Source organism: Protomyctophum bolini, assembly GCF_963924005.1.
Source record: "Protomyctophum bolini genome assembly, chromosome: 24".
NCBI lineage: Eukaryota > Metazoa > Chordata > Actinopteri > Myctophiformes > Myctophidae > Protomyctophum > Protomyctophum bolini.
Genome location: NC_137885.1, coordinates 19,550,806 through 19,794,980, shown reverse-complemented (window position 1 = coordinate 19,794,980; position 244,175 = coordinate 19,550,806). Strand labels below are relative to the sequence as shown.

Genomic DNA, 244,175 nt, shown 5'->3' with positions numbered 1-244,175 from the left:
ATGTACTTGAGTACCAAAAGTTTAAAAAAAAATAGTTTTGAAATCTATAAAAGAATCTTTTGGAAATACACGATCTACAAGCTCACAATGTGTCGCTCTAATAACAAACAAAAATTTTTTATCTAGTGGAGTAAAAGTACAACATTTGGGTCAGAGATGTAGTGGAACTAGAAGTAAATCTATTGGAATTTAGAAAGAGAGTGTACATTTACTGACTACTGACCTTTTCTGTGATGGCGAACAAAATTACATTTAGCAGAATAGGGATGTGTAAATGTGTCCAAAATGAAAATCGATTTGTATAAATAAATATTAACGATTAATCGTTTGTTTTGTTTTTTTAATAAACCCTACAAATAAAAAGTTCTTCCCCCCAAGGGGTACCTAAGCCAAAAAGGTTTGGGAACCCCTGATGTAGATGGTTAACAATAATTTTAACTCTCGAGAGTTAATGAGGGTCCATTTGGTTACTAACTCCATCTTTTGGATGAGGACCACCTGGAACCCCCTAAAGGACCACTGGTTGTCCCTGGACCTGTGTTGAGACAATTGATCACCATAGCAACCCCGGCCTGATTAGGTGAATTCCTCCAAACCTGTATCTTGATTGGAGTCACACACTCAGTCACTCACACTCCTCTGTCATGCAGCTACACAGACACATCCCAGGCACACTTTGGTAGGACTATAGCCCTGTCCTGTTTGGATGACAATATTGCCTTTCCAACAGATTTTCATTAAAAAGAAGGAAAAAAAACGATAATCGATTATTCATTTTAATAATCGATTTCGGGTCCTATTAACGATTATCGATTAATCGGACCCATCCCTAAAACAAAGTGGATTCTTCTCCCAAATCAATAATCAGCACACATTTTCTTTGTACAGTATATTGGCACAGTCTGCTTTGTTTGTATGACGTTGAAAGTGAATTGAATCACTATACCTGTCCTGCAGTTACTCGATCTTATCTGTCGCACAGCAGCAGCAACAGATTAAGGATGACGTAATAATGCTATGTATGCCCAGGTAGTGATACAAACCCACAGTTCTACCAAAGTTCAACATGGCTTTGAGTGGGCGGTGGTCCAATCCCCCTTGGTATTTTATCTAGCACAGTGCAGAGGGAAAGCTGATAGGTGGGTCCCGCACACAGTGCGTGCAGGGGAAAGTTTCTGCTATAGGATCTGATCCATGGCCAGGGGCAGGGCCAAATTAGCCAGTGGGGCTGTGGCCCAGGGGCCCTTGGCTCTCAGGGGCCCTTCGGGGAAATTGGACCGTGCGGTACTGGGTTTCATTGGCCGTTGATTTAGTTAAATTTAGGATAAAAGATAATGTTTTGGGTCACGGGCTGAATGGTTTGGGAACCACTGGTGTAGGGGGTACCTGGGCCAAAAAAAGGTTTGGGAACCCCTGCTCTACAACAGCATCAACATGTCGTGACGTCCCCCATAGAGGCCCCGGTCTGTTATTCTGCAGCGGAGCACGGCAGAGAGAACGATGAGGGGGACGGACAGCTGTGTGGAAACACTGACCTCATACGAGCAGAGCTCGGCCTCCACTCACTCTGCGTTATTAACCTGCAGCTCAGATCTCACGGCCAAGTCACTGCACTTAATGTCCAGCGCAACACAGAACCTTGGCGAGGCTTGTTATATTAATTGCCGCTTTCCTGTTGTCCAATCAGCGTACTTTTAATCTTGAGGTCGGGCAGCTAATAGCAATTGGTCTTAGCTCCTCTGTAATGCAGTCAGGTGCGTGGGCTGCTCGCAGCGTTTGCACAAAACACGCATGCCTAAAAAAAACACAGTTTTGGTGCATGCTGCATGTGACTGTATGTGTCGTGTACCCACAATGCATCATGCTCACGCACAACCAAACATACTCAGGAACAAATCGGCGCTCTGCCATTCAAGCCATGCGAGATAAAATATCCAAAAGCATTCCAAATTATGTATTACTCGGAAAAAAACTGAAAATGTGGTACAATCATACAAAGTGGGTAACACACACACACACACACACACACACACACACACACACACACACACACACCAGTTGCTTCTGGACCTTGTCCAACTTGTGTTAACTTGACGACTTGACGTTAATTTTCCTAACAACTTGAGGGAACCCAGAGTGACCATGATGACAGGCTGCGCAGGCATCCAAAATGCAGTACTGTAAATCCAATCATTGTAAATGTAATCAAATTATATGGCGGAGAGAGAGACAACGTTGCCAAGTGCCCCCCGCCCCCCCCCCCCCCTCGACACAAAAAAGAATGCTACAAAACTCATAAAACCACCATATTAAAGAGAAATGGGGCCTGAAGTGAAAACACATCCTCCAGAAAACAAAACTATACGAATCCAGTGAAAACAAAGCAACAGACGCCAAAGCAACGAATGGTTGGTCGAATCAACAGTATTGGAAAATGTACCCAATTTTACTTAAGTAAACGTATGAATACTGTGATGTATATAAAATACTCTGTTACAAACGAGTTAAAGTCCAGAATTCAAAATCTAATATTGGCATGGAAATGTACTTAAAGTACCAAAAGTAATAGTATACTCATTATGCAAAATGTCCCATTTCAAGCATTCAAATGTAACACTTGAAAATAGCCTTGTGAGCTTGTAGATCGTCTATTTTCAAATGCATATAGGGCCGACGTTAAATGGTAAATGGTGCATTTATATAGCGCCATTTATCCAAGGCGCTTTACATTCACCCATTCACACACATTCACACACCGATGGCAGCGGAAACCGTGCACATCGGGAGCAATTAGGGGTTCAGAGTCTTGCTCAAGGACACTTCGACACTAACTCTGGGGGAGCCTTGCTTCGAACTGGGAACCTTGCGGTTCCAATCCGGCCACTCTATCCCTGAGCCACTTCCACCCATGTGTTCCCCGTTTCCCGTTGGAAGAAAGGCGATGCTCCAGAGTTTATACTGTATATTGGTCCAAACTGGGGGCCTGTGGGCCAAATTTGATTTCCCACAAATGTATTTTGGCCAAAAAATGGGGGTTAAATGGCCATGCGAGGAGTGAGTGTGGAGGGATTTATTATTTACTTGTTACGTACTGTACATACGAGGCACGACCTCTGAACAGCGGTGGAACATTATATTTATAAAAACAACGTCAATGACAGTATTTGTCGGCACCGGGAAACCTTTACCACCCACGTCACACGTCAGGTCCAAAACCAACTGTGAGTTTTAGCAAAACCTCCATGCCCTATAGGACCAGCAGCACTGAGAGATCTATGTCCTATAGGACCAGCAGCACTGAGAGATCTAAACCTCCATGCCCTATAGGACCAGCAGCACTGAGAGATCTATGTCCTATAGGACCAGCAGCACTGAGAGATCTAAACCTCCATGCCCTATAGGACCAGCAGCACTGAGAGATCTATGTCCGTGGAATTCAACTATAGGGTTGCCTACATTACATAGTGAGCTGTCATACAGTATCTCATTCAGGTATACTTTTGTCTTTTTGGACTTGAAACCTGACATGGACCAGAGTGATTTATATAACCCGTACACTGGCACCCCAAGGCTGCAGGGGCTATACAGAACCCTGCATGGCACCCTTGGGGTTTCCATTCTATCTGAGCGATACATGCACAGTATATATACGGCTGCATGCTGTTAAGAACATTAAAAGTTTCCAGTTACTCATGTTGTAGCCATAAGAGAGATTAATGAAAGAAAGGAAGGACAGAAGGAAGGAAAGAAGGAAGGACGAATGGAGGGAAGTCAAACAAAGTTAAATATGGGCTCTCTGTCACAGCAGGCGTACTGTATAATAAAGCACCTTTAGCCTTCTGTTCATATCAAGCACCTATTTCCATGCAGCGGAATCTCAGTTGTTGGTTTTGGCTGCCGAGGGACGCCTGCGTGTTCGCCCAGGGCCGGTCAGAGCATTTCATAAAGTCACAGTCGAGTCACATGACTCCCTCCCTCTGAAAAATGCAGATGGTCCCCTTATTCCAGAGCTCAGTTAGTCGAACGACCGCGGTCGCCGATCCTGCCAATTTTGTGACCGAGTTTGAAAGTAAAAGCCTCATGTTTTATAGGCCCTCAGGGCTCGCTCTTGGTTAGACTTCTCAAATGTTGCACGGTAGCTTGAAAACTGCAATGTGCGCCCGACGCTCTCCACCTTTGAGTAGTGTTCTAACTGATATTCTATTCAAGGATTATACTTCAGGATCACAAAAAATAGAATCTGCCGCAGTGAATCCGCCGCGGTGCAACTTATGCTGCATGGATTCAGCGACGGCTCCAGAAAATTGTGACTGGGGGACTATGGGGGGCTGGCAATTTAGAGGGGGGCTAATGGTTTTTGATTTACATAGAAGCCAGTCAATAGAGTGCAGTCATTCAATCATGACGACACCAGGCCCAGGAAATAATTCCCAATGCATTTTCCCCATAGACATTTCAAAAAGTATTTATTTAAAGACCTTTTAAGCGTCGGACAAGTCAACTCGAGTCGTGACAAATCATGACAACAAACACAATATTTTGGACCAAACAAATAATTACAAAGAATAAAAAACAACAAAAAGTGTTGTAACCTGCCGTTTCTTTTCTTCTAATTATTTGTTCGGCCCAAAACATTGTGTTTATTGTCATGATTTGTCACGACAAGAGTTGGCTTTGTCCGCGGCGTAAACGTCTTTAAATAAATACTTTTTGAAAAGTCTATGAGGAAAATGAACAGGGAATTATTTTCCGGGTCTCTGGAGGGGGCGGGACTGCGACCCTCTATTGGGTTTGTGGTCAGGGGGGGCTTAGGGGAGGAGGGCTAAGCCTCCACCAGAGGCCCCCCTGCATGGATGTTACGTAAATCTTCATTTCACGGGACAAATCTCAGCAGAAAAGAAGAAAACAAAACCAGCACCAGCACACAAACAGGCTAACAGCACAATGAAGGTCGACATCAACAATGAGAAGTTCATTATATTAGTCCAACAGTACCCAAAATGGCGAATAAGCCCTTTCCTTTTGCATGCATGTTTTCATTTTACCGTCCTGCCGTCATTTCTTTCTTTCTACATGCCGTCAAGCAGGTGGTGCCGTTTGAGCCTAAGCCCATGTGAATGCAGCATTAGCCCGTGTTCTGGGGATGGAGGTGATATTACTCCTACAGGCTGAGCCAGCATGTTGGGCAGGAGGAGTAGGACGGAGGCGATATACATCCTGCCGGTGGGGGCTCCTCACTGGCAGGTGAGCCAGTGGGATACAACAGCAGTGACAACACACAGAAAAGTCAGTGTGTGGGAAGGAATGAGCCGGCATGACAGGTAAATTGGGGGGGAAAGGAGGTAAAAGCTAAAAACAACATACACAAGCCCATTCATTACATTGCTTAGTCATCTTATATTGAAAAAATTTACGATAGTTCAGATCGGCAAGTCATAGACCGTGACGTTCCACACTGTGCTTTCTGGTCCTCATACGTCACTGGTTTACCCTTTGCATTGATCCAGTTCAACATACAAGGTGGAAGCTTTGTATGTCCCATATTGGCATCACTACTATAAGACTGGTGTGCATATAGCATCCTCGTGCACAGCATCCATTTACACACAAAACAGTTCAAAAAGTTGAAATATAATGTAGAGATACCGTACATGCTTTTAAGTCTGACATGCTTTGTTTTGTAAGTATACCTGTTAGTCCGCAGCACTGAATACAACAAATCTTTATCGCTGGCAAACGTCAAGGGACATTTTTTTTTTTTTTAAAGGGACATTTTTATTTATTAACCTGGCAGAGGCCGTCACAAACTGAACAGTGATGACAGATCTATTCCTCTGTGTCCACCCATTAGTCAAAAAGGCCCTCTATTAATCATAAGCACATTTTTGGACTTATGGAGAGATTTGTGAACTCTTGACTTCCTGCTGCCCTGTCGTTGATTCTTTGAACAAAATGTGAAAGCGCGATTCCCAACCTGTGGGCAAGTTGGACCCCAATAATTGGCGCGCTTGTGACTAAACAATAACTTAATTTGATCCATTGGAACAAATGGTTCCCTGTTTTCCATTTCCTGAAAACTAACGGTTTTGGACGTACAAGGTTTCCACCCAACAGCGACAATATACATGCATACACACAAATAGGTTGGATATGCATTCATGCATGTGGGCTTGTAGATCGGTGTGTCTATGGCCTCGTTTCAACTTCCCACTGATCTGCAAAAGGTTCACAGAGTTTCTAGTTTCTCCCCCCGGTCTGGTTCACTTAAGCTCGTGCTATGTGGAAAATATTTCAGGATAATTTTGGTTGAAAATAATAATTCAATCATGAGTGGATGTGGGTCTTGACTGTAATTACATGATGTCATTTACATCAAATGATGTGGGCAAAAGTACCGCTTACAGCCGCAGAGTGAGGGGGCCATTACTCAAAGCGCAGCAAGGCAAAACTGTGTACACAATCAGTGTAACTCAATCGGTAACGGCTATTCACACTATGTAGCGGGTGTAATGCCCCTCCAATCTGTGAAACGGTAAAATAAATGACAATGCTGACAGTCCGTCTTTGAGGCGCTTTGTTATTTGGATCCACACTTCTGGCCGCGAGTTAGAATAGGCTGTCTGACGGACAGACAGCTTTGGGAACCTTGGCAGAGGAGGGGACATCGGGTGCAAAGAAAGCAGACAGGACAGCTGTGCGTGCGTGCGACCCGTGCGTGCGTTGTTCCAGCGCTGGAACCAATCACTTTTATGTGGAATTAGGGATCATTTTATAAGTATACCCTAACCCTGCAAAAAAGATTTGGGCAACCCTAAAGTCAAGGGATCAAGGAAAAGTCCAAAGTCAAAAGACAATAGGTCTTTACTATCAATGGGTGGTCCTTAACCTGTCGCAGGGGTTCAGAAACTCTTCATCAGCTCAGGTGAATAATATAATCTCAGGTAAATAAATACTGTGAGGCTCAAGGCCCAAGGGATTAGGAAACAACAGTTCTCCTTTACACAGCTATCAATTGAAAAATCACAAAAAATGGACTGGATATCAACAAAGCCACAGGCTATTCATTTCAATGGAAGTTGCTCATGTGGCGTTTTAAGCAACCGGAAGTCTCCCGTAGTACCACTGTTAGCTATTGTTGGCTTGAGCGGCGTTCGAGCACGGTCTCAACTTTGAGGTCATACTTTTTAAGCACTTTTGCGTCAGGACGTCACTGAACGTCCGTCCGTCCATCCAACTCTGTTAACGACCCGGGACATCCTGCAGTTCCAGCTTTAGCCATTAGGGTATTCGCGGCTTCAAAGTTGGCCAGCCCAGAGCCATAGAGTATAAACAGAGTTGCGACATTGAGGGGGCAGAAAACAGCCCAGTCACGTGGTTCATGTACTCGAGCCCATAGACTCCAATGCATTCCGTAAACTTCCGGTTGTCCCTTTTCAATAGAAGTCTATGTAGAAGAGCCTTGTCGTAACTCTGTCTTACTCTATGGCTCTGGGCCAGCCGCTCTGGGGGTCTGTATACGACCGACTGATCAAAAACGGAGTTGACAGAGTCAAGCACTACAGAATGACCATGACCACTATATGTTTGCACTATATAGTAGTAGGGGTGCAAGTAGAAAATAGTTGACGTATACAAGCTCACATCGCGTTGTGCCGTGATCAAGTGGTTAATCCGAATCAAAATTATCAACAAAGATTTGCTTCTCGATTATTTGTTTAATAGACAAAGTAATTAATAGAATAATCACCAAGAAGATAGTGGACAGTTGCATCCCTACTAGTAGCTATGGAATGGCAGAATGGCTACCACGTGCTTACCCATGCAGCGGAAAAATCATACCAGAGCTCCATTCAAAACCACTAGCACAGCCTTTTGAAGATGAGAATGTGTGACTCAGGGCTTTCAGAGAGGCCTGCTCTTCTTAAGATCACTGGGTGTGGAAAATTAATATTTGGACTTCACATCTCGCCCCTGTAATGGACTCAAAATATAAGTTATAACCCTCAAAGGCTACAGTAAATTACTTGAAGGTCACATTGGGCCATTCATTATCAAACAGGATGTATTGTACTAGCAAAGTATAAACAGCTCGTAGTGTACATGCTGTACTGCAGTAAGTACTTTGTTCGTGACCATCACCTGGAGTTTTACAACAAAATACACTTTGTCACCACAAGTTTTCCTTGGGTGAAGTCGGGATAATTGCGGCGCAAACGTAAACACAGCAGTTCCGTGTGAGGTCACAGGAAACCAACTATTACCCCTTCTCTTGACATTTCCTGTGGCCAGTGGGTCTGTGGTTAAGACAGGGGTTCTGGGAACGCTGAACAAACGGCCCCTTTGCCACTTCTACACGTTGTGATATGGATTGGATATGGACGGAAACAGCCACGCAGTCTTGTACTTTCCTGCTCCTATAGAGTGTCGCAGTCCCGCCCCCTCAAGAGACCCGGAAAATAATTCCCTGTTCATTTTCCTCATAGACTTTTCAAAAAGTATTTATTTAAAGAGCCGCGGACAAAAAAAGGCAGGATACAACACTATTTGTTTTGTTTTTCTTCTTACAAATTATTTGATCTGCCCAAAGCATTGTGTTTATTGTCATGATTTGTCACAACTCGAGTTGGCTTTGTCCGCTGCGTAAACGTCTTTAAATAAATACTTTTTGAAAAGCCTATGAGGAAAATTATTTTCCTGGTCTCTCGTCGTCATGAAAGGGGGCGGGACTGCGACGCTCTATGTCTTGCTGAATGTAGTAACATCTAGATTTAAGCAATATTATACGAGAGGGAGTTGTTTAAAGTCATTAATGCACGCCTGCGATGCTGCAGGAACTCCAGTTCCGAAAGGCAGCGCAGAAGTGCATTAATGACGTTATAGCACCCCCCCCCCCGAGTGTAATATAGCAATTTTAACAGTTACCCATAAAACTATAAAAAATGATATTCGCTAAAAACTTTTTTTTAATGACAGATGTAGCCACTACGACTGGGTGGGGCATGCATTTCCAACTTGCATCGTTCCAAGTAGGCCAGTGCCCGACGGGCACCACTGTAGAGGCCCCACGGGCGAGGGGGGGTACCGCTCTAATCTATAATAAAGTACAGAAATAATTGATCACCACCTATGTGGTAATAAGAGCCTGTTTACCATACCAGTGGCCTGCCATGTTTAATCCATTAGTTTGACTACAGTATATGACTCATGACATACTTGAAATTACTGCCATCCTTTTCCAAAGAAAACCTGCGGTTTATTTGATTGCAGAGGAAGCCATTGGATTCCATTCATTTCTGTACTTATGTAAATCAATACAGTACAGCAGGTAATCCAAGACACTTCAATGTGCACTTTCATCATGCAGTTATTTGTTTTGGTCAAAGTTATCTATTGTTGTGTTTTAAGTATTTTTTTTAATCACGGACTGATTAGAAAAGTCTAGCCGAAAATAGTCCATAATAAAAAAGCTGGATTTAATTTCTAACGTTAATGACTTGTTGCCACATAATGTTTAAGCAACATTGACCCAATTACTCTGGTAAGTTCAACATATTTTTAATGATTTGAAAATCTAAAAATAAAGCCATTTCCAGGAAAATAGCTTATCATTATGTGTGATACACAAGTTGTGAGGAGACGATGACATACAGCATACTGACATAATATAATCCTTTAATGCTGTGTGGGCAGTCTTGACTTGAACCCTTTTGCTCTTTGGGGAGCATAGTAGCCATAGGTCATTAAACTTCTTCCAGCTGGTTCGGTGTTGGGCTATCTTCTATGCTTCCTTCCAAGATGTTCCCCCCCTGCCCGCCCCAAGTTCCACCACGACAGATCTTTTCCATCTGTTTCTGGGTCGTCCTGGTTTTCTTTTCCCCTGGTGGTTCCAAGTTAAGGCCTGTCTGGTAATGTGTTGGAGGGTGATTTCCGCAAGGTGTGCCCAATTTCCTGCGTTTAATTTGGGTTTCAACTTGTTCTTATGTTGTGTGGTTTGCCAGAGCTCTTCATGTGTGTTTCCCAGTAAATTCCCAGGATGTGCACTAACATTTTGATAGAGTCGAAGTGTCCCTGAGCAAGATGCTGAACCCCTAATTGCTCCCGATGAGCAGGTTGGTTGGTACAGTACCTTGCATGGTTTCCCCTGCCATCAGTGTATGAATGTGTGTGCAAGGGTGAAAGTAATGCACAATCTATGTAAGGCGCTTTGGATTAAGGCGCTATATAAATGTACCATTTATTTAATGAATGTTTGTACTTTGTTTGATGTTGCTGTTGTGTTTGTCCACGTTTCCACCCAGTATAGTAAAACTGACTTAACATTGGAGTTGAAAATGCAGAGTAAAATCTTTGTGGAGACCGTGTTTTGAGTTCCATACTTGCCTTAGTATTAAACATGCTGTTCTGGCCTTCCCTATTGCTTGTTCTTTGTTGCTTGTAGGCTTCCCAGGTATGTGTGGGCACTGTGAAAGCCAAAGCCATAAATTAAATGATAGCTAGGTACATAGAGTTAAGCTGCTTGCACAAAGTACTACCACCAAACACCAAGCACATGCATAAAGTGAGTGGCAAATCGAGGGACGAAGTGGGTGGCAAAGTGAGTTTAACGTTGTTTAATGCAGTCAGATAGGACGTTTCTATTTGGATGGGCTGTCACACGTATACCCAGTCTATATGTACTAAGAACAATAGTGGACATCTGTCTTTAAATCAATAATACAAAAGGAAACTGTGAACTAGGAGAAAATACTGTACAATGTGGTGTGATTGTATACATTCTGGGCAGAACATGAACTGCTAACAATCTGCTCTATACAGTATATTCTTGCTTGATCACTGCTATGTGCTTTTAGCTAGTGCGATAAAACATTTTTTTTTAAATTGAATTACACTTGTCTGGATAATCTGTGCCAGCATAGAATGACATTGGTATTTTTATTTTTCTTTTCTTTTTTATTGTCAACATTTGTTTTGAGGGACAATTGAGCATACTGTAGGCTGTAGGGACTCAGAGCACTGATTGTGCCAACGGGGTGCATATGTTGGTTAGACATAAGTCCGATAGCCATTAGTCCGACAACATCCCTCACTATTCTCATAGTATGAGTGAATACTACAGCATTAAGTGACACCCTCTCCAATGTTTTATTTATTTGTCTGCAACCCTGAGCCAAAAGGGCCTGGGTTTGCGTTCCATTCTGCCGCCATGTCCTTGGAGCAGCAGAGCCAGATATTTGGACTGGAAAGCCCCCAGCGTGTTCGGCGGTGGGAAGCAAAGTTTATCGATTTAGTTGGATCCAAAAAGGAGCCCGCTGACAGCATGTAAAAAGGCACTGAGTCACTGTCTGCTCATTTGTCTGGCCAACGTCTGGGCCCACGGAGTTTGGGGCAAATGTTTGCGATTGCTCTGAGACGGGAGCTCAAAGCGCACAGCGCCATGGATACACGTGGTACAGGCTAGCTGTGCACCCCCTCACCTCTCTCCTCCTTAGCTGTGCACCCCCTCACCTCTCTGGTACAGGCTAGCTGTGCACCCCCTCACCTCTCTCCTCCTGTTTTTCTTTCCTTTTGGACGGTGCGCCATTTCCACGGCAACAACTTGGATATGTCAGTGAGCCCGAACGTAATTTAAAACCTTCAGAGAGAGTGGAACAACTTAGTTACTTGGCGTTTTCAGATGAACGCATGAATGTCTCACAAGCAAATTTAAACTTTCTTTTTTAAATGTCCATAACGGTAATAGTAACGCAGCATCCTCCCCTCGACTTAGAGGGCAGTCTGTGACGGTGAAAGGGTTCATTCTGAGCATAATACAGAAGGTTCAACAACCATGTTCTCGTACACAGTATAGGAGTGCGTGGCGGATGTGTTTTAAAAAATGAGCCATCTATCTTTTCTCTATCTCGGTGACCTTTGGGGGGGGGTTGATATTCGGGCGGTGCTCGGGCTTCTGCAGTGGGCTTTTCGGGTGGAGATGTTGAGGCCCCATGTCAAGTTCATCGTGGTGCTGCTGGTGTTTGAACAAGGCCAAGTGCACCGCTGAATCTCCCCCGGCCTCCTCCCCGTGTGTGCACCATGATCTCCTCCATTGTACACAGCACGTGCACAAGTCTAGTGCATGTCTCACGTTTGCTGGATGAAGACGGCCAAGGCCTCACTCACACCTTCGCAACAGACTGATGTATGCTTGTTGTATACAAAGGGTGTGATACATCTTGCCCCAATGCATTTCCAATGCGGGAGTCACATGGTTTGACACAACATTTGTGTTGTATGAGGGGGAGGGGGGCAGTCGAAACACAGTCGAAAGCCATACAACAGCTTGTAGTCCAAAATGTTGTATTAATTATTAAACCATGTGACTTCCATTGGAAATGCATTGGGGCGGCCATGACACTTACATCTTGCTTACATCTAGCATGCATCAATGTTTTATGCTAGATTGAAAGGTGTGAGTGAGGCCCAAGACAGAGGGGAGGCAAATGCCAGTGCAACCAGGGTTCGTGTGTGTGTGTGTGTGTATGTATATATATATTATATAACTACAAATACATTGCATGGATGCACCTGAGACGTATCCTCAGTGATGTATCCTCAGTGATGTATCCTGAGGTCAACAGGGTTTCGGGTCTACCAACATCATACCCCTCACTCAGGCGAGTTTTACGTCGGGATTTACATCAGGGAATGAGCAAGGCCACAGAATCTGTTCTGCTCCGGAAGTACTCTGCCGGGACTGGGAGAACCAGATTCTGGCATGTGGAAGGACTAGGCTCTGTGGGTTGAATCCTGTCTGGGCTCCTCCTACGTCTCACCAGGTATACACAGTACCGGTATATAATCAGATTCAGATTGGGACGGGTGGGGCGGTCATTTCCTTAAGCACTTAAGCCCTGTATATATCTTCGTATAGAATAGTAGATCCACAAGCTCATAGACTGTATCTATTTCTTCTGCAGAGCTTTTTCTAATTTATTTAGAAAAATAAATAAATATTTTAAGTAGAAAGAGACATTTGAAAAATGTCTAAGTTTTTGCTTCAAAAAGGGACACCGTAGTTAATGTGGCTAACAACATGTCAAGAGATGTACTCAAAACCTAGGAGGAGGGAAATCCATACCGTAGTTCCATCAATACAGCTCAGGATAAATAAAGTCTAGTCTAATAAACATTGTTACTATTCTGCATGTTATCAGTGGATGGTCGACGAAGAACTGATGTCCTTCAAGAGCAAGGTACTTTGGTAGGCCTACGTTTGGTATTAAAATCCAACCATACCAAGCACAATGTGGAGAGTTGATTTAACTCTGAAAGTAAACAGAAGCATCAGGATCTGTTGCTATACTGGGATGATTAATTAACAGGATGTGAAATTTGCACTGATGTCCAAGCACAACCTTCTCTTCTCATGGAGCGTAACTTATTTATTTTTATAGCATGGCGCCGAATGGGCCTAGCCGTCTGTAGAACAAGGGTTGTCTCTATCTCTGTCTGGCTATAGAAGTATCTCATCTGCACCAACAGTTAGGGGTGGAAAAAGTACTCAACTTAAAGGGTAAAACCACTTTGTAGAGGTTTGAGTTGTGTAGTTACCTTGCCATGATGTAACTCCAAATGTGGGCACAAAGAAAAAAAATATCCATACAGAGCGCATAACCCAAAAGTCTATCTGTAGTATGGCTGCGCACATCGCCAGGTATGGACTAGTACTGTACATTATCCAGTCCAGTCCTAACTCCACGAATGAGAAGAAAACATTTTATACACAAAGAATGGCTATAGCCTCTCTTTAACCTGGATGTCAGGTGGTTGTAACTGGGCAGTGGGGCGAGTGAGAACTCACAGGTCTACGCTGTTTGGCAGTACAATTCGAATGCCCAAGACAACCACACCACAGCTATTTCGAGACCATGCTGTGAATTGTGAAACAGCTTATGGTATACCTCTCCGAAGACATAATGTATGTTTTTGCTGAAATGTAAGTGAAAATGAGCGTGATGTTGAACAGAAGCATCTTTTTTTGTGTGCGAGACCCCGGCCCAAAAGCTGAATTCCTGAGTGCCTGTGTGTCAGAGGAACCCACAGAGCCCCTGTTTGATTTCCACCCCAGGTTAAAATATTGGCATTAAAATCTTCGAGGTGGAATTAATTTGACCATTCAGGGTGCTTGCCCTTCAGCAACTTTCAAAGAAGACATTGAAAGTTCAGAAATGTCTTTGCGGTACGCCGCGCCTACAAGGGCGTTTTCACACACAGAGACACATGCGTGTTCACAAACCACACGTATTGTGTTCCCACACAGACGCCCGACCACCTCCGATACACACCATTTTTAGACAAACACAAAATGGGGCTCTCACGCCACAAATGCTATGCCCTTAATTTACAACACATAAAACACAAATTCATAAATTGAGTATGTGTGTGTGTGTGTGTGTGTGTGTGTGTGTGTGTGTGTGTGTGTGTGTGTGTGTGTGTGTGTGCTTGCGTGTGTAGTCAGAAGCCGTAGTTGTGCAAACAATTCCCAGCATACCAGTGTGGACCAGAGTAAACTGACCCCAAGAATTCTGTTGCTATACACAGTCCGAGTCCCACACCTTAGTCTGAGTGTTTGGGGCTGTTGAATGTCTGCCACGTATAAGAAGCACTATCCACAGGTATGAGCAGACACGCAGGGACATCCACGGTGTATAATTAATTTAATTCTGACACTGCACGGTAGTAATTGATATATAGGGGCGCAACAGATATTGGGGGTATGCCTATAAAAACATTGAATACCACAAGCTCACAACACATCGCAACGCTAAACTTTGTGAGCATGCATTACAATTCACCCTTTGTCAAGTCCCGCCTGTGGTTCTGCCCCTCTTCGCACCCATTGGTTGCCGTTTCGTGGGTGGTATTGATAATCTGTGCATTCAATTCTTATTTTAAACTTTGTGTCAGTAAAAAGGAACAATCACAGGTGCAGCATGGTGAGTGGTGACTGGGCATATCATGTTTGTTTTTAGTTTTTTCCAAAAAGGATGTTTTAGCAAATTCAACATAAACTAGGTGGAACCAGGGAGGAACAAGGCAGAAGAGCCTATGGGGACCAATCAGAACAAAGGGTGAATTCTAATCATTATAATATGAGGTGTTTTTTTCTTCTTCCGTCTTTATAATTGACTATACGTGACTACACCATTAGTTGTAGACTAAGAGCCGGCTTGCTCAGGGACACTTGGACACATAAATAATGGATAGCTGTGAGCTCTCTTCCATGGGATTCTGCCTCACGTCTAGTATAGCAGCGGATACAGATACAGCCAAGTCAGCCATTCACCGTCTCTAGGTTATCAGCTCCCACAGCTTGTTCTTAAAGATCCACTCCCCACCAAGTCATGATTTTTGGTATGTCTATGAAGCTGACCTGTGCAAATACTGTCAGTTTCTTGAGCACTGCCTATCTCCAAAGCGTTATAAAAATGTGGTCTTCAGACTAGCATTCACTGAAAACAGGTTTGACGCAGGTCGTGTATACTGTAGCTCTGACAAGGTGCGACATCATTATGCAGGCATATGGAGTGAATGAAAACAAGCTCTTCCCCACAACCAGACACCACCATGCATTATGGAAATGAAGAAATCACTGGCTGGTTCGTGCTGCATTGCATTTGGTGTGCATACTCTTGGATTACACAAATTGTAATTGGAGGATCAAATAAACGCATGCATAATTCACAGGATATGGGATACAACATGAAGGCAAAGATAGAGCAAAGAAAATGGTAATAAAAGCCGCTTAGGGACATTTTGGTCAGGGACATTACGCCTGTAACACTCGATGCTGGCGTTTTCGGATCGTTGCGACGAAATTATTTGAGTCTGGCGGAGCCGGCTGGGTCAGATCGAGCTAGTCAAAGCATAATGTGAGATCTAAAAGTGATGCCTCTTGTTTTGAAACCAGGTGAGACAGAGAGGGAGCAATGAAACAATAAATAGAGCGATTAGAATCGAGTAACAGAATCAAAGAGGCCAAAGAGGTGCAGGCCGAGGCCTCACGGCAACAAAAAAAACTGTGGATTTTGCTGTTCGGGAGCACAAAAATACTTGGCCTTCTTAGTAGGTCTTTACCTCCCTGCTCTCAATCCCCTCAGCAGAACCAAAGAACTGTGGACTCTTGTTTGTCCAGCTTTGATGGACTGTGTGGACTCCACTCTCCCCCTCTCTCTCTCTGCCAGGAGAGCAGGTTTTTATTGGCGCACATGCAGCGGCCTGACCCGATCTCACGCAGCAGGCCACGCCGGCGGGATTACGCGCAGACAGAGCCGTGTTGAGTGGGCGACGATTCTCCGGCAGACGATAACACACGACACGAACAACGCCGTAATGCGAACACCACGGGCCCCGCCGCCCGGGTCTGTCTGTGTACCACCGTGACGTTTCAGGACAGAGTTGACATCGATGACGTGCGAGGCTGCAGGACGCAGCTGTACTTCTGCAGACAGCCGCTAATGACGGACAATTACCACAAAGCAGGTTCTTTAGAAAGTCATGAGTCTGAAGTAGACTATATGACACCCCCCCCCCCACCACAAACCTATTTTTATGGCAAGATTAATTAGGCTTCTCGTCACACACACACACACACACACATGCGAGGACATCGACATTTTAGGATTGCAATTGTGTCCTAAAGGCTGAGTTATGCTAGGTCATGCGCCAGGCATGTACCTAAAGTAGGTGATGTGCAAGCTCACAACAAAATAACAAATCACGCCGCGACACATTATGAGCTTACAGAACTGCTATTTCCGGCACGCGATATACTAAATACCGCTGTCCAATTCAGCATACATGTGGCATAAAACCTCTGAATGCCAAAATCTAATCCTAGCCCAACACTAGTCCTCACGTCTGTTTCGCAAATTCTACCATATTTGTAAGGAACATTTGGCCCTCGATAGTATAGTAATAATATACTGTAGCTCACACACACACACACACACACACACACACACACACACACACACACACCGAGTTATGATGAACACTCTTATTGTGAACTGTAAGTGTTCGCAGTGGGACTAATTGAGTACAGGTGTGTGGAGGGCAGGCTGCTTCCTGTCTGGCTACTGGCATTTTGCAGCTTTCCGACATACATAGTCCTCTAATGAAATGCTTTCAGGTGCAATGTCTCTCTCTCTCTCTCTCTCTCTCTCTCTCTTTCTCTCTCTCTCTCCCCCCCCCCTCCCTCCCCGCTCAAATGTTTGCACAATGGCTGTTTTTTTTAGGTAAAAAAAACAGGCACCACATTTCAGACAGTGCGAGCTGAGCTCCCCATATAGCTGTCAAAAAGTTGTTTTTGAAAGAATTAGGACAGATAGGTTTAGTGGATGGCTGCTATAGCTGGCACTGTGCTGATGCCAGAGTTATGTTATGTACTCTAACTCTACTGTATGTGTAGCAGTGTTCTCACAGTAGGGCTCCATGGACCACAGTAAAACAAGGAATAGTTTTACCAGATTGATTATTTTATGTTTGTGTCACAACTCTGCCACACAACTGGTATATATAATATGGGAGATTGTGTACTGTGAATGTTTTCAAGTTAATTGATATGTTAGCAGGGGTAGGGCCCGACAAGCATTCTGCTTCTCCCTGACCCCTTTTCAGGGACTTGGACTAGTATGATATTGTATATATTCTTTTTATTTTATGTTTATTATTATTATTGCCAGTTGTTAATTAATTCTAGCTTCTGTTGTCCTTAGAGCACCGAAGTCTGACGTCACTTTCAGTAGAGGGCGCCAGTCCACAGGTTCATGTATTGTTTTATTTGCATTGAAATCCCCATAGGAGGATTTTATGTCACAACTGTGTTCACCGATCATCCCGGCCTTTCTATCAGGGGGGTGGCTGTGCGTCGTTAATGATGTCCATTCATATTTGATACAGCCAGTTTCTGAAGGAAATGGAATTAATGTGGCCACCAAAGTATTGAAACTACAAGTGTATAAAAGCAATGTCGTTGCTAATATACGTCATGCCCAGCTGTCAACACATTGCGTTCCTGAGATTCCTCGTTGACGTAAGCTCAGCTGGCAGTGACTCGACTCGTAGTAACCACGAAACCTTAAATATATTTCAGTTTCTGTTGTGAGACGATTAGCTGCAGCCACCCCGCCTACGCGGAAATGTAGTCTCTGGGTTGTTTGACTCGTTTCTAGCGCTTATTGTGTTACTCTTTGGGTATATTTGTAAATTTCCACCTTCAGTCGATGCTTCATAGCCATATGAGTGAAAAGGCTGGGATGATCGGTTTATTTTTCCAACACAGTTCTTATATGAAGAGATCTAAAATCCCCCTATGGGGAGTTCAATGCAAATAAAAAGTACACAAGCCTGTTGACTGGCGCCCTCTAGTGACAGTGACGTCAGGACTTCGGCGCTCTATTGACTGAAAATAAAACCGAAGTGAACTCTGCCACCGTTGACTCCCCCACATGAAACGCATTGTGAGCTTGCCCTGTAGAAGTATTGTAGAAGTATAGGGCATTAAATGATTAAGTATTAAACATAAAAATGTTGTTGACATTTGGAGATACAAGGTGACTTCCAGTGGAGTGTTGAGCACTGAGCACCAGAACCACCAGAATGCACGGAGCCTTTTATTTTGAAGGCCCCCATGATTCTCCCATGGCAAACAGGAAGTAAACGGTGCTAAAGATCGCGCTTGAAATTGCAGTGAACGGAGGGGAAACATTTAATTGGCTGGCCACAGCGAAAGTGAGCGTTTCCTGGCGTCGGGGAAGCCATCAGCGATATCAGCTATCAGTTATCAGCGATATCTTTCTGAATCAATAATAATCAATAAGTCTCGTCACCTCGTCATTGGTACAGATGGGTAAAGTACCTAAATGCAAGAAATCGCGTCAGTGGTAGTGGTTACGTAAGTCTGTCACAATTATTAGTTCACAATTAGTTTTGATAATGTAATTGTCATAATCGTTTCCATGTTGAAAATATGGAAGCCTGCATGTAAACTGACGTGAACTGATGTTCACAACCACCCATGAATTAGCGCCCTGGGAGTGTGAGGGAGTTTATTTGCAAATGTGTGTTTTTTTTTCTTCGTGGGAGCTTTAAGCACATTCCTTGACCTATAAACCCAATGTGATGGATTTATAGTCATATGGGCTTAGAGGAGAAGATCACTGCTGACACACACACACACACACACACACACACACACACACACACACACACACACACACACACACACACACACACACACACACACACACACACACACACACACACACACACACACACACACACACACACACACACACACACACACACACACACACACACACACAGCAAGCCCTGATTATTTACTTACTGTTAAATAACTCCGACCTTCATTTGTTAATATGAAATAATTAACGTGGTACACTGCAGACCTTACTGATCTCTCTCTCTCCCTCCCTCTCCCTCCCCCTCTTCTCTCCCTCTCCCTTCCATCCATCCCTCGTTCCCTCACCTGGGAGATGAGGAGCTGACATGAGGAGAGCTCCCTGCCGGTCTCCTCCATCTTGCGGTGACACTCCATCTGCAGGTTCTCCAGGTAGCGGCAGCGCTTCACCATGGACTTCACCTCCGACTTGATCTTACTGATGTAGAGACGGGCCACCGTGAACTCCTCCTCGATCGCCCCACTGATCTCCTTGGGCTGGGCAAGGAAAGGAAGGAAGGGATGGATAAATACATATAGATAAATACATTCCATTCCATTCATGTTTTTAAGACTCATCTCTTCTCCCTGGCTTTCAATCCTTCTTGAGTCCATTTTAGGTTTTTCTTCATCTTAGCTCTTTTTTGTTTTGCTTATTTTAACCTTTCATGCTTATATTTTTGTCATTTCTGATTGTGTTTCTCGTTTACATTCTGTGTTCTCTTGCCTGTTCTCTGTTTTGCCACTGATGTACAGCACTTTGGTCAACCTTAAAACGTGCATGCTTTATAAATAAAGTTTGATTTGATTTGATTTGAAATAAATAGATGAATAGGATGGATGGATGGATGGATGGATGGATGGAGTAGGGTTGATCCGATCATGTGATCGGAAATCGGGGCCGATCACATCATTTTCAAATGATCGGAATCGGATCGGGAGAAAAAAAAAAAACGGGACATCCATAGCATCAATGTTGTATCCATATCATGATATTAGACTGGATATTGTCTGTGATTTTGGATACTGTTGTGATATGTGATCGGGACATCCCTAATAGATAGATAGATAGAAGTTTACATTGAAGGATGATTTCAATACTAGGTGTGGAAGGAAAGAAATATCTGAAAGCCTTGTGGCGCTTTGTAAAAACATCCATTATGTTAACGGCATCGTTTAACAGATGCGTCACTGAAATGATCTGTGGAGGACGGGCACATCAGTACCAATTTAAATGCAAAAGCTCAGACATGCCAGCAGATCGACCCTATATATTAAAATGTACCGTTCCTGCTCTCAACGGGGCCACCGCCGGGATTTACAACATCAACATATAGGGCAGGCACACACACACACACACACACACACACACACACACACACACACACACACACACACACACACACACACACACACACACACACACACACACACACACACACACACACACACACACACACACACACACACACACACACACACACACACACACACACACACACACACACACACACACACACACACACACACACACACACCTCATCTATACAATTACAATATTCTTACTTAAAATACAATATAAATGTAATCATAGGGAAACTTATGTTGGTATATACTGAGGTGCAAAACAGTTTGGCGACCCACGGGTTGAGAACTCCTGCTCTACATCTTCAAAGTAGCCCACCCTGCAGTAGATAATCTCAATATATCAAGAACCATGATACAGGGGCTTGAACTAGGGATGGTACTGTACGATAATCATTATCGTTTATCGTGCTAAAAACACGTAGGCCTACAATAATTGGCATAGATTATTAGATATTTTATCGTGAAATTGTCCTCTGTCATACACTAGGATGATTTACCTTCTGTTGAGCTGTAAATTCAGTACCGTCTTGAACCCTCTACACCCTCTACACAAATTTTTGATTTTTGAGCAGAGCAACAACAGTGACTGTGCGCGCGTGTGTGTGTGTGTGTGTGTGTGTGTGTGTGTGTGTGTGTGTGTGTGTGTGTGTGTGTGTGTGTGTGTCTGTCTGAGCATGACCTAGTATTGACCCCCAGTGAGTATAAGGAGGGGTCTTTACAACCCTCCTGCTTAAGTCAACAACTGTGCTCCTGACTGACACACACACACACACACACACACACACACGATTCTCAACTTTAAGATCGATAACAAAAATGGTGGCATTAAATATCACGATAATTGAGCGTATCAATTCCCCCCCACCACTAGTATTAACAGGCTTAACATTTCATTGGCATTAACAACCACCAGACACTTTGACAGAAATACAGTTTAAAAAGCCACAGGAGTTTTCCCAGACTCTCATAATAAATGGTTACTGTATATTGCTATACTTACATGAAGAAGTGCTGGCTTCCTCTATTGTAACTGTGCCATAGAGAGATGTCCAATTTTCTCTGCATAATGCACATGGATCTGCATTGTGCAAGCAGAGGTGAAATACTGCTAAACTGGTAGACAGTACATTTATAAAGATGTCGGACGGACCCGCGGTTGTCCAGAGCCGCCACAAAAGGCCTGTGCCCCGGCTCTAGACAGGGCCCCTGCCCAGGGTCCATATATGGAGCTGGGACATCACTATGATGTTCTGACATCTGCATATAAACTCCATATTGTGGGCATAAAAGGGCATAATAACTGTGTCAAAACAGGTCAACTCCGTATATGGAGATCTAAGGGTTTGAGGTTCAAACCAAGGTGATGTCACAACAAGACGTGACCATATGGAGGCGTGACACACAATAAGGACAATAAATCTGGTTGGTCCTTACTGATCTGGCCCAATGGATACCATGCGACGAAGTAAATTGCACTCTCATGCAGACGGTGTGCAAATGTTTAGTCTATCATGTCTTATTTTTGCACAGTTGTGGCGCATCCTTGCCAGTATGGAGCAGCAGAGCTGCTGCACACTGCTTGTTTTAGCCTGTTGTATAGGGTGACCTTCCCTCCCAGCTTCTCTTTTCCTTGGGCATTCCACGTCTAGTAGCAAAACAGATTACTTCAGCGCGGTTTTGCTCTTTGCACAGACAGAGAACAATCCACACTTTGCCAGCTCCTCAAACAGGGTCTCATCTCTACACCACTGGTTCACATTTTTAAGGGGCCCTTTATTTGTTTTAGTTTTCTACATGCTTTTTTCTGTACAGTTTAATTTCAAAACATTTACAAAAAACTAAATTCAATTAGTTATTTTCAGCAATTTAAGCAATCTAAGAAATGTTTAGTTTTCGACATATGAATGTGCTTAATTGACTCTCCAGTGTGTGAATTGGACATGTAACAGTTAAATCCCCCAACCCCCCCCCCCCCCCCCCCGACTTAAATGAACACCAAATTAACACTCAAAGCGGTACATGTGTCTCCCAGTCACCTCATTTTGTGTAACTAAAGGCTAGACGGGATACAATTTATGAGGTGATTTCAATTTACTTTCCAACAGCCCAGGGAGAGGTTCTTCTGATGTCATCGTCATTATTGCTTCCCCTGACTGAACGGTAAACCAGACCATAATGTTAGGTCGGTTTACCCTTTGCGGACCTCCAAAATCAGCATTTCAGCAGTGGTATACTGCTAGAGCCAGGTAACGGCATAATTACAGGAAACCCACCAAAAACAATTGGACCGACCCAGGTACAGCTCCAGAATGTACAGTTAAGTTCTCTGTTGGCTTTTCGTCGAAGCTATTGAGAATTAAGGCTAGCAAAATTGGCCCGGCCTCAATTTAGGATGTAAAGAAAAATGTAAAGTAAAAAATAAATAAAAGGGGCAGATAAAAAGATAAGCATTCTAGCCTGGGAAAATGTGAATGTTATAGCATTTTTTGGTCACTGCAGTGATTGAACGAATCAATTCTGGTTATCCATAATCCATGACAATGTTTTCGAAGTGCTGTAAACATAAAAGGGGAGTCTTCGATTGTACAACATAATACTCGCAGCTGGGGAGAGTGTAAGTTGTGAGTTGTGAGTTGCTGGCGCAGATAGAACCTGAGTGGCGAGGTGGTTTCACACGTTGGTCCCACGCTGGGATTTGGATATGTTTTCAGTGAGCACACACAGCTTTCCCCTGCCTCGTTAGACTTGGCAACGCCACTGATATATATATATATGTGTGTCACAGGCCTCCTCGCACACTCGAGACCGGCTCATACATACGCTCCCCAATATACTTTTATGGGGTTTTACTTGGCACAAGACAGAGGACGGTCTTGCCTCCCCTCTCCAAGTTAAACAGAGCAGCATTGCAGGGGAGGTTATGGATGGCCCGGCCCCGACAGACGCTGGGCAATGAGTTGGAAACTAAATAATGTTGTCACACCGAAACGAAGGCCTGCTCCCGCTGAACGACCCCAACTAACCCTTGACAGTAAGTCTATTCGGTCCATTGGTTTAACAGATGGGAGCTGTACGCAGCACCGCTCTCTAGTGATGGAATAGGTTAACTACTACAGCCCAAAGACAGGGGACGTCAGATAGGAATTCCATTTACAATGTTTCAATATAGTCACTGCAGCTCAACATAGACGATGCACTAGCTTTAATCATTAATTTCCACATTGCATTCAATCGTATAGCTTAAATAAACGTTCTATCTTAAAGCAGCCTGTGAAGGCGGGAATAGATTCTCTGCAAAGCTTAGGAATAATAATAAGATAGACATACTGATCATAATAGCCGTACTGTATATTTTGTTGTTGGGGAAAGATATCTTTTACAGAGAGGTCATTTAATAGCATTTAAAAGGAGATGGAAGTTCACCCGGCCACAAGGCAAAAGACATGAGCAATTTGTGCATAATCCACGGCCCACAATTCCTCGGGCCAGGATTCCAAATGTCTTCTTGTAAACAAGATCTGATTTCTGAAATTGATGTATTTGAGGTAACGTTCTCATGCCTGGATTTGTTCTGAATAGCAGTTGAGCACTCCAGCTTTGGCAAACACGGGAAGAGAAACAGTCCAGCGAAGGCTACAAAAAAAAGTCAAAAGTAAAACAATCATTTAAATATGAAATTATGTAGAAATAACAAAAAGAGTGCCAAGCAATTTACAGATTTCCCCGCACGACTCAAGATAGGTCACCTGCAAAGGTAATCTCTCTTTATATGTTATATTAGACCATCACATTTAATGGAGGGATATGAGCTCACGATCTACTGCAATAAAACATGTCTTTGGCCTCTGGCATGGCAGAGATGCCCTTAACTATATCCTCCCCAACATCCCTGGTCCCCCACCCTCTTCCTCAGTATATATAATATAATATGCATTGGTTCAACAAAGGAGGAAAACTTAATTCTGGCATTTGCAGATGCTCCGAATGAAAGAAACCTTGCAGAGTGCATTAAACTATACTGTAAGAAAGCGCTAAATCTAAATTGTGCATATCCGAGGCGCTTTACAATTATTGTGCATTACAATTACATTCACCCATTCACACACAGTCACACACATTCGTTCATACACCGATGGCGGAGGAAACCATGCGAGGAACCAACCTGCTCATTGGGAGAAATTTGATGGGTTCAGCGTCCTGCTCAAGGACACTTCGACACCCACTCTGGAGGAGCCCGGGTTCAAACTGGGAACCTTCCGCTACCTGAGCTGCACTGCAGCCCCAAGTATGTCAGGAAGTAGCCTGGGAACGTGCGTACATGGGCCAGGAGCCTATGTCTTACAGTATCTCCTTAGCCTGAGGAAACTGGGACATGACGCCATAGTACTATAAGCCACAGGGACACATTGGGAACCATTTTTGAGTGGTGCAGCCACTCAAAAGTGGTGCAGCAATGTGTGTCCCTGCAATGTGTGACCCTGACCCCCAGCATCTCAGGGCGGGCACTCAAACCACAAGGTCACTGAGCGTAGAGGGCAGGATAGCAGAATCACCCTCTTGCATATTAAAATGGTCGTCGATCTATGACGACATATCCAAAAGTGGGACGCCAGGTATTCACAGAAATAGTTCGCCTGTATCTGCCACCGATTTCACTTCAGCCTTTCTAAGAACAGCTCCCCGTGAAACGGGGCCTGGAAAATGAAAAAGACCTTTTTTGCTTCAAACTAAACTTATAGCACTAGCGCGGCTTCACCAAAGCATTCCCGGTGTCAATGCAATTTTCTTCACTCTTTCCCCTTGAATCTGGGCTTGTTATTTCTTCACAGACCAATTGATTGGGAGTTAATGTCGGCCCGACAACGTAACACCCAGATCCCGTTTCAGCTGGCCAAGAATTACTGGACGGGAATCACAGTGATTCAGCAGCACTGTTCATACCCCATTTCCATGTGAGAGAGAGAGAGAGAGAGAGAGAGAGAGAGCACAAAGAACTGCTGGCTCCCAATGATTACACTGCTGAGGTTAACCAAACATCGTGTAACGAGCAATCATAATCTTGCACTAAGAAAACAAGCAAAATAATCTTTGCCTTTTAAACGGCGCTCATCTATAACTGCTGATCTATCATATTAGGTTGTTTAATTTTGACACGTCATCCAAATTTGGATCGACCACAGCTGAACCATTTTGTATCAGTCAAACATACCATAACATAGTACAAGTGCCCCTTTGATTTCAGCATTCAAGAATTCAACTTAAAATTATGTATAGGCCTATAATGTATATTGTACACTGTACAGGTATATTGTTTCTCAGCGAACGTTTTTAACTCAAATCTTTGCTTCTGGGGGGTCCCTGGAACAACATATTTTGAGATGGGGTCGGCGGCCAATTACATATAATTTTTGGGGTCCTTACTTTGACATGAAACAGTTTGAGAACCACTGATATAGAAACATAGGTTTTTCAGAAAACTGAAATGATTTAGAAGACATTTGTAGAATCTGGTCTCAGGTCTGAATAGATTAATCCTGGTTGTACCATTATGCTTAAAAAAAACAAGCTCACACTGAAACATATTTAACACAATATTACATATACGCAGACAATGGTAGGCAATCAAAAAAAAGTGGTTGCAATCAAGATGTAATAATAACCACGCTAACAGATGACTGCAATCAAACAGCAATCAGTAAGAAATGTAACACTAAGAGCATTGTACAATATTTGTAGGAAACAAGGCAGCTTCATAGGGACAATTTGACTTACTAACCTTACCTCTTAATCAATGCCAGCAAATATCCAGTTGTGGAAAAAGTACTGACATTTTTTGTTACTTATAAGTAAAAGTATCAATACTGCAATATAGAAATACACTGGTACGAGTAAAAATCCGGTATTAAAATTTTACTTAAGTAATAGTACAAAAGTATTGGGATCATCGCAACGCATTGTGAGCTTGTAGATCAGCTAATTTTCAAATCTATATGAAAATCTATAATGTTTTAAAATAAATGGTACAATATTTGGATCCGAGCTGTAGTGGAGTAGAAGTGAAAGTATTGGAAATTGGAATTACTCAAGTACAAATACCTAAAAATTGTACTACAGTACTTAAGTAAACATACTTAATTACTTTCCACCACTGCACACAAGACTACTTCTGCAGTGCACACATTCTGCCACCAGGTGGCAGTCTGTAACTGTGTAGGTCAGGATGTCAGTCAAGCCTTACATTTGGACACAATTGTTTCATACAGTGAAGAGATAATATAAAATAATAATAATACCATAGCTAAAAATTAAACTGCCATTATGCCTTGAAGAAAAAGTGATGTAATTTTGCGTTTTCTTGATGAAATAGGTATATCTATTCTTAACATGTTGCTGTTATGACATTTTCAACAATGCATGCGTGCGCGCGCGCGCGCGCGCACACGCGCACACACACACACACACACACACACACACACACACACACACACACACACACACACACACACACACACACACACACACACACACACACACACACACACACACACACACACACACACACACACACACACACACACACACACACACACACACACACACACACACACACACACACACACACACTTCGTCAGTGGACAAATTAGGCTATTACCCTTTTCTTCCATATCCTAGTTCGGATTCAGTGTCGAAAAGTATTTACACCTAGTTCATAAGAAGCTATTCCCACCTTTGGTCAGCAGATGGCGACAAACTTCCACCATTTAGTAGAGAACTTAAGTGGCAGCCAGGCACCAAAGGAAAATTACTGCTGTAAACTGTTAGGTATCAAACTATAATTCAGTCATCATCATCATACTATAATTCAGTTAATGTCTGAATGTCTGTCTGTCACTGTCACTGCCGTAGCTCCTCACCGCCTGCACCAATCACTCCCACTTTTCACACAGGCATTGACCATAATAATAATATGGAGGACGTAATGAAGCCCTTTTTTCGATTTAACACATTAATGATTAATAATTTATTTATTATTGAATTAAAAATGCGAAAATGCAACCATGGTGCAGTACCCCCCACGGCCACAAGGAGGGGGGGTCAATATCTCACAACGGGTAAGGGCTAGTTTTATTTAATTTACTATTTATGTGAATTGCTCAGATGGTGCTACAGAACAATGAAGTGCATCAACAATACTTTGAATGTTAGTTGGCTCATCTGAGTGCTGTGTATCATTTAGCCTTGCTTCAGTTATACCGTTAATTGTGTCATAAAATAGATAATCCCAGCACCAGGAGCCTGTTGCAACACCTCACACTAAGTTCAAACGTAGCCTAGTTATAGCTTACTGTATGCATTGCTGTATGCATAGCCATTTAAGCTATAACTAGGTTATAAGTTTGAAGTCAGCAGACACAAGAACATCATATGATTGTGATTCCGGTAATCAAAATACAATGTTTGTATGTGCTGCACCTTTCATAACCAAGTTTGAAAGTACTGTAAAACTACTCCAGTGACAATATTATTGATGGCCCGTTAAATAAAATAAAGGGATAATACAGTATAGTATTGATTGGACCTGTATACTTATGATCAACTACCCCCAAGTAAAATAACAAACTTAACAAAAAAGCAGTCAACAGTGAGTGAGTGATGGGGCCAATGCAGTGTAGTTTCTATAGGGCACCCACAGGAACGAGCTATCTTTAAACTGGGCGCAGAGTGTCACACTGTCAGTCAGTGTGACACCAAATGTTTAGTGGAGCTCAAGAGGGAGTGTACGTCTGCCGAGTTGTAAATTGCTCTGTTTTTAAACTGTCCTCTGGTCCCAGATCAGCTGCGGAAGCAAAGTCAGAAGGAAGAGGAAGTGGGGCAGGAGAGCCATAAATCAGCTGCTTTTACAACACCGACTTGGCATATATTAATTGCCCTAGTGGAAGCGATTTGCATCGTTTTACATTGCACCCAACAAATCTCGCGCTCCATAAAGATCACCCTGATATCCCTTTCAACATATTAGTGATTCCTTTAGGACCTGGGGGGGGGGGGGGGGGGGGGGGGGCTGTCAAACAAGCACTTCTGTTTATGCGCATCAAATGCATGGGGGAAATGTTTTCCTGAAAGGGAAAAGTATTTCACATATATTTGAACTTTGAAATGTATTGAAGTGAGGGGCGCTCTTATCATCATACATCATTCATTCATTGACAATGGGAATTTAATGTTTGTGTAGGACAGAAATAGCCAATTTGCTCATCTACATAACATGTAGATGAAGACCAGAAGAATGGAGAATTTACGTCATATATTATATGACGTAAATTCTCCATTCTTCTGGTCCGTGGCCCAAATGCTGAATAAATAATGGACCTTGATGTGAAAACCAATGAGCTAGCTGAATAAAAATATAGGGTTAAATTGGTTAAATTGATTTAGATGGTATTACAGTATTTAATTTGGCTGTGGGTCATTTGGGATAATCCTCCGTCAGTCTTGCCTTTAGTGCAATGGTTTTCAACCCTATTCATATCAACCCTACTCGACATATCATGTAATATCAATTAGGCATGCCTAATTGTGCTTGTAATGACAGGTAAGGTTTGACTTGACACCCGAGTGTGCACACAAACACACACGCTACGGCTACGGCTCCAAAACCTCTCAGACACTAATTTAGACAAACAAATATTCAATCACTCCAACAACGATTCCCCCCCCCCCCCCAACCCCCCCGCATGCACGCAGACTGAGTGAACCTTCTTCTGTAAAAGCTCCCTGAAGTTGAGAACAGCATCCCCAAATGGCCATTCTTCTGCCAGCTGTCCCACTATGGAGTGTATAGAGCAGGGTGGGCAGAGAGACAGGTGGTGAGGAGGCTGATAAAACAGCACGCCAGAGGCTTTGTGTGTGTGTGTGTGTGTGTGTGTGTGTGGGTGGGTGTGTGTGTGTGTGTGTGTGTGTGTGTGTGTGGCAACTACTGTAGGTGCAATTCCCATTGAAAGCCCATTCATCCAAGCAAAAAAGTCCTATCTGATTGTATTAAACAACGTCAAACTCACCAACATTGCAGCTGTACGAAAAGCTTGAATTATCCTCTGTCTGCAAAGTGTTTGTTTAATAAAAATCCACTGTAGACTTGTTATGAGCTACTTCCTATCAAGAAATTCCTTGCAGGTGATAATGTTTCTGTGTTGGCGTTTGGAAGTGCTCGTCCAAGTCACTGAACGGCCCTGCGTACCACCTGTTTTGAATTTGCACATAATGCAGGGCATTGCTTTAGTGATAACGAGTGCTTCCAAACTCTGACCCTTAGAAAAATAATCATCTGCAAGGAATTTCTTGATAGAAACTACCTCATAACATGTTTACAGTGGATTTTCATGAAACTAAACGATTTTAGTACAGCTGCAATGTTGGTGAGTTTGACATAGTTACAATCAGGTAGGACTTTTTTTTCATAATGTTTATCTCACAATTTTGCAACCCATTTAGCGGTAGCGGACTGACCTCATGCTTCCTTCTATGCATGATTCTGTTTGGATGTCAATGAGAAATTGCATCTAGTTTCCACCTTGCTGGCAAGATGGATGCGGTCTGCATAATAGTCAATTATGATTTCAAGGTGGAATAGATTTTTATTTTCTTACCCACAACAAACAAAATCAGCGCAACTCCACCAGGAAGGAAACAATATCAATCAATACAATTAATAATTCAGCTGACGCAATCCCCTGATAATAATAAAGTTGTGGTATACTGTATGTGTGTCAGTGTGTGTATCTTTTAGTCTCCCTGGTTTGTGCATTGTACAGGATGTGTCGCCAATGTTACAGAAGAATGCCAAGTGAAGGGGAACAAGGACACTCACTGCTGGGCATGTATTGAGGTCACAGCATTGTAAGCAAGTTGCAACAGATAAAAATATCATAAATAGGCTCATACACTTTCTTGTCTCTCAAGAGAGGCTTCATGGTCTTCAACCAGCCAAAATTCTCACATGTCCGCTCCCTCTATTGGCTCCCGGAAGTACAAAACTCTGATGCTGGCCTTCAAAGCAACCAGAGGTATGGCACCCACTTATATTCAAAGTCTGTTCAGACCCTACAAACCCTCCTGCACGCTCAGATGAGCCAAAGGAGGGAAGCTGGAAGAACATTCACTAAAAATGGCAGGACAACGCTCCACACGTCCTAAACTGTTCTCCCTTCTGGCTCCAAAACGATGGAGCGCACTTCCCATTGCAATCAGAACTACAGATTCACTCCCAATCTTCTGCCGTAGTCTGAAAACCCACCTCTTCAGACTCCATCTTAGCGCTTGCCGTAGCACTTCGCGGTAGCTAGCCTCGACCTTACAGGCATATGCAAAGGCTCAACTTATGTAATTTTAGATAGCATTTTATGTAGACATGGCACTAGTGTATACGCAATTACACATACTTTCATTATATAGATATTCCACTGTTAGACTGATGTTCTTGATTCTTGATGACTATTTCTTTTTGTAATTGAGTACCATGTGTTGTTCTTGCTTAGAGTAAATTGCTCTGGATTAAGAGCATCTGCTAAATGCCTAAATTGTAATTGTAAGACAGACTTGTTAGTTCACACAATTTTCAAATGCTTCCACTTAACAGTCTGCACATCGAAGCGCTGACAAATTTCCACAGAAAATAAACTGACTGTCCCGCTTCAGCTTACCCACACACTGCAGTCGTGTAAATATGTCCTACTGTGAATCAAACTTGCCAAAGCCTATGTAGCTTGCTGATCAGCAAAAATAAATAAATACAGTAAATATAAAGTGAAAGTTTCAATGAAATGAAAGTAAATGACAACATCCAGTGCAGAACCAGACTCTCTTCGAAGACGGTGTAATAGTAGGCTTGAGAGACTCTATACACTCTCTAACAAGAAGCTATGACTCAAATGCAAAGACGTTCATCAATCATACAGTTGTAGACGAGGCAGAGACACAGTACTAGCTTATACACGTCATTGTCATACGGGAGAGATGGTAACTAAAAACGTCTGTTCCGGAAATTCCCTTCACTCCAGCTTTCAAGTCATAAATAGAAATACTACTAGTGAACTTTTTTGCTAACTCTTATTTCTCCCACTGGACATCACCTACAGTAAGTGGAAACAATCAATCGGCATATTACATTTACAATAAGCAGATAAGCTATTAACATGAGAAATTAGCTGTAATATAAGGCTAAATTACTATCAAGCAGGATAGGAATTTCATGGAGCCCATGATGAAGGCCTTGGCTGCCATGGCCCCTCGGTGTGGCCTTCTGGTAGGCGTGGGGGCCACAGTGACCTCATATCAATGCCTCACTACTCATTTATCTCTTTTATCCTCTGCCTCTTTTCTGTCAATATAGTTTTGAAACAACCTACGTCTTTTGTTCGGATTCTGAACTCTGAATTCTATTATTATTAATACCAATACATTATTTTCTTTAAAAAAAAAGTAATTTACTTATGATTTAACTGATAGTTAACTTATACTAGATTCAAATTCAATTACCGGTACATTAATTTATGTGGTCTTAAAATGATTGTTTTATTTTATGGCTTTCCTGCCCTGGCATTTGGCCTTTGCTGCCTTTGTGCCCTCAAACAATTTATAACACCAAAGGTCAAGTGGCTTTGCCTCTCATGAAATTCCAGGCCTGCTATCATGTGACGTAGCTTACATAATATGTACACAACTTCCATCTCTAGGTTGTGGACAGTTCTGAAACATGCTTAACAGTACATCATCGATGGGGATTCCAAGCTAATAAACACTAGACTATACAACCTTTATTTTCCTGGAAAGTTACCAGTGGTGGAAAAAGTACTCGCAAGCTTGTAGATCAGCTTTTTCCACAATATTTATCTGTGGAACCGAGTCAAACTAAATTGAATGTCTCAACTTGTACAATTCCATGTGCTTGTCAGGGAGGTGGGTCCCCAGTTCAAATATGATTCTTTTTGGGGGTCCCCAGTTCAAATATGATTATTTTTTGGGGGGGTCACAACCTGAAAAGGTTGAGAATCAGCTGCTCTATGATGACACAATGAAATATTTCAGACAAACCTCAATTTTGGTTAAACCACAGATTTCACAATTTCAACAAATATAATGAGAGGTAGACAAGGATTCCTATAGGTGGAAACATTCTAGCCTTGTGCTTTACGATGCATTGCGTCACTGGACCTGGTCCTGTCAGTGAGGTTAAATATTTGAGGCTTGTGTGATTATATTGGTCAGGGTACAGTTACACCGTGGGACCCTGCAGCTTCTGACAATAATATAATATGTCAGGGGAGAGGGGACTGGACAATGATGCTGTGAATGTGACGTGTTCTCAAGCAATCCTTGGGTTTAAAGGTTTACTTTGATATTGTGATATTGTCTATGAATTGATTGCATATAGGGCCTACAGGAAATGGAAACAAGACCGCAAGGCCTGTTTTTTGGTGTTTGACTGTACTCTGTTGCTGTTTTTACATTTCTGTCTAATAAACGAATCAATCAATCAATACATAATACATTTTATACATTTTTATTCTAAAACGATTACTTTTCAGGAAAAGGAAAATCGAACGTGTCAAGTAGAAATAATTGACTTCTGTGCTCACATGGAATGCTGAAACTGATTCACATTTCATTTTGTGGAATATTTCAAAGGGTTTTCGTTTCAAAGTGTGCTTTGCGTGGAAGCTACAGAGTCAAGACACAGGCAGTTCTAGTGGGTATTCTAGTGAAGCTACAGACAGAGATACGGGCAGTTCTAGTGGTGTTTTCTATTGAAGCTACAGAGACACAGGCAGTTCTAGTGGTGTTTTCTAGTGAAGCAACAGAGACACAGCCAAAACATTTCTGGGGGTTCCCAGCCAAAAAACGTTGAGAACCCCTGCACTACTTGACCTCATTGGTACTAGTTGACTAGTTTTTTTCCCTCCTATTTTTGTAGGCCTCAAGATCAGCTAGATTATAATTATAGTAGTCACCAATGTACACAGTTTTTATTTATTTATTATTATTGCAAAATAAACAACTAGTCGGCTAGTAAACTAGACAACTAGTCAACTAGTAAAAATCACTAGACGTAAGCCCTACTACAGACAGACAGAGGCAGTTCTAGTGGGTATTCTAGTGAAGCTACAGACACATACAGTACGGGCAGTTCTAGTGCAGTGGTTCCCAAACTTTTTCATGTCAAGGACCCCCAAATTGACATTTATTAGCCAGCGAACCCCCATTTGAAGAGACATGCCAGGGACCCCCATAAGAGAAGATTTTTACGGCTAGCAGTGATTCTCAACCTGTCATACATTAGTGTACGGATCCCCATTTCATGGCATTTCTATCTCTGGGACCCCAATTTATATTGTAAAGTCAATGTTAATTTAACTCTGAGAGTGTACAAAATGCATGCAAATACATTTGTACACTCACAGAGTTACAGACCCACAAGGGTCCATTAGGTTCCAAACTATCATTTAGCTGGATCAAGACCCCACTTTGGGAACCACTGTTCTAGTGGTGTATTCTAGTGAAGCTACAGACAGAGACACAGGCAGTTCTGTGGTGTATTCTAGTGAAGCTACAGACAGATACAGGGCAGTTCTAGTGGGTATTCCTGTGACTCAGCTTGCAAAGTGTTAATTTGTCAGTCACCTCTGACGGAGCAGAAACCCAATCTGCTGACGGCGAGATCCGTGGCCCGTGCTTGTTGTGACAGGAAGGTTGCTGGTACCACTCCCTGGATGTGCTGCTGTGAAAACCCCACACCAGTGCTGGACAAAGTACTCAATTTGTTTTACTTAAGTAAAAGTATCAATACTGCAATGCAGAACTACTCCGTTACAAGTAAAAGTCCGGAGTTCAAGTAAAAGTACAAAAGTATCGCCATCAAAATGTACTTAAAGCACCAAAAGTAAGAGTATTCATTATGCAATGATACTCCAATGTGTCACGTCGCGACACATTGGGAGCTTTATCGGCTATTTTCAAACGGCCGAAATGTATACAGGGCTGAAGTAGTTAATGTATGTTTTGTAATAATAATCAAAATCTACAAAGTAACTAGTGTTTTTATATAAATGTAATGGAGTAAAAGTACAATATTTGGACCTGAAATGTAGTGGAGTAGAAGTAAAAGTACTGGATATTGGAAATACTCAAGTAAAGTACAGTTGTTAAGAAAATGTACTTTAGTTACTTTCCACCACTGTACCAGGCTTGTTCTCATATTTCATGGGATATCATAGCTGTGGTCCATTGACTATGAACTGTAACATGCTCAACATTACAGCCGACCATTTTCCAAAACATGCCGTAGTGTGTCGTTTGTTTTATATTCGAGGAAGCCATTGGATTATATTGCTTGCAGAAACTTGACACCTTGACATAACCAAGACACAATGTAAAAATAAATGTTTTATGATTGCATTCTACATTTTTAATGCAATTTAAAATGGAGTGATTTGAAAAGTGTAGCCGAAAAAATATTGATTTATGAAAAAACTCAAATGTCCGTGACTTATCAACCGTGCAGTGGTGATTAGCTAACATTGCCAAAATTATTTACACACACACACACACACACACACACACACACACACACACACACACACACACACACACACACACACACACACACACACACACACACACACACACACACACACACACACACACACACACACACACACACACACACACACACACACACACACACACACACACACAATGAAGATCCTCCCAGTGTGATTGAAGATGCAGACCTTGAATGGACAGCTAGTCTCACACGTCTCTCTCACACACAAAATAAATAACTGTATTCAACACAGCTCAGCATGCCATATAAAACTCATGCAAGGCCATTAATAGCTGCATTATGGCTTCTGACCTCTGTCAAACAGATCCGCACAGTACATGCGCACAGACACACACACACACACACACACACACACACACACACACGCTCGCTCTGACCATGTGCCAGAGGAACTGCAGATTGTGCCATTTCGGTGTACATTATTCACCAACAACTAAAACAAAGCTATTTCTCTGCAACATGTACGTATATACCCGTTTCTCCCTGACCCCACCTTGCACCCCACACCCCCTCCAGGGAGAGCTGCTGCAGTCTCCCATATACTGTAGGCTCAGGCCCCTGATAAGTGCCATATGGCACAGTGTGTGCGTGTGTGTGTGTGTGTGTGTGCGTGTTTGAGAGGGACAGAGAGAGAGAGGGAGGGGAGGGACCTATGGCTAAAGGTGTCAGAGGCAGGCTGGTTTAAATTTAGCGGCGACAGGGGTGTTATCCGCATGGCAGGTCCTGTCTCCCTCCCCCCTCTCTAGCCCGTCTCTCTCTCTCTCTGTCTGTCTCTCTCTCTCTCTGTCTCACTGGGCTGCAGGAGACGGCCTTACACTTCACTTCATTTCTCTCCCCTCTCTGCTCTGTTCTCTTCCTATTGCACACATCTACCGGTCCACCTGGATTGTAAGCGGAGGTCAGCCGAGGACGCACGACACAGAGACAGAGAGAGAGAGAGAGAGAGAAGGGAGGGGGACTCTTGCCGGAGGCAGCAGGAGGGATAGAGGAAGAGAGAAGGCAGTAGAAGACTGTGGATTCACTGGTTCAGGATAACGCGTGGTGTTTGTCAGTGGTGTCGCAGAGGAACAGGCGACAGCAAGGCAGCAGCTCAGGAGAGGAAGCGGCTTCAAGCTGCGAGAGGTGAGACCCTACAGCTCTGCAGTTAGAGATGTCTATGTATATGTAATTATGTACTACGTGTGTGTGTGTATGTGTGTGCGTGCGTGCGTGTGCACGCGTGCATGCTACAGTATTTGCGGGTGTATAAAATGGACTGATAATGAAATACTGTTAATACACGAGTAACAATTGCATCCACACATTTTAACCTTTCACAGATTGATTCAGTACTTAACTGTAGTTTGGTTTGTATGAATTGGATTGGTTGAAAGAGAAGGCTCACTGTGCTCAGGTTGTGCAGTATAATGTCCATAGCGTATAGTGTATGCTGCTGCTGCTGCTGCTACGCAGAGAAAACAAGGTACAATGCAGGTTTTGGAAATCATGCAACTTGTCAATAATCTATCTAATCTATTGTTGATTGTCTTCATGATGCTGGATCGGTTGAGATGCACGGCGGCCCAATGGAGGCAATAGTAAACAGTAATCAGTTCAAGTGCACATGGATACTTGTGAGATTTAACTCTGCAGGAGTACGTCTAGGCCGGCTTTGTGGCAGCACTGCACCTGGGTTTTAAACGAAACGCAGGGACTCACGGGATATCTGCTAATCTCAATCTAATTTCACCTGACTTGATTTAATTTAAATCAAATCAAGTTCCAGTGCGTGAGCGGACAATAAAGTATGACATCATAACATAGTCTTTTGCATGCATCTTATGCAACAGCCCAATGCATTTATTTTTATTGTATTTATTGTTTAAGTACAGTACGCATTTCATTGTTTTGTTTGTGCTATAACCGTAGATTAGATGCAAGAGAAAGTGAGGTCCTCATGGTTGACAACATAACAGCCACCTTGGTCCTGCAGAGAGCCACTATACTAACCTCGCGTCGCGATACTAATATCACTGCATGGATATTAGTCTCGTTCCTCTCAGTGTTAAGATTTTTTTTCCCCGCAATGTCCCGACCGATATTTGAATACTGGGCCCCTGGTTGGTTACAGCCTCGTTCCAGAACAAATCTGGTTGGCCGTCACCATTTCAGCCGTGAAGTCACACTTGAGAGAGGAGCCAGACTTTAATCTGCCTGGGGCAATATTGCAGAGGCAGATGAAGGCTGGCCACGCGAGGCTGCCACTATACTGCACACTGTGGCAACCAAAATAAAAACCAGCCGACAGCGTTGTTCAATCGAATTCGCTGACAGGGGCATAACCCGATATTGTCCCCATGGGCGGCGGTGGCCATGCGCCACGCAGGACCCCGCTTTTTTCTCCTGCACATCAAAGCCACGGGCCAATAATTCACCCTGTTATATTCTGGACAGCGATATCCTCTTGTGGACATGGGGGGGGGGGGGGGGGGCGTTCCGTGACAGGACTGTGTCCCGCTGTCAGCCAGGGTATTTCCAAAGGGCAGTGGTGGAAAGTAACTAAAGTACATTTACTTAAGTACTGTACTTTTTTTTAAGTACAATTTTGAGTTGTTTACTTTAGTTACTTTAATTTTCTGCACTTCTACTACAGGTATACTCCACTGCATTTCAGAGGCAAATATTGTACTTTTACTCTTTTATTTGAAAACTTTAGTTACTAGTTACTTTACACTAATTGAGTGTTTATTACAAAACATACTGTACATTACCCACTTCAGCCCTATATAATAGCCGATCTACAAGCTCACAATGTTGCTTTGCGACGCATTGTGAGCTTGTAGATCTGCTAATTTCAAAAGAAATGTATACATTTTAAAGACATTCTGCCTAGTGAGTACTCTCTACTTTTGTACCAATGCTTTTGCAATGCCAATGCTTTTGCACTTTTACTCAAGTAAAATGTTTTAATTCCCGGGCTTTTACTTGTAATGTGAGTATTACTATATTGCAGTATTGATACTTTTACTTAAGTAGAACATGTGAGTACTTTTTTTTACACCACTGCCAAAGGGCAGCGCGGCCATCAGAGACCCCTCACAGCACTGAGGACTCACTGGGGACAGAGAGAGAGAGAGAGAGAGAGAGAGAGAGAGAGAGAGAGAGAGAGAGAGAGAGGAGGCTGTGGACGGAATAGGGACAGAGAGAGAGAGAGAGAGATAGAGAGAGAGGAGGCTGTCATGGACGGAATAGGGACAGAGGGGGGAGGTCAAGTTACTGACTGGGCCTTCGTCCACATCTCAGTTTGGAAACGTCATGTGAAGAGGTGTGGAAGACACAGGGACAGAAGGGGGGGGGGGGGTGGGAATCCCATGTTTTGCCAGTAAAACCCCCATAAAATGAGCTGAGAAGGACAAATGTTTTGACAGTAAAGTAAATGAAGTAAATTGAGACGGACAGACGGACAGACAGAGAGAGAGAGAGAGGGAGAGAGGGGGGGGGAGAGGGAGAGAGAGAGAGAGAGAGAGATTATTTTTCTACTGCAGGAAGCAGATCTGTTTAGGATGTTTGACAATCAGAGCACATTCAGACGCAGCCTGTGGCAAACGGCCAACTTCTCAAATATGTGTATATTGTATACCACAAATGCAAAGCACTTCATTTCTAGAAGGGCCACTTCACCCCTTTTGCAACCAGCTCTTATTTTAATGATGTTTGGGGGACAAGAAACACTTCCCTGTGGGTTTTATGTGGGTAATATGTGTTTTTAGATATTTCAAAGTGTCTGTGATCAGTGTGATGTCATGGACACTGATCTCGCTTCCTTCCTACATGTCGTCCCTATTCAGTATTTTAGCCGTGACGTGAGCGCCCCCTCCAGAGATACTTCCGGGTCCCACTTTTGTGTCGCTTTTGTGTCCCCATAGAGTTATACTGTGTCCCTCTGTTGGACTAAATCTGAGACGAAAACAACCACGAAAGTCTCATTTTACCGCTTTCATGCAACAACAAAGCTACTGGTCTCCCAAATCTGGCTGTGACAGACCGTCTGCCCCACACTGAATATCGCCATTTTATTTCATTGTGTCAACTAAATCCTCATTATTGCAAACTAGATTCAACATACTCAACCCTGCAGACATTCTAAATATGCCCCCGAAATATTGTACTGAGCAAATGGACTGTTACCTCCTTCAATAATAATGATAATAATAGTCTTTATTGTCTCCACATCATATATTTTCTTTGTCATGGACACTTGTACAGAACATTAATAATTCTACTCAAGTTGGAAGCATTAAGACGCATTTTAACCCTCAATGGCTTCCTTTCTGAAAAATAACATCATTGTGAAAAGATTCACGCGTTTAGATATTCTATTTACAATGAGATGCGGACGGGAGCTGGTGAGACCAGCAGTGAGACCAGTTACTTAAGTTACTAGACTTACATAACTTTACACCACTGACAACAACATGCATGAAATGCACCAATGCATTTGGTGGACTAGTAATCTGCTGCTGGTGCAATAATCTGCCGTAGGCCAAGGAGGGTTGGCTAGACAGGGCAGATGGCATGGTTATGGTGCGTGCAGTGTGTGTGTGTGTGTGTGTGTGTGTGTGTGTGTGTGTGTGTGTGTGTGTGTGTTAGACAGACAGACTGAGAGACTGAACTTTCTTGATCCCGTGGGGAAATGCAGGTGTCAGCTAGAGATAGATAACAATAATTAACACAGTACAAGTGTAAGTAAGTGTAAGTGTAAGTGTAAGTGTGTGTGTGTGTGTGTGTGTGTGTGTGTGTGTGTGTGTGTGTGTGTGTGCGTGTGTCTATATATTACACAGACACACACATACATTTAATTAATTCAAACCACATGCTGATTATTCTGCCAAATTAGTTTCCAGTATTACCCTGTCGGTTTCTGGTAAAAATCATTTTTTCTTCCGCCGACTGGTCGGGTGCTTCTTGTATTCTTTTTTACTGAGAATAAGGTTAGAAATAATGACCATGGGACGAAGATGTGACTGATACATCGAACCCTGATAATAAAATAAGGGCTTAAACTGATACATGTTTGGGCGCTTTTCAACTATAAAGGGTGACCCAGTACCTTCCGTAGCCTGAAACATTCCAATCGACTCAAAAAAAAAGAAAAAAGAACCAGGTATTTTAGTGAGTCCAGACTCACTAAAATACCTGGTTCTTTTTTGGTGTCACCTCCATCAGTGTTCCAAGCGAGCGAGCTGAGGCAACATCAAGCGGTTCCAAGCGAGGGATCTGAGGCAACACCAAGCGGTGATGTGCAACGTGTAAACACTGCAGACTTGATCAGAGAAGACCAGACGTCCCTATACTGCATGGAAGCTCCTGTTAACAGACATTAACCGCATGAACTGTAGCATCCCCATTCTGGGGGCGAACAATCCGTATCATGTTATGAATCTTGGTGCCTTGTGAGCTTATAGATCTTGTAGAGCCTTTAGATCAGCCATTTTCAGCAACGAGAGTTTTGTGTAGAGGGGGAAAAGGGATTGGACCACGTACAGAGCCCTGGGGGACCCCGCGGTCAAGTCCTATTTCTTGCCTAAATGTGTTGCGCTGTACAGGACAAATGTAGCATTGTTTATCACTCACATTTTTACTTTTGTCGAGGTCGAGGTCCTATCTGCAGTGGAAAGCGAAGCTAGTCGAGTCTAGTTGGTTCTATGCAATGGAAAAGCCCCATTAAATTCCTGTCGACACATCGCAATGGGGTACAAAGAATTCGCAATGGCAGCCCTGACATGCGCCACAGATAAAATCGGATAGAATCGCAACATGACACAAAGCTGTGAGTGAAGCCCATTTTATCACTTCTACTTCACATCAGTATGCGTGGCCTGCTATAAAGCTCCACTACACAGTAAAATTCGGAGTGTTTATTGAACTCTGACAGTGTAAAAATAGTACAGTACGGTTCCTACGTATGTAGCCCAAGGCCTTTGCCAGCATCCACAGCACAGAGTTGTTGCAGCCATACGATGGAGACAATATAGTTGAGGTATAGCTTGAACAAAGTGGGCGAGTGCAGTGGTTAATGCTTCAGAACTGTCAAAAATGATGTTGGGCTCAATCATAGCCCGTAGCACTTGCCCTAGCCTCGACGACCTTGCAGGCGTATACAAAGGCTCAACTTATGTAACATAGATAGACAATAGCACTCTATAGTATATACCGTACGCATATAGTTTCATTATTTAGATATTGCATAGAGCGCCGAAGTCCTGACGTCACTCGCTCATCCCCTCGATTCCCCATGTTCACGGAAGTAATTCTCTATGGAGAATAACATGGGGTGATCTTAATATCGTCTACTATAAGCATTGTGGTCCAAAAATAAACATGCTGTCTCTCCGTTATTGTCAGATATTAGTCTCTGTATCGTTTGCGACAGTCAACTGTATCATATATGATACAGTCTGTTTCTAGCAAAAAAAAGTTTCAGCAGCAGTAACATTAGCGTTTTCTCTTAGTCAGTTGATTCTTCATATCCATATGAGTGAAACGGCCTGGATGATTTGTTTATTTTTCACATATTTTTCTCATATGAGGCAATCTAAAATCCTCCTATGGGGATTACAATGCAAATAAGTATATGAACCCGTGGATTTGCGCCCATTGAGATATTGACGTCAGACTTCGGTGCTCTATTGTTAGGTTCTTAGCGTACGTATGGTTCTTGATGACAATTTCTTTATGCATCTATACCAATGGTAATACATGGTTTACCATGCTTTGTTCTTGCTTACTGTAAATCGCTTTGGATTGAGAGAGTCTGTCAAATGCCTAAATTGTAAGTGGACATGTTAATTTATAATCTGTGTGTACTTGACTTCTGCAATTCTGATTTTGTATTCTCCAATCCATTTTTCATGTTTCAGCTGAATCACAAACCACATGCTGCATCATTTGAATTTCAATTTTGAATTACTTTCGCATGAGAGGTGGGCTCGCTGGGTGGGATTAAAGATTGTGTTTGCACGATTTACCGTATCATGGGCCATTTTTTATGAACACACAGGATTGCACTGTGCATTATACAAGGTAATGCATAATTCCTGGCTCCATCGACTGAAGTCCCGTGACAGTCGAGGCAATAGCAGACAAGGCATCCTCCATGCAGCACCGTGCTGTTATCAGTAACATTGTACACAGTATGGAGAATGAACCACAGGGCGTTCCCCTGTCGTCTCAAAGCAATGAAGTGTTGGGCTCACTTCTAGTTGCCGGGATCCTGTTTCCCTCATAGAATGCCAACCAGCAAGAGCTCTGGGAAAAGAGCACTATATATATCAAGAGAGAAATGCTAATGTTGTCCACTGCTGCTCTGCTGCGCTTGCTCTCGCTCTCTCTCTCTCTCTCTCTCTCACTGCCCTGCAGAGTCCTGCTGCCAAGTCAAGTCAAGTCACGTCAAATCTATTTGTATAGCGTGGCATACAACCAAAGGTCGATTGCAAGGTGCCGTCCTTCGCAGATAGCCCTGTCCCATAGCCACATACGAAAGCTTTTGGAACAAGTGGCTATAGCGAGGAAGGGTTCCACGTGTGTGTGTGTGTGTGTGGCTGTGCACGTGCAATTTACTTGTTCTCCTATGTGAAAAGAGTAAAGTCACTACTTTACTTTATCTGCATACTTTTAACAAAGCACATCATTCAGAGAGCAGCGACAAGCCTGTGAATGGACAACCCGTCTCTCTTAAATGCCGACACCTTACTCTACTGTATACTTCCACTCGCCGTGGGACAAGTCCCGTCCCAGGTTGCTAATGGTACACAAAGTCGTGTCCGGGGGCCTGGCAAGTGAACAAGCCTGCTTGGTGCCGCAGCTGCATCAGCTCTGGTTGTCACAGCACAATGTGCACGCACACGCACGCACACGCACACACGCACACACACACACACACACACACACACACACGCACACACACACACACACACACACACACACACACACACACACACACACACACACACACACACACACACACACACACACACACACACACTCTTGCTCATCTCCCCCGCAAGTGTAAAAGTGAGTAATGGGTCTGCAGTTGCGCTGCAGCGATGCACCAACGGTCTAGTCAGTGATGGATAGCCGTCTGCACTGCATTATAAACACTCAGCGGTGAATGACGATGATGGCTCAGTTTTTATTTCTGAAAGTTCATTTGTCCCACCGGAATCCAGGAGAGAAGAGCTTGTCCTGTAGACAGTATATAGAGGACGGTATATATACAGCAGTTTAGAGACACCCTGGAGCAGATATGCTGCTGACTCAGGAGAATCTCATAAAGACATTGTTTGAGATATATATATATATATATATATATATATATACTCCCAGAATCTTTGATAAAACTGTCTACACACAAGGTTTTATGAGCCAAGGAAAATTGCAGTTTTATGAAAATTATTCTTCTACCCCTAATAGAGCGCCGCAGTCCCAGCCCCTTTCAGAACGATGAGGGCACCAGGAAATAATTCCCCATTCATTTTTCCCATAGGCGTGTTGACAAATCATGACAACATTTTTTTGGGCTGAACAAATAATTAGAAAGAAGAAAAAAAGGGCAGTGTACAAAATCTTAATGACCTCCCTCCCTTTCACTGTACCGTGAAACACTGAACATTGTTGAGTGCTGTCCTTCACCATTCTGCACAGTAAATCAACGGGAGGGAGGGAACAATTCATTAATGTACGACCGTCGCTGGCTGCACAGAGGTGGGTCCGTTTGCGAGTGAAGCACGATTGAAAGTCAAAGGATGAACAGCCCCGTTTCCCAGCTCGTCGAAGTGTCCTTGAGCAAGACGCTGAACCCCTAATTGCTCCCAGATGTGCAGGTTGACAGTTTCCTCCGCCATCAGTGAATGTGTGTGTGAATGTATTGCACAATCTATGTAAAGCGCTTTGGATAAAAGTGCTATAAACCGTTAAATGCACCATTTACATAATATGGACAAATGAGACATTTTACATGAGGCAGTCAAAGTCAGTACAATACTGCGCCTAAGACTGTGCAGCCATATTCATTAGCTAGTCTGACCTCAGGTGAAACTGATTTGAAGACCAGAATTCTTATAGTAGGGAAGAATGATACATAACCACTTAAGCCTATTATATACTTTAAATGCATGCATTAAATGCAATGCATTGAAAGCTTGTAGATCTGCTATTTTTGCCATTATTGAAAATTGTATTATTATTATTATTATTATTATCATCTTACCATTTTCCCCTGCAGTTACTGTATTATAGTGGTTAAGTTGATATTACATGTCATAGATAGAGCGTACCACTGTACCCTTCACATAGCGCTACAAACCAACGTGTCAGCTTCTGCTGAATCATGTGCTGATCAAACGCTGCATGAGTGGAGAACAGTTCCGCACTGCAGCCATGAAACAGCAGTTTTTTCGAGGTCATATCGTTAGCCTTACATTGTACTTGTGCGCATTATGTAAATGAAACCTTTACAAGATTCGTGTTGCCATATCCTCGACCGTGACCCATGAAGCTTCCTGCTGTATTCTCAGCCGGGACGGGAGCCGACCGGTTTGCTCGCCAAAATCATCACCATGGGACGCGATGGGACGAGGCTACACAGGTGTAGCAAATGTTTTACTTAAGTAAAAGTATCAATAGTGCAATATAGAACAGAGCCTCCGTTATAAGTATATATAAGTCCGGAATTCTTGAGTAAAAGTACAAAAGTATGGGGGTCAAAATGTAGTTGAAGTACCAAAAGCAAAAGTACTCATTATGCAGAAATGTCCCATTTCAAGTTTTCAAATGTAGAAAAATCTTTTGAAAATAGCAGATCTACAAACTCACAATGCGTTGCATTGTGAACTTGTAGATCGGCTATTTTCAAATGGCCGAAATGTAGGGCTGTTTAATGTATGTTTTGTAATAATAACCAGAAGTTTTCAAATAATTGTAGTGGAGTAAAAATTCAATATTTGCCTCTGAAATGTAGTGGAGTAGAAGTCAAATTAATTAATTAATTAAGTACCTCAAGTAAATGCACTTAGTTACTTTCCAGCACTGATGCTAAATGGGCTCGGTACAAAGAGGGCACTGCCGAGCGTACCGGGGAAACAATGTTCCAGATTCTCGCCGGGCGCCTTGAGCTCAAAACATTCATTGTCACTTCTCTCGCTGTGCATGCGGCGTGTTGCTATAGCGATCGGCCCTACAACCAAGATGACAAGGGGGCTTAGTGGTGGCTTTGGGACTACGCACGCCATGGCTCTGGCATTCGTCGAATCACAGGGACAATTACGAGGCTATTTTCTGCTGACCCATTAACATGTCCCCTTCTCTCTCTTACTCGAGGCATGTACAGCATGTCCACTGCACAAGAGAGCAGCGAAAGGCCACTGAGGTGAATGTCGGCGAAGCATGTATGGCGGCCGGTGTGACCGTTTTCTTAACAAGGTCCATTATTTATTTGGCATTTGAGCCACGGACCACCATTTGATGACATTTAGCCTCTCAGGCCCAAAACTAACAATATTTTGTTATCGTTGGATAAGATTTTGTCCACAATTCCATGTCATATGTGTCTGAGCAAATCGACATGTTACGTCACCGGTGCCCGGCTGTAGAGCACCGGTAACGATGGAAGTTGGAGGAGATCCATGCTCAACCCGGCTATGCATTACCCGTACATCCATCAGTCTGTGTCCCTTTTATGGCCGTAGATTTCAGGTATCTGTCTCTCTGTGTCAGAACATCATTATGATGTCAGAACAGGCCAGCTCCATATATGGAGATATAGGGGTGATCAGGTCCAGAGCTGGAGTTACGTGGATTACAGATGTACGTACACATGTACCGTACACACAGACTTGCCATTTATAGTTACTAGAGACGTGCCCGCGTGGGCCCTCTACTGCGGTGCCAACGTGCACTGGCCTACTTGGAATGATGCAAGTTGGAAATGCATGCCCCACCCAGATTATGTCTGTGTCTCTTTTATGCCATTAGAACGTCAGATGTCAGATGTCTTTCTCTGTGTCCCTTTATTCCTATATATGGAGTTCAGTGTCAGCCATGCCCAATTATGGAGTGTTGGGATGTCAAAACAGGCTAGCTTATGGAGTTCTGTGTCAGGCATGCCCAAATATGGAGTGTTGTGAGGTCAGAACAGGCCAGCTCCATATATGGACCCTGGTCAAGGGCCTTTCTGGGGCGGTTCTGGACAACCGTGGGTCTGACCGACTCGACAACAAGCACAGCACCTCCCTGTGGTGGTGTGGAACGCGTGTGTCCAATTTGAAGTCGATGGGGCTAACGGTTCTCGAGTTATGTGGATTACAGACGTTCACACAGAGACTTGGTGCATTTATAGTTAGTATATAGTTATAGTGAGATAGATAAATAGATGGAATTGGCCCAACAGAGACGATATGGTCTGCACTAACAAACTGGCTGAGCCAACAGGCACCACAGGCAAATGGGATGACCTTTTTCGCAGAGCCTGGGAGTCGCTGAGGGGGCGCTTGTTTTACAGGTTAGGGTTAGGTTTAGGCATAGTTTTTGTGAGGTCACATAACACCGCCCGTCCACCCTACTAGTAGCCGGAGATGTAAAACAAGTGTCCCATCAGAGCCCATCGAAACCGAGGCTCTGCCTAAAAGGTAGTCCCACTGGCAACTATGCGCACTACTGTGCATGACATCATGACCCCATCCTTTTGTTCTGTTCCTTGGCACAGTGACAGACTGTGGCGTTTTGGCAGCTCACAGTGTGTCGGGATGGGTAGGAGTGGTCCAGTAGCGTCAGCATGGAATGAGGCCCATAGCTATAGGCCCAACTTCCAGTGATGGAGAAAGTACTCAAATATTTTACTAAAAGTAAAAGTATCAACACTGCATTGTAGAAATACTCTGTTAAAAGTAAAAGTCCGGAATTCAAAATGCACTTGAGTAAAAGTACAAAAGTACTGATCATGCAGAATGTCCCATTTAAAGTTTTCAAATGTTTAAAAGATCTTTTCAAAATTGCAGATCTAGACCTTGTAGATGTATATAGGACTGAAGTAGTTGATGCATGTTTTGTAATAGTAATTCAAATCTATAAAGTAACTAAAGTTTTCAAATAAATGTAGTGGAGTAAACGTACAATATTTCCCTCTGAAATGTAGTGACAAATACCTCAACAAGTACAGTACTTAGTTACTTTACACCACTGCCAACTGTACTCTGCATTAAGGGCATTAAGAGGCGGATGTATTACACCCCCATCTGCCAAGATGACTCATAGGCATGCACACTGCAACACACTCTCAGAGTTCAATCAACACCCGGGATTTTGCAGTGCAGTGCGGAAAGGCCCCCAGCGTCAGTGCCGGAGTTGTGTACACTGCACTGTACTTGAATTAAAGGTGGCATGTGGTAGTCTGCGACAGAAATATAATTCATTTCAAAGCACATTGTGTCAAAACACAAATGTATTGACCATAGAGCGCCGAAGTCTGACGTCACTTTCAGTAGAGGGCGCCAGTACACAGGTTCATGTATTTTTGAGTGGTGCAACCACTCCAAGGAACAGCAATGTCCGTGTTCACCTACTGTACCTATGTGTTGGTTCACCTATGTGTCCGTGTGACGTTAATGAGCACCAGTATGACTATTAGTACCAGTAGGGGCTGTTGTGCCAGAAACAGAGAGAGAGAGAGAGTGCTGCACTGTTGCCTGCTAATGAGAGAGAGAGGGGGAGGGGAGTTGCACCACTCAGTTCACACAATTTGCCATTGACAGCCCATACATCCAGACAGAAAATCCCCCCCCCCCCACCTCTCTCTCTCTCTCTCTCTCTCTCATTAGCAGGCAACAGTGCAGCACTATCCCTCTCTCTGTTTCTGGCACAACAGCACCCCTACTGGTACTCATAGTCATATACTGTTGCTCATTAACGTCACATAGGTGGGTGAACAACACATAGGCGCATGGGTGAACACGGACATTGCTGTTCCTTGGAGTGGTTGCACCACTCAAAAACCCACTGTAGACATGTTATGAGCTACTTTCTGTGAAGAAATTCCACTGCCGGCACGATGTTGCTTTACTGAAAACGATTGCTTCCAAACTCCAATGGCAAGATGGCCGTGGTCTGCATAGTCAATTGTACGCAGCTGAGAATTGCTGAAGATCTGAAACTAGTATCGGCATATCATAGTTTGTGACTCTCCTGTAAGCGTGAATACTGTAGGCACTCATTTTCTTGTACAATATCTCACGTGTCCAATCCATGTATGAACATTCATAGCTTCTCAGGGATAATTAGTTTGTATAATTTGTCCACAGACAAAGTGCATTTTCTGAAGAGTGAATCAATGTGTGTAAATCACACATATTAATGTATCGCCTGATCCTTAATACAGATGGGAGAACACTGACATTCATTAACACGTCGACACAACAAATCAATGTTCTAATTATTTGATTATCGCAGGCTGCAGTGCATTCTGCTTGTAAACTACCTCAGGTGTATAATTCATCGGTCAGTGTATTGAAAAAGATTGCCTCGGTAACTGTAACATAAAAATCATTATTTAAGTACCATGTGACGTGTCAAACTAGGAGGTTTTCATGATTCTGAATCCATTGCAAGCATTCGTTTTGCACGAAAAACACTCCTTGGGCTAAAAAAGGCCATAGCCGTCATGACATGATGAGGTCATCACATTTTCGGCACATTTGGGCAAGTAGCTATGGACGAAATTAGCCCAGTTCTCCAGTTAGTTCTCCAGACTGTATGATGTGACGGAAGCCATTGAAAATTGCGAGAGTCAACAGTCTGGCAACTTCAACCGTCTAATTTATCGTTTGTAACAAAATGATCAATTATGTTCAATCGCTTTGATTTAAAAAATAAAATTAAATGTAATATTAAAATTGCCCCCTCGTCGCATCGGCACTTAAGTGCTCCCGACATGCGTGGCAGGTTAAAACTAACCGGTGGCAGGTTAAAACTAACCTGTGGCTTCCTGTGAGGTTAGGTTTAGGGTTTGGGTAGGCTGTTGGACTTATGACTGTTAGTACATGGGACCAAACGCATGCCCCCGTCTGCTGTTCCTCTGGGTTAGGTTTAGGGTTTGGGTAGGCTGTTGGACTTATGACTGTTAGTACATGGGACCAAACGCATGCCCCCGTCTGCTGTTCCTCTGAGGGGGAAACAGCACAGTTACAGTACAGTACAGTACAAGGCCGCTGGCCTGGCGTGAGCCCAAGTGCGGTCAGGTGGGCTATCTGTTCGCTCTCGCCTTCTCCCCGCCTTTTCCCCCGGGGCGGAGGGATTGAATGACCACCCCTAATTTTAGCCGCAGGGCCGACGGCCGCTGGGTGGCGTGGATTACAGGGCGATCATCCGAGCCCCAAGCCCAGGCACATAAACACAGCATTGGAATCCGGGGGGTGTGGGGGGTGTGGGAGAGAGAGAATTAAAGAGAGAGAGAGAGAGAGAGAGAGAGTGGTTGGGTGGGGTTGGTAAGCATGCTGACACTTAATAAGGGCAACTCCGTGGAGAGCAAACACAGTACCACAACGCTCGCTGAAAACACACACACACACACACACACACACACACACACAGTCTGTTTTGACGGATTTACAAACGTCTGGTTTATTACAAGCGTTATCAACGCGGCTATGATTCAGGATGCTTACACTACAGTATCTGCTTAATATAATTTTTTATGAAAGTCCATTTTAATTATGCAATGTCATTTGATGGTTATAACAATAACCAAGCCGTTTTGAAAATAGATTGAAAATTGAGCAAGTTAGGGTTATTACAAAGTACATGCCACATAGACAATGTTATGAGTGGGCGAGCTACGTGTAGCAAGATAGCCGCCATGTGGCAACGTCACTCTCCATTGACCAGCAGCACGGGCGAACCATCTAGCCTTTCTTATAGCCTTTCAGCCATTTGATATATATATATATAGAATAGAATGCGTAGCATGAGCAACTAACCATGATATTAACGTAAAAGGTGGAGTGCTTACTTTATTAGCCTATAGGGTCATGAGGTTCTCCTCTGTGCAGTAACAGATTACATGGAATGGGATTAAAGTCAAGAACAAGAATCGGTCATCTACTGAGAAAATAATGAATACTTTTTGAGAATATAGGATCACAATTAAGTGTTGCACGCTGCAAAATTGATAACAAAATCACACGACATGCTGATCACTGAATTCAGACAATATTCACATTATTTACGTTCACGTTCAATGATTTTTTTTTTTTCCATAAAAGCAATCAGATAACCTCAATGACTCGAAGCAACCCAGCAGATTAAACCACTGATCACACAGTTTAAGGGGATGGGGATGATAATCAGTCTTCTGTAACAGATTGCACTTTGAAAGTAACCTTGTTAGCCACCACTAACCCGTAGTAGGGACTAGTATAATGACATTATCACTAATGGCCCATCTGCCTTTGACGGGTCAGTAGTCTAGCTCACATATGGGCAACTGGCGGCCCGGGGGCCACACGCGGCCCCCAACATCACATAATGAGGCCCGCAGGTTAATATCAGAATACTGATATAGCCTATTATTGATTTACAAATCCAAACATGCAAACATGACCCGCTTTAATTACTTCAGTCTAAATTAGTAGCTTAATGAGTGGTATTAAAATGTTATTGCCTTTTTTTTTATGTCCAATGTATTTGTATTTAGTTCATAAAGTTAACATCCTGTAACCAGGGCTGGACACAGTGGACAGGGACAAAAATTCGTCCTGGTCATTTTCGCGTGAATTTGGCCCAGACCGGCCCACCACAACCAGCGCACAGATAGCAGAAACTCTACGGCCCGCTCCGTCGATGCACACACACAAACAAGCCCTAATACCACCACTTTACAGAACAACATAAATGATACAAACCGACAGACAACTACACAACCCTTTGTAGAGGGTTTATTTGTCACTCACTGATACAGGTACAGTGAAATTATCATGATGGCACTGGCAGAATGGCAGCACGCCCGGACCTTTCCTGGTGTTTTTTTCCTTTTTTAATCCTACAGTCGCGGCCCACCGGGAATATGCCCGGTACGTCCTGTGGCCAGTCCAGCCCTGAACATAATATAACCCTAATCCCTCTGGAGTGAGGGTGGAAATATAGTGGCCCTCTCCATCGTCAAAGTTGCCCACCCCTGAATTATATATGTAGACAATGTAGCCTATGGGTGGCAGTGGCTCAGGGGTACAGTGTGGCCTATGGGGGTCAGTGGCTCAGGGGTACAGTGTGGCCTCTGGGTGGCAGTGGCTCAGGGGTACAGTGTGGCCTCTGGGTGGCAGTGGCTCAGGGGTACAGTGTGGCCTCTGGGGGTCAGTGGCTCAGGGGTACAGTGTGGCCTATGGGGGTCAGTGGCTCAGGGGTACAGTGTGGCCTCTGGGTGGCAGTGGCTCAGGGGTACAGTGTGGCCTCTGGGTGGCAGTGGCTCAGGGGTACAGTGTGGCCTATGGGGGTCAGTGGCTCATGGGTACAGTGTGGCCTCTGGGTGGCAGTGGCACCAGGGGTACAGTGTGGCCTATGGGTGGCAGTGGCTCAGGGGTACAGTGTGGCCTCTGGGTGGCAGTGGCTCAGGGGTACAGTGTGGCCTCTGGGTGGCAGTGGCACCAGGGGTACAGTGTGGCCTATGGGTGGCAGTGGCTCAGGGGTACAGTGTGGCCTCTGGGTGGCAGTGGCTCAGGGGTACAGTGTGGCCTCTGGGTGGCAGTGGCTCCCCCAGCGTTAGTGTCCTTGAGCAAGACCCCTAATTGCTCCCGATGTACAGGCGGTGCCTTGTGCATGCATGGTTTCCTCTGCCATTGGCGTGTGAACGAGTGAATGTAATGTACAATCTATGTAAAGCGCCTTGGATAAAGGCGCTATATAAATGCAAAATAGACTATATAATGGATAGTTAAAGAAAGAGGGTTGATCTGAGCACTATGAAAAAGTACAAAAAAACTAAAGGAGGAGAGGGCGGACGTACAATCTTTCGACTCTTCATCAGGGCATGCATGTTCCTATACCCGTTGATCCTTGAAGCACCAACGGTATACCTTCTTAACTTTTGTACCTCCACTGTAGCCTGGCTAATAAGCCAGACCGAAACAGCCGATGGCAAAAATAAATTGCCTGCCCGCGACAGTGTTGTGTGATATTAGTCTGGCTTATTAGCCAGACTACCTCCACTGAGCACCTGGTTGATTTCCTTTTTTCCTATATATGGCTAGTTGATTGATATATACAGTGCATGACAACTCTAAACTTTCCCTTTCCTGTTGTATGTACATGAAATGGTGAAAAATGAGGACAAGCTCACGCAGCTCTCATGACCCTGTAGTGTAGTGTAAGCCAGTGGTTCCCAAAGTGGGGGGAAGCTAAATGATAGTTTGGAACCAAATGGACCCTTATGGGTCTGTAACTCTGAGAGTGTACACACTTTATTTGTACACTCTCAAGAGTTAAATTAATTATTTTCCCTATACTATTCTAATTTATGGAATTAATTTGATTTTCAGTGATTGTCTTTCTTTTTTTATTATAATTTTTATCCCACGATTTTGCATCCCATTTTTTCACCCAGTGTCAATTATCTAATGTAATCCTGGGCACTACACTCCCTCTGCCAACCTGGACTGACCTCATGCTTCTTTCTATGCATGAGGGGTCTAAGCTGCTTCTTTTCACCTGACAGAGGGGAGTTTCCCCGGCCAAACAAAGCGCGTGGAAGGAACACGTTATTCCTTTCCCCTCCATCAGGTGCCCCAGCTGGCCAGGGTCTAGCAGTGATTTTGCCCCAGCTGGCCAGGGTCTAGCAGTGATTTTCAAGCGCTTTCATTTCAAGGACCCCCATTGTGACATGCATTAGGCTACATTAGGACGGACACCCATTTAACGGCATTTCTATCTCTGGGTCCCCAATTTATATTGAGAAACCCCATGTTAAATTAACTAATGGAACCAAATGGACCCAGTCCATTTGTACACTCTCAGAGTTACAGTCCCATGCATGAGGGTCCATTTGGTTCCTAACTATCATTTTGCTGCAGGGAACCCCCTGGAACTCCCTAAATTGCCCCTGGGGGTCCCCGGACACCACTTTGAGAACCACTGCTTTACATGCAGTGTTTATTTTTTCCCTCCATCTCAATTTCTCAATTAGTTTTTCATCTTTATTTCTCTGTTACATGTAATCGGATATACTTCAGTGGTAGTAGCGAATGACCCTGTATGCTGCTCATAAACTTAAGAGTGTCGTAAACACCGGGCCCTGAATGGCCGCAAGGTCAAGCTGACCGCTACACCAACCAACCTATAGCAAGAAAACATGCAACCACTTTTGGGTGGTGACATATGTTTTTGAAAGTAAGCTCACATTTTGTCAAATTACAATAGTTACACCATGCAAGTGCACAGCAATGCTTGCTTGCAACAATGTGGGCCATAACACAATTATAATTATATTAATAATTAGGGGCCGAGCCCGAGGGGGGGCCTATTGTTTTTCTACAGTTTTTTGTTCTTCCGCAACATTTTCCAGGTAGTTATGGCAGTTCTGTGCCACAAAAATGTGGCAATATGGTAGAGGGTCATGGGAAACGGTAAAGAACTGAAGCTCAGTGATTCGTCAAAGGGCCTCTGACCTTTAAATCTCCCAATTATATGATTGTATGAATTATTATATGATCCACTCTATCCACTCCTGACGAATGACGTTGGAGATAAACACTCCCCCTTGAAATCACATTTCCATTCATTCGTGCGGAAGAGTCTAGAGACCCTGCTAATGTGGGAGTAGAGCGTTGACAGACAACCCCCTCAGCGTAACTTAAAAAAAAGTGACGTCATCTCCAGTCTCCAACACTATGGCTTGGCCACGTCTTATCGCTGCTTGCAGCTATATTTATAATTGATTTATTTTTTATTGTAAAAAATAAACTCTAATAATGCAACCCTAGGACAATGCATTTGTTTTAGAAAACATATACATTAACAACTTCAGCCCTATTATACATTTCGGCCATTTGAAAATAGCGAATCTACAAGCTAACAACTGTGTCGCATCTATTTTGAAAAGATTTGTATACATTTGAAAACTTTAAATGGGATATTCTGCATAGTGAAGTGAGTATACTTTTACTATTTATTTTACTTTAAGTACATTTTGATGCCAATACATTAGTACTTTTACTGAAGTGCATTTTGAATTCCGAATTTTTACTTGTAAAGGAGTAGTTCTACATTGCAGTATTGATACTTTTACATATAAAGTAGAATTATTGAGTACTTTTTTTCCCCCACCACTGCGGCGGCTGCTTTGCGTGCCTGTTCCTATAAATCAGCACCAGGCTCCTCAGCTCCGTCTCCATTCTACCAACCCAAAACCTGACCTGCTTCTCTGTGAACCTGGGACTATTTGTGTGTGAGGAACAAGGTTTCCGCAGTGCGCTATAAGCTGACATTGAGGTATAGCTCATGCATAAAACTCTGCAGTCTTCTTCTCCTAGCTGTCTTTATCGCTCTCTTGCGACAGTCTTTGCAACTTAACTGGAAATCGGCCAGGATAGAATGAACTGACAATAACTGGATAGTTTAATGCTATAAAGTCTGTACTATCTGGCTAGGTTAAGAGATAATATAATTATGTCCACATTGAAAGATAACTGCTGCCATCTGCTGGCTAAGTAGGAGCAGTTTCTGGCCAAAAAACAACAACTATGATGCTGCTCAAAATAATATGTAAAAACAAATATATATAATAAAAAAGGGTGGGGAAAATACATTTTTGGCACACAACAACGTGTGTAGAATACATTTGGGGGAATCTATTTCCAGGGTCTAAAATAGATTTTCAATGAGATACTTTTGATATTTTTTTTCCTCTTTTTACAGTATCATAATTATGTAGGCTCAAGCAAGAACATGGGTGTTGTTGTTGTTGTGATTGAGCCACACTCAGTAACGCCATATAAGCGTTGTAGGAGCCGAGGTGGATGGACGGATGGATGGTCAGCCTGCACTTATTTCTACTGGTTCAATAACATAAAGAAGCTGACGGGCAGTGGGGTGGGAAAAGTACTAGTCACAGTAAGTAAAAGCAACAACACTGCAGTGTAGAACTCTTCCGTTACAAAGTAAAAGTCCGGAATTCAAAATGTACTCATGCAGAATGAAAGAATTTCAAGCTTTCCAAATGTATAACAATATTTTCAAATGGCCGAAATGCATATAGAGCTTAAGCGGTAAACTTACTGTATTTTTTTTAACAATAAAATATATAAAAAATCAAAATCTACAAAGTAACTATAGTAACTAATAATTTCAAATAATTGTAGTAGAGTAAAAGTACAATATTTGCCTCCGAGATGAATTGGAGTAGAAGTCAAAGTAATGGAAATTGGAAATACCCAAGCAAAGTACAAATGCCTCAAAATTGTACTTAAATGCACTTAGTTGCTTTACACCACTACAGATGTGTCAGTGTCGGACCAGGCCATTCTAACGGTCTGGTCTGAACTGGTCCTTCTGTACTGTGCTGTGCTGCTGTGCCTAGATGACCTGGCTAGCGGTCATGGATGCCTTATAATTGGCACCCAGCCTGTCTTTAAGTGACACGTACAACATCAGAACAACTGATTTATGATCCATGAGAGTTGTGCAAGCGTCCAAGGAATGGAGCCAAAGCAGATAACATGACGGATAAAATGCAGACACACTCGTGTCAGATTGAATGTTGTGTCTTGCCGCAGCATACTTGCCCTAGCCTCGACGACCATACGGGCTCGACTTATGTAACTTAGATAGCATTTTATACTAGACATAGCACTCTATACGCATAGTTTCATTATATAGAGATTCCACTGTTAGGCTCTTAGCTTAAGTATGAGTCATGACTACTACTTTTATGTATAATGTATTTTTTGTTCTTGCTCACTATAAATCACTCTGGATTAAGAGCGTCTGTTATAACATATTAAATGCCTAAATTGTAAATTGAAATTGTGCGCATGCTTAGCCGATCGCAGAGAGGACAGGGAAGGATGAGGGAACGTTGTATCACGCACTGGTGGAAAAAGTATTTTTTTAAGTTTAAAAAGTAGTTTTTTTAAGTAAATCAATACTGCAATGTAGTAGAAGTCCAGATTTCAAAATGTAGGCCTACTTAAAGTACCAAAAGTAAAAGTACTCATTATGCAGAATGTCCCATTTCAAGTTATCAAATATATAAAAATCTTGTTGTGAGCTTGTAGATCGGCTATAAGTAACTAAAGTTTTCAAATAAATGTAGTGGAGTAAAAGTACAATATTTGCCACTGAGATGTAGTGGAGTAGAAGTAAAAGTATTGGAAATTGGAAATATGCAAGTAAATTACAAATACCTCAAGATTGTACTGGAGTACAGCATTTAAGTAAATGTACTTACAGTACGTTACTTTACACCACTGGTATCACATCGGGAGCCGGAGTCACAGTGATTTGTTTCCGCCGCTTGTGACGGTGACAGCCCCGGTCCGAAATATTCACACCTCCACATATCTGATCTGTCTGGAGCTGTTGCATGCATGGGTCATGCTCCATGAGCATGGGGGGGGGGGTTCTTTTATTCACACAGTGAGGAACAGATGGATCATATTTTCACATTTTGTTGTTGTGAAAGAGATTTGACCTTTGACCGTGGCATTTCCAAACGGGGAAGCACGTACATCTTTCACCATCCGGTCCACACAGTTAAAGTACCAAAAGCAGACAGTACTCATTATGCAGAATTTTACGTTTTCAAATGTATAAAAAAGCAGATCTACGACCTCACAATGCTTGTACATCTACGACCTCACAATGCTTGTACATCTACGACCTCACAATGCTTGTACATCTACGACCTCACAATGCTTGTATACATCTACGACCTCACAATGCTTGTACATCTACGACCTCACAATGCTTGTACATCTACGACCTCACAATGCTTGTACATCTACGACCTCACAATGCTTGTATACATCTACGACCTCACAATGCTTGTACATCTACGACCTCACAATGCTTGTACATCTACGACCTCACAATGCTTGTACATCTACGACCTCACAATGCTTGTACATCTACGACCTCACAATGCTTGTATACATCTACGACCTCACAATGCTTGTACATCTACGACCTCACAATGCTTGTACATCTACGACCTCACAATGCTTGTACATCTACGACCTCACAATGCTTGTACATCTACGACCTCACAATGCTTGTATACATCTACGACCTCACAATGCTTGTACATCTACGACCTCACAATGCTTGTACATCTACGACCTCACAATGCTTGTACATCTACGACCTCACAATGCTTGTACATCTACGACCTCACAGTGCTTGTACATCTACGACCTCACAATGCTTGTACATCTACGACCTCACAATGCTTGTACATCTACGACCTCACAATGCTTGTACATCTACGACCTCACAATGCTTGTACATCGGCAATTTTCTTTCATGCAACAGCTCCAGACAGATCAGATAAGTGGGAGGTGTGAATATTTCGGACCGGGGCTGTCAATTTTCAAATGGCCGAAATGTATATATATATATATATATAGCTGAAGTGGTTCATGTGTGTTTTGAAATAATAATCAAAAACTAGAAGTAACTATAGTAACTAAAGTTTTCAAATAAATGTAGTGGAGTAAAAGTACAATATTTGTCTCTGAAATGTAGTGGAGTAAAAGTACATACAATGTGACATATTCAAGCAAAGTATAAATACCTCAGTTAAGTAAATGTACTTCATTCATTCATTCATTCTTCCCACCACTGATACTGTGTGGCAATAATACTAGTCCAAATGTTGTCCATTATCTGTATCTGTTTGTTTAAGCATAATATAAGGTGTACATTTGTCATGTCTTCTCTAACCCAGATCCTGGTTCCACCTGTTGAACTCCAATAACTCCAGGAATTCTAGCGCACATGACTTGAACCCACAATGCTGCTCTTTTATTGTAACCTTTAACCAGGAAAAAATAACCCCATTGAGACATTGAAAGTGTGAACTGTGAACTGGCCAAGAGGCAGATAAATATCAGTTATTCTCATGTCAAGGACCCCAGATTCTGTTACGGGGACCTCTATAAAAGAAGACTTGTCAACATTTTGTCAAGAGTCTCATGTCTCATCTATGCATTGGACGATCGAGCCTCTTCAGGAATACAGTGAACTTTATGACCCCCCCCCCCCCCCCCCCCCACCCAGTCATATTTGTCCGTTATGAAATGCAGAAATGACAGATTCTGTATGAAGTGACTCACCCCAGACCCTGGCACAGTCGAACCCTCAGCCAGGCCTCAAGGTTTTCTTTCTTCCTCTCATAATCACCTGCTGCCTGCAAGGGAGACCAGGTTACAAGCTGATGACATGGAGCGTGAGTGCACCTGCCAAGGCAGGAAAGTGGAGAGTTGGTATTAAATGTAATATCGGGCATGTCCGGGGCATGTTCCGAGACTGACATGATGAGAGCACACAAGGCAGGTTTAAAGATAGAAGTCTGGTCTGTGACATGTGAATGCACATGGCATACCCCGATGCCCATACAACAAATACGTTTCACATATGTTTCATATCATATTCTAAAAAAAAACACAAAAAACCACTATATACAGTACTTAGTTGACCAGATTCCCATGGGCTATTTCTGCCGTGTGTGTGCTCGTGCATCTTTTTAAAACTGTTGAAAATACATATTGTATGGACCTTTTTGTATGCATTTCAACAAGCTTAATGAGTTGTTGCGGTTTAAAATAGGGTGAAGTGGCAGATCATGCGGTCTAGACTTCAGTTCGTTAAGTGCTACCGTTTGAGTGCGTGGCTGCATGCTTCCATTTAGAAATGAACTGTGCAAAAGGTTCAGCGATGAATGAACTCCCGAACGAGTCGGTGTCATGGCAACACTCGTTGTTTTGTCATTCTGGTGACAGTGTTCAATATGAATGTCCTCAGCACAGAGTAGAGACAACTCACTCACACAGTCTGTGTTATTACAGTCAGTCAACACATTTCTCTTTTGGATATTTTATACGCAATGGCAGTGGTTGGAAAAGTACTCAAATTTTTCACTTAATAAGTAAAAGCATCAGTACTGCACTGTAGAAATACTCCGTTACGTAAAAGTCCAGAATTCAAAATGTACTAATTTATGCATGTTTTCAAATGTATAAAACGCATTGTGAGCTTGTAGATCGGCTATTTTCAAATGGCCGAAATGTACAGGGCTTGAAGTGGTTAGTTTGTAAATACATCAAAGAAGCGATTATAATCCATCTATAATAAAGCCTTGGCCTGGAAGAGAGGTCATCAGGTGGTCTCCAACCTTCTTAGAGTGTTTCGACACTTAACCACAACACTCTCCAGTTGGCGGGCCAGCAGTGATTGGCCAAATCACTGCCCCTCTCATCCAGGCTTCCAGCTATTGTTGTTTCTCTATGCCAGAGCCAACCGGAGGCTCCACCTGCCTTGTGTGTTCTTGGGGGATTGCAGGCACTGAGAGGTCTCTCGGACCTCTAAGTGCCTAGGGTCCTCCTACGTACGGTCTCACCAGACTATAAGTCTGTGCGGTGTGCATACATCCATCCTTGTCCACACTTGGCCTTACTCTGGTGTTTTTGAGTCAAGGTGGGTTGTTTGAGCCTTCTCTGCATCTGTGTCACTGTCGTTGTATCTGTCCTAGCGAGTCTCTCGGGAGACTCTGGGGGTATTGCTCAAATAAATGTAGTGGAGTAAAAGTACAATATTTGCCTCTGAGATGTATAGCTGAGTAGAAGTAAAAGTATTGGAAATTGGAAATACTCAAATGAAATACAAATACCTCAAAATGTAGCTATTATGACACTTTTGACACTTATGACATTTTTTTTCCTTCTATAGTATAATCAGTATTAAAAGTGTTAAAGGCCATTTCAGGATGTTTTGAAAATAGCAGATCTACAAGCTATGTGAACTCGTAGTTATGCTACTATTCTCCAATAATATTAGACGGAACACACACACACACACACACACACACACACACACACACACACACACAGCAGCAATCGGAGCCAGCGGTGAGGTCATGAGATAGACGATTCCATGGCAACAGTCCTTCACAACATAAGCACACAGGGTCAGAGATCTTGACAAACAACCCGATGCGCGTGCGTGTGTGTCTGTGCATTCGTTCGTGTGTGTGTGTGTCTACTCAGGGCATGAGTGAGTGTGTCATGCACTCATATGCAAGTGCGTGTGTGTGTTTACTGAGTCAGTGTTTAAGTCCATCGTACGTGTGCACGTAGACAAATCTCTCAACCGGCTTACATCGTCGTCCCACTGCTTGGATGAGCTGTGAGATTGTAAACAGATTCATAATGTTTGTCTTGGCTGTGTTTGTGAGGGGGGGCTTTGTGTCTAATTTGGGCCTGTGGATTCTCTCTGTCCTGCCCGTCCGTCCGTCCATCTGTCTGCCTGCCTGTGTGTCTGTAGTTACTTTGGAGATTTTAATTTTGATTAGAAAACATACATTAACCTCAAAAATCTTTTGAAAATAGCAGATCAAGCTCACAATGCGTCACATAGTGACACATGGTGAGCTTGTAGATTTTCTATTTTCAAAAGATTTTTATACATTCGAAAACTTGAAATGGGACATTCTGCACAATGAGTACTTTTACTTTGTACATTTTCAATTCCAGACGTTTACTTGTAACGGAGTATAGTTCTACATTGCAGTATTGATACCCAAGTACAAAATGTGAGTATACTTTTTCCACCACAGCCTAGCTGTTGGCGCTGTGTGAATAGCAACTGATTCTCTCTCTCTCTCTCTCTCTCTCTCTCTCTGACTCTCCACCCCCCCTCTCCCCCTCGCTCTCTCAAAAAGGACATATGGAAGATTTTAAATAACATGCTAAACACTAATACTACTCGAGGTTTTCTAATACAGAGACTATTCTCTTGCATTAATCCCTTCCTTCCTCCAGCTGTTGTTGTTAATCACGTTGCATGTAATCTGCTGTAAAATTATAAAACAGCTGCTCCTACATTAAGTATATTCACTTCAGCCCCCGCTCTTTTATAATGACCGCCGTTTTTGGTTGTAGTCTCTCTTTCTTTACAGTCACTGTTCTAATGCTTAATAATGTTCAACAGACAAATAATAAGGCCTTGCATTATGTTGTTATTATTGCATGTGTTGACAACACATTAACTAATCCAACCGACTGTTTGGTTTGGGTTGTCATTATATCGGCAAATTGTCAGAATCATTTTTTATAATTTAGTCAAAACTATTTTCAAACTACACTCACAACGCATCGCGACCCGAGCTTCTAGACCAGCTATTTTGTCTATTGATTGTATGATTATAAGTAAATAGGTGGTTGAGCATGGCCGTCATTGACCGAGGACGGAGAGCCAGGGTATGGCTGCGTGTGGAAAGGCCAAATCACTAGCTGTGATTCAACGTGACCCCCGCCGTGTCAAAGAGGCCGGCGTGTAAATCCGGTTCTGGCAGCGGAAGTTTCTCCGGCATTATTAAATGTCCATTCGTCAGTGTCGTTACAGTATGTGTCGAGTTGCCCAGTGTTGACTCTACAGCACGTGTTTGTTGACTCAAAGAGCCGATCTGGCTCCGAGACGGACGGACATTCCTCGAGCAATACTGGTTATCAAAAAGTGTCGAATTAACACCAATGCTGTCGGATCGTATAAACACAGGCATGATAACAGTGGTGGAAAGTAATTAAGTAGATTGACGTACCGTAAGTACTGTACTTAAGGACAATTTTGAGGTATTTATATTTTACTTGAGACTTTCCAATACCGTTACTTCTACTCCACTACATCTCAGAGGCAAATACTGTATTTTTATTATTGTAATTTGGCTATTTTCAAAATATTTGTATACATTTTAAACGTTAAATGAGACATTGTGCATAGTGAGCAATTTAACTTTTGGTACTTGAAGTACATGCTTTTGTACTTTTACTTCATTTACATTTTGAATTCCAGACTTTTACTTGTAACTGAGTACAATGTACTACATTGCAGACACTATTGATACTTTTACTTAAGTAAAACATTCAAGTACTTTTTTCCCACCACTGATAAACACAGGTGTAATAATGTGCCATCCATCTTTCTCTTTTTACACTCGCTGAGTGCAGCGCGGTCATGGATATTTAAAAGACTCTCATGGATAGCTAGCGTGGTCTTGGAGAGCCGTGGAAGGAGGTGTTGATATACAAATGCTCTGTGAGAGACAAGACATTTTAACAGCTAACATGTAGAGGAGCCTGTGGCGTCCGTGTCATCACCACATATCTTAAAGCTTTTAACAGCCGCATGCTCCGCAGCACATCTGTACGGAAAAACATCTCCCCACATTGCTTCCTCCAACCTGGCGTGGTTTGGAGCATTCCACCACCCCGCCAGGTTCGCTTTTCAAAGGAGTTATACGGCCCGCGGCCATCCCGCCAGTTGCAGACCTTTCTCCGACGCAAAACGTCTTCTCCCCTTTGCGTCACAGTTCAAACCGGAGCTGCGATGTCATAGTGGCACACTGTAGCAGGAAACTCCTCGGCCAGAGTTTATGGCCCTTTGGTCCGATGAGGTTACAGCTCCCTCATTGCCATGACAACCTAAGCACTGCTTGTAAACATTTCACTGGGGGGGGGGGGTTATTAAAATAAACCTGCGGCTCAATCGTGACACCCGCTCACTCCTACAGTGTTCGTGACGAAGTAGGAACCGTCCTGTGTTATATAGGTATTTGGGGAATTTATAGTGGAAAGAACAGCATATCCTCCGGCACTCGCAGCACTTTGTAGTGAAATTGTCCATAAGTGGAACTATTTTCGACTTTGCGCTCCCTGTGCGCCACACGTTTATGGCCACTTAGCAAAGTATGCAAAAAAAGTTTAGAATTCCCGTTTGGGAATTTGCAGTGGGAGTATTTTCTTTCTCCAAACAGACCAGGAAGTTTAAATTGCACATTTTGAATAATAATTTTCTAAATTGATTTGATTATTACAAATGCCTTTTAAATCAGTCAAGATTTTACAAAAAATATATGTTCAAAAATAGCAGATGTATACAAGCTTGCGGTACGGCACAAAGTGAAGGGCTGCCTCCTGTGTGAGTGTGTGCGTGCATGAATGTATCCATAACTTAAAAGTATGACACACACTTCTGTCCGTGCTCACATTTATCCCTGTAACCTTGGTGTGAAAAATGAGCGACATCTGATCTCACTTTACACGGCCTAGCTCCACTGTGTTCTCACACGCCCACGCTGAACTGAACTGCCACATGCACTCCAGTTGCAGCCCACGTACACTAACCCCCTCCAGGATCCTCCATGGCCTCCCAATACCCAGAAAGATGCAAAAGTTGCAAATTTATATCCATTTCCTGTATTGTACTGGACATTGAGGCCCAATGTTGTCCATTTCCCCTTTAATGCTAATCATTTAAAATAAATGTTGTACATCTGTGTAGTATATACAGTATATATATATAGCATATGCTTGTCTGTGTGTGTGTGTGTGTGTGTGTGTGTGTGTGTGAATACAATCATAGAAGGCCTGAGGTCACTCAGTCACAACTAAGGCTATGGTCAAAACTGGCCATATCTAACCACCGACTCTTGTTTCACATCATAACGGAGAGATGTGCAACAAGAGTTCTTGTGGACAGACAGGGTTTCAACCCCAGGTGGTGTTTGTTTAAATTACAGTTTGCCTATGTGTAAACATGCTACTTAATGCCACTAAACCTCTTGGATAGAAATGAAATTGGAAGATTTAAGCAATGTTACCACTTTTGACTCAAAATAGCTCTCATAACATTCCCTGTACCTGGAAGCATGCAAACACTCAAGACGATTTACAGTACGTCATCAAGCATGCAGAGATCTTTCCTTTCGGAAAACTCAGGCCAAACACAGAGCTCAAAGATGGCACTGTTGCTGTTCTAAAGTGGTTATCCTTGACCAAGTAAAACAGTCCACAGTCTTGTATGTAAGTCTGCTGTGTTGTCCTTGTGTCCTTGTGTCTATGTAAAGAAAACCCTCAAAATAAATAATATATAAAATAAAAAAACAGTCCACTGGCAAAGGAAAACAGACTCTATCCTCAAAGGGCTTTATGGCTACTTCCAGAATATGACACATTAGGTCAGAAGTGGTAATTGAGAGCAAGCAAAGTGAGCTATACGTAGCAGGTATTCCCAAACTTTTCCCCCAAATAGCCGTGGCCTCAGGCGGTGGCACCCGCTTCGAATGCCATCAACCCATAATCACCAGTAGGATACTAATCCATACCATGCAATGTAGATTAGGAATCACGAAAGTGAAATTACTGCCGCCGAAGCAAAAACATAGTTAGTGATAGTTAGTTAGATTTAGGGTTAGTAATAGTCGGACAATGCGACCAACGCCGCGTCGGACAATGACTGATGACAACAACTGGCTCCATTAAATGGGCTTGATAAGTTACCTACTCTAGTACTGGTTGATAACGTTCAAATCAGCTAGCTGTGGCACCTCTAATGCGAAATGGCTTAATAAAGAAAAAAATTATAATCGTCAATAGCTTATAGATTGGATGTAATATAATTGTGAGCTTGTAGATCAGCAATTTTAGCTCTTTTTGAAACTTTGACAATAATGACATGCCCAAAATATGAACATTAGGTTGAAAATGGTTATTATTTGCCCAATAATATTATGAATTGTATAGCCTACTTCTCCTTTCCAATTGGCCCAATGGCACCCCCTAGCGCATCACCATTTATGACCGTTGTCAGTAAGACGGTGAGGTGACGATGTCCATACACTGCATGCTTCTGCTACAGTATATACAGTACACTGCAGCTCCGTTGAAAAAGGCTTAGTAATTACACTTAGGGTTATTTTGTATACACTAAACAGCTTATGGAGGCTGCACCTGCCTATTAGCACATTATCTTGAAAGGCCCTTTTTGCTTAGCCTGTAAAGCATATGCTATTACTCTCCTCATCTGCACGTTGCCGCGTCTTTTCTTTCCCCCACGCGCTCTCTTTTGATCTGCTTTAGTCCTCCTCTCAATCATACCGACAGACACAGGCCGCTGATGTAAGGCCTCAAGAATTTGAGCTGTAATTTAGCAGTAGCTCCGACGCTGCGTCTGTGTGTATATGCATGCGTGTGTGTGTGTGTGCGCGCTTTTCCTTTTTTTGTGTGCATCTGTGCCTTTTTGTATAAGTGGGTGCATGTGTTTTCATGCGTGTACTGTATGAATGTGCACTTGCTGTTCGTGTTTATATTGCATGTGCATGTGCAGGGTTGTATGTGCTTGTTTGTGTGCACTGTGTGTGTGTGTGTGTGCGTGTGTGTGTGTGTGTGTGGTAGAACAAGAGGAAGAGGCGTGCTTCGGCAGCACACCTGCATCCTCACCTTTTGACCCGTACACTTTAACGACCTCCCCTCCCCTGTCCTTATACAGCATGCATCATGCAAGAGAGTGAAGTCATCCACAAAACCTTCGCTCTGGCCTTTTGAGACGCCAAATACCTTTAGCACAAGACAAGATTATCTAACACTGAGCTCACCATAGAAAACATCTATCTATCTACCTCTGCTGCTAAATATCTCTTGCTTGCGCAAGAGACTGATATCCTGCCTCATTTTCAACCTTGAACCATGTCTTATGTGTACTTAAAAACAAAAGCTTAAAAACAAAAGCTTGTACGGAGAATAATTCCACCCACTCTTGTGAACTTGTGACATGACAATGAACGCAAGTTGAAGTTGAAGAAGTTGACATGGCCACAATGAAAAAGACGTGTAGTGTGCGAGCGAGTCACTGATTGACTCGACGACTGAATAGTTTAGCCTGTTTCATTTAGGAGGAATGCCTTCCCTGAATGAATGAATGAGCCTTTGAATGATCCCAAATCGTTGGGTCAGACGAGCCTTGGTGGTCCTGGCTAGACATGTCCAAACTGCCAACATCTCTCAAACTTGCCAAGTGTTTCCAGTAACAGCATTGCTGCTGGGTGCTGGCTGGCTTCAGGCAGGTCCTTGCTGCTTAATAATGAGCGCAGGAGGTAGAGGAGAGAGAGAGAGAGAGAGAAAGTAACAAAGACAGAACAAGTCCTTGTTGCCTAATGAGGCCATGAGGTGTATAGAGGAAGGAGAGAGAAAAGGAGACATAAAGAACAAGTTCTCAATACTTAATGAGGCCACGAGGTAGCAGAAGGAGAGAGAGAGAGAGAGTAAGTAAGTACATTTTATTTATATAGCACTTCTCACAGAGAAACCTCACAAAGTGCTTTACATGCAGAAAATAAAAACAAAGACAAGCTAAATACAATAGAATAGTAGTAAAACAATTGAGAGACAGAGACAGACAGACAGACAGACAGACAGACAGACAGACAGACAGACAGACAGACAGACAGACAGACAGACAGACAGACAGACAGACAGACAGACAGACAGACAGACAGACAGACAGACAAAACAGTGAGGCACCAGTGCAAAGGTCAAGAATCTTTGACAAATTTTGGTTGGGTTGGCCATTCTTGGAAGCCGATCATGTCTCCAAGACAGGAGGCATGCTGGACAATGCCAAATATGTATGTCATTTTTATTTACTGTATAATATACAGTAATTAAAAATGACATACAGTAGTAACAGTAACAGCAAACTCATTTGTAAAAGTAACACAATATTTTACTTCAGTCATCATGGAAGTTACAATACATTGTGTTGCTTATATGTGCTGCCCCCAACGCATGCACCCACATGTGTGTATGTGTGTGTGTGTGTGTGTGGGTGTAGGTGTGTGGGTGTGTGGGTGTGTGGGTGCGTGTGTGTGGTCACACATGCCAATGTGCCGAAGCTCATGCATACCTAAGATGAAACATCAGTGCACCATCAATTCTCCCTTCACGTATAAACATGCGATAGCTTGAATAAATGTTTGCAAGGTGCCACGTTCTCTCCCTGCCAAAATCTGCGCCTAAATCCCTCGCGAAGAATTGGAGGCACCTGTTAATCATAACCTCACCTTCTGGCACGGCTCCACGCTCACAGCACGAAACACAAAGAAGAGGGTTGGCCTGAGCCGGTTTGATTAGAAACGTTGGCTTGACACATGGCTTTCGAGAGGAATTAGCAAGAAGACATGGCGATTAAGTCATCCTCTGTGCAGTTTTGCACATGTGTCACACATTCATTCACAGTGTTGTTGAATGCGTGTGTGTGTGTATGTACTGTACGTGTACTTTGGAAACAAGCAGTTGCAGGCAGCTCTGTGATTTCATTATTACTTCATCATTACAAGCACAGGTACAAACAGGACTTTAATTAGACTCTCCTACACCTACAAAACCATGACGTGTTTGCCGGGGCTATGCTTTCTGAGAGAGAAGGGTGCATCATTTCCAGAAAGTTGTACTTTCTTTGATAGGAGGATGATATGAGTGTGTATTGCTCACTGTGTGCTCAGACGTGTATATTGGGGAGGATGTACTGTATGTTGGAACAACAGCCCTGAAACTAGCCCATATTAGTGCAGTGCGGGGTTATCCGAGGCTGGTTATTACCTCATACGGTTTGCCAATAAACTTCTGGTGTTTTGGCAAATTCCTCATCTCGACACCTTTTGCCAAGCTGACAGCACAATGTGCTCACAGAAGAACTATGTGCGTACATTGCGTACACACACAAGCATTTTTTTGAGTCAATGTGTTTGTTAGTCCTCTGTGCTAAGGATGGTGCCAAGAGCAATTTTCAAACATCTTTCACGTTGTGCTTTCACTCAGCGTCCACGAAGACAAATTGTCCCTTTCTGTTTGTGCTATGTTCTGCCTTAAAAATGCAACTCAGATGTATTGCACTCAATAGGGAGTTACTGTGCTCTTAAGAGCACACAAAGTGTGTGCTCTTGTGAATTGTTATCATCCTTTGGACCTTTGGCCAGGTGAAGAGCATGGCTATCAGGGAGGCTACCGCAGACCACACATAAGTTGAGTGCCTCTGTGGCGTTTAAGGCGAGAGAAGCTTTAGTTTAGGTTCTCTATACGTTTGACAGTAAGACCAAACACACATCAATTATCCAGTGGTGGATAAAGTACTCACATTTCTTACTTAAGTAAAAGTACCAATGCTGCACAATAGAAATACTCTTTTGAAAATAGCAGATCTACGCCTTGTGAGCTTGTAGATCGGCTTTTTTTCAAATGGTCGAAAATATATATAGGGCTGATGTGGTTAATGTATGTTTTGTAATAATAATCAAACAAAAACATCTACAAATAACTAGTAACTAAAGTTTTCAAATAATTGGAGGTGTAAAAGTACAATAATTGCCTCCGAGATATAGTGGTAGTGGTTTACTGAAGTAAAGTACAGTACTTAAAGGGATATTTCACTTAAAAAAATCAGTCAACAGAAAAAAGGTTGGGTGTTTTCGATGAATCGATCATGGTTAAAATGGAATTTGACATTATAATGGGCTTGTATAGGAAGGGGACGGGGCAGCTAAAATTAATATCAAATATAAAATGACTGAATCAAGCAACTTAAAAACTGTCTGGGGTGTTCACATAAGCCCGAGTAGACGATAAAATTATCAAACGTTTTTTTTAAAGTGAAATATCCCTTTAAGTAAATGTCCTTAGTTACTTTACACCACTGCCGTAGACCAAACATAACTTGAGTGGCTCTGCGTTAAGGCGAGAACCTTCTTAGTTCTAGACGTTCTACAGCAATGGCAAATGACAGACATGACCAAACACACATCATCGATGATAGTTGGGTACCTAATAATTACACTCAACATATCTGTAGTGCTTTGCCTTGCAGTGTGACGGGAATAGACTCTATGCATACACAAGTACACGCCATTTTGGAAAGAACTTGGGCCCCTTCCATACTTCCTTCACAGGTGTTACCGCTGATACTAATGAAGGCTCTGTTGCATTCTGGTCAAACAGAGACATGCTATTGTGCATGTTGGCTCACTGGAAAGACTGGAAACACTCTGCTACACCAGTTGGTCTCAAAGTGTCCTTGAGTGGGTTCCAAATGGCCCGTACAGGTGCGTAACTCTGAGAGTGTACATATGGAACCTATATGGACCTGTAAGGGTCCATTTGGTTCCATTTTACTCTCTCAGAGTTATGGGGGTCCTTGAAATTGAACTGCACACTGCATGGAACAGAGCCTTAATTATTATCATCGGTAAGGATGATAATGAAGGAAGTAGGGAAGCGGCCCGGAAGCGTGATTATGAATCCCAAAGTAGGAATAGTTATTCTGTGTGCATAGAGCCCATTCAGGGGACCGATCTGGGAATACACGCCAGATGCCTTGATAAGTGCCCCCCTCCTTCATCAAGGCCCTCTGTACGTGTTTTAAAGCCAGACATATTTCTGGTCCATCGTGGATATCTTGCAGATAATGTAGTATAATGTGAATCTCTGCTGTGCTGTCTGTGTACAGTCTACAGTGCGGCTGACCCAGATCAAACTCAAACTTCAAATCTGTTGCACAATCTTCCAGATCTTTTGTGTAATATGCCTGTGTGTGTGTGTGTGTGTGTGTGTGTGTGTGTGTGTGCGTGTGCGTGTGATGTTGTAGCTCGAATCAGTGTACATCGAAGAGGATTTCCTAACTCGAGGCACTAAATCTCGACAGGGCAGAGACTATAGTTGTGCTAGTGTGACTAATAGCTGCATTTCTTCGGCGTTCAGGGGCAGATTGCGTCAACGGCGGAGTTACGACGTGTCAGCACAGCGGAGTGACATGCCGATGATGACGGAACGCTTACGATTGCCAGCTGTTCTCCAGAGGCTGTCACAATTATTATGCATGGACGAACATGCACTCGCACAAAATGTAACACTCTCAAGAGCTAATTATTGTTAAACATCTGCGTTACTTAATTTAAAATAAGTCTACACATTTTGATCAACATTTACCCGTTATCTCTCCTACGGTACCAACATCAATACAGCATGGAATTGTGGAAAACCTTTATCCAAACGATAACAAAATATCCTTTAGTTTTGGGTCTGCTAGGCTAAATATCATCAAATGGTGGTCCGTGGCTCAAATACCAAATAAATAATGGGCCTTGATATGAAACAGGTTGAAAACCACTGGTCTAGATACAGTACATACTCTCACACACAAACTAAGGCGTGCAATGAAACCACTTAAACAATAAATACTTCATTGACTGGGGTTCTGTCCCCCCCTTTTTCCCCTCTAGTCTACACCAAATCTCTTCACCGAAAATAGCAGACCTACGTTTGCCTATTATGACATGGCCAGAATATGAATGCTAGGCTAGGGTTCATGTGGTTACATAAATAACTCTAACTAAAAAAGGTTTAGCTGGAGACCCAAAAGATACATTTGATGTCTCCCGTGACCCAAACTAGTGAAAATAGACGATCTACAAGCTCAGTTGCGAGCTTGTAGATCTGCTAATTTCAATAGGCAGGTTAATTTTGTCCCCTCTAATTCATAAGATACGTGAAAATACTTTAGAAAAACGGGGTGCATACTTAGTTTAGAGTAGTCATTGGTTAGACATGGGTAAGGTTAGGTTTAGGTGTGCTGCCCCGTGGGAGGTTAGGTTTAGGGTGAGGGTTTGAGATAGGTTGTAGTTGTATAGGACTAATGTCTGGTCTAACCAATGACTAGTCTAAACCAAAAACTGTCTAAACTAAGTACTGCACCCGTAGAAAAACTCAAATAACGGGCTATTCACTCACGACCCATAAAAATGTATCCGCACGACCCACTATATAGGTCCTGAGCCACTGTTTGGGAAACAGTGGCGTAGTGGCCTGCAGCCCAGATCTCAGACTTAGTAAATGTGTGCTGCTCATGCCGTCAGCCTTCTGCTCCGGAGAATGACATCAGCTCTGAATCATGTGGCGCCTTGCCTGCAGCGTACATAATGCAATCAATCAGCCATCCCTCTTACTCATAAAGTGTCACAAGACCTCATTGATGCAAAACACACACTACAGGATTGTAGAGCAGAAACTAAAAAGAAAAAAACCTTCCCTTTCCCCCCTCCTGGGCTAACAGTCTAATTATATGTTAAAGTGGTGAGTGAAAATTAGATCACTTTCACAGTAAGTGAAAACTATCGTTGATAATACAGGCAAAATTGCAGCACGTTGCAGGTCAAAAACATGGGCTTGGATAAAGTCCATGTAGAGTAATTAAAACGTACTTTTAGTGAACAGAAACTGCCATGAGCATGCAGTGGTAGTTTGGCTGCAAAGGACGACAACAACGAACAACAAATACAAGATGCAAAACTACGTCCTATTTCACATCTGCGTTCAGAGTGTCATGCTAACAATGCGTGTCATTTATCGCACACTCAAGCGGTCGATTAAAAGCAGATCTTGAGGCGTCCCACTAGAAAGATTTAACCGCAGACGATAGACAATAAAACGCTGCAGGAAGAAATAAAAGGAGATAATCAAAAGGCAAAAAATAAATAAAGTCGTGCCCTTGTCTGGTCAGGACAGCAGTGTTTGTGCATGTTACTTTAATCCATGAAGACCTGCAAAGCATCTGTGTCACCTTATACTGTAGCTTTTAACCATTTTAACCATTATTAGCTGTTGAAAGAAAAGCAGATCTACAAGCTCGTAGCACGGCAATAATCGTATTCTTTCACAGCAAATGTTTTTAACTGATATCTTTGCTCCTGGAACAACATATTTTTCAGATGGGGGGGGGGTGGTCGGCGGCCAATTAAATAATTTTGGGAGTCTTTGACATGAAAAATGTTGAGAACCACTGACATATAGAAACATACATTTTTCTGAAAACTGTCAGGACTTATATTCCTATTTGTAGAATCTGTCTCAGGTCTCAACGGGTTATGCTGTAAATCTCGCTGTGAGACCGTGCACGCCGACACAACGTGCATGATGTAATTCCCTGCGGTCGATGATTACTCTTCCCGGGGATCAAACAAACGGCACACAGATTTGTCTCTGCAAGCTCTCTCTTTTTTGACCGCCTTTTTTGGTGTTTTGGATATTTCTGCTTCGCTTGAATGCCGAAAAAGAAGAGATAAATCACACAAGAGGACGGGCGGTCTATACCGGCCTACAAGCATTATGGTCGCGATGACTCGTCCGCTGACATGTTGTAAGCGATCAGAGTACTGTGTAGACAGACGGACAGAAACACAGGCACATGTAGCAACTACCAGAATGAGTGCATACATACTGTACTGTACTGTACTGTACTGTACATACCACCACACTGATTAGACTTGATTTTGACAGCAAAGTTCAACCATGCATAAAATGAGATCTACTGGATCTCTCCTCCACCAGTCCCTCCATAACATTTTAGTCTAGTTTATATCCGTTGATGAAATTGTCAAGTCTTTAGGCTTTGTTTTTATTTAATTTAAGGTATGAATTTAAGGTAATGACTCATTATGCAGAATTTCTAATTTCAAGTTTTCAAGTGCATTACAAATCTTTTGAAAATAAACAATGTGAACACACATGCACACACGTCGCAACATACACAGATGTTATCTTGTCCTCTTCAATCACCTAAATCCTGGCATCACGATTCATATAGAATTTATTTTGTGGTTCAGTGGTGGTGCCGTGAGATCATCAGGTATTGATTATACTACGAGAATGTATTTTTTTTTAAGTGTACAGAAAGTGTTAAAAGGATGTTTTTATGTGGCCACACCCACCAGTTAATTAAGTATACCTTGTTTTCAGGTGGGTGGTGTCCAAACTGAACTGAAGCCGCACCCACAGCTGTTGTTCTATGTTAAAAGAGAGGGGTTAGGGGAGGGGATGATATTGTGATGACACTAACGTGGTGGTATTTCGACCACCACGCATTTGGTATTTGGTGTTTGGTGGTTTTTCATTGGCCTTTTGACTCAATGGCTTCCAGGTTTCAGGAACCGAAAATACACAGATATACATACATACATACATACAATATATATTTGAATATTCTAACCACTGGGGGTCTATTAGAGTAACGTTAACTCCATAGACACATACAAAACAGAAAAAGTAAAAAAATCACAGAGTGATTAAAGTCATCTTCCCTTTATTGTCACTATCTGACAGGTGGTGAAACATGCGTTCTCGGAGCAACAGCCTGGAAGACACGGCCAAGGCCAAGCTGGCTCAACACCAACAACTACAACCATCACCACCACCACAACAAGAACACCAACCGCGGGCGGAGACACGGCGCATGAGGCGGCCTGGCGGCGAGAGAGAAGAGCTGTCGGGGATAAGGGCGAGGGGGCGCAGTAGGTACCGGGAACCCCCGGACGACACAGGTACACCCCAGTGGTGGAAAGCAACTAAGTACATTTACTTAAGTGCTGTGCTTAAGTACAATTTTGAGGTGTTTGTACCTTACTGGAGTATTTCCAATTTCCAATAGGTTTACTTCTACTCCACTACATCTCAGAGGCAAATATTGTATTTTACTCCACTGCATTTATTTGAAAACATTAGTTACTAGTTACGTTGATTATTATTACAAAACATACATTAACCTGCACTTCAGCCCTATATACACATTTCTGCAAGCTCACAATGCGCTGCAATGCAACGCATTGTGAGCTTGTTCAAAATATTTGTATACATTAGAAAACTTGAAATGGGTCATTGTGCATAGTGAGTAGCCTACTTTCTACGTTTGGTACTTAAAGTACATTTTGATGCCGATGCTTTTGTACTTTGTACTCAAGTGCATTTTGAATTCCGGACTTTTATACTTGTGACAGAGTAATTCTGTATCACAGTTTTGCTACTTTTACTTCAGTAAAAAGTAGAGTAGTAGAGTATGCCTCTCGAGCATCTCCCTAGGGAGGTCCTCGAGGCACGTCCCACTGGGAGGAGCCCCCGGGGCAGACAAGATGGAGGGATTACATCGCCACACTGGCCTTGGAACGCCTCGGGATCCCCCAGGAGGAAGGTACTAATGTTGCTCTGGAGAGGGAACTCTGGAGCTCTCTGGTGGAGCTGTTGCCCCGCGACCCGACTACGGATAAGCGGTTGAAGATGGATGGATGTAAATTGTGAGTACTGTTTTTCCACCACTGCAGGTACCATTCAGCGGAACCACAAGGCGTCGGGGGGCAGGAACAGCGGTGGTAGCGGGGGGAGCGGCAGCGGCAGTTCCAGCAGCGGAGGCAGCACCAGGTGCAGTCAACGAGGAGAGAGGGGCAGGGACCTCTCCAGGGACGACCTGGTGTTCCTCCTCAGCATGCTGGAGGGAGAGCTGCAGGTGAGAGAGCACGCCCCCTTTCTCTTCTCAGGTTTTAACCTTCACTTCCATATTCACTCCTAGCTCGGGTCCATAGCGGTAAGGACTTCTCCTTAACGCCAAGCTACAAAAGCTGCTGGCTCGTGCATATCAATGGCCAAAATTGCCCATTGATATGTACGAGTACTGCTAAGTACAAAGAAATTACAAATAAATCTGAATTATTATCGGACCTCACTTTGGGAACCGTGGTTTTAGACTGGTCCACACACTGCCTGCTAGGCCAAAGTGATAAGTGAACCTGAACAAAGTGGACTTCTCAAACAGTTGGAAGGTTTGACCATGACAGCATGACACAGGCCTGCGAGGCGAACGTGGCATCACCCCAACTGGGTCATACATAGTCAGACACACAGGGACTGATTAGCCGACACACACTCAAGACACACAGAGAGCCATAGAGAACTGAGACCAGATTCTACAAATGTCTTCTAAATTCTAAATCTTTCTGAAAATCCTGTTTCTATAGCAGTGGTTCTCAAACGTTTGCATGTCAAGGACCCCAAAAGCAAAGATATGAGTTAAAAATATTTGCCTGTCTAAGAATATACTGTATATATTCAAAGATTTGCACCACATTTTCACTGCGCTATGAGCTTGTAGATCTGTTATTTTTCAACAGCTAAAGTTTAAAATAATGGTTAAAGTGGTTAAAAGCTAACGTGACACAATACATGTGTTCCCAGTCTCAATGGCTTAATGGACGGCGAACAGCTGAAGCCGTTTTCCGCCCCTACCCTCGCACTTACAGCAGGGAAAAACCCCGGTGTCACAACTCGAGTTGGCTTTGTCCACGGCGTAAACGTCTTTAAATAAATACTTTTTGAAAAGTCTATGAGGGGAATTATTTTCCGGGTTTCTCGTCGTCATGAAAGGGTGTGTGACTGCGACGCTCTATGAGCTTGGTGTTGCTATTTTTGAAAAATCGTGAACATTTTTGCAAATCTGTAATATTTATATTTTTAAAGCTAACTCTAACTTTGCTTCACATACAGTATAGAGTATAATCAAATAATTATTAAATGGAAATTATAGAAATATCGAAAATGGAGAGAGAGAAAGTGAGAGAGAGAGAGGGCATCACAGTACATCTCATTCAAATGCACTCTCCCATGGACAACATCCCAGAGAGTATTGTGCTTTCCCGTCTTTTCCATTCCAAACACCTAGGAACACAGTACAACACATCTGCATGCATCTACTGCAGCCGTATACACTCACTTTGGCACGAGTCAAGCATCCTGACTTCCAACTTTTGAGAAAAGAGGGGGTAATCCATTTAGCAGACTGTGGAAGCCTAGCTGGTGATCCTGGCTAGAAAGAGAAGTGCAGCAACAACTGCCATGTTCCCATGGTCTTATTGAGATGGAAGGCCCTTAAAGACGGCCACACTTCATTTGCTTAAAAAACGTAATTTAACCACAAAAAGCTGACTAAAACGCCACGCTGTTATTTACAGCCTGAGGGACTCCCTCCGATATACCAACTACCCACGATTCTTTCACGGTAGTCGCTAGTGCCAAATAAATAAAACTGACTTATGTGGCTGGTTGAGACAGTTAGATTTAGGGTTAGTATCAGTCGGACAAAGGCTGACAACAACAACAACCTCTCCGCTCCAGTAGAGCCTGCCCTACAGTATACTGGCTCCATTGAACGGCCTTGATAAGTCACCCATACTGGGTTGATAACGCCAAACCTCGTCTACCCACTAACACCCTCGTCGGCCCCATGCAGGCCAGAGACGAGGTCATCACGGTGCTGAAGGCAGAGAAGATCGACCTCGCGCTGCTGGAGGCCAAGTACGGCTTCGTGACGCCGCAGAAGGTCCTGCAGGCCCTGCAGAGAGACGCCATCCAGGGCAAGACGGACGACTTCCAGGAAGACATCTACGAGAAGCCCATGGCTGAGGTATGGGGGGGGGGAAGTGCTCAGACGTTTTACTTAAGTAAAAGTATCAATACTGTAGTGTATATACAGTAGTAAGTAGTTGAGTAGTAAGTAGTTTGTAATAAGTCATTTGTATAAGTCCGGAATTCAACATATACTTGGGTCAAAGTACAAAAGTATTGGTATCGAAATGTCAATAAATTACCAAAAGTAAAAGTACTCATCCTGCAAAATTTCAAATGTATACAAATATTTTGTAACTAAAGTAACTAAAGTTTTCAAATAGTGTAGTAAAAGTACAACATTTGCTCTGAAAGACGTACCAAAAACTCGACAGACTCAAGTAAAGTACAAATACCTCTACAAATATCGTCTTCCCAACCAATGAAAGTACGTGACATTTTATGAAGGCGTCGTCTATATGACCATTAATTCAGACCTTCCACTTTCGTTGTGTGATGAGTCGTGTGCAAGGCGCACACTAATGTTGCCTTTTGTTGCACATTTAATTTGTGCCCGTCAATGGCATAATGGTCCGCAGAAGCTCCTGTAACCGCGCCTGCTTGTTATCTAATCTCCCTATCCCCCCATATGCTGCCGGTCTTCCCTTCTATAAACATATCCCCCCAGAGTGTGAAATAAACACTTGCCAAAAATGATTGGCCATTTTTGTCTGGGGCCCAGTCGGCCACTTTGCCAGCATACCGTCGAATCACTATGATGAGGCGTGTTGTATTTTTGAGCCCCTCCTTATGTTTAGTTCACTGTTTTAAAAACGCCATTGACAATGAAGGGAAAATTTACGTCATCTTGTCACACACACACACACACACACACACAAACACACACACACACACACACGGCCAATAAGAGCTTTTGCATTATTATAGGCTTCGCCTAAAACGTAAAAGTCAACATGCGTGTGTGTGTGTGTGTGTGTGTTTGTTTGTTTGTTTCCCGGCCGCCACATGCAGCTGGACAAGCTGGTGGAGAAGCAGAGAGAAACGCACAGGCGCATGCTGGAGCAGCTGCTGCTGGCCGAGCAGTCGCACAAGCAGGTAAGATCATTAATGGAGGCAAACAATTGCAACTTCAGGACATGTGACTCTTTTTCATACAGAGACAGTCACAGGAGCAAGACTAACTAAATAAATGCTTAGACATGTAGCTAGGTGTAATGTTAAGAGTCCACAGAAGTGAACATTTCAAGACCCTTTTCTCAACTCGCTGTTTTCCAAAGCTGGTGGATCAAACCAAACAACCAATATGTCAATTTGAAGCTATGATTCCCTGCTTTCATATGACATGACAAGAGGAAGAATTCCACGATTTAGCCTCAGTCAAAAACGTAAATACAACCTTTCCATAACCAAAAAAGGCAATTCAGATTTACAATGATTCTACCCACCCTCTTCGCCCCGGAATTTGAACTGTCACCATCAGGCAGCAGGCTTGAAAAAGGGTTATAAGACCTCGTTTGTGCCAACCGCTGTGGACATTTTAAATAAGAATATGTTTAAATAGTTCCACCACCTAATCCCCACAGCCCCCATGATCACTGTTCCTACGTTATGGTAATGCATTTTATATAGTATTATAATGCATTGTGTATGTACTGTAATGTTGTTTTTTAGTGTTGCAAACTGACTTGCCATGCAGAGTGCCAAAGACAACATTTCCATTTCATGTCAAACTTAATGGACAATAAAGTGTTCTTTCTCTGTATCTTTAGGCCCTGTACAAGCTGGATGACGAGAAGAGGAACCACGGGGAGTTCATGAAGAAGAGCGACGAGTTCACCAACCTGCTGGAGCAGGACAGAGAGAGGTCAGTCCTCCGCTGTTGATTTTGTTGACTAATACTATATGACGAAAGATTCAGTGGTGAAAACTGAATAAAAACTAAGCTATGATGACTAAAACTAAGACAACAAATACAAACTAGACTAAAATGTTAGGAAGGGACTAGTTTACAAGAGATCCAGTAGAATTACAAAACACAAGTCATTTTACACATGGTTGCATGCAGACAATAGCAGATCAGCTATGTCTGCCAGTCACAATGTGGGACAGGGTCTCAATTTGTGGGACGCCTGAAAAGTCTTAGAAATGAGACTGTCCCACGCAAAGGGGGACATCTGGTCACCCTCTTGCGTGACAAGACTGTTGCCTCCTGCAATTTTCAAATCATTCCGTCATACAGTCTTCTGGAGCATGGAAGCTCTGATCATATTGAGTAAGCGATATTAAAGCGGAAGTGAAGCCTCCTCCACACTTCCGTTTTGTCTTTACAGTCGCGCAAATGTATCCTAATATAAATAGAAATCATCTAAGCATATAGCTTGCTGCTATATGCAGCATATATAAAAAAGTGAAATGTAAAGATTTCCGTTAAGGGAAATGCTTCCTTGCTCAGATTTCGGCAAGTGTAGTTCCAGACTAGCATTCGGAGATTGTGGAATAGCTACAGTACGCGAGACTAAGTTTTGCTATACCAAATTGTATGACAAAGGCGCGTTGTTACCTTGTATATCTGCTATTTTCGCTATAAAGCGCTTCCAAAGTTGAGCTGTAAGGTTTATCGTAGTGGTGTCAATGGGGTGAAAACTACAGTACAAGGGTTACTTCTTGATCTTTCTTGGCCATGACATTGTCCATGCTGGCTGTATTTGTACAGCAACATCTTGAGATGTGTACGGGCCAGTGGGCGTGCCTGACCGATGTTTGCCCGCGAAATGCATTGTGGGATGATTTGTAGGAACACTTTCAGAGTTACAGACCCGTCATGGCCCATTCTGACCCCTTGGTGGTCGCTGGACCGGACGTGGAGAAACAGCGGTTTAGGAGGATGACGTGGAGGGTTAAGATGGGATAAAACCTTATTTCTCCCCAAAGGGGGATTCAGTAGAGTTGGTATTATGTTGTTACCCAGGCTCACTGCAAGCCCCCTCCACCTCTGGCAACAAACTGTGTGCACGGGGATTACGTGTTAGTTTAACAAAACAAGTTTTTACAAAACAAGTAATAAAGTTCCGTGGTGGAAGAAGTGAAAGTAGTATACTCTGTTCCAGTAAAGGCCCGTGTTTAAAATGTAACTTGAGCAAAATACTTAAGTATTGGCATGAAAATATAATGATAGTACAAAAGTAAAAGCACACACATTAAAAATGTTGCATATCTACATGCTCACAACGCGTCGCAATACTCGCAACGTGAGGCATTGTGCCCTTGTAGATCGGCTATTTTAGAATGTGTGTATGTGTACTTATGTGTGTGCCATAGTGGAGCACAATATATTTGCCCCCGAGATGTTGTGTAGTATAGTACTAGTAGAAAAGGTATAATAAAATACCTCAAGTGTTTTACTTAAGTACAGTACTTGGTAAATGTACTTAAAAGTGTTTTTTATGGACTTAAAGGTGTTAGATTATAGCCCACAATGCAACAGGGACGTAGTGCACGCATAAAGTTTGATTTAAACTTGGTTGCCCACCAGTGTCTAAACAGCTGATCAGCAAGCCCACAACGCAGCGCAGTGCAACACCTTGTGAACTTGTAGATCGGCTATGGTCGGAGCACGAAACCGGTGCACAATTAAGTATAATTCAGGCTTAATACACACATTCCGTCACGCAGCAACAGTTTTAATTTAGCACAAGAGAGTAAAACAATTACCCAAATTGACATAAAATTAACACCAAGGATTTTGGTGTGCAGATATGTGAAAATTATATAAACAGCATGTATACTGTAACTTCACATTGTACTTATGAAGGCAATGGACAGTAAGTGAGAGGAGTCAAATTACCATTTTAGATCAATCCGATAGACACTATTGATAAAACGTTTCATGAGGTACCTAGGAACCACCAGATATTATAATTCCCCAGTGATTATTAAAACACCACATTCACACGAAAACCCCCATTAAAATGGGGGAAAAACACCACAATAAAACAAATTCTTCTTTAATACATGGGAAGACTGAAGTCTACCAATGCCTTAACAGTGGAACAGAAATAGCACTTAATTAGGTAACATTAATGTAATAATACCAATTTGCATAAAAATAATGACACTGTAAACTTCAAAGTCCACACTTAACAGATGGATGGCCGTGACGACACACACAGATAAATAAATTACAGCCAAAAGGACAGATGATAGGCCTACTGCTGGCTTGTAAAGGCTAGCTTGTTTTAGCGTTCTAATAAACAGTACACACTCCATTCCCTGTAGCCTGGACCCGTGTATGAATGTCTTTATAAGGCAACGTCATTTCGAGCTCAGAATTTGCTCAGAATTTCTACCCTAAAACAAAATCCACACACTGTTAGTCCTTCCTGTGAGTTTGGACGGTTCGATTGCTTTGAATGAACATAAATATCTCTCCCAAAAAACGCATGGGATTCATACTTGGCAGACACGACACTCGAGTGCTTTCACCTCCCAAAAATGAGCGTTATGTTATCATTGCGCTGTGAACATCACTGGACAAGACAGTGAAACCATATCCCGTGAAAATCATTCCGGGAGGATATCACCCATGTCTGCATGGTCAGTCTCTGTTTTCACCGAGTATGTAACCGTTCCGAAATGTGCCTCTTGACAACATTACAGATGAGATTCTTTTTCCTCTTTGGGGGGGGGGGGGGGTCAGAAATAATATGGCCTAAGAAGCTGTCCAAAAATAGTAACTTTCTAAATTTAACCACTTAAATCCTATACAGTATACAGTACCTCTTAACCGGGGTCCCCCAGGGGTCTATACTAGGCAGCCCCCTTCTTTTTTCGCTCCACACAAAATGTCTTCGTGCCCAGTATAGGGATGCTAGAGTTCAAGTGGTTAATTTAATTCTCTAATTATCTACTCACATCCGTTGAAACACAGGGGTTAGTTCCTTTGTCCACATAAATGTAGCAGAGTGACTCAGAGCCTCAGCCTGCTGGCCTGAGTGGCCTCAAAAGTGTAATATCTCCCCCGGTCCATATGGATATCCTTTGGTGTAGTCACTACGCTGTAGTGCTTAAGATATTGGACTTTCACACAGGAGACCCGAGTTCGAATCCCGGGCGTTACATAAACACACAGGGGGGTTGCTAGCATAACTTTATAGCGTAACGTTCTGAAGCAAAACGAACATGCTACATTAGGAACAGAATAGAGTAGACCTATACTTAACACGGAAGAGGGGGAGAGTTGTGTTCTAGTATAGATAAATGGTGTAATCATAGGTCATTTCCACTCTCTATGCAGTCATTTGGCTTCATAAACCCATGGGATTATGCTGCACAAGCTGCATGAAGAAGTCACCGTTTGTTCTTTTAGGAACCGTCACCATTGACAGTTGTCTGTTGTTTTGGAGAAAGCTGCAACAAAGTCATGCACATAACTAAAGATGTCCCGATCACGTTTTCAGTTTTTTTTGCTCCCGATCCAATTCCGATCATTTGATCTGTATTTATCTGCCAATACAGATTTTTCTCCATCCGATATTTATATTTTTATAGAACACATATCACAATATCTAAAATCACAGACTCCCGATCCGATTCCAATCATTTGAGCCCTGATTTCCGATCACGTGACCGGATCGGGACAACCCTTCTTGCCGCCTCAGTGTGCGTAATGTCGACAAAGAAACATTCTCTGTATCTCATCTCAACTGGCATGAGGATGAGTTGATAACGACAGAACTATGACGTTTGCACGGGCTGAAAATAATAACCAAAACATTTAATAGAAGCAGTTCCTTTACAGCATTCTAGTCAATGTCATATTCTGTAGGCTACTTTCTTTTGGAAAGGTTTACCTGTCACTGTATTAACACAACCAGCCAAGCTGAGACTGCCGGAGGCCTGGTGGAAACATGCTTGAGTGATGTTTTCTATAAAGCCCCATAATAGTGCATTCACTGTGCCGTGCTAACTTTGCCTCGCTTCCTCAGCGATATCAAATGTTGCACGCCCGCACGCACGCATGCAATCATCATACACACGTGAAGACACGCACTTCAGTACTTGATTTCGCGAAAAGGGAAACACATCTGGACATCAGCCCGTGACCTAATTGGGACAACCACATCACTGCACTTTTAGGTCTATCATCAGGCTGTTTGACTTGGATCGAAGGATCGACGTTGACGACGCAAGGCCTGCGCTTCGTCACCGAGCGTGTCAGGAAGAGCCCCGATGCCATGAAAAATATCAAACCCCCCTCACCACCGACATCCTCTCCTCCATCCCCGTCCAGGGTCCCGTTAATTATGGCGTGAGAAAAGGAGAAGGATTTATACGACCGAGACGGGGATCCAAAAAAATAAAAATAAAAAGAGAGACAGAGAAAGAGAGAGCACAATAGCTCGGAAGGAGCATCAATCACAGTGCATGCTCAAGGAGATGCCAGGTTGCCATGGAAATGCTAGGGAAGTTTATTTATTCATTCATTCATTCTGGTCTCCATTTCAGTAGCAGACATCCAGACACTCGTGTCCGAGTGGAGTAGTAATGCATGGGATTTTCGACATCTGCCAACAGCATCTGTCTTTAGCTTCGGGACAGCGCTCTGTTTAGCTGGCCAGCCGAGTAGTTACAGTTGTTAGGGCAAAGCATCAATGTAGATTAATTGTGTGTGTGTGTGTGTGTGTGTGTGTGTGTGTGTGTGTGTGGGTGGGTGTATGTGTTGTGGAGGTATAACGTGTTCCATCCTTAGATATCCATTGTATGTTGAATATTCATCACAAAATACGTAGGGTATTTGGCACAAACAGGGGGGTGCTGGGAGATAAAAGATGAACAACACCTTCTGGTTCTCTCGTATCAATATTTCCTCACTCTTTAAACACATGAGGGGGTGGAGAAGAGGAAGCAGAAAATGGGCGAGCGGCCTGCATGGGTAAACCATCCTGCCGGCAGCAAAGAAGCCTCTGCGTTTGGCGGCTTCCGTTCTGCGCCATGATCTCTCCAAAAACATCACCGCAGCAGAACATGCCATGCGGTAACAAGGCTCGGCTTCGGCTTCGGCTTCATCAGGCAGACAGCAGACTTATCACTCACCCCGAGGCGAGGACGGCCATGCTCACTCGGCAGCACGCGTACATCCATGCGGGGCCGCAGCTCGCCTCTTTGAGGGGGAGGCGCTGTGCCGCTGCATGCAGCAGGTTTTAATTTCACGCTCGTTAATCCGTTGTATGATGCATTTTAGCTGGATGTAATCATTTCCTTTTTCTGGGGGCGCTGCTGGCAGCAAGCGGCGACTTGTGATTAGGCCTAGATCCCTGCAGGGCTACGTATGTGCAGCAAGGGTCTGGGAATGGACCCCGGGTTTGCTTTCTTTCTTTCTTTCTCCTTCTCTCATTCTCTCCGTCTCTCTCTCCATTTGTCTGTCTCTCACACTGCATAACGCCGTCCATTTATAAACTCGCTCTCCCCTGTCAACTTTTTGTTCTGAATTAGTTTCATAGCAGGAAGCTATGTGACTGCGGTGTGACCCCCACCACCACCACCCCTCACTGGAAGCCCTTAAAAGCATGTAAATCTGGGCAGGGGGTTTGGGATCAACCGGTCCCCCCCGCCACCCCTCTGATTAATTGACGTTTGAGCAGCCGTACGCGAGTGATGACCTCATCGTGCGCCGGGTACTGCAGAAGCAGCAGGGGTGTGAGAGAGCGAGATCAGGACCCTAACTATCAACAGATGTTACTTAAAACATGACTTCAGTACACACACTGCATACAGCAGGCCAGGCAAGCTTTCCTTGCCTGCACGGATCTGCTTTGTTCTTTTTGCAGGGATCATGGGCGGCGTGGAGTGAATTTTATGACCTTCTATATTCTTTGGTTCCATGAACCGCATCGCTGATTAGGACACTTGACTCCATGTTTATATTTGGAACATTCAGAATGATTTTAATGTGTGCATGGGATTTAACCAAACTAGGTCTTACATTAAACAATGCAGTACTGTATGACAGCAGGAAGCTATTCAAACTTCAAACTTCCACTAAGTCAAACTTCCACTGTGTGGTCCGGTTTAAGGTTAAGGTTACAAATAATAGGGTTTTGGGGGGATTTTATTTTAGAGAGATACGCATGCGTTTTTGGTACAGACAGAACCCAACAAGGCTACGTAATAGGTTGTCATGCGGGTGAAAAGCTCAGTTGTGGTCAAGCCAAAGTGCCAAACACTTGTGATGTTAAGCGGAGCACATCCACAGTCATACCAAGAAGAACCCTGCAGTACGTAATGGCCTGCGGATAACATGAAACACATGGGATGAGACAATCTGAAGTGAAATGCACTTTTTGGCCAAGTATGGGATGCATATGAGAAATTTACTTTGATAACTGGTGAAATTACAGCAAAAGTAAAAATTATTATGGACCTAATGGCAACACAGTTGCCTTCCTTGATGAGTGCCCCAACGACCATCAGCATGGTCACACACAGCTCCCCTCTGCACTTGCTCCACTGAAAGAGTCTCATTTCTCTGAGGATTACACCATAATACACTATACACATAATACACCTTGTTGTTGAAACAAAAGCAAATCTTTTCAGGGCAGCTAGCGTACTGATCACTCCCACCAGGTTTCATGAACGTCGTCCACCTACCACTGCATCTGTTCTCAAGTTATTTTGAGTAGACAGACACACAGAGACAGAGCTCATCACCATATCCTACCACACATGCATGAGGGCAGGGCAATACATTAATATACTGTATACCCTCCCGCGTGCTCAGATGAGCCAATTAAGTACATTCACTAAAAACGCCAGAACAACACTCCACACGTCCCAAACTCTTCTCCCTTCTGGCTCCAAAACTATGGAATGCACTTCCCATTGCAATCAGAACTACATACTGTCTGAAAACCCACCTCTTCAGATTCAGTCTTAGCCCGTAGCACTTGCCCCAGCCTTGATGACCTTATAGATGTATGCAATTGGGCTCAACTTATGTATTTAGATAGCATTTCATGTAGACATAGCATAGTGTGTGTGTGTGTGTGTGTGTGTGTGTGTGTGTGTGTGTGTGTGTGTGTGTGTGTATAAACTCAGTTGCCCTTAATTTGATAACAAAACTTTTCTTTCCCTGTCATCACTTTGAAGGACACACATTGTACACTATCTTCATGCCATCTGGTTGATTTAACAGCAGCGGCGGTCGGTGACATCATCCATGTGTGTGTGTGTGTGTGTGTGTGTGTGTGTGTGTGTGTGTGTGTGTGTGTGTGTGTGTGTGTGTGTGTAGGATTTCTAGAACATTCCTTGGCGATGCTATCACATCGGCCCGGGGTGCTTATTATCCCATCCTGCCCTGTCGTCTTTTGAATCCGAGCACAGCGTTTTGATTTTTACGACCTGGAACGTCTCGTTATGAACGATCGGCATTGGTTCCTGACGAGGGTTCACCTCGGAGGCAGAGTGTGAACGTAGTATAGGCCTCAACCTAAAGATCACATGGCCACAAACGCCTCTTTTTTTTGGGGGGGGGGGGGGTGTCAGACAGCCGCTACAGGCATGAGTATAGGCCCCCCGTCTTCACTGTGGATGCTATAGAGGAATCCGCCTCATTCATCAACTGTTGCTGACAAAATGACTCCTGAGCTCTCAGCAAAAGCTGCTTGGTCTTTCATGACCCCCCGGAGGAAGAGCACACACCTGTATTCCTCCCCCAAAATGGTTTCAACCCGGCGACCCCTACACATACATACTGTACATTCCAGGAGGCTGCTCTTGATAAGAGAGGTGAGAGGAAATGATACAAGATCAATGACATCCATAAAACGTCATGTCAGGTAACACAGACCTATAGGTGGTTCAGTATTAAATCAAATAACCTACTTTTGCAAACATACTTGCCAACTGACAACTGATCACATGTATTTGCTGCACTGAATGGGTGGTTCACATTACAGATAAGTACCCACAATCTTTAAGTTGAAGTTGAAGAGGAGAATTCTCTGAGCTGGCCAATATGACGTTATTCATATCTTTGGCAGTTGTGTGCTTGACACCTTGCAACCGGTGTTGGAAGTTAAGAATCACACAAATGTGCCACATTCAAAGACATCCACTAAGCACACACATGACATGTGGCTGTCTTCTACAGCTCGTTCAAAACAAAAACCTGGCTCATCTCCACATGAGTCAGAGAATTCAAGGAGCTGCAGTTCTGGGAAAAACGAACAGTTTTGTTTACTTCGAGGGGTTACATTTTTATGTGATGGCCCTGGGCATTTGGGCCTCTCTCTCTCTCTCTCATTACTGGTGTCAGTATTTATAGATCACAACCTTATGTTAATGTCTACTTGTGTCATGTTAAATCGATATTAGCTCTCTACAGTGCCTAGAATTCAAATTATTGTCATGTCTATCATGGTAAGAGGGAAAGCGATGCATTCCTGTCTTTATGAAAGATGCAAATGCCAATTCTTCCATGCTTGCTGTACTTGCTGACATAGTGTCAATCCACCTCTCAAGGGACATGCGTTTTGGAATCCTGAAATGTTAATGCGGGGCAGATGGGTTGAGGAACGGTGATCATGAATAAACGACTGCGAGACAAGTCGAGTTCAATTCACTTATTTTATTACTGAACTTAATGCTAGTGGTGGGAGGTTTAATGTTTACGGCATTTGTTCAGTTTTTCCCTGGTCTGATCTTTCACACGCCTAATAAATGGACTAGTTTCTCCTCGTAGCCCCGCCTGCTCTTGTGTCTCAGTCGATACACAGACTCCACCATGACACTCACGAGTCACACAGGAGGGGATGTTAAGAGTGTCATAGGAAAAAGTGACCACTATCCTGATTGTGACCTAATTCAGCCCAGATAAATACAGTAAGTAAGTGGAGTGGTACAGTATGTAAGTCAATGGTTCTCAAACCTTTTTTTGGCAGGGAACCACTGTAAATAGCACCTTATATCTATGTCATATTACAGTAGACATGACAATATTTCCCTATAAGATACAGTATGTCAAGAAGAAAACTTGACAGAAGAAAACCCCAGCATCCCTATTCTGGGATTCAATTTTAACGCATTCAGTTTTTCATGTGTGTACTGTCACCTCATAAACACATGAAAGACTGGGAAAATAATCACTGAATTCCAGCTTTAAACTGATATCGAAGAATTCCAAATATTAAAGTATTGGGCGGCAGCCACTTTGAGAACCCCTGCTGTAAGTAAAAGGTCCTCAGCAGACGGTTGTGTTTTCATGGTGGAAGGTAACCAAGTACTGTACAGTACACATCTTTAAAGGGTTATAGTTCCGTTCATTGTATCCAGTATCACTACGCCAGCAGCAGCGCAAAACCTGGTGGTAGAATTAGGTCAATACAAATGACGCTAGTTTTGTAGATTCATGCAACCATGCAAGGCACCAACTAGCACATCGGGAGCAATTAGGGATTCAGTGTCTTGCTCAAGGACACTTCGACAGTAACTCTGGGGGAGCCCGGGTTTGAACTGGCAACCTTGCGGTTACCATCCAGACACTCTACCCCTGAGCCACCGCCGCCCCAGTGCCCCCCACAAAATGACCGGAACTACTTAATATTTCACCAAAACCAGAGCAGAACTCCCACCACAGGACTCGGGCAATCAATTAATACAGTTGCAACCATTTCATACAGCTTACGTGTAAAAAAAAATCTGAACTATCCCTTTAAGTCCCTTCAAACTGTGTGTGAGACTTTAACAAAAGAAAAAGGAAAAAAAGAAAGAAAAGAAATGCTGCGGTGCCTCCGTAAAGCGGTAGAGCGGTAATTAGGCCCAGTGAGCCGTCGCTGCATGGCGTAATGTGATTACGTCTCGCTGACAGCAATGTGCCGATTAGACCTCGCCGACCGCAGAACATGAGACCCCAACGGCTTTTTCCTTTAGCCTTTTGGAACTTTCTTTAATCCGTTAAAACTGGGAAAGCGCCTGTGTCGTTTTAGATTTTGAGCTTTTAAAACACATTAGTTGTATTACTTTGGCTGTTCAAAAATAGCAGATCTACAAGCTCACATCACTTCACAAAATTGTGGGATAAAAATGTAATAGAAAAAAAAGATGACTTTTCGGGTCCTTAGGTCTTATAGTGTTAAAGCAGTGGGGGACGACGACCTTAACACAGAAATCCGGACCGTTGCTGTGGTGCTGTCCCTGAAATCTTCAGCAATTCAGTCAGTATAATTTGTGAGGATGAACAACTGTCTTTTCCCCCGGAGCCAACATACGAGACCCATGATCCTAATTTGTGAAGTCATCAGACCGGTGTGGTGCTGCCTATAATCAACAGCGAATAGTAGCATGAGTTAGCAAGATACTCTTACCCCCCCCCCCCCCCGGGATTTTATTGGGACATGAGTGGATAGTCTGTCTTAGAACAATCAGTCCAGTAATACATCAAACCTCCTTTGTGTGGAGGGTAATGGATAAGGAATATTTTTATTGCCAATTCCGTCCTCAAATTTGGCGCCATACATTGTCATTTTCCGTCCTCATATTTTGAAGATATTACTAAATTATACATTTCTAAAGTTATTAGTTAGATTAGTGTGACCTAGTGTGACTCACCCGTAGTAAAACTAACCTGTGGCAGGTTAAACTAGCCAGTGGCTTCCTGTGAGGTTAGGTGTAGGGTTTGGGTTTTGGGTAGGGTGAACTGTTAGTACGTTGGACCGAACGCATGCACCCCAGCTAGTTGTAACATTTCTTAGTTCGCCAATCAACCATGCACTGCCTCTGCTTGCGCTGTGAGACGGCAACCGATGGCGAGACTCAAATTACAAAAATGGCAGCAAAGATCCAGAGGACGACATGCACATTGTAGCCACATACACGCTGACCCTCCGGCGAAGCTAAGGTCTCTGATTTACTTTCTTCTCACATTTGTTCTCTTGAGTCACGGCTTGGCAAAACATGGTAAAGGGAAGCGGAGAGCCATTCTTTTTTTATTTTATTTCCTTCCGTGTTGTCAGGCTGGAAGGAAGCGGCGGCAAGAACTTGGACATTACGTCCTTGTACCTGGCAGCTGCCGCGTCTGAACAATGAGCCAACAGGGTGTCAAAGATAGTGAATGATATATAGTCGGGGAGGGAGAGCCTGTCAGGGGGCCTGCCAAATGAAATCACTTATCTTGGGCCTGCCGGATGTTGTCGCAATGCAATGTGTGGACAGGGAAAGTGAGTGAAAGTGGCACCATCTCCATTCTCCATATACTTTGTTTGTACATGCGGCAGGGTTAGTTTATCATTTCATGCTGTTCATGTGAATTATTAATCTGCATCTTCAATCTAAGAGGTGGTCAATTTGCAATCGGTTAACGGAATGTTTGAAACACATCTATCGTTTGGACTAAAGATTTTAGCTTGGTCAATGTTTATACCAATGTCAGAGGAAAATGTGAACTTGTGTTAAAGACTAGTTGGCAACAGTCAACATGTCAGCGCAAATTATGACCTCATATTCTGTTTCAGTAAATGGGGGATATAGAGTCTGTACAGGGCCTGTACAGTACTGTATGTATCTTCACCTGAGCAGTGCACATATTACACTTTATTTATATTTGGGAGATAAGAGTCATTGGGTCTGCCAAAACAATCATGACCCAGACTGAAGATTTATAGAAATACTAGTAGTAATAATAATAATAAAATAAACAGATTTATTGACTTGCTAAATATAAATGCAAGATAAATGCCCCAGCATCTACTGTATTTTGCAAATTATTTGAGCAATTATTTGTATACTTAGTATATTGACTGGTGAAACTGCCTCCCCCTGGCCAATCTACAAGCTCACAACACTTTGCAAATGTGATGCATTGTGACCTTGTAGATCTGCAATTTTCGCCGAATGTTTGCCTCAGCATAGGGATGCTAGGGTTCCTGTGGTAAAGCTATCCTATCAACAGGAAAGCAATGTGGTTGCAGCCCCAAACAAGTCACTGCTACAGTTTTACTGTTTGCATGAGATTGAAAACAGCACTTGTATAGCACTCACAGGGTGTCAGAAAGCAACACCATTACGAGACCAGTGTTAATGTTAATTACCACAGTTTATGGGAGACAAGCTTTCAATTTATTTTTCCTCGATGGATTCGAGGCAAGAAGAGTCCAGTCAAGACCAAAACACCACTGCCTTTAGTTGCAAATGCGGAGAAATGCAGCTCTTCTGTCAGGGGGGAGCAGTTTTCTTGTAGGCCAGTATGGCCAGTACCTACTGTACTGTATCCACCTCCATCCACGTTCAGGGACTTTGTTAACACATTGTCTGCGATTGACGTATATATACACCTGTTGCGTGTTTTAATAGTCATCTGTTGTTGACGTACTGTATATACCGTAGCCTACGTTTTATATCGCTTTATATGGATCTGAAATGGCACCGCTAAAAAACTACTTTTCTCCCTGAGCCGGTTGCTAGGCAACGCCTTACTCTCCCCTGCACGCACGGAACATGCTCACGCATGCAAAGCCTACTGTTATAATTAGGATTGAAAACTACGCCGCTGTCCGTTGTGCTGATCAGACTTCCGAGGTTTGGATCCGATTTTCATCGCATCGCTAAATGAAGGCATGCGAGCCTCCTCCGAGCGGGGAAAACGGAAGCACTTGAATAGTAATCTCCCCAATTCCGGCCCCACACAAGCTATTACCACTTGTGGCCACCAGGCCACAGTCAAAGTGATAATGCAACTTGTGAATTCCTCAGCAACACAATGGAGGGCGACTGATGCACTGGTGCGATTGTGGTTACAAGGTGAGTGAAAGAATCCAGCAGTGTATCCTGTACAGTATACAGTAGGTGGGGGTTGGACCTGTCGAGATGGAGGTGGTCGGGTGTCAGGCCACGATATGGAAACCCCAACATTTTTTAAACTACGGAGAGATTGACTCCTTGGCAGCAAACAACAGCGAGCTGTCAGAGGGACCACCCTGTCCCACTGCAATGCATCCTGGGCTTTTTGACGAGACGTTAAAAAAACAGGAAATAGGAGCCGTAGCTGGGTGTTACATTTCTTCCTCTCGTCGTCCTCTAGCCTGGCTCGACGCAAGGTGTTGGACATGATTGATGAGGACGCTTTCCTGTAATACTGCATGGGACCTTACGCAGTCGAATCCTTGGTGTTTATTTAACTCCAGAGTGTGCAAATGGAACCACCGAGGGCTCATTTGGTTCCATTTGTACAGTTAAATTAACACTGATTTAACTGTGTAGTCTCACTAGGCTGTGTTTAGTATTATATTTTTTTACGCCTTGTTAGAGTATTGAGAGGGAATGGTGTCTTGCTGGTGGCATGCTGTAGTCATTCTTCGAAGACACGTATGATGGGAACAAAAACGATTCTATGAATTAACAAATCAATTATTGTAAGCAGTGTACGCAACCAAAAGTGAATTTTCTAAGTGAGAATGTTGGACGCAGTGTAAAAGGTTTTCCAACTTTTACAAGCCCACTAAATCCTCTGCAAAAACATTGTGTAAACGTAATTGTAAACCCACAATAATCCACATCGTTTAACAATGTGCGACGGCCAAATCCTATCCCGTACGTCCTTTTTAACGACAGGAACGAGAGAGAGAGAGAGACACCAGACTGGTGGTCATTAATACAGTTATACTCCACACGCTGCACTGTTGATTTTCACAAGGCACTAAACATTTGTGGAACGACGGCATCATAATAGCAATAAGCAGTGCATGCAGCGTTCTCGGCTCCCTCAGAGCAGATAGCTCCGGCCCACCACAGCTCTTTACCCAGGACGGGAGAGGTCGTCTCAAGGGCAAACTTCTTTTTTATTCCCTCCTCAAACCTCAATTACACTGTGTTTTGTGTGTGTGTGTGTGTGTGTGTGTGTGTGTGTGTGTGTGAAGTAGGCTGACACACAGATACTGCTTCAAGGGAGAGTAGAGCTGTATTTAGCGTCACCTGCTGACTTCACTAGTTCACTGTAATGATTAGCCTGATAAAATCCAACAATGATGTCACAACACCTCCCCACTCCCCTTTATTCTCCCCTTTATGACTTTTATCAATTAAGGTCCAGGAGCCACTGAATCAGGAAGAAATGATGCAGTTTAACCACTTAAACTCTATTCAAACAATTTCAAAAATAGGCATATACTGTAAGCGCAAAAAGCTTATATACTGTATCAGCTTTTTTTTCTAACTATAATGACATGCCCAAAACCGTGTTGAAAGTGCTATAAGACAAGCTCATTTCCCCCCTGTGACAAAGAGAGAGGTGCTATATCATACTGGATGATATTTCTTGACTAAAGATCTGACATACATGGTGGCTTTTTAAATATTCAGTTATTTCCAAAATAAGATGGTGGAAAGAAGTTTGTTGAATGTTTCTATTGAGACAAAAGGCTTTGGGGTCACTATGCTCTTATAATTGGGAACACGTGCAGAGAACAAGAAAATGTGGAGATACCATGCTTTACGTTCTATACTCCGTTTGAGTGATCTGGCTATTTATTCATATAGATTAGATTACAACTTTATTATCCAACCACCACAGCTGGAGATTTATTTTTGGCCTCACCCCAGGCACCATGAGAGAGAACATGTACTGTACAAATAAGCAATACAAAACAACTTACATAAGACAATACAAGTGTGCTCGCCTCCTTGCTCCCGCAGAAAGAGCATAAAACGTCACGTTTCACTGTCATTCACTGTATTTATCATCATAAAGACATCACGTTTCACTGTGATTCACTGTATTTATCATCATAAAGGCATCACGTTTCACTGTGATTCACTGTATTTATCATCATAAAGACATCACGTTTCACTGTGATTCACTGTATTTATCATCATAAAGACATCACGTTTCACTCTGATTCACTGCATTTATCAGTGGTGGAAAAAGTACTCGCATGTTTTACTTGCAAAGTAAAAGTACCAATACTGCAATGTAGAAATACTACATTCAAAATGTACTTGAGTGAAATTACAAAAGTATTGGCATCAAAATGTACATACTTAAAGTACCAAAAGTAGAAAGTATACTCACTGTGCAGAATGTGCCATTTCAAGTTTTCAAAATAGATCTACAAGCTCACAAGGAGTCGCATCGCAACGAAGTGTTGCGATGCTGAAGTGTTTAATGTATGTTTTGTAAAAAATAATCAAAGTAACCAGTAGCTGAAATTTTCAAATAAATGTAGTGGAGTAACAGTGCAATATTTGCCTCCGAGATGTAGTGGAGTACAAGTAAAAGTATTGGGAATTGGAAATACTAAAGTACAAATACCTCAAAATTGTACTTGTAAAAGTACAGTTACTTTCCACCACTGGTATTTATCGTCATAAAGACATCATGTTTCAGTGATTCATTGCATTTCTCATTACATGATGTTTTCTTGACAACGGATCAGATCAGGAAACTAGCTTTTCTATTTTACAATCCCATCATGTCAGCAGTGTTCCAGGGCTTTTGCCATACCTCTGGGGCAGAGTATGAGGAGACCACTTCTTATTGGGCCGGATTTATACTCCGTTGCATGCTGGTGTCGCGCACCAAAACTAGTCCATCTACAAGCTCATGGCACACCACTCTTTCGATGCACTTTGAGCTTGTAGATCTGCTATTTTCGGTGCGCGAAACTGGTGACCGACTAAGTATAACGGGGGCTCTAACATTCCTCGTAATCTGCATGACACCACACGACCATTTAAGCCAATTCCCCATAAAGTTTAATCATGCCGGGGCATCCGCGGTTTGGGACAAGCGAGTGCATGGAGAATGAAAACGGCGAATAAATACCATGCCTAGATCTCTCTCTAATTTAATGTAAGTATAGCATGACCTCATTCCTAAAGTACACGTTTTGTTTTTGTTTTCGTTTTTTCAAACAAAGAACATTATGATCTCACATTTCAAGAAGCCATATATTACTGGCAGTTTTATGCTCAACCCAAAATAACATGAAAAATCTCAACTAGCTTTTCTTTTGGCTCCTGCAAGGCATTGGCTTGGTTCTATCTGGCACTGCACAATATCAAAACTGGAATATTGGATCATGAATTAAGTTATGATAGGCTGCACTAAAGGGCAAGATTCACATGGGAACATGCACTCTAAATGCACTTTAAATCATTTTTAAGCCAGTTACACAATGGCTATAGAGCTGCATTCTTTAAAGTCCTTGTCCATATGTTATGTCCCCTGCTGGTGTGGTTTAAAACCTCAGGGGAAAAAAAAAAAGTCCCTAGGAGCACCTTTAAATGTTTCGCTATATCTTTGTCCTCGTTTAGTCATTTAGTATTACAATATCCATGAATACAATATATGAATGTACTGTATGTTAATTGTATTTCCAGAATTTGGGTAACACCCAAACAAAAACACCAAATGCACCTGACTTCCACTGAGTGAACTGCTTCTTTAAAACACAATCCATGCCATTCTTGAGACATCTTGTGGAAAGCTATTTAAACCCTAGGCTCCTACAACATTCACGAGAACACGATATTTGATAAAAGAGCCGTAATCCAGAATAAAATAATGCTCTGTGGTAGAAACAGCTGAAAACCAAATCCTCTGTGTGCGTGCACACGCAGGTTTTAGGGCTCAGAATGGGATAAAGTATACAATGTTGGGAGCTTAATAAAATATTAATTCGAGGGCCGAGTTACCATATCAATGGTTCTATGGCTAGAACACAGCCGTGACACTGGCACGAAAATGGCCGATTATTACTTATGGGTCATGGTTTACGGCATACGGGTCTTCTTCTCTGGATTTTTCGTATTATGCTGGCACTGGCCACAGATCGCCGCCTATGGTAACAGGAGAGGACGAGTTAAGAAGCTTCAGTCTGATAATCAGGTATGCATTTACTGAGGCTATGATTGGCCTCACGTTACGTCACACCCTGTCTGCGTTGCTCTCTGTCAAGCCATGGATCCAGTGCTATGTCTGAACTCTGAAGACCAGCATTAAGTTGTAAAGCACTATATGAATGCTTAGGATTTGAAATATGCAGAGTGCAAGAATCTACCAGGATTATCATGGGTAAAAATTAACAAAACAAATCAAAAGAAAAAAGTGGGGAGTGGGTCTTTAAGTGATAATACCGTTTAAATTGCCCAAAATCAAGGCGCAATTTTTACACTCAAGGAAATCACAGCACTCAATCTATAAAAACGGATCCAAGCCTATTAGGACTGACCCTTGACCTGCGATATCCAAAAAAGATATCTGGATCAAGACTGTATTAGCCTTAGCACCGCATCAAGTTGATTTACCTTATCAGTACGTCCCAAGGAGAACCATTTACAAAACAACTATGAATCAAGCCTGCATGTGACTGGCCTGGGCGGTATTGTTCTGCACTCTTGGACCCTGCCTCTAGTAGTGCAAAATGATGGTCATGTTAAATGCAGGAATGAGGAATATTCCCTCAAACATGGAGGAACCACAGAATATAAACACAAACGAGGGCCAGCCGACTCGGATTTGTGTAACAACTGTAAATCCCTGGTGGTGCCGCCATTTTGTTTGTGGTGTAATGTGGTGGTCTGCCCCAGCACAGCAGTGAGAAAAAGGTTTAAAGTGGTTGATATTGTCAAGAAAACGGTTAAAGAATGATTGAATGTTGATGTTTTGTACTCATACCAAGGATTTGGTGCAAGCTTGCCAGGTTATGAAGTATGATGATGCATTTTTTTTTTCTAAGTTTGTATCCCACGGTTTTGTAACCCATTTCTTCACCCAGTGTCAATTATCTAATGTAATCCTGGGCGCTACACTTCCTCTGCCAACCTGAAGGGGGGGGCAGCGGACTGACCTCATGCTTCCTTCTGTGCATGAGGAGCCCAAGCTGCTTCTTTTCACCTGACAGGGGAGAGTTTCCCCGGCCTGACGTAGCGCGTGGAAGGAACACGTTATTCAGACCAGTTCCTTTCCCCTCCATCAGGCGTTTAAGTGTGTTTAAGTGGTTATAACGTATGACCATTCCACATTACACACATCCAATATGGCCCTGGCCTGCGTCTGAGTTATACACAGACTTCTCTTATAATAATTGCTGCATCCTTGTGTGCCGACAATAGAACAGAATGAACAGGGGTGTCATTTGTATCATTCTAGACATGTTTGTTTAGAAAACGGTCTGTCTGTCTGTCTGTCTGTCTATGTCCGTCTATACTGTATGTGTGTATGACTACTGTATCTGCAAGCCTGCGGCTAATTTTGCAAACCACACCGCCAATAGGCTAAGCCCGCTAACGGAAAAGAATCCCAGAATATTTTTCATGTAGTGGATTTCATGAATATTTATCACATTTTGAGAGTTAAATAATCTCAGATCCACTATTCCCTGCCCCTTCAAATATGGGCAAGATTGATGTCGTCAATCGATATGACATGAAAACAACATTTACCAGTCTGCAGATCTTATTATCACATTTGAATGTTTTGTTGAATTAATTAAGACCGGTCCTACATCAGCACCTAATCATAAATCTTTGATTGATTGAAATATTTATTAACAGTTTGCAGAAGTAGGCCTACAGTACATTTCAAGCACAACTCAATACAAAGACTGTTAACTGTGAGTGGACGACCCAATAAAGTATTACACTTGTTTACAAGAGGGTCCACCTTGTTCAATTCATCAACACATTTAGAGTACAAATGTATGTACAAATAAACACTTCTTTTTTTTTTTATAACTTTATTTATAAGATTTTCAATTTTTGTAGACAAACAACCCCACATATACCCCACCCTCCCCGGTTCCATCACAAAGCAAGACAACAACAACACACAAAAAAACAAACAAAAAAAAAACATCATAATAAAATAAACAGGTATTAAAGGATATAAATAATAAATTAAGTAAATACAGTAAAATAATTTTTTTGCCTTTTACTAGATTAAGGGGCTACACAGTGAACCAAATTACATGTAGGAAAAATACTTAGGACACATCATCAAAGGACAGTGAGTCGGAGGACAGTGAAAGGGTGAATTCAAGGAAAGGGGACCAAGCCTTTACAAATTTCTGGCGAGATTTGAACCTGTTGTATCTGAGCTTCTCCAATGGAATAAAGGATAGAACATCCTTGACCCAACTTGTAAATGTTGGAGGTTTATCAGATTTCCAATTGCGGAGAATAAGTCTCCTCGCTATGAGTGAAGCAAAAGCTATGAAATTGGCTTGGGAAGAAGCAATTGGTGCATCGTCGTTGGGAACTCCAAATATAGCAGTTATCGGGTTGGGCGCAATTGGCATATGACAGATGGTTGAGAAAGCATCAAAAATACTATTCCAAAATGGGTTCAAGGAAGTGCATCCCCAGAACATATGTCCAACAGAGGCTGGCTCCAGATGACATCTTATACAAGTAGAGTCAATGTCAGGATAAATTTTAGATAGTTTTTCTCTCGAGAAATGCAAACGATGTACTATTTTGAATTGAATTAGGCAATGTCTAAGACATAAAGAGGTTGTATGAATACGCCTCAAAGAGAGTTCCCACAACTCTTCCTCCAGCTCTAAATTCAGGTCCTGTTCCCAGGCTGATTTTGTTTTATCCAAGAGAGGAGGGCCAATCTCCTGTAAAGCCTTATATATATTAGATATGCTACCTTTGGTGTATGGGTCCCAGTCTAGTATGGTGTCTACTATACTCTTATCTGGCATAGCTGGAAATGGAAAGTGTTCCTTAGCAAAACTTCGAACTTGGAGGTATCTGAAAAAGTGAGAATTTGGTAGCTCATGGTCATCTTGGAGGTTTTTAAAGGATGCAAATGTGCCATCTATGAATAAGTCGCTAAAGAAAATCAAGCCATTGACGTGCCATGTTTTAAAAGCTGAGTCCTCTCGCGAGGGAGGAAAAAGATGATTGTTGGTCACGGGCATATGGCCACACGTATTATTAAAATCAAAGTGTTTTCTGAATTGGCGCCAGATTCTGAGAGAGCTATTTATTACTGGATTGCTAGAGCGTATGGAATTACCATTTGGCAGTGAGGAGCACAACATGGCCACTAGAGAGATCCCGGGATCAGTTAGAGTTTCCATACTGGCCCAAATTGGACCATGTTTGTATTCATGGACCGCAACCCAATAACTCACCTTTTTAATATTTGCCGACCAGTAATAAAACATAAAATTAGGCAATCCCAGGCCTCCTGATGGTCTTGGTAATTCCAAAAGAGCTTTTTTGGCACGCGGACGGGCTTTATTCCAAATAAAAGTAGAAATACAACTATTAAGGTCCCGGAAGAAGGTTTTAGTTAAGAACAAAGGAATCATTTGGAATAGATACAGAAAACGGGGCAAGACAGTCATTTTAATTGTGTTAACTCTGCCTGCTAACGAAACGGGCAACGAAGCCCATCTCACGAGATCCAATTTTGTGCGGTCTAGAAGCTTTTTAAAGTTGTGTTCATACAGATCCTTATAGGAACGAGTAACGGAGATTCCCAAGTAGGTAAAGGAATGAAGTTCCAGCTTGAATGGGAGGTTGGTATAGTCAAGATCTAAGGCCAGGTGGTTAATTGGGAAAAAAAGACTTTTAGAAAAATTCAATTTATAGCCTGAAAGCCTGCCAAAGTGATTGAGTATGTCTATGAGCGGAGGGATGGATTCGAGTGGATTTGAAATATATATGAGCAGGTCGTCCGCGTAAAGCGAGGCCTTGTGTACGGAGCCCCCCCTCTCAATGCCAGCTATTCTGTCATCTTCTCTAAGAGCTATAGCTAAGGGTTCAATAGCGATATCGAATAAATATGGTGAAAGACTACAACCTTGGCGGACCGAACGCTGGAGCTGAAAGTAATCTGAGCATATAGAATTTGTCAGTACTGCAGCTTTAGGAGCTGTATAAAGAAGTGTGATCCACTTGATAAATGATGGGCCAAATCCAAACCTCTCTAAGACCGTTAGTAGGTACCTCCACTCAATTCGGTCAAAAGCCTTCTCCGCATCGAGCGACAGTACCGCCTCCGGCCACTGGGTCGACTGAGAGGAGTAGAGTATGTTGAACAGTCGACGCATATTATAAAAAGACTGTCTACCAGGCACAAAACCCGTTTGACATGGTGCGATAACCTTGGGAATTACTGCATCGAGCCGATGGGAGAGGATCTTGGTGAGGATTTTATAATCACAACAAAGAATACTTATAGGCCGATATGCACCACAGTCTAGAGGATCTCTACCCTTTTTAAGTAAAACTGCAATAGTTGCTTGTGTCATTGTCTCCGGCAACTTCTTGGCTATAAATGCTTCTTTGTATACTGAACCTAGGATGGGGGTCAATTTTGCGGAGAAGGCTTTGTAAAATTCTATAGGAAAACCATCAGGCCCCGCTGCCTTGCCGCTGTGCATAGAAGTAATAGCTTGAGCGATTTCCTCCAATGATATGGCAGCCCCAGTACTAGCCTGGGCTGCTGGGCCAATTGGAATGTTAATTTCGTCAAGAAAAGCATTAATTTCTGAAGTATCAACATTGGACTCTGATGTATAAAGATTACTATAAAACTGTCTGAACTGATCATTAATGATTTTAGGATTTGTGGAGGTCTCACCCGGTGCTACACGTATCTCTGGAATAGCTCTGCCCGCCGCTGCCTGCTTAATTTGGTGGGCTAGGAGTTTACCCGATTTATCACCATGCTCGTAAAACATTTGCCTAGATTTAAATAGAAGCTGTTCAGTATGTTTTATCGATAAGTTATCAAATTCCACTTGCAGCAGTAGACGTTCTTTATATAATTCAGGATCAGGGTCAACAGAGTATTTTTTGTCTAATTCAGCTATTAGAGTGGACAGTTCTGTAATACGTTGGGTACGTATCTTCTTATCAAAAGCTGAATAAGAAATAATTTGTCCTCTTAGGTAGGCTTTAAGGGATTCCCAAATAACAGTAGAAGACATTCCTGGGGTAGAATTAGTAGTTAGATAAGTATCAATATGGCCATTCATTAATTTTATGAATTTATCACTGGTTAGTAATAGAGGGTTTAGACGCCAGGTTCGCTGAGGCGCTACACTGTTGGGGAAACACATATCCAGTTGGACTGGGCTATGATCAGATATTACTATACTGTGATATTGGCAATTTGTAACAAATGGGAGAGAGCCACTATCGAGGAGAAAGAAGTCGATTCTGCTGAACGAGTGGTGAACGGGGGAAAAAAATGAGTATTGTTTAGCTGTTGGATTAGCCCTCCTCCAAGGATCTGAAAGTTTATAGGAGTCCATAAATGATAAAACAACCTTACCGGATTTGGAAATTGTACTGCCGGGCCTAGGTCTGGATCTATCTAAGTCTGGATGTTGAACAAGGTTCCAGTCCCCAGCTTGGATCAGATAATGTGTGTGGAGATCTGGTAGCTTTGCTATAAAACGAGAGAAAAACTGTGGATTGTCCCAATTAGGTCCGTAAACATTAGCCAACACCACCTGTGAGCCAAAAAGACTTCCAGAAACTATTACGTATCTGCCATTGTTGTCAGAAATCACTGAAGTGGGGACAAAAGGGACCCCCTTCTTAATCAGTATGGCTGCACCTCTAGATCTATCATCAAATTTAGAACAAAAAATCTGTCCGATCCAACCTCTTTCAAGTTTAGATGCATCACTTGTACGGAGATGGGTCTCTTGTAAAAACATGATTTCTGCACCCATAGATTTCAAATGCGTAAAAACACGAGTACGTTTAATTGGATGGTGGATCCCCTTAATATTCCAACTAATAAATCGAATTGAGCCTAAGTTACCGACATTGGGACACATCATGATAAATTAGTGAAAATATTGAAAGAAAATATCAGGTACAACAGGTCCAGCAGGTCCAGATACGACGTAACCCTCAAGCATAATCGTTCAAAAGTGAAAAGGCACACATTATAATAATGAAAACCATATTTAACAAAAAACAAATGGGGAAGGGGGAAAAAAAGAAAAAGGAAGGAACCTATACCCCTGTGCTGATCAACTAACCCGAAAGAGATCGCACGTTCCTCCTCTAAGCTAGAGAAGGAAAAGCACATAGTGAGTGCTCAAAACGCTGGGAAACCGCAAAGCAAAAACGGAGAAACCACACTTTAAGAGTGTAGTTAACGAAGAGCCCTGAACCTAACAGACGGGGCTCCGCCAAAATCCAAATTGGAAATAAAAATATAATAATGAACACATTATTACACATTATACATAGCCTAACTCAAATATTCAACGCCAAATATATCCCTATTATTGATTTTCTTTTAAAGAACAGAAAGAGTATAGATGTGAAACATTCGGTTAGCTTAAAGACACCCATACTCGTATCAATAACAAATCTTTGATTGAATATATATACTGTATAAGTGTGTATACCGAACATAAAGCATACAGTATGTGGGAGGTTTTGATGATCTAAAAGTAAATGTGCACACACACACACACACACACACACACACACACACACACACACACACACACACACACACACACACACACACACACACACACACACACACACACACACACACACACACACACACACACACACACACACACACACACACACACACACACATCCATATCCATACCCACACCCGCACGCACACACACCCACACACACCCACACAAACTTGTGACTTGACCAGGGTCTCCACTAGAGTGGGAAACATCAAACTCTCACGCACGCACGCACGTACGCACGCACGCACGCACGCACGCACCAACCTTAAACCAAATTTCCTTCTGAAAAATAATGATAATAATAATAATAATAACAAAAAATAGGGAATATATCCGAGTTTGTTGTGCTGTTCAACAAACAGCATGTTAGATATCTGAAATATAACCATCCTGTCATATAAGCTACAACACAGCGATAGAAAAAAAAAAATGATATATACAATACACGGCTCACAAGGAACAGAAAAGAGTGGACACGAACATTAGGCAGCAGACAGTGTCTGTAAGCATAAACAGTGTCCGTAGAAGCCAAGCAGGTCTAACTAATAAAATAATACAATGAGAACAAACGCAAGGGGCAACGACACAGCCTCTCACACACAGAAAGAATTGTTAATTGTAATTGTAATAAAATAAAATGCACTGCACTGGTAGTATTTATCATGATATGAAGTTCAAATACACAATTATGAAAAGAAAAGAGCAACAGTAGTCATAAATATAGTTTCAGATTAGTCAGCCAACAGCAGAAGTATAAATGTGGACGTGAAAAATAGTTGGCAAACTCGGCATACATAATAAAATAAAATAAAGTTGTCCATTATATCAGCTTCTTTGTGTTGCCAATCAAACTAGAATTAGATGGGATCATGGGCCATATTTAGAACGATGTGTGCAGTCACACTGACAATGCACATTATTTACTCACCCGAGGGAGATTACCAGGCAGGCAGGAGTCATTTCTGAGTGAGAGGGTTCGAGTCATTTGTGTTACAGTCTAGACAATCAAGAGTCACGGCATCAGTGCGTCTGTCACTGTCATTATGGAACGGAAGGCGCAGGGGCGTCTTTGCTGACTTGCGATGATGGTGCCGCTTGCCGAAAGATGTGCTTCGCGTATGTCATGGCTTCGTCGGCATTCTGAAACTGCCTCTCAGTTCCATTATGCTTTATGAAGAAGCGCGATGGGTAGATGAGACCATACTCCTTGATCCCACGGTCACGGATGAAACGTTTCACTTCTCTATACTTCAGCCTAGCCTTGGCCACAGCCTGGGGGAAATCTTCGTTTATGTAAATGTTGCTTCCGTTGTAGTGGAGGGGGCCTGCTTCTCTGGCACGTCTCATGACATCAACACGGTCTTGATGGTAGTGCAATTTTGCCACGATAACGCGAGGGTTACCCCCCACTCCTCTTGTTTGCAAACCTCTGTGCGACCTGTCAATCACAATGTCCCGGTCCAATCCCAAAACCTCTTTTAATAGCTTGGAAACTGCTGTTGGTGAGCTTGAACCTGCCGTTTCAGCTACGTTTGCAATTCTTAAGTTGTCTCGTCTCATTCTTCCCTCTAAATCCAATGATTTCTCCTGTAAACTTGCCACTTCTGACTCTAGTTTACTTATTTTCGTCTGCGCCACAGTCATATCGTCCGAGCACGCCGACAGGCCTCTTTCCATATCCGCCACAGTAGTTTTCATCTTCTCCACATCAGAGCATATTGTTGCTGTATTCTTTGCCACTTCTGTCTTAAGTGAGTTTAACTCGGACCTGACACTGTCAAATTCCTTAGCCATCACAGCAGTTAATTCAGACCTGATCAAGGCGGCGATGTCATTTTTCAGTGAAGAGAGGATTTCAGCTTTCATGTCTGCTGGGTCGGACATTGCGTCAGGAGTCCGGGAGGAGTGGCTTTCCTCCTGGGTAGTAGAGGCACTCGAGACCGCGGCTGCAGGCTTCGGTGCGGGTGTTGATTTGGTGGCCGTGGCGAAACTAAACTTCCGTAGATTATATTCCATAAAGCAGGCAGGCCGGGATACAACTAATGTATCTTGAAGATAACAGGTTTGGCGATACTTTACGATATTTTTTAAGGTTGAGTTGTGTTCAGAAATAACTTTTTTAATAGATTTTGGCGGAGCTCGTCAAACACACAACCTACTCCATTTCTTGCTCGTTAGCGCCCCCCAACAAATAAACACTTCTATATAGTCAAAGAACAGAACTCAAAGAACAGAATTAATCATAAAGGAGGTAAAAAGGGAAAGAAACATATACAGTGAGGGGGAAAAGGGGTGAGTTTGTGGGGGGGGATTCAGATTTTACGGGGGCCAGTATCGTAGGCTTTGAGAGCGGTTTTGAAGGAGTCAAGGGATTTGCATGTCTTAATGACTGTTGGTAGGGCGTTGCACATTTTGGTGGCATAAGAGCGAAAATAATTTAGTCCCTTGTTTGTGCCGAATCTGAGTTGCACATGGTTTGTTGCACTCCTTCTGGTGTTGTGGGTGTGGACTTAACATTAAGGAAGTATTTAGACAAGTACATGGGTATCTTGGTGGTGTATCAAATCTTGTGGATCAGACCCATTGCAAGATGCTGTACTCTGTCGTCGACCCTAAGCCATTCCAGCCTGTCAAAGTGGGCAGGGGTGAGGTGGGTTCGGGGTGTGAGGCCAAGTAGAAGCCTGACCAGTTTGTTTTGGGAAGTCTGGAGCCTTGTTTTAAGGGCCTTTGAGGTGCTGCGGTACCAAGAGGTGCAAGCATAGTTGAAGAAACCTTGTACGAGGGCTCCTGTTAGGGTCTTCAATGTGTTTTTGTGACTAATGCACTGGTTCCCAAACACTGGGTCGGGACCCATTTGTGAGTCGGACACATTTTTACACGTCCCTTTCCTACATTTCCTACATTGTTTTTAAAACGCCATTGACAATGAAGAGAAAATTTACATAATTTGTCCCTCAGTACGTCATATTGTCTCTTTATTGTTAATGGCATTTAATGTTTGTGTTGGCACCATTTGTTTTACATCACCATTACATCACCTAATCAACATGAGTTATACTTTAATATATTAGCGCCACTCACTTCACACGGGTGTGATTGTTAATTACCATTTCAAAACATTACCGACATTCCGACTACATGACGTGAGCCGGCAGAGGCCCTACATGTTTTGGTTTCACTGTGGTGGTGTGGGAGGCCGTTTGACATTGCCAAAGAAATGTGAGAAATAATGAAAATGTGTATAGACGGAGCAGGAAGTAAGAAGACAATAGAAACCAATCCATCCAGGATCCACACCCGACTAGACGCCCCGGCCAGTCTCATCCCTTCTGAGCGTGCTCAGAGGAGAGTGATGTCAGCACACACACACACACACACACACACAACTTTGTGTGTCTTAGCGTTCAACAGGAATGTAAATGATAGTGACTGGGGATGTAGGGCGTGACACTGGATTTTGAGACAGAGACATGGTGTGTGTGTGTGTGTGTGTGTGTGTGTGTGTATTTGGATCTTTGCACATCTGTGCATCTATGCATGTCAGTGTCTGTGTGCGCGTGCATGTGCGTGCATGTTGTGAGGGAGCAAGCAAGCAGTTGGCCGGCCCTGGTGGAAACACTGAGAGAGCAACATCAGCGTTGATGATAAGGCGGTCGTAAAATGTAACTGTAACTTGTAAAGGATTACTGTTTCTTTGTCTCTGTCCATTTCAGGACTGAAATTCCCTGGTATGTAATCCATTACATCCAGGGAACAATGTGTTATTTGAGGGGCTGCTTGGCGTTCTCTGGAACGGAGTATGGAGTGCAGCCAACGCAGGCCAAAATCCTCAATGTTAATTTAACCCGGAGAGTGTTAAAGACGGACCCACATGGACCCATCGGGGACCTGTAAGGGTCCATTTGTGGATTTTACTGTGAACATGGCGTTTATGAGAGGGTTCAACGAAACGATGACTTATGACATCTGGTGAAGGTTTGTTTTATTAGAGAGACAGAGAGCGAGAGAGCGAGAGCGAGAGCATGGTAGGGCTGCGCACGATTATGGCTAAAATGATAATGCAGATTATTGTGCTTCATACTGTAATTGCAATTATCAATATACCATTGTCACATCATGGTCACATGTATTTCCTACAGCTTTAAGTCTAAAAATCTGAACTAACCCTATAAGACCTCAGGATCTGATTCTACAAATGTCTTCTACATTGAGTGCATGCGTTTGGTCCGATGGAGCGTTGGTCCGATCGACAACCTACCTCAAACCCTCACCCTAACCCTAACCTCCCCCGGGGCAGCACACCTAAACCTAACCCCAACCCTCTCCCGACCCCCAGCGCACCTCGGAGCAATGCTCCTTCGGAGCAATGATCCATACACATTTCTGAAAAGCCTATGTTTCTATGTGGTGCTCAAACCTTTTCATGTCAAGACCCCCTATAATTATATGTTTTTGGCTGCCGACCTCCATCTCAAAAAGTTTTGTTCCAGGGACTCCCCAGAACCGAAGATTGTGTTAAAAACGGTTGCTGTGAAAGAATAATATATTCATGATTTTTCAAAAATAGCAGATCTACTAGCTAATAGCTCACAGCTAAAATGTTAAATAACGGTTAAAGTGGTTAAAAGCCAAGGTGACGCAGATGCGTTCCAGGTCTTAATGTGAGGCGGTGATGCAGACGAAAGGTTGTCTTCAAACAAGGATGGTATAAAGGACGAAGGGAGGGAGCTTGTACAAAGTCGGTGTGAGAGATGTATAGGCTGAAAGGAAATGCTATGATGCTATAATGAAAGAAAAAACTAAATGTGATTTTCTTTTGGCATCGAAAGATGCCAAAAGATGAGATAAAGACAGAGATATGAAACCACTTCGAATTAAACAAGCCAAATGAATGACATCATGAGCAGGAATTCCGACGCTACTTGTCGTAACAGCCGCTGTGAATCGGACTGGTGATCATGTAACATATTTAGTTCTCTCGGTCATGTACTTAGATTATCTATTTATAGATAAGTTTGTGCTACAGACGAAGATCTTGCCGTTTTAACAGCCTGAGCCTAGCTTGTACCACCTAGCACAGTGGTTTTCAACCCTCTCCATATCAAGGCCCATTATCTGTTCAGTGTTTGAGGCACATTTAGCCTCTCAGACCCAAAACTAAAGTTTTTGTAGGTTGTCGTTGCCGTTGGATAAGACTTTGTCTGCAATAATTCCATCCTGTATTGATGTTGGTACCATTATAGGAGAGGCAAACATTGAATAGCTCAAATATTTAATTCTGGAGGGTCCCTGGGACAAAATATTTTGAGATGGGGGTCTGTGGCAAAATACATATCATTTGAGGGGGGTCCACTGATATAGAAAGAAAGGTTTTTCAGAAAAATTTCATGATGGCCTGGGCCATGGTTCAGTGGTCCAGGGCCATGGTTCAGTGGTCCAGGCCTGGGCCATGGTTCAGTGGTCCAGGCACATTGGCTGGTAATCCAGTCTGGCAGTGTGCCGCAGGCTCGACTCGCAACTCGCAATCCCGACGGCCTTTACTGCATGTCTTCCCCCCCCCCCATTTCCTGTCAGCCTACTGTCTGTCCCTCCATAAAAAATATAAAATAAAAGGCGAAAGACATGTTGTGGAATAGGTCTCATGCAGGTCTTAATGGGTTATGATGGACCATCATCCAATATACAGAAAATATACAGTAGGCCTACATAAAACACAACATAAAAAAGCTTTCCCAGTCCTATAGCCACTCCCAAACTACGTACACATGCACCTATACATTACAGATACATTATCTCCATATCTCAGCTTAGCTATAAATTATAGAAGCGAGGGCAGGTTGTTTGAAGATATGCAAAAAGAGATCCCTTAAAGACATGAAAGGAGGTAATGGATCTAAATTAGGTTGTTTCAGTCAGATGGAGGTTTGAATTACATTTTAATTTAAAGGCATATATAATATTCAAATTTTCTTTTGAATATACTGTGTATAGGAATGAAGAAAAAAGGATACTCAGTATGCTAGGATCTGACCACAAAATTCCACCACTTTCTCGAGTGGTGTCCCATCTAAGAAATGATTTGACCAATTACTGAATTGAATTGCAAAGAATTATAGGTATAGTAGTCCAAAAGAACACAATATAAGACTTCTTTGTATCTGTACGTTAAGACAAAAACGTGTACGGTGTAATGAATTACAGAATTTACTGATTTTGTTGGATGTTATCAGCCATCTCAGATGATTCACAGTCTTGTCTGCATATAATTGAGTAGGACAATTAGAACAGATCTGTGGCAGGTCATTAGTGAAAATGGAGAACAGCAACGGTTAGCAATACCACTGTGTTGAAAGTCATATATTACGTAATGCGTCACTTATGTAACATGTTACACACTTGATTGACTCAAATTATGATTTGTGTATCATAGCCATGACATCGTCCCCTTGGTCTGAGAAGTGTTGAAATAGCGATGTGATGACACTGCATCACTGGGAGCAGCCTCTCCCCCCGCCCCTCTCACACACAGGCCTTCAGCACTTGGGAGTTTTTCCGCTAATGCAATCGTGAAGGAATGAGGAGATTAGGAAGGCCATTTCCTTTGTATAAAGATGCTGGACAGTGTTTGGAGATAACTCGCAGAATGGATGAATGAGGCCCCAGTACTCTGTCTCGATCTCTGGCAGGCAACAGGCGCTTGGTGTTAGTGTGATTTCTGCCATAGTAGCCACAGAGTAGCAGGCTGAGACTTAGAGCTGTGGTGTCCGAATTAAGTGGGTAAACTTATGAAGTGTTGTAGTCGAGTCCACCTAAAGCGAGTCCAACTCAAGACTAAGTCCCCCCCCCCCCCCCCCCCGAGTCCAAATCTAGACCGACGGGAGGCGAGACCAGATTCAGATTTATTTTTTCTAATTTTATAGGTACAGAAAACCTCATGCTTCCTTCTAAGCATGAGGAGTCCAAGCTGCTTCTCTTCACCTGACAGGGGGGAGTTTCCCCGGCCGGACGTAGCGTGTGGAAGGAACACGTTATTCTGACCAGATCCTTTCCCCTCCATCAGGCAGGTAGTTTAGAGACCAGGATTACTGCATGTTTTTTGTGAGGGTACCTACGCTAGTGGACACGAGGAAAACATGCAAACTCCACACAGAAGGGCCCTTTCACCAACCCCGCTTTGGGTATGGGCACTGATGACGCGGAGGAGAGAACACTCCCCCAGTGCCCACAGTGTCCCCAGCGGGAATCAAACCCAGGACCTTCTATCTGTGAGGCGACAGCACTACCGACTGTGCCAATGGTCACAGTCACAAGGTTGAATCTTGTGACTTTACTTAGGTTATCCCACATACAGTAGCATAATGGCAGCAGGTGAGTAGGCAGACAGACAGACCTGATATTTATAGGTACGGTATGAAACCTTTTTTTAGGTCTGTAATTTAAAACATCTCTTCTTCTTGAAAGATGATTATAGATCCTAGCTCATAGCCTCATACGCCTGCATGAGCCTCATGAAATCCCTGAGATTAACTGTAATCCATCAGGAAACCATCAAAGAAGAGTCTCTTTAAGACTACGAACATCCACCCTGTTCACCTGACAGCTGGACAGCGTCGTCCGGGTGCTTGTTTGTTAGTGTGGGCGTTTGTATGTTAATGTGTGTGTGCGCACGTGTGCGTGTGTGTGTATCTTCCTTTCGTCCTGTGAGCCTTGCTGAAAATGTCTAAGTTATGTGTTGTTTTTATGTTTATGGAGAGTTTTGTGAGGGAGATGCAGGCCTAAAACTCTAGCCGGGTGCATGTGTTTGGTCCGACATACTAACAGTCCTACAATCAAACCTACAGTTTAACCTGCCACGCATGTCGGGAGCCACAGGTTCGTTTTAACCTGCCACGGGTTTGTTTTATCCCACAGCGCATGTCCGAAGCGACACCGTTGTCCAACTAATGCCTGTCGGACTGTTAGTATGACTCTAGCCATCGTGTGGTGGTTTGTGTGTGGCACTTGGCTCTGAGATGTGCCACATCTGGGAATGCAGCTCTTAAGAACATCCCATTTTAAGTGTTTGCTACATCAAAGTCCAAAACACTTGCCTAGAGTAATGATTATCACCTGTTATCTGCTGATGGCAGCCGACACATGTGTCTGCCCTGTCGATTTTGTATGCATTGTGCACACACACACACACACACACACACACACACACACACACACACACACACACACACACACACACACACACACACACACACACACACACACACACACACACACACACACACACACACACACACACACACACACACACACACACACACACACACACACACACCTTGTTCATTCTTTTATGCTTTTTAATGGACTCAACAGCTGTTATAAGTCTCTTAAATCATAGCCTGCACACCTGGCCCAACCCTTCTATTTGGAAGTCACACATAATGTGTCACTGTGACGTCATCACTTCACTGGTGCCAGCCAGCACATGCCCATGCCGCTATGCCCGGGCTAAACTGGGCACTGCATGCATCCGTTCCATTCGCAGAGTGGCTTCGACACGACTGAGCGAAAAAACCTATGTTTCGATATCTGTGGTTCTCAAACATTTTCATGTCAAGGACCCCAAGAATTAAATGCATTTGGCCGCTGACCCCCATCTGATATGTTGTTTCAGGGACTGCCAGAAGCAAAGATATCAGCTAAAAATGTTTGATGTGAAAGAATATATTCAAGATTTGCACACATTTTCACGTTTAAAAAAAAATTAGCAGATATACAAGCTCATAGCGCAGCACTCAGTGCTACTTTTCAACAGCTAAATAATGGTTAAAAGCTAAAGTGACACAGTCACCTCCGTCAATCCTAAAATGACACGTTCGGCACGACAATCCTAAAGTTACTCATAAACTCATAAAATAAACTATAAAGGGCACCCATACCAGTGTTTCCACATAAGAAAGCTATATCTCACAGCACTAAACCTGGGATTGGTCAACACCTTAATCACGTGATTACGTGACCCATCAAGTCTACATTAACATTAACTACATTAACGTATAGTGTGTGAATGTAGTTATCATAAAAGGAGCTTGAGTGGGTGCCAGGCACCCAACAATATAGACAATTACAGAACAATAACATACACGTTGAACTAATGATAATGAACAACAAAGGTGTTGCCATCGCTGGTGGAAGAAATACTCACATTTTTGGAGCGGTGCCCAACTGGCAACCGCTCCAATGACTGGCCATGTGTGTATGAAGCCTATGTATGTATCTCTGTCTGTTTGGGGTACGACCCATTGACCCCTGCAGCTGATTGGGGTCGCATTCGGGGTACACATGCACTGTGAGCAGCCTTAAAGGGCCATTCACACTGAGCAGTACAACTATAACTGCAGCCAGCCAGCGGTGTTGATGAGCAGCCTGCATCGCTCAGTTCACACAGGTGTGATTTTTACTTAATTTAAACATTCTCGGTTAGTCAAGTTCGGTAGTATTGTCATCAAAATAGTACTCATTATGCAGAATGTCCAATTCCAAACGTATAAAAACTTTAATCTCTAATCAAAAAAGATCGACAACGCAACTTGTAACTAAAGTTTTCAAATAATTGTAGTAGAGTAAAAGTATACTATTTGCCCCTGAGATGTAGTGAGTAGAAGTAAAAGTACAGAAAATTGGAAATAATCCAGTAAAGTAAAAAACATGTCAAATTACAGTACAGTACTTGTTTAAGTTACATCTGCTTAGAAGTGATGAGAATAAAGCACCTCCAAAAAAAGAAATGAGGAAACAGAGTGAAGAGACAGAGGTGTGAGTAGATAGGAAGACATCACGGGGGAAAGAGGGAAAAATGGGGGCAGACAGGAAAAAGTGTGTGGGGCGGGGGGGTGAAGGGTGTGGGGATGAATGGAAGGCGCCATGTGGATTTGATTACGAGCCAGTGATGTCACCTCACGTACGTATGTGTGCATTGTCAGGTAATCAGCCCCCTGGGCTCCGCCGGCATATCACACGTGTGTGTCAGGCCAGCCGCCTGCTCGACACTGACTGGCAAGACCAGGCCTCATCTGTGACAGCTGCAAAGTAAAGACTTTGTCTGATCTGCTTCGTAAATCGAGCCCCTAGGTAGTGCGCTGCCTCGCACACAGTCAAACACACACAAGCACATGTGTGTGCAATGTGTACACATACAAGCACAGGTCTGTCGAAGTGGCTTCCACTTGTTTCTTAGCACGCAACACGCACACACACACACACACACACACACACACACACACACACACACACACACACGGAGAGCGCAGGTGCTCATATGAGCCAGTGGGTCTGTGACTGCTCCAATCGTCCAACTAAACACGTTGAACCTGCCATCCCTTTTTTGAAGATGTCATTATGTCAGTAGTATAGGGGAATATTTTCAAAGATTAAAAATAAATAAATGCAAAAACAAATAGCAGCTCTAAAGCAGAGTTAGAGATGTGAGGTACGGTTGTCACACGAGAGCCTTGGTAGGGTGAAGTAAAAAATAGTGTTTTTGAGTGTCACACTAGCCTAACCACATGAACCCTATCCTGGGCGTGTCATGATAGGCTAAATATGTTGTGGGCTTGTAGATTGACTATATTTGAGCATTCGAGTAGAATACACTTTAAAAAAATCACACCCGTGTGAAGTGAGGGGCGCTCTTATCATGCTATGATTAGGTGATGTAATGATGATGTAAAAACAAACGTGTCAATTATTGTTAATGGGAGTTAATGTGTTAATGTACAAGATGACGTAAATTCTCCCTTCATTGTCAATGGCGTTTTTTTTTTAAACATTGAACTAAAACACTAAACTGTACATACTGTAGGAGGGGCCCTCAAAAAGAAGGGGACCAAGTATAGACCCTAAAGTGTTTAATGGTTTATGTGATCTTCACTAGATTGGATCTCAGAAACTGAAGGCATAAAGGGCTCCACTTTCATCCATGCTAATTGCTAAACCCCTTATCCCTAAACTTCTTTGCCTTTTTATTTTTTTTGCTATTTTGAAAAACATTTTTGAATAGTTCAACTAGCCGATCTACATTGACACGTTGTGAGCTTGTCTATTTTAACATTCAAAAAAGATTTTCAAAATAGTAAAAGAAAAGAAAAAAAAGGCAAAATAAGGGGTTTAGCATGGATGAAAATAGAGCCTGTAGTCTCTCTCTCTTATACTCGCAGAACTTTGTATGTTCGCTGCTCAACAACAAACAACGACTCAACAACACCACAGTTTGTCTCATGTAACTTGGCCCTCGATGGTTCCGTTTGATCCTCGCCAGGAATCGAGCTCTCGGGGGCAGTGTCTGTCACCAAAACATGTCGAGCTGTTGAAGCTTGATCATAGCGTTACAAAAATGTATAAAAACCACGTGGATCCAAACAGAACATGATTCGCCCATCTACTGGAACCCACATTGGTGGCGTCACCCCGCCATGCGGTTTACATTGGAAACCCAACGCTGTTGGATACATGTGCTGACTCCAGCTCAGATGTGGGCTCTTGAAAGTCAACGCAGCCCTTGTGTGACAGGTCGGAGCAACGCGGGGACATTTTGACAATTGTTTTGCAGAACCGCAACAGCAATGAACCTTCCCACTCCACAAAACTGAGGTCCGAACCTCGACATCCCTCTGTGGAGCACATTGTGCCAGAGATGTTACATAACGTTGCGTCATATACCCTCCCTCCATTTGTCATTTTGGTTGGGACTCGTCACAGCAAACATGCTGTGTGTGGCCACATATTACTCCCTGACGTTTTCATCCCTGACATCTGGATTATTTCCATGTCTGTGCACAACAGCACGCTGGTTTCCCGGACACATCCAGGGTTTGGAAATAGACAGCCTGATTTTGGATGACTGAGTTGTTTGTAGTGAGAACCTAAACTGTTTGGGTACAGAGAAAATGGAGGAATGGAGCACTAATCCAACATCGCAAGCACACCATATACATACAGTCTCTGGACTCTGGTGCCAGATTTACTGGAGATTGCAAAATACTTATGATTGTGTATGTTTTATTTTGTGTGCTGTTGACCGACATCAATTACATTTGACCGGCGTGTGCGTTCCAGTCTCCCGTGTCTCCCACGCATGTCCTGACAGCAATGCATTACAGCTCTACGTTAGAAGTCTCTGGAGTGCCCTAGGCGAAGAAAAGGCAATGAAAGACATCTCTGGACAATCAGATTACAGCGCATTCAAAAGGAAAGGAATCCCTTAACCACTTCAACCCTGGCTTGTGGCCATGGCATTATAGGCAAAAACCAGTGCTGGAAAAAAAGGCTGAAATTCAAAATGTACTAGTAAAAGTACAAAGGTATTTGCACCAAAAGTAGAAAGTGCTCACTATGCAGACTGTTCCATTTCAAATGCACAAACATCTTTTGAAAATAGCAGATCTACAAGCTCACAATGCGTCGCCTCGTGACACGTCAAGCCACCATATATGGCTATCTCCATATATAGAGATCACAACACTGACCTCAACACCATACATGGAGAAGACTGGATCACATAGATCTGCATATATGGAGCCGGCCAGCAACTCTTGTTGATCCGACCTCATCAATCCCTGTACACTCAAGACACGGTCCATATATGGCCAGTACAGAATTCATTCCATATGTTGATCTGACCCCCCCATGCCAAAGAGCCAGCGCTCGCCCAGCAGTCTGCCGTCTGCCGTCACTCAGGCAGATGCGTGCCTTACTGGTAATAATAAATAATCATAATCTACAAAGTAACTAGTAACTAAAGCTTTCAAATAAATGTAGTGGAGCAAAAGTACAATATTTGGCACATACACTTTGAAATACTAAAATATCTAAAAACACATATTACCTACAAACATCATAAAAATAAGATCTGGTTGCAAAAGGGGTGAAGTGGCCCTTTAAGTAAATGTGTTTAGTTACTTTCAACCACTGGCAAACACTAAAAATCTACCATTTACAAATGGTTTTTAATTTAACTTTCAAACTGTTTAAAAAAAAAAATATCACATAATAAATTAGGGCTTAAGTGCTAATATGAGTGAGAGAGAAAGATGTGTTCTGGGCTTTGAAATCAGCTATTTCTGAAAATAGGGCTCAACAACACGAACACTGCAGTGAACATTTGACGAATATATAAGCTCTCAACACATGTTGTCATGTTGTGACGCGTTGTGAAGCTTGTGTAGATAGGTCTATTTTCGGGTAAGACCTTTGGTGTACAGGGAGAACAGGAGAGGACCGAGTATAGACCCGCTTGCCTTTTTCTGTTCAACTGAAGTACAGTATACAGTATATATAGGGTTAATATGTGGTAAATATGAGTGAGAGAGGGTATGAGAGAGACAGAAGAGTTGGGTTACTCTGGGCAACGTGCCCAAATTGATCTCCTCTTCCCCCGGTTTGAGAATTCATTGCAGCCTCCAGACTATTATCACTGGCTTCTTCTGACACTGACTCACCAATTACCCATGATGTGACAGCACATTAAGAGGCATTCAATGGAGTCGATCATGCCTATAGCCCTGCCAAGTGCCTGGTTTTACGGAGAACATCACTGACACGTGATTTCCTTGATTTGAAATGCATCACTGAGAATGAAAGGTGAATTGTTCATTCGTAATCATGGATCTTAACATTCTCACGTCATAGTCCATACCGTTCCTTGGCGTTCTTTTATTATGTGAGTTGGGAAATCTTTATACAGTAACGATTCCATTAGAGGAACGTTGTGTTATTTGTGTTATCAGGCCCTGATAATAATAAGCTAAACACAAAATGGGTACAGAACACTGCTGCTAGACTCTTAACTAAAACCAGGAAAAGATAATACCGGTATTATTAGCTTTCCAACACTGGTTTTGTTTTAGGATTGATTTTAAGATGTTACTGATTACTTTAAAGGCCCTTTGTGGCCTAGCTCCTAATGACATTTTATAGTCATTAACTAACTACAAGCCTGTGCGCAGCCTGAGGTCCTCAGGGAGCAGTCTCTCGTGTAGCCAGACAATCAGAGATCTTCGCTTAATTATAAGTCTGGTGACATCTAAATTATATATAGGGGCTAAAACAGGGTGTAAACAATTCAGAGATTTAGGGGCTGTTGTGTGCAATGCACTGGGACGTTTAGTCCCTACTGAAATCGCCAAAGCGCTCGCTTTGGCACACTTCCAAGCGCCCAAGTTGAAAACATTTGAGCTCTCAGCAAGCAACGAAAAACAACACACGTGAACATGCGAGTGCGAAATAAATTCTCAGCGCCTAGTCATGCTGCTCGGGTTTCCAAAACGCGGTGTTCTAATTGTAAACAATTCAAAACATACACTGCGCTAAGGAGAAAACGTCTTGGTTGACACAGCCCCTTTAAACTGGAATAGCATGCCATGCTCTCTATAAAAGACTCCTAAACATGCGATTGCAGTTGGAGTACGATTTGATGTTTCGTTCATGATATATGGTGCATGCTTTTTGTAAGAAATAGGGTAATTGGAATATAAAAAAATATGTTAGACGTACCATGACTCACAAGACCATTTTTACCTGGGTGAGGTGGGTGACTGACAGCGAGTCCCTGGTACAATTCCCAGGCCCATTGGACCATTTGCTACATGTCATTCTCCTACTCTTTCTCCCAGTAGGTCCATGTCTCACGCTCTCACACAGACTACACGATCATTAAAGGTCAAAGAAATCCCCCTCCACCCATCATGAAACAAGTCTATTACTTACTTTTACTTCCTTTGTTGTATTCGTAACCACGATGTCTTAGCCTGGCTCAGATGCATACTGGACATCAAATCTGTGCTGCATCCAACTTTTTTTCATTTCACTTCTAGCATCCTCTCCATCCTGCTCCGGTGTATTTCCACTGTGAAGAAGACATTAAACATTAGCACTGTAATAATATTGTTACAATCATGACTTCATGACTTTTGTCTTCGTAATATTTCAGTATGACAGAAAACCACTAACGTAGGCCATCAAAGTGGCCAACCTCAGTAAAATGTCTGTTGTTCATGTTGGTGGGGCCGAACTTGCACTGTCTGGTAAGGCAGACGTACGTCAGTCATTGTGGGTCCGTGACCCGTTGGATTTAAAAGCGCAGGAGACAGGAAGAGTCTCACTCTTTCCGTATTACTTGAACGTGACTGATGACATAGCCATTTGGATCCATTCATGTTGCCCTTCTCACTATTTGAACAAACACGGTGTTCTTTGCTCTGGACAATAGAGGCACTGACGTGCTGAAAGGCAATTAACCCAGTAACCCTAATGAATCTCTGTCAAGTGCAATCCCAGCAGTCATAGTGACAAATGCACAGTGGAAACCATGTTAATGATGTGCCTCTGAAAGTGTACAAATGGACCGACCCGTAAGGGTAGGTGACTTTCAATGGGTGGATTTAGTGATGATATAATCTTCATTCTGTCATGAATGAGAAACGTGTATAAGGGAAACACCAGCACCAGTTGAGAAAACAATATTACTAACATGATATTCGTGGGAACCTAAAAGACCAATCTCAATGTTTGCCTTTAGACTTGAGTTAAAGTTTTTAGTGTAAAAATATAAAATGTCTTGAGTGAACAGTTGAAATTCGGCATCCAAAAGGAATAGTATGAATATTATTCTTACTAAGCGAAACTTGATACAGACAAGTTCATTCTTTCTATATATATATTTTTTTGTTTCCCATTTTATTTGACACCCCCCTTCTCTCCAATTAATGACTAACGCTGACAAGAGCCAGAAGGAAACGCGGTAACTCGAACTGCATGTCTCTCCTCACCTACTGCCCTGCCTCTGGTGGCTCTGACAGACTAGCAGATATTTCACACGGCACGCATGTCAAGAAACACCCCCCCCCCCCCACACACACACACACACACACACACACACCACCACCCTTTCCTACAACGTCTTGTTATAAAACAGCTTCTGACACACACACACACACACACACAAGCACACACCCCCTTTTTTGAGATGCATAGCTCCATATTAGGGCATGCTGATGATGTAATGCTCCATAGGCAGGGAGCGTGCAGTGAGCATATTCCTTATTGTTTGCTCGTACTGCCGGAATGTCCACATCACAGACACAGAGAGAGAGGGAGAGAGTAGCGGGACTTTGAGTGTGGGACAAGTCAGATAATGAGTTTATCGCAGTGAAGCCGCGAGGACCACAGGTAGGCAACAGCAAAAGAGGGAATAATAATAATGGAACATAACTTTTGAATTGAGGGGAAATTAACTTTTACACTAACTTATTACAAGTGTAGTAATCACTTGTGGCTTTGCTGGAGTCTTGGTTTTGCTGTTAAGTTAAGATGTTCTGAGATGTATGACTTCAATTTTATCCTGCTGCTTGGAGTTATCATTGTGTAGTTACAGACATCTTTTGAAATAACTTGCTGAGCTGTATCAAATGTTAAAAAGTGGTTGTGTTCTTCAAGCCAATGGCAGTCAAGCTTTTGGCAGTCAAGGACTTTTTGTAAGTCAAATCAGTAGCTACTGAGCGGAATGTGACTAATCTTTTGATTAAATTCGTTTGTTGGATTAATTTATTTACAGCTCAAGGCAAGGTGGTTTAGAATTGAAGCAGCACAGGCTTGTGATCATTTAAAAATATTTACATCTCTGACCAACTCAACTTACATTTAATTACGCCTGAAGAGACAGAGTAGATCATTCCTTGGGTTTTATTCATAAACTTGAGAGGGGCAGAGGTTGCGGTCAAGCAATGCAACAAATGATCTATCACAGTAAGTGATGAACTGTACTTTTAGGTAAGAGATGAACCAGTCATCACTGAGGCGTCAAACATGAACAGCAAGAACAGTTACTGTACGTACATTGTACAATTTGACACATTTGCATTTGTGATGTTGGTGTGGTGTAGTGCACTGTAACTTTATGGGGGATATTGACAAGCACGATATACAGTTACAGGATTACACATATTGTACCATCCAAAAGGATATAATGCATACAACACCACATGATGCAACATAATTTACATCCCACAGCACAATTTAACATCATGTCCAAATACTTTGGGTGTTTGACGGAGAAAATGTAATTCCGTTTGACAAAACGATCACGCGTCTTATTATTTAACATCCTGTTTCGCCGTTTCCATCGGTGATGTTATCTAGCTATGCTCCCTCTTAAGTACTTTAATGCTTTTCCAGAACTCGAGCACTTTTATGTAGTTCCTACAAATCTAGGGCTCTCATGGGCAATGCTGTGTATAAGTATACCAGCACTGGAAAGTTAATCATTTTTAGACCTCTATAGAAGCCGAGTGCCCTCTTGGGGCATCTTGACTAGCTTGTGCACACTTTGAAAGAAGTCTGCTGCTGTAAGCGATCAGCCCTCACTCTTAGTTTAAAGACTTGAAACAATGGCACAGGCTGCGTTACATTATATATATATATATATATGCAAGTGATACAGTATTGACGGTCAGTGTGTTGTGTATGGTGTAGCCTACACAAAGGGTTATATTGGTCTGTGTATACATGCCTTAATCACGCGTGGTTAGGAAATGACATAGCGGGCCCCCTGACATATGGAACGTGTAACACAGCTTTAAGAAGCGTGTGAGCCACAGTTTCCAAACTTCAGGAGTCCCGTAAAGAGAGAGGGGGAACCCTCTGTGAAACCACAGTGCCTGTTGGCGGTTGGGACTCCACTGACAGTTTGCCCGGCGACTCCCTGCACGTTTCCATTTTCCCTCCCTAATATTTCTTTGCTTCATTTGGTATTATGCAACCAGAAGAAGACAGTCAGAGACGACAACAAAGATTAGGAGTAGACATTGCACCACCGACGTCACCACCAATACTGGAAATCGTACACTCAGTGCTCAGTGTTAGATGAAAAGACCCACAGATTGTGCCTCCCCATAGATTAGAAGGTTGAAGGTCAAATGAAATAGTAAAGGCCTGCTTATGGGGTTAGTTACCATCTGTGCCAACACCCTTTTTTTCCTGCTGACAGTGCAGCATGACATGTTAATTACTTGTGGTGGAGGAGGTAGAGCATCCGTTTTGAGGTGAGCACAGCCTCTAGAATTGGCAGCCCGCCGTCAAGCGTTGTGTAACCAGTTGTGTGTCTGACGTCGTGCCATTTAGCAAAAACATGATATCACCGTACGTGACGTACGTAACTTTTAGCCGTGCTTCTTTTATCAAGGCCAATGGACTAAATACTCGACTGTAATGGCTTTCACAACATGGCATGTCATAAGCAAAAAGAAATCAACAAATTGTCAAATTTTGGATGCCCGGACAGCTTTAGTGTGCATACTGCATATATGCTCTTAACTAATGCCCGAAAGAGAGTCCCTGGTTCGATTCACGGCCGACTGTCTCTCTCTCTACACTGGTCTAACCCAACACACCCCCGTTGCTATTCGTCCTAAGTGGACTTAATGGTTAGAGCATGCAAATGAAATGAAATCATCAAGAGGAGATGTAGTCAAATGCGACGTGACTCAATGGCACGTCGATGATGAATCCAGATTCATCGATGATGCATCGACGATGCATCACGCTGGGCTACGCTGTAGTTGGTATGAACTTCCTGAACCAGTGGTGGAAAGTAATATTTACTTAAGTAATGTACTTAAGTACAACTATTTTCAATTTCCAATACTTTTACTTCTACTCCACTACATCTCAAAGGCAACTAGTGTACTTTTTTACAATTACTTGAAAAGTTGAGTTACTATAGTTACTTTGTAGATTTTGATTATTGTTACAAAACATACATTAACTGCTTGTAGATCTGCTATTTTCAAAAGTTGTGTAAACATTTGAAAACATGAAACGGGACATTCTGATTACGAGTACATTCTACTTTTGGTACTTCTAATTTTGTATACTTTTACTCAAGTATACATTTTGAATTCCTGACTTTTACTGGTAACAGAGTATTTCTAAATTGCAGTATTGATACTTTTACTTACAGTAAGTAAAAATGTGAGTACTTTTTTCCCACCACTGTCCTGAACACTCGGTCTCAGTGGAAGGTAGCTGGCTCACTAGACAGCAGCAGCACAGACTGAAAATTGTCTGAGCTCCACAGTGTCCCGATGGGGAAATGAGTAATAGTTATATAGTTTCATAATAATTGATGAATAACTGATTTAACCACTTAAACCCTGTGTTATACTTCATTGAGCGGAGTCCCCGAGGGATATAGAATAGGCCCCTTCCTTTTCCCCTCTCCACACCATCTAACTACAACTTGTAGATAGATTTCACAGAATGTTTTCCCCCCCAAGAATAGGCTGGGTGTTTGACATGAGAATGAGACATAAGACATAATGTATGAAGACATGGGGCCCTATTTTCACCTTTTTAACTATTTTGTAAAACATATTTTTTTTCAACTTGCCGATCTAGATTGACACGTTGTGAGCTTGTAGATTGGCTGACTGTATTTGAAATATTCAAAAATGTGGCCCATTGTGTACGTATGTCAATGTACAAGAATGACCCGATTTAAGCGCTGCTCTCCCTCCTCTCCCCACAAGTGTCTTGTCCTGTGGAACACAGTAAATGGCTGGTAAAAAACCCAAATTGCAGTCCTCTTTGGGGGTGGGGGCGTGAACTCTAATGTGGAGTGATTAGTGTGTGTTGGTAGGGGGTGGGTCAGGGATACATTGTATGTCGTTTCCTCTCAGAGGACCTTCCTCTGTTGATATAAAGTGCCCTTACATGAGGTGTACATGAGGGTATATATATATATATACACATCCATTAGCACTACTTGGAAGTACTTTGTGTATTTTAATTTGGGGGGAGGGGGGGGGTCTGGTCTTGCTAGTCCTCCTAATAGAGTCCAAAGTCCATTTCTTATTCTATTCTGGCTCGATGACATCACTGGAATAACATTAGGGGCTGGAGATAAGGGGCAGAGCAAACAGCGATTACACAGGAACAAGCAGGTTTGCGGAGAAAACGCCCGCCCTCCCTTTTACGGGTGTTCTTAAAACAAGTAGCAAGGAGGATAAAGTGCCAAGTATTACTCAAGTATTATTTGCAAATTGTTAGCGGGTGACATCAATAAAAACTGCCATGTTACAATGAACACGAGCTGTGCTGCAGGCGTACCCAGTTAAAGCTATGGTTGATAGAGAACGGTGTCCCTTTTTAAAAGTATTGTTGTTCAAATGTGATAGGCCTATGTGCAGTGGTGTGAATAGTACTCACATTTTGTACTTAAGTAAAAGTACTGCAGTGTAGAGATACTGTAAAAAAATCTGGAATTCAAAATGTGTAAAAGTAAAAATGTAAAAGTACGAAAGTGTTTGTATCGAAATGTACTTTAAGTACCAAAAGTAGAAAGTACGCATTATGCAGAATGTTTCATTGCAAGTTTTCAAATGTTGAAAAACATTTTGAAATTAGCAGATCTACAAGCTCACAATGCATCACAATGCATACGATGCGATGCAACATTTTCAAATGGCCGAAATGCATATAGGGCCGAAGTGGTTAATGTATGTTTTGAAACGATAATCTAAATTTACAAAGTAACTAAAGCTGTAAAATACATGTAGTGGAGTAAAAGTATAATATTCGCCTCTGAGATGTAGTAGAGTAGAATAATTGGAAATGCTCAAGTAAAGCACAAATACCTCAAAACTACTTTAAGTACAGTACTTAAGTAAATGTACATTACACCACTGGCTATATGACATGAAAAGTAACAAAGTCAGTACAGTCACTTCCATTGTCTGAAGGAAGCCAAACAATTTAACAATTATGTACCAAGATGTAACAATAAAGTACAACCTTGAGGTGCAGGTTCACGTTTCAACCCTGCACACTAACGACAATGAAACAGCAAACGTGAGCCTACAGTGCTGACTTTTATGCTTTGACAGTCACCTTTCCAAGTCAGCAGTCACAGTACGCGACTGGAACACATGGAGACATTTACATGAGTCCTCCACCCACCCTGGCTGGCACACGCACACGCGCACACACACACACACACACACACACACACACACACACACACCTGTGTGATACAGTGATCTTTGGGGTGGAGAGATAAAGAAAGAAAAGAGTGTTTTAGTGCCGTGTATATACCCTGTGGGACTGTAATTGCTGTAAAGAAACAGGGGGAATTCCTTTAATAACCTTTTTTTTAGCAGGCAGGCAGGCAGGGTAGTAAGTCATGGTGGTTTTGGTAAGGCGGGGGAAAGCGTGCGTGCGGGGGTACCCGAGAAAGCCCTTCATTAAAGGGATTGTTCCATGCCAGCAGGACATCTGTGTGGAAATGCCTGGCAGCTGCATATGCAGCAGTCATAACATCCCGCGCGCCCCCGGGCGATGCGGGCGGCACTCTGGCCCCCTGATATATACGCATGAGCCAGACACGGTGACCCTGGCTAGTGGCTATGCACGTTGCCTTATGCACTGTAATTGTAAACGGGACCATGGGTGTGTTCACGCAATAGTTAATACCGTGACGAGGTTTCACTTAAGTTTTATTCTATCTGACATTTTTGGTTGAATCTACAAGCTCACAATGTGTCACATTGCGACATGTTGTGAGCTTGTAGATCAGTTATTTTCACTGCACACCACTGGCGTACAACTTTTTTATTAAGCCTAGTCCTAGGCTATTTTTGACCAGTTTTGCCTATAAAGTAAGGATGCCGGGATTCATGTTTAAAGCACCCTTAGTTTGAATGGTTAATCTGAAGTTATTGTGAGTTAAGGGTTACTCAATTATGGTGTTTTCTGTCTAGTAGAGTCTATACAATTCATGCTAACATTTTAGTGTGCCGTCAGCTCAGCACATTGTTAGCTCATGGTAAACATATATTTACCATATTATAGCCTACATAGTATATAGTATATTTCAAAAGTGTTAGCATGCAGATAGCACGTAAATACTGGACTGGAATAGTTTTTTCCACAACCTAATTAATCAAAGGGCATACGTACAAGCCCCAATATCTGTTTATTTAAGGGATTAGTTAGTAATTTACCAATGTTGGTACTGTTTCACAGAGGATATATAGAAAATACCATGGAAACATTTTCAGCTTCACTTACTATTGGGCTTTAAACTCAAGGCTCTATATTTATAGCCATAAGTCAAGTTTCCAAACGATGTGAGAATTAACTGGCAACATGGGAAGGGAACTTAAAACAAAAAGGTGACCCCGAGCATTGCAGGCGACCAACCGTGAGTTAAAATGCAGTGATGTTTATGATGTGTTAAATTTTCCATGACATAAACTGTTGAGTCCTGTTTGAAATAAAGGGCAAATATGGGTGTTTATTGTGTGACTGTGCTTTGAGTTGTGGGGTCAGTGGGCAATGGCAGTGATGGACTGGCAGTTCTATTCTTATGCACTTTTCACCTAACGTGAGCAAAGAAGAAACTTATTTTAACACAGAAATCTCAAACTTATTCTAAAATGTTTAACAAGGTACAACTATGGTTCCAATGCTCAGCTCTGCGATGGTCTCATAGTGATAATGCAAATGACAATCATCTGTCTCCAAAAACATTTTGAACTGGAAATGACTCGTTCTCATTTGCCTTTTGTCTTCCTACTTACAGGCTGAAGGTGCTAATTGATCAGGAGAAGGCCTACCAAGAGCGAAAAGAGGAAGAGAACAACAAGAAGGTTACAGGCCTGAAGGAGGAGCTGACCAAGCTCAAGTCATTTGCGTTGACGGTCGTGGACGAGCAGCAACGCCTCACAGAGCAGCTGAGCCAGCAGAAGGCCAAAGTCCAGGAGCTGAGTGCCGGCGTGTCCAAGACCCAGGAGGAATTGAGCACCGCAAACACCCGCCTGCAGGAGGAGGAGAGCAAGGTATTTCGTCTCGAGACTGAACTCCGCGACCAGGCCAGTCGCCACCACCAGGAGCAGGAGGCCATGACGGCCAAACTGACCGGCGAGGATGCCCAGAACAGACAGCTCCGTCAGAAGCTGTCCACTCTCAGCAGGCAGCTGGACGAGCTGGGGGAAACCAACAAGACGCTGCGCAGGGCAGAAGAAGAGCTGCAGGAGTTGAGGGACAAAATCAACCGCGGCGAGTGTGGAGACTCTGGCCTCATGTCCGAGGTGGAAGAGCTGAGGAAGAGAGTGCTGGAGATGGAGGGCAAGGATGAGGAGCTGATTAGAATGGAGGACCAGTGTAGGGACCTCAACAGGAAGCTGGAGAAAGAGGCTGGCCAAGGTCAGAGCCTGAAGGCTGAGGTGGACAAACTGAACCACAGGATAATTGACCTAGAGAGACTAGAAGACGCATTCAGCAAAAGCAAGCAAGAATGTGGCTCGCTCAAGTGCAACCTGGAGAAAGAGAAGACTGTCTCCAAGGTTCTGTCCAGCGAGCTGGACGTCTTGAAAGTCAGGGTCAAGGAACTGGAAACTGCGGAGAGCCAACTGGGGAAGACTGAAATTACACTTAAGGAAGACCTCACCAAGCTCAAGACACTGACGGTGATGTTGGTGGATGAGAGAAAGGCTATGGCGGAGAAGCTGAGGCAGATGGAGAACAAGGTCCACAACAGCACGGGTAAGCTCCAGGCGGAACAGGACAAAGTCACGTCTGTCACAGAGAAGCTTATCGAAGAGAGCAAGAAGGCACTGAAATCAAAGGCGGAGCTGGAGCAGAAAATGTGCAGTGCTACTAAGGACATTGATGATCTGAGAGCCAACCTGGGGGCCGAGGAAGAAAAGAGCAAAGACCTGGAGTCTAAGGTTGGTGTGATGAAGAAGAGGCTGCAGTCGCTGGAGGCCATTGAGAGAGAATACCTGAGGATCAAGGCTAAAGAGGAGCACATCAAGACGCCCGTCAGCAACCGCTTTCAACAGGAAGACAACAAAGTCAAGGACCTGACACAGGAGGTTGAGCGGCTGAGGCGTAAACTCAAGGACATGAAGGTGGTTGAAGGCGACCTGCTGAAAACAGAGGAGTTGGAGTCACTGGAAAAGAAATTCTCAGACGAGCAGGAGAGGGCGAAGGCTTTGATGGAGGAGCTGGAGATATCCAGGAACGAGCTTGCAAAGTACCAGCTGGCCGAAAAGAAAGAGTGCAACCAAGAGCATGTCCTTTACAATCGGTTAAAGGAGGAGGAGGCAAAGTCCAGCCATTTGACCAGAGAGGTAGCAGCTCTGAAGGAGAAAGTCCACGAGTATATGGGCACTGAAGACTCCATCTGCCGCGTGAAAAACGATCACTCCACATTGCAGAGGAAACTGACCCAGCAGGAGGTCCGGAACAAAGAGCTGGCCAGAGAGATGGAAACCCTCACCCGGGAGCTTGAGAGGTACAGGCGCTTCAGCAAAAGTCTTCGTCCCGGTATGAACGGAAGGCGATTTTCAGACCTGCACGTTTCATCCAAGGAAGTCCAAACTGAACCGCCTGACCTCCTGCCTCCCAACTGCATGACCATGGCGCCACTAGAACGTGCCGTTGTGAACGGAAAACTTTACGACGAGAGCGAACCGGAGGACGATGCAAATTACAACGAGCTTCAACTGACAAAATGCAGCCCCTCGATCATCAACAACGTCAACAACTTAAACAACAACATCAGAAGGGCCCGAGTGCCACTAAAGAACAAAGAAAGCCCCCAGGTGGTCAACGGCAAAGTGCAACCTCGGCAACATGCCAACAATGTCCAGCATGGTGACGTGGTGTTGACACACAGTCCCGGGCAGCCTCTGCACATCAAAGTGACTCCTGACCACGGACACAACACCGCCATGCTAGAGATCACCAGCCCCACCACAGAGAACGTCCAGTCGTACACCAGCACCGCCGTCATACCCACGAGCGGAGGCCCACCCAAACAAAGAATTACAATCATCCAGAATGCATCCCTTTCCCCTACCACAAAATGCATTTCCCCCACAGCAAAATCAAAGGGCGCCTCCCCAGTGTCTTCTGATGGACCTTGTTCCCCCGACAGGGCCATGTCACCTTTCACAATGGCTACTTACTCCAGAACCATGACCCCAGATTCCTCCGGCTCTGTGACCCCGGACAGAGCTATATCGCCAATTCAAATTGTTTCCGTGACAACGGGCACCCCCGAGCGGACCATTTCCACAGAGCCGGTGGAGGTCGTGGGGGGTCACGCCGTCTTCCGAGTGACCCCGGAGAGGCAGAGCAACTGGCAGGTCCAGAGATCCAACAGCTCGGGGCCAAACGTCATCACCACGGAGGACAACAAAATCCACATTCACTTAGGGAACCCCTTTATTCAGACCATCAGTGGTCCGTCACAGACCCTGAGTCCATGCCACATGTCTGGACTTCACGAGCAGAGGACTCAGGTCTCGACCAATGGCAGCCCCCCTGCTGCCAAAGCCAACAGCAAAATCACAAGTAGCATCATGATAAAGCCCACCTCCACCCCAATCCAAAGGCCAGCACAAATTACAGTAAGTAATAATACCTATGACTGACCTAATATCCACTCCTCACCAAAACCCTTCATACCATCCCGTTAATTATGATCCTTGCCCATTAGATCCACAACACCCCCCCTCCATGTAACCGTTCTCTGTGTCTTGACAGAGATATTATACCCCTGATGTCTTTAAAATGATTTTCATTGATCTGTGAATAGAAAGGTAGTTGGTTTTTACTTTGATTTCATTAGTTCTGTTTGATTAGATAAAGCAATGGTTTGCTTGCATGAGAAAAAAATAACCATTTGAAAGCACTAGATGATTTTGACTCTACACTAGGTTTGAACTTGTGTGCACTTACTGTAATATACTCAATGGTAAAGTTACCATGTAGGGCAGGCTATTTACACTGATGTATGATTTCAATGCTGTTTATACTTCATATTACTCATCTTGCATTTTCTTTAAGTTGTTTTCATTTTATCACTATTAAAGTGTGCAAAAAAGAGGCATTATGTTTTAGTTTGTCATCTATGCTTGCATACTTAATTTAATTACTCACACAATCAGGCATGTTTTAAATGATTAAACATAATCAGAAGAACTTCGGATTGATTTGAATTCATAGCATGATCTCTAACATCTAAACTAAACACTGAGTTCAGTCACATTTTATTAGTACCAGGTTTTGTGCTGTTGAGTGCACAAAATATACTCACTTATTGACTGTTCAGTTTTGCATATCAAAAGACATTTAACCACCAAAACCCTATATACTTAGTTGATACGAATCCCCCGGGGGTCTATACTAGGTCTGCTAGTATTTCCCCCTCCAAAGGTAGCCGATATAGAAGCTCACAATGCATCTAAGCTCAACACATTGTGAGCTTGTATGTCTGCTAAATGTTTGGCAAAGAATTGGGACGCAAGGGTTCCTGTGGTTAAAGATAATATGCACTGCTAGATATAACAATTATACATTTCACAACTAGAGATATCAAGTGAAAAAAATAACCTGTGCTGTGCTTACTTACAGCCTTTAGGATTAACAAGAAAGGGAGAACGGGGGGGGGAAATTGAGAGGTACTGACATGTGTTTGCTTGCTTGAGTTAAAATCATAGGCTGACATCATAGTTTCTTCCCTGCATCCAGAGCTCAGAAACCCAGTGACCTAGAGTGAAAAGCAACACGGGTGAACTTTGAGTTCTTTTTAATGACATAATGGAAACTCCACTTTAGATCCTTTAAAACTATGGAGTGGTGCTCCTTGCAGAGAATCGCCCGTTGCTGTTGGGTGAAAACCACGAAAGCTATCCTGCGATTCAAGGGCTCTATGCACACAGAATAGCTCTTCCTACTTCCGGGCCCCTTCACTACTTCCTTTAATGCTCTGTGCAGTGGTTCTCAAACTTTTCATTTCAAGGACCCCCATAACTCTGAGTGCACAAATGGAACCAAATGGACCCATTTTACACTCAGAGTTATACCCGTACGGGGCCATTTGGAACTCACTCAAGGACACTTTGAGACCCACAGGTGTAGCAGAGTGTTTCCAGTCTTTCCAGTGAGCCAACATGCACAATAGCAGCACCCTGACTCTGTTTGACCAGAATGCAACAGAGCCTTCATTAGTATCAGCGGTAACACCTGTGAAGGAAGTATGGAAGGGGCCCAAGTTCTTTCCAAAAGGGCGTGCATGCATATAGCAGGGGTCGGCACTAACACCTGCCCAGGGCAGGTTTAATGGTCAGGCAGGTGAAGTTTGCTACCTGGTTGCCCGACCGGGCAGGTGCACATTTTGAGTGGGGATACAAAACAGTCTTAAAGCCCAAACCACATCAAAGGGTCGGGTTGGGACAAAACTGTTTTAAGGTAAACCACACCAATGCAATTCATTGAGTTGCATTGGTGTGGTCTACCTTAACCCATTTTGATCTGAGGACGATTCTACAAATGTCTTCTAAACCTTTCTTGAAAAACCCATGTTTCTATGTCAGTTCTCAAACATTTTCACGTCAAGGACCCCAAGAATTATCTGTAATTGGCCGCTGACCCCCATCTGAAAATATGTTGTTCCAGTGACCCGCCAGAAGCAAAGATTTGAGTTAAAAACAGCTCTGAAAGAATATATATATATATATATATATATATATATATATATATATATATATATATATATTCAAAGATTTGTGACACAATTTCACGATTTAAAAAAAATAGCAGATCTACAAGCTCGTAGCGCGCCAAAGTATAACATAATGCTTGAAACACCAACAGGGTGGTTTCGGCTTTAGTTCGCTTTTCGCTATAAACACAACACGAGATATAACTGTCTTGAATGTGGTCAGAGCGTTCTGCATCTCTCCCCATCTCTCTACCCCCCCTCCCACCACACACACCTTACACAATGAGCGTGAATTGGCTACGGCGTGCACTCTGGCAAATACAGCTAAATAAATCTACAAGCTCACATCACCAGGCTGCAGGCTCAAAATTGCGCCAATTTTGGTCTGTCCATAATTTCTGTGGTGCATGTCGAACTGGGGGTCTTTTGAAAATGTTGGGGTCCTTGCAATGAAAAGGTTTCCCTACCATGCATTTGTAAGGCTACTTTCATGTTATAGTGCTGTTTTTATTCCTTAAAAAAAGAAAAGATAGAAAACAACTAATTAAAATGAATGATAATTAACGATAATTGGGGGGCAAGTGGCCATGACCTGAGGACAAGTAGAACATGACCTGTACTTTCCCGATGGGCAAGCTACCTCTTAGACCTTAAGTGTCAACCCCTGAAAGCCCATTGTCGCCATTCACCATATTCACACGCAACCATTTTGCTCTCACTCATGTTAACCTAAAACAGACCCACCCCACTCCCCTGAGTTTAGCGCAAGACAACATTTTCCAGTGTGTGAATGGTCAATGGTAGACAATTATTAAGCATAAACTAAACCCGCACAAGTTTGTTCTCTGTAAATCAGGAATGATTCAAGCTGAATTATACTGGAATAGCACTCAAGACCTCTGTCAGATAATTTCATGCACACATGGTCAAACAGAAAAGATTTAAATGACTTGATTATCGAATTAAAATCCCCCCAGGCAATTTATGGGTAAAATACTAAAGAAGTATCCAAGAAGCTGACTCAGCACTCTTGCTTTGGTTAAATTAGGAACATGCACATCCGTGTCAGGAAACATCTACCAGGCATGTTGGACAATGTAATGTATAACATTATGTTATCCATGTCGAAATGTTTCCAATTGACACAGAACAAAAATAACTGTATGGATACAATCAACCTCATTGAGGCATTGCCCAATGCATACATTTCAGAGACCCAAATATATTCTGCGTGCATCTGGGGGGGGGGGGGTTCAACAAAAGTATTTGAATTCCCTTATGGCATTATTTGGTAGACCGACTACAGGAGTATCCTGGCTCTCTCTGTTCATTTGGTTTGTAACATAATCTCCTTTTATTTAGCTTTTTCTACCACAAATCATCTCTTTTCACATGACTCATCCATCCCAATTATGGGTGTGTTTCTCTATGCATATGCATTTGAAATGTGGTCGTACACGACCGCAGGGGGAAATGTTGGCACACAGAGATGCTTTTTATTTCTTTTTTTGTCGTGTTTAAATTGAGTTTGTATTGAAGGTCAACACAGGGGAACTGGTGGAGGAAGACATGGAATGAAGGTGGGGCAGGGTTAGAGGGGACAGCGTAGAAAGGAGATATGGGAAATCTGGACGTTGCAGTGTATTTCACTGCCAGGTAAATCACATTTCACTGATGTCACCTCGATGACTGAGCTAATAAAATGTGTTTGGAAAGACAGGGGGGAAAACCCCAGCTAAACTGGAGATTTTAATTTGACAGCAGGGCTATAATTTGGTGGCTGCAGGAATGTAATTATACGTAATGTTGTGCACAAAAAAATAAGATATGCAAGTTAATAGGAGAAGCCACTGTAAGGTTTGGATATGCAATAAATCTCATAATATGACTTCAGTTGGGACAGATACAGCCACAACGAAATATTGCAAGCAAAAACATCCATTGTGTTACTGTATATCACAGAATTTAACAACTGTTGTATTACTTGCGTCATAGCAAGCTGTGGTCAAAATGGATCAGCTCTCTCCAAACGCTATCCAATTTAAATCTAGGCCCATTTACAGGGTGATTAAGAATAGGCCAACAATTAACTATATACTTTGACTGAAGCCCCCCAGGGGTGTATACTAAGAAAGTCCCCTTCTGTTTCCAGTGTAGAAGCTCACAGCAGCGCGTTGCAATGTGCCGCGTTGTGAGCTTGTAGATCAGCTATTTTCACCAAAATAGGGATGCTGGAGTTCATGTGGTTAACTATATCCCTCCCTATAGCACACTCATTGTTACAGAACTGGCACAACATAATCTTAATATACCAGTGATGGTAGGAGCTGATTTACTAATAGCCAGTGGTGGAATGTAACTAAGTACATTTCATTAATTACTGTACTTGAGTACATTTTGAGCTATTTGTATTTTACTTGAGTATTACCAATACTTTTACTTCTACTCCACTACTCGGATCCAAATATTGTACTTTTACTCCCCTACATGTATTTGAAAACTTTAGTTACTAGTTACTTTGATTGTCATTACAAAACATAGATTAACCATTTCAGCCCCATTTACAAAAAGTCAATTTGAAATAGCAACAAGCTATTTTCAAAAGGTTTGTACTAAGTAATTACTACTTTTGGTACTTTTAAGCACATTTTGAAGCCAATACTTTTGGACTCAAGTAACTTTACTCAAGTAAATTGATGAATTCCGGACTTTTACATTGTAACAGAATTAAGTACCACTTCTAAAAGCTTATCATTACAACATTCTTGATATCGGTTTTCTGACAAAGCAAGACAACTGTGTCCATAAAATGCTGTTGCATTATCTCAAGCACAATCGCACACACATTAGTCACTGTCACTGCTGTGCACTGAGGTGACCGAATCAAGCATTGAATTGATATGAAAGGAATGCGGCCAGCTAAACCCGATCCAAATCGGTCAGGGGGTGCAGTAAAAACAACACAGGGTGCAAACAAGATGTCTACGAGACAACCGCACAGCAGCTGGGGTCGCTGTCTGTGACCTCAATTAGCAGCTGACTCAAGCTGACGTAGGTTTGGCAAGAGAGAGCCTACAGTATATACCTTCCTACACTACAGCCAAGTAGTGCATCTCCACCAACATACCATTCACGCACACCGGAGGCGAAGGCCCATTTTATTATTGAATTTACAGTTTTTAATTGTGTACTTTAGGGGGAAGATAGGAAAGGAGAATGTCTATTTACCCGCTCAACAATACCCACTTTGTGATATGTAAACATATCACACCCAAGGTTACGCATTGAATAGCGACGAGAAAGTAAAATGACCACACTGTATCCCCTGCCAAAAAGATAAGCTGTGTATCAAGTGTCTGACTGCAGGCTATAGCGGATTTCCCTGTCTTAAAGTCTACAATGATAATAATCACAAAGGAATTCCTACCACCTTGACCGTCAGGCACAATAAAACCAGGGATAGGACAAAAAATACGGAGGGGGGAGGCAAGGCCTAGGCTTACTCTAAAACAAAGGGCTTCATATTCAGTGGGAGAGAGGATGTACACTGTGTGAGAGTAGCCTCTCTCTCTCTAACCGCAACCCAAGCCCCAAAACAAACCTTGTGTTTGGTTGCCATGGGGACAATGGCGCCGGCATTGCAGTGTGTGCACGGTGGAGGAAGTTCTTACTTCAACTCCCGCTGCTCCTGCTGATATACGAGAGAACAAAGCATTACATTAAGGCTTGGTAAGGCATGTAAAGTCAACACTGCCTCCATGACGTTATAGCCTGCACCGATTTCCTGGGCCATTATGTCTGTTGCCTAATGCCTACCCCGTAGGAACTTTAGGTCACGGTTCACTGGAGGTTTTAAAATTAATTCTCCAAAAACCACAATCAACTCATGACATAACACAGCATTGCGGTTTCTTCCAGGACTGATTTTCCCAGTCTAGACTGAGTGCGGGGTTCAGCATGGGTTTAGGGAACAAAGGCAGATGTGATGAAACCAACTGCAATACATGTGACCTTGGAAGATTTCTCACAGAGCTGCATAGATCTGCAGAAGATCACTGATAACATGCTTAGATTATTTGGCTATTTTCGCACGCAACTTCACAGGAGAGGAGTACATAACCTCAGTGCATCACCCTGCAATGCAGCCGTCTCTAATCCTTGACAATAAAGGTCCCAAACTCAATCTCAGTGATCAAAGGTGTACTTATCACTCGAGTAAGCTTACAAAACCCAATGACGGTTATTAAAACGTGGTGCTTAAGAGAGATTGTAACCAGATTGTCACTACACAAGCTATAGAAGGGTAGTCGTATGTGACCTTGAAAAATCCACTCCACTCCCATCCACAAGACAGTTGCTGCAAATTGATCATAAAGTTTCATGACTGACCATCACCGGTTCCCTAATTAACAAGTTCCTGAACTATACATTGTAGGAATAAACATACCTGACCTCCAAGCATTGTGGTGGCTCGAAGACATTCCATGAATTAGAACAAATATTTAAGAAGTAGTAGTTTGGGTCCCTGTTTTGGATCACAGGTTAAAAGGTTTGGGAACCACTGGTCTAGAACATAATATAATCTGTAACCTTTGAAAGTAAGAATGCATGTTTACATGCACAACACTACTACTGATAGTAACTCCACACACCATAAGCTTTCAACTATGAGGGGTTTAACTTCCTAAATACACCAGCAAATAGAAGTTTTAGATCCACTGATTGATTGATTGATTGATTGATTGAAATTTGTATTCACAGTTAGTAGAATGGGTGCAGTTCAAACGAAGGTACATGTCACTACAAAACTGCTACGAGAATGAAACTAGAAAAAGCACTAAGACTTGTTTACATCAGGGTCCTCCATTTTGAATTTATCAGAACATTTAAAGACGTACAAATATACACTTGGAAAAATAGATACTGTACATAGTCAGGGGATATTAATAAAATCTGGGAATACATTTCTTACCAAGAATTATCTTCACCAATGTGTTTATCATATCCCACATTGGTTTCTATTCAACCACCGTAGGGGAACTTTTGACAGCTGCTGAAGGTTGGGGTACCATCAACAACCAATATAGCAAAATGTTCTAAATTTCAATATACTTTAAGTAGCATATGACGTGTCAAACGTTTTTCATGATTCTGAACCCATTCCAAGCATTAGTATTGGTTGTTGATGGTACCCCAACTTTCAGCAGCTGTCAAAGACTCCCCTAGGGTGGTTGAATAGAAACCAATATGGGATATGTTGGTAGAGATCTTTAAAAACACATTGGTGAAAATAATTCTTGGTAAGAAATGTATTCCCAGATTTGACATTATTCTGATAATATTCCCTGACTATACTGTTAAAGTAGCTATAAGTAATAATATAATTTTTTTTAATGTCATTTTCTGTTTTTTCCCTTTTTAGCATTCAGATTCACTTTCCATCAGGTTCGCCATAACCATAAGAAAATTGCTTAACTTGTTTTTTTAAATAAAATAAAGTTTAGTGTGTGTGTGTGTTGCAGTATTTTGTCTTAATGTGCATCACAGCAAATAGTATATGAAATAGGCAACAATATTAAATAAGTACCAATAAGTAATTGTGTTTGCATGGCATGATTGCAATGGCATGGCATGATGCAATGGCAAGCTCTAGTGGTCATAGATAGTACTGCATTCTATTAAGTCAAAAAAATGTAGACTGCTCAATAAACTAATTTATAACAATTTATAACCGGCTTCATAATATTATGCATGTACTCACTCGCTGCACTCTTTGTTTAAACCATTGATATTCAATGCTGGTGGTCCTCACTCCTGTCACTGTGTGGAGTGTGTGTGCTGCTGAATCTATTTTAGCCCATCTATCACTTTAGCATGGCAGTGACAGGAATGACTAGCCTTTTCTAACACACCGAGTGCACCGAAGAGGGCACACCAGTGCACCAAATGCACCCAAAGCTGTAGGAAATACTTGCCGTGAATCTATATTCATGATTCCAAAAGGTATTAATTGATTGCCTGAGCCCTGTGGTGGAAGTTCTGGTCTGGTTTTGGTGAATTAAATAGTTCCAATCCGGTCATATGGTGGGGGACTGGGGGCTCATTAGAAATAAATTAAACCACAAAACTAGTGTCATTTGTATTGTTGACCTCGGCTATTTCTACCATATAGAGTAACTTTCGTTTTAACTTTGACCCATCAGTCTGTCACATGGAACTATTTTTGTGTCCAGTATCACTACGCCAGCAGCAGCACAAAAACCTAATTCCATGACAGAGGGATCAATGTTTATAGATGAGAGTGCTGTGGCCCGGGCCAGCCTAGCCGTCCGATTCCCTCCCCGGGGTACAGAAAGTGCTAAAATTATGTTTTTATTATGTGGCCCACCCACCAGTTGATTAAGTATACCTGGTTTTCACCTTACGGCCAAGCTACACCAGACTTTTCAGCGCGCGTTTACGCTTATACGCACACATAGGTCCAGTTGAGTTCTATTGTGTGCGTATGCGGGACTCGTGTGTGCGCGTTAGCGCACGCTAAAAGCCTGGTGTAGTTCGGCCGTTAGCACCACCAACCTGAACTTAAAGTGCAAACCCAAATCCTTGCAACCAAACTGTTGTGAGTAGACGCATGTAGACGCATGTAGTTGCAAGCAACCATTGAATTGAACCCATTGAATCACTTGGGTCGACTTGCATCAACATGCGCCACCAGGTGCCGACATGCAAAAGGACATATCACACCGCTGGGACGGAAGCTAAAACCATTTTGTTGTCTTGACCCATTGGTGTGGTTTGGGCTTAAGCCTCGCCCACAGCCGTTGTATGATAATGTGGGAGTGACGTCACTAAAGTGGTGTATTTTAATTGGGCATTTTGACTCAAAGGCATTCAGCTTTCAGGAAGAAACCAAGAATACAGGGATGACATATTTGAATATTATAACCACACCAGGTTGGGGGTCTATTAGAGTATAGTGTTAACTCCATATACACATACAAAACAGAAAAAGTACAAAAAGCACGGCACTCCATCTTTAAAGAAAAGTTGCGCTATATGGTAGACTAGAAGGGCCATAATGTAGCCCGTAACAGCCTATCTGAGAGAATAAATATGACAAACCGCAGACAGCAATCCAATCCCACATTTTTGCATCAATTGTTGCTGGTCCTCCTTCCGTACTCATGTGCTCCCCGTCCTTCTTTTCTCAGATCCCCATTGAAGCATTCCGACGACCTGGACCCACTAGAATCCCCAAACCTAAAGGCTGCAGCCCCCCGAAAGTAACCAACGGGGTCCCGGCACAGCCACCCCCCCTACCCACCACCCCTCAAGCTGTAGCCAACAGTAACAACAACCTGAACCTAGTCCATCGCAGATTGTGATATTATTAAAGGAGTTCTTTGACAGTTGTATTACCGGTATTTCATTTTCGTGCACCACGACAATGTCGCTTAATGGCACAAAACATTGAGCTAACATACCTGAGCATGAAATAGTTTAAGTTAAGCATAGCCTATAGAGTATTGTCTTCACGCAATTAGACAGGATAAACTTAATTTGTCAACAATGCCACGCATAAATAACTGAGGAATTATAACTGCAAGCAAGCCATCATTTTTGTTTAACTGGTGAATGAAACTAAAAAGACTTTTGCATCTTTCAAGATGGAACATGTGCTCCAAAATGAATGAAACCTCTTCAGTGGTGCTGTGAAGACTGATTTATTTTCATGTTCATAGGCTTATTCATACTTAATAATGTAGACACTGTACTGTAGCCTATAATAGGCTACTGATTCTAAATTGCAATCCCAAACATTTTAGTTATAATTTGCTGTCTAGACTCTAGACCGAGATGTCATAGGCTCTCAGTAACTGATTTGTTTGTATAGGCAACATAATCTACAGTAGGTAAATTAATAAATAATGAAGAACACTTAGGTTAGTGATAGTTTAAAATGTATCTGTATTGTCATTTGTAATGCTGTGTGTAACTGTAAATCCACTCATTTCATCCAATGTTTTTCCTTTTTTTAAATGACAATAATGTAAATAAATGTGTAATATCTGTGTTGCAATGCAGCTTCTTTCGTGATAATCTTTCAAATTTAACATCTGTTATTTTTGGTTATCAATAAAGATTTTTTTATACCTTGCCTAGGATGGTGTTTCTCATAATTGTTATGGTAGACTCTAGGCTTGAATAAAGTTTGGTTAAAGTGATAACATTTTAACAATTAGTTGTTTTACCTAAGGAGAAACATTGACACTTGCAACCACCATATCACATACCGGTACATACTTGTATTGTGTAGGTTATTGTATACAGACATAGTTTTACACTCTCTCAGTATTTGATCATGTTGAAATATGTGAAAATGCTACAGGAATTATACCACCCAAATTCTGATCTACGGCAAAAGAACAGCCCAAGCCATCAGCCCACATGATGACCTGCTTACCACTGTCATTAATCCATTTTGGACTGAACAGATTCTACAAATGCCTTCTAAATCATGACCGTTTTCTGAAAAACCCATGTTTCTATGTCAGTGATTCTCAAACTATTTCATGTCAAGGACCCCCAAGATTATATGAAATTGGCCGCCGACCCCCATCTGAAAATATGTTGTTCCAGGGGCCACCCCAGAAGCAAAGATTTGAGTTAAAAACCTTCGCTCTGAAAGAATATATATTCAAAGATTTGCGACACATTTTCACGATAGCGGCTCATAGCGGCTGCCGCGCTATGAGCTAAAGCGTAACATAATGCTTCAAACACCAAAAGGGGTTCCCGCCCAAAATGGATTAAGTATAAACTGAGGTGGTATGGACACATCACCAGATCCTCAGGCCTTGCAAAGACCATCCTGCAAGGCATCGTACAAAGTGGCAGGAGAAGAGGGAGACCAAAGAAAAGATGGGAAGATAACATCGGAGAATTATTATGGACTCACTTGAAACTCAGTGAGGCAATGAGAGCTGCCGAGGACAGAGAGGGATGAAGAGAGCTGGTCAACAGATCGTCTGTGGTGCCCCAACGACCCTCCGGGGTTACGGGATGTGAGGTGAGGTGAGACTATGGAAAGATATACATCAATGCTCAAAAACAGGTTGATTGAACACAGTGAAAACACCAATGGTACTAAACCAATGGTAAAACTTTATATCAATAATACTGACAAAGAGTATGGTTTTGTATTTGGGAGTGGTATGATGAGTCAAATTAAAATTCTAACATGACAGCATGTGAAAGGCAGCATAACAGGAACCAATGTATACACAATTTATAGTATTTAAAGTATAGTGATACATATAACTTGTTTCTTATCGGAACCCAATTACAACCAAATAACATATTATTTACCCAATTGACTTGAGTTGCTTTGGCAATTCCTATGGTTTATTCATCAAAAACTATTCACTTTCTGAAAGAGGACAATACTGCGACCATGTGGTTTACTGAAGCAATGCATGCAGCAGATAGACTTGGAGAATGAGGCTGATTGATGAAAAGACCTGTAGGTCAGGCAGGACCTCAGGCCAGTGGTGGAAAAAGTAAAAGTATCAATACTGAAATGTATAACTACTGTTAGATAATTCTGATATGTTGTTTACATGTCATGTCAAGTTGGCTACTCCATCATATTCTGTTGGTCAGCACAGACAGAACTTTAGCCCCGACCGTGTTCCAGATAGGTCATTCATATTGTCACCTTACTCTTCAGTCTTCATATCATCATTTTACCCTTAGTCTACTGCCTGTTTACTCCGGGTTGTTCTCCTTATCATCATTAATGTCATGTCATTCATGTTTATGGCATTTATTTTGCATGTGTCCCATTTAATATCTTGTTCAGTCGCCATACTGTCTCTTCTCACTCACCAAGTTATGGTAGGCGCTGTTTTTTAATGCAACATATGCAGCTGCCGTGTTATCAGTCTAGTTTGACCTTGGCCTAGTAACTTAGCACAGTGCAGGGAAAGTTATCTACAGGTTGCCTGGCAACGCCAGCCTCTGTGCTTTCCCAGTCTATGGCCATCCATGACTGAACCAAGGAAGGTGCAAAAATGGCAGATCTGCAAGTTCAGTGTCTTGAATGAGAATGAGATGTGCTGTGAGTTTGCACATCTGCTATTTTCCAGCATAGGACCGTTGAACAGTGAAGTATAAACAAGGCTTTAGGATTTATAAGTCGTTTTTAGAATCCTCCTCCTCAGGAGCATATCCACGGATAGCCGTGCATGACTTCCCACTATAGGCTGAGGAAGAAATGCCACTTGACAGTTTTCAAATCAGCCTCATGGTGGCGCTACAACAGGCCAAGTTGCGTCTCACTCACACACAAACACACACACACACACAAACAAACAAACATGTTTAAATTACTCCTAAACATTTTGCCAAACATCACACACTCTCCTATCCTCCTGGTGGAGACCTGTGCCCAGAAGGGCACTTTTTCTTCATCTCTTAGGGCCCATTTAACCATATAATATAATGCATTTGGATGGCAAAAATGGCAGATCTGCAAGTTCGGTGTCTTGAATGAGATGTGCTGTGAGTTTGCATATCAGTAGTATAAACAAGGCTTAGGTCGACGGCCTAAACCCCAGAAGGGGTAATAGGCGTAAGTAAGTAAAGTAAACAAGGCTTTAGGATTTATAAGTCGTTTTTAGAATCCTCCTGCATGCACGTTCCACATCAAAGGCTAGTCAGCGCGCGGTGCACAACATATACATATTTGTGACGTTTTAGTAAAAGCATGGCCTTATAATTATTATTTATACAACTATTGTAATGCTCTCTTACCTTCACGTGAACGTTATGTTTTATTCAGACATATGTCCTGGAAAATAATTGAGAGTTGACTGTGTCGGTGACTATCGGAGGTTGTTGTTTATAGTTAATTCCGTCCGTTGCTTGTCCAAATAACGCACGTGAATGTAATCACTCAGACGTGTAGGAATTCGTAATCCCTCCCAGGACGTGTACGTCATAGGCTAATAAGGATATCTACACATGTTTTTGTTTACAAAATTACAACACGTGAAGAATAGATAGATACAACTGTTTTGTTTACTGTACCTGAACAGCGCTGCAAACTCTGAGTGGACGTCATTCAATGGCTCTATGTGTAAACACTGTTGGGAGTCAGAGCCATTGAAATACGAAAGAGTTACTCCGTTCACTTCATGGGGCCAGTCCAATGGCGGCTCTTCTACTCTACATGTGCTAGTTTTTAGTAATAGACTTAGACTATTACTAAAAGTACAACATAAACATTACAGAGACTATATAGTTGTCACTGTGCAATACTTTAATAAAAACAGTTGTTGTCATGTTGCACACATGCCTAAAATACCTTTCCTTTCCTTACTTAGTTAAAGTACGAAAAGTAAAAGTACTCAATGGTGCAGATCTGCAGAATGTAATTTCAAATCTATACATTTATTTTTGAAAATAGCCGAAATGTATATAATGTAGCGACACCCCAGGAATAAAGACAATATGGCTGAAGTCCAGAGGACAGCTTATACATGACTGCAGGCATTCTTTTTTATCCTTTTTTATTAAGCTCAAGATTACCACCTTGTGGCCGAAAAAAGTGTTGCACCACCAGATTTAATAGACTTTTGCCCATGATAAATGTCTGCATACAATAAAATATTGACACTCACATTCATAAGATGAATCCATATGGGCCCAATGCATTGTTATCATCAATTGATCAGGTATTCAATTACATTTTTTATGTTTTTTTTATTCGCTTTTCTTTGCTCCAAGATGTTTTACTATAGCCTACCATATTCTTCACATAAATGTATTTAATTTATAGATCACTTTTGTTTGGATTATTATCTCGCATGCATGAGTCACTCATTTCTGATCATTTATTGTCAATAGGGCCAGCATAAGACCCCGTCTGAAATTTCATTTAGTTTAGCAAATTACTTTTTGAAGTGAAACCGGTACTAAATAGTAGGCTGAAAATAGCATATTGTGTAGTACTGTATGTAGTATGTGGCTGTATTATGGTTATTGTGTAAGATCATGCCACAACAATTGATAGGGTGTTCTATTTACAATTTCACCTTTATTAAGCAAGTTTAATTATTTGGTACAACAAGGCTTTTCAGTTACACCAACTGCATTTTTGCCTTGATGCAATGGGTGTGAGACTAAACCAATTGGGTCTAGATTTCTAGGGAGACCACCTCCAAGGCTCCAACCACAGCAGATTGTAAAATGTAACATTGGTTAACTTAAAACAACGTTCTATTCATTAATATGAAGCCCCCAGATTATGTTGTACCGACTGAACACAAGAACACACTCAAGAAAGAGTCAGGAGCCAGCCATGTCACGAGAATAAAAAATATCAGTTTTTACTAGAGAAGGATACAAAAATCATCACTATATAGGAGTCATAGAACTATTTTGCCAACTTAAAAAATAAAACAATGATGAAAACACCTACGGGGTGGGGGGTTCTACAATGCCATCAAAGCACAACGGAAGTGTTCCTGTTTTGAAAAAGAGGCAGGGGTACGGGCAGGGAGAAGGGGTGGGGGGGCAAACACTGCCTACCATATTAGTTGTCAGTACAATTGACTACACATCACCTGAAAAAACTGCAAAAAGACAGTCATGTCTCCTTCATGCAAGAACGAGGAAACGACAACATAACCTGCCACGCATCGCCTTAAAGTCACATTTATACGTCGTGGAAGCGAGTGCGGAATTGCCTTCGCGTTTGTGCAAGGATGCGCTGTGATTGGCCAGTAGCCACTTTGAGTGGCAGTCGGGGCAAACGCTCTCGCCAGTCTCCACAACATGATTTGCTATTCTGTCCATATCGGGTTGCAACTCGAACGGGGCTGAGTCGGCTAAGCAAACTCAGTAACGTTAGACACAGCAACTCGCACGCTTTAGTGTGCTCGGTGGTGTCTCGTGGCTCATGTTTGCTTGAGACAGCGCCCCCTCCATCGCAGTCTAAAACTGTACTTTATCGCGTAGTACTATAGGGGGAGGCTTGAACATTTACTCAAACACGAACGTGATTCCGCACTCGTGCGAGAACCTCTCGTCTTCGGAGTGAGACGATCGTCCCATCAAAGTATGAATTAGTCCTTAATAGGACACTGAATGTGTTTGTTTTTACCTCTTAATAGTGATTCCTGGGGCGGGCTAATGCACATATATCAAACAAAAATAACACACATGGCAATATATTCCTTTTTCCATCCCCCACTTGGAATAATACACAGTTGAACACGTGGACGATATCGACATGCTCATCTCACGAGAGTTTAAAAACTATCCCTCCATGGTTGTTTCAGAGGGGTTAAGCTAACCAGCCGATGACTGATATACGTTATAGTTTTTGAATATTAAATGATATCTAATTATAAAATCAACGTATGAAAATTCCTGACTTGTTTTTTTTTATTATTTATATTAGTGTAAACATCCAAAACAGTCTCTGTGGCTCATGTGATAGGCATAATAATAATAAAAAGAAAAGAAAAACGTGACATCATCAACATTGGAGTCACTCATTTGGCTGGCCGTCGTAAAAGAAGCACAAACAATTTCCATAAAAGTTATTTCTTACAGAATCACAAGAGGAAAAAAAATACCCAGCTGCCTAAAACCAAAATGTTTAAAAATCAATTTCCTTCACATTTTAAAATGTATACATCACAAGCACCTCAATTCTATCATTGTCATACCTTAGTGGTTGAATGCTAAACACATATCCCAAACGGTACATTTACATATCTGTGGAGAATAATAAAGAGAATTACCCCCATGTGGAGAGGTGTTCGAGATCCTCATAGGTCTGGTTCAGATATTTACAAGTGAACCCAATTTACAAAAAGGGTGTGGCTGTATAAAGTGATAGAATGAGTAATCCTCGGGTCCGTTTTATTCCACAAACTGATTGATCAACGGTTCACTGTTGATGGTGCGGTTAGGCTTGGTCGCATATCGCAATATTTTCTACCATATTATGCAATATTTTTCACAGTATCACAGACCCCCCCCAACCCCCACACAAAAAAGACATGATCATAATATTGCGATACTTTGGTGGGACAGCATTGCGATATATATAAAATCTGGGGTGTCACCCAAGTCCAAAAGGGAGCCACAAGCTAAGGGTACAGACAGACAGAGTTTGTACTGAGATAACAGGCTGTGAGGTTTATCCCTTCAGTGGCACAGATCTGATCTTCCCATAGGCTTCCTGAACAGTGAATAAATGGGTTCAGAAACCGACTGGAATACCTTGAGAGGGTCAGGTCTGTGTCACGAGGAGTTAATAGTCACATTTTCAGTTCCTGTGTAAATGCGTCTTCCGGGTACGGTCGCACAACATGCACAAATGCAGTGGAGTGGCCGACGCCCGCCGAGGCGGAATTCTTGTCAAAGTTCAACAAAGTTGAATTTTGACGAGATGCAAGTGAACGTGAACTTGCTCCATCACCTTTGCTCACACGGAATGGAAATGAACTGAGCCATGCATGTGTGGCTGAATGTACCCTTAAGGCCTAACTGTGGGTCAGTACCGAGTGAGGTAATGATTCAGTTTTAAGCCTGCGATGAGTAACCAGATATAATGCACCAAAGAAAACGGATCTGTGATCCTGAGCAGGTGTTTACAGAGCTGCTGGAGAGGTTTTTGAAGAAAAAAACAACTCTCTGTGACATGCACTACTACAACTCTGGCATCAAATGCGACCGTTTACGTGTTTTCAGATTCGGAAAAATACGGATCACACACTGTGTGATCATCTCCAAGTTGGTACTCAATCGGAGTTCCCGTCTTTAGTTACTCGTATGAGAGGGGGGTGGGGGGTCCTTGAGTGCTTTGTAAGGGATGAGGGCTTTTTTTTCTCCCACGGAACTTCCTTTTTTTTGTAAATAGTGCAACAACATATCAAGCATCACCAATAAAAAAGTACCAGTCAAAAGAATATGAAGAGAAAAAGTTCTAGGAAAAAGTATGAAGGGAATAAAGAAAACCAGAGAAGATCATAAGAATAAGAATAATAGTTACCTGGCATACTTTTTAAAGTGTATTAAAAAAAAAAAAAAAAAAAAACATTCATACACATTCTCACAATATATTCATATTCATATATATACGTATATAAAACACCAAACTAAAGCAGAGGAAGTTAGTTGCTGCCTGAAAGGTTGAGGTGGAAGCAGGCAGTGACAGAGTGGTTTCTAGGCTGTTTAGGACACTGGTTCCCAAACACTGGGTCGGGACCCATTTGTGGGTCGTGGACAGATTCTTTTGGGTCCCTTTATTTATTTGTTTCCTTCATTTTGTTTTTAATTATTATTATTTCAAAACATTTTCAAAAACATTCCTAAAAAAGCAAACATTAGAAAACAAAATTCTAAGACTCTTTTCTTTCAGTAATTTCATGAAGAAAGAAATTCCATAAATTAGAACACAATATTCGCGCCGCGTTGTGAGCTTGTAGATCTGCTATTTTAACGAGTGTATAGCAAACGTTGAATCTCTCTTTTGAGTCTCGACCTGAAAAGTTTGGGAACCACTGGTTCTGTCTGAACGGCCGTCACAGCCTATGGGGTCACGTTCACTAGCCGCGGCCCGAGAGAAGCTAGTCGACGCGATCTACTACTCACCGATCAAAACACCGAGCTCAACCCGACGCCGACAGGGAACTCTGACGGTTCTGAAGCGTCTCGCAATTTTTTGGGGGGGGCCCGCTGAAGCACCCCCGATGTCGTCCGTCCCCCCCCACACACACACACAACACCCCACCCCCAACCAACACTCAAACCGGATCCACCCTGTTTACTATTTTTGACGATTTTACCCACCAACTGTTTTATTGAATAGATATTTGAACCTTCTAAACAATGGCAGATTATACCAACCAAAGGGGCTGTATGTCCGGTAGATGAACATAACCAGCCACGCACTGAACTCATCATGGACCACTAATCAACCCACAGTGGAGAACGGGCCGGAGGGACAAAGAATCGGCTTGCGTGACTATTATCAAACATGACCGAGTTGGTTTTGTTTAATTCAGAGACGGGGGTTGCCAGTTGCTGGTGGGGAGAAGCGGAGAGGTGGGTGGTAGGTATCATGGACAGGGAGGAGGTGGGGGCGAGAAATGGAGGGAGAGACAGAGGGGTGTGTGAATAGGACATAGCTGTGGCAGTGGCTTTCTGGTTCCACTGCGAAATGGGCCATTCATTTTTCCCATAGAGATGATATAGAGATCATAGAGAAATATTTACATAAATTCATTTAAGCCTAGAATAAAGCCATCCAGGATCCTGGTAAATCATGACCATAACACCTTTGACTCTGTGAAACCCATATTATTTGAATAGTTAATATATGATATACTACATTTACTAAATACACTTTGTTTAGTGTTTTTGTTTTTTTTATTCACCGAATCAAAGGTTTAATGGTGATGATTTCACCAGAATCCTGGATGGCTTGATTCTTGGCTTAAAATAATTGATATAAATATTTGTGTATGGGAAGAAATTAATGGCCGACTCTCGCAGTGGAACCAGAAAAAACCCGCCCACTGCTATGCCCTATGGGGGGCGGGGTGGAGATGGGAGGAGGGGTTAGCGAACATAAGGACCGCCCCCGTCCTTATGAGTAAGAGGAGGAGTTCTGGCCGTCCTTGGAGCGAGCCTCGGCCTCCAGGTCCTGGTCGTCTTTGGTCTTGATGTCCTGGTACTCGTGCGTGCCCACGGCGCTCTTCAGGTAGCCCCAGTTGGCCCCCAGGATCATCAGGTAGTGGATCTGGACAATGCGACAAATATAAAGACATCAGAGAATCATTCTTCCCTAAATTTAAAGAAAAATATACAGAATTTGAATCCACCATTAATAACTCATCACTCCAATATGTTCCGGGAGAACAGTCCAAATGCACAGTTTTGGCAGCAAAATATGTGTGGAGTTGTCATCAACTGAGGGACAGCCAGTGGACAGAAGAGACAGGTATATTTGTCTGAACAGGGTCATTAAGTTGCTGTTATGTTTAGGTTTGTTAATTTATTTTCATTGTTACTGTATTGCTTGTTGTTCATTATTGTTGGGACGTTTGTTGACTTTTGTTTTGTTGTATGTACGCTTTGGCAATGTAAAACATATTTATCATGCCAATAAAGCCTTTTGAAATTGAAATTGAATTGAGAGAGAGAGAGAGCGAGAGAGAGACTAAGATTTTGATATTTAGTCGACTAAGACTAAACAATTTCAGGTGACTGAAGTAGAACTAAAAATAAATGGTTATTCAAAATACTAAGACTAAATCAGAGTTTGCTGTCAAATTAACGAGTCATCACACTGTGTCCTACTAAAAAGCCAGCGTACAAAATAATGTTGACACGGTGCTAAGTGCCATCATGATGTGTGTCAGCCTGTATATCCTTGTGTGTGTGTGTGTGTGTGTGTGTGTGTGTGTGTGTGTGTGTGTGCACTGTATACGCTGCAGGCTATATAGGGCACATTTGCATCCCTCTGGGTGGGAGAGATGCACACACAACTGTGAGAGGCGGCAGGGTTGCTATGGCGACCGATACGTGCGCCATGGCAACGTGCATATTTGGGAGTCATTATGGGGAGCTTGTCATGGCGAGGAGCCTACTCACCAACGCAATGACGGTGGCTCCGGCACCGGCGAACGCAACGATGTACAGGTGATAGGACAAGTAGAACTGCAAAGGACCATGGGAGATTTTCAGTTAGCAAGGAGCACCACGTAAAGTGCTCTGATGTCGTGTTCGAAAACGACACAAGTTTGACTGATGTTTGTGTTTGGAGGAGAGGAGAGGAGAGGAGAGGAGAGGAGAGGAGAGGAGAGGAGGGGAGGGGAGGGGAGGGGAGGGGGAAGGGGAGGGAGGAGAGGAGAGGAGAGGAGAGGAGAGGAGAGGAGAGGAGAGGAGAGGAGAGGAGAGGAGAGGAGAGGAGAGGAGAAGAATAGACAGGTAAGCAGAGCCATAACAGAGATGAATAGAGCATTGTTGTACTATGGGTGACTCACCTCGCTGGTGTTACAGATGTCTGTCAGTGTGTTACCACAGGCCATTCCTGGTGAGGCGTTCCACGGAATCACACCTGAACGACAAAAAGAGGCAATAATATTAGAAGCACAACCAAAGAAAGACACCCGCTTCGATGTTATCAACCCATAGTCACCAGTAACCTCAATGGTCTACTGTAGCCATACAGGCTGCTAGGAAAGTGAAATTACTGCCGCCGCCAAAGCGAAAACATCGTGAAACTGTGCTATACAACAACATTTCTTTATGTTTATTTACGTGGCCGGTTAAGACTGAGGGTAGGGTTAGAGTTAGTATAATATAGGGTTAGTAGTCGGACAACGCGACCAACGCCACGTCAACAACACAACGTCTCCGCTCCAGTAGAGCATACTGGCTCCATTGCATGAGCTTGATAAGTTACCTACTGGTTGATATGGGTTGATAACACTTGAATCCGTTACCATAGATCAGGGAATTTACAGTAGCTTTCGAGTAGTTTCAATGCTGGTTTCAATGCGATAATTGGGGTTAATAATTTATGCAGTGCTGCGTAGTGCGAACGCCAACAACAACATATGCAATGTGCATTCTATGAACAGGCCAGCTGTCCCCCCTGAATGAATGTGGGTCATGCTACAGTACAGTAGGTCACTGTACAGATCTGCACATAATATGCAATCACAGGAGAGCTATACTGTATATGAGAACTGCATACCAGATTGTCATCCTACCACAGCGTCCAATCAAGTTATTAGAAATATAGAAGTAGACCAAATGTAGGTCAGGTGGTGCTGGGTGGGATCATTGGAAAAAGAATAAAAAGATACATACACAATTACATGCACGCACGCATATATATCACTCATTCTTGAGATGAGGGACAAAAGTGGAAAAAACATGTCCCACACATAAGAGCCTTATTTTATGTAAAAAATAAATTAATTCATAAAAATAAAAGCACTTGCAAAGTTAAGTGTAATACAGTTGTGTATTATTATGCCCTTAATTTCATTATAATTGTTTTCATATTCCATCTGAATTAGTTAAAAGCAGGCCCTGTACCCAAAAAGGCCTGTATTTAGCCTGTCCCCAGCAAGTGGCCACAATTTCAAACTGCCAAAAAAGTGTCTAATACTGTCACAATCACATAAATATACATACTAAATTAAAGTAGATTGTCAACAACATAGCAAATAATATACACAGTTAATTTTAATTTATATTTTCTATTAAATATCTCATATCAAATGTTCGTCCCACGTCTCCGTCAACTCCGTCAGGTTTTTTTAAAAGTCTTAAATTAATCAGAAAATATTGTCGACAGATTTAGCCTGAAGACTCCTTTTCCAAGTCCCATTTATATTTGTTGCAACAGTGGAGTACCTGGTCTGACAAGCATTCAATTGTTTGATATTTTAAACAAACAATGTTGATAACAATGTGGTCACAGCTTTTACATGTCAACTCCGTCAGGACATTATTATGATAATGATAATGATGATAATTGTTAAGAATTCCAAAATAATGTTTATTATTTTAGTTTAGGGGTTAGGTTTAGCTAACAAAATTAAGCAAAAACAAAATGGCTACATTGTACTAAAGAGGGTTAAGATGAAAACAAATGCCATTTTGTCAACTCCGTCAGACGTCAACTCCGTCAGATTTTGTGTCTGACGGAGTTGACGTGTATCTGACGGAGTTGACAAAAGTGTTCCTAAAACAATAAAATTATTGTTTTTGAATAATGGGCAGTATTCTAATTTGGCACACAGTTAGAGCATGCCTTAAGGAACATTTTTGGCTATGGGGCCATCACAGATTTGTCTCGTGGTGACCATGGCAGCCATATTACAAAAGAGCCGCCACCTGATGTTATTTTACAATAACTCAAGTTCTACACCACCTAGGATCTTGATTCTGGTGACTAAGACCTCATTTTCAAGGATGAGGGATACAGTGGTACAATTTAGACTTTCCCTGTGACCATGGCAGCCATTTTTCAAAATGGCCGCCACCTGCTGTTATTTTACAATAACTCAAGTTCTACACCACCTAGGATCTTGATTCTGGTGACTAATCATACATTTTCAAGGATGTGGGGTACATTGGTAATATTTAGATTTGTCCTGTGACCATAGCAGCCTTTTCTTTTTTCAAAATGGCCGCCACCTGCTGTTATTTTACAATAACTCAAGTTTTAGACCACCTAGGATCTTGATTTTGGCGACTAATCATACATTTTAAAAGATGAGAAATACAGTGGTACTATTTAGATTTGTCCTGTGACCATGGCAGCCATTGTTTTTCAAAATGACCACCAACCTGCTGTTATTTTACCAATAACTCAAGTTTTAGACCACCAAGGATCTTGATTCTGGCGACTAATCATTACATTTTCAAGGATGAACTTTCTCTGGGAGAGGTAAGGGCTTATTTCAGGTGCAGGTTGAGTTTCTACTGACAGGACATTAAAAGGAGGTGGGCTTTCTGGCCTTTGACTTGCCCCTTTCAGGTACAGATGCACAGTTTGACTTCACTGGCCACTGCAGGGAACTGTGGGGGAGAAACTTTGGTCTCTTGACACCCCGATTAGGTTCAGGGTTTTTTTTGGTGGAGACTTGCCTTTCATGACATCTTTGCTGCAGCAGTTGATCTCCTTACTGCCAGTGGTGGCACACTCTGGGTCTCTGGGGCATTGTATCTTGGTGGCCTCCTGCCAGTGTTTCTCCATCCTTCTCCTGAGCTCTGTGTTCTGGGGCTCTGTTATAGTCAACTTACATTGTCTTGGCTGGAGATTGCTTTCCTGCAGGGTCCAGCCCAGTCTTGTGCAGATGGCTGCTGGCCCACCTGGAGGCCCCAACCTCACTTCTTCGGTTGGTGTGATTAGGTGGGGTGGTCTTCCCCAATCAGGATGAGGGGTTTGACCCTTTCAAACGGCAGTCTGGCCAAGTGTCTGTATTTAGTTGTGAGTTTAGATACAGGATACGATTGCTCACCCAGCCCCAGGTGACATGAGGTGAAGGCTCCTTTGATTTGGTAACATTGCTTTGGTTGACATGCTGGGGACACAGAGAAAGACACTGATGCCTTCAGTGTCTGCACATCCTGCCTGATGGTCCTGAAGCCAAATCTTCTGTCTTCAGTCTTTCCCTCACTGTTCACTGCTCACTGTTCACCTCACCGAATTTAGCCCAAGGAGTTTGACCCCTAGTTTGGCCATAGACCCCCTAGTTTGGCCATAGCCACTTGCCCAAAGGTGCCGACATGTGCTGACCTCATCACATCTGTGATGATGGCTATGGCCGTTTTTAGCCAACGTAGTGTTTTTTGTGCAAAACTAATGCTTGGAATGGATCCAGAATCATGAAAAGCCCCTAGTTTGACATGCCACATGCTACTTAAAGCATAATGAAATTTAGAACATTTAGCCTTATATTGGTTGTTGATGGTACCCAACTTTCAGCAGCTGTCAAACATGCCCCTAGGGTGGTCAAATAGAAACCAATGTGGGATATGTTAGTAGACACCTTTACAAACATTGGTGAAGAAAATTCTTGGTAAGAAATGTATTCACAGATTTTATATTATTCTGATAATATTCCCTGAGTAAATTGGTAAAATAATAGCAGGTCCACCATTTTTGAAAATGTCTACCATCCATGGTCACAGGATAAATCTAAATAGTACCAATGTATCCCACATCCTTGAAAATGTATGATTAGTCACCAGAATCAAGATCCTAGGTGGTGTAGAACTTGAGTTATTGGGAAATAACAGAAAGTTGGCGGCCATTTTGAAAAATGGCTGCCATGTTCACAGGGCAAATCTAAATAGTACCACTGTATTCCTCATCCTTGAAAATGTGGGATTAGTCACCAGAATCAAGATCCTAGGTGGTCTAGAACCTAAATCAGTTAAACTTGTCAACTCCGTCAGATGTTCGTCAACTCCGTCAGACGTTCGTCCCGTGATGTTTTTGTTAATTTCCAAAGAAATAGAAAATTAGCTGTCAAATCTTTTGTGCTTATGTATTGAAACACCAACTGAAATGATACGTAATGATGATTTTCTTTTTTTTTTACATGGTTTTCATGTTATAATATTGAAAATAAAGGTTGAAATGACGGTTTTGAGAAATTGGATATTTCATAATAGTGTGATATTGGAACAAAATAATATTAAAAGATTTGTATTACTTAACTTGATTACTGAAAGCCATTATAAGATAACTGAGGACTTTATATTATTGTTGAAATGATAAAATTCAATTAAAAGGGATTTTAGTGTGTCTGACGGAGTTGACATGAATCAGGTATTAAGTGCATAAATGTCCCATTTTAGAAAGAAATGTTATGCGAAAAACCTGTTCCTTCTCAAGATTGGTAGTTGAGACCTGTGTCTACAAATACATCTATTTGATTTGAATGTATCTTAAAAAAAAAAAAAATCCAGTTTGAAAAAGGTTTTGTCCCTTATCTCAAGAATGGGTGATATATATATATATATATATATATATATATATAAATTATTATTTTTTGCAGTAGTTTAGTAAATGTTTTCCCCTATTCTTGGGAAATAAGGGCAACGTGTATAAGCTACCTTCAGTAGCCACATGGCATCCTTTGTATTATATTGTCTATACATTATGGATGAAAAGGCAAGTGTTTTCAGCATGTTTTCTAGTTTGTTGAGCATTTTACATAGACTAGCAGTGACTTTTCAGCACCCTTTGGGCGCAGGCTCTCAAGACACACAAAACACATCGGGACGTGTTAAATTGCACCCAGTCCTTTTTACACCCGTAAACGTGTGATGTGACAATAACATTGAAGTTGAAGTTGGTATAGGAACATACCAGTTATACACACCGTCTCTATTGTGTGTGAGCAAGAAAACGTTACTGTACAATCCAAATTGTTACGTATTTTTTTTAAAGCTGATACGAAACTCACTTTAATGAAAAAAGCACATTTTATGGTAGTCGAGTATTTGTTAATACAACAGAACTAGTACATCTTCAGTGGTTGGAGGTGGCCTCGTCTCCCTTCTCTTCCACTGAGAATGGGCTCTATGCACACACGCCATTTTGGAAAGAACTTGGTGCCCCTTCCCTACTTCCTTCACAGGTGTTACCGGTGATACTAATGAAGGCTCTGTTCCATTCTGGTCAAACAGAGTCAGGGTGCTGCTATTGTGTGTGTTGACTCTCTGGAAAAACACTCCAGCTACACCAGTGGGTCTCAAAGTGTCCTTGTGGGTTCCAAATGGCCCCGTACAGGTGTGTATACAAATGGAAAAAAATTGACTAATTTGTACACTCTCAGAGTTATGGGGTGGGGGTCCTTGAAATTAAAACAATGAAAGGGGACGGAAGTTGTTTTCTGCCACCTCAATATCGCAACTGTTCTATTAGAGTCGACTAGGTGGCGAACAGGTGGCGAACATGTCGTCTACATTTTCAGGTTGGTAATTTGGTCAGGTTGTCGCCTGACCAAAAATCACACCCGTGTGAAGTGAGAGGCGCTAATATATTAAAGTCTAACTCATGTTGATTAGGTGATGTAATGGTGATGTAAAACAAACGGTGCCACAAACATTAAATTCTCTTTATTGTTAATGGCATTTAATGTTTGTGTTAGGGACAAGATGGCGTACATTTTCCCTCCATTGTCAATGGCGTTTTTAAAACAAACATTGAACTAAAAACAAACATTCCGTCTCGGTTTGAGGGGGTGGTACAGTATATGCTTCAAATCCCCGATGTCACAGTAACAGACATTAATCATACACGGTGCAGCGGGTCATTCACATACAAAGCTCCAGCTGACTGGAATAATAAATGCGCTCTTTCTCTGAGATCGATCTATCACTTCTTTTCCACCGCTTCAGGACTTCCTCATTTTCTACTCTTAAAACAACCTGCTTCGTGCTTTGAAATGAACTTGCACTCAAACCGCATGACAAAAGTGGGAGCCAACAGAAACAACTTAAGTTATTTTAACAACAGAAAAAAAGACTACACGTGATTCATCTATTCTAACAGTCGAGGGCTGGGGTTGTGGATGGGAGAGGCTGAGCAAGCCATGTATATTTGTGTATTTGCAGTGAATGTAATTATGATTTTGTTGTACTGTATTCATGTCTATAGAACGGTAGCCCCCACTCGAAAATGAGATGGTACTTTAAAGGGCTATCCTTTCACTCAGTTCTGAAATGAACACTCAGGAGACAGGATTACACATGCAGTAGGATCATTGGCAGGGGTCAGCATGTTGGCTTGTGGTGGACATTTTTGTCAAAATATATATTTTTTGTCACGGACAATAATATTACCGGAAACTCATAAAACGCTAGCCCTGAATGACCATAACAGGTCTGTAATTCTGAGAGTGTTCAAATGGAACCAAATGAACCCTTATACGTTTACGGGGTCTATTTGGTTCCATTTGTACACTCTCAGAGTTAAGAGGGTCCTTGCAAATCAAATATATTCGGGCCCAGGCAGAGACTTAAGCCAAACAGCATTGACCACGATCATAATTCTGAATACATATTCTGAAGAAAACCTGGAGACGGACATTCAGAAACTGTGTCTTATGATCGAAATACGAACATTATAATGGCGTCTAAAGAATAAAATCTAACATTTGCCACGGAGAAGGCCAAGTCTTTGCCACGGACACACTTGTCTGTGTACGCCTGTACGGACATATTTGGTGTCCCCTGATCATTGAAAATGGCTTCATGTTCTTTGGGTTACGTTATGGTGTGGACGGCTGGTATTAAAGCGCCATACTGACCGTACTGCCTGACGTCCACACAGACGGAGTCGGTGGTGGTGAGGTTGGTGGCGGCGGGGGACTTCATGGCGGCGCACGTGGTCCACATGTTGAAGAACAGGAAGACAGGGATCGCCGTGAACCCGAAGATGGCCAGGAACGCCAGGGTCAGTATGTAGGTCAGACCCATGAACTGTGAGAGAGAGAGAGAGAGAGAGAGAGAGAGATACAGATACAGAGAGATTTTATAGTTTCACAAGCAAAGTGTTAATGTAACACAGCTCTGTTTACACCTTTATTTAATTCCTATTTATATTCAACATTTATTTGTACCATACATTGTTCTATCTTGAGTGCTTTGTTCCACTTTTGCTTTGGCAATGTAAACGTATGTTTTCTCATGCCAATAAAGCTTCTTTGAATTTGATACAGAGAGAGAGAGAGAGAGAGATATAGAGAGAGAGAGATATACAGAGAGAGATACAGAGAGAGAGAGAGACAGAGAGAGAGACAGAGAGAGAGACAGAGAGAGAGAGACAGGGAGGGAGGTAGGGAATGAGGAAAGAGGAGTCCAGAGAAAGAATGTGAGCAGCAGAGGAGAGGGTTCATTTTAACAGAGGTGATTCATTCTTCTTCATCATCTGTGAATTTCATGGTCAAATTTGACACGGTCAGATACGTCCAAATTATTTCAATCAACACCCGTGAGAATTATCCAATGCCACATGCGCACGCACACACACAAAGTCACACACCCATGCACGCACGCACAGTCCATAAGTAAGCTAATGTTATTGGACATCTGTAGCAATTACAGTAATCAGGATAGAAAGGACAAACTGTGCCACAGTTACCCTCAAGGATTCTTCTGTGCATTGTGTGCGTGCGTGCGTGTATGCATGCGCACACACATTATTAAATTCTTTCTTACCTAAAGCGTCACGTTAATCTCAGACCAGTCAATCATTGCAGACTGTGGACAGTTTTTAAATAAAAAGATGTGTAGTGTGTGTAATCTTTCTTCTTAGTCATTGTTAAACCACCGTTACTTTATGTTACACCAGTTGTTTATCATTATCTTCAGCTTGTAGTTTCCATCAGGCTTTGCACTGCCGAGCATAAAGTTCAACACGCTATGACAACTCTATTGTTTTAACAAATTTGAACCATTAACCAAAGCGGTAGGTTAACGTTAATATCAACAATATATAGCCTATGATATTACTTCCATCACGTCTTTTGTTGTCGTTTTGTAAATGGCGCCTACTTCCTGACTAAAGTCACGTAACCAAGGCACGCACGCTAGAGACCTGTGGATGGCCGAATTAGCCGCGGTTGCCACAGGTAACCACAGTTGCGGGTGGATTTGGGTGAATAAAATATATTATTAGTTAATATCTATCTATCTATCTAACCAGCTCAATGGCCTTGTGGTTAGAGTGTCCACCCTAAGACTGGGGGGTCAGGGTTCAATCCCCGGCCGGATCATACCAAAGACTGGGACCCAGTGCCTCCCTGCTTGACACTCAGCATCAAGGGTTGGATTGGGGGTATACCCTGCGACAATGCGACATACTAGCGACAGCGTCATGTCCAGAGGGTGTACTTGTACATCAAGCTGCCACATGCTACAGGAGATAGGCTCCTGCCCTATGGGCCTCATGGCTCGGCAAGGCTACTTACTTTATCTATCTATAGGCTTATTATAGCTTTTAAAAGGCACAAAATATCGGCGTACAGTATAGAATCCCATGTGCTTCCCTGCACTGCTCGCGGTTGGCGGATGGTGCAGTTAATATAAATAGGATGATATAATTAATGCGGTTGGATAACGGGCGGATAATGAATTTGTGGTTGCGTGTGACAAAAAACTCCATCCGCAGGTCTCTAACGCACGCCATGCAGGCTCCCATTGGCCTGAGGAGGAAAAAAGGGGGGTGATTGACAGCTGGGACAGCCAATTGCCAGGTCCACTCAGGTTGTAGTCATGTACTCATCGGACCCCTGGTATTTTCGGATCTCGGGCTTACCCGAAGACCTCTATCTTGAGCCCCTACACTCCGCCCAGTGGTGGGCACTAGGTACTTTACTACTGCAGAACCCGAGAGCATCGTTTTTTTGGCCACTGTGTCCCTATGTCCGTATGTCTGTCCGTTTGGCGTATGTACAGCTGCAATGTGAGTGCCACTTTAGGTGACCTAAAGTGGCACTGCACTGTTGAGCAGCCCAAAGGGACACTCACACTGAGCACCACAACTATCACAATAAAAGTATAACTAACAATAAAACTGTACCGTACCGTACAGTACAGAGTACAGTGCAGTAACTATCACAATAAAAGTATAGTTACACCGCTTAGTTAGTTTTTCCTTTGTAAACTCCATTTGTCACCTCAGTGTTTGTTCCATAAAGCTCTCGTCTGGACACAGCTAGGCCTGTCACTTTGATTTCATAATCGCTCAATCGCAATTATTTGAGATAATCACAATTATCGTTATCGTTTTATGTTGAAAAATAGCATGTTGATCTACAAGCTTACAACACGTCATGTGCTTGTAGATCAACTATTTAGGCTATTTTGTATTTTTGTTTTTATGTGTCAATGATTTGTATATTTGTATATTTCAGTTATTTGTCATATCTGCCCCTGTGCAATTTGTGATTGGCTAAAAGGCGAACAGAAACGCAAATTGTAACGTTCCAATGTTCCAATGCAAAAAAACACAATTGAATCCTTAATCGCAATTATCTGTGTGAGAATGAATCGTCAACTTAAATGTGCAATCGTGACAGCCGTATAGGACATGGCGGCGTTAAAACATACAAAGGCAGTGATGCAGCGTCCGCAGGCCGTGGTCTTGAAGTCGCTCTGCAGTTCCTTCTTGATGGCGCTGGTCGTGTAGAAGCCCTCCGCCAGCAGGATGATGGCGTACACGAAGAAGAAGGACGCAATGCCGTAGATGATGTACTGAAAGATCTGAATCCTGGACACACACCGCACACGCACACACACACACACACACACACACACACACACACACACACACAGACACACACACACACACACACACACACACACACACACACACACACACACACACACACACACACACACACACACACACACACACACACACACTATTTATGCCCATAAAGTGCCCATAAAAAGTTCTGGAGTTCTTTGTCAAACATTGTGATGTCAGAACATGATATTTCTGTATCTGTCTCTCTGTCTACCATTATTCCTATATATGGAGTTCTGTGTCAGGCATGCATGGGCACTGGGCAGGGGCCCGGTCCAGAGCCCGGGCAGAGGCCTTTTGGGGGCGGTTCTGGACAACCATGGGTCCGACTGACTCGACACTGGGCACTGCACACCCTGTGGTGGTGTGGAACGCGTGTCGAATTTGAAGTCTGTGGGGCGAACTGTAAAGTAATGTCAGCGGTATCCCCTTTTATGCCCATATATTGAGGTCAGCGGTATCCCCTTTTATGGAGTGAATATGGAGTCTATGCAGATGTCAGAATGATGTCAGAAGAAGTCAGTGGGACAAACCCGTATTTAGGCATGCCCAAATATATTTGTTAGGCATGCCCAAATATGGAGTCTGGCCCAGGCAGAGACTTAAGCCAAACAGCATTGACCACGCCTCCTGTTATGTTCAACGCCAAAGACACAATGACACTGTTAATCATAAACGTAAATGTGTAATTGTGACAGCCCTACACACACATGCACGCACACACGCACGCACACTTACACGGTGCCGAGCGTGATGTTGTCACTGGGCTCCTTGGAGAAGTGGTTCTCCAGCATGGTGAAGGTGCCGGTCAGTGCCACGTGGCCACACCCACAGAACAGAGCCACGCCCAGGAAGCACAGGATGGTGGCCACCAGCGAGGCGTAGGGCACGCCGCCCAGACACTTGATGCAGCACTCGAAGCATCCTGCAGGGGGCAGAGTGGAGGAGAGACCGTGTTAGTCAGGGACGAATGTTCGAATGTTATCAACCAATAATCACCGGTATCACTGGAATGCAATCTAGTCACCAGGCTCGACCTGGAGCCTACTGCAGTACTGCATGCATACTGGCTGCGACTTTGGTTTAACACGGAAGTGAAATTACTGCTGCCGAAGCGAAAACAACGTGAAACTGACTTACGTGGCCGGTTAAGACTGAGATGAGGTTATGGGACTTACGTGGCTGGTTTAGACTGAGGTTAGGGTTAGAGTTAGATTTAGGATTAGGGTTAGTAATAGTCGGACAACGTGACCGACGGACCTCTCCGCGTTTCCTAATCGAGTATTTCTATATTGCAGTATTGATACTTTTACATAAGTAAAACAAGTGAGTACTTTTTTCCACCACTGATCTTGTCGGGTGGTCTTCTTTTGTGTTCTACGTCGTACGTGGGATGGTACAGTAGGCAGAACAAAGAGAAACATAGAGAACGAGATAGTCTTGTCACGATAAAAGCACTGTCTGGGGCTCAACAACGCAGACTGCTGCTGATGACACCGATTGCAATCCTTGTTACAAACGCTGTGTGTGTGTGTTTGTGTGTAGTGCACTGCAACCAGCCCTCAAGTGAAATTAATGCTATATTAGACCAATTTCACCCAGCGGGGGAAATTCAGCCTTAAAAAAAAACTAAAGAAATCTTCTGCCCCTGCCAGCTGAGTGCTGCCCACAGAGAAGCGTGGGGAGGGGGCAGGGAAGCAGTTAGGGGTTTACGTGTCTTGCTGAGGGACACCGTCCTCAATCACATTGCCAGGGACAGGAATCGAACGTGGGAAATTCTCTGTATAAATGGATAATACCGTTTTTAGAATCATTGCTGTATTAACAAATATTGCTGAGGAGTACCCCTTGGAACCCCCCCCCCCCCCCCCCATCTCCCCAATAAGGACCCACTTTGAGAACCACTCGTATAGAGGTTCTAAGTGGTGACAATACTTTGAGTCAATGGTGTAAATGCACATACTGTACTAGTAGTAGACATGGGGTGATGGAGTCATGTAGGTTGCATTTGTACTTTCAGGCTACAAGCGAGGTGCACAAACGTCTCCCTGCCAGCCCAGCTGTGTTGCGTTAGTGCTTCGTTAGCATGCATCAGTGCAGATCCAGCTAGAGCCCAGCAGCAGAACGCTGCCTGAACATCACATGTAAAACTTCTCGCACACATTATCACGCTTAGGAGCTTGTATATATCTTTGCTATTCTTTTGAATATCCAAAGTATGAAATAGTGGTTAAAAAACTATAAATGACACAGACACTTTCACGGTTTTAATTAAAAAAAGAAATCTCCACACTCTGTGTACCAGATAGCATGAATAAGTCATGATATTATCGTAAATAAATGATCTGTTAGTGGTTTTCTAGGGCACCCGGGGAGCGAGGGACCCAGTGCTTAGTTGCCAGTGTCACATCCTAGCAGGCAGATACTGAAAAGTTTCCTCGCAATTACATGAGATTGCTAATGCTTCATCATTTAAACCTAATTGCACACAGGTATCTGCACCAAAAATAGCGGATCTACAAGCTCACGTGTTATGATGAGCATGTAGATTGGCTATTTTCAGTGCGCATCACTGGCTAAATCCTGTTTAGTTTATGCTGCCCTGCCTCGTGTTCAGCTTTGGTCCCTGTATATAGAACACATTATAAACACCAGTAAGACGCGCAAACGCGGGAAGCGAACGCAGCTCGTACATATTTGGGTTCTTTTAAGATTTATTTTTAAGTTATAATTTTTTTAAGTCTCGTGTCACCATGACTCAGCCATAACCATATAAGGAGTCCCCAAAGCAGCTATACGTCCAAATATGGAGTGTGTTGCATCAATCACAAACAAATCACTCAGCTCCATATATGGGCACAAAGGGGGGGGACACGCACGCACGCACAGACAGACATGATCTGCTAGGTCTCATAGTAAGTGCTCATTGCGTTCGCAATGACTTAATACATGAGAGAGATTTGCAGTTTTCTAGACAATTCATTGAAAATGTAAAAGGTATGATACAAAAAAAACGTTATCATTAATTACATCACATGTAATGAATCTATTCATTTCTGAAGATGAGGATGATGATGACCGATCAAATTTGCCCATTATCGTGGCCATTGAATGCAAAATCACACGAAGAGCATTGCGGTTTAGCTTAGATAGACACATTGGACAGCAGTTAACACCAGTAGGGCTCGCGATGATTCCAGATTCCCAGTACGCTCACAAGCAATATATGTACCACTACTACTATAAAAGGGAACACACGAGCGCATTACGTTGAGCGCAGGAGTCATATCTTATATAACAGTGCATTAAAAATAGGTCTTCAGGAAGTAAGCCTAGGAAGAAAAAAAAGCAACCATCTTGCATGTGCCACTTTGCTGTTTCCATGACAACCTGTTCCAATTGGCAACCTCTCTGAAGCCTCATCGTTTCACGTTGAGATTTTGTTTTGTTTTAGCATCGTATATACACCCTGTTCTGTTTTCAGGAGTATAGGGGCGAGGGCAAATCCATAGTGACATTTCTCCTTGTGTGGAAAGGCCTGCAATTCAGCCATCAGGTCTGACACTGAACTTGCTTGGGTTAAGAAAGAAGAAACAAATCCATTAGGGCAGGGGGTCCCAAACCTCTCCATGCGAAGGACCCCCACACAGCCATAGCCTCTGTCTGCAGCCGTAGATGAACATTTCGAAATGTTTTGAAAAACATTGACATTAACAAAAAAATCACACCCGTGTGAACCGAGTGGTGCAACTCCCCTCTCCCCCCCGCCCCCCCTCCTCTCTCTCTCTCTCTCTCTCTCTCATTAGCAGGCAACAGTGTCAGCACATACATACATACATACATAGGTGTACACGGACATTGCTGGTTGTAGGAGTGGTTACACCACTCAAAAAAAAGAAAGATCATACATCACCATAGATCACATTCCGTGCTCATCCAATCAAATAATCACAAATGTCATTCCGGCCAATCACTTTTGGCGCCAATCACCTTTCTGCTCAATATGTACGTTGCTCAACCAATCAAATCATCGCTATGCAGTGATCAGCCATTCAATTCGTCGTGTTTGTGTTCACTCAAACAGACAAAGCTGGGCATAGGAGGCCCTGAAAAATCACACTTGTTTGAAGTGAGGGGGGCACTCTTATCATCATACATCATCATAAAACATCAGTCATTCCGGCCAATCACAATTGGCGAACTCAGCCAATCGAATCATCACAAATGTGGTACACATTCTGTGCTCAGCTCGTGTGGGGGTCCCCGGGGGTCCCCAGGAACACGCCCAGGGGTGCGGGTCGGTTACGGTGAGCCGCCCCGTGAAATGCTACGATCACTGCTATGCAACACGGAAGTGACACAGCAGCAGAAACAGAACGCCATTATGAAGGAATTGGCAGTGATGTGACATCACTGGCGATTCCTTGGGCATGTGACAGACTTAACTTGTCTCACCTGTTGAGAAGCACCCAGCTGCTGTTTATAACATCCTGCAGTGTGCTCTGATTAAAATGTTACCCGCCCGTGTTTCGTTGTGTTCCGCCCGTCCCCGCACCCGTTAACTTATAAAAGTATATTTTCCCACCCGTTTTCACCCGACCCGTTGCAGTACTCTGGTCTCTACAGAGTCTACACAGAGTTTGAACAACGGACAGGTCAGTAGTGGCTATCATTTGGCTGTCATTTTGTATATCTGTATCACAGTACGGATCTCGTGAGTTAAGTCCCTTCCGTCCAGCCACATGAGAATCCATGCAGGCAGGCGCTGGGACCTCTTTGTGACCGCACGCGGCAAGCACAAAACCTAATCAATTGATTGTGACAGGCGATGAGGTTAAGCGATTTCCCTCCAGTTAAGTTAAGTCGTGTGCCTCTGGGGCTGTGTCGGCCAATCCGCACGCACGCACCCACGCTCTACATTACTTCTACTCCACTACATCTCAGAGGCAATTATTGTACTTTTACTCCACTACAATAATTTTAAAACTTTCTTTACTAGTTACTTTGTAGATTTTGATTTTGATCAGGAAACATACATTAACCACGTCATATAAATTTGAAAATAGCAGATCTACAAGTTCTTGTACATTGCAGTATTGATACTTAAACTTAAGTAAAACATTTGAGTACTTTTTCCACCACTGCGCACGCACACACACACACACACACACACACACACACACACACACACAGGGCTGTTTCGGGTGCTGAACTCCTACATACTGTAAAGCTCCCGTGATATGAAGCTGAGATTACATCACCATACAGTACCATGAAGCGAGTTGCTTTATGGCGTGCCATATCCCATCCCCCTTTCTCTCTCACCCTTCATGTCTCATTGTCATTGTATCAATAAAAAATATATCCAAAAATAAGCACTGTACTGTGTGCTCCTCTAATTCCATATATGGAGATCCCTGATGTCATTAATATGATTCAATAACAGTACTGGCATCATAGGTTGGCCTTCCTACTCGTACTATGATAATGCCTTTCATTGCCCATATATGGAGAACCCTGAAGTCATTATTATGACGCCATCATACTGACATCGTAGTCTTCAAGTACTATAACAACGAGTGCACGGCAGCTTTCCCATCTGTTATTTGTCATGAATTTATTCTGTGGGAGATCGACAAGTCACATCTTTAAACATGCACAACGACGCTGGTGACGCTGTGGACCTGTACGTCCCACGTAAATGCTCCGCCAGCAACAGGATCATCGCAGCCAAGGACCATGCCTCTATCCAGATCAACATCGCCGAGGTCGACAAGGTGACCGGTCGCGTCAACGGCCAGTACCATACCTACGCCATCTGTGGCGACATCCGTAGAATGGGCGAGGCCGACGAGTCCCTCCTCCGACTGGCCCAGCGTGACAACATTGTTTCAAAGGACATCTGAGATGTGCGGTTGCTGCAATGTTTGTAAAATAACCCATTAAGACATGACGCCGTTTCTACAAATTCCTTAAATGCCAAGGACCCCCCAAAATTATATGTATTTGGCATTCAGATTTAGATTTCTACTACAGCGTAACGTTAACTGCATGTTACGGCGATAATTCAATAATGTCCACTCAGTTCACTGATGAACAGAAGCGAAAAATTGAGGAAAACAGACATAAGGCTTTAGAGAGAAGAGCCCAAAGATTTGATCATCAGACTGTCAACAACACCAGTCAGAAAAGATCAACAGGGTTCGACAGTACCCCAGAATACTCCAACCAGAATGTGCCATCTTATCTTGACTCCTCTCATCAAAGAGGACCAGTTTCTGCTTCAACGTCTGGACCAGTTGAGTTTGTTCCTCCTTTCAAAATGATCTCGCAGAGCCCAAACCACCAAAACCAAAACAAGCCCCAGCTGTTGTGTTCTGGTGTATGGAAGCAAAGTGAACAGAGTAACCCTGTTTCGAGACAGATAAAAACTATAGACCCTCTTCCTCAGAGAAAAAGTCAACATGTGAACATCCCTATTACATCCAGTAGCTCTGCATTCTACAAACAAGAAGATGCTAAACCTGCCCAAAGTCCCAGGGCACAGCTTTCCTCAAAGCTTTCAGCATTGACTGCTGTACCCGCTAAGAAGCCTGCCATCTCTGTGAGAGGGAAGTGTGTGCCTCACGACCAGGGCCGCTTCAGAATAGAAGTGGGCTACCATGCAGAGCTTATTGCCCTGTTTAAAGCCATCCCGTCCAAGAATTATGACCCTGCGGCGAAAATGTGGAACTTTGGCATGGAGGATTATCAGCGGCTGATGGAAGAAGCTGGCTCAATCTCATCAGTCGCCGTAAGACCTCTGGAGGATATGGAGGAGGTCGATAATATGGGTGGCTGGCAGAAACCTGGAGCCACTGTCCAGGGTCAGTGCAGTCTGGTGTCTCCGACCCAATTCAAAGTTGACATTGGCTACCACGCTGATGCCATAGCAGCTTTCAAGCAGATGCCATCCAAAAGCTACGACACGAAGACGAGGAAGTGGAGCTTTTCATTGGAGGATTACAAAAGTCTCATGGATGTCCTCAGTGGGATTGCGGCAGTGAAGGTGGAGCCTCTGCCCAGGGCAGTCATCCAGGCTTTTGCAGACAGTTTCAATGGGACTCGAGCCAGGTCGTTAGAGGTCCCCGAGGCAGACCTCTCCGGCATCGACCCCTCACTCACACGCAGCCTCATGCCCTTCCAGAGGGAGGGAGTCAATTTTGCAGTGTCTAAGGACGGCCGCCTCCTCCTGGCTGATGACATGGGGCTGGGGAAGACGGTGCAGGCCATCTGCATCGCAGCCTACTACAAGAAGGAGTGGCCGTTACTGGTTGTGGCTCCCTCCTCTGTGCGATTCACCTGGGCAGAGGCCTTCAGACGGTGGCTTCCCTCAGTGAGTCCAGACAGCATTAATGTGGTGGTGAAGGCCAAGGACAAGCTGCGTGCCGGTTTGGTCAACATCATCAGCTATGATCTCCTCAGCAGGATGGACAAGCAGCAGAAAACCAATCCCTTCAATGTTCTCATCATGGACGAGTCCCACTTTCTGAAGAACATGAAGACTACCCGCTGTAAAGCAACACTGCCACTACTAAAGGCAGCGAAGAGAGTGATCCTTCTATCTGGTACTCCTGCATTGTCCAGACCCTCTGAGCTCTACACACAGATCCTGGCTGTCAAACCGACCCTCTTCCCACGCTTTCATGAATTCGGGGTCCGCTACTGCAGTGCCAAACAGTTGCCCTGGGGCTGGGACTACTCAGGCTCGTCTAACCTCGGGGAGCTGAAGCTGTTGCTGGACGAGTGTCTAATGCTTCGCCGCCTCAAGTCCCAAGTTCTCTCCCAGCTACCCGCCAAGCAGCGCAAAGTTGTCACAGTGACCATAGATGGAGTAAACACACAAACCAAGGCTGCCCTATCAGCAGCAGCTAAGGAGCTGGCCAAGGGACACGACAATAAGATGAAAGAGAAGGAGGCCCTCCTCGTCTTCTATAACCACACGGCTGAAGCAAAGATGCAAGCCGTAGTGGAGTACGTCATAGACATGCTGGAGTGTGGAAGGGAGAAGTTTCTTGTTTTTGCCCATCATAAGATCATCCTGGACAACATCACCCGTGAACTGGTAAAGAGGAACGTCGGATACATCCGCATCGACGGGACCACTCCGTCGGCGGATCGACGGCAGCTGTGCGAGAAGTTCCAGTATTGTGGAAACAGTCGTGTGGCCGTGCTATCCATCACGGCAGCCAGCATGGGCCTCACCCTGCACTCTGCTGACCTGGTGGTTTTCGCGGAGCTCTTTTGGAACCCGGGGGTCCTCATTCAGGCCGAGGATAGAGTGCACCGCATTGGGCAGACCAGCAACGTGGATATTCATTACCTGGTGGCCAAAGGAACGGCTGACGAGTACCTGTGGCCCATGATTCAGAGGAAGATGAACGTCTTGGGGCAGGTGGGCCTGTCTGAGGCAAACTTGTCAGAGAATGCAGAAAATGCCAGCTTCCATTCCAAGGACACTAAGCAGAGGGCCATCACACAGATGTTCCAGAGGTCATTCACTGAGGATGAGGACGGCGATGAAGCTGTTTTAATGGAGGCTTTTGATGAATGGGAGGACAGCCACCCAGGAAGTGATCACACCTAGCCAAACGGTACACACAATAAGGCTATTATTGGCTGAGGCATTTAAATAAATCAATCTGTAAATAAAAAAAGAATAAAATAAAAATAAATAAATAAAAAAAGCACGGCACGAAGCTCTGTGAGCTTGTACATTTTTGAAAACCACTGTTCTAAATCTTTTTTAAGACTTTCCCGGGGGGGAAATTGTAGCTAGAATCTAAAATGACATGCATGTTTCCCAGTTTTAATGGGTTGAAGAACAACAAAAAAGAAAGGAAAAAAGGGCAACGGTACAACAGCCACTGTTCCCCAACGGACCTCTTTCCCACTGGGCATCATCGGCCGTAGTCACTGAAACAAGTACAACCGCATTGAGAACAAATAGTTATTCCACTGTATTGCAAATACATACATTGTACTTACTTAACAACTTCATTTCAAGACCGAATACCAAAATGTACTTGGTATAAGATTGAGAATATTTCCCCCATAATAGCTGAATGGGAATACATACCATGTCATGAACTACTTTGCACAAGTTCATGTTTCATGCATGCACTCGTCGTGACACTGTAGGGCCGGGGACCTCGGATCAAAGCATCAGCAGAATGTCAGATGTTTTAACAGCCTTCCAGCGATCGTGCACATTTCTCCCTTTCTAACAGCCTCCCAGCGTCCATGCACATTTCTCCCTTTTTTTTTAAACAGAGAGGCCGGGGGACATCTGTCATCCAGTCGGTGTCCCCCCCCGCGGCAATGCAACGCATGCTGACTGTTTATCAGGCGCAGTTTAATATAAAGGGAGTTAATGGAGAGCGGTGACAGTGGAGGGCGGTCAGAGCGGGCCAGCCGGCCCCTAATGGAAATCAATGGTCTATTCATTACTGTAGGATTTAGGAGATGCAGCGGGGTCGGACCATCACTCTCACTTTGCCTCGCCCTATCTCGCTGCATCTCTCTCTCTCTCTCTCTCTCTAACCAACCCCCCCCCCCCCCTTTCACACACACACACACACACACACACACACACACACACACACACACACACACACACTCCTGAAAAATGACACCAGCTGCTGAGTGCATTGCTGAAGCCGTGGACACTTTGCCATTCTCCTGTCGTGATGTAATGTCAGAAGCCAGAGCCAAGAACACATGCCTCATGTCACTGTCCACTGTTACCTGTTATTCTAACTGACTTACCTGTTCACTCAATAATGTCACTATTATTGGCTGCTGGCAACGTTCATAATAGGAATTCACAGTTCTAGTGTCAGTAAGTTGCTGTAGCTCGGCAAAGGCATTCTGTTTTACACCATTAGTCTAGTCCAGCATTTTATTAGTCACATAGTAGTTTTTTTTTTTTTTTTTTACTAATATGGTCTCCAATAGCAGTTTCTTTGGTTCACTGACTTGGGGTTTTCTTTTTAATAATCAGGGTCTGCTAGCATGTTGCTTGCCTTTAGTGTTTAATGGTGAGTGTAAGTGTTTCTATTAAAGTACTGGTTTTAACTGAAACTGCCACCACATGCAAGCCAGTCCCTGACAATGCAATGTTTGAGAAATGCCACCATCACTGGATTAATGCTTAGTGAATCCTGCTCGCTCACTCTGGCTCTGTGGCTCATGGATGCACTCTATTATAAGCGGAGGCCTGCTTAAGCCTGCTCAGACTATCTGCTGTTAGCATTTTTTTTTGAGTGGTGCAACCACTCCTACAATCAGCAATGTCCATGTACCTACCTGTGTGTGTGTGTACCTGTGCACATGAGCCTGAGTATGTTACTGATTTATACCAGTAGGGGGCGGCAGAAACAGAGGGAGGGGTAGTGCTGTGTAATGAGAGAGAGAGAGAGAGAGAGAGACAGAGAGAGAGAGAGAGAGAGAGAGAGAGAGGGGGGGGGGGGGGAATTGCACCACTCAGTTCACACGTGTGTGATTTTTTGAGTGGTGCAACCACTCCTACAATCAGCAATGTCCATGTACCTACCTGTGTGTGTGTGTACCTGTGCACATGAGCCTGAGTATGTTACTGATTTATACCAGTAGGGGGCGGCAGAAACAGAGGGAGGGGTAGTGCTGTGTAATGAGAGAGAGAGAGAGAGAGAGAGACAGAGAGAGAGAGAGAGAGAGAGAGAGAGAGGGGGGGGGGGGGGAATTGCACCACTCAGTTCACACGTGTGTGATTTTTTTAATAGTGCTCACTCCATTCAATGTACCTATTGCCGATATACACATTACTGTTGAATCTGCACATTCATTCCTACTACAATATATGTACAGGGATAGGCTGGGGGACTAAAAGGACACAGGTGGATAACAGATTAATCACAAAGTTAGACAAGTCAGGCACAGAACTACAAGGGCATACAGGAAGGCACAAAACAATACTACAAAATAAAAGTACACAGGTGTAAAGTAAAACTAAACTGCAACTGAGAAAATACAATACTTCAAAAACACAGGAAAACACTAACTAAAAACCAATGAACACATGAAAATACAAAACATGTCACAGAACGTGACAATAATGCTTTCTATATGCGCACACACACTGGTGATACATACATTATCCTGTGCCTATATTTATAGTTATATCTGTCTGTCTGTCTGTCCTGTTCAGCTGGGAGGGGATCATTCTCTGGGACTGGGGGAGATAGTGTGAACATCGGTACGTGGCTGCTAGAGGATTGATTGATTGATTGATTGATTGATTGATTGATTATAGTTTTTTGTATATTGCAGGATTGTTAACAGACAAAGGTTATGCTAAAAGGATAGCACAAAAATCCCCAGGTTTTTCCCCCGATTGTGGTCAATTGTAATCAATTCATCAGTAATACGGTATATGTACGGTATACAATACGGGAGGCATGTGGCTGTCAAAACAGCCGTCTCCATTATTCCCAATTGACCTATCCCACACCGGCGGCATCAGACGCGCGTTCACGCATCGCACGGCGCTCCGATGCGCCAAAGTTCTATTTCTAGGCGTTGCCACGCGTGAAAGTGTTTTTATTTGTTTTGCTACAACTGTACGGCAGAGCGCCGCGTCCTGTTGGTGCTTATGGGCGGGACTCGAGGCACGTGGATACTGTGCTGCTACGCTGCGCAGCCTGTGTGTGTTGGGCTTTAGCCTCCCCAGAACAACAACAGGGAGAACACTCCCGTCACATGATAAAGGAACATGACAATCACACAGTGACGAGGGAAGCAGGGGGCGAGAAACACAATAGACAATTGATTCGTATTTTTTTTAGGGGTATGCCTATCTTTCCAGGTTTGTGTAAACACAAACATTGGCTTGTGATTGGCTGATCACCCCATATCGATGATTCGATTGGCTGAGCAAAGTACATATTGAAGATAAAAGTGAAAGCAGAAAAGTGAAGATGGAAAAGTGAGGATGCAAAATTATGATTGTATGATGATGTATGAATGATAAGAGCTCCCCTCATTTCACATGGGTGTGATATTTTTTTCTTCCATCCTTTGCGAAAGACAACACTTTCCAAGCACGACGGTTTAGCTGTCAGTGACAGCCACCCACCACTCAGTGATGGCAAAGACAGACAGGAGTGGGAGAGATAGACCGTGGCGTGACGGAAGGAGTGGGAAGAGAGAAGACAGCACAAGAAAGAAGATGAGAAAGACAGCCATATGGAGGTGCAGGATATAGAGGGGTAGACTAGAGAGAGATAGAGGGGGGGGGGGGGGCATAATAGATCATTCATACTCCATTGAACGGCTGTGTCAACTATTTGTCTGGAAATACAGGGTCTTTGTCGCATGAGAGAAAAGGAAAGGAGTAGCATGTCGGCTCGAGGAGGGAGTGGCAGAAAGAAAAGAGGAAGAAAAGTCCTTATGTACACCTACAGATGAATGCCTGATTAAGGCCTGAACGACCGAAACATTGCTCAATAAAAAAACAATGCTGTATGTGAAGGGGAGCTGTAAGACAGAGAGTGGGGGGTATAGGGCTGTCACCATTACACATTTAACCCATTTTGAACTGAGATCAGATTCTAAAAATGTATTCTACATCGCAAGCTCGTAGATCTGCTATTTTTCAATAGCTAAAGCATAACATAATGCTAACACCAAAAGGGGTTCCCACCCAAAATGGGTTTGCGTTGTCACGCAAATAATTGCGATTAACGATTAATTAATTGTGTTTTTGGCATTTGCAATTGGAACATTATGAATAGAAATTGCATTTCTGTTTGCCTTTTAGGCTTAGTAATGAAAAAGTGCACAGGACTGAAATATGGGCTACTAAGAAATTACTGGCATTTTTATAAATGTTACACTTTAAAAAAGGTTAAAAAAAAAACCCACCAGAAATAGCTGATCTACAAGCTTACAACGCGTCACTTTAAGCTTGTAGATCAGCTATTTCTGCATTTTATGTATGAGCATCTTTCAACGATATGGAGACGATATTGAATAAATCACTGCGATTACCTCAAAGAATTGTCATTAGAGGATGAATTGTAATAATTGTGACAACCCTAGTGAGGGGGGCATAGAAAAGGGTTGGAAAATGGGGTACAAGAAAGCAGTGTTGATTTCGTTGACTAAAACTATGACGAAAAATGTTCATCGACTACCTTTTTTTTCACTGACGAAATGCAAGAAAGAGAGGGAGAGGATGCATGGACACAGTGGCTGACACTGTCAGAGGGAGAGAATGAAAAAGAGGGGGGCGAGAATGTCGGGTGAGAGGAAAGAGAGAACGACAGAAAGAAAGAAAGAAAGAAAGAAAGAAAGAAAGAAAGAAACGAAGATGGGAATCAACGAAGGAAAGAGTAATCGCCCCCCAAGAGAACGCCAAACGAAGTGATGAAATGAAGGAATTGAAAAGAGGAGAGAAAAAAAAGAAGTCGAAGAAGAACGGAACGAAGCGAAAGAGGAAGAACAGAGGAGGAGAGTGTAACAAAAAAAAGCGAAAAGCATTTCTTGGCCCCGGGGCCCGGCGAATAGCAGTTGCCATGGCAACGCGTTACCCACGACCCAGTTCAGCGGCAGAGAAGACCATCAGAGCCACACACATCCATGCACACACACACGATTCTTCACCCGCACATTTGCAAATGCACACAGACATGTATGCCATACACTTACTACTCAACTCAACTCTTAAGACACACATTCTCACGTGCACAAATACGACAGCAGTGAACCTTTCCTGCTCCACTGAACTTTGAACATATCCCACAGAATACAAATGAAAAGCCAACCATTCAATAAGGAGCCAGGGATGCCTCAAGTACTGAAAACACGGCCTGTGTTGAGCTACTTACTTACTTACTTAAGCCCTTTGCTCCTCTAGGGTGCATAGGCCATTGACAAATGTCCTCCATTTCTTGAGCTAGGGAGGTTTTAAATAACGAGTCAGAGAGGCTGGCACGGACCGCTAGCTTTCACTATTGATATGTATTTGACAAGAATTGAGTCAACGAATCGGCTGATCAATAGAGCGTTCATTCAAGAATGAGGTGATTTAGTCTTCTCAAAGGGAAGCTACATCTGTCTAAAACGAGGGAGAGAGAGAGTTTTTGAAGGCCCCATTTAGACTGCAGTCGCATCCAGTCAAATCTGATTAAAATCTGATTTATTTCTCAAATCCAGCCTCAATCAGATCTGTGCCACATCCAGATAGGAATCTGATTTGTTTAAATAAGTCTGAACAAGTCATGTGCGATCGGATTCAGATCAGGTTACTGCATTCAGTCTGAGACGGATCTCCGATCAGACTCGAATCAGATTTGAAACCACCTCTGACTGTGGCTCAAGTCGCATTTACATGTAAGCCTGACTGATGGTTGGTTTCACGCCGACGTTGCGCAGCTAAAACAGCAGCTCACAACGGGTTGCGCTGCGATGCAACATCAGCGTATAGACCTGCGATTTGCGGAGCATGAGATGATGCGCCACCAAGCGTAACTCAGGCTTTACGAGAGTCACACACTAGCTGCCAGATGATTCAAAATGATGTGTCACTTAGTGATCAGACAGCTTCATGATTTGCCGTAAACTGCGCTGGCCACAATGGCACAAATAACCTGATGTTCCATCATGGCTTCTAACACACATCAGTACATCTGGTCTCTTAAAAGAAGCTTTAATAATGCTGTGTGAATATTTCAACGGTCGGCCTGGTCCCCCGCCTAGGGCCATATTCCAATTTAGACGCTCTGCATTCATTATGGGGGCAATTTCCTCACAGTGCATTGTGGGTAGATTCCCAAAAGAGTTGCGGACAGAACCGAGAGAGAGAGAGAGAGAGAGAGAGAGATGGGGAGAGAGAGAGAGAGATGGAGTGCGAGTGATCACGAGGGAAAGAGAGAGGGGGCGATGTAGATAGTGAGAGAGAGAGAGAGAGAGAGAGAGAGAGAGAGAGAGAGAGAGAAACTACAAGAGGCAGGGCAAGAGAGAAAGGGAGCAGGAGATACGTGGAGCATTAGAGAGATGAAGTACATACATATGCTCTAAAAATGGCCGCCACCTTACCCAGGAAAGCACAGATGAAACCGAAACAGCTCCATCTGTTTGACAAAAGCAGTCTGTGAAAAGAGGTTTTTTTCCCAAATAAAGGTGGCCTCTTTCTCTCTTTTGTTCTGCATCTGCCCACATCTGCCCGCATCTGCATTCCACCGGCTCCCCCGGATCCCCCAAAACAAATATTGTGTGAACCTTAGTTTTCCTTCCATTAATCGGCTTGCTTTGCCGTTTGGACAGAAAGGTGACAATATAAAATGCTGAGGGTGGGATCCCCGCACGAAGGTAAGCCCATCATACACCGGTGGCCCGTCCTGGATTCCAGGTCAGAGCGACCCCCACTTCTACTCTGCATTATACTGACCCTAATCTTCCAGCATGTCAGAAGTTGAACCCCTGTGCTTGTGATCAGTGGTGGGACAATATACTCACATTTTTGTCAGTAAAAGTATCAATACTGCAATACTCAATACTCTGTTACAAGTAAAAGTCCAGATTTCAAAAAGCACAAAAGTATTGGCTTCAAAATGTACCATTATAAGATTTCAAATGTATACAAATATTTTGAAAATAGCAGCGCGCTTGTAGATCAGCTATTTTCAAACGGGCCGAAATGTATACGGGGTGTAAGTGGATAATGTATGTAACAATAATCATAAAAGTGATCCGAGATGTAGTGGAGTAGAAGTAAAAGTTTTGTAGATTGGAAATACTCCAGTAAAGTTACTTAACCGATTTAGACCTGAGTCTGTGCGTCTGTGTCACCTTATAGCTTTTAACCACTTTAACCATTATTTTAAACTTTACCTGTTGAAAAATGGCAGATCTACAAGCTCTATTTTTGAAAAATCATGAAAATGTGTCAAATATATATATTTATATATATAACATTTTTAACTAAAATATTTACTTCCGGGGGGTTCCTGGAACAACATATTTTGAGACGGGGGTCTGTGGCCAAATACATATAATTCTGGGGGTCCTTGACATGATAGATAATTTTACAGATTTAGAAGACATTTGTAGAGGTGGCACAGTCGGTAGAGCTGTCGCCTCACAGCTAGAAGGTCTTGGGTTCAATTCCCGCTCGGGACGCTGTGGGCGGTGGGGGCGTGTTCCCTCCTCCGCGTCATCAGTGCCCGAGGCGTAGTTGGAGAAAGGGCCTTTCTGTGTGGAGTTTGCATGTTCTCCCCGTGTCCACTAGGGTAGGTACCCTCACAAAAAACATGCAGTAATCCTGGTCACTAAAACTGCCTCCCCCTGGCCAGCCGGGGCGCCTGATGGAGGGGAAAGGAACTGGTCGGAATAACGTGTTCCTTCCACGCGGGTAGTCCGGCCGGGGAAACTCTCCCCTGTCAGGTGAAAAGAAGCAGCTTAGACCCCTCATGCATAGAAGGAAGCATGAGGTCAGTCCACTGCCCCCCCCCAGGTTGGCAGAGGAAGTGTAGCACCCAGGATTACATTAGATAATTGACACTGGGTGAAAAAATGGGGATACAAATTTGTAGAATCTGTGCAGTACTTAAGTAAATGTACTTGGCCACTTTCCACCACTGCTGGCGATGCAGCGCTGCATGTGCGGCTGCCTGCAAGGTCAGCAGTCGCACCGCAGCCCTAGAGTGCAATGAAGCAAATGGCTTTTAAATCCCTCTCTTGCCACTCAGAGCAGATGATCATTACCGACTGTACTACTGTGCATATCCGTCTACCCGCGGCTTCTAATCGCACAATTCCCACATCACAGCTACAGTACATGCAGGGATAATTATTTCATTTATATTTAGAAAGACTGAAAACATTGACACACTGACGATGTGCGGCTCATGGAATATTTATTGTTTCCTTGTTTAATCGGGGGGGTTAATCACGATCACAATATCTAGCAAAAAATAATAATCTGGATAAAGGTTTGAGTCATAATCACGGTGGCGCGCTAATCGATGCGTTATCTCTTTGACCTGTGGGCCGGGGTCTTCCCCGGGCCTGTTCCCTTCCTGGTGGTGAGGCCTTTTGTTCACGACGTCCTGACCACATCCCCCCTTCTCTCATCTACTCTGCCGCATGGCAAATCGGGGTTAAACTCCAACAGCTGGGCACTAGGGGACACAAGTCCCTGGACACACACAATCACACATGCATGCATGGACACTGAAATGCACATACACACACAATTTGTCAACTACTGCAAGCGTGTTTGCACATTTACAGTACATCTGGCCTCCTATTCAGAAGTGGGACCATTTGAAACTCCATGCCAACAACGTAAACTGCAAGCATACAAAGCGCCGTAAAACACGAACGCACACACAAACGCACAATCACTCAACTTTGCAGTCAAACATCACACACTTACGGCATACCATGAAAGTAAACTATTATAGAAAGTATCGGCTGTGTATATGTGAACATTCACAAATAATTACGCCAGCACACATTCCGTACGAGTGTTTAAACTGTGGTCACGTCGTATCTTTAGGACTGACAGTCCACACTGTTATGATGTACTTCAGACATACTGTTAAGTTATCTGTTTTGGTTGCTGTGGTAATCCCTCCCCATTGCACAGGAATGCAAGCTACGCACACCAGCATCCTTGTAGTGGAGAATACAAGAAGAATCCAAGTGACTAGTCTTCAAGAGACATAAAGGTACACACACTAGTAGGCCCAGGTGGCAATATTTCACTATAGAAACCTGTGGTATTCACGGAATGACATACTGTAGGTGTGAGTAATGCTTAACTTATGCGCTGCTGCTAAGCTTGTAGACTGGCAATTTTCGACAAAGATATTAAGTGTAATGAAAACAGGAGGCATTAAAGCATTTGGTAGTGGTTAAGCTATAGTCACATAACTTTTGACAAACCTGGAGACCTCGGTCAGGCTGTATGTGTCTGTGAATCACTTGTCAGTGTAGAGCAAGGAGATTGTCATCCTCTGGCAAGAAATTAACAGACTTTTTACACACACAGTGTAAAAATGTGGGCAGTGAGTTCCCTTGTAACATAAAATGTGTTATACATTAGGCCACGGACCATAATTTTATGAGATATGAATAATTTCACTTATAGGGACACGCCTGGAACCGCCTCAGGTACCTGGTACCCACATTGAGATCCAGTGACCATGGCACGATACAGAGGGTGCATACGTTTGTTAAACAGAGCGTACTAACAATCCGACAGGCATTAGTCCGACAACACCGCCATGCGTGGCCGGTTACAACTAACCCGTGGCCGGGGTTAAAACTCACCCGTGGCTCCCGACATGCGCGGCAGGTTAAAACTAACCTGCGGCAGGTTACAATTAACCCGTGGCAGGTTACAAGTAACCCGTGGCTTCCTGTGAGGTTAGGTTTAGGGTTGGGTTTTGGTAGGGTGTCGGACTCATGACTGTAGGACTGTTAATACGTCGGACCAAACACATGCAATCGCGCTCAGAAGACAGAGAAAGCGTCTGTGGCAGAAGTCAAGACATAGCCAACATAAAAGGGAAAGAGGTGACTCTGCCTGGGGGTACAGTCAACCCCCCCCCCAATGCAAGAGCCAGGACAAAGGCAAGCCAAAGACCAAAAAAAGAGCGCCAGAAGACGCAACAAGTCAAAAGGGTAAAGGCCAAAAAGAAAACAACAAAAGGGTGTGTTGTTGTGCAGAGGATTCTATAGCTATGGTAATAAAGACAAAGAATAGTGAGGAAAGATCTGGCTGCTGCTGCAGAGAGAATTATAATGCTTGTTATAATAGTTTGTAGACACCACTGAGACTCAGAGCATTAACCACTTTCAACAAACAAGTGGTTTAATATAATGTAACTTATCTTAGGGACAATCTATTTGAAGCTCTATATCAGGGGTGGGCAACTTTGATGATGGAGAGGGCCACTATATTTCCCCACTCACTCCAGAGGGCCACATTGCATATACGGTCAGGCAGAAGCCTCTTATCTCCCTATTATTTTAGTTTTACTTTTTTTCCATATCAATGTCCTACTTTGTCATCCTATTACACAAAAGCAGCAAAAATAGCTAATCTACAAGCTCAAAACGCGTCGCATTGCAACACGTTTTGAGCTTGGAGAAAAAAGGGAGAAAAAAGCTACTAATATAGATTGAAGTAATTAATTTATATGTTTGGAATTTGTAACAACTGAAATCAATAATATATCAGTATTCGGATATTAACCTGCAGGCCGCATTAAGTGATGGTGAGAGCCGCATGTGTCCAGTTGCCCATGCATGCTCTATATAATCCCATGGCATAGAACAAGGCGAGCTTTATCCATCACACTAGAGGTAGCTCAAATATAATATAAGTGTATTTGAGCTCCACTAGTGAAGTGTTCCTGTGTGAAGCTAAATGGAGATGACAGCCCCGCTGTTCCCGGGTCTCTCCTCTCTTCACTGTCAGATGAAGTCGAGCGTGTCGTGGGTCTACACAGATGATTATGACCACTGCTCTGGACCCCTGCGGATTGAACCCTGCAAGGAACCTTAACCAGTCTATATCAAATGTTCCTACACTGTGTCTCATCCAAAATCTCTTTTATATAACGCATCAGGTGAACCACTGCGTGAGGTCCATTTTTAAATGGTTTCGAACAACCTCGCCTCCTGAAAAGAGGACCGGGGCACGCCAGTCAGGTGACCGTCACTGGTGGAAAAAAGTACTTGCAATTTGAACTTAAATCTGAAATACTCTGTTTAAAGTAAAAGACCGGAATTCAAAATGTACTTTTTGAAGTTTTCAAATGCATACAAATATTATTGAAAATAGCAGATCCGATGGCAATTGAAGATTTTTTGGAGGCATTTGGTTCCAAAAATGTGTTTTGCCAAAATCCACCTGTTGGTGGAGCTATAACAGGCCAATGTGAAAAGGGTGGGATTTATTCTTCAGCCTAGTAGGAAAGTGCATGACAATGTTCACATAAATTGCATGCTGCATTTGATTTGAGGCTTTTTGTTCTAAACAGGCCAATCCTGCAAACTTTGGAAGCCAATGTTAGCCAATTAGGATGGAATATGAAATATCGGCCAGATCCGTCTTGAGCACAAGACTATAGAGATACTGTGTAACGATGTGCGGGATATTTGGACTAAATCTGGAGGAGTAATATCAAAGAATGTGTTTTACATAAGTTGGCCTCATGGTGGTGCTATAAAAGGCAGATGTGAAAAATGCAGGTCAAAGGTTTTTCCTTGGCCTCTAGGACGTGTGCATGCAACATTTCACGCAGATCGGTGCCGTTATAGGTAATAATTTTAAAATCTGCCTCATGGTGGCGCTATAACAGGCCGTTCTGGAAAATCTGGGGGAGAGGTTCGTTGTTGGCATCTAGGGAGTGTGTGTGCAAAGTTTGGCATCGACCGGGCTAACGGTGCCGGACATTAGCTAGTAACGGACGGACACACGGACGGAGTGCAAAACATGCTCTCCCCATGCCTTATTCAAAGGCACCATCATCTCAGTGATCACCTGTAATGCGATGCGATTGATGGTCGGTTCAGCGGACTCTAACAATGGCTATTAGTGGATTAGTCCCCTGTTCCACCAAAGAAAAGTATGGCCCCTCTGGCCAGGCAGGAGCGATGATGTGGTAATTGCTCCGCAGGTTATGTAACTGTGGGCTGTGTGACTGTGGGATGATGATGTCACTTTCTCTGAGATGTCAAAGTCAGTGGCCCCTGGATGTGGGCCCTTCAGCCGCTCACTGATGATACGATTACACAGGGTCCCGTTTACAGTAGAACGGCCTCAGGGGGCCGCAGGACGCCTGCCACACAAGGAATGAGAGATTGCGGTGTGTTGGCGTGTGTGTGTGTGTGTGTGTGTGTGTGTGTGTGTGTGTGTGTGTGTGTGTGTTAAATTGAGAACAGATAGAGCAGAACCAGTTCTCTGAGTACGTTTACATTGCCAACGCAAAAAGTGGAACAAAAAGTATGTACAATTGAAAGTCAGAATCTCCAATAAATCAATTTCGAAGATCGAAGATCACTCGATGCAGATGGAATACACACAATGATTAGTCTTTAGGGTGGTTGTGTTCCATTTGATATCCTTCTCCTATCACAGCAGCTCACAAATCTTGCTGCTGTGTTTGCACATTAATGTTGTACGCTCTGCAGATATGGGAGTTTTTTGGTCAATAGTCAGGTTTCAAAATCTCTGTGGGAAATATGTGTCTCTGATGTCTTTCATTGCCATCCGCGTGTATAAAATCATTTCAACCAAGCAAGAATTAAGATTTATCCCAAACTAATCCAAGTCGGAGCAGTTCCACTAACCGTAACAAACCAAAAAATGATTATGCTGTCAATAATCTACACGGGTGTCAATCAACAGTACGATGCTGACAAGTGCTATAAGCGGCATGGGACGCCCTTTTATGGGTGTGTGGAAGAGGAACAGATTGTGCAACAGTGGGCGATGGAGGGAGGCCAGGCCAGGCTGGCAGCGTGCAGGAACAAGGCACGCTGCGCCAACCTGCCACTCGCTATGCTATTCATATACAGTATCCGCCATAGACTCATTTGCACTGCGCAGCGTGAACTTGCGAGGCCCTCGCTCGCCTCCCGCACATCATGCATGCCCGCCCACGCACAAAACATGAGGAGGAGCGCCCGGAGATTCATTTCCAAATATACGGAAATGAGTATATAATTATGGAAAGAGTTTCTGGCAGTCATATTCCGAATTGGAATTGCATGCCATGTTGAGGAGGGACCTCTGAGAGCAACTCCAAAAAATGTGTCCACTTTTGCCCATAGTGACTTGCTTGCTGCATCGTTCTGTCGACTGTCATACCAAGTGCCCAGGGGCCAAGTGCCCTCCAAGGAGTGCATTTTTTTTAGTTTAAAGGGCTATATATCCGTTAAAGAATACTTAAATAATATTCAATATTCAATCATCATTGCCAAAGCCAACGTGTTGTTGCAATAAGGGCCTTTCTCGGCCCCACCCCGCTCCCAATGTTTACATTGTGTTTCGGATCCAAGATGGCCGCAGCACCAGGAGGGGTGGGGCCGAGAAAGGCCCAAGGGGTCAAGTAACAAGTAGAATGTGGAAAAACAACGTTACTGTATAGTAGAGCCCTCCATTTGGATTGCAAAGGTTTGCCGTGGGGGCGGACAGGGCGTTCAAAAGAAACAACAACCTGTGGGTCAAGCACCGTCCCACAATAAAGTGTATGTAGCCCACCTGAAGCGCGCACCGTTGCAGCATGAAGTCAACAAAACAAGTTGAAAAGATCAAAGCTGGCGATTACAAAGCAAAAGCAAAGCATTGAGGAGGCAGGTCTGACATATCGCATTCCCCATGTATTGTTTGATGTCTTGTTACTGAAAAGAATTGACACAAGCAGTGAGCACAGCCTACCCTACTGTGTCGCTGTCCTTGGTGCTGTAGTAGCCGTCTCTGTCTCTCTCTCTCTCTCTCTCTCTCTCTCTCTCTCTCTCTCATATTCTGTGTTTCTGTTTGCAGTGTATTTAGGTCCCAATGGAAATACTGCAGTACTAGATGGTACTTAACATTTGGTGTGGGCTGGAACGAGCAGGGAGTGGTCAGAATTTCAACGGGACTAACAAAACAGTCCCATGCAGGGCTCTAACAAATGGACCGGGGACCCACATGGGGAGTTACATCATGATCCAAGGAATCCGAGGTAAACAATCTACAGGTCCAGCAGTGCCAGAGATTATCTGTTCACACAGACACACATACGGACGGACAGGAGTGAAAACATTTGGGCCGAAATTCTTTGACGTACAAGCTGCATCATTGGAGTTTCAGGAAAGGTGGAATGGAATTGAGAAAGAAAGAAAGAAAGAAAGAAAGACATAATGAAAGAAAGAAAGAAAGAAAGAAAGACCAGATGTCAGCATGGCAGTGGGAAGAAATACCGACATATAAAGTGAATGATATAAACATAAGGTGCTTGGTATAAATAGCAGTGGAATATAAGGCAGTAAAAGGCTTAAGGAAAAATCTATGAAATGAGACAATTAAAAGTACAGTCATATACAGTGAGTCGTACACAGAAATATGACCATGACTGTACAGAACACTCACAATGCATGGTGTTGTGAGCTTGTAGATCGTCTATTTTTGCTATTTGGTAAATTTAGATCCGGGCACAGAAATTAGGTGAAAGAAAACGTGAATATGAAGACACAATAGCGTTCCATGTTGCCTCGCCCACACCGGGGTCACTGACACGTAAGAAAATACAGGCACGTGCGCACACACACACACACAACCAGATGGAGCCTGACAGCATGCTTTGGGCAAATAATGGCTCCAAATGAAGAACACATGAGTCTCTCCCTCTGTGATGGCTCTCACATGCTACTGCACACCTTCAGGGAAGGGAGGACAATCGAAGTGTGTGTGTGTGCAGTGTGCACGCGCGTGCGTGCATGTGTGTGCGTGTGTGCTGTGTTTAAAAAAAACATAATCAGTGTTAAAGGACAACTTCATGTTTTAGCTTGTTATTAGAGATTGTAAAAGATGAGAGTTACATTTGTATCATTTGCTGCTTTCTTTCGTTTTTACAAAATGTTACGATGATTTCTATAAAAGTCTGTGATTGTTTGAAAAGTGGCGGCAGCGGGATTCGATCCCGGGAGGTGTGAATGATTAGCGAAGCGTGCTACTGAGCAGGCTGCTCTGTTTTCAGGCTGTATTAGAATGTGAAAATGCCCTGCCCCGCTAGCCTGATTATCAGACTGTAGCTTTCTTGAAGCTTCAGTTTGACATTGTCGCCTGTCTGAGCGATTTCAAGGGGGAGGGGATTAGAATTTCCCTCAACCAATAGCCATTGTTGTTGTTTTTCCCTCCTTCCTCATGTGTGTTGCGCTGTGTGATGACGCTGAAAACGGACCTCGGCGCTGATTGGTTGTTCGTTAGACCCACCCCCACCACCGATTCTCATTGGATAATACATTTTTGTCCCGAAGAAATTATAGGCTCACAGTGCAACACCAGACCAAGAGATGCAGTCAGAGAGTGGGCCTGCATCTGGGTACCAATAGAGGACACATGCATAAAGTGAGTGTCAAATCGAGTGAGTGTTAAAAGTGAGTTTAACGTTGTTTAATGCAATCAGACATGACTTTTTAGTTTGGATGTATGGGCTGTCAAGGCCAGAAAGTACTTTTTGCCACTCTGTAGGCCTTCTACTATTGATAATCTCATCGTTTAATCTTAATACATCATTAAAAGAGTCTTCTTTGCCAATTAGCTTGCATACCACAGTACAGACATAATCTTAGTCATAGGTTGGAATCCTGCTCATACTCTGTATCACATCTCATCTCTCTTTTATACTCCATCTGTCCTGTAACTCCATGCTACTAAAAGGCGAGAATTTATTTAAACCTTAAACATTATCAACAATAGGTTTCATTACCGGTGTAGACTAGACTCAGTTTAAAGTAATTTAGAATAAATAAACTCTCTCTCTCTCTCTCTCTCTCTCTCTCTCTCTCTCTCTGTCTCTCTCTCTATAATCTATTGCTATTGTAATCTCATGGATCTGAAAACCAGCACAACTCAAGAATGGCAAGCAGACGCTGTGTTATGTAATGGTGCGATGGTACGCACACACACACACACACACACACACACACGTGTAAAAGGAAAGCCACACACACACGTGCGTGTGTGCGTGAGTGTGTGCATGTGTGTGCGTGTGTGTGTGTGTGTGTGTGTGTGTGTGTGTGTGTGTGTGTGTGTGTGTGTGTGTGTGTGTGTGTGTGTGTGTGTGTGTGTGTGTGAGGAGGGGGCGGGGTATGTATTGAGGCAAGGTAGGAACAGTGAAAGGAGGTATACAGTATGTTCACACAGGTCAAGTCACTCATTTAGAACAAAGAGGAAAGCTGGCAAGAGAGAGAGAGAGAGATGTCCAGGGTGCTGCACAAATGCACTGAGAAAAACACTTCCACACAATTGTTGACACCTGTGGGTGTGGCTCTCCAACAGTGTTGATTTTGGCAGCAATTTTTGATGTGGTTTTATAGGGGATTCACACTGAGGCGGACTGACGTTTCATTCCAACCGTTCCCGAAACGGTTGCCTGGTCCCCGCTGGCCATGATTCACATTGCCTGAGATTCAACAGCGCACCCGGGTACACTTAATTGCATAACACACTTTGATCCTCCAGGTGGTGGTGTGCTTGATGGCTGGCACTAGAGACCGACCGATAATAGGTACACCGATAATCGGTACACCGATATATCGGTGGCCGATATGACCATATAAAGTATATGGGCATATCGGATCGTATCGGTGAAAATGTCTCAGATTGGCCACAATATAAAGAATACATGCTGCGCCTGGTTTAAACCTAGTGTAATGATTTATTTTCTCCAGCTGAGTGCACCCCCATGCGGTCCCGGGGACGGTTGGGCGATCCACTCCCGGGAACCGTACGCATCATTCACACTACCACAACATCTGCCAAGTGGTCCCGAGTGCGCACCCGGGACCATAGTGTGAATCGCCCCTTAGTCATATTTTAGTCACCTGAAATGTTTTTGTTAGTCTAGTTTTAGTTGACTAAATATCATACGATTTCAACCGACTAAATCTTTTGGCATGCCTTAAGGGTGCCGTAATGCCTGATTTTACATTTGGCTGCATGCTGAAAATAGCCAATCTACAAGCTCATTGATATATGATATATTTGCTAATAACTGCTTTACGAATTTGTCGGATATTGTCTCTATTATTAAGGTTATTGTAGCAGTCAAATTATATTGGGGGTCGGGAGGGGCGGGGACATTGCCAAAGCATTCCCATCCCCAGCGGGAATCGAACCCATGCAGGACCTTCTAGCTGTGAGGCGAAACAACTGTGCCACCGTGCACCCAATATATATTATTTTAAAGCAAAAATAATTAACTCAAACCTTTGCTTCTGGGGTCCATGAAACGTAATATTTTGAGATGCGGGTCCGCAACCAAATACACATAATGTTGGGTGTCCTTGACATGAAAAAGTATGACAACTACTGATATTGAAACATACGTTTTTCAGAAAGAAATCTGGATTCAGAAGACATTTTATAAATCTGGTCTCAGGTTTTACAGCAATGAACCGTTCAGAGAACACATTGCAATGTTCTGTGTTTTGCACACTGCTACTAAAGTAAAAAGGCTCAAATCCTCCGAGTTGCACCAGCGCTTTCTTCATTCAGGCTATTTTTGCTATGACGAAGTCTATAGAGCTTAAGTGGTTAGGTTCTTATGTTGTTTTATATTCTTATGTTTCCAGAAGCTGCTCCTCTAGTGTTCAGAACCATGTTCAGAAGTAATTCGCTGGTGAGCCAGGCTTACCGGTGCTGATAATGTTCCGCAGTAGAATTAGAAGACTCACCGCTAATTTCTTTTCAACCATTAGCCATGCCAGATGTTCAAGCATATAACTAATACTTGTCCTGTATGAACAGCCTAGTGGCAGACGAGCCGCTTAATTCTGCGCAACCTGCAACTTTTTCAAATCAGATTTTGTAGCTGATGACCAGATAACAGGGCACTATTCTAAATGAGACAGAACCAAAGAATGAATAACAGATTTCATTATGTAGGGAGTGATGAAAGCAGAACACTTTCTAGTAGGGATGTGCCGATGAGACATTTTGGCCGATATCGATATCGATATAATTAATTGCTGTTATGGCCGATATTTGGGTGAGACCGATATTACCGATGTCGATATGATCTCATTCTGTATTGAAAAATTATAATAATTTTGTCCATTCTGAAAAATACATGTAACAGGGTATCTGCACTGCAGGCTTAGGCAAGTCAGATTTAACTTAAATACCTTTATATTTAATATTGTGAGCTTGTAGATCTGTTCAAGCTGTTACTTTGGGCTTGCTTATCTGTAAAGACAGACCGACGTCTGATTGATTAATCGAACCGATGCCGATTAATCTAAAAACAACTAAAATCAAATCTCCCATCATTACTTCCTAGTCATACTGCTTCCTCTGTGTCATTCTGTCAGTATTTTTCTCACTAAGGTTTAGCAGTAATACCTGCCTTAAAATGCCAATACTTTCCCTGTAGTAAAATATGTAATATAATATTAGAATATTTAAATAAATATTGTATATAAAATTGAAACAATACGTTTCATTGTGTAGCCATACAATCCATTCTCATACTATCCAATAGTGAATGTGATGTCCCATAATACTAGTACTGAGCCATGGCAGCAGAGAAGAGAACACTAATGGTTGGTGTCTTCAGAGTTCTGAGCACAGCCTATAGAAGTACAGATTAGAGATTATGCCAAGCAATCAGGCAAAAAAGATCAATGTGTACTGTATGTCCCCTCTCTCTGGGATTATGAACAGTGTCTGTGTGTTCCACACTCATTTTCCAGTTCATAAACTAAACTAACTCCTCCAATCGAGACCATGAACTCCCATTTACCGTAATGAAGTCTCTAAACGTAACCGTGACACTAACGTAACGTAGCACTTGTACTGTACATTGAATGTGTGACTGTACATGGTGTTGGTGTTCCTCAAGCAGAATGTTGGACATACAGCAAGATTATAGCCCTGGTTATATAAAGAAGTAGCCCTGGCTATAGCTCTGGTCCATAGCCTTAAGACTTCTGCCTTAAAGCTATGGGACTCTCAATTCATTGCCCTCGCATGAAATGCAGCACAGCCTCTCGACTTCTGCTAAAATAAAAAGAACGATTTTACTCCTCACCAATACAAAGACGGTTGTGGTGCAAAATGCCTACTTTCCCTATTGGACGCACTCTGAGCCCCCACCACACGTATAAAATGCACTTTTTGCCCTTCCGAAAAATCTTGGGGGCGCAGTGGAGTAACTAAAAGTATATTTTGTTTAGTAAGGAACAGCAATGTGTGTCCCTATGTCTGTCTGTTTAGGGTACCAACAGGTGACAAATCACACACAGCACCACTCATTTCAGACAGGTCTGATTTTTTGCTAACAAGCATTTCCTTGCACATTGTACAAGCATTACCTGTGTGTGTCTCAAACAAAACCTGAACTGGAATGGTAAGTCCCTCAATGCTGTCTGTCAGGAAAGCAGGATATTGAAAGTACGGTATAACACAGATTGGCCTTCAACATCAAATACTACAGCTGCCATTCTGGGGCGTCCTGGAGGCGTAGAGTCAGAAACGAAAGCAGTGCCTCCGGCTTGGCCGGGCAGTGGGCATTCCAACAAACACAAGTCACAGTGTTCGTGGGTGGGAATTAAGCCCTCGAGGATCATGTCGTCATTGCCGTTATTATTTATTTAGTCACAAACTCTTATTATACTTTTCATTGGCTCAATATTTATAAAACAAGAATGACTCAGTCATAACTGCCAAGTGCAGCAAGCTCTCAGTTAGCTCATAACATTAGCTTCTGTTGCCACTCGCGTTCCACTTCTCTCTTGCGTTCTCATACAAAACCTTACACAATTGCAGCCGTTCAGACTATGGGTTTGTCTCCCATTGGCTTAGACTCAGAGGCAACCAATAATGAAAAAGTGTCTACTAAGGTCGCTAGTAGAGTAGCAAAGTAGCTAATGTAGTCCAGACCTGGCAAAAACACACAGACTTGTACTTTTACTCCTAACTAACAGGTGAAAGTGTATGGTGAGATGTCTCCATGTGTATCAGAGCAGAGGAGGCACACTAGAGATCTTCCGAAACCATTCATTCTTCACGATTTGATTCGCGCAACTTGCATATCGGACAATACAGAGTACAACTCGGATACCAATCCATAGCAAACATCTAGGAATAAATGACAATTTCCATTAATAATAATTAAAGTGCAGCCACAAGCTGGTAAAATAATAATAGTGTAATTAACAGTAGTGAAACATCAACGTGTACAAAATGCAAAATAATTAAGCACTGTTAATAAAAATAAAACATGTGATGTGATATATTACTTTGGTATGTTACTGAGTGATCTGGGGAGATGATGAGCAGGACGAGGGAGCACTTGCTCATCCTAGGAACTCTAAATATCACCTGCGGCTCTGCATCAATGTAATAAACATTATGCGTTGTAAACCCACATGAGCTGCAGATTCACCTTTTGCCTGTTTACATGGAGACTAGAGGAAACAGCGTTTTCAAAGATTTCCACTCTGGAAGGTGTTTTCACTTTCACCACCCGTTTTCTATGAACACCGTTCTCTTGTAAAAGGGGCCTGACATTCACTGTCTGTTCACTTTACTTTTAAACAAATGGTGTTTTGTTGTAAGTCTACTGTATATGTGAGAACACTACAATAGTAAATTACTTTCTAAACTGTGTTATCCATCACAAAAACACATGTGCGACAGACAGACACACAACCCCAAACTTCATTTCTGAGTCTGCACCACAAATCTTCAGCATCTTAACGGGAGATAAGCTTATGGTTGCAGCATTCCAGCTGTCAAATGCACACACACACACGCACGCACGGCCGCACTCACGCATTCCAGCTGTCAAATGCACACACACATGCACGTACTCACTCACTCACTCGCACGCTCGCGCAGCCGCGCGCGCGCGCACACACACACACACACACACACACACACACACACACACACACACACACACACACACACACACACACACACACACACACACACACACACACACACACACACACAACAAGCAGGCCGTCCTTAAATCTAGTCCTATGTCTAGTATTACATTAGTGTCATTGGTAGGTTCAGTGGTCTGACACATCACTCACACATCACTGGAATAGACCCCTCTAAAAGCCCCCCCAGGACCTGGGTTAGACAGACATGAATGCCACCATGGATGCTGTGGTAAATTTGACTGGTACATACTACACAGTGATGGAGAATATACTCACATGTTTTATTTAAGTAAAAGTATCAATACTGCAATGTAGATACAACTCTGTTACAAGTAGAAATCCCCTATTCAAAATGTACTTGAATAAAAGTACAAAAGTAACTCTACTGGCTCGCAGACTGATACTGTTGAATTGGAAACAAGCACAGGTTCCAACTCACACTTCACTGATGAAAGATGTTATGCATTACTTACAATTGGAAAAGATTAAGTTTGAATTGAGAGGGAGTGAAGATAGGTTCTACCAGACATGGCAACCCTTCATTGACTATTTTAATAGGTGCACGCTAACCCCTCCTACACAATAGCACAATAGAAAATTGGAAAGAAAGAAAAGGAACTGAAAGAAAAGGAACTGAATGTTTTTTCTTTATTTTATTTTTTATTATTTAAAAAAGAATGTCTAACTTACTTAATTCACAACATGTTGGAAGTTTGAGAGCAAGAATGTCTGTCCTGTTGTCTGTTTTGTTTGTCTGTTCACACTTGTCATTGTTTAACTGTTTTTTGTTTTTTCATGTTTATCACACTTATGTTTTTTTGTTATACTGTATGTGGAACATTTACATTGCCTGTTATTTTTTTCATTTTTATTTAACTGAATTACTTATCATTATCTAATCTGAAATTGTCGAACAAAAATGCCTAATAAAAACAGTATTAAAAAAAAAAAAAAAGTACAAAAGTATCTACATCAAAATGTACCAAAAGTACTCATTATGCAGTATATCCTGTTTCACGTTGTCAAATGTGGAAAAATATATAAAAATCTTTTTTGCAGACCTACAAGCTCACAGTGCGCTGCATCGCGATGCATTGTGAGATCCCCCCCCCCCCCCCCCCCCTTTGCACATTACATCACAGCTAGAGATATTGGTGGCAACTACCTGTGAGAAGTGAATACTAAATGTGTTTCATTTGTGCTGTTGTGTGCCAGCATGCATTGGACAGTGTACATTTCATGCTGGCATACATATACCCGGTCTCACCCAAACATGGTGAAATAGCACGAATTGCAATAGAAAACCCCAAAATTCATACATATTACACTGAAATCCTCCCCGTAGACAATGACGGAGGGGTGCCGTCTCTAGACACTCTACCGAACTTGAGCCACGGGAGATACCACCGAGCGGCCTAAGAGTCGTGATTTGCCGTGTCGAGCGTTGCGAAGTTCGGCAGAGCCGACTCAGCCCCTTCCGAGTTAATTGTAACCCTAGCACAGAATCGTAAATAATGTCAAACCCAAACTCACCCAAACACGGTGAAATAGCCCGGATTGGCAATTCCGTACAATACTATAGCCTAGCGACAGCCGCCTTAGCCATGCCTCCGTTTTCTAGGCGTGTATGTACAGAATCGCTATTTCGCCGTATTTGGGTGAGATGGTAATGGTTTTGGTATGTTATGCATTCATGTAGGCTACTGAAACACAAAAAAAGAAAGAAAAAAACACACCCACATAATGTTAATTACCTTCAGCTGTGTTTACTTGTCAAAATGTCTGCTGCTGTCAAAATGGTCCATTGCTCAGTCTCTAGACTATACAATTGAAACCATATTTTAAAACGTTGGCTAGTCTGTGTTGTTGAATTCAATGTGATGTTGAATATAATGTTTTATGACATCCATAAAGGATGTCATAAAACATTATATAAGGAAACCTGCAATTATTATGCATACAGACAGAGAGAGAGAGGGGGCATAAATAAAAAATATAATATATAACAAGATGACAGCTCTCTTCTTGAATTAAGGTACCGGTATGAGACAAACATGGGGTAAATAAGAACCTATACTATTATATTACAGTCATCTAAACTGTCCAGTGTCCACGGTTTAGTCTGCATCCATTCCAGACAAATTAAGGTGCAATCTCACAACACTGCCACAGTTGCCACATCAAAAACACACCACCACCCCCCCACCAACACCATACACCCACTCTGTGGAGTCTTCGTTCTATCCTATTAAGCGCTCACACACACAGCCGTATAGAAGGTGTTTCAATAAGATAATCTGTTGAAATCCAAAGCCACAATTCACTGTGTGTGTAATGTGATGTGATGTGAGTAAGCCCAGTGGCCACTGCATGCATGGTGCCTTATAGTTCGAGGACTACGGTAATAATAACCTACTATCAACTGAACTATGACCATGGGCGTGTTGACCATCCCCCCAGTGTGTTTGTGTCAAGTGTGTAGCCTATATCAAGTTGATCAGATCATGTCACAATTTGATTTTAAATCACTGCAGTCTACAACGCAAGACCACCTCTTCATACAGCCATAAATAGGCACTACGGTACTCGATCAGTCGAGGGATTTTATGAATCTATGACGAGATCTCAAGACATAACAGGCTACACACAGTCACAACACACACCTTTCGCAAAACAATGCCGTCCGGCCGCTGCGCTCAGGCGCACACGTGACGCGCGCGCGCAAGCACGCACACGCACACACACACACACACACACACACACACACACACACACTGTCTCACACACACACACACACACACACACGCTTTTATTATGCTCCAGTCTTATTTCCCTGCTCATTAATTAGATAGGGTAATGAGGTGATCCCACACGGCTGCAACAAAGCAAGGCAAATTAGCATTAATATCACATTCATGCCCCATAAAACAGACTGTGAGCCGAACAGCCCCCCCCCCCCCCCCCCCCATATAGCCCATCTCCACCCCCCCCCCCCCCCCACCTCCACCCACACACACACACACACGCACACACACACACACACACACACACACGCCTCCTTATCCGTCTGCCGCCGCGGCGCGCACCAAAATGTCAAACACCAATACACGAAACAATACAGATAATTGATTTGTATGTGTTTGTTTGTTTGTTTTAATTCCCCGCTCCGCTGGCTGGTTTGTATTGATCAATTGTTTTGCACAGCATTGATGTCTGTAGCCTTTACACACCGATCCGAGGGATCTGAGCCCCCCGCCTACTGGTGGTGGTGGTGGTCGCTATTGTGTCGCCGGCGTCGCCGCGCACCGAGAAGAAGCCATTGCCAGGTTAAAGCGCTCAGCCATGCGCGGATCGAGCAGCAGGAGGAGAAAGGAGGACGCTGGCGAGGGAATAATAATAATATACAAATGTCTCCAAAACGCGCAAAAAAAGGTCACCGACTTCCGTACCTTTGCTTTCTTGTCCTTCGTCTTGATTTTCCTCCGCATTAGACTCCTGGGTAGGCTTTGTTCCATCCATTTTGAAATAGTTTCCCCCTGTGGCACTTGTACCCTGACTGGATGCAGTATCCTGTCGACTTGTCTTGTGCTCGCTCTCTCTCTCTCGCTCTCTCTCTCTCTCTCGCTCTCTCTCTCTCTCTCTCTCTCTCTCTCTCTCCCTCCCTCGCTATCTCTCTCTCCGTCTCTCGCCGCCTTTTCTATTAACCAACCAACCACCACCTCCCCGTCAAGTCAACCCTCTCTCTCTCTTTGTATTTTACAATCTCTTTTCAAGACGGCGACGTAACTGTGCTATCAGATGGATTGGGTTTATTTTTGCTTCAGATTAACGCAGCCCAAACGATGCCAGGCGACGCTTTGGCGCTACCGCTACGTCACGTCACTCACACACAGGCCTACTTTGGACAAGGATGATCATGATGATGAGAGTGGTGCTGATGTGATGCCTCGACGCTTTTTGAATGCCCCACTTGGAGATGAGATTATACGGTGATAGGAGATATTTCTGTCTTTCCCCCCTTATCATCATTTTATTTCATCAAGAAAAGGCCTATAGCTGTCTGTCTGTCGCTCTGTTTTTCATTTTCACTCTCTTGTGTTGTAGGCTAATGCACCACCACAGTTTTTTCTGAAGATTTTTTACTGCTTACTGTGCACACACAAGCCTGTATGAGTGCTCTCATTCTCACTCACACACGCACACACACACACACACACACACACACACGACCGACACACACACACACACACGTACAGAGTACGTACGCACGCACACACACACCTGAATTTCCCCACGGGGATCATTAAGGGTCTACCGTACCCTATCGAACACCCCCCCCCCCAACCCTCTCTCCATCTGGTAACTTGAGGGAGAGTGGAATGGCGGGGGTTTGGGGGGGGGGGGTATAGTATATGGACCAGAGCTAGCTAGGTTGGGGGAAGACAGCAAAAAAAGTTGCTTGTATGTATTTACATTTTAAAGGTAGAAGTGAGAGAGGCAGAGACATTGTGGAACACATAAGAGAAGCATGATTATCACCCCACATAAAAGGTTCCTGTGTATTAACATTTTTCTATGAACTGCAATGCATGCATGATGCATGGACCATAGTCTACTTTCCTCATGCCGGTCCCTCCAACCCTTTGTCTCTGAAAGAGCTCTGATTGGCCCGGGGATACCAAATCCACTCTCGCCGTCCAATGACAGCTGAGACCTATAGGCAGGAATCCTGAATCCACAAGAAAAAACATGGAAGAGGGTGTGTCCACTGGGCCAGCCAGCAAGCTGAGCGGAGTGGGCTTGCTCCGGGCTCCAGTTCACCTCATTTTGTAATAATAAACACATCCTCAAACAAAGGGATGCCATCTGCCTGCAATCCTCTTAAATAAGGTATTAATTCAGACACACGTACTGTAGCCTTAGTGCAAAGCTTAGCCCCCACACAACTGTCCAGGAACCCCCCCCCCCCCCCCCCCTTGCATGCGGGGCGCGTGCACGAGCACATGTGCTTGTAGACTCAGAGGTACCCTCTGTGTACCCTCTGTGTGTATGTAGGTTTTAAAGCAGGTCAGTTTGACTTACTTATACTGAAATCCATACATTTCACGTCCTACGTCCTGGGATTTGGCCAATCACATGGTAATTGACCATATTGCATATAGAGGCCATTTTGCTCTTATGTCATACAGGGGGGGAGGTGAGACACCCAACCATTTATCGCGTCACCAGACTTTCCACCTCGGAGGAAAGACTGGTCTGTGTTACTAACACTACTATACTCTACGGGAGAAGAACTTGAAAAAAGGGGTGTCTGCCCATAGATCCGGACATGTCCCGTTAGTCCGAACATGCATTAAGGTTGTCGAATATGCATTAACGTTGGCGAACATGCATTGACGTTGGCAAACATGCACTGCTGGTCGGCGACCATGCGTTGAGAGGTCGCATAGCCTGTAGTCACGATGCAGAAAACGTTTTTATTTTAAAGATGACCTCATTTTAAAGATGTACAGCCAGGCGAAAAATAAATGATTTAAAATTAAATTAAATAACAGATCTACCTGTTCACAACGTGTCGACAAAGTACACAGGGCTTTCAGTATATAATGTGCTGAAGATTCATGCCAGCAATCACTTATATAAGAATAGACGTTATCCATTCAGTGTTCAATGGGGAACTGAATCCTGTTCACATGACGGATGGACCGATCTTATTCTCTGTTGATGAAATATGAGGCAAGACAAAGTCTTCCTTTCCTCCACACACACACACACACACACACACACACACACACACACACACACACACACGTGAGTGTGTGAGTGCAACACATACACAAAGACACAAATGCCTGTCCAAACTCAGTTCTGAATCTCAAGTGCAGTGACACCTCCGAACCCCCCCCCCCCCCCCCCCTCACACACACACACACACACACACACACACACACACACGGTGTGACACACCATCATAATCCGTCCGTGGATCACACAGATTAAGGACTTGTCCAGAAGATGAGATGCAGTGCACTCTGGCACTTTCCACCATCTCTCACTCACTCACTCTCTCTCTCTCTCTCTCTCTCACTCACTCACTCTCACACACACACACACACACACACACACACACACACACACACACAGTGCAGTATGCTGGCCCACAGTATGACAGTATGCAAATCATTATGGAAGTACAAAAGATTCAAGCTAGTCTGAGACCTTTGTCATGTGTGTGTCAGAAACATGACTCTTCCACACCTCGCCCGCGGCTCTAACATTAAATTTTAATGCATGGGTGTTATCACGTGGTTTTAACTATAAAATAAATGAGCTCTGGTCATATAAAATAAATGTGGAACTAGAATAGAACTGCTGACCTACTTTAAAATGTTAATATTGTGGGGAAAATAGCCTTCGGTAATAATTATGATTTACATGCATACACAAAACATTCAACATACAGTATATTGTATACATACTAAGTAGTATAGAGTATAATGATGATCCTGTGGAATTTTCCACTTCAACATCTGGAGAGTGTGTGGACATAATGTATGTGTACATACTGGTAAAACCTTCAGCATCAAAGGGGGTGTGAAATAAGTGATATTTATTTGTTTAAAACAATTGTTAAATACCGTATCTCTATTCAGATTCAGAATGATTTGCTATATAGTGTTTGTTCAGTAACAGGGTTCCCTCCATCTCAACAGAAAATAAATGTTCAATAAAAAAGTTCAAAGAAAAATTACATTTGTTTAGGCTTCATAAACAAAAATATATATAAAAAATAACTAATATATGTAATAACTTTTGTTATTAATATATTTAATAACAAAATAAAGAATAAAGAGTTGAACTAGCCAATCTACAAGCTCACACTCCGACGCATTGTGAGCTTGTAGAGGTGCTATTTCCACTATTCTTTGAATACGTTATATAAAATATAACAAAAATAAATCAACATGGACAGGATTAAGACGATTATGCGAAATAATTGCGATTATCTCAAATAATTGTGATTAGGCGATTACGTAATAATTGTGACAGGCCTAGCTGTGCCATGGACGCCTGCCTACCCTCATTACAGCTACATGGATGGAAGCCAAAATGGGGTTGTCCCCACAGTAATGAGGCCATTACAGTCCTCTCATGTCCTCAGGCCATTGTTGATTTTGACAGCAAATTTTGATTTTAGTTTTAGCCATAGTCTCTAGTTTTCATTTCGTTTTAGTCACATTTTTTGGTCTAGTTTTCGTCGACTGAATATCATACGATTTTAGTCGACTAAATGTACAGTTGTATTTGATGCCGTCGTAATGACTTACACTCTACAAGCTCACAACGCGTCACTATTTTCAGCATGCAACCAAGTGTAAAATTATTTATACTGGATCTCTTGTCCACTAGTTCCATTTCCCATATTTGTTGACGAAATTGTCAATATATTAATCTTAGTTTTAGTCATCATACTATCATACGGTAGCTTAGTTTATATTTAGTTTCCATTTAGTTTTCGGCAGTGAAAAAAGGTAGTCGACGGACATTTTTTGTCATAGTATTACTCAACGAAATCAACACTGCTCTCATGTCCTCAGACATGTGTGGTCTCAATGGAAGGGACCAGTGGTGGACAGTACTTTTTGAGTAATTATTTTGCAAGTGCAGGACTTTTACTCCACTGCATTTCAAACAAAATATTGTACTTTTGTCCCCATAGCGACATATAAAACAGTAGATAACATTGATAAGCATCTTCAGTGATTTGATCAGTTCCTCTAAGCAACTTGAGTTAGCAGAGAGCCTAAAAACTAAAATATATTTTCAAGAAGGATGCACTGAGCACCTACTCGAAGGAGATGGAACAAATTAATTCCATTGCAATTGTTGGCAAATCAACTGTCCCTCTAGTCTAAAATATGTTTATTCCACAAAGCTGGCTCAAAATGTCTTGAACTTAAACATTTGAAGTCTTGCTAGATGTGGCATTTCTGGATTTCCACGCTCCACAACAGCTGATTTCTATTTGGGGGATCAAGATCAATCAAGCTGGGAATCCTGGGATTGGTGAAACCCAAACCATGCATGCATGTGCATGATGAACCTTTCAAGGCATCAATGCATGTATTATGGATTCTACAGCCAACCAGCACTCTTCATTTTTCACACCCACTGAACAAGAGACCATGCTTGCCACAGAAATACACACCTTCTCTTATTTGCGGTTTATGGAACAGAAAGTCCAGGATTTCGTTTAATTAATCCTGCGGTCTGTATGGAATCACTCATGTGAAGAACATTTTTAGAAGATTATTAAAAAACATCCCTGCCAGGGTTAATATTTGACTTATTTGTTTTACTATACTTTTCTTTTTCCAGACAGGGTATAAATAAAAGGTGCATTTACCGTATATCGCCTTTATCCAAGGCGCTTTACATAGATTGTGCATTACATTAACCCATTCACACACCCATACACCGATATCGGAGAAAACCATGCAAGGCACCAACCTGCACATCGGGAGCAATTAGGGGTTCAGCGTCTTGCTCAAGGACACTTCGACACTAACTCTGGGGGAGCCTGTGGGATCAAACTGGAAATGGAGTTTCCTCTACCCATGAACCCTGACTGCGACTGCTATATCCTTCTGAACTTCGACCACTGAGAGAGTGGGTCATCTGCAGCGAGGGGTAGCACACTCAGAACATTGGCACCGGACATGCTGTAATTGGGCAGTGGTGGACATAAGAGGGGCATGATGGACATAAGTGGGACATGGGAGACATAAGTGGGACTTTGATGGACATAAGCTTTGCCCTCAACTTGCCTGTCTCGGCTTTAACGCTTAAGTCCACTTGTGTCTGTGTCCATTAGTGGAATGGAGCTGTTTTATTTTGAAATGCAAGAAATTGAGCATAACCAGTCTCCTACTTTAGCCTAATCCATGGCTTTTTGACCACTTAAGCCCTATATATTTCACCATATGAGAAATAGCACAAATAACTGCTGTACAAGCTACAGTATAACAACGTGTCGCATAGCAACACGTTGTTATAGCTTGTAGATCTGCTATTTTGGAAAAAGAAAAAGAAAATAAATGTATTTGTCGAAAAGGGTGAAAGTGATGAGATAGACATATATTGATTCCAGTATTCTGTAAACATACAGCCCTGTGTTGGTGCATGTGTGTTTCTTTCTCTGTATGTGATATATTCTGCATGACTTTGTTTATTTGTCTGTGTGCTTGTGTGTGTGAGTGTGTGTGCGTGTGTGCGTCAGATCTGTGCCTTAATCTGTGGTGTTGAGTGACCCACTTTCACCCCCTGTTCCGCCTGCTCCCGACGGTCGATCACCAAGGATACTGCCTCCCATGGCCCGAACGGAACCGTGGGATGGTGACTGAGGGTAATCCACACACACAGACACACAGACACACACTCTCATGCGCAATTTCTTCCTTTTACTGGTCAATTGGTTACAGTTAAAGGCCAATACGATGCGTTTGCGCTCTCGCTCTCCTCTACTTTGCAATTTTATGCAAACTCATGCAAACTAATCTTATCGTGCAGAACACACCTGCTCTCCATTTCTCCTCCCAGACTTTGCATATGGTTTCCTCCAGCCTCCATGGTTGCATCAAAGCACAATTGCTTTGAAGACTAAATCGATGCTGACATGGTAATGTCAGTGAACATGGATTATGATAATAGATGGACACAGCAAGAAAAATGTTGCCAAAATTGTTTACTGGATTGAACAAGCAGAAGCAAGAGGCATACACTCTCCTTTTATCTCTTTTTCTCTATCACACAACACACGTGTATGTGTATATGTACGTGCACGCACACACACACACACACACACACACACACACACACGCACACGCGCACGCACGCACAGACGCTGAATGGTTCTGGTATAGTGAGGGTGTAGATCAGATGAAAGTGCGAGTGCATTTCTAAGATCGGCCTTTATCTACAATATCTGACTTCCATGTCTTTATGGATGGCTTAACCCTGGCTGGCCTGACCCACCTCTGCACAATCACACTCACACGTACACGCCCACCACTCACGCAGACGCAGACACACACACACACACACACACACACACACACACACACACACACACACACACACACACACACACACAATCCCACGCACACACTCCCCTCCCCCTGTCGTGGTTTATCTGCAGAGCCTCCCCCTAATCCTGCTGGCCCAGATATGATGGAGCCGCAGTCTGCTCCGCCCTGCTTCTTCATCATCGTCATCATCGTCATCATCGTTATCGTCATCACCACCATCACTACTACCATCATCATCATCATCATCACAATTCATCTCCATCCTCCTCCTCCTTCTCATCATCAACCTCTTCATCACACGTCATCTTCATCCTCCTCATCCTGATCATCACCATCATCCTCCTCCTCGTCATCATCATCATCTTCATCAAAATCACCAGCGTCACCTTCATCCTCATCATTAACTCAATGTCTGCCAAGGACTTAATTCACTTATTTTTTTATCAACACCATCCTCCTCGTCATCAAGTGCTCCCCCCCCCCCCGTGCACCGACCTCAGCTCACCCAACATTCTCACCTCAGTCCTACCCTAGTATAGCCCATCATCTCCTGGTGCTCTCTCTCTCTCTCTCTCATCCTCCATCAGCTCCACCCCTTGGGGATGGCAGCATCACAGGACCAACCAGGCTGCCCCCCCGCCCTCCCCCCTCGTGCTGCACCTGTGACCCACTGAATCCATGCCTGACGGAGGAAGCTGCGGCTGCATGCTGAAATGTGGGCTAAAAGCATCAGAGCTGCCCACACAGTGACTCCCTTTCACATTGTGGAGGACAGAATGCACGGGAAAATGGGGCAAGGTTACTTTTTTTCCCTTTTCCCAGCTATACACACGGCTTGTTAGAGTTCCAAAACGGGCCGGTCGCTCTGTGTTTAGCCAGCCATGATTTTCCATAGAAAAGAAGCTTGTCCTGACAAAAAGGATTTTAGTGCAGAACGACTTAACAGCCACAGCCAGGACGTACCAGTGCATGGTTGACTTCTGCTATTCTACCAGACCGGTATTTGTAGGCACCATGCTTTCTGTGTGGGCAGTGCACTGCCACTCACCCATAGTTTTGGAGTTATTCGTGGATTTTCGGCTGCAGGACCACACCTCAATCACATTTCTGTTTTCCTATACAGTATGGGTATGCACTTGACATTATCATCAAATCCGGAAGTTACGCGGGAGCGCCTACTGAGTAGCAAAAAACGACTTTCTGGCCTTGACTATCATATCTGGTTGCATTAAACAACGTTAAACGACGTTAAACTCACTTTGCCACTCCATGCGCATATAACCTCTATAAATACACACCTATAATCCTCTCCCCTCCCTTTTATTTCACTCTCGCATTCTGCACCACTCCCACACACTCTGCTTCTCTGTGTTGCCCTCAAGGGGTTCATCGCGCCCCGGGCGTGCTTGCGGACTCCCTCGAAGCTTCCCCACAATGCATATGTAACGCCTGGGAATCGAACCCAGGTCTCCCGCGTGGTAGGCCAACATCTTAGATGGAGTGCCATGATTTTTTATTTTTTTCCCCAGTTTTTCACATGTTTATGAGGTGACAGTACTTCATTAGACCCCTTTGTGTGGTTATGTGCAATGTCTTCACTTTGTATTTAGGGTTTCTTCCTGGAGGCTGAAACCTTGACAGTCAAACGTGCCAATGAAAAAATAGTGATATAGTGACATCATAATATCATCCCCTCCCCCTTTATCATATAATCATATGTGGCTTCTTTGTTTTAGGGTGGAAAAAAATCATGGCACTCCATCTTTAATCACTAAGCCAAAGGGATATCCCTGTGACTCACTCAATAATTCACTGGGCTTGACATTGCTTTTCTTGTTGTCCGGGACAACTAATAAATATTTCCGGATAAGTGCATTAAAAATGTACTTGTCCGTTGGACATTTTAACATTTTCTGTGACGCTCCTAGCAGCCAACTCTGGCTTTCCTAAAAATCAACTTTACAATATTTCCAATATGTTGACCGCCATTCCGTTTCAGGAAAACCAAACCTTGTGTTATTCCGTGGCTTGTTTCTTTACTTTCAATGGGGAAAATACCCTCATTACCCTCAGTCACTTATTTATTTATTTTAAACGGATACTGACCATCATGACGTCTTTCTTTGTGCTAAATGAGCAATCAATCTTAAGACTCGATGATTACATGAAACATTTAAAACATGTTTTAAAATCAAATCAAGAATATGAATTAAAAAACAATACGCTATTCAGAAAATAGACTGCCCCGCTCTATTGCGAAAGTAATGGACTTCTGTTAATTTGTTAGCCCTAGAATGTATGTGAACTTACATACATTTCATGTATTTTAAATAGACAGCACTGTCCTATCTGCGCACGGTTAGCAGACTGACGAAGTGAGTATGTATCAGATCAGATCAGACATTCTAGGGCTATTAACTTGTAAACTGAGAATATACATCATGTATTCACCAAAACCAACTTATAGTTAGTTGATTTAAATTGTTTTTTTGTGTGCACATGCTCCGTGATACAAGTGACTTTTGTGCATGGGAAATGTACTTGTTCGAAGTGCCTTCAAAAGTTAATGTGTGAAGCCCGGCCTGATTCGTTTTATTTAGTTCATCACAAACACATCTTGATTGATGATGTGGTCCCTTGCTAGTGAACGAACAGGTAGATATACGCGAAGCTCAGAGTGAGCCAACATAGGAGGAAAGCACAGTTTGTCATGGTAGATATACTGTTGTAGAGTATTGCTTGTAGGAGAATGAATAGTTAGGGGGATGTGTGTATGGGGGAGTGCAGAAAGCATGCATAAATCCGTGTCACCATTAATGGTGGTACTAATGCATGCATGGGTGCATAATTTATGTCGACTACAGTATTCAAACGTTCATCTTTTCCCCCTGTTCCTTATGAATTCATATTAAAATGTTCGGATAGGCGGTTGTCCAGAACAGCTACAGAGATCTCCATTTATGGGCCTATACAGTAAGGGACAGAGGTAGACAGACAGTCAGATACAGAAATCTGATCTCCATATATGGGCACAAAAGGGACAGAGACAGACAGGTACAACAGGTACCCCAAAACTATGACTAAAAGACACATCGGTCAGATCGGCTGTGCAGCGTACATTTGAGGGCCGCGTAGCGTTTTGGTATTTTAACCCATTGATGCCTGAGGCCGAATCTGGGAACGCCTTCTAGGGCCTGACCTAAGGTTTCTGAAAACCTTCAAATTCTGATGATTTTTTTTTAAATAGTTATGTTGCTCCATGTATAGCAATAGCTGATGAGACACAGAGAGCGCGCCGGCATCAAGGGTAGAACAACGTATACATTGCACCAGGCGTCAATGGGTTAAAATGGCACAATTTCCATCTACTCACTCTGCGTCTCATTGGTGGACATTGGCATCATAAGGCGAACTGTGGCACTGAGTGAGTTTGAATAGAGACTATAGCCGTTCTCTTCCTGGAGAGTTAGCATACTTCATTCAGTCATCGTTCTTAATGCAAAGCAAACTAGAAAATTCGGAATAGGGGAAATTGCGAGTGTGGTTGCACAGTGCACACTCGAGTAGCTCAATAAGCAATTACTATATAGTTGCAGGGCAATCACACTAAAATAAATAAAATAAATAAATGAATGCCCTCTGTACCCGCATACCTGACAAACTACCTCAAAAAAGTGAGTGACACCCACAGCCACAATACAAGAGGAAGTGAGAACAACGATCTGGTACCACCGACTTTCAAACTGGGCAAATTCTCCTTCTACAGCACTGCCACCCAAGTGTGAAATGCCCAGACTCCCTCCCTCAAAAAATGCAAATCCATGGCGTCCTTTAAAACAAGCCTGAAAATCAGTCTAGTGACTACCCCCACCTCCTTATAACCCCTTCTTTGTTCCCCAACATGTACATAGTTTTGGTATTTTAATATTTTTACATTATGATTGATTAGATGATTAGACTTTTGTTGTTTTTTGTATTATTATTATGAATGGACAATTTTTTTGTAATCCCATTGGACGTGTGTTTGACTATACCCTATACTGCTGATTACATTTCTGTTTGACTGTACCCTGTATTGATTACATTTCTGCCAATAAAGTATTCAATCAATTCAATCAATCAATGTTATTTAAAAGAACAAAGAGTTGTAGCCTGCAGTTTCCGGGGAATTTGTTCCAGATATGCATAAAAACGTTCAGATTCTGGAGACAGAGAGCAGACCTGAGAGGTCTGGAATGGTTCATAATATAGATTATAGAACAATAGCTGAAATGTATTGGCCGTAAGCCATTCAATACTTTATAAAACAACAGTAATATTCTGAAATCAATGCTTTGACCGACAGAAAGCCTGTGTAAAAATCTAAGACCTTGAGCGATATGACCTACTTTCTTGGTATAGGACTCGAGCAGCAGCGTTTTGAATCAACTGGAGTCATCTGATCTATTTTTTAGGGCGACCTGTAACTATATGCCTTACTGAAGATGAACACATTGTTTTTCCAAATGTTGCTGGGATATAAATCTTTGAATACTAGATAATAACACTGGGCAAAAAACCCAAGAATCCCTAGATTCTGTTGCCAGAATATTACCAGATATGATTCAAATATGGTGATATCCATATGGATACTCTCCGAATTCTTGAAATATAGTCCGACTTTGTTTTTGAGTCCATGAACACACCAAGATTTCTGGCCTGGGTTGTGGTTTTTAACATTACTGACTAAAACTGAGCACTGACTTTTAATAGTTTTTCCTTGGCTCCAAAAACAATTACTTCAGTTGGGTCTTTTCTGAGGACTTTGTATTATTTTTTATTGAAGAATAGAAAAAGTATCATGGCCACTGGGGGCTGCTAGGGGGTCTATTATATATTTTATATCAGACAGTATATATTTGATCATGGTATTATTCTATATTGTGATCTAGTTGTGACTGTTTCTTCTGTTTGTCAGCCATTACGTTAGCTCCTGTTTGGCTGCTGTGATGCCTTGTTCCATTCATTCAATCACAGTTAATCACTTTCAAACCTAAAAACTCCTCTAGTCTGTCTGCTTCTGCTGACACACGTACGTACGTACGCACGCCCGCCCGCACGCACGCACACACATACACAAGAAAAGCAGTTGGTTGAAGAAGGGTGAAGAAAAAAAGGAGAGGAGGAATGAAAGGCCACCAGAGAGGAAGGAGAGAAGAGAAGTAAAATAACTTAATGAGAGGAACAGATGCAACGCAGAGAATAGAATACGGAACAACAACAAAAAAAGTAGACGATTCCGGCGGTGATGATGATGATCATGATTGCGACGACGATGGTGATGATGGGAAAATAACTCCTGGGAAATGTTAAGGAATAGGGACGAGGAGTACGAGGGAATACGAGGACTTTTATGAGTGTTTTATGAGAATGTCTCCGGCTCCTCCTGGCACTAAATCATGTCACTTGGCTACATCCTGTCTGTTCTCAACTTCTCACCAGCCGCGAGGCACACCAAGCCTTATTGGGAACAGATGTTGGAGATGAATGAAGAGAAAGTGAGGCAGAGAGAGTCAAGGAAGGGGGGTTAGAGAAAGAAAGAGTCTGTGTGTAAGACGGGATGATGGAGGAGGGGCCGGCAAGAGAGGACAGACACATTTTAACAAGCGAGAAATGGCAGGCAGGCACACAGACATACAGACAGACAGACAGACAGACAGACAGACAGACAGACAGACAGACAGACAGACAGACAGACAGACAGATTGCAGAGAGAAACTCTACAATCAATAATCCCCAGGAAAGAGAACGATTAATAGTCCTGATATCCTGCCAGTGCTACTGGTCTTTAATGGCTATGTTTGCTGTGTGTGTGTGTGTGTGTGTGTGTGTGTGTGTGTGTGTGTGTGTGTGTGTGTGTGTGTGTGTGTGTGTGTGTGCATGTGCTCGTGTGCACGTCTTACAAGAGTTTGGCCACAGTCAATCACTGTCCATAATTTTGATTTGGGTTGAAGGGGTGAGGAAGTGTTTGTGGTTGGAGAGATCATCAGTAGATCACAGACCCACAGGCTGCCATGGCCAAATGTGTGTCCATCAACAGCCATATGCATACTGTATATCTTGTTGTGTAGCATAGCAGCCTATGTAGGCTATTAACTACTTTCAAGCTAGTGACTATTTGGGAATTATAGGCTAAAGAAACACTGTTTAACTTTAAAGCAGCAAATTAAATCACCCAATACATTTCTCACAGCATTTCCCACACCATCCAGATTCACTGACCCACCCGCTTCGAATGTAATCACCCCTTAATCAAGAGAATGTCCGTGATCAGCAGCTTAGAATACAGCCAGAATGTCATAATCACACATACTGGGAAACGCGGAAGTGAAACTATGGGAGTGTTTGCTTTTTGTGACCATGACGGAGGCGCGCCGTCTGCCGTCTCTGGTGGCCTTGAGCCATGTGAGGCCGAGCGAGGTGCTAGTCGAGCGAATCGCCATGCCGAGCATTGCGACGGCCACCAGAGCCGACTCCGTTCGTGTTGCGTCCCGATAGGCAGAGAATAGTAAATATTAGAACCCCCTAGTTTCCATGCCCCGACGACAGAGTTGGCCCTGACACGTCCAGCAGGGAGAGTCGTTTACCAAGCTATGTCTGCACCACCCTGCATGCGTGCAGTGTGTGAACACAGCTAAACACATCTAGTATGCCAGTATATTGGCCATATTCCAACGTCCTGATAACGGTTGATTTTGTGTATTTAATGCAGTGCCCTCTTCTACAAATCTTGAGGAACCGAGGCGCAGAATGCAGCATAAAAATCCTTTCTCTTCTTGAGTGTGTATTAGGCCGGTATTTTGCTTTGAGCAAGCCCTGCAACATCCACACTGGTCTAATCCACACTGAGGATTCGACAGAGTAGATCAACTCCCTCTTAATCCAATCAGCACCAACAGCTCTGACATGAAGGAGTGGACGCCACCCGCCGGGAGATAATCTCATATTCCCATGGATTCTCATGGATGTTGAGGATCAATCAAGTAGAGTTTAGTTTTTGCAATATTTACTGTATGCATGGGGAGGGAAGAGGCCATGACCTCCTTGATCCCTGGCCACTGTAATGTTAACCTTTAACCCATAGGAGGACCATAGAGTAGTCCTTTCCCTCTAAATATAATATAGTGTATGAGATTATAGTCCCTAGATTATAGTCCTCTATGGATTATATACCTGCAACAATCAAATGTAAATTTGATAAAACAACATATTTGTCTTATGACTGTCTGCACACATGGGGTATGCGCGTGACATCATCATCATAACCGGAGGTTTTGCAGGAACGCCTACCGAGTGGCCAAAAACTACTTTCTGGCCCATCCTTCCAAACAGAAAGGTCCTACCTGATTGCATTAAACAACGTTAAACTCACATTGCACTCACTTTGACACACTGAGAAGGCAGCCTCAGCACATGGCATATCACGTGGGTACTGATAGATAGGGCTAACACACAGTCACAGCACACACCTTAACAGAGAAACAGTGGCATGCTTTGCATGCACTATCACACTGCAGCTAAGCTACACACTTTGCATGGCTGTGTTCAAGAAAACATCATACCATAGCAAGGCTAAAGCATAGAATTCATCTGACACGCAGTCCCTGCCACTGGCACAAATGGATCATTCTGCCGCAGGCGCAGATTGCATCAATCAATTAAATACTGAAAATCGATATACATTCATGCTGCGAGTGTGCAAGCGCACGCACACTGTAATCACTAAAAGAGAAGGATATTAAGATGAAAGGCTGAGTCATAACCTTTGATTCTTGAACTTACAAGTTAGATTTAGGACCACGGAAAACTAGAGGCAGATCCGCGTGTTTCTAACGGGGATACTTTGGAATTGAAATTAAATATGGAATCGGACGTTATGGAGCCATTTGGGTCGAGCGCGCACAAACAACAGAGACGGGCATAGGCCGGGGCACCCGCTGGCCTGGCGGTCCTCCAGGCGCATGCCACAGAGGCTCTGGCCTGACAGCGCGTTGCGTGTTCGAGTCCCGCTCATGATGACCTTTGCTGCGTGTCTCTCCCCTTCTCTCTCTCTACCTCTTTCCTGTCTATCTTCACTTCAAAATCATAAAAGAAAAAAAGATGGTTCGCACAAACCGCAGTGACAAAATCAAAGAGTGACTCAATTTCTCACCAGGAGTTTACGCATGAAAATAAAATAGAAATGATTCCACACACCCATATTGTAAGGCAACGAGACATGGTCACAAAACTTCAACTGGTATGTCTTGTGGGATGTCACTATAGGCACTGGGTAGGCTACCCTGCCTCCTCATGGTAGTAGAAGAGCGAAGATATAATCTGCAATATTCACACACATATGTACACATATTTTAGAATCTATATGTTTATGCTACAACGATCGAGGCAAGGATTTAAAAGCATTATTGTTCTTACAGGAGAAATTGCTTAGGGGGCACGGTGACACAGTCGGTAGTGCCAACTGTGTCAGACTAATGTCTAATGCAGTGGACGTGGATTGCATTGGAGTCATCAGTATTTGCATTGGAGCAGAACAGCTAGGTCCCCGTTTAGTCAACACTGATGCTGTTTTAGCCTGAGGTGCTACATGGATTATACACCAGTTTTCAGAATGATACCCAATGACAGAGTGCAGACTAGTAAAAGGCAGGTTTTGTGTCAACTGGTCATTCTCAACACATGTCACATGGACAGCAGTGTTATTTGTTATACTGATGTTATTATACCAATTAAAGGACCACAGTTCAGAAACCTGTCCACATCATCGTTAGGCAGATTTTTATTATCCTGGATGGCTTCCATTTTTGCGTTGCAACTTTTCAGGAATAGAAAGCCTGCTGTTTCTATTAGCTTGCCTTGGATTCCCCATCAATGATATCACGGGACGGGTTGTGCTATTTTATCATGATCAATAGTGAGGACTAATTATATGAAGATAGGCTGAAAAGTGGTGTTTTCTTCACCTGCACTCCTTCCATGTTGACCACCATGTCCAGAGTTCCACCGGGCGGATGTTTACTCAGGCTCCTCCTCTTCCTGCTCGTCGGGCCCTTCCTCTTCCTGGAACTGTCTGGCCTTCTCCAGGGCGAGTTCTCTGGCTGTCAGAGGACCATGCGTCCGGAGCGGCGAGGCATAGCATCACCACATTCTGCATTCTGAGACAGAAAGAGAGAGAGAGAGATGCTACAGGGTTAAAAATAACAACCCTTGTTATACATTTACAGAGAAAACATTGCCCTGGCCACATCTAAAAAATATTGTAATATTGTAATGTAACACAAATGAGCATTGTCACAAACTGCAGCTAGGGATAAGTTCAAACAGCCCATCCTCGTTCAGAGCGTGCTCATGTGCTAACCCATGTTGACATAATGAACTAAGCAAACAGGTGGACAGTGGTGGGGAAAAGTGCTCAATTTCACATGAAAGCCCAACTCAATACAAAGACTGTTACTGTGTGTGGACGACACACACTGATAAAAGCATTAAACTTGTTTACAACAGGGTCCGACTTTTTTAATTCATCAGAACATACATGTTCTCTCTATATAGAGACGTAAAAATATACACTTCAATATAAAATAAACAGGAAATCATGTAAGGGGGTAAAAAGGGAAAAGAAACATATAAAGGGGGTGGGGGGGGGCAGATTTTACGGGGGCCAGTTTTGAATTGCAGCCGTCTGTAGGTGCCCTTTTGAAGGAGTCAAGGGATTCGCAATGTACGTATAACTACTTTGTTAGGAATTGAGTAAAAGTACAAAAGTATTGGCATCAATACTTTTGGCAAAAGTGCCAAAAGTAGAAAGCACTCACTATGCAAAATGTCCCAAATGTCCCAAATGTAGCCTATACAAATATTTTTGAAAATAGCAGATCTACAAGCTCACAATGCCTCACATTGTGATCTTGTAGATTGGCTATTTTCAAATGGCCGAAATGTATGCTGAAGTAAAGTATTGGAAATTGGAAATACTCTGGAAGGAGGTGAACGATCTTAAAAAATAGTATATCTACACGGTCACATCACGTGTCAGGCACGTTTTGCCATGTCATGAGCTTGTAGATCTGCTATTACTGCAATTTGACATACAACACAGTACATAGCAGGGTTTAAGTGGTTAAGAGAGGTCCGTGGTTGAGATCCTGGCTCTTATCATTTTATCATGAAAGTCCACTAAGAGTTCTCTAAGAGTCTAAGGGCAAGTGCTTCTCTGATGTTTCCCAGAGCAAGACAGTGAATAAACACAAATAAAACAACTGTCATTTCACTGAAGAAAACTTTAATAGAAACCATATCAACAATATAAAAAAATAAATGCACAGGGTTTAAAAACATCCAGCATAAACACATGAACACTGAAAGAGCTGCCAAGACAGATCAAACAGAATAACTCAACATTTCATGAGGAACCACAGGGGTGGCTTTGAAGCCAAATAACATGAACTATCGTCTCTGTCTGTTGGAAAGCTTGCATGTCCAAAACTGTCGCTTTTCACTTTCACCTTAAAGACATGCTGAAATAGCAAAAACAGCTGATCTACAAGCTCACGTGTCGCATCGTGTTGTGACTTGTGAGCATGAACCGGTTTGTGAGCTTGAAGATTGGCAGTTTTTGGCTACTACAGCATAGTATGACGAAGTAAGGCATTCATTTACAAAAACATGTTGAAATAAGGTACAAGCTTTCTGTCTGTCATCAACGATATACGTATATGTTTTGGATGCATGGGGTTCAAAGCCACCCTGTCAGGGGTTGCATTATGCATAGGAATGGCTTTCCCTCAACAGGACATGAATCAAAAATGTATTCAGCACTAATGTACAGCCTGCACGTTGAGAGAAACAACCCTTCCTATGCAACCCTCAATGCTGAAGAAAATAAAATAAAAATGGTCATGTGGCTAAAACAAGTTTGAGAAAAGGAGGTTATGTACATACACATGTAGTTTTAACCCGTGGGTGAATAGGGATTTACCATCTGGCCCAGAATGCAGGGTTTTTTTCTTCCCAATGGTGCCTTTGTCATGAAACTTAAGTGATTGTATGCAGTGGAGAGAAAAGCTATGTTGTGGAAATGGTGCCATCTTTTGGACGTTGAAAGTAATATAATAATATAATCTAGACAATGTAATATCTAGACAAAATCTGCAGATTGTGTAAAAGCACAGCCCGTCAGACTGAAGACTATTTTAGCTGAAAATAAGGCTTGGTTTGGAACAGTGGCTGAGGCAGGTTGTGATCGTAATGGCTGAGTATTTCTCGTGAAGACCAATAGTCAAATAACACGTTGCTGTGAACAAAGAAATTCTGTTCCCTCATGACTAAAGGGAAAAAGAAGGGGGCGAGGCTTCAGAGCTTCCTGGAGGGCTACACACACCGTCTGCGAACGCCACGAGTCAAAACAGCCGTCTCCGTTATTTTCAATGAACCTATCGCACACCGGCGGTGTCCGACGCGCGTTCACGCCTCGCCTGACGCTCCGATACGCCACTGTTCTATTTTCCAGGCGTTGCCAAGCGGCAACGCCTGTGCCGCCTCGCTGCGCACCCGGTGTGTGATGGGCTTGGTACAGCTCCTCAGACTCAAGCTTCAGTTCCTCCAGAGCCTCCCTCTGAGCTTCCTCTGAGCTTCATTCGTTTGTAACGCGACCACTCCTTAAGTAGCAAAACCAGTTTATCCAGAAGAGCAGAGCTAATAACTGTAATATATCACGTATGGCATTAAACAAATAAAATACATTTGCTGCAAACGAAAATGTCTAGTGCACTTCCAAAGGAATTCATAAACGTCTATCAAATGCACTGAGCAGCAGCCAGCTACAGTACAAAGTGACGCCTCTCCATTCATTACTTATGAAGAAGAATGGCCAACACAGGAGAGAATGTCAGTGAATGGCATCTCGCTACTTAGGAAATGGGCTGGATGGGCTGTATGTATGCACACAGAATAATATTTCCAGTGAGCCAACATGCACATTGCAGCACCCAGAATGGAACAGAGCCTTCATTAGTATCAGCGGTAACACCTGTGAAGGAAGTAGGGAAGGGGCACCAAGTTCGTTCCAAAATGGCGTGTGTACATAGAGCCCATTGGACAAAATAGCAGACGTAAAATGGTGAACCAACCAACCAGCGACGTACGTCAGTCACAGTTTGAGAGGGATGACGGGCCAGTACTTGGGCTGCTTGCGGTCGCAGTTCCTGTCGAAGGTCAGCTGCATGGCCGCCTCCATGCCCTGGATCTTGGCGGCAGCTGCGCCGTACAGCGTCTTCATCTCGGCGGCGCGGCGCTCGCCGGGCCGCTCGGCGGGTGGGGCCACGCTGCCGAGCCACGCCTCCCGGTGCATGTCCCTGTCGGCCGGCACGTACGGCCCCTGCTCCTCCTCCTCCAACTGCTGCTGCTTTTCTGTAGGGAGGATGGAAAGAGGGGCGGAAAACTTAATCGATAATAAAAATAATCTATCTATCCATCTTTTTTCTTTTATGATTTTTTAACCCTTTTATTCCACACAATGTCAATTGTCCACTGTGATCCTGGGCGCTACACTTCCTCCGCCAACCTAGGGAGAGCAACGGACTGACCTCATGCTTCCTTCATTACATGAGGAGTCCAAGACTTACTTCTTTTCACCTGACCCGTTTCACCTGTTGGACATAGCGCGTGGAAGGAACACGGTATTCCAACCAGTTCCTTTCCCCTCCATCAGGCACCCACAGCTGGCCAGGGGGAGGCAGTTTTAGAGACCAGGATTACTGCATGTTTTTTGTTGGGGTACCCACCCTAGGCCGGGGACACAAGAACGTGCAAACTCCACACAGAAAGGCCCTTTCGCCAACCCCACCTAGGCTATGGGCACTGATGACGCGGAGGAGAGAGCACGCCCGATTGATAATCGATCTTAAGAAAATAATGAATACGGTAACTTACTCAGCTCTTCCCTGTGTTTTTCCGTCTGGGCAAAGTACTGGCGCAGTTCGTCTGTGATCTCCATGTTGCTGACGTCACACTCGATTTCATCCTCCGAGCTGCTGTCGTCCTCGTCACTCTCACCACGCCGACTGTCCACCTCCTCATCATCGTGGACCGTGGCCTGCCGACCGCCGCCACCCTCTCCTTTATGTAGGCATGGTTTAAAGCAAAATAAAATCCTAAAATGAATCTATTCTATTGTTAGTTTGAACACTTCTTCTCTCTTTCATCTTAAATATAACTAATAACCCGAAAATATCCAATCTATAAACTCACAGCACGTGACGCGTTGTGATTTTATAGATTGGCTATTTTTCGGTGCACAACATGATTCCATTGAAGACTGTGGAATCCAAATGGCGACTGAGAACTTTAACCCATGTGTTTCCAAAATAGAGGAAATAGCGGATAACTCCTACAACTTCCTTTTTTAAGCATAAAATTAAAAGATGTGGCCTATTCAATCCGTAGTATATTATTTATTTTGATTATTGGCGTCTGTCATTGTCAAGAGTTAAATTATTGTTGACCATCTACAATAATTAAATTACAAGAAGTCTACACAATTAGAGAATGTAGAAGAATTGTCATTTTGATCAACATTTCCTGTTGTCTCTTCTATGGTACCTACAGCATGGAATTGTGAGACAAAAAAATCTTTCGTATTGGGTCTGAGAGGCTAAATAGCCTAAGTCTCATCAAATGGTGGTCTGTGGTTCAAATGCCGAAGAAATAATGGGCCTTGGTATGAAAAGGGTTGAAAACCACTGATATACCTGTATGCCAGTCTGCGTAGCGCTGCACAGGCCGACCGGGGTTCTGGTAGGGCTGGTACAGAGGGCCATAGGCCGCCTCCAGTGCCTTTCGGTAGGCACGTCTGTGCCTCTGGTGCCACGACATGGCCAGCTGGTAGTGTTGCCAGTAGCGCCCGTACACCGGGTTTGCAAACCAGCTCGCAACGCTGCCAACCTCCTCCTTCAATCAATCAAACATCCTAGCTCTGTTAACACGGATTCTGTCCAGAGCTTTATAACATCCTAGCTCTGAGTTTGATCGATTGATTGAAATATTTATTAACAGTTTGCAGAATTACAGTACATTTCAGCACAAACTCAAAACAAAGACTGTTAACTGTGAGTGGACGACCCAATAAAGCATTAAACTTGTTTACAAGAGGGTCCACCATGTTCAATTCATCAAAACATTTAGAGACGTACAAATAGACACTTCTATATAGCCAACGAACAGAACAGGAATTCATCATAAAGGAGGTAAAAAAGGGAAAAGAAACATATAGCCTACAGTGAGGGGAAAAGGGGGTGGGTGGTGGGGGGATTCAGATTTTACGGGGGCCAGTTTCGAATTGCAGCAATCCGTATGTGCCCTTTGAGAGCGGTTTTGAAGGAGTCAAGGGATTCGCATGTCTTAATGACTGTTGGTAGGGCGTTCCACATTTTGGTGGCATAGGAGCGAAAATAATTTAGTCCCTTGTTTGTGCCGAATCTGGGTTGCACTGGTTTGTTGCACTCGCTCTGTTGTTCTGGGTGAGGACTTCGTTAACGTTAAGGAAGTATTTAGGTACATGGGTATCTTGATGGTGTATCGAATCTTGTGGACCAGACCCATTGCAAGATGCTGTATTCTGTCATCCACCCTAAGCCATTCCAGCCTGTCAAAGTGGGCAGGGGGGGTTCGAAGGGTGAGGCCAAGTAGGAGCCTAAACCAGTTTGTTTTGGGTCTGGTCCATAGCCCTAATGATTAATTCAACGGCAGCAAGGGCATTAGGGGCGGGCTATGGACCAGAGCTAATAACATCCATGAAATAAAACAGACACGGATACCTCGTGGTATAAAGGTAAACGATCAGGTGGTACTGTGTAGGCTACTAACTTCCTTCTAACTGACAGAGATGCCACATTGGAAAACAAGATGGGGGACTACAGTGGCAAATATAATCACAAACGAATAAGCAACCGGCTGAGCATAAGTCACATTTATCCGACATTTCTAAGATTTCTACGACAAGAGACAGTAGGAGAGATGTGTTTACCTCCATGTTGTTAGCCTGGCTGCTAGTGTTGCCAAATTCTGCGAGTGAAACAAGCAACCAGGTATATGAAAACAAACCCAAAATATTAGCTACCGGCATATTTGTATACGGTACGTTCGCATCGCGACGCGTTGTGAGCTTGTATATCGGCTATACAAAATCTTGGGAAAAACGGACAAATGTGGAATCTTTTTTAAACATTTTAAGAGCACAAATCTGGCATGGGGGTCCTTGGCACAACATATTGAAATGTATGCTGAGAATCACTGCATAGGAAACAAGCCCACATTCCCAAATAAGCACTCACTCACAGTTAACAGTTTTTGTATTGAGTTGTACTTGAAATGTACTGTAATTCTGCAAACTGTTAATAAATACTCAATCAATCAATCAATCAATCAATCAAGTCGCTTATAATAGGCAGACATGGCAACCCCACCGGCTGCTAGATTTACCCAGCATCCTTTGCGGATGGTGAGTGGTGAGTATGTGGCGCCATCTGGAGGCCGTGCTGCTGCACTGCACCCATATACACGTATGTTACAGTCGTCTATGGTATGCAACAATTCAGAGCAGCGCCTGTAAATAGTTGTAAATTAATTAACCTGCAGTAGCTGAATTTATAGCGTGCATTTTGCATAATGAAGTGCTGTGCACGAAGAACACTATTGTTGTTGTTCAGTTCCGCTTATGTTAGAAATCTTATTGCCAAATGCCGCTTTAAATACAATAGAAAATGTCGTGTAATAGCATTCTGTATAACATTTAATTTATACCCTAATCATAGGTTGTGCAGCCTGCGGCTATGGGTCAATAAACATAGTTGTTGTTATGCAAGTTGTGCAACGAATGTTATAATAAGCAGCACTTCCTTGCACAATGCACTGTGCTCCCACGGCAGCACCGTTTGCGACCATGACGGCGGATTGCACGGCTGCTGAATCCCCAGAGGTATTAAGTTCACTATTACAAAACTATAGTGCGATTTGAATTCGTGCAACGGCTTCGCTGACGTTGGTTTTCATGTGTTTAACTCTGTGGTACCACCTGTCCACAGAGTATCCAAAAGAAAATAGAAGAAACCAGGGAAAGATTCCGCTCTGAATATGTGCAAGGTAGGGCAAAGTAGCCTAAATAAAAGTAATACAAGCAGATAATTATGTGGGTGTGTCGATGTAGCTATGAATTTATGCTTCCTGACTGTGCCTTTTTTAAAGTGACTCACAAAAAACTGAGCTATATCTACTCAGAGTCTCAGACTGAAGTTTTTTTGTTTTGTTTTTGTTTCTTTGTTTTTTCTTCCTGAAGATAAAAAAAAAGCATGCATATCAACATTACTCAGATCATAGTCATACCACATTGTTAAGGTTGCCTATCTGCTATTCTGCAGTAGCCAGTGGGCTATAGGCTATAGCCTACCTATTTGCATTTTAGATGCAGGATCTCTAAATTGTGTTAAACAATACCACCAGCCAAATGCTGTAGGCTTGGGGTTTCCCTGCTTTACAAGCCACTTTGTCAGGTATTTATTTAATTATTTACCAATTCTGAAACTGTGCTGTTAGTAGTGTACCGGTATGTCATCAGTATGTGACATGCTGGTAAAATAGTGGTAGCATTGGTGAGGTTGGAACTACACTGCTGTTTATCTCCTGCTGTTCATCTAATGTGCAGAGTCCTCAGACAAGTATGAAGCCAGTGATCTGGAGAGGTTGTGGAAGGATGATGTGTTGGTGGACAGCTACCTGGAATGGAGGCACTATAATGTGGAGGAGACTTTGAAGATGATAGCAGAGAGCTTTCAATGGAGAAAGGAACTCTGTGTGAATGGTACGCTCTTCTGTCCGCATAACATACTGACTAACTTAACCACTTGAACCCCAAGATCCGTATTGTTGGGAGAGCTTTTGTTGAAAATAGTAGATCGACAAGCTGAGAAAGTTGAGAAAATAGTGTTTTATATGAAACATTGCATTGTAATATGAAGCTTCCATTACAGAAAGCAACCAAAACTAAAATATTATTATTGAAGTCACTAGTCATGTCAAGACATTTGCTTGTAATACTTTCTTATTTATATAGGTTATTCATATTTTTCAGTTATTTAACTAAACATAAACAACAACTAAACATATTTAACTAAACAAATGGCCGAAATTAGTTTTCTCTGATGGGTGGCTGGCATCTCCCGAGATAGGGTGAGAAGTTAAGTCATGCGAGAGAGACTCTGAGTAGAGTCGCTGCTTCTTGGCCTGGAAAGGAGCCAGTTTAGGTGGTTCAGACATCTGGTTAGGATGCCTCTCGAGCATCTCCCTAGGGAGGTCCTCGATGTACGTCCCACTGGAAGGAGACCAAGGATGGCCTTGGAACACCTCGGGATCCCCCAGGAGGAAGTTACTAATGTTGCTCTGGAGAGGGAAGTCTGGAGCCCCTCATAAAGTGGATGCATCATGTCTAACAAAATAAATCACAACATGGCCCCCAAGGAAGGAAGCACTTAAACATCCATCCTGTTCTCTACTAGTACTTTCCGTACTGTCTACCTTTAGTTTTAATCCCAATAAGCCATTATTGGAGACGAAACTGTGACTGACAGTTGAATCATAGGCTACAATGAAAACGACTGTGTCAGTGTGCCAACATAGACACCGCACTGTTGAGGCTAGACAAGCCTATACATCGTCTCTCTCTCTCTCTCTCTCTCTCTCTCTCTCTCTCTCTCTCTCTCTCTCTCTCTCTCTCTCTCTCTCTCTCTCTCCACACACGCATACACACTGACCTTTTGTTTATTTGATTTGTCATTGCTGTAGCTTAGTCTGTATTGGCACACTGTTTTATTCACGTTTATCTCCATTTCAGATATCAATGAAAGCTCTGTATCAAAACTCATGGAGACTGGCATGCACTATCTCCATGGTTACGACAAGGAAGGCAACACGTTGTGTAAGTGCTGCTTATTGACTTTGCCATTTGTCTATCTAGATCTCTTACCCCAATTGCGAAGAATCCACAAACACACACACAGATCTTTTTAAAGGCCCAATCAGTGATGCAAAAGGATTAAAGGAAACAAACTGGTAGCCCCCATCACCAAAAATATAAAATAGGAGTGGGGGTGATTGATTCAGATCTTCAGAATCAATCTAGTCCTTCGTGCACACTATCATTTTGTAGTTTTTTTGAGAAGATGAAGGTCGAGTAAGAGCAGCAGAGAAAAGATAAACGGGATAGAATTAGAAACATGTCAAATCTAATCAAACATAGATATACAGTATACATAATACAGATATAGCAGCCAGGCATGATGTTTAGAACATTATATGCAGGGCCAGGGTGTGTACATGTTCCTGAGAAGATCTTCTTGATAGACGACACATTATTTCTAAACTGTATTTGCTGTTCCTCAGTCTGGTTTAGGGTGAAACTACTTGTCAAAGCTGTGGGTGGGCTACAGGAGAAAAGGACATATGTGGCCTTCTGGCTGGAGAGTTTCATCAGGAGAGAACCTGGTACCCATCTCACTGTAGTGTTTGACATGACTGACTCTGGCCTGAGCAATGTGGTAAGAAGCATTCTCACTACTCCGGTGCTGGGTTTATTCTGGCTCTCTACTACTGTATTAGGTTTTTGAATGAGGCATCAGCTAGTCATCCAATTACCATTGCCTCATCAAACCCCTTCCTCGACTCCTCTCCTGCTATTATCTGTTCACACAGCCTGATCTTCATGTGGCCATTTGGCCATTATGCCAATCTTCTGTGACGTGGTGTTCTATGGTAGTCCAGAGTGCATGAGAACTTTGGCGCTGATGATCGGTCCAGCGGTTTGCAAGATTAGCTCAGGAAAGACACACAGACAGTAACCTTATACACTGGTAGAGACTTTCCAGAGCCACGCGGCCCATGCCATAAAAATACAATTCATGTTTTCATGGAGGGTTTTGGGCCTCTCGGGGCTCTAAAACCAGCAAGGAAGATGTACCCTTTTTTTAATTCTTAAGAATAGATACACAATATGCTGCTCCCCTGCAGGACATGGACTTTGTGAAGTATATCATCAACTGTTTCCAGGTGTACTACCCCAGATTGTTGTGTAAGTACCAAGGCCTTTCAGTGCACACCTCACAAAGTAAAATCCAGATGACCAACCAATCCAACCATCATGTTGTGTCAATGTGCACATATTACACCATCAACTCATGAATCCTCAGAGTCAGGCGTGATTCTAGGTTAGTCTTTGGTATAAAGAAAACAAATATTATACGGTAGGTGTAAGTTATTTTTTAAAGGTAAAAGAAATTACATTTATTATTAATTTACAGTACAAGTTCAATTCTGTTCCATCGTACAGTCCTACTTTAAAATATACAATCATACATGTCAACAAATGGTCACACATATTCTATTGCAATTATTGTCCATCAACTTTATTTTTATTGATGCAGCAATGTTTAAACATAATATGTGTACATTTTGCTGTATCCGACATGTACATATCCCCCCCCCCCCCCCCAATCAAGGCCAGAACAAGAAAAATAAAACAAAGACAGACAGTACAAGACAGTAAAAGTAATTAGTAAACTAGTATTGAAAGTACTAATGAACATAGTAAGAAGGGAAAAAAGGGTAAAACAGCATTTTCCATCAGGGTATGGTATCTAGGTTACATTGTATCCATCATTCAGTTAGATAGTAAATTGCTCTATATCCAACTGTCTACTTACTGAGGGCCTCTATCCAGAGGTCGCCCAATGTCAGATTTGGTGTGAGGTAACTATTGTCCATCTTTTATCATGGAACTAGCTATTTTCACAGTAACATCGATAATGAATGGGTTCAGACATTCTGTAAATTCCACTGCATTCATTGTAATTTGGTTTCAATAACTTTTTCGGCTAAATGTGTAAAGGTTGCATTTGTCTGCAGAGCATATAGTAGATAGTATTCAGATAGATCTTGATTCTTCTGTGAATGCATTACGTAATTATTTATATCGATACATTTGTCTTCTTTTTTCCCCAGACAAAATTTATGTGTATGAAGTGCCATGGATTATGAATGGTAAGTTGATGTGGCCGATAAACACACATTAACCACTTTCAACCTGGCAGGTCTCTAGGGGTGCTGTGTAGCCCTCAAAATAATATAATACAAATACATGAAATATGCATGTGCGGGGGGGGGGGGGGGGGGACCTCTACTAATCTCACATTGGAGTCCCTATTTTGGGCATGTCATATAGGTGAACATTTAAAAAAAATGTTTGCTAATTTTCTTAAACTTTCTAAAATATCAACAACAACAAAAAAAGCTCTACAAACTCACATTGTGTTACACCGTCACGTGACAAAGTACAAAATAGTGCTTAAGTGGTTATTCGAATCATGCATATTAAAAAGCACAGTTGATGCAAATTGTAATTTGTAATCTGTCTATGTGTGATTCCAGCTGCTTGGAAGATCATTAAAAGTTGGCTGGATCCAGAGGCCATCGACAAGCTGGAGTTTGTCTCCAAAACAGACATTCTGACCTATATCGACCCAGAACATTTGCCCTTTCACATGGGAGGCACTGTATGTAGATGCACACACACACACAAACACACACACAGAGTACACACATTGCACAAGTATACACTTTGCTTCTATTGAAAAAACACTCCTTTTAATTAAAGATCTGCCGCACAGTTATTTGCCAACGGTATACACTTCACAGGTGTGACACGATGGCTGCATGTGAGATGGTAACTAATTAGAGAGGCCATCAGAACTGTAATATCATAGGTTTCATTCATGGAAACCACACTGTCAATGAGCAGTCGTCTGTGTCTCTCTAGGTCGTTTGATAAGAACATCAGCAAAATAGTAAGTGAATGAATTAATGTGAAGTACAGGTACATGTACAGTATGTACACATGTACCAATGAAATACTCCACAATCATTAAAAAGCTCAAACACGGAGGCAGACGATCTTATATAGCCTACTCTTACAGGTAGTTTTATGTACTGCGTGATGCTATTTCCCACATTAACAAGCAGGGATGCAGCTCTCAAGTGGACTTACAGTAATTGTACCCATTATATTCAAATCAACCCCGAGAACAATTTCCATTTTCATACATGCATTGTTCTCATTCACTAATCATGCACCCGTCTAATTGTCTCTCTAGGACAGCTTCGCTTACAACTACCCTCCCCTTCCAGAAGATTTCTTCCAGTCGCCCGTCTCCTTGAAGCCCAGCCAGGATGAGGAGATGGCAACAAAGGAGAAACGGAACTCTGAACCAGCTCTCAGACCCAGAAAGGTCCTCAAATGTCTGGTTCTTACTCTGTTTTTGTGCTTCCCAGTTTAACACAGTCGTTTTCAAAGTGCGGTTCGAGCACCCACAGTGGTCCATTTGGGACTCCCCACTTAATTAGATTGTTTTGAAGCAAATGGACCTTTTATGGGTTGGTTAACACAGAGAGTGTACGTTGTGAGCTTGTAGGTTTATTTTTATGTGTGATACCGTCATGTGATTTAGGCTTAATTTAAATGTAGGCAAATTAGGCTTTAGTCTCAGTACCAGAGGGGAGGGGGGCCAACAACCTCAGTTGCATTCTGCCCCCTCAGTTTAAGTTTTATGTAAATATTGCTTTACTAAATCAAAATGATGTGTGCCCCCTTGCCATTTTCAACTACCCCTCAATCATTTCATCCTGGAGCCGAGACTTGGGAGTCTAGGAACCCAGAGATCATATCAAAGGTTGAGAATCTCTGAGCTATGAGTGAGAAATATCTACTGTTTTAGTGCCGCGCTGCGAGCTTGTACATCAGCTATTTTTGAACATTTTTGAAAAATCTTGAAAGTCTGAGAAGTACTGATTTTAGAAGGCATTTGTACAAGTGGCTTTGGGACTAAATAGGTTAATCTCTTTGACTTCTATGACATAAGTAGCAGTTTTATGAGTCAAACTAAATGCTGTTGATGCTAAAAGAAAAAAATCTGCCACATGATAGCTTTTGTGGCTGTAACTGTATTGCCTTATTCACTGCTATTATTTTAATGTTGTTTTATGCCTTTGCTTTTCTTTTTTTCTCTATTGCTCTGTAAAGAACTTTGAGCTGCATTTCATGTCATGAAAGGTGCTATACAAATAACGTTTTATTATTAATGCCAGATTACTACTACCATATGTGTGTCCCTGAACAACTTGTCTACTCTAGGTGTGTTTTGCTGATGAAGGCGATACAGATGCAGCCAGCAGGGGGCGATATGCCCGCAGGCCTACCACCACATTCAAAGGCTCTCTGCTTCATGTCAGGTCAGTTTGCTGTGGTTAACTTTATTAGGCTATATTTAAAATGTTTAGTTTATGTTCCTGCTCAGAACATCTTAAAATCAGTGGTAGAAATATAACACACTGACCAAGGCTGGAGGATAGCCACAACGTTTGGCCATTTTAGAAACGTAAGAAAAGAAGAAAAAAAGAATCAACTCACTCTCACTGCTCTGTGTGACCCATTACTGTTGGAAATGTACAAGGTTGCATGCTTAAGCAGTAAACCAATGATAGTAGAAAAATAGAATAGAATATAGTAGAAAATATAGTATGTCTCATCAAATAGCCGATCTACAAACTGCAAACTTGCATCCTATGTGACTATGTGACATGGCATTTGTTATCTAAATCTTATCATACTTTCAAAACTCAATACTTTCAGTTTGGAGTAAAGAGAAAATGTCATGTCACCGCATTGTTTTTTTTTTTAAATAGAGCTCTACAGGAAATCCTGTAAACGCTGAGGCCTGTGAATTCAGTGATCTGCATGCATGTCTCTCTCTTCCTCCTTGTCTGTGTGTGTTGTGTACAGTAGAGCAGTGGTTGTCAATGTGGGGTTCCGGGGACCCCCAGGGGTCCTTGGGGGTGTTTCAGGGGGTCCCCACCAGAAAAAATGGTTAATGTGGAATATGTTGACCCTATTTAAATTGGCTTTTTGGAAATAGCCAATCCACAATCTCACAACAGTGTGTGACTCGTGTCGGATGTCGTTTTGCAGTCCGGCTGAGGCGCTGTCCTTCGGTCAGAAAGAGACGGAGAGGAGATGTCTCATCATCCTCAACAACGTGACCAAAAACTATGTGGCCTATAAGGTCAGTCCTGTTCCTTGATATTCCATCCCATGTTTGATGCGTTTAGCTGAAGCTCTTGTCCACAGCAACATACTGCAACAGCAACTACTGGATTTAAAAAAAAATCTGATCTCAGGTCAAAATGGGTTAAGTAAAACATTTGAGTAATACCACTGTGTGTGCGTGCGTGTGCGTGTGTGCGTGCGCTGTCAGGTACGGACCACAGCCCCAGAGAAGTACAGGGTGAAGCCCAGCAGTAGCAGCTGTGCAGCGGGGACCATCGTGGAGATCACGGTCTCTCTGCATGGAGGTACCTCCAGACCACCACACTCCAGACCTAACCTCTATGGCAGTGGTTCTGTTGGGGTGGGGGGGGTCCCTCCATTTCATATATGGTGCTTTTGAGGGCCTGAAAAGGTTGAGAACCACTGCTCTACAGTGGGCTAGATTAGAGACCACCACTCAATCATACCCAGTGCTCGATTTGTAACAAAGAAAAAGACATGCATACATATACAAACACACACACACACACACACGTGTATATAAGTTCCTGTTTTGTGATTGGCTCTCCAGGCTCCCAATCATTGCCTCAGGAGCGCTTCCTCATTATGGCCGCTGAAATGGAACCTGCGGGCACCCAGCAGGACCTGAGCCAGTTCTGGAAGGACACCCCCAAGGCTAAAGTCATGGAGCATCGGTCAGGACCATGATAGTAGTTTTGCAGATGCTTTCCCATATGCATGTATTTAAGTGCTGTGGTTTTTGTATTTTTTCCAGTCTTTCATGTGTTTATGAGGTGACTTCATTAGACCCCTTGGCGTGGTTATGTGCAATGATGTCTTCCCTTTATATTTAGGGTTTATCATACAACAACAGCTGTGGCTTCAGTTCAGGTGGATCATCACCACTCTCCAGGCAAACCAGGCTTAATGAACTGGTCGTCGTGTCCACATACAAATTACATTTTAACAAATATTGTACGCTTTTTATTCCTCCTTATATAATAATAATACCTGATGATAATGTTTCAGGGCGGGGAAAAAACATACGAACTTTCCCAGCTTGATTTTTTTGCCAGGTGCTTGAAAAGCACCTGGGCCACATTTGCACCCACCACTACTGGCGACCGTAAAGACTACTTTAGTGACGACCTAGTCATGATTGGCTTCCTCCTAGCGATCTTACTAGCGACCTAGTCATGGTTGGCTGGCTCCTAAGCCAATGATAGTCTGAACGGCATAAAAACCCATACTCTGAACGCCGCAACAGAAGCTCACAGAAGCAAATGTTATGAGCTAACTGGAGCTAGAGGACAACCATAACAAAACGCAGTGAGTGAACCAGCAAAACAATGTTGGAAACTAACAAAAACACACTACAGGAGCTTGTTGCACCTGGCAGTTATCTCCGAGAGTCATTCTTGTTTTCTGTTCTCCTTGGGGAGAGATGATATGAGCGTCCCTTTTTTATTGTTGCTTTTGGCCACCAAATTTATATTCCCTGTTTTTCCCCACTGTAGTCACTAGAAATGTAAAATAGTATGACCTAAAACAAATGAGCTTAGTGGCCATAACTTCAGAAGCAAATCCTGCACAATGTAATCCATGCCCGGAAACTGCGTTCCTTGTAATGGTTACTTGTGTTCCTTTTTCTCTCAGGCTTAAGTGCCATGTCCTGCAGGGTCTGAAGCCCACCCTCAGTCAGCCCACCAACACCTGCAGCAGACCACCGTTCACAAACGGAACGAACAGCCACCAAGACACGCACACTACGGTTGGTTTATATGGCACCAGACATCCACCATTCAAAGACGACTTGGAGAATGATGAATTACAATTTAAAATGTAGGCATTTAGCAGACGCTCTTGATCCAGAGCGACTTACATTTAAGTAAAAACAAAGCATGTCATACATCACAAAAGTAGTTATCATGAATCGTGTATAAGCTAAGAACGTAACAGTGGAGTATCTATGTCATAACATGGAACTGACATATATGTATCGGTTAAGTAACACATTAGTAGAGTAGTATTATGGAGTTATGAAATGTGCTTTGGCACTCATGGCAGAGACAACCAAACCTACAGGCTGGAATAGAAGGGTGCACAGCAATATTGCAGATGTGCGGACCACAGCAAAGGATGAAGGAGATGAAAAGGGAGGTCACACGACGATGAGAAACTTACGTTTCAGATGTCTTCTTCAGGGATGAAGACCTCTGTTGGGGTCGAAATTAAACCAAATAATGATAATTAAATAATAATGCATCACACATACATGGCAGGCTAGAGGTGTGCAGGATGATTGAGGCGTTGTGGCTCATTACCTCTGGTGCCAGGTAGTGGGGTTTTAAGACCAAGTTATTTTATTATTATTATTATTATTTCGGTTTATTGAATAGCACTTCATGACATTCAGCAGTATAGTCAACTTTTATTTTTATCTTTTATAAATATATAGTTCCCCTTTCCCCACCCCTTCCAGGATCCGTCCATCAGTAGACAAAGTCATTTGTTTTGTCATTTTTAACACACTGGGATGGACAAATTGTAGGCTACATGACAAACTGTACATGCACACATGCTTCATTACAGTATTTTATCACTCACTCAATTGAATTGCAAAATTATACAGCTTAACTTTCATTTAGACTTTGCACCAAGACACTGAACCCTTCAGATGTTGAACAAAGTGACAAATGTGGACAGCCAAGTGTGTGCAACATTCAGGAAGTCAGACAGGATGTGTGGGGGGTTTCAGAGCACTGCTTGTGAAGTCAGACACTCCATTTGCTTGAAGAATAAATAAATTATAATTTAAAAAGGGCCTGCATCTGAGCATGCCATTCTTCATGGTTCCAGTCAGTGGTACTCTATAACAATGGTGTAAATTTACTTAAAGTATATCATCCTATTTCCATTTGCCAGTACTTTTACTTCTACTCCACTACACCTCAGTGGCAAATATTGTATTTTTACAATCCACTACAATTATTTGAAAATTTTAGTTACCTTTTAGATTTTGATTATTATTACAAATCATACAGTAACCACTTCAGCGCCTCCTCAGCTCCTGAGGCTGTTGTCCAGCAGTGGACGTCTGGAGCAGAAGCTGGACCGTTGTCTTTGGATGCAGAAGGTCCTCGTCGTCCTGGTAACGGCGCTGGGCTGCTCCACCCTCTACATGCTGCTGTACGGAGGAGAAAACGGGTGCTTCTGACCGGATTCAGACCCGGGACCGAAACGGCAATGTAGACCGCACGGCGGCCATAGAGAAGTGAAACTGTCCACTTGATGGCGGAGAAAAACTGAACAAGCACTTTACACTACTACGTGTGATTTGGTTGTCCGGGAGCATTATGAAAACGACTGACTCGTTCAACACGTTGCTCTATCAATCGGTAACATCATCATGTGTATTTTGTACGGAAGTAAACCAATAAAATTTGAGAGCAGTCGCACTCATTGTACACTACGTAAACCCTGGGGTCCCTGTTTTGGGAATATAATTATAGGCAAAAATGTTCTAACTTTTCAATATTTTCCAAAATAACTGATCTACATGCTCACAACTCGCCGCAATGCGACTTGCTGTGAGCTTGTAGAACGCCTTTTTCTTACTTCGTCTGAAGTACAGTATAGGTTTAGTGGTTAACGATGTAAACCGCATTGCTGCGCTTGAGCTAATCTACATTTTCCTTTCCCGTAAGAAATTGAACTAACCTCATTTAAATTTGTCAGAGACAATCATGTGAAAGTTTTAAAAGATTCAGAATTCTGACTGAAGCTTAGATCAGATTAACTTGGGCTACTTCTTGTTCATAAGGAAACTGGTTTATTCAACTCAAATTATGACATGTGCAACATGTCTTATGCGAAGTGAAAACCACAGAATTACCTCCCAGCAATAACTGAAGCACTTCCTCATTATATTATCACTGTGTTTCTGAGGTATGTGAAAAGTGGGTGAAGTTTCACATGGAATGTGAAACTTGGTTAAACTATGGTTAGTCATATGGAATGCATACGGTACGATACCATTTGAACGTGCATGGTGGGTGAGTGGGTCAGAAGTTGTTTAGACTCTTTCAATGCAACATTTGATGCAATCTACATTACAGTTCTTGTATTTGTCCTTAGTCAGCAAGTCTGCATGGAAAATGCACTTTTTGTTTCTCCTGCAGTTGTGGAGTTTGTGTGCTGCAACAGAAGGTACAGTAATTATCGTTTATACTGCACAGATGATTTGTTATTTGTTGTTAACATACATACAGTATCAAAGTGCAAATTTGATTTTGGTGGACTTTGTCAGGGGAAAAAAAATTACTAGATTAATAGTATACAGATTGACTCATGTTCTATTGTTTGCAGTGTCTCTTGTTAAAACCATTGGTGAAGAACCAGATGTCACTCCGATATGTGCCAATGGAACATTGTATGTCATCACAAGTATATTATGTACGATCACAACAAGGAGTGGAGGAGAAGAATGTCAACTGCGTTATAGCTATGAGACTGGCAATGACACTCAGAGTTCTTGTGACTCCAGGATCACACTGTTGAATCAGAATCAGATAATGTTTCTACACCTCAACAAATTAACAACAGCAGATAATGGAAGCTATAACTGTGAGTGTGCATTCCATGGAGGAACACATTTTGTCAAACTCAACGTTACTGTGAACATTAAGTCCTTTTTTGGTATTTCCCAGACTACAGCAGCAGGTAATTTATGTTGTACATTCATTCACTTTTTGTCTTTACATTGTAAGATAATATCACATTATTTCATGTTTATTCCAGAGCACTAGCATCAAATACAAGTGAAAAGTTTGGATCACTCCAAGGGTCTTGGATTGCCTATAAATGATGTTCATTCTATAAACCCTGTTTATAGGTCTTTATTGGTGCGATCTTTTGTTTAATAGTACCCACTGTGTATTTTACACAATGAACAAGGCCAACATAACGATATAGCAGCAGTGATTACAGCTCACCTGAGCAAACTTTTGACATGTTCCCTGACTGAACATCTGCTGAACATCGTCTGTTATGATCCTAACTCATGTTGCCACTGATGCCACATTATGAAAACTGAAGCAGGATAAGGGATCTGTTTATCACTGTGACACCTTGGCTTGACGGTAATGGTCTAGAAATGCCTTACTCTTTTTCTATCACAGTCACTGGAGAGCATGCAGTGGACAATATCAATACTTCCCCCATCACCATGTACATTCTTATACCACTGATGAGCATCACTGTCATCATCATTGGAATTGCAGTTACCTTTGCCATCAGGAGAATCATCCATCGGTGAGTACTATATTCCCGCATTCCGTTCAGCAGTGTGTGTGTATATATATAATAGATTTATCAGCGTTACGAAATTCTTCAATTAGACTTAACAGTCGTTCTATCATTGAGTGGTTTTCTGTGAAGTGAATGTAATGCTGTCTGCGCACTCGCATGGCTGAGGAATGCACATGTGGGCCGGTTTAAAAAAGTAACTCCCCACCTTGGTAACCACAGAAACGTCTCTGCTTTTGCAGGTGATGTGACAGACAAGACAGTGCACGTTTCATTTCATTATATTCCTCATACCAAGATGCCATTACGCTGTATCTCAAATGGTCCACAAAATATTTGACTAAGGACTATAATATGCCTTTTGTATTCTTTCTGTATATCAGCAAAATGTAGATTTTTGTGTTCGACATTGAGAGAAATTAAGATTCTCATATTATTTTTCAAATGCCGCATATCAACTATAACTGGATAATCGATCGATAATTCAAAACGTATCATTTATCATCAATTAATGAATTAATCGATAATTCCCATCCCTATAAAAAAAAATATATATAATAGCAGATCTACAAGCTCTCAACGCCTCTCAACATGAGGCAATGGCAATTTTTTAATAATTATTATTTGCCAATAATTTGTCAAATAATATAAAAAAGAAAAGAAGAAAATAGCAGATCTACAAGCACTCAGTGTCTCATTTTCACCGCATTCTTATAATATTTGACAAATTGAACAACTGCTCTAGTCTAGATCACAATAGTATTGTGAGCTCTGCCTATCAGAGTATGTGATCCCCCCCACTCCGGGCCTTTACACTCAGTAAGATCACTTCTTAGTGGCATTTTTACATACAGTAAATATAGTTGGAATAATGGCGGTACAATATCATTGCAGCTTTTATTTTAATTTCTAAGCTAATTTACGAAATCCCATATTGGAAAACCAATAAGCACTATCATGCTAACTCTGTCTTGTTTTCTATATGAAACAGAAGAACAAACTCGCATGTCTCTGCCTCATCCATCAAAGCAGCAACTCTTCATTATACAGTGAACGGTGTATGAACCCTTTTTTTCTCTCTCTACTTTTCAACAACATAACATAACAGTAACATGTAATTACTGTAAGTAAACAATTTAAAAATGCATTTCCATATAGGACCAAGAGGACCAAGACACATACACTGCCCTCCAGCACCCAGACAACGATCTCTACCAGACTGTCCAGTCAGGTCCCCGTCATTCTCCCTAGAATTATCCTGCCAATAGAATAGAACATGATGATTGGCTGCTCCGAAGACCAGGAAATGTGTGAAAGGAGAGACCAATTATATCTTTCTGTAGCTCCACACATTCCGTGTGCTTTAGACCCATTGTTGACCTGTCTGTCCAGCATCAAATGCTGGATGAATGAGAACTTTCTCAAGCTAAATGTGGATAAGACATGAGTCTTATTAAGTTCTCATAATTGGTTCTAGTGAGCAGAATGAATCAAGTAGACTTGGCAACCTGACTGTAGAATGTAACAGTACAATAAGAACTTGGTTGGGGGTATTCTGAATTGAAATTTATTGAAATATTGCACGATTCAGAGCCTATCTGTCGTTGGACGATGCAAAACAACAACTGACAGATTACAACTTGTTCAAAATGCGGCAGCCAGAGTTTTAACTAAAACTAAGATTTGAGAACATATTACTCCAGTTTTAGCTTTTACTGCATTGGCTCCCGGTTGTTTGTAGGCTTGATTTTAAAATTATTTTACTTGTTTATAAAGCTCTCAATGTTCTCACACCAATTCTTACCAACATGACTGCCAGTGCCTGCCTACATAGGCTATGTCCCAGACCGCCCCTCAGGTCCTCCACTGCTGGCCTGCTTGATGTGCCTAAAAATGTCAACTAAAAAACACAGTGAAGCAGCTTTTTGCCTCTACGGGCCAACGGCATGGAACAAACTCCCACTATGCCTTCGACAGGCAGCCTCTGTAGACATTTTTAAAGCACATCTCAAGACCTACCTTCTAAACTCTTGCGTTTAGTTGAGCTTTTAAAATCCTTGTTGTTATTCATGTCCTCACCGTATGCATTACTGCTATTATTGTAATGTTGTTTATATATATATATATATATATATATATATATATATATATATATAATATATGAAAATCTCAGTATATTATCAATGATGCATATTTTACTCATAATAAAAGAAGACTTACCTCTTATACACCAAATGTTTTTTTATAATCTGTTATTTTCTTGACTATACATATTTAATTATTGATACTGTATTTGCTTTTAGTTTTTTGACTTGATGTGTTTTACCCTGCTCTGTGCAGCACTTTGGAACATTGTTTTAAAAAGGTGCTATATAAATAAAATTAATTATCATCATCATTATCAATATATAGGCTCTGGTTGTACACCGTATGGGAGAGAAGATTTCTGGTGCGATTCCTTCCCACACCAGCAGGCATATAGCCTGGTCTGAGACTGAGACAGGTCTTAAGACAAATACAATAACAAGTCTTCAAAACCCTAACCCTTCCCTGATGAACTCATGTGACTTGTTGTGAGCTTGTAGATGACATGTTTTCCCTTCTACTTCGTCTTTGTCCTGTGACAAAGTATGTACAGCATAGGTTTAGTAGTTAACGGTGTAAACCGCATTGCTGTTTAAGTTCATCTACATTTTCATTTCCCTAAGAAATTGAACTAACCACATCTCAATGTCAGAGACAATGATGTGAACGTTTTAAAAGATTCAGATTTTTGACTGAACTAAGCTGCTCAGATCAGATTAGCCCCATATGGGACATATCAGTGCAGTCCCTCCACTCATACTGTAGATCAGTATGAGTGGAGGTCCCATCATAGACTGTGGGTCCCATATGGAATTTTCATGAGGAAAATGCTTTATTCACCTTAAAATGTGCAACACGTCTTATGCAAAGTGAAAACCACAGAATGACCCAGCAATGACGGAAAAAATCTCATTATATTATCACTGTATTTCTGAGGTATGTGAGACGTGAAGTTTCACACGTTAGTCATATGGATTGCATAGGGTACCATTTTTTTAATGTGGTGGGCAAGTGTGAGTGAGAAGTTGTTTAGACTTTTTTTTTAATGCCACATATACATTACAGTTCTTGTGTAGCTCAGAGTAGAGGAAGGAATAGTGCATGCATTTGTGTTTGTCTGCATGGAAAATGAGATTTGTTTCTATCCTGCAGTTGTGGAGTTCTAGGCAGGCTTACTGGCTCATTACCTCTGGTGCCAGTGGGGTTTTAAGACCAAGTTTGTTTTGTCATTTTTAACACACTGGGATGGACAAATTGTAGGCTACATGACAAACTGTACATGCTTCATTACAGTATTTTATCACTCACTCAATTGAATTGCAAAATTATACAGCTTAACATTAATTTAGACTTTGCACCAAGACACTGAACCCAGATGTTGAACAAAGTGACAAATGTGGACAGCCAAGTGTGTGCAGCATTCAGGAAGTCTGTCTGACTTGACGATGTAAACCGCATTGCTGCGCTTGAGCTAATCTTTTCCTTTCCTTTCCCATAAGAAATTGAACTAACCACATTTCAACATTTGTCAGAGACAATCATGTGAAAGTTTTAAAAGATTCAAAATTCAGACTGAATTAAGCTCAGATCAGATCAACTTTGGCTACTTCTTGTTCATAAGGAAACTGGTTTATTCAACTCAAATTGTGACATGTGCAACATGTCTTATGCAAAGTGAAAACCACAGAATGACCTCCCAGCAATAACTGAAGCACTTCCTCATTATATTATCACTGTGTTTCTGAGGTATGTGAGATGTGGGTGAAGTTTCACACGTTAGTCATATGGAATGCATAATAGGCTACTGTACAATTTGAACGTGCATGATGGGTGAGTGTGGGTCAGAAGTCGTTTAGACTCTTTCAATGCAACATTTGCTGCAATCTACATTACAGTTCTTGTGTAGCTCAGAGCTGAGGAAGGAATGGTGCATTTGTGTTTGTCCTTAGTCAGCAAGTCTGCATGGAAAATGCAATTTGTTTCTCTCCTGCAGTTGTGGAGTTTGTGTGCTGCAACAGAAGGTACAGTAATTATCGGTTATACTGCACAGATGATTTGTTATTTGTTGTTAACATACATACAGTATCTGTGGTAGATTTCCCAGTGCAAATTAGATTTTGGTGGACTTTGTCAGGGAAAAGAAATATTAACTAGATTAATAGTATACAGATTGACTCATGTTCTATTGTTTGCAGTGTCTCTTGTTAAAACCATTGGTGAAGAACCAGATGTCACTCCGATATGTGCCAATGGAACATTTGATGTCATCATAAGTATATTATGTACGATCACAACAAGGAGTGGAGGAGAAGAATGTCAACTGCGTTATAGCTATGAGACTGGCAATGACACTGAGAGTTCTTGTGACTCCAGGATCACACTGTTGAATCAGAATCAGATAATGTTTCTACACCTCAACAAATTAACAACAGCAGATAATGGAAGCTATAACTGTGAGTGTGCATTCGATGGAGGAACACATTTTGTCAAACTCAACGTTACTGTGAACATTAAGTCCTTTTTTGGTATTTCCCAGACTACAGCGGCAGGTAATTTATGTTGTACATTCATTCATTTTTTGTCTTAACATTGTAAGATAATATCACATTTTTCATGTTTATTCCAGAGCACTAGCATCAAATACAAGTGGAAAGTTTGGATCATTCCAAGGGTCTTGGATTGCCCATAAATTATGTTCATTCTATAAACCCTGTTTATAGGTCTTTATTGGTGTGATCTTTTGTTTAATAGTACCCACTGTGCATTTTAGACTGCAGCTAACAAGGCCAACATAACAATAGCAGCAGTGATTACAGCTCACCTGAGCAAACCTTTGACATGTTCCCTGACTGAACATGGTCTGTTATGAATATGATCCTAGCTCATATGTTGCCATTGATGCCACATTGTTTAAACTGAAGCAGGATATCACTGTGACACCTTGGCTTTGGTTTACTAATGTCTTTTCTATCGTACAGTTACAGGAGAGCATGCAGTGGATGATGCCGGTACTTCCCCCATTCCTGTGTACATTCTTATATCACTGACGAGCATCACTGTCGGCATTGGAATTGCAGTTACCTTTGCCATCAGGAAAATCATCCATCGGTGAGAGTATTACATTCCAGCAAAAATGTGATAGTGAACTATATGCATTATAAATGTATATTCTATATTATGTTCAATAGGAATAAAGTTATTTCAGCATTAGCTTTTAATTCTGATTTGCATTTCACTATATTATAGGGGATTTCCAAAAGGCCATATTGAGAAAAAATAACAATTATCCTCATCATACAGTACATAGAAAATAAACATACAAAGAAGCAAGCCTTATACTGTACCAGCTGTCCTTGTATTTTAATACATTTAATGCAAATATTGTCAGAGTAAGGTCAGCACTAGGTCAGCTGGTGATCTTCATTCTGCCTTCTTCAGATCAACAACTGCTCAATTCTCCATCAAATTCAGAGGTCCTCACTTCTGGAATAGCTTACCAAACTTAGAGCATTCAAGATCAAGAGTCAATCACTGCGACTTTTACTATCAAACCTAAGTAATACATCTTAGCCACCCTGCTGTTCACAATTCATACTGCCTATTATTTATGTTTAATTATTATTGTTTGTCATTATTAATGTCATTATTGTTGTTGTATCACAATTATTATTACTTACATCGTTACTACTATTATTAGTAGTATTTTCATTATTAATATTGTCATTACTGTTTATTTCTATTTTGCTACTTTGTTGTTGTAGATATAGTCCCCATATATATTTATTGACAGCTTAATTCATGCTTGATTGTAGCATTTAGGAAGGCCACTCGACAAGTCCTTCTTGTTTGTTTTTTTGGCCTTTCCGGCACATCATGTTTTGATTTAGAATTTTATTTTCCTTCTTATCATGTTTTGAATTTTATGTGCAAAAAACAGGAGCATGGTAAAAATCCAGTAAAACAGCAAAAGACACATGGTAAATGAAGATGAAAAATAAATTGTGTGGAAAGCAAGTTTTGATCACATCAGATCATAGACGTTGAGGATCAGGTTCATGCTTACTGCTGTAATATTTCACTTCCTGCTGTGGTTGTGAAAGATTAAACCTGTGTGCTTCAAAATGCTCTGTGCTGAACATAGCCAAAATTATATTTGTGACTCACTAATTCTAATTCACTCACTAATCTTTTGTCCAACAGAAAACAAAGATCACAATCATCACAGAGCCTCCAAAATGTGGTAATGCATAGAACTTTTCAACTCTTTTATGCTGTATAGGATGAATTAATTAATTAAAAAAAATTGACCGCAGGTCGCATTTACTATGAAAACGTGCATTTCCCATTAGTTCGTCCACCCGTCACCCACCCCCGCCTCTATATATGGTCATGCCTCGTGACATCACGTGACATAATCAGGGATGGAGATCCTCTTCGATGTCTCCCTTTTGACTGATACCTGTCCATTCAAACTCTAGACGGGCCTGCCCCAAAGTTATTATTGCCCGGCAGCCCGCGAAATCTAGAATTCTCAACAGGCCTGAAAATTAAGCCCCAGCCCTACCTGGACCCTCCTCAAACCCTGTACACTCAAGACACTGCCCCCACTGCCACCCTTAAGCCCTAACCACACCAAAGGGTCAAGGCGGTTTTATCGCTGTCCCTGCGGTGTCTTGTTGCACGTTGACCCACGTTGACCCTAGTGATTCAACGCATGGAATTCAATGGCCAAAACCACACCAAAGGGTCGAGACGGTTTTAGCGTCAACTCCTTGCAACCGTTTGGACCCAAGGATTTGCAAGGTGACCCTTTGGTTTGGTTAGAGCTTTAGATCTCCATATATGGAACTGTCCTGTTCTGACATTTCATATGTTGATCTGACCCCCCATGCCAAAGCGCAGTCACCCAGCAGTCTGCAGTCACCCAGGCGGATGCATGCACGCGACCTCTCCCCCATACAGTATACTGTATATGCGAAACAGATTATTGCAGCGGATGAGGAAAGGTTCAGTCGGTTGGGATGCCCAACAGGAAGTTACTGTAGTTATGTCAGCAGATGTTCTGGAATTATCATAATATAATTATTACTGTGAAACCCCATCTCCTCTCTCTCTCTCTCTCTCTCTCTCTCTCTCTCACTACTTATGCTTAATTGTAACTTACTGCATTTTAGTGGATACATTTTGTCGTGTAAATGGTAAATGTATATAGCACTTTTTATCCAAAGCGCTTTACATAGATGTGCATTACATTCACCCATTCGTACACCGGTGGCAGAGGAAACAATGCAAGGCACCAACCTGCACATCGGGAGCAATTAGGCGTTCAGTGTCTTGCTCAAGGACACTTACTTAACTTACACTAACTCTGGGGGAGCCCAGGATCGAACTGGGACCTCACGGTTCCCATCATCAGGCCATTCTACCGGCCACTATACACCGCCCTGAAACACAACTTGTATGCATGTAACCCATGTAAATTACATTAGTTGCACTATTGCTCTCTACATATGAGTAAATAAAGACTGCCGTTATAGCAAAGATTGTTAGCCTAATATATGAGAAAATAAAGACTGCCGTTATAGCAAAGATTGTTAGCCTAATATTTACATGTCAGGGAGGGGTTTGGGTCACAGTGTCTGACCCTTGTCTGAAGGGAGGTCTCATGTTCTGACCTAATGAGCCTTATCTTTGTCTTTGCAGATGCCAGCGGATATTGAGCCGTACAGCACCTTCACAAGGACAAACAACACGCTTTATTCAAACAGCTTCAGACAGACAAACAACATGCTTTATTCAAACAGCTTCAGACAGACAAACAACATGCTTTATTCAACTGTCCAAGCTCATCCCGTACAACCCCCAATTACCCGTTTGCCGGAAATCACACAATAATGCTGGATTTTGTACAGTGTCAAAGACTTATACTGTAGCAGTATTAATACATTATCCACTTCTTAAACCCTCTTCTAGACTTGGTAAACTGGACCTGAGTTGGCTCTGCAGCCTACTATGACTTTTTTTTCTGTCTACACCAAATCTCTTCATCAAACAAAAATGCAATCTACAAGCTGTTGCGCCATGACATATTGTGAGTTTCTCTAGATTGCCTACTTTTGGCTAATGTTACCCCCAGATTATGGATGCATGGGGATTAAGTGGTTAAGACACTTTACAACCATGGGTTATAGCACTGTGAAAACTAATAAAAACGAATACTCTCCCTTTTTCTACAGCCAATGATTTTTATTCACTTTATAGATAAAAAACGTTATTTATAAATACTTTGGTTATTGTAGCAAGAGCTTGGGAGACAATGTAGCAGTAGCACTCTTATCCCCTTTCTCATCAACACACCAAACACAACAGCAAAATGCTCAACTTTCAGCAAATTCAACAAATTGAATTGCTAGGTGTGATTTTTACTTTACAGGAGTATTTCAAAAATGTCTTGTAGCCTACTTCTACTTCACTACATTTCAGGGGCAAATATTGTATTTCTTTAACTCCACTACAATTATTTGAAAACTGTATTTACTATTTACTTTGTAGATTATTATTACAAAACATACATTATAATATAAAAAGTGAACAAAAGGTATTATTTTTTGGTTGGTCAAAGGTCAATATAAAATAAATGATGTGACACTTGGGTTCAATTAATAAGGAAAATACAGATTTCTACAGCCTATATAGTTCATCAAAGCAGTAATAAATCACTGTATTTTGGGGGCAGTGTGGCTGTCCCAGCAATGGGTATTTTGGGATATTCTATTTTATTGCTTACCTTTCTGAAAATGTATAATAATGTGAACATTATATGTATGTTTATTTGGGTAGGCTACATACGATTCTGCCCTGCGCAGTAATGCGCGCATTAGAGCTATGGACCAGAGCTAGTTCATGGGCAGGTTGAATTAGGCTCACCTAAGCAGCTAATCACCTCATTTCAATCACCTGTTGGGTTTGGGCATGTTTGGGCTGAACAAACAGAGCAGAGGTGAAGAGAGGAGCTCTTTCATGTCAGAGTCTCCACAAAAGATGAGAAAGAAAAAGAACAAGAACTTAACTGAACTCCTAAAAGTCTGTGCAGAAGGCGCATACGGTATGTTCCTGTTCCTTGTGTCTGTAAAAGTTATATTGCCATTGTATCGTTTAATTGTTTGTGTACATTCCATTGCGTTGTTTATATAATACGGACATCATGATTGACTGACAACAAGGACATTCATATTTAATGTTTCATTGTGTTTAAAAGAATATTGTTATGTGTTATATGAACCTGAATATGGTATGGTATGGTATGGTATCTATCTACTGTATCTATCTATCTTTATCTATCTATCTATCTATCTATCCATGTATGACATGTCTGTGTGTGTGTGTGTGTGTGTGTGTGTGTGTGTGTGTGTGTGTCTCTCTCTCTCTCTCTCTCTCTCTCTCTCTCTCTCTCTCTCTCTCTCTCTCACATAGGCTATATTCTGCATATACTTTGTCATCATATAATATGGCATAATATATTTAAAATAAAACCAATTTATACCACTGCAAGTTGCTGTACTCTTGTCATCTACCCTACCATAAGCCAACCCAATTTATCAAAATAGGGCATTTGTGGTGCTATGGTACCATGAGGTGCATGTAGCCCCTCTCGGAACCCTACATAAAGCTTTTATGAAATTTGATGGTCGCTTTATGTAGGGTCCCTGGTCATGCTAAGATTTTCCAATGCGATTGTTGGAACGCGGATATACACAAACTCATCGTTTAGTCGATCGGCGCGGTATTACCACGCTTTTTCTTGTGTTCGTTTACGAATGTGCGAACTATAAGTACCTTACATACCTCTGATAAAATCTCCTGTGTCGAGGAAGCCGTTAAGTATTTTTAATCCATGTTTGATTAAAAATGCGCTTTGATTTCTTCTTGTTTATTTACCGTTTATTGTACCGCCTCCCGATGTGCGGTTGGCTTTGCGGGCTACGTCCCTGCCTATGATCTGCTCCGTCATAGCTGTAGCACCACTAGCTAGCCAGATAGGCGGTACAATGAGGTGTCAATAAACAAGGTAGGAAGAAGCGACATTTTTAATCAATCATGGATTAAAAATACTTAACGGCTTCCGCGACACAGGAGATGTGTCGGTATGGTATGTAAGGTACTTATAGTTCGCACATTCGTAAGTCAATACATGAATAAATATGGTAAAAGCGCGCAGAAGTCCGTCTCATGGCGTGTTTACATTGTATTTGTGTGTGCGTAACTGACGGCAGCCCAGCGTGGAGCAGGACCCAATGGGTAAAGTAAACAAAGTGTCAGAAACTTTACTACATTCGGGTTCTGCTTGCGGGGCTAAGGTGCATGCAGAGTTGAAGAAACCTTGAATTATTTCAATTTTATTAAAGTGTCAAGACACATTACAATACATTGTAGAGCAGATAATAGATCCCACCCTCAGCGGGAGAGAGAATGTTATAACAGTGATGTGATATATGAATGTTAAGATACAATACAGTGTAGACTTGGTATATTATGGTACTGTAGCTAGTGTCCATGGTCATGCTCTGTGAGGAGGCCAGGTCCACGGTCACACTCTTGATAAGCTCTATGAAGAGCACATAGTAACAAAATAAGTGACAGCATTTGAATATTGTACATTTATTTATTTGTTTTATTGTAGGACTATAGTTGTAATATCAGACGTAAAGTTTAATTATCTTAAGGCTTGATGTAATTGTAATATAATGTGATAGTATCAATGGCGCTATATTTTATTGCAGGCCAATGGCTCTATATTTTATTGCAGGCTAGTGCACCGCATTTAATTTCCTTTTATGACTGAAATACACATCAGTTTGACAGTTACCATAAGCAGCAGATGAAGAAACACAATTATATTGACCAGTTGCATAGCAGCATATCAGATCAGTCATGCTGCTAGTTCCATCATGTGTCATGACTGCTCTCTACTGGTAAAAACATGAATTTATTTCTCAACTTCACTATGTTTATGTAAAGAGTCCAACATTTTGACTATGTTAATTGTGGTCTAACGTAAATGCAGATAAAGAATCTGACAATCACTGTTGGGATAGAGTCCCAGAAATATATTGATCCGTATCGTCCTCTGTCAAGTGTCATCATCACTATCTAACCCTTCCATTATATGTGTCACCTTTGTGTTCTCCTCCATCAGGTCTGAAGTCTGACCCTCCAGAGTTCATGAAGAGACGCAGCAAGGCCAGGCAGGTAGAAACCTCCTCACCTCAGCTAAGTGAGGAAGAGGAGGAGAAGGAAGAAGATGAGGAGTGGACTCCTGGTCCGTCTGGTAATCCTACACTGTTACCACTCCCTGTCTTTCCCTGCATTGATATACACACACTAGACATCTCAACGAGTTGTGAGCTTGTAGATTAGCTACTTTTGTTACTTTTAATACAATAAAGTTGTAATTAATTTTAAAAAGTTGAAATATGCATGTAGATACAAGGTTTCTGCAGTACAGTGACAATTGTCTTGTTAATTCAATAACATGTGGCGTTTGGTTTAAAGAGGCAACACAATAAGTCATGAAAAGAAGTGATTGAGTGGCTCCATACAGGAGTCAATATAGGAAATCATGTCTTCATTCAATTATTAGCCTTGTGGGAACAATTGTTTAGGAAACTGCTAGTGGTGGTCTCCTTTCAACCTGTCACATAGTATGTCTTGGCCATAGCCTACACATTATTTCAGGCGTGTGAGATGTGGTTAGGACGTCAAATAACAGTAGCTGTGCCCTCCAGGAAACTACCCAGGATATTACACAGAAGATGAAGAATACTTCTGTAAGTATTTCTACCTTCTTCTATTTTGTTTTTACGTTCATCTATCCTGTCTTTTAATGTATTGAGGGAAGAGATATGAAAGATGTAGATACATACTAGACGGACCACAGACTTATTATTAAAATATATAATCTTTATTAGAAACTGCAAATTATAAAAATATAGACTTTGTTATGAGTAATCACAAGATTAATAATAAAAGTAGAGATGGGTTAAATCACACATGACCACTTGCTCTCCCTAACCTATGGAACCCCTACTTGGAATTACTGTGGGTTTAGCCAGTGCCAGTGGTCACTGCAGGCTAAAGCAGTGCAGACCACTCATGAATCGTAATCACTCACTTTGTTTTCACACCCATTAAAATTACAGATCAACACAGCTCTGTAAATCCCTGGGGATTGAGAGGAGCTATTGTACACCATACCACCCCCAGACCAATGGGCTTGTGGAAAGAATGAACGGCACCATCCAAAGGCAAGTTACTGTATATTGGTTAAAATATGCAGCTATATCAATACACAGATGTTAATTAGCAATGTTAAATGTCCTCTACATGACATGACATTTTCAGGTCTCTCAACAAGCTGGCTTCTGAAAACCCTCAGAATTGGGACAAAAACCTCAAACCATGTATGTTCGGCTTGAGAACTAAAAATCCCACCCGTGTGAACTGAGTGGTGCAACTCCCCTCTCCACTGAGAAGGTAGAGAGATTGGCAGAGAAGGAGGTGATGAGTGAAGGACTGAAGGAGCAGGTGGAGGTGTACAAAAAGGTCATCCACAACATGCAGAAGTCTCAGGATAAAATCTGTAAGCGGAAACTTCTGCACAGTGTGGATGACCTGAAATAAAGGTATAGGGGAAAGGATAGGTGCTGGGGAAACAGTTTGTACTCGCTCTGGAGTGTCGGTCAGAACACTGGACGATGAGGCAAGATACAGAGTCCAACGGTTTAATGGGAGTTAAGGTGGTAGCGGACAGCATACAGAATGCACAGGTAGTTTCTATGCGTGTGTGTGTGGTTTCTGCAGGATAAACCCAGAAAGGTATAAATCAGCTCTGTATACTGTACTAAAGAGTTTAACACATGAATAGTCAGGTTAACATCAGATAAAACATAATTAACCAAAAATATACACATTTAGCACCGTGGTTACCTTCATAACTTACTACACATACAGCAGTCATTACTAAACATACAGCAGTTATTAATAATGTTCAAAACACAGGAGTTTCATTCCAAGCCATCACTACATAAACCATAGTTACATTTAAGTTACTAAACTAGAGCGCCCGCGAGGCGGCCTCTGTAGCAGCTGGCAATTATTGGCAATGATTGCATCGCGGATGCAGAGCACTCGCTCATGTAGAGAGGGGAATAATATATAGACGGTAAACATACATTCCAAACAAACTGTAAACAATACACAACCCAGGTAAATGCTATGGAATAATCCAGACAGGTAAAACTAGGCTGCAATATCAGGAAATAAACGAAGACAGCCTAAACAGCGTCATGTCCGTGTTGCAGATCAGCGCATGTATGCACTGACCGGGTCATATATAAGTGACAGAAAGAAAGTTACACTCGGGAATAAATCACAGCAACATGTAACACAACTCACCACTGTTCAATGACGCACACAGGTTAAAGGAAAGTAAAGAACAGGAACGGGAAATGTCCGTGGTGAGTTTGTATTGTATAAACTCCGACGGGAGAAAACACCGTCTGTTGGCTTCACGTTGTTTGATTAATAAATGAAAAGGTGGGCGCACTCCCGCTACATGCCTGCGGGATGCGCTCATGCACGCGCTTCGGGAGCGTGCCTCCTGGACTTTGTAACAGCCGCCCCCACAATTGAGTAGCAATTGTGCTCCCTAAGGAGCAGGCAGGGATGAATCGCCAGGCGAGGGGCTGTCGTCAGGAAGTTCAGGGAGAACGATGAGCCGGACGACAGGGCGAGTGTAGACACGATCTCCGATCTTCACTTCCGCTGATCTGACTCTTCCATCTGCGCCAGGGTTCACTTTGGTGACACGGCCGATGGACCAAAGTGCACGAGGCAGTTGAGGGTCTGCCATCATAACGACGGTGTCCACTGCGAGGTTATCCGTTGACTTCTGCCACTTCTGCCGTGGTTGCAGGCTTGGCAGGTAGTACCTGACAAACCTAGACCAGAAGTGATCCGTCAGGACTTGACTCTGCCTCCAGCGCTTACGGCTCAGGAGCTCCGATTGCGGGTAGACCACTGGAGGTAGGGAACTGCTAGGCCGCCCCATGAGCAGGTGATTTGGGGTGATAGGGTCAAGGTCAGAGATGTCCGATGAGACGTAACCTAAAGGCTTCGAATTCAGGATCCCTTCCACCTCTATCAAGACGGTCCGGAGGACCTCCTCTGTGACAGTCTGCGCTCCGATCGTGGCTCTGAGTGTAGACTTAACGGAGCGGATCTCACGTTCCCACACTCCTCCAAAGTGTGGGGAAGCTGGTGGATTGAAATGGAACTCAATCCGGTTCTTGGCAAGGATCTCCTTCAAATCAGGGTGCATAGCCGCAAAGGCCGTAGCCAACTCCTTATCGGCCCCTTGGAAGTTCGTGCCCTGGTCTGAAAAAAGCTCGGCCGGGGTTCCACGGCGAGCAGTAAACCTTCGGAGAGCCATGAGGAAGGCATCGGAGTCGATGGAGGTCAGGAGCTCCAGATGCACGGCTCGTGTTGTGAGACATTTGAAAATGAGACCCCACCTCTTCTCTGTCCGACGTCCTATCTTAACCTGGAAGGGCCCGAAGCAGTCCATGCCGGTGGAATGGAAAGGCGGCTTGAACAGGCGGAGTCGGGCAGGTGGCAAGTCAGCCATGAAAGGAGCTGAAGGCTTAGCTCTCCATCTTTGGCACTCTGGGCAGGAGTGTTGTTGTTTCCTGATGGCTTCGCGTCCGCGTAGAATCCAAAAGGAGCGCCTGAGTTCAGCGAAGACTCGCTCAGGCCCAGGATGACGTAGTCGGCAGTCAAAGTCTCTGATCAGCAGCATAGCCACACGGTGGTGCGGATCCAGGACGACAGGATGTGCTGCTGAAGGATCGAGCTCTTCTGCACGGCGCAGCCTGCCTCCGACTTTGATAAGTCCAGTGGCAGTGTCGAACTCCGGGGACAAGGTGATAAGACGACTGGTGGTAGGCACAGACTTGCCTGCCCGCAGTTGAGCGTAGTCATCAGGGAAGCAGTCGATCTGAGCTCGTTGTAGGATGAGACTTTCGGCCTGCTGGTACATGGCTGCGGAAGGTGATGCTCCTTGGCCAGCCGCCCCGTGAAGCTGCTCTGTCGTGGCGTTGACCAAATCTTTCCATGTGTCGTACTTTTCTGGATCCGGCACAGCTGGGTCTGGACGAATAGCGGTCAACCCACAGAACAGGGATCGGCGAAGCTCTGAGGTATCCTTGACTGACTCACTCACCGGAGACTTGGGCCACTCGGCTGGTGGCTGCAACAGGAAGGGAGGTCCATCACTCCATCGATTGGGTCCAGCCAGGTCCACCAAGGGTTTTCCTCTGGTTAGATCGTCAGCAGGGTTGGCAGCTGAGTTGACGTATCTCCAGGGTTCAGAGCCTGTGAGTTCCTGCATCTCAGCTATCCTGGTCCCCACAAAGACCTTAAACCGACAGGAGTCGGACTGCAGCCAGGTGAGCACTGTTGTCGAGTCAGTCCAGAGTATGGTCTCTCGGATAGGCAGAGTGAGCTCAATCTTCAGCAACTTGGCTAGCTGGGCCCCAGTGAGAGCGGCACAGAGTTCCAGCCTAGGAATGGAATGTTGCTTCCGTGGTGCGACCCTTGACCTGGCCATCAGGAATGCCAAGTTGATGTTGCCTTCACGGTCTTCAGTGCGTAGGTAAGCCACCGAGCCATAGGCCTGCTCAGAGGCGTCACAAAAGATGTGGACATCATGGGTTGCATCTGGATGATCCATCCGGGCAGGAACATAGCAGCGAGGCAGGCTTATCTTGGGCAGGGAAGAGAGTTCGGTTACCCAGGTGTTCCATGCTGCCAAGAGCTCCTCAGGAAGCAGCGGGTCGTCCCATTCTCTTGGCTTGTCCCAAAGGCGCTGAACAAGGACCTTGGCCCTCGTGGTGAAGGGAAGGAGGAGACCCAAAGGGTCATACTGGCTGGCCAGCACGCGGTATACGTTACGCATGGTAGGTGGACCGTGGTCCACCGTCCGCTGCTTGTAGCCGAGGGCATCAGAAGTGCAATGCCATTGCAGACCAAGGGTGCTCTCTTGTATGTCCACACGGTCTTGGGAGAGCCAGAGTTCTGTATTGCTAGAGAGCGCTGCCTGGGGCAGGTGACTGACCACGGAGGGAACGTTGCTGGTCCACTGTCTGAGCTCAAACCCTCCAGAGGAGAGGAGAGCTCGTAGCTTATCCACCAACTGTCTGGCGTCCTCTGCTGAGGGTAGGCTCTGCAGGCAGTTGTCGACGTAGAAGCATCTTTCCACGGAGAATCTGACGTCTTCACCTGGGCTGCTGTTGTCAGTAACATGCCGCTGGAGGGCAAAGGTGGCACAGCAGGGTGAGCAGGTTGTGCCGAAGGGTAGCACTTGCCACTCGTAGATGTCAGGAGGCATGTCTCTCTTGAGGTCGCGCCACACAAACCTTAGGAGTGGCCTGTCTTCGGGCAGGAGCCGGACCTGATGAAACATGCCCTTAATATCACCGCTAATGGCTACGCTGTGTTGACGAAAGCGTAGCAGCACCCCCAGGAGAGAAGGACCGAGGGTAGGTCCAGGGAGGAGAGCGTCGTTGAGGTTCAGACCTTTGTACACATAGGAGCAATTGAAGACGATGCGATTCTTCTGGTTATGCGACACCATGTGGTGGGGTATGAACCACGATTCCCCCTGGTCCGCCCTCTCCGGAGTGGTCAGCTTGGTGACTGAGCCTGCGACTTCAAGCTTGCTGATCTCTGCTTCGTAGGCTGTGGCCTTGTCCGGGTCCTTCATGAGCCGCCGCTCGGTGCTCCTAAGACTCGGCATTACGGCTTCTGGAGAGGCTTGGAAGTGGGGTGCAGTCTTCCTCCTGAGCATGGGCGTGGCGTAGCGGTAGACACCATCGACGTTGACACGTACCGTTCTGTTCTCCAGGAGAGCGATGGCCTCGTGATCTTCCTTTGACCGTGTCACCAACTTCTCATTACGAAAAGGTAGCGTATCAACCTGCCAGAGTCGCTCAACATTACGGAGGAGTTCTGTTGTAGCAGGGTTGGTGGAAGTAAAGAGGCAGTTCTGTGACTGGCGGTACTGTGGCAGTTCCCTGGCTGGGCCCTGCAGGGTCCATCCGAGGTTAGTCTTGATGGCTGCAGGTCCCCCTGGTGGTCCGCAGCGCACTGGCTCAATTGGTGTGATTAGGTGGGTCTGATCGCTGCCAATGAGCAGTAGAGGGCTGACTCCGTCAAAGGACTCCAGGGGCAAACCCCTCAGGTGCTTGTACTTCCTTTGTAGGGCAGACACGGGATAGGAATGGTCCGCAAGGCTCAGGTTCTCGGAGGTAAAGGCACCCTCAATGTGGTATAGCTGTTGAGGGTGAGAAACTGGAGAGATCTTGAAGGAGACGTTGGCTCCATGGATAACCTCGATGTCCTGCCTGACCGTTCTCAAAGGCAAATCTTCAGGGGTGCCCCGCAGACCCAGTTTGGCAGCGGCAGTAGATAGAAGCACAGTGCGTTCGGAGCCGTCGTCAAGGACTGCATACGTGTCTAAGGTGCGGTTCTCAGAATGTAGCTGGACTCTGATGACCTTCAGGAAGACACGGCTGCAGTCGGCTGGCCGGCCCAGATACAAGGACGTCTGGGCGGCTATGACCGGGTTATCCTTCGCATTCACGTTGTGCAGAATCTGAAGGTGCTTCTCCTGACAGATGTTACACGGCTTCTTCAGGTTGCACTGCTCAGGAGAGTGTGCTCGACCACATCTATGGCATCGCTTGTTATCCTTCAGCCATTTGGCGATCTGCTCCATTGTGAAGGACTTGAAGGTATCGCACTGACTGAGGAAGTGCTCTGTACCGTCACAGTAGGGGCAGAACGGTTTAGGCTTGTTCTTCTTGCCTTTCTCCCCAGTAGGGGATTTGACGGATGGAGCAGGATTGGCTTGCGAGGGGTTTTCAGCGCCGTGGAGGATGGTCGCTGTCCTAGGATGGGCAAAAGGCTCCTTCCGTTGTGCCTGCTTGTGGGAGACAGGCTTCTCCTTCTTGTCATTGGGCTGCTCCTCATTGCCCTGGCACCAGGCTTCATACTGGAGCCACTGGGAGAACTCAAGGAGGGTGTATATGTTCCCGGGTTTGTGAAACATCTGTCTGCGGAAGGCTGCGCGCAGCTCAGTAGGTAGTTTCCCCAGGAGCCTTGCCACATGTGACCCGCAGCTTAGTTCGATATCCCCCTCGGGGCCGAGGGTCTGTAGTATGCCCACCAGGGCACGGATCTGCAGAGCGAACTTCTCAAAAGCTGCGGTGTCTCCCCGCCTTATGTCAGGGGAATCCATCACTTGGGTTATCTTCTTCAAGGCCAGCATGTGAGGTTGCCCGTATTTCTCAGTTAACGCCCACATAGTATCAGTGTATG

The 244,175-nt window shown here is 42.9% G+C and overlaps 6 protein-coding genes and 2 long non-coding RNA genes across 12 annotated transcripts; 6 read left to right on the top strand and 2 right to left on the bottom strand.

The window, feature by feature from the left end:
• The first annotated feature begins 36,011 nt into the window (after nt 1–36,011).
• Nucleotides 36,012–137,583, top strand: LOC308311943 (filamin A-interacting protein 1-like). 4 transcript variants are annotated; one of them, XM_080758748.1, is made up of 8 exons: nt 36,012–36,329; nt 73,418–73,635; nt 74,410–74,591; nt 76,368–76,541; nt 77,495–77,578; nt 78,253–78,347; nt 124,580–127,415; nt 136,723–137,583. In XM_080758748.1, the coding sequence occupies exons 2-8, from the start codon at nt 73,428–73,430 to the stop codon at nt 136,894–136,896; spliced, it is 3,753 nt and encodes a 1,250-aa protein (XP_080614874.1). In that variant the 5' UTR covers nt 36,012–36,329; nt 73,418–73,427; the 3' UTR covers nt 136,897–137,583. The 4 variants fall into 4 exon arrangements, with proteins under 4 accessions (XP_080614874.1, XP_080614876.1, XP_080614877.1 ...); XM_080758750.1 differs by having other exon boundaries at nt 36,012–36,359; XM_080758751.1 differs by lacking the exon at nt 36,012–36,329 and adding an exon at nt 58,648–58,668.
• A 4,295-nt stretch (nt 137,584–141,878) lies between these two features.
• Nucleotides 141,879–190,692, bottom strand: LOC308311573 (neuronal membrane glycoprotein M6-b-like). Its single transcript, XM_080758310.1, has 7 exons — nt 190,529–190,692; nt 158,121–158,307; nt 157,184–157,343; nt 154,381–154,552; nt 147,580–147,653; nt 147,188–147,253; nt 141,879–146,333 (listed from the first exon to the last, which is right to left on the bottom strand). Exons 1-7 carry the CDS (start codon nt 190,596–190,598, stop codon nt 146,181–146,183), a joined length of 882 nt encoding a protein of 293 aa, XP_080614436.1. The 5' UTR covers nt 190,599–190,692; the 3' UTR covers nt 141,879–146,180.
• On the top strand, nt 163,037–163,288 carry LOC308311589 (small ribosomal subunit protein eS21-like; the record flags this gene model as incomplete). The annotated part of the gene is made up of 1 exon (XM_080758339.1): nt 163,037–163,288. The coding sequence occupies one exon, from the start codon at nt 163,037–163,039 to the stop codon at nt 163,286–163,288; it is 252 nt and encodes an 83-aa protein (XP_080614465.1).
• On the top strand, nt 163,705–166,008 carry LOC308311445 (SWI/SNF-related matrix-associated actin-dependent regulator of chromatin subfamily A-like protein 1; the record flags this gene model as incomplete). The annotated part of the gene is made up of 1 exon (XM_080758133.1): nt 163,705–166,008. The coding sequence occupies one exon, from the start codon at nt 163,705–163,707 to the stop codon at nt 166,006–166,008; it is 2,304 nt and encodes a 767-aa protein (XP_080614259.1).
• An 18,010-nt stretch (nt 190,693–208,702) lies between the features above and the next one.
• Nucleotides 208,703–212,244, bottom strand: gemin8 (gem (nuclear organelle) associated protein 8). The gene is made up of 4 exons (XM_080758801.1): nt 212,229–212,244; nt 210,955–211,153; nt 210,137–210,322; nt 208,703–209,614 (listed from the first exon to the last, which is right to left on the bottom strand). Exons 1-4 carry the CDS (start codon nt 212,232–212,234, stop codon nt 209,355–209,357), a joined length of 651 nt encoding a protein of 216 aa, XP_080614927.1. The 5' UTR covers nt 212,235–212,244; the 3' UTR covers nt 208,703–209,354.
• Nucleotides 212,245–213,138: 894 nt separating this feature from the next.
• LOC308311485 (motile sperm domain-containing protein 2-like) lies at nt 213,139–223,658 on the top strand. The gene is made up of 15 exons (XM_080758174.1): nt 213,139–213,179; nt 213,286–213,343; nt 213,903–214,058; nt 215,088–215,171; nt 215,636–215,790; nt 216,260–216,320; nt 217,250–217,288; nt 217,676–217,800; nt 218,398–218,532; nt 219,435–219,532; nt 220,269–220,362; nt 220,555–220,651; nt 220,918–221,041; nt 222,003–222,117; nt 223,414–223,658. Exons 1-15 carry the CDS (start codon nt 213,144–213,146, stop codon nt 223,561–223,563), a joined length of 1,527 nt encoding a protein of 508 aa, XP_080614300.1. The 5' UTR covers nt 213,139–213,143; the 3' UTR covers nt 223,564–223,658.
• Nucleotides 223,659–224,733: 1,075 nt separating this feature from the next.
• LOC308311569 lies at nt 224,734–227,553 on the top strand. The gene is made up of 4 exons (XR_013963684.1): nt 224,734–225,068; nt 225,527–225,659; nt 226,645–226,711; nt 226,812–227,553. It is a non-coding gene; the product is annotated as an uncharacterized lncRNA (long non-coding RNA).
• Nucleotides 227,554–229,523: 1,970 nt separating this feature from the next.
• On the top strand, nt 229,524–233,721 carry LOC308311606. 2 transcript variants are annotated; one of them, XR_013963687.1, is made up of 5 exons: nt 229,524–229,759; nt 229,934–230,287; nt 230,717–230,846; nt 231,948–231,978; nt 233,442–233,721. It is a non-coding gene; the product is annotated as an uncharacterized lncRNA (long non-coding RNA). The 2 variants fall into 2 exon arrangements; XR_013963688.1 differs by having other exon boundaries at nt 231,939–231,978.
• The last annotated feature ends 10,454 nt before the right edge of the window (nt 233,722–244,175 follow it).

Excerpts from the sequence above, each read along its gene's own strand:
- gemin8 (XM_080758801.1), bottom strand. Across the intron at positions 210,323-210,954 it reads CTACGCAGACTGGCATACAG|GAGAGGGTGGCGGCGGTCGG; the intron begins GTATATCAGTGG and ends GCCTACATAAAG. Across the intron at positions 209,615-210,136 it reads AAAACACAGGGAAGAGCTGA|AAAAGCAGCAGCAGTTGGAG; the intron begins GTAAGTTACCGT and ends TCCTCCCTACAG.
- LOC308311943 (XM_080758748.1), top strand. The coding sequence starts at position 73,428 with ATGCGTTCTCGGAGCAACAGCCTGGAAGACACGGCCAAGGCCAAGCTG. Across the intron at positions 73,636-74,409 it reads GGAACCCCCGGACGACACAG|GTACCATTCAGCGGAACCAC; the intron begins GTACACCCCAGT and ends CCACCACTGCAG. Across the intron at positions 127,416-136,722 it reads AAAGGCCAGCACAAATTACA|ATCCCCATTGAAGCATTCCG; the intron begins GTAAGTAATAAT and ends TTCTTTTCTCAG.
- LOC308311485 (XM_080758174.1), top strand. The coding sequence starts at position 213,144 with ATGACGGCGGATTGCACGGCTGCTGAATCCCCAGAG. Across the intron at positions 217,289-217,675 it reads AGTGCCATGGATTATGAATG|CTGCTTGGAAGATCATTAAA; the intron begins GTAAGTTGATGT and ends GTGTGATTCCAG. Across the intron at positions 222,118-223,413 it reads ACCAAGACACGCACACTACG|CTCCTGAGGCTGTTGTCCAG; the intron begins GTTGGTTTATAT and ends GCGCCTCCTCAG.
- LOC308311573 (XM_080758310.1), bottom strand. The coding sequence starts at position 190,598 with ATGGATGGAACAAAGCCTACCCAGGAGTCTAATGCGGAGGAAAATCAA. Across the intron at positions 158,308-190,528 it reads CGAAGGACAAGAAAGCAAAG|GATGCTTCGAGTGCTGCATC; the intron begins GTACGGAAGTCG and ends TGCCCCCTGCAG. Across the intron at positions 154,553-157,183 it reads GACGCTGCATCACTGCCTTT|TTCATGGGTCTGACCTACAT; the intron begins GTATGTTTTAAC and ends TCTCTCTCACAG.